The sequence below is a fragment of the Panthera onca genome, chromosome C1 (assembly GCF_046562875.1).
Source record: "Panthera onca isolate mPanOnc1 chromosome C1, mPanOnc1 haplotype 2, whole genome shotgun sequence".
NCBI classification, from domain to species: domain Eukaryota; kingdom Metazoa; phylum Chordata; class Mammalia; order Carnivora; family Felidae; genus Panthera; species Panthera onca.
This window is the reverse complement of record NC_138346.1, coordinates 214461701-214735608: the sequence shown is the minus strand read 5'-3', so window position 1 is coordinate 214735608 and position 273908 is coordinate 214461701. Positions and strand designations below refer to the sequence as shown.

Below are 273908 nucleotides of genomic sequence, written 5' to 3'. Positions count from 1 at the left end.
TGAGCCCATCCTGTGAGTGGGGGACGTGATGCGGTCACTGACTCTGAACTTGGAAAGAAAACGGTACTTAGAGTGCCACCAGTTTTGAAGGAGGTTTCACGGCTGCCGTTCGTCCATTTGTGGTGAAGGCGGCAACCCGCCAAAGGAAAGGCCCTGGCTCTGACACCCGCTTGTTAGGGAAGGGCCAGTGCGGCCACCGCTCAGCTTCCAGGCCCTGCTCCCTGCCTCCTGCCTCCGCGGGTCCTAGTAAATGCATGACGAGGGTGCGGGACAGATTAACTGGCAACAGGAAACAAAGGAAGCATTTGCTGCTAAATAACCAGGACACCGACACTGTCCACCAGAGGAAGAACTCTGATGTTGACGTCAGAAAACACTGGAAAAGTGCACCGAGACGTATATTGTGTAATTAAACACAAATATCTACAACCAGCTAGAGGTTTCTTAGTTATGAAAGTAATTCAGCTCAAGCCAGTAACCTAGAAACTGGCACCAAGTGAATCTTCTCTAAATCCACCTGCCCGGGGTGACTTTGCCAGCTCAGTGTTAACAGTCTCCGATTCCCTACAAGCATACACATACTCTAGGCGGTTCTTAATTCGAACGTTGTTATTAGCGAAATCAATGTGCGTGTCCCTTTTTCTTGAACACTATCCTCCCTCCAGGCCAACGACACCCATGGACATTACCTACCCGAGCAGGGCTATCCTGTGATTTGTTCGCCCTGGTCCCTATGGGTGGGTGCATGTTCATGTTTCCATAAGCTAATTTTTTGTCCAGCGGAGTGGCTTAAAGAGCGGCAACTTAGGGCAAAACAGCTCTGCAAGACGGCCGGGCTGGGCCACGCGTTGGGAAGACCACACCGGCGGGAGAAACGACACGCAGTCTGTGGAAGACCACACCGGCGGGAGAAACGACACGCAGTCTGTGGCCCCGGGTGCTAAGGTTGGCGGACTTTGCCAGAGGCTGCGTGCGCGGCGGGAAAGGAGGAAGGAGGGGCTGCCGGGGGCCGTGCCGCCTCCCACCTCCCGCCGCTTGGGGGCGCGCGCAGGCTGGCGCCTCGGCTTCCGCCGGCGCCCCGCCCCCCGGGCTCGCCCCGAGCTCCGATTGGCTGCGCGGCGGGAGCGCGCCGAGTCAGGGGGCGGGCCCGCGCCGGCTACAAAGCGGCGAAGGTCACGGCGCGAGCAGGCGCGCGCCGCCGCCCCGCGTCCCGCCTGCGGCCCGCGGCCATCGGCCTCCCCCCACCCAGCGGCCCACGGCCCGCCGCCCGCCGCCCGCAGCCCGCGCGGGGAGCCATGGAGGGAGTGAGCGCGCTCCTGGCCCGTTGCCCCACGGCCGGCCTGGCCGGCGGCCTGGGGGTCACGGCGTGCGCCGCGGCCGGCGTGCTGCTCTACCGGATCGCGCGGAGGTGAGTGCGCGCGGCCCACGCGGCCTCGACCCGCCGCCCGCCGCCCGCCCCGGCCGGCTCCGGGGCCGCACGGCGCCTCCCTACCCGCGAGGCCGCGGCGTGGGGGTGGGGGCCCGGCCCGCGTGCCCCCGCGCGGAGACCCGTTCTGCACGCTTGCGTCCCCGGGGTGGGGGCCGGCTTTGGAATCTGGGGTCGGGAAGCGGCCGGGGTGGAGGGGTGGGCCCGGGGGATCCCAGGAATGCGGGGCGGACGACGACAGCCAGCGCGTGGGTTACAAACTTCCTCCCCCACGGAGACGCGTGCCTGCCGAGCCGCGCGATCTGCAGGGCCGCCCCACGCCCACCTCGGCGCCCGACACCCGCGGGAGATTCCAGCGGAGATCGGACTGCGCGGTTTTCCACCTTCAGCCCAGCTTCCTGCTCCTCGGGCGCGCTTTGGGGTGGCAGGGCACTAGCCGGCACTTTCTGGTCTGCATACGCGGTCTCAGGCGTTGTTCTGATTCCTCGGGGGCCCGGTCAGAGTCACAACCCCTTGCTCCCTCTAGAGAAGGAAGCTGAGGGACAAAAGAGCTAAATTGCCACTAATTACAAGAGCCACCGTGTGAACCCGAAGCCTGGCCCTGGAGCCTGTATTCCTAACCCCTGGGCGATACTGCCCCCAAGAGCTGGAAAGCCTGATACTCTTAAATGGGCTGGGGCTGCTGCTGAGCTGAGCTGGTTCGATAGTTGCCCCAGCCCTTGGCAGGGCTCAGAGATCATGCTGACCCCCATATTCAGAGCTGGCCTCTCTGATGGGGCCCCCAAGATCAGGGATTAAAAAGCTTAGTGGCCTCCTGCTTCGGCAGGGCCTCGGGAGCAGCCCAGCTGTTTCCCCATCTGATCCAGGCTCTCGGAGGACAGGGGGGAAAAGGTGGGGTTGTGCGAACGTTCTGGGGACAGAATGGGATCTGCAAGGGACCTGCAGAGCTCGGTTATGAGGTGAAAGAAGAGAAGGAACTTGCCTGCGGTCATGTAGCAAGCGGCTAGAGCTGGGATTTGAACCTGGGCAGTCTGGCTGTTCTTCCTTAATCACCCCTATGTACTGCTTCTCACCCAAGGGAGAGAGAAGTGAGGGTGACTGAGTCACAGGCTTCCTGGAGGAGGAAGGGTAGGAGGGACATCAGCTGCATCTGCAGGATGAGCCAGACTGGCAGGCGGAGGAGGGGGTGGCCTCCCAGGGGAAGATAGCTGGGATTGAAGGAGCTCCCAAGGGGGCCTCTGACACCCCACGTCTCCCAGTGTCCCAGTCGCTGCCCAGTTTCTGGAAGCGCGGCCAGCGGGTTCAGAGTGGTCATTTTATGCAAGGGAGCTGAAGTGCAGAGGCAGGTGGCCATTTGCTCTGCTTCCCGGGGCATGTGGACAGCAGAGCAGAGGCCAGGGCCCGGTTTGTCTCCCGGACGCCGCTGCCTCCCAGTTACGCTGGGATGGGGCGTGTTGCGCTAAGGATCAGGGCCTGGGCCAGGCTTCAGTTGTGTTCCGTGTGGCTGAATTTTGACTGGGTTTGCTCAGCGTCCCTCGAGCTGCTATGATTGTTCTCAGGGGTGCTGTCTCCCCGCCCGGGCCAGCAGCCACGGCTTTTCCTCCCTGGGAGTCTGGAGACTTGGTGCAGTGCTGGCCAAGCTGGTTCCGAGGGGAGCCCCGAGGGTACCTGGAAGGCCTTTCACTCCAGCGGCACGACACCAGGGTGTCACGGTGTGGCATCGGGACCTCTTGGTTGGGCTGAGAAGGACCAGACCTTTCCCAGGATGCTCTGAGATTTTCAGAAAGCATTGGCTTTTGTCTGGGCGTCATAAATTGGCCACTGTCACGATTCACAGGCAAGACAGGCTTGCAGAGACTGAGCCCTTCTCCCTCCGGCAGGGAGAACGCTGTGACTGGGGAGCGTTGGCTTTGGCCGCACATGGGTTTTGAATGACCCTCGGGAGGTCATGTGAGAGTTGTTTCTGGAAAGTGACTTGGCCAGGTGGGTGTTCGTGGGCTCAGCAGTGGCGGAGATGACAGAGGGATATAGAGGGAAGACTGCCCCCCCCCCCCCGAGCCTGGGGGAGAGGCCAGTTCCCTCCCCAAAGGGCTGCAGCCCTCCCAACGCCGCAGTCTTTCCCAGATTATCATCAGTAACTCACTGCTGACGACCCGCGGAGGCACCTGCACACCGCTACCTCGAGAAACCCATTCTCCAGATGAGGAAACCAGGGCTTGGAGGAGTTGGGCTCCTGTCCTCCAGTGCCCGACTGTTAAACAGCAGATCCAAAGGGATGCCTGGGTGGCTCAGTTGGTTAAGTGTCCCGACTCTTGATTTCGCCTCGGGTCATGATCTCATGGGTTCGAGCCCCACGTCGAGCTCTGCGCTGATGGCCTTGAGCCTGCTTGGGGTTTTCCGTCTCCCTCTCTCTTTGCCTCTCCCCACTTTCGCCCTCTCTCTCTCTCCCTCTCTCTCCAAGTAAATAAACTTTTAAAAATATTAAAAAACAAACAACAACAAAAGGCAGCAGATCCACTCTAGCCCTTCAGCTCCTAACCAGGCCCCACACTCGCTGGGCACACGCGGGAGGCCAGCACTGTCAGCGTGGGGTGGGAGCCCGACTTACACTTCCGTGGGCTTGCTGGCCCTGCCTCCAGGTGGTCATGATGGCTCCTGGGGCCTCCCCCACCCCAGACCCCCCACCTCTGGACTCTGGGGCTCAGCGTTGTGTCCAGGGTCCATCTCGTGCCAGCTCCTGTCTGCTCAGGGCCTCAGGGGCCTCCCCTCCCGTGGTGTTTATTGCATTGTCCACTGGTGTTTGGAGACCGAAGAGAGCGGCCTCCTGGGTTAAGTAGCAGAGCCTCTTCCTGGCCCCCAGAGTCCCCATTTCCCGCCCACCTCTGGCCACACTCATGGAACCGCACGCCGGCTGCGGCTGCGGGGCCCGCTCCCTGGAACCCTGCGGGGTGTCCCCTCCCCTCTGGGCCTAGCAGTCCCGTCTGTTTGAATGCCACCTGCTCACTTTGCCCTGCTGACCATTCTTCAGGATGATGGCAAATGCTCTGCTTGTTGGCCTTTCCTGTGACATCTGTCACCAGCTGCCCCGCGAAGTTGCTGTTCTTGTCCTCGTGTCCAGATCAGAAGTGGAGAGCTGTGCCTGTTTCTGGCTCTCAGACACCTGGCGTGTGCTCCGTAATCACAGGTTGCGCCGAGGGGAAGGAGGGCATTCGGCCGTCTCCAGGCCAGGTCTCCCCTGGGAGAGGTGGCCCCGGGGGCTGTCTTGTGTCGGCAGGACTGCCGTGGATCTCCCTGAGGTTTGCCTTGAGGCTGGGTGTGAGGCCTCGGAGGCCCCGGGCGACACCAAGTTGCCTTTTTTTTCTTTTTTTAAGTTTATTTATTTTGAGAGAGAGCGAGAGTGAGTAGAGAAGGGGCAGAGAGAGGGGGAGAGAGAATCCCTCTGTGCTGACGGCGGAGCTCGAAGTCACAAACTGTGAGATCGTGACCTGAGCCCAGATCGCGAGTCGGACACTTAACCACCTGAGCCACCCAGGCGCTCTGACACCAAGTAGCTTTTCGGCGCTGCTGGTGCCGCAGCCCGGGAGACACCTGCTTGGTGGGCAGGGTCACGTGTGTTGTCCATTCAAGGCACAGAGGAGCAAGTGAGGAGCCTCCTGGGGGTCCAGCAAGGACCCCCTCACCTGTGAGGCTGTCCTGGGCTGTCCTCTTGGGGCCCTTCGAGAGGCTAACCTCCTGATTCCTGAGGGAACCATCCTGACTCTCCTAGAGACGGTCTTCCAGACCCCACCCAGCTGATGCACGGTGCCCAGGGTCAGAAGCTATATATATGCCAGGCCCCTCCTGGGAGGCTGGGTACTTCTCACGGCCTGGTGGGAACATTGACACGACAGTCTTCCCCAGACTCGAAACCCCCTCGGATAGGGATTAAGCCCCATCCCTGTGTCTCCTCCGTGCGGTACCGTGCTGGGCTCACAGCAGGCGCCCGGGACCTAAAGCCGCATCCCTCCGATGGCGGGCTCCCTCCTACAGCAGACACCCCTGCCCCCATCTGTAGGAGATGGCAGGATGCCCGGGCACGAGCTTTTGTTTTAACCAAATGCGCGTCGGGGCTGATGGGGCAATACCGTGGTCGGGGTGGGGTGTGTTTGGGACCTGCGGAGGGGTGGGTCCAGAGCACGTAGCTGCCCCTTTCCCCTCCCAAGGGGCCCACCCTGCTCCTGGCCGCTTCGGGTCTCCTCTGGCTCCAGCAGAGCCGGGGAGCTCAGCACGCGGGCGGCAGAAGCTGGGTGAACCCTTCCAGATCCTCCTGGCCGCCCACCTGCCGGGGCCCAACCTTCCCCCCAAGGCCGCCTGGCCGGGGACCGTCTCAGTCTTGCCTGTGTCACAGGGATGTGCCGTCTTGTTACCTCAGAACTCCTCCCCGGCTCGGAGCGGTGCGTCCGAGAACCTCCCTGGACTGGGGGTTGGTGGCTGGGGGAGAAGCGCTTTGGAGATGTTATGAAGGGACCTGGGGGGACCTCCTGAGCAAGAGCAGGACCAGCGCTAAGCTGGCTCAGAACAGACCCCACCCTCCCGTGTGAGGCCTGGTACAGGTAGAGGTGGAGGTGGGCGCAGCCCAGGTCGTGTCTCACGCGCGGAGCCCGAGGAGAGGCGTCGCTGGTGGGGGAGCCGACTCGGGCCCGGCGTCCGAGCGCTCGCTGGCCCGTCCGCCGCTCCAGGCCCCGGACCCTTTCAGGGCTGGCTGCGCAGGAACTGTGGGGGAGGACTCGGTGGCCCGTGGACCCCCCCCCCCCCCACTTCCCCACCCTCATCGCCACCCTGGGCAGGGATTACCACGGGCTGAGAGTGACAAGCTAGAGCCACTGGCCCCCGGGACCAGAGCTAATCCCCTGCCTCCCCTTCCTGCCACCCGCTTCCAGGCCAGGCTCGTTTCCTGAGCAACAGGGCTGGAGGTTCAGAGTGGAAAGGATGGCTTCCTGGGGCAGGAGGGGCTCCGGGGGCTCCCTGGGCCCAGAGCCACAGGTCCTGACGGCCTGCATGGGTTCCTGGGCCCTGCGTCTTTATCTCCTGCCCAGCTCTCTCTTTATTCTCAGACCTCCAGCTCCTCTGCTTGGCTTCTCTCCAGAGGCTGAGTGTGTCGCGGAGGGATGTCGAGGAGGCCCGTGGTGAGAATGGAGGGAGCCGGGGGTCAGGTGAGAGGTTTCTCACCCTGCATCGTCACTCACTGGGACGTGCCCCCCGCCTCCCCGCCGCGCTATGGCAAAGAAGCCTGTAAAGCAGGTGCAGATCACAAAGAGAAAGCCAAAGTGCCAGCATCCAGGCAGAGCGGGTCTCCCCGCCTCTCACCTTGCCTGGCGCCGCCTTCCACTGCTCTTAGCGTGGAGCCCAGGGACGCCGTCAGCTTGCCTTGTGCCAAGCACCTGCCGGGCTCAGCACTTTCCTAAATTCCCTGGTTTACCCTCTCAGCAGCCTCCCTTCGGGGCAAGGCTCATCATTATCTCCATTGGCCAGATAAAGAAGGGGAGGTTCCGGGAGGCAGATGCGTTTCCGCAGAAGGCCACACCACAAAACCGTGACCACAGTGCCACACTGCCCACTGCTGCCGTGGCCAGGCTTTGCTCTGGCCTCTTGCTGTTGACGAGACGCGGCGGTCCCTAGTCCCTCATGAGGGCTTTGGCCTGAGCAGGGGCAGGGAGTGTGCCGCTGTGGTTGCTGGGGGTGATCCAGGGTGCCCTCTGTGGACCCTGGGGCTCCTCCTTGCGGCGCCTGGATGCATATCCTCCTCTCCCCACTCCCCTTCTGACTATAACTACCACTTACTGGGCATTTAGACTGGCATTACTTCCCATCCTTGACACGCTCTTGTGCCCGGTTGGCAGGTGGTTAAGACTGAGGCCCGGACAACCCTCATAACCTGCCCGTGCTCAGTGGGGGATGATGGAGGGGCACGGCCAGGAGGCAGCTGCGGTGTCAGGAGCTTCCTTTGAGGCCCTGACAAGCCCGGGGACAGGAGGGTGACAGAGTGACCCTTTGTGTCGCACAGCACCTTTACGTGTCTCGTGTCAGTGGATGGTTGTAACACATGGACGCACAGGTTGTGTGACCGCTCGCGTTTTGCAGGGGCGGGCCAGGCTGGGAGAGGAGGAGCCTCCTGGGGCTCACATCTAGAGGCTGGCAGAGCCAGGCTCCTGGGGTCATGCGACACGTGTGGTGCGGCTGCCCAGTACGTTGGGGGCCCAGGCAGCGCCCCAGATTTGGAGGTGGCCTCTGGGGGACGACAAGGGGGATTAGGAGCCATGAGGCCGGGACCCCAGGGCTCAAGCAATTGCCACCCATTGCCTGCATTGTTTCTAGATCCCTGGGACTGGAGGCGTTTGTTGGGCAGTTGCTGTACTCCCCCTCCTCCCTCCCCCTCACTCCACCCTGCAGCCAGTGAGGTGGGTGGAGGGGCCCAGAGCACAGATCCCCCAGTGTCTGGGCCGGGATTATCCTACAGCCCCCACCTGTCACCACATGTGTGGCCAACGAGGGCCACTGTGGATTGCCTGCCCTATCCCTCCAGCAGAGAGGGTTGGCTCCAGTCTGAGCAGCTGTCCCTAGTCCCTGCCCCTCAGCCTCCTTGACCTTACCCTCTTGGGGTTTTTTTTTCATCTTTGGAGCACAGGAGGCTCCTGCCGTCTGCAAACTCCCTGAGGAGCACTGTTTGCACAGCCCAGGGACAGGCTCAGGAGGTCTGCGGGCCTTGGGAGGGCGGTCCTCGAGCCTGGTCACTCTCGGCCCTGTGGCCTGGCAGGTTCTGGTCCGCGTTGCCCCCATGCCTGAGCCCCAGGATACCAGGGGCTGGTGCCATGGTATCTGGTGCGTCTTCAGCTGTCCCCCGGCGCTGGGAGGGAGGAGGCCAGGCTTCGCCTGGAGGCCTGAGGAGACGCTGTCCCCGCCTCGGCCTCCCTGCAGGTCCTTCTGGCCAGCACTCAACCTGCAGCCCAGCCCCTCGCCTTGTCACTTCTCGCGGCTGCGGCGTCTTCAGCTCCGGGTCCCCCGTCCTACTTCCCATGCTTTCTCTGGTCCCCATAGCACGGGTGGCGGCGCCCTCCCGGCTGACCTCACCGTGTCCTCGTCCACAGGATGAAGCCGACGCACACCATCGTCAACTGCTGGTTCTGCAACCAGGACACGGTGGTGCCGTACGGGAACCGCAACTGCTGGGACTGTCCGCACTGCGAGCAGTACAACGGCTTCCAGGAGGTACGGCCGGGTGGGGCCGGCGGGGCCGGGGGCCCAGGCAGCTTGTCCAGTGTCCCTGCCCCGAAAAGCAGCGGATCAGGGTTCAGACCGAGATGTTTCCGGCTCTGAGGCCCATCCACCGCTTTGCCTTACACCAGGGGTCGGCAGGCTTTCTGCAGAGGCCAGATCGTGTTTTCGGTTTTGCGGGCTGTCCTTGCAGCGGCCCTGCTCTGCCAGGTGGTGCAGACCTGAAAACACAAACACAGGCGGCCGGCCCACGGGCAGGATTCCGAGGGAGGCGGCAGGCCGCACTCGCGGCGTCTTGCCTGTCGGGCTCCCCGTGAAGCTGCTTTAAAAGAAAGTCTTCCGCCGCTGCTTGTAAAGAAAGGGGGTGTTTGGGATCCGCCGCCACTTCCCCCCGGGGTGTTGCCGGACGGGGCATCCGTGGCGGCTCTCCTGAGTCTCTCTCCCCGCTGCTGACTCCGTCCCCTCCCACCCCCAGAACGGCGACTACAACAAGCCGATCCCCGCCCAGTACCTGGAGCACCTGAACCACGTGGTGAGCAGCGTGCCGGGGCCCCGCCCCCCCGCGCAGCCGCAGCAGTGGGTGAGCAGCCAGGTGCTGCTGTGCCGCAGGTGCAGCCACCACCAGACCACCAAGATCAAGCAGCTGGCCGCCTTCGCGCCGCGTGACGAGGTGAGGTGGGCACGAGGCGGGGCCCCGGCCCCCTCCCCCTCCCGCGCCGGCCCCACGTTCCGGGTGTGTTATTTCTTCCGTCCCCGTCCCCGTTGGAACACACTTCTCGCCCTCCCTCCGTCTCGCGTTTGCTGCTGCCCCGGGGCTCCAAGCCCGGGACGTTGTCGTAGAAACCCCAGTGCCTGCCAGAGGGGCGTGTCCCGGGGCAGGGGGAGGTCGGGTCCTTGGGCGCCCCACGCGGGCCCTCTTGGACCAGTCCTGTCCGCGTCCCTGAGTCCGTCTTGTCCACTGGCCGGGCAGGCAGTTTGCCCTGCAGTTCCGGGGAGAGGAAGATAGGTGAGCAGCCTGGTGTTAGGAGTTCGGCCCCCGCCAGGCCTCGCCCGGCCCGGGGGTTCCCTGACCGCGGGAGAAGAGCCCGGCTGAGGCCCAGAGACTGTGGCTTTCCCATGATCCCGCCGGGAGGGGAGGAGGCAGGGGGAGACCGGGAACCTGCATAAAGAAGGGAAGGCGTGTGCAGTTTGGCAAGCAGAGAAGCTTTTGTGGCACATGCAGTCCCAGCCAGAGATCAGACTGATAACTCTCCTGGCCACTGCAGACTGAAATGTTCGGCTCCCCTGGCAACAGGGAAGGAGAGGTGTGTTGCTGCCTCTCTGGGAGAAGGGGGTGTGGGACTCGAATCTTCTGAAATATTCCTGGAGCCCAAAGAACCCTTCGGCTCCCACTGAAGCCCTTGGTTCCCTAGTGTTTTCTGGACCCTTGGCCTCTGCCTCCATCTAAGTAGCGTCCACCCAGAGCTGGGTTCTCCCTTGGCTCACCTGCCCTGCTGGAGCTCTTGGGACCCAGGAGCGGAACCTGAAGCAGGGACCGCATCCCGAGCTCCTGGCCTCCGGGTGCATCCTGTGCGGCAACAGGACTCGGCTAGAGTGGCTCCTGTCACCTCTGGGCCCCCGCTGTGTGTCGGCTTCTGCGCCAGGCCTCACCCCCCGTGGCCAACATCGCCGCAGGCAGTAGGAGGCCACCGGTCCTGTAGGGCACGGAGGAAGCAGGTTGCGAGTGGGCACGACTTAGTCGTGGTCACCGCCCTCGTAAGTGAACCCAGATCTGACCTGCTCGACACGAGCAGCCCCCGTGGCCCCCCCCCCCCCCCCCCCCAGGACCCTGATCCTCTGTCGTCCCCCCCGCAGGGCAGGTATGACGAGGAGATCGAGGTGTATCGGCACCACCTGGAGCAGATGTACAAGCTGTGCCGGCCCTGCCAGGCGGCTGTCGAGTACTACATCAAGCACCAGAACCGCCAGCTGCGTGCCCTGCTGCTCAGCCACCAGTTCAAGCGCCGGGAAGCCGACCAGACCCACACGCAGGTTGGAACAAGGCACCCCGTGGGGCGTTTGGGGAGTCACGGCCCTTGGTTTTGTGCAGGAAACCCCTGCTGGGGGGCCGAGCCCCCCGAGACTGTAGGCAGCTCTTCAGAGCCGAGACCCTTCTCCTGGAGGCAGTAGCCTTCCCCCGGGACCCCTCTCCCAGCTGTTCACAGGCCCCTTCGTGCCACTGGCCTGAGCAGGTATCCCAAGAAGAGTGGGTCAGTGTTGTAATACGCACATATGTTTTTTCAAATTTTTTAATGTTTATTTATTTTTGAGAGAGAGAGACAGAGCATGAGTGGGGGAGGGGCAGAGAGAGAGGGAGACACAGAATCCGAATCAGGCTCCAGGCTCCGAGCTGTCAGCACAGGGCCCGAGGCGGGGCTCGAACCCACAGACACGAGATCATGACTGAGCCAAAGTTAGAAGCTTAACCAACTGGGCCACCCAGATGCCCCAATACATGTGTATTTGGGCGCTTGAGCCAGGGGTTGTGAGGGTCCTATCGGACCCGGGCACTTCCCCGACACAGGCACGCGCTCCCCCCAGCACCCTTCGTGGTGGATACCCCCCGAGGCCCTGTGACTCCCATTTACAGCTGTGGAAGCCAGACTCAGAGTTCCAGAACTTGCAGAGGGCTGGACGCCAAGATTTGAACCCAAGACTACCTGGCCAAAAACTTTTAAATTATCACTATACTTGGTTAATGGAACGTTCTGGTTTAAAAAACCTGAGGTAGTAGGCTGTAGATTCTGTGTCTCCCTCGCTCTCTGCCCCTCCCCCACTCGTGCTCTGTCTCTCAAAAATAAATAAAACGTTAAAAAAATTTCAAAAAGCCTGAGGTAGTAGCAAGTGGATTTAGAAGTAAAAACCATCCCCTGCCAGAGACGTTCCTGCCCAGATGTGCTCTGTGTCCAGCTGGCATGTGGTTTCCAGTCTGAGCGCCAGGCCCCTGACCGCGAGGCCACACCACCGGCCCGCACCACCGGCCCGCACGGCCGGTTTTGCACAGCAGGACGCTGACCTTCAGCTTCCCCCCTCACCACGGTGTTCCTAGACCAAACAACTCGTTTTTTGTGTCTTTTTGACTGGGTTTTTTTAACTTCAGTTTGGCCGGAGTTCTCTTCTCTGTTTATTGCAATTCCACTCAAAATCACAATAGGAATTTCTGATGAGAACTTGATGAAATGATTAAAAAACTTATTTGAAAGAAACCCGATCACCCTACCACCAAAAGGGTTTCTCTGAAGAGCGTGGTAGAGCAGTCCCCTGCCGGCCGGGGTGACTTCCCCAGCGGGTGAAGGCCAAGAAAGGAGGCAGATGAGTGAAACCCAGCAGGAAACCTAGAGACCAAGCTGGGATTACGTAAGGGTTTAAGGCGTGAGGAAGACGCCGCCTCTGACCATCAGGAACCAGGCGGACTCTTCGGCGGGCGCTCGGGGGCGCTGGCCAGGCCCTCGTGCAGAGTGGGCACCGGGAATGGCTGTCGGCGGCTCTGGCCACCCCTCCGACCGGTCTTTCTCCCTCAGAGCTTCTCCTCCGCGGCGAAGGCCCCGGTCCAGGTCATTGCGCTCCGCGCCCTCGCCTTCCTGGCCTGCACCTTCCTGCTGACCATCGCGTTCTGTGGCACCAGCAACCCCTTCGCCCCAGAGGCCACCCTGCCCCCGGCCCTGCCGCCTGGTGGCAACGGCTCGGCCACACCTGACAACGGCACTGCCCCCGGGGTCGACGGCTGGCAGCAGCTGCTGGGTCTGCTGCCCGAGCACGCGGCAGAGAAGCTGCGGGAGGCCTGGGCCTTCGGGCAGAGCCACCAGATGGGCGTCGTGGCCCTGGGCCTGCTCACCTGCCTGCTGGCCATGCTGCTGGCCGGCCGCATCAGGTGCGTGTGGGGCCGCGCAGGGCCGGGACTCGGTGGGAGGACACGCGCCCGGGTTGAAGCCGAGAGGCTCTGCTGGGCACACGGCCACGCGCTAGGCTCCGCGGTGTGGCTGGAGCCAGACACGGTCTCTCTTCCCCGGCAGCTGGGAGTCTGAGGGGCGAGAGGAAGGCAGGTGGCCTGCCTGAGAGGGAGTGGTGGCACCCAGAGCCAGCCCGCCCCTCACCGCTGTGCGCTTGGGCCTCGTGGCGTGCTTTCGTCCCCCTCGGGTGATGACAGTCACCTGCCTCTGCGGTCGTCGGGGGTCCGGTGGGGCCCTTGTGCCCCCTGTGCGGTTGCAGACCCTGTAATGAGCGGCATCCGTGTCGGCTCAGTGCTTCTGAGGGAGGTTCGGTCGTATAGACCGGGAGGAACTGAGCTGCTCAGCCGTGCAGCGTGGAGGTGTTGAAGTGGGAGTCCGAGGCTCCCCGCTCTCCTCTTGGCCCTGGACTCTGTCCTCCGAGCCGGGTTGGGGGGGGAGTGGACACAGGAGGGAGGGGGGTTCTTGTCCTGCTGCTGGGGGCCCTCACCGCCGCCCCCACTCTGCCCCACAGGCTCCGCAGGATCGACGCCTTCTCCACCTGCCTGTGGGCCCTGCTGCTGGGGCTGCACCTGGCGGAGCAGTACCTACAGGCCGCCTCGCCCGGCTGGCTGGAGACGCTCAAGTTCAGCACCACATCCCTGTGCTGCCTGGTGGGCTTCACGGCGGCCGTGGCCACAAGGAAGGCGACAGGCACGCGGAGGTTCCGGCCCCGAAGGTCAGAGAAGCAGCAGTGACTGCGGGGGGGAGGACAGACGGACGGACGGGCCCAGAGCAGGGCCCCTGTGACTTGCGTCTTTGTCACCTGCCTCACTCTTGCCCCCGCCCAGCCTAGAGCCCCCCCCGTGCTTTCCAGCACCAGCAAGCCACCCTCCCCGCCCACTCCCCAAGTGCCCTAGAGCCACCCACCGCTGCCGCACCTCTCTGGCCAAAGAGCCCATCGCTGCCCCCAAACTGGGACGCGGGTGGCCCACGCGACCTGCCTCTGACCGGGGGCCTTGGCTGGCAGTGCAAAGAGGCCACGCCCCGGTCCTGAGCGGGCGGTGGGGGTCAGGTCCCTGCTGCCTGCTGCTCCTCTCACTTTGCCCCATCTCAGGGGCTGGTGACAGTGGCTGCGGGCCGGGCCCTTGCCGTGTGGCCTGACTACTCGGGCTGCTGGGCGTGGGCGGGTGCTGTTGAGCAGGGGCCAGAGCAGAGCCCCCCACCCTGTCTCCACGTCACTTCCTCGGTCTGTCCTTCCGGTCCTGCCCACTGTCCAGCCAGCCCTCACAGAGCCGGGGACCCAAGAGGACACAGGGCTCGCCACCGCTGCCCCCCCAGGATTCATAGCTCGGTTCCTCCTCCAAGACCTTCCTGAGACCCATTGTCCCTCAGCCTCCTGCCCTGGGAACAGAGAACACAGTTCTTGGGTCCAGACTGGCCACGGGTGTGTGGGGCGAGGCTCTCCTCGCAGTGGGCCGTAGAGAGGCCCGCTGGCCCTGTGGTCAGCAAGCGTCTTAGCAGCCAGGCCGTGGGGGGGTTCGCCCAGCTGGAGTTCTGAGCAGTCTTACTCGTCTGTGATTTGGGCGCTGCTGGGGGCCAGACGGAACCAGGGCACGCATGCGCTGCTCCCTCTTCTGAGACGCGCCTGGCTCTCCCCTGAAAAGGCAGGACTGCAGGGGCTGGGGTGAGGCCTCCTGAGCCAAGGCTGCCCTCGCTGGCTGGCGGTGGAGACCCGAGTGCCCTCGGCCTGCTCCCCCACCCCACGCCTGGTATGTCCCGTCTCCTCCGCTCGCCCCCACGGGATGCCTGGGGAAAGTTCTCGCTCCCTATGGGCAGCACAGGGCAAGGGCCCAAGAGCGACACACATGGCAGCAGGTCATTTGTCACCTTGTCCCTCTCTGGCCTGTCACCACCCTCCTGACCCCTGGAGCCCCTCGTGGAGGGTGCCGGGCCTCCTGCCTTGTGCTTCCCTGTGAAGCACTTTCCTTTCTGTGGGTCAGGCGGGAGGGTAGGGACAGTGCTGACCCAGAGTCACCGCTCCAGGGGAACAGGGCTGCTACTCAGTAGCTGTGTGGTCCCGGCCGGGCCCCTGCTCTTCCCAGTCTCCGGTTACCATCTGTGAAATGCAAGGTGGGCCTCTCTCCAGGGTCTTTGAATGCTGACCTTGATGTGGGTATGTGCGAGGAAGCACTTAGCCCGGGGCACTGTCTCCGAGTGCCCCCGCCCCCCACCCGCCCTGGCAGCAGGCGGCCCAAGGCTGTCTCCATCCAGGCATTCTGCCCTCTGCTGACCCCACATTGGGCCCCAGATCCTTCCAGAGCCGGGGTGCCCTGCCACTCGTCACTCTGAGTATAAGTCTCCCTCCAGGAGTGACCCCGTGCTCTCCCCTTTACAACACATCAGAGCCTGGGGAGGACAGAGGCAGACTCCATGCGTGTGAGGGTCACACTCGGCAAGGGGCCACCAACTAACAGCCCGACGGGCCCCTCATGGGGCCTGAGCCCCACCGTCATGGTCCTCGTGTTCCTGGGGCCCTAAGAAGCCAGCCCACACCACTCACGCCCAGCCTGGCATCCGGATGGGTCTGGAGCGGCCCCCTTAGCCGCGTGGCCTCAGTCAGGGCCCTGCCTGGCTGGGCTCTGCTTGTTCTCTGTAGAGGGCGAGGCGCTAGGTGACTGGCAGACCCTGCTGGGCCGGGGCGGTGGGGGGGACTGCCCGTCCGCCTGTCCCTTCTCCCCCAGTCAGCCTGCCTGAGGGGGGGGGAGAGGAGGCGGCAGGTACCGGGCGGAGAACTGCTGGTCTGACGGCAGAGCCACCCTCTTGTGTGGATCCCCTGTTCTCAAGGAAACTGATGGCGTGATGCTAATTACTGCTTTTCTTGGCGTTGAGTAGAAGCAGGACATCTGTGTGTATGTGTGTATTTAAGTTAAATTATTTATAATAACCATAACCGGCTCTCGTGCTGGCCAGGAGCCCCTGCCGAGCAGATGTCTCTCCTGCCCTCTCCGGGGACGGAAAGACGCCCTCGTGAGCCGAGCCTCGTAGGAGGGAGGCTTCCTGCGCTTTTTAGAGTTTTGTGTGACTTTTTAAAATTACGTGTCTGTCCTTTAAAGTTCATGACCTGGAGCATATTCCCAGCACCTTCTGATGTTACTGGCAACAGCTGAGGAAGTGCAGGCATCACTGGGATCATGGCTTATTAACTGGAAGTGTGTTGCCCCTACCGAGGACCTCTGTCCCCTCCACTGGGGACGACTGTCAGACCGCCTGGGGTCGGGGTGACCGTCTCCAAGACGCGAGGGAGGCCCCCCCCGGCTGTCCTCTCCCTCGGCGTCCGGGGTCCCCGCCACGGGCTGAGCCACCGCCTCGACGCACCTGCCCGGGAGGAGCCCGTGTGTCTTCTGTCCGTGACTGTTGCGCAGTGTCTTGCCCTCTGGTCGTGTAGTAGAACCGTGGACGATTGGCCGGTGACGCTTGCTGTAACCGTAACTCCTGGCCGTAGATGTCTTGTTTTTCATGCTGTATTTTCAATAAATGCCTCCGGGACTCTGCTTTCACCGGCGGCCGTCAGGTACCATGTCTTTTTTGTTTTTTCTTTCACGTTCCTTCAGAGGTTTCTGTGCCGGGGGCAGGGGACTCGGGGGTACAGGCATGCCCACGGGGGGTCAGATTTGGGTGCTGGCGCCGTGGGCATCGGGCGGCTCCGGGCCTGGCTGCCCTCACGTGCCCTGCTGGGTCGTCTTTTCCTCCGTCTCAATAAACGGCTACGTAAAATGTAGTTCTCTCTCTCCTTCTGCTCCCGTCTCGGACTGGGATTGGGTCGAAAAGGACCAGACAGCCCCCTCAGTGTCAGATGGGACACGGTACAACCTCCTGGCCTGTCCCGGAACCCGTCCATCCCAGTGGACGTAGATTCGGACTCAGGGCTGAGTGCCTCTCTGAGACGGGGTGCGTGGGTGCAGGGTGGTCGGGGTGGGGGAGGGAGGAGGGAGCCTTGCCAGAGGAAGCTTCGATACTTGTGAGCTCTCCGAAGCCTGGCAGAGATTGGGCTCTTTTACGGGAGGTTCCCAGGGACCGTCCGCCACAGAGCCACGATGGGAGCTCGCTTGGCACTTAATGAGGATCTGCTGGTTGACCGATGTCACCGCGTGTCACGGCAAGAGGGGTCAGACCAAAGAACTGTCTCCTGCTCGGTGCCACCGTTCTTAGTGGGATCAGAGATTGGGAACAGCACCTGTGCCAGATGGATGAGAGACTGAGCTTTAAGCACTGGGGTGGCGGCCCCAGGTGTGAGCAGGATCCGGGAAAAGCAGGGAAGAGCCGGAAAGACGCTGGAAGCCTCTCCCGGGCCCAGCTGACCACTTCTGGACCCCACAGCCCACCTTGGAGCCTCTCCCCTCACTCGCCGGTTACCGGGGGTGGGCGGCGGGGGCGGGGGCGGGAAGCCCGGCGCAGGGTCCTACCGCCTGCCCGACGGGCTCTGGCGAGCCCTGCCCCCGTTGCATCCTCCGGGAGGTGCAGGCCCTGGCAGGGGACGGCTTCACACGTGATCAGAGCAAGTTGGCCAACGGTCCCAGGGCATCTTCAGTGAGTTCAGTGTCCCTTCCGCCCCCAGCTAATCCCCGAGGTGGTGGCGCCATTCTGCCGTACGGCATCGCTGCTCTGCAAATGACGACACAAAATCCTGTTCTCTGTTAAAAGGCAGACTCTATCCCAGCTGTTGTGGGGGTGGGGAGGGAGGTGTCAGACAAGCTTGGGCAGGACAAAGTCAGCATGTGGAGTGCGGGCACGTCCAGCCTGGGGTTGTCCAGACCCTTCTGGTGATTGGCTTGATGAGTTCCTGCCTCGGTTTCCCCATGTCCCCCAAATGCAGGGCCCTGCCCTTGGTTCTGACATCCAGGTGGTCTCCTGGTGCTCCCGGAAGGCATGAAAAGGTCCCATGATTCTCTAGGAGGGCAGCAGCAGACCCCACACTTGCCTCGTAGTAAGGGGTGTTTAAGGGGATGGGGGTGAGAAGTAGCGAGCAAGTCAGTGGAGTGGAGTGTGGCTAACAGCGCCCTGAGAGTGTGGTCGTGATGGGCACAGGGCGGGTCCCTTAGGCCCCCGGCTCTGCTGCAGGGCCTGAGCCAGCCTGCCGCTCCATCGGCACATTGTCCATGGCCCCAATTGTCCCTTGGCACTGAGGTAAGGCTGGACCTCCCCCAGCTCCGTCCAGACGGCGGACTAATGTATTAACTGCCTCCGTCCCGCCCCCCCCCCCCCCCCCCCCCCCCCATAATCGGTTGCCTTAATCAGAAGCATGGTTGACATTCTGGCTTTTGGGGCCACCGGGTCCCATCGTGTGATCTGTCCCATTCTCGAGTTAAAGAGACACTGTCACCTTCCGTCTTTTGGGCAGCCTTGCGATCGTTGACAGGTCTTCTCTAAGCTGGAGTTAGGCTTGCGTCCCGCAAGAGCTCTTCCCCGGGGAGTCCCCAGCCTGGCCGCCCCCACCCCCTCCGCTCCGCAAGGGGCTTTAGAGGAGCGTCCCAGACCAGAGAGCAGCAGTGGGGTTCCCAGAGGCCGGCCCCAGGGAGCAGGGGGCGCCTTGAGCTCAGCCGTCCTGTCAGGAGGCTCTGGGCACGGAGCACAGAGTGGCGAGGGGGAGCCCGAGGTTTGGCCTTTTACTGAGCGCCTGGCGCGGGGGTCGGGCGTTCTTGCTTCAAGGCGAAGGGTCGGCATGAGGTTGGCAAGGGCGACAGTGTCACTTTAATCCCGAGACTCGTAGTGGAGCTAGTTTGCTGTGAGGCTGAGTGGGACCCGAGGGGGCATGCCGGGAGGGGTGGGTCACGCTGGCACCTCCCAGCCACCCGCTCCTAATGGCGTGACTGTGGTCGAGCCGCTCCTCCGCTTCAACTAACGCACGCCTCCCTGGGACCCCGACTCCGGCCCCGCCTGGCACCAGGGGAGAGGGGACGGGACCTGTGTGGAGGCCGCCTCCAGGGCCTCCCGGGGCTGACCCTCCTCTTCTCTCCCGCGCCCGACGGGCTCCCGCAGGTGTTTCCCGAGAGACTCGGCCGGCCTTTTCCCCACGAGCCCCGGCCTGGCCGTGCCCTGCCCGAGCGCCACCGGCCCTCCGCCGTCTCTGTTCATCCCCACGCCGCCCGGCTTCCTGCCGCTCGCCAGCCAGCAGCTGTTCCGCTCGCCTCGACGGGCCTCGCCCTCCTCGCTGCCGGGCCGCCTCAGCCGGGCCCTCTCGCTGGGGACCATACCCTCCCTGACTCGGGCAGGTAAGAGGCGCTCCAGCGTGGGCAGGCGGGGGACACGGGGGCGCCCACCGGGCACGGGGTGGGCTGGGGGCGGGAGGTGGTTAGAGCTCCTGCTGTAGAGACGGGCAGAGCTGGGGTCAAACCCCACTGCATCCCGCTCAGCGGCTGCCTCCGGTGAAGGGTCTTCACCGCCGTGAGCCTCAGTTGCCCTCAAAGAAAACGAGGGCAGTGGTAGAGTAGAACCTGCCCCGGGGGTGTCTGGGGCAAGTGAGGTGACGCGTGTAAGGTTCCTGGAAGGGCAGCGGGCACCCGGTCGACGTCCACACACACGTTGGGGGCTGTCTCTTCCCACCATTCCCGCTGTTATTGTTGCTGCCGTTGTTCTGAGACCCTGGGGGCTGGAAGATTTGCCCCTAGCCTTTTGGTGTGACCCAGAGGGCCGGGGGTGGCTCGGGTCCGCCGCATTTATCGAGCGCTGGCTGCACGTGGGCTCTGGTGTGGCTGAGACCCACCTGGTCCTTGTCTCAAGACCCTCTGTCTCCTTCGCCTTCTCTGGTGGAATCTTCCTGGGAAGTCCGTTGCAAATCAAATCCAGTTTTTCTTTCCTCGTCGCCCTCAGCTCTTTGGGAAGCCACTTGGCCAGACCGGGCTTGCCTCTTCCTCCGGGTGGGTCCTGATGCCTGGCTCCCGGGGTAGCAGCTTTGGGGGTGGAAGCCGCCGTGAGGAAGTATCCCAGCCTCCAAGAATATGGGCGGCATCTGGGTTAGAGCAGGGTTGGTAGGGGCGCCTGGGTGGCTCAGTCAGTTGAGCGTCCGACTTCCGCTCAGGTCGTGATCTCCCACGGTTCGTGGGTTCCAGCCCCGTGTCGTGCTCTGTGCTCACAGCTCGGAGCCCGGAGCCCGCTTCGGATTCTGTGTCTCCCTGTCTCTCTGCCTCATCCCCACTCGCACTCTGTCTCTCTCTCTCAAAAGTAAACATTGAAAAACAAAAAACAAAAGAACGGGCTCGGTGACCTGCGGCCAGGGTCTCCTTTGAGCCCCTCGGCAGCTCGGCCAGGTTGGGGGCTCCAGCTCCAGTCAGGTGCCCCTCTGAGCTCCCGTTTCTTACCCCCGTGACTTGCCCAGGGTCCCCCTGCAGCTTGGAGCTGAGCTTTGTGCCTGAGCTCAGGTTCCTGGCCCTGTCACGTGCAGGTCAGCGGCCTCCCGGATGGGGGTGGGTCGTACCGCAGGAGGAACGGCTCAGATGGTGGGTAGGATCCAAGGTGGGATTGCCCTGAGTCCAGATGCCTGGACTCCAGATAGTTCTGTGTAACCAGACACGAGCTGACTCCTCCTCTGGGAATGGTCATCCAGCAGAGTTCCTGACCCCCTGCCTGTGGCCCTGGAGCTGGTGGGACCTCTGTGGGCTCTTTGTGAACGGCATCTAGGGGTGTGGGGGCGACCGTGAAACTCCCTGGGTGTGGGAACCCGGGAGGCCCAGCAGCTGAGCCCTTTCCCCGGAGTGTTCTCTAGAACTCTCCATCAGGCCTTCAGGTGGGGATGGGGCTAAAGGGGCCCAAGGTGGGGACAGGGGCCCAAGCTCCCAGGACTCTGTGGGACTAGCTGGGTTCAGATCCTGCCAGAGCCCTCTGAGGGCCCTCTTGGGGAGAGAGGTGCCAACTGCAGAGGACAGCAGTCTCGTTTTGCTCTTTATGTAAAGAATTTTTTTTAAATATTTACTTATTTTGAGAGCTAGCGTGAGCAGGGGAGAGGCTGAGAGAGAGGGAGAGGGAGATTCCAAGCAGGCTCCACACTGTCAGCACAGAGATCCTGACACAGGGCTCGAACTCATGAACCTCGAGATCATGACTTGAGCTGAAATCAAGAGTCAGACGCTTAACCGACTGAGCCACCCAGGCACCCCTTGGTTTTTGCTCTTTAAAAAAGGAGGGGCGCCTGGGTGGCTCAGTTGGTTGAGCATCCAACTTCGGCCCAGCTCATGATCTCACGGTTCTTGAGTTCGAGCCCCGCATTGGGCTCTGTGCTGACGTCTCGGAGCCTGGAGCCTGCTTCGGATTCTGTGTCTCTTTCTCTCTGTGACCCTCCCCCATTCACGCTCTGTCTTTCTCTGTCTCAAAAATAAATAAACATTTAAAAAAAAAATGAAATAACTGGGGCACCTGGCTGGCTCAGTCAGTAGAGCATGCAACTCTTGATCTCCGTGTCGTGAGTTCAAGCCGCACGCTGAATGTGGAGCCTACTTTAAAAAAAAAAAAAAAAAAAAAAAAAAAGACCAGTTAATGTCCACAGGGTGCAAGGCAGGGACCGGACCTCCGAGAGGCACCTTCCTGCTCCTCCTGTTCCCTGTAGAGCAGACACAGGGTTGAGAAACTGAGGCGCATCCCCACCGCCCCTCCCTCTGGAGAAAAGCCTAGCAGCTGCCAGTCTGACGGGGGCAAAATGAGGGGGCTCAGACTTGCCCAGCTGTAAGCCAGGCTTGGTGATAATACACATGTCACGGGGTGGTTGTGAGCACCTGATGTGGCAGCCAAGTGCCAGGAGCCAACAGCCGGGAGCAGCCAAGCAGGCCCCCAGCCGGTGACCCTGGGAGGGTCTAATATGGACGGCCGTGCCTCCGGGCTGAGGTAGGCATATCAGGGAAGCTTCTAGAACAAAGCCTCAGCAGACACGGCTGCTGGTGTTAGTATGGGATGAGAACACCCGTAACAGCAACGACCAGAGGCTTAGCTCCTCCAAGGTGGCCAAAGGCCATTTTGCTTGTACCCCAAGTTGATAGTAGGATGGCTTTCCTCGTTTCCCCTGAGCAGAGGCGTCCTTCTCTGTCCCCGGTGGCTCTTGAGTAGAATGTGGAGAGGGGAGATGCCTGGGGCGTCAGGAGCAGCCCTGCCCTGGGCCCGACACTCCTGGGAGGACCTCTGTGCTCACCCACCAGGGCAGCAGAGCTGAGGAGCTTCCATTTCAGACCCCTTGGGAGGGGTGGGTGGCATCCCACCCACCGTGGAGGACCCACGGTCTCCCTGTTGCCCTGTGAGGTGTGAGGCAAGGGGACTCGGGAGCAGCCCCGCCCCAGGGGCAGCAGGGCAATTCTGTGGACACAGGCTGGTCTCGGAACGTTCAGTGGTCGGAGGGACCCCAGGGTCTCCACTGCCGGGGGGCGTTAACGAAGATTTCTGCAGCTCCTTGGCTCAGGTAACCAGGAGGCACTGGTGGTCTGGGGCTCAGGCACTGGGCCAGGTTCTGCTTTCCTGTGTCTCTCTTTCTCGCCCTACTCGCCCCTGCACCTCCCTGATGCAGGCTCATCCCTGCGTCCCTACAGCTCACACCCAGCAAAGAGACTGCTCTCCTAGCATCCGTACAACCAGTCCTGGAAAGGACTCTGTGCTTGGGCCACGTGACCACCCTTAGCCAGACACATGGGTTGGCCTGAATCTGTGTCCCTGGGCCTTATGGGGGAAGGGGCGGGGGGAAGGGGCAGGCAGCGTGCTGTGACCAAGGGGCCCTCAGAGCCCCAAGGGTGGTGGAACAGCAGTTGCTCGTGATGGCACACGGTGGTCGCTGGATCTTTCCACACTCAGCTCTCGGCTAAGCGCTGGGGGAACGCAGGGTACGTGGGGCGTAGTCTCTGCCCTTGGGGTGCACATGACTGAGGAAGAGCAGCGTGTTCAGTGTTCCCTGAGGGGCAGTGCAGGCCGGCAGGCACAGGGTAGTGGAGGGGCAAGACCCCAGAAAGAGCAGGCTACGGGGGGAGAGGGTGGGTGTCGGTTTCTTTATCCCTGAAACGAGAGCAGGCCAAGCGGATCTCTAACAGTAGTTCAGGGAGTCTGTTGAGAGCTTGTGTTTTCGAGAAAGTTCGGCCTCAGTGACAAAGGCTGGATGTCAGCAGAACGGGGGCTGGAGAATGGAGAGGGTGGGTGGCTGTCATTACCACGGGCCTGACCTGTCCCCCTTCTGTTTCCTCTCTAGACTCAGGGTATCTGTTCAGTGGGAGCCGCCCACCGTCTCAGGTGTCTCGATCTGGAGAGGTTCCTGTTCCAGGTAAGGAGGACAGGGAAGTGTGGGCCAGGGTCCCCAGAGCATCCTGTGGGATGGGACGGCAGCCTGGTTAAACATGAGCTTTGGGGGTCCCACGGGGTTCTGTGTTCGAGTCTCAGTCCTGTGCCTCCCAGCTCTGCAGCCCTGGGCAAGTGACCAACAGCCCTGTGCCTCAGTTTCCTCTAGTTTCCTCTTCTGTGAAACGGGCGTGGTGGTTTCTAGGATTAGCTATAATGCTGTCACCCTTATCAGTGATGACTGATGGAGACCACACTCGGGATTAGCTGAGTTAGCTGACCGTAATTAAGTCAGTGCCCTCGGGGCAGGGGGACGCGGCTAAGGGTCCGAGATCCCCTCCCTTCCCTCAGCTCCTGGCAGGCTCCCCTCTGTCCCCAAGTTTTGGTACAGCCTCATCTTTCCTCTCCGGTTAACAGAGGAAAAGCACCGGGAACCACGCAGCCGTATCAGGGATAAAGGTGCCCGTAGCAAACATTCAACCTTGTTTTCATTCCTACCGTAAGCCGTCGTTTCTGCCTTCCTCCTGCCCTCCAGATTACTTCTCTCTCCTGTCGGGATGCTGTGCCTCGTCCCCACTCCCTTCCCCGGCGCCCTCCGTGGCCGGCTCCGTGGCCTCCAGCTCTGGCTCTCTGCGCCACCGCAGGCCCCTCATCAGCCCGGCCCGGCTCAACCTGAAGGGGCAGAAGCTGCTGCTGTTCCCGTCGCCCCCCGGGGAGGGCCCCAACACCCCCAGCAGCTCAGACGAACACTCGCCCCACAACGGCAGCCTCTTCCCCATTGAGCCGCCGCACGTCCCACAGAGATCGCCGGCGCAGGACACGAAGCTCACTGTGGGTACGAGCACCCCCCCCACCCCCTGGCCACCCTCCCAGGAGGTGGGAGAGCCCAGCAGGGCCGTGACGGCGCCTGTGATCGTGTGCGGCGCTGGGACGGCCTTGCAGGCGGCCACACGGGGTCTGTCCTTGCTCTTACCGAGCGTGTGCAGCCACTCTTCCCAAGCTCCAGACGCTCCCGGCCTGGCTTCTGGTGACCTTGAACGCTCCAGGACGTGGCCCTCCGTTGGCTGATTTTATTTTCTTCTTTTGCAATTGACCTTGAGGGTCCTTTGTTCCTTGGGATGGGTCAAAAGCGCGTGATACCGTGCTGGGCTGCATCTGTCTGGTCACAGATGTTTTTGTTGTGCTCAAGTGATGTTGTTCTGTAAAGCATCTTTAAATTTTTAAAATTAGGCTTCGGCGTTTAAAATTTTGAACTTTCACGTTAACATGTGGATTTCCTGTGTCTCTTACAATGTCGGAAGGCCCGGCCACAGCGGGTGTGAACACTGGCCAGACAGGTGGAAGGATGGGTTGAGATCCCGGTCCCAGCCTCTGCCACCCCTTGCCCCACCCTGTGCCCCCAGAAGCCTCCTTGTGGCCGCCGTCCGCCTGTTGGCGACCGAGTTGGCTGCTGCACATCTATAACCAGCTCCCTTCGCGGCAGCCACGTAGCCGGGATATGAACGAGGACCCGGCCTCCCCTTGCCCGGGGTAGGGCAGGTGGGCTGGGACGGGCACGGCTGGCCACATCTGAGGACTGTCCTGGGATTGGAGGTAGAGCTGGCCCACGTCTCTGCCTGGGGGTGAGCCGTGAGCACCCGCTGAGACACCTCTTCTCTCTGCAGACATGAGGTCGATGCCAGAAAGAGGCAGTGCCTGCAGCAGCCGCTCCATCAAGAAGGAGGATGATTCCTCTCAGTCATCCACCTGCGTGGTGGACACCACCACCCAGGGGTGCGTGGAGGAGGCCGCCGCCTGGAAAGGTCTGTGCTCCGATTGGGAGGGGGGCGGGGGAGGGGCGGAGGGGCTGTGGGTCCGCAGCTGCGGTCATCTGGTCCGTCTGGGACCCTGAGAGAGAAAGCCCTCCAGGGCCCTCGAGTGGCAGAGGGCAACTAGATAACCCACGCAGCGCCTTCTAGGTCCAGCTACCGCCCGGCGTACAACGTGGCCACCCTGGGATCAGGCCCCATCAGCGGAAGGTCACAGGGAGCTGTTTACGTTTAAGAAAAAATTTTTTTTTATTTTTTTTTTAATGTTTTTGTTTATTTTTGAGACAGAGAGAGACACAGCATGAGACAGAGGAGGGGCAGAGAGAGAGGGAGACACAGAATCCGAAGCAGGCTCCGGGCTCCAAGCTGTCAGCACAGAGCCCGACGTGGGGCTCGAACTCACGAGGCATGAGATCATGACTTGAGCCAAAGTCGGACGCTCAACTGGCTGAGCCACCCAGGCGCCCCAATGTTTATTTATTTTTGAGAGAGAGGCAGAGACAGAGTGCAAGCAGGGGAGGGGCAGAGAGAGAGGGAGACACCAGGCTCCAGGCTCTGAGCTGTCGGTGCAGAGCCCAACAGGGGGCTCGAACTCAGACTGCAAGATCATGACCTGAGCCGAAGTCGGACGCTTAACAGACTGAGCCACCCAGGTGCCCTGGGAGCTGTTTACATTTACCAGCGTTAACATTGCGTAACAGTAAAGACCTAGGTCCTCGGCTCTTCCTGCCACGTTTCAAGTCCCCATTGCCCTGTGTGGGCAGTGGCTCCTCTGCGCCAGCACAAATACGGGGGGAAGACGCTGGCCAGAGAGCCTGGCGCACCGCGGGGCTAGTGCGGGGGCTGCAGGCACAGTATGAGGTCAAATCCTGGTTCCAGGTAAAGCACCAGGCACGCTGTGAGCACCCAGAGGCCAGCACAACTGCCGGTGTCCCCAGGGGACACGCGTGTGGAGAAGATGGATGGACAGTCACGAGGGGAGTCTTTCTGCAAAGATGGTTCCCTGTCTTTGGAGCCGACAGGAAATGGGTGCTGTCCCCAGAGCACAGACCTGGGGCGGGAACCCCGGTCCGGAAGCCTGGGCAGGGTACTGCTCCTCTAAAGTGTCTCTTTTCTGTCTGTAAAGTGGGGTCATGCCCCCAGGCCCCCTCATGGGATACGAGTACAGCACACCCAGTCCTCGCCTGGTAGCACGGGCTCAGGAGACGAGGTGCCTTCCGGGAGGCAGGACTAGGCCCACTGACCCTAGATTCAGGGGTCTTTCTGGGCAGGGAGGCTCCTGGGAGCAGGGCCTCGGGCCCCACAGCTGCATTGCCGGTGGGCTGGGCCGGTGGGCTGCTGCACGGGGACCCTTTAACCGGGTCTCTTCACTCTCTCTCTCAAAGGTCGCGTTGGGCCCTCCCTGGTCCGGGGCCTCCTGGCCGTGAGCTTGGCTGCCAACGTTCTCTTCACTTCGGCCTACCTGTACCAGGTCCTGCGCTGACCCGCGGTCCGCGGCCCCCAGCGCCCGGAGGGGCCTGGAGACGCCCAGGTGCACGCTGCTTTCACCACTGCCGGCCTCAGAGCCCCCCTGAGGGGCTCCGCCATCCTCGCCAGGGCCTTTGACCTCGCTGGGCCGGTCCTGCCTCCGGGACCCCTGCACCTCACCTGGCCGACCGCAGGGCTGAGCGTGTCCGTGCGGTCACTCTCCTCCCTGCCCGTCTCCTTGGCCGAGATCAGTTGTGTTTGGTGCTGACCCTGATCCTGAAGCCAGGGATCCCCGAGGGGCCGTGGGGCCCTGCGGTCCCCTCCCTGCCACCCGGCCCGCCCGGCGGGAGTGCCACTACTGTAGCTACAGCGGGAGCTGGCCGCCTCTGGACCCTGTGCTGCGGGGCTGTGCCCGCATCTCGTACTGTATCTCCCCGTCCCTCTGCGGCTGCCTCGGCTTCCCTGGCGGGGGGTGGGGGAGGGTGGAGGGATGGTCCCTGTGTCATTTGCTCTCGACCCTGCCCGGTGAAGAACAGACCCCTTGGGCAGGCCCCCTTGAGGATGGGCATCACCTGCCCGTGTCTCCCCCCGTTCTACCAGCCCCCTGGCTCTCCTGGGTGGGCAGGTGGGTACTTGGGGTCCCCGGGCCAGGGCCCTTCGGAGTTCCAGTGTAAGCACCCTGCTGCCCCCGGCCAGCCTCCCTTCTGCCCGCTTGTGCCCCTATTTTATTACCTCTCGTGACCTTCCCGGGCAGCGGCCCGTTACCCCGAGAACACTACCCAGGGCCCACCCTGCCCCACTTCCAGGCCTGCGCTTCTGGGCCCCTCCCTCGCGCACCACCCACAGGGGCCTTGCTCAAGCCCCCGGCCTGCACTGCAGGACGGGCCCCGTCAGCCTGCAAGTCTCCAGTGAGACCACTCCCTGCCCTGCCCCTGCCCCGCCATGAGCCTGGCCCCTCTCAGCCCCTGAGACCCTACTTTTCTCCCTTTCGTTCTGCTGCCTCCATGGGCTCCGTGTGGCCTCGGTTTCCAGGCCACCTGAGCTCTCATTCCTTCCCACTCCGCCGCCCCCTCAGGCCCTGCCGCTGCTCCTACAGCCCGGCCCCCTCCCCTCCCCACCCGTGCCGGGGTCCTGTCCTGTCCCCGAGAGGAGGAAGGAGGGCCCTTGGTCTGGCACAGGGAACCCCCCCCACTGCTGTGAGGAGGGAGTGTGTGTGTGCATGTGGCCGTCCGAGCCCCGCAGCCCCTGCCACCCGGGGCCTCACACACAGGTACCGGCAGCCTGTGTCTTACACAGGCATGTGCACCCGGGGAGGAATTGGCAGCCTTGGTGAATCCTGAGACTTGGGGGCGGGTGGTGGTGGTGAGGGCAAGAGGAAGGGTCTTTATCATTCAGGGATAAAGTTTAATTTTATTTTTCTACACATTTTTGCCAGGTAAGGCATTTTGCTGGTAAGCAGGATGCCCCCAGTTCTCCCTGCCAGGGAGGTTTCGTTTTTTTAAGCCTTGGGTGCTTTTTTAGTGATTTTTTTTATCATGTGGGGAAGGAGTCGCTCTGACTTTCCCTCGCTCCTCTTCCCCCCGCTCCTGTCCTGAGAGCTGTGTCCCGCCCTGCCCCCCGCCCCAGGACGTGGGGGGTGGGGGGGCCAGGGGCCGCACCAGGACCCTGAGTCCAGCTGCCAGAGATGATTCCAACTCGAAGATGGTGCTTCTTGGCCCCCATTTGTATAGTGGGCACGTGTATCCAAGTTTTTAAATTTTCTTTTTTGCCTAACAAAGCCAAACTCCATTCCCTAGTACCCTTCCTCTGTGGCTCTGAGGAAGCCCCAAGAGTGCCCTCTCCTCTCCTCGGCCCCTCCCGCCCGGGACCGCCGGTCCCCACACCCCGCAGGGGCCGGGGAGAGGCCAAGTGGGGAGGGGGGCTTACTTATGTTTTCTTTCAAACAAAAAACACAACCTTATTTTTCTTTACAAAAGCAAAAAAAAAAAAAAAAAAAAAAGAAACCAAAAAAGATACCAACCTTTGAACTATACCTTAGTCCGTCTCGTCTGTTCTGTTCACTGGGCGGCTCAGACCTGGGGGAAGCGTCCTGGCTGCCCTTGGAAGTCAGTTCACTCCTGCCTTCAGTACAGCGTTGAGGGTGGGGTCCTGGGGCTGCTGGCGGGGATGTGAGTGCAGCGTGCCGCCCCTGGAAGGCTCAGGGATTTGAACGGGAGACCAGCTGTGCAGGGCAGGCCTGCCCAGGAGGGGCGACCAGAAGCTTGCTGAGCAGGGAGCCAAGGACCGCATGAGCAAGGGCTCTGGCAGAAAGTGCTGACTGTCGCCGCAGAAAAGCCCATCTTAACCAGCAGTCCCCAACTTGACCCCAGAGCTACAGGGGCAACGGACCTTGTTTTCTGAGCCCCTTCGGGATGGCCCCCTGGTCCTCCCAGCAGCTGGGGCTCGGCATCGGCCGCTGAGGCTTCACAGCCCCCCAGGTGAGCAGACCCAGCTTCAGGCCCGGCCTGGGCAGGTGCAGGGTGGGCCTGGAGAAAGCAGTTGAAGGTGCCACGCTGGACAGAGACTGAGCCAGGAGACTGGGGACAGGGCCCAAGGGGTGGGCCTCCTTAGTGTCCTATGTATGAGCTCTGTTCGGGCTGCCCGGTGACCACAGGGTCTGTGTTTCTGTGGGCTCAGTTTAACTCCAAAGTAACAGGTGAGGGGATGATCAAACCGCAGCACAACGCAGGGGCACAGCCCCAAGGGGAGGATGGGGAGTGGGGGTAGGGTGGCTCCCCGGGGGGCATTCGGGAGGGGGCTGGCCTGGGCCAGTCGCTCTTCCCAGAAACTGGCCCTCTGGGATGGCAGGTGGAACCTCAAACAGACCCCGGAGTTCACTGACAGCGAGGGTCCTCCTGCCCCGAGGCCCTGACCAACCACCCTGCAAGGAGGGGAAGAGCTGGGGGCTCCCAGGTCCCCTGGCCTGTGCTGAGGAGGGAACCGGAGGGTCAGTCCCCTTGCGTTGTCCTTGCTGACGTCTTCTGTTGTTTCCTTATGAAAGGGGAAACTGTTCGTCGTAGAAAATCTGGAAATAGCGAGCAAGAAAGACCATACACAGTCCCACAACTCAAGTACTGGCCTGCTCTCCACCACCCCCCCCAAACTTGTGTCTACATACATATACTTTCACAGAAACAGGGCTTTCTGTACCCAACACTTTGTCACTTTCCTCCTCTCCCGGCTCCGTCAAATGCCCACTTCTGTGCCGTCGAGGGAGCTCTCGTCCACCCAGAGGCCGTCTCCGTGCAGCACGGCTCTGGCTTATTGTCCCCGCCTGCCGAGCCGGAGGCTTGTCCGCTCTCCCCGCTTTTAGAACTGGGGCCGCCAGAAACCTCTCTGTACGGGCCCGCGGCTTCTGTATTTCAGGCTTTTCTATGTGTTGGCTGCTCGCATCCTAGAAAGGACAGAAAATGGTGTCGTCCTGGGGTTTTGCACTGGTGCTTGTTTTCTCCCTTCCAAAAGTCCTCAGCTGACTTTGCTTTGCAAACCTGCTCCCCTGGTCACCAGTCACCAGACAGCTTACGTGGCGGGATGGGCAAGGGATCGGGTTGGAATTCTGTAATGTTTGTGCAGAGAGAACATGGGGGTGGGGGGTGGGGGGCGGGGGGCCCGGCACCACCCCCACTTCGGTGCCGGGCTCCACTTGAGTTGTTAACGTCAGGAAAAGTTCTGCTGATCTTTTAAAAAGTTTGGGAAACCGCCGTTGGCGTCCCACCGCCCCTTACCAAGAAGTCGTGTGACGCGGGGACCCTTCCGAGCAGCAGGACCTAGTTCATCTGGCCCTTCCCGGAGGTGACCAGAGGCGAGAGCCGCCACCACGGAGGGCACAGCTGGGGGTCCAGAGTGGTTCCCCCACTGCAGAGTGTTTTTAGGTGGCAGCAACTCTGAGGACATTTTGCTGGGGGGGTGGACGTGGGGAATGGCACCAGGGTGCAGCCAGCATGGCTTCGGGGCCACCGTGGGACGGTGCACACTTGCTGGCTTTGTTTATGCTCCACACCCCCCCCCCCCCATTCACTAGGTGAGAGAGCTGGGTCACGGTGACGGAAGAGAGGGTCCCAGGATTTCCACGGCACATTCTTTCCTTCATTCCTCTGTCTCTGGCCAGATTTGCTCAATGAGTATTAGGGTGCGCCTAGCGTGTGCACGGCTGCGCCAGGCGCTGGGGCAACAATGGTGGGCAAAATGGTGACGCCCCTGCTCCAGGGAGCCCACCCAGAGCAGGGAGGCGGGCCTGGGTAAGCATACAGTCCATGCATTCGCGGCGGAGGGGCTGTGAAGTAATGGGACACGGTGTCTCGTGTGAATAGTCAGGATGCCGGACGTGAAGCTTAAGGACAAGAGGGAGATCGCTGTGTGCAAGGCAAAGGCCCTGGGGCCAGCTTTCAAGGAATTGGAAGGTTAGTGTGGCAAGAGTCCAGGAGAGAGGAGAGCAGAAGGTCACCCGTGAAAGACTGCTGGGAATTTAGATTCCATCCTAAGAGGGGAGGGAAAGCCAATGCTGCATTTCAAGCCAGGGAGTCACAGGAGCAAATGTGCATTTTTAAAGGGCCGCTCGGCAGAAAAGGAAGACTGGGTTGGAGGAGCCCAAGATGAAATGAGGGGGGCGCCTGGGTGGCTCAGTCGGTTAAGTGTCCGACTTTGGCTCAGGTCATGATCTCATGGTTCACGGGTTCAAGCCCTGCATCGGGCTATCTACTGTCAGCTTAGGGCCCGCTTCGGATCCTCTGTACCTCTCTCTCTGACCCTTCCCTGCACGCAAGCGCTCTCTCTCTCTCTCTCAAAAATAAACATTAAAAAAAAAAAGAGTGAAAGGAGGAGTCAGCAGGGGCAACCCACAGGACTTGGCTATTGGAGGTGAGGGCGGAGGGGTTTCCAGGTTGACCTCTAGGCTTTTTGCGTGCACCGTCGGCTGGATGGAGGGCCCCTCCTGATGTGGGGAAACGGGGCGGGGGACGGGAGAGTTTTAAAATTCAGCTTTGAGCATTTGCATTGGGTGCTTTGGAGACAGCCGATGCGCACCTGCCCCTGCTGAGCCCTGCCTGGAGCCCTCCTCCCCCAGCCGCAAGCTTCAGGCGCCCCTCACAGGCCACCTGCTCTCAGAGGCCTCCGCAGCCGTCTGGGTTCCCCTGTCACTCTCCTCCTCAGCGTCCTACTGCTTCCATTGAGTTACAGGCAGCGGCTGCCTCCCCTTCGGAGGAGTAACTTCCACGAGAGCAGAGACCTTGGCTCACAAGATACTGTTGAGTGAACGAACGAACGTCCACTAGGAAGCTGGTGCGCAGGTGTTTCCTGGTCTCGCTCTGAGGAGAGGGGACAGGGGACACGGGGTGGGGGGTCTCTGAAGCCAGGGGAGACTGCCAGATGCTACCTGCAGCGGAGACTTAACAGCACCTGCTTTGGTGGGACCCTCACAGAACTGGAGGACAGAACAGGAGCAGACAAGGAGGGGGGTGAGCTGGGGGCTGAGCTGAGACCAGGTCCCCAGGGAGGCTTGGGGTCGAGCGTATCCTATCTCCATGGCAGAGGTGGGGAGGGGCCAAAACCCCTTCATACCCTGAACGCCCATGACCCTGGCGGGGGGGGGGGGGGGGGCTGGTCTGAGGGAGGGGTCCTGAGGATCTGTAGCATTTCAGATTGCAAAGAGCTGAGTGACACAAGCTGCCCCTGGGTGCATTGTCCCCCGGCCATGAGGGCGGGTGGAAACCCACCTCCAGTCTCCTACTGGAAGTCACTGGGGGACGGGTCTGACTTAGGCAGTTTCGACTTCCTGGATCCGTTCAGAGGTGAGGCACCCACCGGTACTGGCTGGGGGTCGGCCGGTCGGGGACGGGGGAGTCTCTCAGGAGGAGGAAGAGAGGACAGGCAATTGGGAATGGCCCGACTGGTCTGGCCACCGGCCTGCTGTGACCCTAACAAAGATTAAGGGAGACACGCTGGATCTGGGGCTGTGGGGCGGGACCTCACCGGACAGTGGGTTTCTGGCCAGCAGGGAGGCCATCACAGAGAGGAGAGCAGGGGCAGAGGGATGGCCTCCCTCCGAGGTCCCAAGGTCACCCCCAGAGATGGACCTCCAACCTGGGAGGGAGCATGCAGGCTGTGGGCGGAGCCTGCACAGAACCAGGCATGAAGCCTCGGTTGACCCTTGGGGTATCTGTCCTGAACCCCTAAAGCCAAATAAGAAGCTAATGTCAACAAAGCTCCTGAGCTGGGGACCAGGTTTCCCACTGGATCGGCGCAAGCCCCGGGGCTGGAGGTTTCCCTGGAGAAAACCTCGGAGAACTGAGTCATTGCTGCCCAGGAAAAGCACATACGATGTCAAAGTGCCCCGGGACAGAAGAAGTGACGTCTCTCTTCTATACTGTTGGGTTTACAGAGAACAATTCTGGGGGGTGACTCCCAGGGCTTTGTTTCTCTGCCCCACTCAGTGCAGTAAAGTCTCCCAACTCCGGGCTGGGGGTGTAGGTGAGATTTCAGGGAGGTCTTATCGTTCTGCAGATTCTGCAGATGGGAAGGGTTTTCAGGTGGTGATCTTTTTTGAAGTTTATTTATCTTGAGAGAGACTGAGACAGCACAAGTGGGGGAGGAACAGAGAGACAGGGAGAGAGAGAATCCCAAGCAGGCTCCCTGCTGTCAGCACAGAGCCCAACGCCAGGCTCGAACCCGGGAACCGTGAGATCATGACCTGAGCCGAAACCAAGAGTCGGCTACTTAAGCGACCAAGCCACCCAGGTGCCCCAGGTGCTGATTTTTTTTTTTTTTTTTTAACTAAAAGTTGTTCAATTTTTGGAGAACCAAAAAAGGTCTGAGTCCGAGATCCACGTGCAGAGCAGCATTTTCTGTGTTTGGTGTTTTCCTCTGCCGAACTGAATCAAACATTCACTTACTTAGCTTGAATCTTGTGTGGAAATTAATAAACTAGTAAACACTAGAAATTACAGGGGTCACGGACAGGCTTCTGGGGCCACTCGGTGCCTTTTACAGAAATAATTTCTGTAAACGAATCTAACTCTTCCTTTTAATACTAGTGGAGGGGCACCTGGGTGGCTCAGTCGGTTGGTTAAGCATCGGACTCTTGGTTTCGGCTCAGTTCATGATCTCCCAGGTTCATGGGATCGAGCCCCAACGTGGGCTCAGCACCAATGGTGTGGAGACTGCTTGGGAGTCTCTCTCTCTGCCCGTCCGTTCACTTGCATGCTCTCTCTCTCTCTCTCAAAATAAATAAACGTTAAAAAAAAAAAATGTAGGGACACCTAGTGGCTCAGGGGGTTGAGCATCCCCTCAGGTCATGATCTCACAGTTTGTGAGTTCGAGACCCGCATCAGGCTCGCTGCTGTCAGCCTGTCAGCACGGAGCCCGCTTCTGATCCTCTGCTCACCTCTCTCTCTGCCCTTCCCCACTCATGCTCTCTCTCTCAAAATTTCTTTAAAAAAAAAAGAAATTTAATATTAGTGGAACTTTCCAGATTAATCCACGCCAATGCTACACATTAGCACAAATCCACATTGCGGGGCCCCAACTTGCAGACCCCTGGGCCTGCTAGGTGTTCCGTCCCAGCAAGGAGATACGGGGTTTCCCCTTCTTAGCTTGCTGCACACCTGACACAGGAAGAAGACCGGGGTGGTTTTCTGAGGTTGACCTTACGGCAAAGTCTAGTACAGAGCGGCCGTCACTGTATTTTATGGTCCAGGCATTTTGTGACCTTGAGTCCTCCCCACAGCTGCTGAGGGGTTTGCTGAGCTGGGATTTCGTCTAAAGATTTAGTTTTCTTTTTGCCGAGACACTGACAATTTGCCATGAACTTGCAGCTTCCACATCCACTGTGGTCGGGCTTGAGGAACAGCCTTCTCTGTTTTGACTTTATAAATAGTAAAGAGGGGAAGCTGAATTAATATTTCATTTTTATGTGGCCCCTTCACTCAAACCGGCCAAATTGCTGACTGCATTCGCTGATGACTTGACAAAAAGGCTGATATAAATGTCCCCAGGTGACCCCTGGCACGATCGAGCAGTCTAAAGAGACCAAATTAGCAGGTCCCCTGTTCTGCCTTTATGCTGAGTAAGCAGCAGGCTTAAGTTGCATTTATTTATTTGTTTGTTTGTCTATTTATTTATACTTATTTTAGAAAGAGAGCAGGAGAGGAGCAGAGAGAGAGAGAGAGAGAGAGAGAGAATCCCAAGCAGGCTCCACACTCAGCACAGAGCCCGACGCAGGGTTCAATCCCACGACCCTGGAATCACGACCTGAGCCGAAATCAAGAGTCAGACGTTCAACCAGCTGAGCCACCCGAGTGCCGCAGGCTTATGTTGCTTCTAAACACGTTTTGTCGGGGTGCCTGGGTGGCTTAGTCAGTTGGGCGACTGACTTCGGCTCGGGTCATGACCTCACGGTTCGTGGGTTCGAGCCCCGCCTCGGGCTCTGTGCTGACAGCTCAGGGCCTGGAGCCTGCTTCCGATTCTGTGTCCCCCTCTCTCTGCCCCTCCCCTGCTTGCACTCTCTCAAAATAAGCAAACCATTTAAAAACAATAACAACAAGATAAGCCCCCCTCCCCCCCCGCCCCCCCAGCTGCTGCCTGAGCTCAGCTCCCTGCCCCAAGTCAATCCCTGAGAGTGGACCACACTCTCCCCGCCTCCCCCCTGGACCGTCACCACCTCAGCAGCCCCTCCATTGCTGCTCCCAGCCCCCACCCAGGGCCCTCGGTCCTCTCTCGCCCTCCTCCTTCACATGCTCCTGGGCCAGAGACCCCACGCGGCCCTGAGGCCTGACAGCCCCTCTCTCCCAGGGAGGGTGACTTCGGGGCTGGCCGCCCCCCTCGGCTGAAGTTTGAGGACGTGAAATCGGGCCTCTGTGCCAACTGGTTTCCTTTGTCCTCAATAAACATCAGGTTTTGTAATTAAAAAACAAAAAAACCCCAAAACCTTAGGGGCCCCGGGGGGCTCAGTCGGTTGGGCATCTGACTCTTGATTTCCGCTCAGGTCACGATCTTGCGGGTCATGGGTTCTAGCCCTGCGTTGGGCTCTGCACTCTCAGATTCTCTCCCTCTCTCCTCTCCGACCCTCCTTCACTGTCTCTCTCTCTCTCTCTCCCTCTCCCTCTCTCTCTCAAAATAAATAAACTTTAAAAAAAGCCAAATATTAAAAAAATAAAATAAGAAAACAGATCAGTCGTTACATGAGACTGGTACTAAGAGGCCCACAGAATCTTTTCAGGAATGACGGGAATGTTCTTTATCCTGATAGAGGCCATGTTTCAAGGTTGAGTACATTTGTCAAAACTCAGCCAATGCAGTTTACAGTTCTTAAGTTATGACTCCAAAAGCTTTATTTTAGTATTAGTTTTGATTTGAGAGAGAGAGAGAGTGGGAGAGGGGCAGAGATAGGAGAGAGAGCATCTCCAGCAGGCTCCTTGCTCAGCACGGAGCCCCACGTGGAGCTGTATCCCACGACCCTCGGATCATGACCTGAGCTGAAATCAAGAGTCGGAGGCTCAACTGTGCCACTCAGGTGCCCCCAAAAGGTTTCTTTTTAAGTCTTTTTTTTTTAAATTTTTTTAATGTTTTATTTATTTTTGAGACAGAGAGAGACAGAGACAGAGTACAAGCAGGGGAGGGGCAGAGAGAGAGCGAGACACAGAATCTGAAGCGGGCTCCAGGCTCTGAGCCGTCAGCACAGAGCCCGACGCGGGGCTCGAACCTACGAACCTGAGCCAAAGTCGGATGTTTAAACCGACTGAGCCACCCAGGCACCCCCACACTCCTTTTCTGTTTTGTTTGAGTCATCTCTACACCCGCCAAGGGGCTCACACTCACGACCCCAAGATCAGGAGTCACGTGCTCCTCTGAGACAAGCACCCCCCCTTTTTAAGTTTATTTAAGTAATCTCTCCACCCAGTGGGGCTCGAATGGACCCTCCACACTCTCGTCCTCGGCCTGGCTGTTCCAGGCCAAGTGTCTCCCCTGGCACAGCCCTCTCATTTTCCTGACGATCGCACATGCCCCCTGGCTGGGGCTCAGCTCAGACTGCGAGCTCCGGGGACCCACCGTGTGGAAACATCCTTTCTCCAGAAATAGGCAGAGGTAGCAGCCTGGGAGGGCCGCTGCGGGTTTGGTCGTGACATTGACAAACTGGAAGCGACCTGGTGTCCGTCGTCAGGAGACTGATTAAATACGATCAGGTGCGCAAACTCCAGACCAAATTTCCCGACTTCCAGTCCTCCGTCCGCCGCTTCTACCGTAGCTTTGGACGAGCTGCTCCTCTCTGTGCCTCAGTTCCCTCAACTGTGTAACGGGGATAAATGACGGTTTCTCCCCTATCCCGCAGGGCCTACCTCGCGGCGCTGAAAGCGACACAGGCGTGTGAAGTGCCCGCTACCTAGGGTCACTTGGGGCTTTTCAGAAATAAACAAGCAAATGCCATTTGCTGAATAACACGTCAGGAGGTTCATGAACGAGTGAAGGCCTGCACGTATTTATGAGTGTATTTAAGACGCAAACCAGAGGGCAGAGCTGGCTTCAGGGGCATGAGACCCACGCAGCGACACAGCCCCCTCCCCCCACCCCGTGTTCACAAAGGCCCCACGTGCCACTTAATGCTCTGCCTGTACCACCTTGAAAGTCTTAATATTTTTTTTTAAGTTTATTTACTTTGAGAGAGAGAGAGAGCAGGGGAGGCACCGGGAGAGAGGGAGAGAGAGAGAATCCCAAGGAGGCTCTGTGCGGACTCGAGGCTCAACCCCACGAACCGCGAGATCGTGACCTGAGCCGAAATCGAGAGTCTGACACTTAACCGACCGAGCCACCCAGGCGCCGCCCCGATTCTTAATAATTTTTGAACCTGGGGCCCCACATTTTCATCTTGCATCAGGCCCCCCAATTATGTGGCCGGTCCTGACTGGTGGCAACACCTAACCCTGGGGAAGAATGAGAGCAGGAAGATTCTCTCGTAACCTTCTGTACCATATACATGTCTGCAAACCCTCAAACGTGGGTAACTTATGTGTGTATATCCAGCGCGTGAGGGGAGATGTTTAGGGAGAATCCAGGCCCCCAGTGGAGAGGGTGTGGGCTGGGAACGGGCAGAGCTGGGCGGATTTCTTGTTTCTAGCAAGTGAGTTAGTTACCTGTCCACTCACCTTGGGTAAATTAATTACTCTGCCAAGAGTCTCTCCTCCTGGAAAAACAAATAAGCAAACAAACTGGGAATTGTTTCCTACCTCCTAGAGCTGCCCGAATGGAATGAGTCCGCGGTGTGAAGGTGCTTGGTCGGGAACACGGGTAACAAACCGCTGCTTGTTACTGGGTGAGCGTGACGGGGGACGGGCGGGGCAGAAGTGCCCTGGAGGACCCACTAGCGACCAGAGACAAGAGGCTGGGGTCAGAAATCTCGGCTGAAACATTCTGGGCGACAAAGTGGGAGAAACCAACTCCGATCAGCTTCAGCCGGCAGAGACCCTGGGCAGGGGGAGAGAGGATCCAGCTTGGTTGTGCCAGGATGGGAAGCCCCCCCACCCCCACCCCTGCAGGACCTGGCAGCAACACTTGTCTCTGTACTTAGCGCCCAGCGGGGAGGCCTCCGGTTACCGCCTCTCTCCGCTGAGCCCAGACCCCTGTCGCTAGGGGACCGGTAACTGGGCTGGGTGCTCCTTGGGTGAGGGCAGGTGGGTGGGGGCAGCAGCCCAAGGCGGCAGCAAGAGGAGATGGAGGGGACAGGGCAGGTGCACACCCACTCGGACCAAAGACCAAAGTGGGGGGAAAGAGCTGCCATGCGGTTGGCTCTCACTTTAGCTGCATGACCACAAAACCTCGAGGGGCCCTCTGCAGCCCCGAAGGCCCACCCCTGGGGGGTCCTGGGGGGCCCTGGGGGGACTTTCCACACCCTCACTTCCCGCCCCTATTCTCAACATCTCCTCCCCTCTCCTCTGTCAGCCAACGAGCTCGCTTCCTACTTCACAGAACAAAAACCCACAAAACCCAGGAGAGAAGTCCACCCACTCGCGCGATGCAGCCACCAGCCTACGGACAGCTGCGCCTGCCCCTGCGCCCCCTGCCTGTCGCTGGACTGTCCAGACACCCGGGGCCCCGCCCCTCTGCGGGGCACCCGCTCCCGCTCCCTGCTGCTCCGTGACCCCATCCAGCGGTAGCGCCCCCTGCAGGCGCTGTTGTCTCTTCCCTCCCTTATTCCCACCAGGCCGCTCTTCTCCTACCGGAAAACACCTTTCTTCAGGGTGTATGGGGTTCGCTGAGCTACTCTTTCTGCTTTTTGGAGGGTTTGAATTTTTTTTTTTAATATCCCGTTCAGGGGCCGCCCTCTCTGCCTGCTCCCCTTCTGTTCCTTGCCTTTCCCTCCTTTACAATTCAGTCCAAAGGGCACGAGGGGGGAGCGGGGCGGTGGAGGGGGGAGAGGCAGCTGTCCTGGGTGGCCGGGTGGGGTGTCGGACCCACAGTCTGGTGAGGGGGGAGTCCACACGGGAGGGTGGCCTGGTGGGAGGTATCAGAGCCTGGGGGAGGAAGGGGGGGGGGGAAATCCTTGCATGGGGTCATCGCCCAGAGAGTGAGGAAGGCAATGTGTGTGGTGAGGGCAGCAGCTGCGTGATGTGGGGGGGTGCAGCCCAAGCAGGGTGAGGAGGGCACCCCCCTGCTTCGTTCTCCAGAGCACCAACTGCCACGGGAGGTATTACAGATGCGTTTGTTTGTTTCTTGTTTATTTCCGAATCTGCCCCGCCCCCCACCTCAATGTCCCGCAGGCAGAGTCGTTGTCACCGCAGTATCCTCAGGGCACAGGACCGTGTCTGGTGACATTTGACAACGTGTGTTGAATGGATGAGTGAAACTTGGAGCCTCGTCCCTTGGTGGTGGCCCAGACCGCGAGGCTTGGTGACACCTGCAAGGGGCAGCGGGGGAGAGGGGAGAAGTGAACCGTGAGGCGGGTTTCTGCTTTGGCCAGGGTGTCAAGAGGGACCGCTTTCACGGCGGCAGGAAGGAAGGGAAGGACCGGGCTAGGTTGGGCAGGAAATTGGGCCGGGGTCAGATTCCGTTGAGGGGACTGCCAGCGTCCAGGTGGAGATGCCACAGGGCTGCTGGGGAGGAGCTGGGGAGCTGGGAGGGAAGCGCCGGAGGGCTCCCCTCTCTGGGCACAGGAGCTGCTGGGAGAGTTAGAAGGTAGAGGCCGGGGCGGAGCGGCCCAGCACCAAGCTCAGGCAGAGAGCGGCTCTGGAACAATCTGCCTCCTGCGTGAAGGAATTGAGAAAGGAATAGGAAGTCTGGGGGAACGTACAATATGTTCTCAGCAAAAGGAGCTTCGCTGCTGCAATACGTGCCCCCAAATCAGCAGCAGCATGGCAACCCCGGGGTGGAGGCGCACGTCCCCACCCCCGGAGGACCCTGGGCAGGGAGGAAAAAGAATTGCCTGCGCGCGGGCTCTTCGGGCGCCTTCGCCCAACGCGCCGCCGGGAGCGCGTGCGGGACGCCGCTGAGCGCCGATGGGACGGTGGTGGCGTTGACCTCCTACGGCCACCAGGTGGCGCCCATGCCTTCCTGGAGCCCGAGCGGGAGGCCCCCGAGCTGAGCGCCCCGCGGGAGGACTGGAGGGACTGGCCAGCTGGGAGGCCCCGCCCCGGACCCACCTCGGCGTCTTTGTCGGGAGCAGCCTCGCGTCCCACCCTGCGCTCCTTTGGGGGTGGGGGTGGGAGTGGGGTTCACCCAAAGCTGGCCTCCGGACCAGAGGGCACTGGCAACCCGAGCCCCCAGCAGACTTAGCCTTCTATCCGTATACTCAGCCACTTAATACTGCCTGAACAGAGGCATGTGGCTTCACGTCTGCCTCAGTTTCCTCGTCTGCAAATAGCAGCGTAATCCCGACCTCGCAGGGGTGTTGCAGAGATTAAATCACATGGTGATGGTGATATACATATAGTGAGCTCTTTTTTTTTTTTTAAGTTTATTTATTTTGAGAGAGAGAGCATGGAGGGGCAGAGAGGGGGGGGGGGGAGAGAGAATCCCAAGCAGGCTCTGCATTGTCAATACGGAGCCCGACGTGGGGCTCAAATCCACCGACGGTGAGATCATGACCTGGGTGAAACCAAGAGCCGGATGCTTAACGGACTGAGCCCCGTAGGTGCCCTGTCTTGAGCTCTTCCTAAGGGCGGGGCATTGTTCTAACCGCTTTACATAGAACACCTCACGTTATTTATTTAATTTATTTCTTAATTTATTTTAAGTGGGCTCCACACCCAATGTGGGGCTTGAGCTCACAGCCCTGAGGTCAAGAGTTGCAGGCTCCAGCCAGGTGCCCCCATAACACCTCATGTTAATAGTTCCCTTCTACGTGGAGCGGCTTGTGACCCGAGGCTGGGTCTCCTCTGCAAAGGGAAAGAGGCGTCCCGCTGGCCCCGGGGTGCTGCTCGGTACTGGGGGGGGGGGGACTGCTATCCAAGGAGGGCAGAAAGGGGCGGGCATGCCTTTGAGGCTGAAGGCCGGAGGGCCTCTCTCTTTTGCAGTCTGCAACCCAGCAGCCCGGCCTATGGGGAGTGGAGGCAGCGGCGGGGGGAGGGGGGGAGGGCAGAGCCCACCCACGGCCCAGAGAGCAGCAGAGGGACCGGTGACGCAGATGGTGCCTCCGGGCCTGTCCATACCTGGCTTCTGCTGTGGTCTGGCAGCCCCCAGAGGCTTCTGGGAAAGGGACCCCTGTCGTGACGGGTGAGTGAAGGCCACAGCACGACATTGTGGTTTCGACCTCAGAGATGGGGGGTGGGGGGCCGCGGTGCCTTCTGTACCGGTGGCCAGGTTCCGTGGGCCTGGGGGGCTCCATCTACGACTCTGTGGGATGACGGGGACCTGGACGTCGTGTCCCGGGGCCGGGAGAGCTGGGGTCCAAGTGAGGGCTCCGGTGGGGGGGAGGGCCTTCGGGGCGTTGTCTCCCTGCTCCTTGACCTCACCCCTGCCTGGGTACCTCTTCTCCTTGCTCTCATTCTGACGATGCCTGTCAGGTGTGAAGCTAGAGGACTGGGGCTACCCCGAGTCCCCGGCTTGAAAGGGAAAGAGGGTTCTGGACTCATCTGGAGTTCTGAGTCCTTTGGGCTGTCAGCCGGCTGAACCCCCTCCCTGGTACCGCCACCCCCATCTTTAACAAAGGAACCAGGGCACTTGGACCTTCCCGCTCACACATTGCAGGAAACAGGCTCTCAAGGGATGAGCCGTCGGTCGGCAGCCTTTTCTTACCACCCGTTCCGATGTGCTCAGACCAAGGAGCCAGAAACAGTGCTCCCCCTCCGCCCTCCCCCCGCCCCCCTGTCCGCTCACAGGCCCAGAACAAAAACACACCACAAATAGAAATCAAAGTCTGAGAAAGAATCAAGGAGCCATGACCCGGCCGTGGGAAAGGCTGTGTGGCCTTGGCCGAGTCGCTTAACTTCTCTGAGTCTGTTGGCCGTTCTGTAAACGGGGGTGGGCGTACTAACCTTGAGGAGCCGCTGTGAACAGGTGAGAGATGTCAAGTGCAGAACACAGATGTAGCGTTTGCTCTGTAAGACGCAGCCCCTAAAAATACAGCGGAAGGGTCTTTCCTGGACTCTCCCACCAGCACCCCCACCCCACGCCCCCACAGCCGGGGCTGGGGCTGCCCCCTCACCACTTTCCTGTAAGGCTGCGGGTGGAAGGGCGGCCAACGCCCGGGGAGCGTTTCTGCAGCCTTGCTCTCAGGCTCCACTTCCTGTTTTTCTCCCCAACGAATTTTGCACCATTGCCCTTTCATCAGCGCACGCTGGGGGGTGGAGAGGTGAAGGTGAAGGTGAAGGCCCAAGCCCGCCAGGGGAAGGAACCCTGGGGGGCGGAGGATCCCAGGGGTGGGGGCCTCAGGGAGCTGGGGAGAGCAGTGTATTCCATGCGTTGTGCCATCCAGCTGCCAGGCTCTGGGCTCTGTGGTCTCCAGCTCGGAGCACAGGCAGCAGCGGAGGTTGGGAGGCTGGTGGGGGAAGCCGGGGTGGTGGGGGGGGGCGGGGGGGGGTGCGGCTGCCAGATGGGAGGAGCAGAGGCGCCCTCCTTCCCATCCTCATTCTGGAAGCAGTGGTTTTTCCTAGACGTGGGAGCAGAACCTCCGGATGGACCGATCCAGGCTGAACCCCCATGTCTGGTGATATGAGGGGTGGAGGGGCCGCTCTGGAAGGTGAGTCTGGACTCCCCGAGGCTGTCAAGCCTCTGAGCATCTGGCTCCCAGTCCCTGGGTGTTGGGCGCCTGCTGGAAGGAAAGGAAGGAGCTGTTCCCACGCTGGCAGGACCAGGACCTTTGTCCTTCCTCTCCCTCGGCTGCAGACCCCTGACCCTTCTGCTGGGCAAAGCCTGTCCAGCCATGACTGGGTCATTCATTCATTCATCCCACACTTCCACAGACTCGCTTGTGACACTCTGGGTGCCGACACCGAGCTCACGCCGGGATGCCAGCCCGATCCATGCGGAGGCCCCGCTCTGAGGAGCAGCCAGCACCCTGGCAGTCGGAACCGAGCAGACCGAGTGCTACAGTGGGGGATGCTGCAGCCTGGAACAAAGACCCTTCTAGACAGGGGCCAAGTGGGCGATACCTGTGCCAACCGGCCAGGCAAGGAAAGAGGCGGAGAGGGCAAGAGGAACAATTGGGAAGGGCAGTCCAGGCAAAGGGAACAGCATGAGCAAAGGCCCAGAGTCAGGGAGCTTGGGGTGGTCCGGAGCCACAAGTCGCAGCCCTTGGTGCAGCTTGAAGGGCAGGAGGAGGTGGTGGGAGATAACCCCGGGTGGGGGGGGGGGGGCTAGTCCAGTTGGCTCTCTTGATTATTAGATGTCTTAAGTTTGTTCTCCAGCCGCATGCCCCAGGGTAGGTCGCTGTCCCAGCAAATGAGGGACCCCAAGAATCAGAAATCAGTCGCTGACTGCTCAAGCAGGAAAGGAGACTCTATAGCAAAGGCACAGGATGTTCTCATGGAGCCCAGACACGCAGCCCAGTTTGGAGCACGAGAACTCAGAGCTCTTGGGTTCTTTCTCAGCACCGCTTGCTTGCCTGTCCCATTTGCCCACCTGCGTCACACCTGCCACGCTGATGTGGCCTGGATCCCTTCTCCCAGAGAGAACTGTGTCCGGGTCCCAAACCCCGGGAAGCAGGAATCGGTTATGGCCAGCGGTCAAGTTTATATGCTACACTTCTGTCATGACAAAGCGAGGAAGGGCTACGAGAAGAGGGGGCCAGATGGACAGCCAAGAGCATCCACTCTCCATCACACACACACACACACACACACACACACACACGCTTAATTCCTTCGGCTTTCCCCAGATATCTCCATTCTGATTGCTCTTGCTTAATCGTTATGCCACAAAGTCCACCGCAAATATCTCGTCCCCCTGCCAAATGGGAGGCGATCCAAGTCAGGTCCAACTATTGCGTCCAGGGCTCCATTCTCAGAGCTGGTATCTTCAGCTGACACCCGGTCCTGTCTATTTCTACGGAGTCTCATCTAAGGTGGCTCCTTGGATCTGTCTCCATCTGTAGGCTAAGCGATCAGTTTAACCTCTCCTTCCGTGCTTGATCTCTAGAGCAGAAAAGGGAAGGAAGATACAGAGCACACATCCTGGTCTTCTAGCCAGGAGGAGTAAATTAAACCTCAGGAACAAGATATTCACGGGGTTTGCTTTACTGGTTACCTTCCTCGGCTTCTTCGTCGGCAAACATGGCCGCCCCCGGTCCTGCCCACTGGGAAGGGATCCCTTCTCTGGGGTCTTGCAGACCCGCCCTTGAGAGATTCTTGGGACACCTTGTTCTAGGAGGGGACACAGCTACCCGGGAACCTGCTTCACGTTGGTGCTGGGACGTGGGCTTAGGAATCACCCAGAGGGTAAGCCGTCACGAGCCCCAGTTTGCCAGGTTTTAGGGTTTCCTGGAGTTTCAATTCCCACAGAAGCTTAGTTAATTAGCTGTCAGTTTTGTTTTGGGTCATGTCATTGACCCAACAACCACTGCCATGAAATCCTGTCCAGTAGAACATTCAGCCGCAGACTGGGCCATCCCCCAGGGCTGGGGTTTCTCAACAGCAAGCATGGTGGTTGGTTTTCTTCTTTCAGCCTAAAGGTGAGGAGAGGAAATCATCATCTAACTTGGGTGGAAAGCAGGCTTTTTATCTAATTTCTCTTCTTTTTTTTTTTTAATTTTTAATGTCTGTTTATTTTTGAGAGACAGAGAGACACAGCGTGTGAGCAGGGAAAGGGCAGAGACAGAGAGAGAGAGAGAAACACACACACACAGAATCCAAAGCAGGCTCCAGGGTCCGAGCTGTCAGCACAGAGCCTGATGCAGGTCTCAAACCCATGAACTGTGAGATCATGGCCTGAGCTGAAGTCGGACGCTTAACCGACTGAGCCACCCAGGCACCCCTAATTTCTCTTGAAATGCTACCCCTACCTGCCTTCATGGCACTTGACAATGAGAGGCTAAAGGGCCAAAGGTTGAGGGTTATTCACTCCCGTGGCTCTTCCCAAATATCCCTGTTCCACTTGCCAAGCTCACAGACTTTTGTGTTTGGTGCGTTAACCTTAGGGTCACGCACAATGTGGCTCCTGCTATGCGGCAGGTTCATGACTATTTGATGCGTGGTTGTCACTGGCTATAGAAAAAAGGACTTCCCCCAACATAGTTAAATATTTGCCCTGCCCTTCCCCCCGATCTTGAGCAGAATGGAACAAAAGCTCATGTTGTGGCACCTTCTGAAGGCTGCTAGAAGGAATTCACATACTAATATGCCGGACAAGTTTCTTAAAGCGTCCCCCTTGGTTGGCACATGTTCTGAGTCCCGTGAGATCACTGAAGACAGATGAACTGATCTGTTACCACCGGCACGAACTGCTGATGTTCGTCCAGGGAGTGGGAATCCTCATCACCCTTCTCTCTCAAGTCTCTCTCAAGTCACCCAAGTTTCAATACCTTCTTTAAAAAGCGGCTTCCTTAAATGTCCATCAACTGATGAATGGATAAAGAAGTTGTGGTTTATATACACAATGGAATACTACGTGGCAACGAGAAAGAACGAAATATGGCCCTTTGTAGCAACGTGGATGGAACTGGAGAGCGTGATGCTAAGTGAAATACGCCATACAGAGAAAGACAGATACCATATGGTTTCACTCTTATGTGGATCCTGAGAAACTTAACAGAAACCCATGGGGGAGGGGAAGGGGAAAAAAAAAAAGAGGTTAGAGTGGGGGAGAGCCAAAGCATAAGAGACTCTTAAAAACTGAGAACAAACTGAGGGTTGATGGGGGGTGGGAGGGAGGGGAGGGTGGAGGATGGGTATTGAGGAGGGCACCTTTTGGGATGAGCACTGGGTGTTGCATGGAAACGAATTTGACAATAAATTTCATATATTGGAAAATAATAATAATAAATAATAAATAAATAAATAAATAAATAAATAAAAATAAAAAGCGGCTTCTTGGGGTGCCTGGGTGGCTCAGTCCGTTAAGCGTCTGACTTCAGCTCAGGTCATGATCTTGCGGCTCGTGGGTTCGAGCCCCGTGTCAGGCTCTGTGCAGACAGCTCAAAGCCTGAAGCCTGTTTCAGATTCTGTGTCTCCCTCTCTCTGACCCTCCGCCATTCATGCTCTGTCTCTCTCTGTCTCAAAAATAAATAAACGTTAAAAAAAATTTAAAAAATCAATCAATAAATAAACATTTAAAAAAACGAGAAAAAATAAAAAGCTGTTTCTTTCCATTCCATTTCTGATGCCCATTTCTGTATTAATTCTGATTGTTGGTTGTTTTTTTTTTTCAAAAAACAGAAATCAGGGAGCCTGGCTGGCTCAGTCAGTAGAACACGTGACTCTTGATCTCAGGGTTGTGAGTTCGAGCCCCACGTTAGGTGTAAAGATTACTTAAAAAACAAAAACAGAAACCAACTCAAGAGGGTTTGTACTGGGTTGAATATTATCCCCCCCCACCCCAGATTCATGCTCACATGGAAACTCAGAATGTGACCTTAATTGAAAATAGAGTCTTTGCAGATGAAAGAAGATGAGGTCATCCTGGATTAGGGTATCTTTATAAGAAGAGGGAAATTTGAACACAAACACAGACACATGGGGAGAATGCCAGTGAAGACGGAGGGAGAGATCAGAGTGTTGCATCAACAAGGCATTGAACGCCAAGAAGGCAGCACCAGAAGATAAGAGAGAGGCCTGGAACAGATTCTCCCTAGAGCCTCTGTAAGGAGCCAGCCCTGCCAACGTCTCAATTTCAGACTTCTGGCCACTAGAACGATAAGAGAATAACTTCCCGTTGTTTTAAGCCACCCGGATTGTGCTAAATTGACACAGCGGTCCTGGGAAATGGATACAGATTTTAAGCAAAATAAGGGAATAAAACCTAAGGGTGTAAGCGACTTTCAGAAGAACCCAAGGGCAGGGGCACCTGGGTAGCTCAGTCGGTTGAGTGTCTGACTTTAGCTCAGGTCACGATCTCACGGTTCATGAGTTCGAGCCCCGTGTTGGGCTCTGTGCTGACAGCTCAGAGCCTGGAGCCTGCTTTGGATTCTGTGTCTCCCTCTCTCTCTGCTCTTACTCTGTTCATGCTCTCTTTCTGTCTCTCAAAAAATAAATAAACATTAAAAATTTTTTGAAAAGCTTATTTTATTTTTGAGAGGGAGAGACAGAGTGTGAGCAGGGGAAGGGCAGAGACAGAGGGGGACACGGAATCCAAGGCAGACTCCAGGCTCTGAGCTGTCAGCCCAGAGCCCGACACGGGGCTCCAACTCACGAACCGCGAGATCGTGACCTGAGCCCGAGTCGGATGCTTAACCAGCTGAGCCACCAGGGCACCCCTAAGATCAGCCTTAAAAAAAAAAAGAACCCAAGGGCAAGAATGCAGTGGAACCTCAACAAGATACACGGAAAGGAGCTGAAAAGTTGCCTGAAATCGTATCTCTCACCTGTGACTGTCTCTTCCTCTCTGTACATCTGCTTCCTGATTCTCTCTCAGTCTCTGTCTCTGCACAGTAGCTTCTCTGATGGCTTCAGTCCTTTTGAGCAGCGTAAGCGACCCACAGCTCCCTCGGGTGAGTGCACAGCACCCAAGCTCCAGGCACCCGAGGAATCACTACTCTGTATTCCTAAGGGAACCGCTGGCTGGCGAACCTGGGGCCAGGTGACCAGCCCCGGGCCATCAACTTGGGCATGCGTAAAGGCAAGGACATCTGACCAGAGACGGTGTGGAGAGCCACGTGGCTCAAGAGTCCCCTCCAGCTACACCCACGTGCACACGTCACACTGCCAGGGGGGCGACCCTGCACAGAGGCAATTCTGCAGGGAGCGTTGTTCGCTTGGCGACGTCATCCTTTCCCATGATGCTACAGGCTTCAGAAGGCCGTCTTCGATGGGTGCACACCATTCGGTCAGGTGGGCGTGCCATGGCTTCCTCTGGACAATTCTGGCCCAGGGGAGAAGGCGGGCCCTTCACAGGGTTAAGGTGACACGCTTTCGTCCTCCCGTTTTCGGTTCAGTGCCCAACCTCCTGCTGCTGCTCGGCCAATAGACCTCACGCTCTTCCGGTCACCTGACGTCGGGGGCCTAGGAAGGCTGCCGCTTAGGGCACTCCCTCCTGCCCGCCGGTGACCTTGGCGAGTTACCTACAGCATTGCCTTAGTTTGTTTGCCTGTGAAGTCAGGATAATAACAGCATGTGCTCCATAGGGGGCTCCAAGGGGAGGAAACAGGACAGCCTGAAAAGCATGATCATGCTGACCGCTCACCATCGTTCTGCTTCGGTTCATTTGCCGTGTAGCCAGATTTACCGGTTCCATGACAATCCCCCGAAGAAACGAGTGTGTATTAGTTTCCTGTGGCTGCCGTAACAAAGCACCACAAGCCCTGTGGTTAAAAAAACAAAAACCACACAGAAATTTGGGGTGCCTGGCTGGCTCTGTCAGTAGAGCATGTGACACTTTTTTTTGTTTTTTTTTAATGTTTATTTTATTTTGGGAGAGAGAGCGCGCGCGCCCGCGTGCGAACTCACGAGCGGGGGGGAAGGGCGGGGGGAGGGGGGGGGGACAGAGGCTCCAAAGTGGGCTCTGAGCTGACAGCACAGAGCCCGACGCAGGCCCCGAACTCGTGAACCGTGAGATCATGACCTGAGCCGAAGTTGGAGGCTCAACCGACCGAGCCACCCCGGGCGCCCCAGGCATGTGACGCTCGACCTCAGGGTTGTGAGTTCAAGCCCCGAGTTGGGTGTAGAGATTATAAATAAATACACAAACAAATAAATAAATTAACTAACTAAAAAAAAAAACAAAAAACCACCAGATATTTATTCTCTCACAGTTCAGGGAGAGTTCAGAAGTTCAAAACCAAGGGCCATTCCCTCCAGAGACTCTAGAGGGGAATTCTTCCTGGCCTCTTCCAACTTCTGGTGGCTCCCAATGTTCCTCGGTTGGTGGCCGCTTTGCCCCAGCCTCTGCCTCCAACTGCACATGGCCTTCTCCTCTGTCTCCACTTTCCCTCTGTCTTCCTCTCGTACGGATGCTTGTCACCGGATTTAGGACCCACTCAGATAATCCAGGATGACCTCATCCCCAGATCCCTCACTTAATTACGTCTGCAGAGACCCTATTTCCAAATAAGGTCGCATTCCTAGGTCTCAGGGAGTGGGGTTTGGACATACCTTTTCGGAGGCCACCATTCAGCCCCGTCCAGGAAGAACATGGCTGTCCTCCTTCTAACTCCTCTCTCTCTCCTTCAGCATTTATGCTCTTTGCGTCTCATTTTCCTGTCTGGGGAAAAAAGTCACCAGACGTATGCCTTCTCATTTGGGGTTTTTGGGGTTTCACCTGGGGGTGCTCCTCAGACACAATGCCTTTAATGATCGATACCTATCTAGAGGGATACTTATCTAGACAGAACAGGTCTAGATGCATAATGCAGGTGGCATTATGGCCGGGCTCAGCTCGCGAGCAAAACCCAGCACCGCTCGTCTGCACCCTGTTTGCAAAGCGGCGTCTGTCTCCAAACCACTTTCACCGAAACATCTCTTGTCGGTCTTACGAGCTCTCTGAAGCTGGGGTAATAAACCCCATCTTAAGAAGGAGGGGACAGGCTGGGGGTGGGGTGGGGCAGGGCTGGGTCTCAGGGTCCCCAGGGAAGGTTCAAAAATACTCTCTCCACCCCAACAGGCTCCAGGGCCACGCCTTTTCACTTTCTGCAACCGCCCCCCCCCCCCCCCCGGGGACTCTGACCCCCGCCCCAAACCATCGTATCCCACGCTGTAACACAACGCCTTCTCCCCCTCCCACACCTCCCCGTTCTATTATTTTTTTTCTTTAAATAAATGTTTAATTTTAGAAGAGTTTCAGATGTACAGGGAAGCTGCTCAGAGGATAGAGAGTTCTCACATACCCCACACCTAGTGTCTTCTCTTGCTAATATCTTACGTGACTACGGCACATTTGTCACAACTAATGAACCAACGTCGAGACGTTATTCTTAACTCAACCCGTGCTGCCTTCGTTCCTACCTCCTGTCCTCTTTCTGTGCCAGGAGCCCAGCCAGGGCACCACGTGACGTTGCCATGACACATGACTCCTTAGGTTCTTCTGGGCTCTGATGGCTGCTCCAGTTTCCCTGGTCTTTGATGACCTTGACAGTCTCGAGGACTGGGCAGGTATCTTTGTAGACCCCGCCGTCTCTCCTGCACCTCTCTCTCCCCTCCTCCCCTGCCTCCTATTTCTTCGCAGGGCTTTACTACTTTAAGACACTGTAGCTTAGTTTTATTCTTCATAGTTTCTCTTCCCGCGGAGGGTAAGCCCGGGGAGGGCGGGTCTTTGGCTTGTACAATGCTCTATCCCAGGGCCCAGACTGTAGCAGGCAGGCATGCGGGCCAAATGAGTCAGTGTTACAAAACCTGGGTCATCCCCAGTTTATGGAGGCAGGAGGTCGGATCCAGCCTCATGACCCCACACCCTGGTGCCCTTCTTTCCCCAATCCGTCCACAGCATCAGAAGATATGTGGAAAAGCCAACTGCCCTTTCTGGAACACTGACTTTGTACCAGGGGCAGGACCCTCCCCCAGCCCCGGGTCAGCAGGGCTGGAGTGGTCCTCCCAGCCTTTGCACAGCTGGTAGGTGGTTGAGCTGGGATTCGAACCCGAGGCATCCTGAGTTTAGAGTTGTTTGTGTTTTCCAAAAAGGATAACTCGATTTCTGTCTGGAGCCCGTATTTAGTTGGGCCCAGACACTCAACCTCCATCAGTTCAACCCGGGCCCCAGAAAAGCCTGGTTCACCTGTGCCACCTCTGAGCTGATCTGGGTCTTTCTGGATCATTCAGTCCAGCTGTGAGTCATCGTCCACAAGGCACAGCCTGGGGATGGGGGCTGCAAGGACCCCTGCCTTCTTTTCCTCAGGCTCCTCCAAGCCCGAGTCCTCAGAAGTCAGCCTTTCCAGGAATCAGTTCTGACCTTGACCTCGTTCTCTCACGGTCTGCAGGGCCCTTCCATCACCACCACTGTGACCTCGTCCAAGGGGCCTACGGTGAGAAATGCATTTTACATCTTGACCGAATGCACACTCACACATACCTAAAATCTGACCGTTTCTATCCTGTTCCGTTTTTTAACCTTGACCCACCGAACGGGTTTCCAGTACACGAATGTGTTAATAGGTCACAACCTGCGGCTGCTATGGGGAAATACTGTTGGAGAGCCAAGCACAGAGACTGTGTTCTAGGATAGCTCAGTAACGTTTTGGGGGGCGGGGGGTGGGGCTGGTTCACTGTGCTCAGTACTGTTGGAAGCACTTTACATGTAGTACCTCAGGCGATTCTCCGAACAGGTCTAAATGCTGAAAGCCAAGATCGGCATCCCTGTGTTTCAGATGAGGAACTGGAGGCACAGAAAAGGTAAATCACTTGCCTGAGGTCACACAGCTCCACGGCTGAGTCTGGCTCCAGGACAGGTACTCTGAGAAGCTTCCCCCACACGTTTCTCCAAGGCAAAACGGCAAGGGTTCGAGCTGGATAACGTCTGCCCTGCTTGGAAGGAAAGGAGCCGCAGCCAAGCGGGCAGGATGGGGCAGGGAGGCAGATGCCCGGAGCCCTTTGCGGAGGGGCTGAGGAAGTGGGCTCCCCATCCTTGCACCCCTGCACCCGGGGTTCTCAGCTTGGCTCTGGCTGCCCTGAGATAACCCTGCTTGTGGGCATGTGTGGGTGTCAGCGGTGAAGCCACTCGAGGTCGCACAGCGATGCTTTTACTGCATCCGTGAGAGGCCGCGGAGGCTGGAAGGCTCTGGAGGGGGGAAGTTCTGCAGGAAAGGAGGTAGAAAGAAGCAGGCCCCAAGAGTTCCGTGTGTTCCTCTGGCTTGCAGGGCACCTCTGTCTGCCCGAGCCTGCTCCCCGCTGACCAGCACCCCTTTAATAACTGAGACCTCTTTTCCCTTCCATAAAATGAGGCCAAAGGACTTCCCCGTCAGGAGGTCACATGAGGAGTAAGGCAAGGACTTAGTTGCCGCTAAGAGGCTTCTTTTCTCCTAGGACTGTGATAAATCCCCCACTATGGCTGGGTCTCTTTTGTTTACGGTTCAAAGGGAACGTCAAGTAGCTTCCTCCAAATGCACCGGACAATAGTTAAAAATAAAATAAGAAAAGAGAGATCAGAAACCATAGAGAGGAAGGCGGGAGGCAAGTCTATCTAGCGACGACTGTGCTTGGGGTTACAGTCGGCCTGAATCTCCCGGCACTACAGGCACCGAAGGAGAGAAGTCCTACGGTGTGGTCTCTAAAGGGAAATGTGCCCGGTTTTCAGGAAAGCGAAGCTTCTTTTTTTTAATTCTTTTTTCTTTTTTTTTAATTAAAACAAATTCATTTTTGAGAGAGAGAGAGCATGAGCAGGGGAGGGGGCAGAGAGAGAAGGAGACCCCAAATCCACAGCAGGCCCCACCCGTCGGCTTCTTACACCGACCTCTGGAAAGCAGGGAGCAAAACTGTTTAAATTGCCGACTAGTAAAAGCAGGGCTCGGACAGGTGTTTGGAAACCTCAGAAAACGGGAAGCCTTCAGTAACCTACGCTTGCCCTTTCTTGGCTGGAAACCGAGGGCTCTGCTCCTTACTTTGCTGCAGCCAGAGCTGGGCCCGCGCTGGCGCTGGGAGGCTGGCGGATCGTTTGGGTAGAAACAGCCCCTCTCCAGGCCTCAGTTTCCACATCTCTCCAGGGGGACCAAACAGGGGCTTTAGCTCCCAGACCGGAGGGGGGAGGGTCCTTTAAGTCATTGTTTGTGTAAGCAATTGACTTGACTCTTCCCCCACCGCGCCCTAGAAGGATTTCTAAGCCACTTTTGTAATCTGGCGACTCCCCCCCCCCACCCCCTCCATGGTCTTGACTCCCCCAAGCGAGGAGACCACAGCTTTCCCCCCAGGGCCGAGCCCGTGGAACTCTGCGCTCCAGTCTCGTCTCCCAGGCCTCATGTACCCTCCCTGGCGCCCAGCTACTGCGTTCTCGGCGGGCGGCGGGGCGGGGTGGGATGGGGGGGCTCCCCGGGTGCCAAGAGCTGCAGCCACCGCCTCCGTCTCCCGCCCTCCAGCCTTCCTCCGGCCAGCGTGGAAATTCTTTGGTGTGTGAATGTGAAGGCGTGGGCTTTAGGACCTTTATTTAGTTGTTTTCCTTTGTATAAAAAGAACGCTCGTTTGGAAGACGGGCAAGATGCAGCTTTACAGACACACCTGGGATGATGCCCCTCCAGCCGCAGACGGGGTGCGGATTTGGGGGAGGGGGGGAGGGCGGGGGGTGCAGACAGGCGGCAGGAGGACCTGTTGTTTTTCCTGTTGCAAGTAAAAAGGAAACAAAGTGGGAAGTGGAGTGTGCGGGCTGTCAGCAGGCGGGGCGCCCCCACCGCGCCCCGCCTCCCTCCCTCGAGGCTCACTCGCGCCCAGCGCGCTGGCTCCTAGCGGCCGCCGGGCCGAGCCGCCCAGCCCCTGCCGGCCGCGCCGGGACCGGTAAGCGCTCGCCTCCGGCTGCGTCTGGGGAGGTGGGGGAGAGGGCGCTGGCACCGGGGGGCTGCGGGGGCGTCGGGGGCCCCGGGGACCTGCTCGCGGGCGTCTCCCGGCGCGCACCACCGGTGCGCCTCCCGCGTCCGGCGAGCCCGGCGAGGCGCGCCGCCCACCCGGGCCGGCCGCCGGGACCCGGGAGCGCACAGCTTCCCTGCGCCGCTGCTGCGCGCCCCGCGGAGCCCGACGGGGACTTCCCGGGAGCGGCGGGCGCTCAGCCGCGTGCGCCCTGTCCCGAGCGCTGGCCCGCCGGCCGAGGGGGCGTCCCGGCCGGCCGCGCTCCCACCGGCGGTGCGGCCCGGTGCCCCGGCCCGGGCGCGGGGAGAGGGGCGGGCACGCTCCGCGGCGCCCTGGTCCTGCGCGCCCTCCCCGGCGCGGACGAGCGGGGTCCCCGGGAGGAGGGAGCAGCCGGAGTCGAGTCCGCCGGGCGCCCCCCCACCTCCGCTCCGGCCCCGCCCGTCGGGCTTGGGGGCCCCGGGCCTAGGGCGCCGCTTGCCTCGTGTTTACTGCAGTCGCCGGCGGAGACCAGCCCCCGGATCTGCGGCTGAGCCCGGGTTACGGCGGCAAAACCGCCTCCAGCTTTGCATTTCCGGACTCTTTCTTCCCCCCCACTTCTTTTTAATACTCTTACCCGTAATTCAGCCAGAATGAGGCTTCTTCTTTTTTAAAATCGGGTTTCCTGTTTTTATTTAGGCTTCCTTCTCTGCACTTCCCTTGAAATCTAGGAGAGGGGAACAGGGAGACCTTTCGTGGCGACCAGGATGCGGGGTGAGGGGGGGGGGCACGTAGCCGGTGATGCTCTGCCCTGGTGGGGAGATGGGGTCCGGAGAGTAAGGACTGATGTGAGACCCCGAATTGTGCTCTCCCGGAGGGGGCGAGGGCGGGGATGCGATTTCCCGGGCTGGGGTGGGGGCGCCTGGGGCGGCCCAGGCTGGCGGTCCACGTACCAGGTCGTCCCGAGGCACCCTTGCACCTGCCCAGTTTGCGGATGGAGCGCTCTGGAGCTCTCGAATGACCGAGCGGCTTTCACTTGGATCCGGTCCCCTGGAAGGAGGGTCTCGAACCCCAACAGACTGTCGGGGGGGGGGGGGCTTCTGCACCTGGGCTCGCGCAGAAAGCCCCGCTGCGCGCCACCCTGAGATGTCCTACACTGTCGCGCGTGTATGTGGGGCAGGAGTGCCTTCCGGGGGCGGGGGTCCTCTTTCAGGGGCTTCGAGGAGACAGTTCCCTGCTCCAAAGGGACTTTGAAACCGATTCATCCCACTGCTGGCTTCCAGGACAGAGGACGCCACTGGAGTGCCTGGCAGTGCCTTGGTATTGCCGTGGAGTGAATGGTACCCTTGGGACTCTTTCCAGCCCTCCCAAAGAACCGATCGTTTTTCCAGATGTTTTCAGTTAAACAACCGTAGGACCTGAATGATGTCGCCTCCACTTTCCAGTGGAGGAAACTGAGGCCCAGAAAAGTTAAACTTGCCCACCCACGCAATTTCCAAGTAGCTGATCCAAACCCCCAGTCAGTACCTTCCACCACCGAAGTGTTTAGTCGCCTGTAGGTGCTGTGGCTCGCAGATTAACGAAAATATTCCCTAAATGTTCTCTTGATGTAGGGATGGGGACTCTTGGGGTGCCCTTTCAAAGACGCAGCCTCTAAGGTACCCACCCTGATAACCCCTGTAAAAGCCTCTGCTGCTGTCAGCCGCCGGGTTTGACTGGCCTAAGTGGGGGTAAAGAGTCTGCTAAGTAAGGAGGCTGCCGCCAAACACGAGGAGATTGGACTAGAACTTTCTCTTCTGCTCTCTAGAGCAGAAATTGCCAACCCTTTAGCATTCCCACGCCTTGCTGTGGATTGATTTCTTGACTTCAGGATTCCATCCATCCTGCCTCCTGAGAGCACTGTCTTGCACACGCAGAGATTGATTCTTTCGGGGATTTGACGAGGTCCTACAAGTAATGGAGGACCCTCTGGGGTGCGGGGAACCGTGTTCTTGAAAACGAGTTCACAGCAGCCCGTTCTAAGACATCCAAGCGTGCCTCTTTCTGAGCCCCACTCCCCCCACCTCCTCTGCCCACGTTTAGAAACGGTGCTGGCCACTCTGCAAATACCGATGCTTCTGGAATTAGGGCAAGTGCCCCAGAGGCGCCCCTGGCCACGGAGATGGTCCCCTTCCAGCAGGACTTTTCCCTTTCTTTACTGTGTCTAATAAGTATTTCTGGAGATCCCCCCCTCACAGGGGCTATGTTAAGAACAAGGCAGGCAGGGAGGGTACCAGCCCTGTGCGTGGGGGGCTTACAAGACACGAACGATCCGCACATACTTGGAGACCAGCCTCAGGCCTGGTTAGCCAGTACTCCCAGTGCTGCTGTGTCCAGAAAGTTCAAGGGGATGTGAACGTGGGATCAGTTCCTGCTTCACCTTGTTTTGTCTTCAACTGCACAGTTAAAGGGAGAAGTGAATGTGTAACTCATGAAGCAGTTCCCCTTTGGCTGGCTTATTTTTCAAAACCATTTTTGTTTAGAGAGCAGTTCCCTCCCTCCCAGAAGCCAGCTGCTTCTGTGGGTCTGGTGATGGGGCGTGGGGCCTCACCAAATGTTTCCTTACCGTGGGACCTGAGTAAAGCTCTTTCAGCCACTCCCCGGGGGACAGACACGTTTCCGGCAAAGCTGTTGTCGGGCAGGTCCAGGGGGAAGCGCTCCAGGAGGATCAGGGAGTGCCCACCGGTCTGATGGTGGAGGGATGCAGTAATCGACCACCACCCTGTCTGATGGCGGAGGCGTGTGGTAATTGACCACCAGCTGCAGGATGGCAGGAGCCTGAATCGTTGGGAGGGAGGCAGACATTCTCTCTGTGCCACTGCCAGTATTTCATAAATGACGAGGGTTGCAAAACTCCTCTCTCCTTGCAGCTAATGCTAAAACTGAATTTTCTTTAATTTGGTTGGTGGAAATCCCCCCGCAATCATATCAGAAATGCTGCCAGTTTCAAGATGGAAAAAAAAAAAAAATTAAAAACCCGGGAACCTCCCTCCCCGCTCTTTCCTTGCAGACAAACACTGTGACTTTCTGTGGGTTGTACCAAAATATGGCCCACTCTCCGCTCCCTGGGGGCCAGCCCAGTCCCCGGGGCCTGAGGTCGGGCGCAGCAAAAGCTCCAGCTGCTGTGGCCTGTGTGTGCATGAGAACCCCCCCTCCCTCCCCAGGACTGATAACCTAGCTTCCCCTCAGATAAGGGTCAGGGCTTCTCCTAGAAATGGGTGCTCCCCAAGGCCTCCTACTTTCTGGGCCAAGAGGGAGAGTGATCGTAGTAATGGGTGTGGCATTTCTAAAGTGGTATTTCAGTTAGCTTCTGTTTCACTCGCTTTGGGGGAAATGCTTTCCACTTAGAGAAAATGCCAGAAGAGTGGGGCACGGGGCGGGGGGGGAGAGGAACAGCGACAGAAAGGGAGCAAAGTTGGATTTATGTCCTGGAATGATGCTGTATTTGTTTCCTGTGGCCGCTGTAACAAATTACCCCACATTTTGTGCCTTAAAGCAGCAGGAATCTCTTTTCTCACAGTTCTGGAGCTCAGAAGTTCAGAGGCAAGGTGTCGCCAAGGCCTTACTCCCTCCAGGGGCCCAGGGAAGAATCCTTCCGGCCTCTCCCAGCTCCTGGTGGCTCCAGACTGTCCTTGGCTGGTGGCAACCTCACTCCACTCTCTGTGCCCTCTTCACGTGGCCTTCTTCTCTGGGTCTGTGTCTTTCTGTTGTCTCTTAAAGGATGCTTGTCATTGGATTTGGGGCCCATCCTTAAGTTAATTACATCGGCAGAGACCCTTTCTCTGCATAATGATTTTCCCAAAGAATCCACAGGTTCTGAGCATTGAGACACGGACATATCTTTTTAGGGCCACCCTTCAGCCCACTGCAGATGGACAGGATCTTCTGGGAAGGTGCTGGACAGGGTTATCTCGTCCCTGCTTCTGGGCCCCCTGCGGCTGCTTCCCAGTCTCCCCTCTCCCTCGCCTGTCTCCAGCTTCCCTTTCCCCCAGCTTTGTGAGCTGGCTCCCACCGCAGCCCCCTCCCCAGGGACAAGAAGAGACAACTCCCAGGCTTGAAGGAGCTGACTAAGTTCTAAGTCCTCCTGTCTCCCTCCTGACCTTCCCTCTTTCTCTTCAAAAACAGCTCCTTCTCTGCTCAGGGCCCCTCCCGGCCAGGGCTCCCCCCACCCTCTGTCTGGGGCCACACAGCCCCAGACGTTTTGGAGTTTCCTCTGTTGAACAGCCCCCAGGAGAGGTGGGGGCAGGGCTCGGTTTTGCTGCTGGGTCTGCCGGTCCTGCTGAGGGGCCCGGGCTGTGGGATGGGGTGGTGGCCGAAAGGGATTGGGAGCCCCCCCACCCAATCCCGGTCAGTGAAGCTTGTAGGAGGTTAAGGATGAGGACCAGGGGGTGCGACAGGGAGTGCTCCAGGACTTCCGGGTCTCTGGAGGGCAGGGCCACACTCCTGCCTCCCTCCCTGGGGCAGGAGGGGAGCACGCGTGCATGGCGACTCTCTGCTTTGGTTGTGAAATCCGGGAGAAGTATGTTCTTATCAACAGGGAGGCAAGATCATAGCCCTGTTATTGAAACTTTGAAAAGTCACTTAAGTATGGTGGGGTGGGGTGGGATACAGACCGGGTGGAGGGATTGCCGCGGCGGAAGAAAAAATTCTATCTTTGGAGCCAGCCAGACTGGGTCTTAATCTCAACTTCTTTTTATCTGCTAAGTGACCTTCGGCAAATCACTTAACCCTTCTGAGCCTCAGAATCCCCAGTGGCCACGCTGGTGTGACCCTCAGTCTGTAGGATTTCATGTGCCGTCACGTGTGAAGGGCCAGGCGCACGCACGGCCACACGGCAAAACACACAAATGCCTGTGAAGGAGCCGGTGGGTGGATTCATAAGGATCCTTATCCCACTAACCCCAACACAGACACTGCCGATCCGAGTTCCTTTACCCGCTTGGGGGGTGCATTTTTAATATCGTTGTCCCTAGTAAGCACGTGCTTTTTTATATATATTTTTTAAAGTTTATTTTTATTGATTTTGAGAGGGGGGGGGCACGTGCACAAGCAGGGGAGGGGCAGAGAGAGGGGGAGAGAGAGAATCCCAAGCAGGCTCCGCACCATCAGCGCGTGGGCCCGAACCCACGAACCTCGAGATCATGACCTGAGCTGAAACGAGGAGTCGGATGCTCAACTGACTGAGCCACGCAGGCGCCCCTGTATATTAATTTTTACGCCTCAACTGTAAAACAGACACAAGAAAACTTACCCTTTGGACCATATACAGTTCCGCGGCATTTAGCACATTCATATCGTTGTGCAACCCGGATTGCCTTCTCCAGAGCGTTTTCATCTTGCAAAATTGAAACCGTGTCCCCATTAAGCAATAACGCCCCATTCTTCCCTCTCCCCGCCACCCCCCCTCCGCCACCCCCCACCCCCCCACCCCCCACTGCATCTGGCAACCACCATTCTGCTTTCTGTCTCTGTGAATGTGACTGCCTTCCGCACCTTCTGTGAGTGGAGTCATACGATGTTTGTCCTTTTGTGACTGGCTCATTTCACTTAGCAGAATGTCCTCGCGGCTCATCCCTGTTGCCGCGCGTGTTGGAACTTCCTCTTGAAGGCAGAATAACCCTCCGTCGTAAGTCGATGCCATTGTGTTTATCCGCTCGTCCGTCCTTGGATACCTGGGTTGCTTCTGTCTTTTGACGCCTGTGAACGTGGATCTACAGATATCTGTTCAGATCCTTGCTTTGAATTCTTTTGGGTATGTGCCCAGAAGTGGAATTTGCTGGATCATATGGTTGGTAATCCTATGCTTAAGGTTTTGAGGAGCTGGGCATGTGCTTTTGTGGTTTGCTTTTTTCACTTAATGTGGGCTCATTAACATTTTTCCGCTTTGCTTCGTAACAAGCCATCCTTTTCAGTGGCGCGGTGAGCGTCCTGAGGGGCACCATCATTTTCTCAAGAATCCTCCGTTGGGGCACATTTATGTTGCTTCCAGCCACACACACGCGCATGCCTCCACACACACACACGCACACGAGACTCTCAGAATACCGTCTCATTGACATTTTCAGGTATATGGCTTTTCCCACATTCAAGAATTATTTTATTAACGCCACTGAGTGTTTTTGTGGTTCTTGCTGCGAAATGGTTTTCCAAGAAAGACTGGATCCGTTTATCCTAGCGATACATACAAGTTTCACAACTCGTTCACTAGTGTTGAAGAATACTGGGCAGAAACGTTTTACTCCTAGGTAATGTGTTTCTCTTATTGCTAATGAGGTTAAATAGCTTCCTTTTTGGCTCTAGGTGTACGTATGGCGTGAAGTTTGCTGCAGCGTAATGCCGCGGTTAAATAAACCCTTGATCTCTGGAATTGGGTGGATTCCGATTCAAAACCTTAGCATCCCCACTTGCTGGCTGTGTGACCTTGAATAGATGACTTACCTTCTCTGATCCTCAGTTTCCTCCTCTGTGAAATGAAGCTAACACGGCCTGTCTGTAAGGATGTCTCAAGGATTCAATGAGACAAATTAGATAATGAACATTACGAATCACATAGTCGATACTCAGTGAATAGTAGCTGTTGCTGCTTTCAGCGTTATTCTCATTTAACAACTCTTCGTTCACCCTCAAGATTCATCTTGTCTCAACAAGGGGAGACGGTATACACTCACGCCAAAGGCATTTAGGTTAAGCCCAAGGATCAGTTTTTTGCTACAAACGTAGACAGTCCTTGAAGGAAGCTGAGCTGACCGCCGTCCTCTTGATCAAGTGGACGGTGTCCGCGGCTGTCCGGTTGGATTTGGGTGTGAGCCTCCCTAACGCAAGCAGATGAACCTGTGCCAGGTGGATACTTAAAGTCCCTGGGCTGCAACCAGCTGCCCAGAATCAGGAGGCCCCCACAGGGCTGCTTCTCCAGGACCCCGTTCCCCTGGGGTCCTGCAGCCCCCGTGGCGTGCAAATGGCGCATAAAGCCTCGCTAATGGTTGAGTCCAGAGTTCATCTTGGTGGCTGTTCCCCTCTTGACATCCAGGTGCTTCTTCGAACAGTTTAGGAAACCGAGGCAGGCATTTCAAGGACAGGACCCCTGGGTTTGGGCACCAGTATGGGCTGCTGCGCGTGAAGCCCGCTTTTGAAGCCCCCTGGGGGAAGGTGGGAGTCATTCTCCTCTCAGGTGGACCTCCGGTAGCCCCAGATGAGGGCGGATGTCGGTAGGCACCCAGAGTTTACGCATGCTTAAATGCACGCGTTTTCCTCTGCTGCTGACCTGGGTCTGAGGAGGAAGTTAATGAAACCGAGATCTGGGTCTCAACCTCTTCTCGACAAGTTTCTTTTAGGGGGAAAACACCCAGAACCCTCAACTTCCCCCTCCCCAGTCTCTGCTTCTGGGTTGAAGAGCCGGATCCCTGGGTCCTGAATCTTTGTTCCCTTCCCCGTTGTGTGATGCCGCGAATGTTTGAATGACACAGCCCATCTGCTGTCATTGGAAACCAGTGATGAATTGTGGTCTTTTTTTTTTTAAATTAAATGCAGCAGCCCGTCAAATATGTGGGGGGGGGGTTATGTTTATTCATTTATTTGGGGGGAGGACAGAGAGAGAGATTCCCAAGCAGATTTCACACCGTCAGCACAGAGCCGATGCGGTGCTCGAACTCAGGAACTGTGAGATCATGACCTGAGCCGAAATCAAGAGTCGGACGCCCAACCGACTGAGCCCCCCCGGGCACCCCTGCAGTAGTTTCTTGAGACATGTGTGGCTTCACGTTCCCAGTGGGCAACACAGTGCAAGGGCACAGAGTTGCACGAATGAGTAGAAAGGAACTTAGGGTCAACAGTCAGAACTTGAGTTGACAGTCAAGGTCCTGGCTTTGGGTGTGGACACACGGATGACCTGGCGAGGTACTTTCCGTCTCCGAGCCTCCAGGTTTTCTCCTGAAAATTGGGAACAAGTACCTCTTTTACTGGGTTGTCATGAAGATTAGAAATAAGGAAAAACCTGTAACAAGTAACAGGCTCGCGAAAAATTGCCATTTTTGCCTTCAGATGAATGAATCTTCGCAGCCTACGTTATGGGCAGGAACGGATTTTAAAGGACCGGCGTCTCTGTCACAGATCATTAGGGTTTGCTTGTGGGGTAAAGTCAATCCACCCATTAGCTTATTTGGCCCTCCCGGGACTGACCCATATGGAATGCCCAGAGCACGTGGCAATAAATACCACCATTTTATTTATTTATTTTAAAGTTTATTTATTTTGAGAGTGAGAGAGAGAGTGCACCCAGAAGTCGGGGAGGGGCAGAGAGAGAGAGACAGAGACAGAGGGACAGAGAGAATCCCAAGCAGGCTCCGTGCCATCAGCACAGAACGCAATGCAGGGCTCGATCCCACGAACTGTGAGTTCATGACCTGAAGTCATGACCTAAAGTCAAGAGTGGGACCCAACCCACTGAGCCACCCAGGTGCCCCAATACCACCATTTTAGAGGTAAAGGTTGGGATGGCTTTGTCCTTTGATATCAGCCTGCTCCTCTGAGGTGGGTCAAAGCCCAAAGGTTTGTTTTTTCCAGCTTGTTCTAACCCTTTAGGGTCTAAAGGAGCTTGGGGCACAAGAGCGGGGATCTTTCCAGACCGTTTCTTGCTTCCCGCGGGGAGGGGGGTTGCAGGAGCGGTCCCTGGACTAGCCCACCTGACCTGGACTGAGAGCGGATGAGAGCGGCCTGCCATCCAATGCCCTTGGCTATGGCAGGGGACTCTGGCTGGCCCTGTCATCTCTGAGCAGCAGCAGCAGCAGCGAGACGGGGGCTACGGAGTGGGTGAGGTCCTGGGGGCAGCCATCCCAGGAGCCCTGATGCTGCAGGTTTGTGGGAAAGTGGTTGGGAGACGGTCTGGTGGCTGGCAATGACCTTGGCCCTCGTGGACCATGCTTCTCCAGCTAGAGGGATGCGATGTGTATCCCTGGCCTTGTGCAGCCTACTGCAGCCATGACCTTGCTTTGAAGCTTCCAGTTCTATTTTTAACGCAAACGTTAATTTTACATTCCATGATTTTATCATTCCATGATAAGCCCGTGTTTATTTTACCATGAGGAATATTTCTCCCTAAACGTTGATTCAGATGGACGCTCCGGGAAGACGCTTGTGTTTCTCCTGTGGCCTCCGCTACTCCCAGGACAGTGTCTCCCACTGTAGTTTAAAAGCGCGGGTTAGGGGGCGCCTGGGTGGCTCAGTCGGTTAAGCGGCCGACTTCGGCTCAGGTCACGATCTCGTGGTCCGTGAGTTCGAGCCCCGCATGGGGCTCTGTGCTGACAGCTCGGAGCCCGGAGCCTGTTTCAGATTCTGTGTCTCCCTCTCTCTGACCCTCCCCCGTTCATGCTCTGTCTCTCTCTGTCTCAAAAATAAATAAACGTTAAAAAAAAATTAAAAAAATAAAATAAAATAAAAATAAAAGCGCGGGTTAGGGCAACACGACGGGAAGGATGATTGGCCGCAATCGCAACAAGAAATGCACAGTTTAATAGGAGTCCTTTTTCTCCTATGTGATTCGTTGGTTGAGTAGCTGAAACTCCGGCTCCTGTAGAGAGTCTTAAAATGCTACCCTTCGGGGCGCCTGGGTGGCTCAGTCAGTTAAGCGTCCAACTTCAGCTCAGGTCACGATCTCGCGGTCTGCGAGTTCGAGCCCCGCGTCGGGCTCTGGGCTGATGGCTCAGAGCCTGGAGCCTGCTTCCGATTCTGTGTTTCTCTCTCTCTCTGCCCCTCCCCCGTTCATGCTGTGTCTCTCTCTGTCTCAAAAATAAACGTTAAAAAAAAAAAAAATGCTACCCTTCAAGGGTGCCTGCGTGGCTCAGTCGGTTAAGCATCCGACTTTGACTCAGGTCATGATCTCATGATCTCACGGTTTGTGAGTTCGAACCCCGCATCTGGGTCTCTGCTGTCAGCGCAGAGCCCGCTTTGGAACTTCTGTCCCCCTCGCTCTCTGCCCCTCCCCCACTCACACTCACTTTCTGTCTCTCTCAAAATAAGTAAGTAAATAACTTAAAAAAAAAAACGCTCCCTTTGGAACCCGGGCATTTTAATTTAACACATATACACGCACGTCGGTTCATGGATGTACTAATGCAAGGCCAAGGGCTTCATTCTGAGCAGGGACCCACTGCAGGGGATGGTCCCTGTAAACTTTGATCATTGATCAAACTTTTCTCTGCCTTGCGCATTCTAACGAGATGGAGAGTTTGTTTCAGTGGCTCCTCATGGGGTTTCTAAAACGTTCTGCTTCACTGTCATAGAAACAGCTCTATCTGTACACACCTTATTTCATCCTACTTCTTCTCTTCTAACCGTCAGCTCTGGCCATCGGCCGGCAAGCGTCAAAGAGGGACTGGAGAGCCCAATTCGCCCCTGATTCTGCTCGGTCGAGGTGGAGACTGACGAAGGAACGTAGGAATCCCAGAACAGGTGCCAGAGGCGGGTTAGAGCTCCCGTCTGAACCCCACCAGCCCCTCCCTCGGAGAACGGGCACCATGGGCTCTAGAAGGGAGGCACTGCAGACCAGTTTCTTTTTCTGCGGATCCAGTCAGCGAGCATTCGAACTTGCAAGTTTCCCCGTCAGCCAGCTCAGAATTGCCACCTGTTGTTAATCCTGCCATTTCTTTGTCTCATGGTAACGGTGACACTTTTGTTGTACCTGCTCTGTGCTAGGTGGTTCGTGGGCACTTTGAAAGTACACATTTATTCTTTTTTTTTAAGTCTTTAAATTTATTTTAAGAGGAAGAATGCGCGAGCAGGGGAGGGGCAGAGAGTGAGAATCCCAAGCAGGCTTCTGTCAGCACGGAGCCCCCCCCACCCCATCCATGCGGGGACCCATCCCACAAACGCGAGATCATGACCTGAACCGAAATCTGGAGTCCGATGCTTAACCGACTGAGCTGCCCTTGTGCCCCTACGAATTTATTCTTATAAGTTCTGTTGTGATCCCTGCTTTATTGATGGGGAAACTGAGTCACAGAAAGCCTTAGCAACTTACTTAGGTATCGCCCAGCGAGGAAGTGGCAGGGTGTGTTCCTAACTCCTGTACTGTGTTGTCTCCGAATGCTGCATTTGGGAGGGAGCATTTGGTTGGGGCCGGGGGATCTGGACCCCAGGCAGGAGTGGGGGGCGGGCAGGCCTCCGGGAGTCAGTGGCTCTGCAGAGGGGTTTCCCTGCCCATTCTCACCCTTCCCCTCCGCCCGCAGGACTTAGCTGGGCTCCAGGCAGCCTATTCTTGCTGGTCCTTCGTCTCTGGTGGAGTTGGCATCCTGGGCTCTGGTCCTCCGCAGGGACAGAGGCCAAGAGAATGCAGCTTCTGCACCCATCCCTGCCCCCATCTGCCCAGTGGTGCCCATTCTGCCCCTCGGTCCCGAAGAAGCCGGGCCTGGCGTCTGAAATCTCAATCCCTTCCTCGCCCAGCTCTTGAACCTTTTGCGGGAAGCCCATGGGAGAGTCCTCAAGCTGGTGGGTGACACAGGGCAGCGGGACTCAGGTGTCTTTTCCGCCGATGGCCCAAATCCAGTTCCCTTGCGCTGATCCAGGTGGCGCGTCACCTCAGTAAGAGAGGCCGCCCGAGTCGACCCGGATCCAGATCCGCCTCTCCCGTTCGTTAGCGGTGCAGCCGTAAGCTGCTTGAGCCCCGCTTGCCTCTTTTACAAAACACACGGCCTGCCTGAGGGGCTTGGCGGGGCGATGGAAGGAGAGAACAGACATAAGGCACCTACAGTTGCCGGCTGATGGCAGGGGCCCGGTGATGGATGCTGCTGCCTGATAAATGACGCTAGGCTGTTGTTCTGGAGAGTTCAGACTTACCCCAGAAGCTCCCAGGGGCAGAAGTGGCCCGGAGCCCTGCTCTGGGAGGGGGCACTTGCCAAGGAGAGACTGACCAGATGATGGGTGATGGAAGGAGGTGTTCAGGGGCACTGTGTGTCGTCCTCAACACTCTGCAGGTTGGGGGTCTCGTGGGAACAGGAGAGGAGGCGGGCACATAAGCCCATGGCCAGCTGGGGAACCGGAGTATTGAGTGACCGGGCAGGCAGCCAGCTGCAGAGCAGATGCCAGGAGAATGGGGTAGGTTGCCACTTAGCTTGAGACCCTCAAGGAGGGAGCCTGTCTCCATTGCCACCGTCTGTGTGTGTGTGTGTGTGTGTGTGTGTGTAGGCGATTAGGTTAGGGGTCAGGACAGAAAAGGAAAGTGGAATTTGCACTTTTAAAAGATTTATGTACGTATGCATTTATTTATTTTAATGTTTATTTCTTTTTGAGAGAGAGAGAGACAGAGTGGGAGAGGGGAAGAGACAGAGGGAAGAGAATCCAAAGCAGGCTCCAGGCTCTGAGCTGTCAGCACAGAGCCCGACTCGGGGCTCAAACTCACGAGCCATGAGATCATGACCTGAGCTAAATTTGGACGCTTAACCGACTCAGCTACCCAGGTGCCCCAAAGATATATTTTTAATGTTCATTTATTTTTGAGAGAGGGAGGGAGGGAGCACGAGCAGGAGAGGGGTGGAGAGAGAGGGTGACAGAGGATCCGAAGCAGGCTCTGGGCTGACAGCAGGCAGCTCAGTGTGGGGCTCGAGCTCACAAGCTGTAAGATCATGACCCGAGCAGAAGTCGGATGCTTAACTGACTGAGCCACCCAGGCGCCCCAGTTTTAAAAGATATTAATTGGAATATTACACGGTGATCCAAAAAAATGAAGTCTTGCCATTTGCAACAATGTGGACAGAGCTACAGTGTATTATGCACTAAGTGAAATAAGTCAGAGAAAGATAAATATCATATGATTTCATTCATCTGTGGAATTTAAGAAACAAAACAAATGAACACAGGGGAAGGGAAGGAAAAATAAAATCAGGGAGGCAGGCAAACCCTAAGAGACTCTTAAACACAGAGAACAAACTGAGGGTCGCTGGAAGGTGCTGGTGGGGGGATGGGCTAAAAGGAGGACACTTGGGATGCACACTGAGTGTCATATGTAAGTGATGAATCACTGAATTCTACTCCTGAAACCAGTATTGCACTATGTTAACTAAGATTTAAATTAAAAAAGAAACAAAATTGGAAGAAAAATAAATAAAAGGTATTAATTATTTAGGGGTCTTGATATTAGGGAAGTCGAGGTCTTCCGGGTATCATAGGCTGGGATATTGCATGTGGGTGTTTGTTTGTTTTTTTAATATGTGCTATGTTTTAGAAATGTGTGTATACGTGTATACTGTACATACATATTTCCAACTTTTTGATGTTTATTCATTTTTGAGAGAGAGAGAGAGACAGAGCATGAGCGGAGGAGGGGCAGAGAGAGAGGCAGACACAGAATCCGAAGCAGGCTCCGGGCTCCGAGCCGTCAGCACAGAGCCCGACGCGGGGCTCGAACTCATGAACTGTGAGATGGTGACCTAAGCCGAAATCGGAAGCTTAACCGACTGAGCCACCGGGCGACCCTATATATTGTTTAATCGTACAGAGTCAATACAAGCTAGTTACGAAATGTTTGTAAAGTCCAGATTTGCCAAAGGAAGAAAAAAAAATCCACCATCTACCTATCCTAGAAGATCCCACCACCCGGGGGTTCCTAATCTTTCTCAGATTTTAAATCCTTTTGAAAATCTGAAAGATCATGGACTTCTCCCCCAGAAAAAGGCTCCTACAGGATAAGGTCACGGGGCTCCTGGGTGTTCCCCAAGTTCATCCTAGATTCATTAGGGTGCACTAAAGGACGGTTTGGGTCCAACTGTTGGCTTCTCTGCAGTATGGGATGCTGATTTCAAAACCAACGTCAAAGGCCAGAGCGGGTCAGAAGATTCCAAGTACCCCTGAGGTCTCTGTGAGACGTGCTTGCCCGACAACTCGTTCCAAGTCTGCTTTGAAGCTGCTTCTGTTTTCAGCCTTGACCACCTCCTAGGTACTGCGTGCAAGTTTACTCTGTGGTCTTTAAATCCTTTCTTTTGTCTTAAATTCTCGGCGCCTTCGGGGTGGGGGTGGGGGTGGGGGCTTTCAGCAGGCATCGACTTCCCTGGATCATTTGGTGACTCTGTCCTGTAGGTTCAGCTCCTTAATGGGGCCAGCCGGCCTTCGGGACAGTTGCAGCCTGCGGTGCTGTGGCCCTCCTCCTGCCTGAAGGGCCTTGGCTGGGGCAGGTAGACAGGTCTCTGTGGTCTGAGTGTGCACTACGGACAGGTGGCATCGTCTCTGGAGGACAGGAGTGCAGGGCCGTGTCCGGGCTCGGCATGTCGGGCTCCAGGCAGCTTGAGACCAGGCACGGTCTCCCTGTGAGAGCAGCAGGGAAACGTCTTCTTGCCAAGTTGGGGGGAGCGGGGGTGGTGGCCCTGAGCATCCCCCACCACGACACCGAGGCATCGGTCAGCTACCCTTAGACCTTAGCACCCTGGTCTCTGCCCCAGGCATGGGGAGACCCCTCCGATGCAAATTTCTCCAGCCTTGCTGGTGGCCGGCCTCCCAGGGTGCCGCTCCCTCCTCGGGACCGGTGACCTTGCCTGAGCTCCTTCCTCCTCCTCCTTTCTCCATAAAACAATCTCGATATTTCACTCAAGGTGCACGTCACGGTGGTCTTCATATATTCCCAGAGTTACGCGACTGTCACGATAATCGATTCTAGAACATTTTCATCACTCCGGAAAGAGGCCTCCTCACTCCCATTAGCAGCCACTCCCATTTCTCCCCGGTCTCCCTGGCCCTCGGCGACCACGGATCTATTTTCTGTGTCTGTGGACTTGCCTGTTCTGGACATTTCATGTAAATGAAATCATACAGGATGTGGTCTTTCGTGGCCGGTTTCTTTCACTCAGCCTGTTGCCTCTTCTTCAGAAACATGTCTGACTCATACAGTTACAGTAGAGGGGTTGTTTGTACTGATCGTTTACTCAGTCGTGAGCGTTGAGGGAGCCTCTGTTGTACTAAGCCTGGAGCAGGTGCTGGGCCACACAGCAAGGAACACAGCCGCCACGGGGGGTATAGGAGTTATCTATTGCTGTGTGACAGATCACCCCAAAACTTAGCAGCGTAAACAACAAACACTAATTATCATCTCACAGTTTCCGTAGGGTCCAGAATCTGGAACCAGCTGGGGCTGAAGGTGTCTGAAGCTGGTCTGTTGGCAGGCCTCAGTGGCTCTCCTGCTGATGGCCAGGTATCTCCATCCCCACCCCCCATATGGGCTTCTTCGGGGGGCAGCTTGGGTGTCCTTATCACATGGCGGCCGGCTTATCTCATAGACAAAGGGAGACAAAGAGCACAAGACTGAAGCCCCACAGTTTCTGTGAACGTAACCTTGAAGGTGACCCGCCTCACTCTGCCATATTCTTTTGGTCCCATAGACCCACGCTGCTGTAATATGGGGGACGGCTGCAAAGACGTGTGAATATCAAGAGGGGCAAATAAGTGGGTGTGGTTTCATACGGAGAATGGCCCTTTTGTGATGGCTGGCACCCGGCCGGCTTGTTCATGCAGGGCCCACAGGGCTGCCTCTGGATGAGCCTTGGGTCGACTGTGAGTTGTCTGGGCTCCACGCTCCGTTTAGGCCTCTTCCGTCTTTCCCCACTCTGTATTTGTAACCGGGGAATTGAGCATGTAATTCTATTCATCGCACTTGGCCAGATTTACCCACTTCCCATAGAATCATTCTTACAGATGATCTCTCCAGGTGCTTGTGAATTCTAGATGCATATCCATCAAATCGATGAGCCGGGTTTTGGATTTCCTTTCATTCTTGTCAAGAACGGTCCGCAAGACCCATCGCGGTGGGTCCGACACTTCCCGGCAAGGCACTGGGTCATGCCATCGAATAGAAGTCGCTAGAGACAACTTCTTTTCCCAGATGGCCCATGAGACCGTCCGGAGGGGCAGAATCAGGGCTTGTTTAACTGGGCAGATATCATGCATTAAAAAACCAGGCCTCATCCCCTAACGAGTAGGATGAGTTGTAGTGAGGAGTTTTAGGTGGTGGTTAAAGGCGGGTCTGATCCATAGTTCTGTCGCTTACTGTGTAGCTTTGGGGAAGTCTTGGACCTTAGTTTCTTCATGGAGATGATGAGAACTCTCTCATGGGGTTGTTTTGAGTATTTAAGGAGATATTCGAAGTTCCAGGTATCTGCTGCTGCCTAAGAAACCACACGAAACTTAGAGGTACAAAGCCGTAACTTTTGTTATGTTCACCTATTGTGTGGGTCAGAAGCTCAGGAAGGGCTCAGAAGGATGGCTGGGAAGGGTCAGCTGGGGAAGACTCTCAGAAGGCTACCAATAACTCCAACAGCTTGGGAGCTGGAATCCTCTGGAAGTTTCTTCCCTCATGTCTAGTTGCTTGGTTGGAGATGACTCAAAGCTTGGGCTCAGATGGGACTGTTACCCGAGTGCCTACACACGGCTACCATTTCTGGCTTGGGCTTCCTGGGGACGTGGCGACTTGGGGCAGCCACACTTCCTTCTTAATGCACAGAGCTCCAAGGGCAAGCGTTGGAGTTCGGTTCACGACCAAGGCGAACGCTGCGTGGCCTTTTACGACCTAACCTCTCAAGTCACTTAGCATCACTCATGCTATACTCTCTTGGTTAAAGAAGTCACAAGCTCACCCAGATTTAAGGGCAGGGGACAGAGAGGCCACCTCTCAACGGGAGGAGTGCTCAAGAATTTGCCTCCTTAAATCTTCCACAATAAATGTAAGGTATTTAACACAATGAGTGCCATGGGGTATGAGCCAGAAAATGTTAGCTGCTGCTGCCCATATTATTAGATTTTTTATGATTTTTTTTAATGTTTATTTTTGAGAGAGAGAGAGAGAGAGAGAGACAGTATGAGCAGGGAAGGGGTTGAGAGAGAAGGAGACACAGAATCTGAAGCAGGCTCCAGGCTCTGAGCTGTCAACACAGGGCCCGACCTGGGGCTTGAACCCATGAATAGTGAGATCATGACCTGAGCTGAAGTCAGACACTTAACTGACTGAGCCACCCAGGTGCCCCTATGATGTGTGTTATTTTTTTTTGTTTTAAAGGTTGTTTATTTATTTATTGTTTGAGAGAGACAGAGACAGTGCAAGTGGGGGAGGAACAGAGAGAGAGGGAGAGAGAGAGAAGCCCAAGCAGGTTCCGCACAGTCTCATGAGGGGCTCCAACCCAGGAAGCCCTGAGATCATGACCTGAGCTGAAACCAAGAGTCGGACACTTAACAGACTGAGCCACCCAGGCGCCTCTTGTAGTTTTCGTGTGTTTGTTTGCTTTAATTTTATTTTAGGCGGAGTGAGAGAGAGCGTGCAGTGGGGAGGGGCAGAGGAAGAGAGAGAATCTTTAGCAGACCCCACGCCCAGCTCAGAGCCGGAGGCGGGGCTTGATCCCCTGACCCAGGGATCGTGACCTGAGCCGAAATCAAGAGTCAGATGCTCAGCCAACCGAGCCACCCATGCGCCCTCACATTGTTAGTAGCTTTGTATCTCAGGTTAGCACAACTGGGACCTGACCGTGGTGGATCTAACCCAGTGACCCGGACAAGCCCCCGCCTTCTGTCTTAACTGAGCCATCTTTTTTTTTTTTATTTTTTTTTTTTTAACATTTATTTATTTTTGAGACAGAGAGAGACAGGGCATGAATGGGGGAGGGGCAGAGAGAGAGGGAGACACAGAATCGGAAGCAGCCTCCAGGCTCCGAGCCGTCAGCCCAGAGCCCGTCGCGGGGCTCGAACTCACGGACCGCGAGATCGTGACCTGAGCTGAAGTCGGATGCTTAACCGACTGAGCCGCCCGGGCGCCCCGTTAACTGAGCCATCTTTACGGTGCATCTGTGATCAGGTTTATTTTCATGCTACCAGATTCGTGTTTCTGCCTTCTTCAAATGGGGCCCAGCTTAAAAAAATTTCCTAGCCCTTCGTTTGATTTTCGTGCCCTCAGTGGCTTCTCAAACACATTTAGAAGCTTCACAACGAGCCTCTAGAAGATCAGTTTCGTGAGTCCCCAGGGTATGTCTTTCCTGAGCCTTGATGTGTGACTCACACAATGAACGCCCTGTTGTGCCCTTTATCCCCCTGCCCCTAATTTCGCCCAATACGTATTCACAGTTGATCTTCTCCACAAACAAGGAATAGCTTTTCTTCCATAAAAGATACAAAGAGGTCTCAGACATGGTGTCCTCCCACGAGGATCGCATTCTGGAACTGCAAACCTCAGACTCCAGGAAAGGGTGGTGGGAGGCGGCAGATCGCCGGATCTCCCGCTGCGAGGTCCTGGCCAGCGGCCCCCTCCGCATGCTGTCCCACCGCTCCTCGCCGCCGCTGGCCCAGCTGGGCACTGTGTGCCGGCACCCGCTTTTACCGATGAGGAGACCGCTCTGGAGTGGTTAGGAAACTCCCCCAAATCCGGATCTAACGCCAGGGACTCCTGTTCCTACGTCTCGCAGGAGAGCCTCTGCAGCCACGAGTGCTTTTGGTGTATGCCTGCATGCCTGCGAACATGACCCCCATTTCTTCCCTCTGCTTCCCGCCCCCTCCACCCAAGGTCTCAAACTCAGAAAGTGCCCATTAAGGCAGACTTTTGCTTTAAGCTTGGGGAATTGGCCAAAGGAAAAAAGAAAGAAGCTCCAGATGCTAATTAGCTTCGCTTTTTAACTACAGATGAGCCACTTTTTGAATTAACTGGTGGTGAGAGTCTCAGAGATGAATGGAAATATGTGAAGATGGCCGGGGAACCGGGGCCAGACGCTCCTGTAATTAGGCTCCCGGATCTGTGTGCCTGGAGAGTGAAACGTCAGGGGAACAAAAAGCCATGGGGGGATTATGTGAATAACTGTGGAAACTGTCCTCCCTTTCCAGGAGGATTATTTTCCAGAGCCCTTCTGTTTTTCCTAAAAGAATTAAAACAAACACGTAGCTGGGTTTTGTTTTTTTTTTTTCTTGTTAGTTGCATCGTATTGTTTCTGACTGTAACATTCCTATTCCCGTCTGCACTCAGCATCTTATCTGATCACACCTAAAAATGCTGTAGGGCAGGAAAAATAAATTCCCCTCTACCCTTCTAGATTCTTGACTGAGCACCCCCACCCTCACCCCATGATAAAAAGATTAACAGGAGAAAAACAAATGTAATCACTAAAGTGTAGGAGCCCCGCAAAGACAGGAGATTCAAAGAAGCCGCCAGAGCTGGAATCTCTTCTCCTTGGACAAGAAACAAAAAGTGTATGAAGGATTGACAAGACAAAGGGGTCTGGGTGGGGGTAGTAAACTAGTGAAGAAGTAACAAGGCTTGTTTATACGGCCTTCTTGGCCCTAAATTCCCTGTCTCTGGTGATCAGGACGCCTTCTGCCCTTCTGGTGCAGGGAGGGGTACCTTTCAAATGTGAGGTGTAGCTTCTGCCTTCCGTGGGACAAAGGAGGTTCACAGTGTCCTGCATTCATTCACGGCTGTTTCTCGAATCCCCTTAATTGAAAATAATCAGGGGGCTCCTGGGTGACTCAGTCGGCTGGGTGACTGACTCCGGCTCGGGTCATGATCTCACGGTTCGTGGGTTCGAGCCCCGCCTCGGACTCTGTGCTGACAGCTCAGAGCCTGGAGCCTGCTTCGGATTCTGTGTCTCTTCCTCTCTCTGCCCCTCCCCTGCTCTCTGTCTCTCTCTCAAAAATAAATAAACATTAAAAATTTTTTTTAATTCAAAATAATCAGTATGCCAAAGTGGCATATTTGGGGACGACATAGGCTAAACCTCTACAATGCTGAGTGCCAAATTTGACTAGGAAGAGCCCACTGGAATCCCAGGGAGGTTGGTGGGTGGGATATCGGTGGGCAGCTGGGGGAAGGGGACATTTTATCACAGTGAGGTTACCTGGCAGCTGCAGGAGTGAAGAGTGGCTCAGGGAACAAATAATCTTCCCTCTTACGGAGCGTGTTGAGCCGAGCAAGGGTTCTCATGGGTGGGAACAGAAGTTCATCTGGTTTCCTGCCTTGGGAACTTACAAAGAGGACCCCATCCTTTTCGCCTTAGCAAGTAGAAGGGCCAGCATCTAATCTCTCTGTTTACTCTGATTTCCTAAGAGTGGAGTGGTGAAACGAATTTATTTATTCACTAAACTAATTTCTTTATACCCTTGTCTGCATTCCAGAAAGGACCTAACAACATACCTGAGCCCTGAAAGAGGAATCAGGACACTGGGGTTTTTCTTTCCTCTCTGCCCCTGACTGTGTGACGTTGAGCAAGTCACTGCCTCTCTCTGCATGTTTCCCGTCCCGTCCACGAGAGCAAACACTGAGCAATTACTGCATGCACCGGGCACGTGCTAGAGGCTCGTCTTGTATCTGTGTTAATTCACTTCATTCTGTCCCAAACAAATCATTACGTTATGTATCTTTCTGGATTTGTTGGTGCAGTTCTGGTCCATCGTTGTAATATGGGCAGGATGAGTTTTTGTTGCTTTTGCTGTTTCAAAGAATGCTGGATTTTCCTCTGGCTCCTTAGGAACCAGTACCTGATGCCCCCAATTTGAAACCCAAGCTATGCCATTGGGTTCCATTGCTGATAGGACCTTGTCTTTGCATGCTGGAAAGAAAGGGAAGTCTGCAGGACTGGGCCCCTAGGGAGAAGGGCACCACCCTGAAGATGGGGGAGAGGAACTACGGAAGCTGTCTGCCCTTGGAAAATCTCCAGGCCTTGGCCCCCTCGGGTCATTATCTTTTCCTGGTTGAGGGTTGTTGGGGATACATACTACCTATTCCCAGCCAGGATGGCTGTCAGAGAACTCAGAGCAGTCAGCCCATCCAAGGTCGGTCTGTGACTTCTGGCGGCTTCTCATTCTGGTACTCCAACCCTCCCCCCCACCCCCATCCCACCGCACCCCACCGCTCGCCGCTCCCCCCTCCCCCAGGAGTCAAGGGCGGCCCTGCAGGAGGCCTGCCCTCCTCCACCCAGACCTCCTTCAGACTGCCTCCTGCTGCTCAGCCCCCCTTCCCAGGCTGGAGGTGGGAGGAGGGAAGGGCAAAGTGGAAGCAACCAGCGGGCACAGCCCTGGGGTGGACCCGGTGGCCGGCTGGGCGGTCCCCATCCAGTGGCCCAGGCTCCGCCTTCACCAGACGTGATCTGCCAAGGGCACCACCAGCGCATGGGTGGTTGGGGGAGGTTCGGTGTGTGGACACGATGGGTGTGAGTGTGTCTGGTCACCGTGTCCACAGCGTGTGTCAGTTTACATTATTGAGTGTGTGGGCGTGTGTCTTTGTGAAAGTGCATCTGTGTGTGTCTTTGATCTCTGTGTCTGAGTGCGTGTGAGGGGGTATGTGACTTACTGTGTGTCAGTTTACATAATTGTGTCTGAGTGTGTAAGTGAATGATGTGTATGGGAGTGTTTGTGAGTGCAAGTCTGTGACATTCGGGGCTGGGTTGCCTCCTCTGGCCCTGAGATGCTGGGGACAGGGACACCAACGTCATCGAGGGTTCGGCCCCCCCCCCTGCAACTCGGCTGCCTGGATGAGGGAAACCTCATCCCGGGTTTCTTCAAGATTCCGGAAGCTCAGGGCCTTTTTTCTCCTTTCTGTCCTGGCGTGCACTCGGCGAGCTGGGGCCCGAGGGAGGCTCAAGGGGCTCGGCTGAAACACTGGATGCAGTGGGAGACGACCACCAAAGAGTGGGCCTCAAGCCCCTTTCCTCCACCCCATGCCCTCCGCGCCCGCTGGGACACCCCTGGGTGATTCTGAGCCTCACACGCCCCTCCTTCTGTTGAGCTCCGCGGTGGCAAAGCTTGAAGTCTCGTGTGGCCCCAAAAGCACATTCTGAGGGACGTGGAACATTGCAGGGCAAGAAGCGTAGCAGCCCGGTACCCAACCAAGCTGGTTCCGAAGCTCGCTCTGCCGCTGCGTGGGGACGTGTGTGCCCGTGAGGGTCTCCTTGCCCTCGGAGCTTCGTTTTTCTCGTTCACACCCCGAGGAGAAACAGCACCCCCCTCGCAGGGCGATGCGCGGATAAATCGGAGCGAAGTGCAGGGGGCGGTTACCGCGTTCCTGCCCGAACGCCCTGCCAGCGCGCACACAGTTCATTGTAGCGAATGGATGTCCTAGGGAAGGTCCCTGGCAAACCCATGTAGCTCCCGAATCCGACACGTAAGGGGGAACCCCGATGGAAAGGAAGGCCCAGCGGCCGGGGAACAGCCTGCACCCTGGATGGGAGCCCAGAGCCCGGGATGGCCGGTTAGGCGAGTGACCCCGGCTCCCGATCTGTGACGGAGGTGCGGTGCCCCGCCCGTTCTGGTGACTCCCGGGGAACCCCGGAGCGGAAAGCGGTCCGGCGGACCACCAGCCCTCTCTCCCTTTGCAAATGGCACTTTCTATCCTCTGACTACCAGGCTGGAGCGGGGCCGGGGCCAGCGAGCGCACGCCGCCCGGGGTCCCGCGGCGGCTGCGGGGGGGGGGGGGGGGGCCGGCTCCAGGTGCACGCGCTACCCGCCCGGCCGGAGCAGCGGGGGGTCCGGGGAGGATTTGCAGCGGCGTCCGCTCCGCTCCCCGCGGCCGCTGGCTCTCCGACGCTCCGCCTGGCTGGGGCTGCCAGAATTTGCCGACGGTGCCCGCGGCGCGGCGGCCCCTGGCCCCGCCCCCGGCCGGCGCCCCGCCCCCGGCCCCGCCCACGCCGGGCCGCTGTCCGGGCCCCGCCCCGGGCCGCGCCCCTCCGCCGCTGCCCCGCTAGCCCGCTCCGCGCCGCGGGCCTGCCCTCAGGCCCCCGCGGGCTCGGCGCCGCCGCCGGGAGGCTCGAGTAGCTCCGGGACCCGCCCGCCGCGTCCCCTGGGCAACCGTCTCCCGGGAGCTCGGGCCCCGCCCCCGGCACCCACACCCGGTACGGAGCCCACCTGTGCGGGCGTCTGCGGGGTCCCAGTGCCCCCCTGCACACCCAGCCCCGCCCAGCGCCGGGCTTTGTCCGCCTGGGGCGATCGGGGTCCAGGGGCGTGGGGGCTGGGGGAGGCGCGCGCGTCCCGGGGCGGACCGAACCCCGCTGGGGAGGCCGAGGCAGGGGGCCACGCTCGCGTTGTGATTCTCTGGTGCCGGCTGGTTCACGCTTTCCTGCTCTCCCGATCTCCACGCATCCCTTTTGTGCCTCCGGGGCGGGGGCGGGGATGCGGGGTATCCCGCTGCCGTCCTTGATGGGTTGAGCGGGGGCCCTGAGCCGGGCTCCGGACGCGGACGCGCCTGTTCTGGGCGAGCTGTTTACTTGTCAGGGGCCCGGCAGTTGCCGTGCGCATCTTCCCCTCCCCCTGTCCCCGATTCGGGACGAAGCATCCTGCGCCGTGTCGGTTCCTGGCGTTGCCTCGCAAGCTTTGCCCTTGAACCCAGAGGGCTGGAGGGCGGCGGACCCAGATCCCGAGGTCCTGGGCAGCGTTGAGGGCCAGAGCAGAAGACGCACCTTCCTCCGGGAAGAGCCTCCTCCTTGGCCGCCCTCTTGTGAATTCTGCCCCAGCTCCCTGTTTCCTGACCTGAATTCCTGAGGACTAATTCCTTCTTGCCTCCCCTAACCCTTCCTTCTCGCGGCTCCGTCATGCTTTCTGCTTTGTCTTTGCTCGTTTTGAAAGTGCTTTCTCTATAATCATGTTTCATTTCCCTGTGACGGAGCTGCTGAGTTTTTGTCCTCCTGTTAACTCCATTGGTCAGCAATGGAAGTTATTTCTTCCTTGGCTCTTGGCACTGACTTCTCATTTCTCTTGGGAAGCCCTTGCCACCTTCCCCTGGATGCTGAGCGAAGAGACCCTTCAAGCCCGCGTTCCTGGGTTCCTGCAGTAGGGTCCACGGGGTATCCTTCCAGGAATTAGGCTCTCAGCAGTGAGAATGCCAGCTTGGTCCTGGGAAATACATTCTTGGAACAGACACCTTTTCCAGCGGCTTCCCAGCACTGGGCTTTTTGCCTGTGGAGAAGCAAGTGGTTTAAGTTTCCTGCTCCTTAAGAGTCGTCCCTAGCCGTGCCCGGTGGGCTGCAGGCAGGAGTCGCCCCGCCGTGGAGGTAGCTGTGCCCTGGGTTGGAGGAAGGGGCGTGTCCGACTCTTCAAATCCAGCCGGCTCGCTTCCGGAGCTCAGGTGTCTTCCAGTCTTTGGGGTTAGATTATTCCCAGCAGTGGCCCACGGAGGGAGGAGGGGGGAAGAAATACCGCAGATGCGGTGACTGGGCCGCCGTCTTCCCTACACGCTCACTCTCTTCATCTCCAGGAAGCAGGGATGAGTCTTCCTGTATGATGCAATGTAGGACTTTATTGGGACCTCAAGTTCAGGAGTCTGCTTTTTGCAGCCGTTGAGTGGAACTTGAACCCAGGCTCGGCTCAGATCACTTACTTTGCTTTCAAAACCAAACAAAAGCAACGAATAACTCGAAAAACCAATGAGTCATCTGTGTGTGTATATATGTATTCCTGCCTCAGGCACTGGAGATGCTCCTGTGGTTTGCTTCAGCAGCACCCAAAGGAAGGGGCTGGGGGAGGGGGGCGTCGGCACAGGTGGTTCTCAAGGCTCATCAAGCAGGATGTGATTGGTTTGCAAAATGGAAGCCTAGGTGAGACAGCTGAAGTCCTGTAAGGGAATGCATAGGCTTGTGAGACTTCCTCTTTCAAAAATTTCATTCATTCATTCTTTCTCTCTCTCTCTCTCTCTCCTTTTTCTCCCCCCCCCCTCCCCAGACAGATAAAGGAGCTGAGAGTCAGGTGGGGGCGGAATGGTGCTCAATGATTCCAAAGCATCTTTGATCTGCCAGACCGAGGGGCCTTTGCTGCTGGCCATTCTTGGATCATTCCAGAGAGGTAGGTTGGGTGATGAAGCCAAGTGTGTGGGCAAAAAAGAGATGCGATTTTGCAGAGAGCTTAGGAAGGTGAACAGAATCCTCCCTCCCTGACTATCCAGTCAAAAGGAGAACCTCTCGGTAGGACTAGAATGCCGAAAGGAACAGAACAACCCGGATGTGTTCTAGGAACCAACGCGAGGAATCCGACTAGACCTCGGCCAGCTCCCCAAGAGAGGGATGTTGCTGCCTGCATAAGGAAGCGGGGGAAGGGGGCGGCTGTGCTCTGAGCCCATGATTAAGCTGCAGCATTTGGGATTTGACTTGCTTCAGTCGTGGTAGAGTTGGGCTGGCCTGTCCGGGGAGAGAAAAATGAAAACACTCTTCCGAAGGAAGTGTGTGGAATTGTGAGAACTCAGCATTGCTTCTCAAGGCGTCTTTAAGGTAGGGACTTGTCTGTTTCTCAGAGAGTTGACAGTCACTCTGTCAGTAAGACAGTAGTCCTTGGAGCCTCTCGGATGTTTGCTGGGGTATGAATGCAATCCTTTCATCGTGCAAATGAAGATACTGAGGCCAGAGATGGACACTGGCTGAGTATTAGCTGAACACACACCCCCCCGCCTTGGGACCTGGGGCTAGCTGGGTATGGTTAGCTCCCAGATGGGTAGTCACAGTCCCTTCTGCAAGCCCTGGGAGTGCATATGTATTCCCCGTCTGCAGAGCACATTCCTCCTTACCTGGTGCTTGAACAGCTACTGTCGTTTCTGATGGGAAGGTGCACAGGGTTACAGCATATGGTGTCATCCTTGCAAGATTCCCCCCGGCCCCACGCCAACCTCATTTTCTCTCTGTCTTCGTCAGTACTCTCCAGACTTCTTTGTTGAGTGTGGAGATCTTTAAAAAGATCAGAATACTGGGTCAGCTGGGAGGCTCAGTCGGTGAAGCGTCGGACCTCGGCTCAGGTCATGATCTCGCAGTTGGTGGGTTCGAGCCCCGCGTCAGGCTCTGTGCTGACGGCTCGGTGTCTCCCCGTCTCTCAGCCCATCCCCCGTTGGCACGCTTTCTAAACTCTTTCTCAAAAATTAATAAACCTTAAAAAAAAGATCAAAATATAAGCAGAATTTTGACCTATAAAGTAGATAAAAACAGAGCGCCCTGTGGTACAAGTAGAGACTGGCCTAGGATGTCCACTCAGCCCCCTATCCCACTTCTGCCACCCTCTGAAGGTCTTGGGGTTGCCTCTGTGGAACTCGCTGGAACGTGGTCAAAAACCACGGACTGTGTAAACCCTCCATTGGGGGATTCTCTTCTACACACCTGTTTACACCCCTGTTTTCAATAGCTTGATTCTTGTTTCAGAAGATGCCTTTTAATAATTGTTAACGCTCACGCTTTTTTATTAATTAAAAAATACCTGTTATCTGTTGAAAGTTTGCAAAAAAAAAAAAAAATTAGCATAACTCTTTTATAACCCTGCCCTCCCCATCCCTCGGAGAACCATTGTCTCCTGGATGGAGTATCCTCCCGCAACACCCCCAGAAAGCCTTCTGTGTGCGTCTCTTTGGACACTTGATTTTTATGTATTGTTAAATATTATTGTGAACTTCCACGAAAACGTAACTGACTGCGTGCATATGTTTATCCTGGCTCTGTTTCAAAAGCCCACTAAAATGAGATTAAAGGAATAAAAAAGGAATAAATCCTTAAGGAAACAGAGCAGGAGATAGGATTGAGGAGGAGGATGTGAGTAAACACTTTCGGAGACAGAAAGCAGGCCAGTGAAAGAGATGGAAGGCTTGGAATGTTGAATGTCCTGGGCTGTGGGGGGAGGAAGGCCCATGGGTCCAAGGACCCACCAAAGGCCCAAGAGTGGGGCTACAGTGTTCCCGATGACGGGGTGCAGGGTGGGCTGGAAGAAGGAAGATTGACTGAAGGTGTCATAGCAACAGACCCCTCCCTCAGCCCACATGGCCAGGTGGCTCCCTCCTCCGCCCCAGCAGGAGACGCTCATTTTCCCCCAGGTCTGCTGAACTAGGGCAGCTCAGGCCTAGCCTGGGGTGGAAGGAGGCTGTGTGGAGAGCAGTTGGGGGCGGGGGATGGGGGGACAGGAGGAAGCACTGTCCTGAGAACAGGAAGATTCGGTAAAAGTCTGTGTACTGAACAGTGAGACCCTCTCCTGGCGAGCTCCCAGAACATGGCAGCCTAGTTTCTACTCTTCTCCAGCCAGGGCCTTGAAGAACTTCTCTCTGAAGAAACTGACCTCACAAGACAAAAGGACCCTCAAATACTGACTCCGTGGGAAAGCTAGCTTGCTATTTTGTCATTTCACAGCAACGCCTGCCAAGCGACTGGCCTTACCCGTGCACAAATAGCTTTTGGTGCCTCTCTCTTAAATTTGAATGGGCAGCTCTGGATTATCCCACATAGAATAAAGCCTCTAGCATGAAAGACAGAGACCGAAACAAACAGAAAAAAGGGAGTCAGAAGTCATTAAACATGGTTGTTTAAAAATAGGAGTGCTCTGGGGCGCCTGGGTGGCTCAGTCGGTTGAGCATCTGACTTCAGCTCGGGTCATGATCTCACAGTCCGTGAGTTCGAGCCCCACGTCGGGCTCTGTGCTGACAGCTCGGAGCCTGGAGCCTGCTTCAGATTCTGTGTCTCCCTCTCTCTGACCCTCCCCAACTTGTGCTCTGTCTCAAAAATAAATTAAAAAAATTAAAAAAAAATTTTTTTTTAAATAGGAAGGCTCCTAAAACAACAATAAGCTCTTGGATATAAAAGCTATAATAGTAGACATACCTGGCTGGCTTGGTCGGTAGAACATGTGGCTCTTGATCTTGGGGTTGTGAGTTTAAGCCCCACGCTGGGTGTAGAGATTACTTAAAAATAAAATATTTAGGGGCACCTGGGTCGCGCAGTCAGTTAAGCGTCCAACTTCGGCTCAGGTCATGATGTCACAGTTCGTGGGTTCGAGCCCCATCATCAGGCTCTATGCTGACAGCTCAGAGCCTGGAGCCTGCTGCAGATTCTGTGTCTCCCTCTCTCTCTGCCCCTCCCCTGCTCTCTCTCTGTTTCTCTCTCTCAAAAATAAATAAACATTCAAATAAAATGTTAAAAAACTATGAGAGTAGAAGCAAAATTTTCAATAGAATAGAGCTGGAGATTGAAAGATAGATTTCTAGAAAGTAGAACAAAAAGACTTGAGAGATGGGAAACAGGAAAGAAAATGAAAGAAAACTGGAGAATCCATTCAGAATGCCCAATATCCAACTCATAGGACGTCAAGACAATGAAGGGAGAAAAATGAAGAAGAGGAAGTTATCAAACTACAGGAAAAAATTCTAGAACTGAAGGAGCTTCTACATTAAGAGTCTCTGAGTAGTACTCAACAATGAATAATAAACAACATACAAATAAAAGCAAAGTATGTACTACTGGGCATCATCATGAACTTTCAAAACTCCAGAGATAGAAATTACCAGAAGCCAACAAAAAGAGGCCACAGATAACAGAATGACACTGGACCTTGAAAAATCAACACCAGAAGCTACAAGACAATGGAGCAACTCTTTCAAATTTCTAGGGAAGTTAATTCCCTGGCAAGAATTATGTAATTGTCATTCAAGCAAAATAATGGGATAAGGGCATTTTTTAAGATGAGAATTTTCCAAAAAAAAAAAAAAAGCTCTCTGCGTGCACACGCACTTTCGTATCCCTATGCAAGGAGACTGCTGGAGATTATGCTCTACGAAAATAGAGTAAACTAAAAAAGAGGAACAAGTGATACAATGTGTGATTATCTCTTGTTCTCATTTGGCTCAGCTTCCAAATGGCTTTCTATGTTTCAGCTTTGAGTTTTGTGAGTACAGAGAAAAATACCTAACACCTACCACACCATGGGAACTGAAAAAGACTCATTTCCAAGCTTTCTCTGTAGCCAGCACCTGCGACCTAGACTTCACTGATAACCTGCACCTATGCGGTATTTTGAGAGAGGAGAGGGATGAATCGTGAGCTGTATCCATGGTTATGCTGGTGGCAGCAATGATGGGCTGCAAGGTCAAATTCTTGGCACAGAAGTGGCAGAGGTCCAAACTGGCATTCGGTACTCGGTAAATAGGCAACAGAGGCAGTTTTGCCATCAGACATGCATCATGGAATCCAGTGTACTAAGTTTTCTTTCTTTTTTTTGCTCGACCTTTTGTTTTTCCTGGAGTTGGTAAGCACCTCATGTTTTTATTTACTATGTTTTCCATGTACTAGTCACCAGTTGTTCCTCAAACTCTCCAAAAGAACTATGAAAATTCCTCGTAATGAAGCAAATAAGTCAGGTAATCTGTCAGCTCCTTTCCTGCTTAATCAGTGGGAGTTAGCCTCTTTCCTTGCAACCGAGAACTTTGGTGGAGAGAATGGTGAAGAGAGTTCCCTAATAGTGGTGAAGCAAAGTTCCAATGCTACCACCGTGCAGCTCATCTAGAGAGCAGGCAGGCCAGTTTGGAGCAGGATGGCTGAGGACTGTAGGGGGCTGTCTCCAAGAAGAAAAAAAATGAAGATGATGGATTATCTGACATATTTACCACATTATGGAGTTTTATAGTTCTGTTGGAAAGTTTAGGGAAGAAATACAAATTTGGGTTTTTATAATGTTTATTTATTTTGAGAGAGAGTGTGTGCATGTGTGACTGGGGGAGGGGCAGAGAGAGAGAGAGAGAGAGAGAGAATCCCAAGCAGGCTGTGCACTGTCAGCACAGAGCCTGACTCAGGGCTCAATGTCATGAATGACAAGTTCATGACCTGACCCCAAACCAAGAGTTGGACACTTAACTGACTGAGCCACCCAGGCGCCCCTAGTTTTGTTTCGTTTTAAGAGAGAGAGAGAGAGAGAGAGAGAGAGAGAGACCTGGGGAGTGAGGCAGAGGGGGGTGGAGAGAGAGACAGAGAAAGAGAGAGAATCCTAAGCAGGCTCCAAGCTCAGCGTGGAGCCTGATGTGAGGCTGGATCCCATGACCCTGGGATCGTGACCAGAGCCAAAATCAGGAGTCAGACGTTCAACCGACTGAGCTACCCTGTGGTTTAGTTTTGAACAGTGTTTATGTGGTCATAATAATGTAAGCACTGAAGTTGATTAACCAAAAATTATCACACAGCTATGTTCAGAACATAGAGGAGAGGACACGTGCGTGTGTGCAAGAAAGCACAAACTCACCTTCTAAGGGAGAAGTTAGAAGTTGAAAAGCCCATTGCTTCTCGGCCTTTTGGCTAAGATCAAGTGTAAAAGTTGAAAACCCATATAAATCTATTAATCAGAAACACAGAGATAAATACTCAAAGAAGCAACCACAATCAGGGGTGATAAGTTTGGATGCTCAGGGCTGGGGGCTACTCCTTTTTTGCTGCAAACATTTTAGTTTTTGTTTTGGTTTTTTATTTTTTTAATGTTTATTTATTTTTGAGAGAGAAAGAGAGACAGAGCATGAGCGAGGGAAGGGCAGAGAGAGAGAGAGAGAGAGAGAGAGAGAGAGAGAGAGAGAAACAGAACCTGAAGCGGGCTCCAGGCTCTGAGCTGTCAGCACAGAGCACGAAGCAGGGCTCGAACCCACAAACCGCAAGATCATGACCTGAGCCCAAGTCAGACGCTTAATTGACCGAGCCACCCAGGCGCCCCACAAACGTTTTAGTTTTAATTAATTTTTAAAATCATGCTTGTATAACTTTCATAGATAACGAGCTTCTGGAATAATTATTATGATGTTCAAACCCACTCATATTATAGCTGTTTTCATTTTCGGCATGCTTTCTGAAATGTTTTGTCCACAAATAGGTGTTGCCATGGTAAATGGATGCGCATTTTTTGTTTCAGTGAGCGTGGGGGATATTTGCAGTGCTGTGTAGCATACACAGGTGTCATCTTAGTGACTATATTTTCTCCGATTAAGTTAATTATGATAGTTTCCCTATTAGTTTTGGTTTTCCACTTTCACAAACAGTCCCACAAATGAATGTCTTTGTATATATCGCCTTGTTTGGCTTTTGACTTACTTCCTTAGGACGGTTCCCAAATTTCCCAAATTGCCAGATTTGAGACCGTGGATCTTTCATTTGATTTTGGCGTGTAGTGGCAGGGGATTCCACTTGGGTGCAGGCCCGTGGCCTTGATGGGTGGGCCGTGAGCTGAACGTGATAAGAGATGGTTGGGATAGAATTTTTTTTGTAGGATAGTTGGTTCATTTTCCTGATGACAGCAGAAGAAGTCAGGAGTCTGTCTCTTGCTTGTTTGTAAATTTTTTAAGTTAATTTATTTATTTTGTGTGCGAGAGAGAGCAAGAGCTGGGGAAGGACAGAGAGAGAGGGAGAGAGAGAATCCCAAGCAGGCTCCGAGCTGTCAGTGCAGAGCCCTATACAGAGCTCGAACTCACGAGCCATGAGATCACGACCTGAGCTGAAATCAAGAGTCGGACACTTAACCAACTGAGCCACCCAAGCACCCCTCTCTATTTTTTTTAAAATTTTTTTTTAACATTTATTTATTTTTGAGACTGAGAGAGACAGAACATGAACGGGGGAGGGGCAGAGAGAGAGGGAGACACAGAATCAGAAGCAGGCTCCAGGCTCTGAGCCATCAGCCCAGAGCCTGACGCGGGGCTCGAACTAACGGACTGCGAGATCGTGACCTGAGTCGAAGTCGGCCGCTTAACCAACTGAGCCACCCAGGCGCCCCAATATACCAGGTCTTCTTTATCCATTCATCCATCGATGGACATTTGGGCTCTTTCCATCCTTTGGCTATTGTTGGTGCTGCTATAAACATGGGGGTGCATGTGTCCCTTCGAAACAGCACCCCTGTATCCCTTGGATAAATGCCTAGTAGTGCAATTGCTGGGTCATAGGGTAGTTCTATTTTTAGTTTTTTGAGGAACCTCCATACTGTTTTCCAGAGTGGCTGCACCAGCTTGCATTCCCATCACCCCTCTCTTTTTTTAATAGAACAGAATTTCCAGAGGACTTTGCTTCTCAGTCTTCAATGTCGGTTTGGTCTTCCTCCATTGGGGATTTTTTTTTTTCAGTTTTAAATATCCAAATTAAAAGTAACCGTTCTAATTTTTTAAAGTTTATTTATTTTGGTAGAAAGAGAGCATATGCGGGAGGGGCAGAGAGAGAGAGGATGCCAAGCAGGCTCCGCACTGTCAGCACACAGCCCAACGTGGGGCTTGAACTCACGAACTGCGAGATCATGAGCCGAAGTCAAGAGTCGGATGCTCAACCAACTGAGCCACTCAGGTGCCCCAAAAGTTACTGTTCTATTAAATCATATGGCTTCAAGGGAGACACATTTAAAATGGGAGAGAGTAAAAAGAAGAAGAAAACAAAGAAGGAACTGAGGGAGGCAGAAGCGGATAGACAAGGAGGCAAGTTCCTGTCCTCGGCTTATCTGCCAAGCAGACGTGGGGAAGCCTTTTGCACGATTTCACGTAACTTATCACATCCATCTCGGCCTTCACCCCTCCCATCCCGTTTTCTCCTGTGACAGGGGCTCACGGTATCAGACAACCCTCCAGACAAGCCCTTCCTTCCTAGTCTTGGGCATGGTTCTGGGGATGTCTGACTTGGCTGGCCTCCGGCTTCTGGAGACTTCCCTCCCATCCCTTCTTTGGATACATGTTCCTCCTCCAACTGACCACCACTGGACAGTGGCTTCACAATAGAGGGCAGAGGACAGCAGAGGCACCGCCCGCGTGGCAAAGGCCTCCCGTTTGCTGTGGCTGACGTCCCTTTCCTGGGGTGCGGAGACCCTTTCTGCCCTCAAGACTGTGGTGGCCTCTCGGGTGGAGGATGCCTGCTGGTCTGGGGCCTCCCAGGGAGACACATTGAAGTGGTTTTCCCAAAAGATTCTGTATTTTGGGAGATCTGCACATCTGTCCTAAAACTGCACCTGTTGGGGGACGCTGGGCCACTCAGCTTTCCTTCCGGTCTATAGCTTCCGTTCTTTCTCAAGAAGATTCTTAAGGACAGGAAATTTCAAGGCTGGGTTTCTGGGATGCCTGTTCCTCGGTTGTTAAGGGCAGAGGCTCGCGGTGTTTTGTGGCAGGTAGGGCCCAGGCTTTCCCTCGCGAGTCTAGCCCTGCCAGCTCTTGCCTGGGGCCCTGGCCTAATTGCTTTCCCACCTCCATTCTTGGCTCCCTCCCTTCCATTTTCCTCACGGCAGCCAAAGCAATTTTTGTAAAGCATAACATCAGGCCATATCAATCTCCTGCCTGAAACCCGCTGGTGGCTTCCCACTGCGGTGATAAGAAAACCTGGCTCCTCACGGTGGCCACAAGGCGCTGCAGGCCTCCCTGCCTCTCCAGTCATCTCCCCTCCTGGTCCTGGCCTCCAGTTGCCTGACCTCCTGCCTCAGGGCCTTTGCACTTCCTGTTCCAGCTGCCTCAACCCTACGTCCTGGATCTCTGCCTGATCTTTCTCATCATGTGGGCCTCAATTCTGACATGATCTCATTCGAGCACCCTTCCCTGACCCGCCACGCAGAGGAGACCCCCCCCCCACAAGCCCCTTTTATTACCTTCCACCTCTTCTCTGAAATCATCTTGTTATTCATTTTTCTTTTTATTTCCTCATTCATTTTTGTTTTCTCCTGTTAAACTAAAAACTCTGTAAGATCAGGGACGGTGCCTGTCCCGTTCATTCCCTGATGGGCACAGTCCCTGATGCTCAAAGACATATTTGCTGAATGAATGAATAAACAGGACCCGCAGCCTGCACGCCCCTGGGCTGAAAAGGTCCCCTCGCGTTCTTCTTCCCGAGGGTCCCCAGGAAGATGTGGTTATTGAATCATCTCTGGGCTTTCCCTGGCTGCCAGAGCAGCAGGTGGATTCTAGAAAGCTCTTTTAAGACAAACACCCAGGAGCTCCACTGGGAAGCAGGGCCTCTGGGTAAAGCCCCTTTGGAGTTTGCCTCTGAAGTGTCCTCTCTCCACATAAGTTAGGCAGCAGGAGAAACAGCCATTTCATTCTCCATAGCAGAGAGTCTGGGAACCAGAACACTTATTAGAAGGACTATTTAGAGGCTGAAAAGTACCTGAAAATAAGCCCGGGTCAGGAGGCACAACCAGACTCTGCTCTGTTCAGCTTGATGCATAAGGCCGGCCCCTGTGGCTCCCTGTCCCTTGTCAGGGTGACAGCTGGTCTCCTTACCTCCCAGCCGGGGTTGATGGTAGACATCAGACAATGTGTGTAATCACCTTCTAGATGTTTCTGAGATGCCTCTTGAGCTCTTTGGCTTGTAACCTTCCTAGAGTTAAATGTTTTGTCCCAGAGTTAAAAGAAAGGAGCACCTCTCTCTCCGGACAGAATCCTAGCAATTAACTCGGGGGACCCTTAGACACTCACTCTAGCGTAGCATGCGAAGGAAGGTACGCGGCGGGTCTTGGCCCAGGCGGCCTCAGGGAGGAGGGCGTTTATTTCTCGGATAAAGCAGGATACAACTTCCCTTCTCCCTGCGGCTGGTCCCCGGCCCAGAGCCTGCTGAGAGTGACTCATGTGTTCCCTGGGGAAGCAGCTCCCGGGGGCATGTGACACGGGCACCAAAAAGCCTGGCTTTACATTGACCAGGGCTGGGCAGCTCCACCTGTTCTGAGCGGCGGGCACGTTTGCCACGACTGCCGGAAAGACACGGAGCCCTGCCACACCCGGGAGGCACAGGGCGGCTCACAGCCGTAACTAACATGCAATTTCAAACGTGCAACTCCAAAGGAAAGGAGCGGGAGTCCGGGGCTCGGCCGAGCCACCGGCCAGCAGGTCTGCTGGCCCAGGGGTGGGGGTGGGTGGAGGGGGTGGGGGTGGGGCTAGGGGGTTGGGGGGGGGGCTAGGAGGTGGGCCGCCACCCCGTTCCCAGTCTGGAGGAAGCACCATGACCCTGGCGTACTGCCTCCCCCGCTCGCCCTCCTCTCTTAGAAATAAGTGGGGGCCCTTGTAGCACGCCCTGCTGCGGGCTGGGAAGGACGGTGGCGCTTTTATGCAATCTTGGGGGAAACTCCCTTGGTGTCCGCTCAGGACGCAGAAGGTCAGACCCCTCAGACCTTCGCAGCGGGAGAGACGGCTTCAACCTTGGGCCGCGGAGGGTGCGTCTAGCTGGGCACGTCTCAGAACCGCCGGTGGGGGGGATGGTGCGCTGCCGTGGCTGAGACCCTCCGCCTTCCACAGCCGTTCTGGGCACTGTGCTGGCCAGAAGCGGGAAGGTGAAAGGGATTGAGCGACCTGTTGGACGTTTTTCTTTGATCTTTTATTAACGAGTCAGATGTGCACCGAGAAGTCGGCCACAAGAGTCTGGCCGACTGATTACTCATGGCTCATCTTTGGTGGAAGCCACTCCAGTGCCTTGAAGGCGGGCTCGGCCTTCTCCTACCCCCTCTCTCCCGGCCATCTCATACGCCTCGGGGTGTAGCCCGCTGACCCCAAATTATGCCTTGAGAGCCCCAAAGACCTCTCCCCTAAGCTCCACACCGGGGAGTGCTCCTTGGCTGTCTCCTTGGGGGTTTTCACCGCCAAGAGTCCATATGTCTGAAATGGACATCTCGCCGTTTCATTGCCCCCAAATCTGTTTCTCCCCCACGCTTGCCCGTCCAGTGTATTTCCACCACCCCTCCAGTGTCCCAAGCCCGCACCTGGCTGTCATCCTTGCTCCTTCCCCCGCGACCCCATCTCATCGGCCCGAGCTCCTACATAGATCTTGAGGGGCACCCGGGGGGCTCAATCAGTTGAGCGTCTGCCTCTTGATTTCAGCTCGGGTCATGATCTCATGGTTCGTGGGTTCGAGCCCCACACTGGGGTCTGTGCCGATAGTGTGGAGCCTGCTTGGGATTCTCTCTCTCTTTCTCTCTCTGCCCCTCCCCTGCTCATTTTCTCTCTCTCTCTCTCTCTCCAAATAATTAACTTTCAACAATAGTTGAAAAAATAGATCTTGATGCCCTGCCTTTCTCATCACCGGGGGCACGAACCTCCCTACCTCCCCATGCGCACACTTGCTTCTTTCCTGTTCTTTCACCCTGGGGCTGAGGCATCATTTTGGATGCGAATTGGATCCCCTGGCTCCTTTGCTAAGACCGCCCATCACTCTTTGTGTGACACCCAGGCATCTCCCCTGTAAAGGCTCCACAGGACTTGGTCCCTCCTGACCTCTTCAACCTGTCTTATCCCATGGCCTCCCCTCCCTGCCCCACTCGTGCTCCAGCGGCAGTGGCCTGCCTCCCATCCTCCCTGGACGCAGTCTGGTTCTCTGCTCTGGGGTCCTCTCCTCGGAGGGGCTTTTCCTGGCCTCCCTACAGAGTTCTTTGTCACATCGCCATTTGGAGCACTGCCTTCACTGTGTTGGTATAGCGTGTGGTCATTCTTCCTACCTACGATGTGCTTGGGTATTAATGTCTCCCCAGCTGGAGTGTAAGCTTCTCCACCACCATCTTCCAGCACCTCGCACGACTCCTGGAACTTAATAAATACTCCTTGAGACTCATAACATCTCAGACTGAGCCATATGTACAAAATAGCAAATCCAGTAATCCACGAGTGCCAATTATTTCCATGAGATGAAGTGACCAACGGTAACTGAGAACTCCTGCATTCAGATCCAGGAAATTAGCCGGGAGAACCCGGCTTACTGTGGGAAGTATCTAGAACTTACTGTGGGAAGTATCATTGGCAGCCAATGAGCTCGGTGATATGACCGCCGAAGGACTTCCTTGGGGGGAAGGGCTGAGAGGCTCTTAGACTAAACAATGGGAGTCTGGTACCCAGAAAATTCTTCGGCAGTTGGCCCGTCAGGCCCCACCCGCAGCATCTTGTTTTCTCAGAGTACCAAAGTTTGGCAAGAGTCTAAAAACTGTGTCATAGGGAGAACAGTCAGAGGTCCTGAGGCCACCATCCAGCAGCAATAGCCATCAGATGACAACCCTGTGTGCCCCTAGATGGCACTACAAAGATCAGGGTTGGCTCTTAGAGGCAGGCCAGTTTCCAAGGAAAGAACTTGCTAAACACCAGACACTTCCTAAAATGGAACACGCAGCTGCAAGTGACAAAAAAAAAAGAGAAAGAAACACAAAAACAAAAAACTCAAGCTGCTCTAAGTTAAAAACAAAAACAAAAACAAAAAAAGCAGGTAGGGGGCAGGGGGAGTTTTTGGCTGAGAGAACTGAGAAGTCCAGGGATGGAGTCTGGCTTCAGGCATGTCTCCATCCAGGAACCCAAGGACGCCTTCAGGACCTACTTGTACTCTCTCTTCACGCCGAGCTCTGCTCTCCTCCACGGTCGTCTTTTCTCAGACCGCCCCCACCAAGGGCAGCGAGAGGTGGTCACCAGCAGCCCTGGATGGATATTCTTTGCTGCTACCCCAGGTGGAAATACCCAAAGAAGTCCAACGTCAAAACCCACTGGGCTGACTTGACATTCACATGCTCATCCTGGAATCACTGTAGACAGTGATTGGCTGGGCCCGAGCCCCCTTCCTGGTTCCAGTCCAACCCCTGTGGCCAGGTGGGTCTCAGGCCACGGGAGCGGCCAGGAATGAAGTCAAGCCATCTGAACCACTGGGACTGGGGGTGTGTGGGGTTTGTGACAGTCCCCAGCTCCCAGGTGAAGAAACTGAAAACTGCCAGTACCCAGAAGCCCCTCGTACCCCTTTCTCCTGGGGCACCTGCCCTCCTTCTGGGGGTAACCCCTGTCTCTTCTTCTGCCAACGTAGATTAGTTCTGCCTGTGTTTGTTCTCCGTGGAGTTGGAACCATGAGCACATATTCTTTCGTGCCTGACTTCTTTTGTTCAGCTTTATGTTTATGAGATTCACTTATACTGTTGTGTGTATTTGTAGACCGTGCATTCTCATTGCTCTGGAACATGCCGTTGGGAGAAGATACCGTCATTTATTTTTCCATTATGCTGCTGATACGCACTTGGGAACGTTCCAGTTTGGGGCCATTACAAAGAGCAATGCTGTAGACACTTCTTGTTCGTGTCTCTTGGTGCGCGTGTACTCGTGTTTCTGGCGAGCGAACACCTACGGTGCAATTAATTGCTGGCTCACAAGGCACACGGGTGCTCAGCCTTAGTAGACACTGCCAAGAGTAGAGACTTCGCCAAAGTGGTTGTACCAACTTGCGTTCTTGGAGCAGCGCGAAAGCCCCTGGATTAGTCGGTATCTTTGTCGCGTACGTTTGCAGAGAGAGGAGTCAGCTTCATAGACAGTTCGGGCTTGTTAGCAGCTGCATCTGGGTCCTGGGCCCACAAAGAGAGGGAGGATTCCTGCTGCCTCCTGTCCCGCCTCTGGCATTTGATTATGCCCCGCCCGCACCCTCCTGTTCTTCCTTTCTTAGGGATGAGCTTTTTAAGGGCGAGTTTTCCCTTGCACCCCGCACGGGTGAGTGTAGTTGAAGCCTTCATTTCCGTAGCGCTAAGGGGCAGAGGAGCAGCGGCGCCTTGGTCTCCGAGCACCCTCCCTTTGGCTGGAGTCCCGAGGAGCTCAGGCCACATGTGCTCATCTTGACCTCAGGATCGAGTGGCCACGGGTTCCCCTGGCTTCCTGAGTGTGGCCACAGGACATTTAGCATTGTTAAGTGGATTCTCCAGGATTTTTGACTGTCCCCCACATTTTGAATCAAAAAGAAAGCCTTTGGCCTGGTCATTCTCAGAAAGAGGAACCCAAGTAGGATGTGGTTTTACAATCAGAGGAAGTGGATCCCAGCAGTGGTTACAGGGTGATGTGCCCACGTGCTGCAGCTCCGAGCAGATTCAGCACCAGCCGTTCTGGGAGGGGGGGGTCCTGGGCCCAAATGGCAGAGCCCAAAAGAATCTCTCTCTTAAACTAAATTGCTTTCAATTATTTTTTTTGAACGTTTATTTATTTTTGAGCGAGAGCGACAGAGCACGAACAGGGGAGGGGCAGAGAGAGAGGGAGACACAGAATCCGAAGCAGGCTCCAGGCTCCGAGCTGTCTGCACGGAGCCTGACGCGGGGCTCGAACCCACAAACCGCGAGATCATGACCCGAGCCGAAGTCGGACGCTTAACTGACTGAGCCACCCAGAAACCCCATTTTTCAATTATTTTTAAAAGTCATCGAAATCTAGGAGGATGTGACCTTAGGGTAGGGAAATATTTTTCTAAAGAATAAAAATCATAAAACACAAAGGAAAATATTTGACCACGTCAACACTGCAAACTTTTGCTCACCAAAAAGACACTAAAAACGGAGTGAAAAGATGACCTGGACCAAAAGAAGACATTTCCAACTCCTTTAATCAACAAAGGAACTGAATCCAGAGTATATGAAAGAAACCCTGTCAACCAATAAGAAAAAGACAACCCCACAGAAAAAAACGGGCAAGAGTTAAAAGCAGGCTATTTGCAGAGGATACAGGGAAATGCAAATTAAAACAACCAAAGAGCATTCTGTGACCATCAGGTTGGCGGAAATGAGTAAATGTGATGACCCCAAGGGCTGATGAAGGAATGGAAGTAAGCAGCAGACCGTGGTGGTGGTGCCATTGCCAACGGGCCCCTACGTTAGTCAAGTTCAAGGTGTTTGGCTCTCTAGGTTATTGTCATGATGTGACAGTTCCACTCTGAGGTATATATATATACATATATATATATATATACACACACACACACACACACACACACACGTACCCTGGACCTGTGCTGTCCAGCGAGGCAGTCCCCAGCTGCACGTAGCCCTGGAGCACTTGAAATGTGAAGAGTGATGGGGCACCTGGGTGGCTCACTCCATTAAGCATCCGACTTCGGCTCAGGTCATGATCTCGCAGTTTGTGAGTTCGAGCCCCGCGTCGGGCTCTGCACCGACAGCTCGGAGCCTGGAGCCTGCTTCGGACTCTGTGTCTCCCTCTCTGCCTGCCCCTTTCCCGCTTGTGCTTTCTCTCTCTCTCTCTCTCTCTCTCTCTCTCTCTCTCTCTCTCTCAAAAATAAATAAACATTTAAAAAATGTGAAGGGTGATGGAGGAACGGAATTTCTAAACAATTCGTTTAATTTTAATTCATTCAGATCTAAGAAATGGATACTCCACTCATTTCTTGGAAACCTTTTAAGTATATCTGCAACAACTTGAGTCTCTGAACCTACTTTTTTATCTGTAAATGGCATGAAATCTACATGTAGATGAGGTATTTCTGATGGAAATCTAGTGCCCAAATTGCAATGTGCTGTAAGTGTAAAATATACACCAGATTTCAAAGACTTAATACCAAAAAAAAAAAAAAAAAAAGTGTAAAATATCTCATTAGTAATTCTTTTTTTTGTGATGACGTTTTGAAGTGACTATAGTTTGGATATATTGGGTTACATAAAATATATCACTAAACTTAACTTTATCTTTTTACTTAAAAAATTTTTTTTAATTTAAAAAAATATTTATTTATTTTTGAGAGAGAGAGAGAGAGTGAGTGAGCAAGCAGGAGACAGGCAGAGAGAGACACGGAATCTAAAGCAGGCTCCAGGCTCTGAGCCATCAGCACAGAGCCTGACACGGGGCTTAAACTCACAAACTGCAAGATCATGACCTGAGCTGAAGTCGGACGCTTAACCAACTGAGCCACCCAAGCACCCCTTTAATTTTTTAAATATGTATTTATTTTTGACACAGAGAGACAGAGCATGAGCAGGGGAGGGGCAGAGAGAGATTGAGAGGGAGACACAGAATCTGGAAGCAGGCTCCAGGCTCTGAGCTGTCTGCGCAGAGCCCGACGCGGGGCTCGAACCCACGAATCGCGAGATCATGACCCAAGCTGAAGTCGGACGCTTCACCGACTGAGCCACCCAGGCGCCCCTCTTTTTACTTTTTTTTTAACGTGGCTGCTGGCAGCGTTGACATTACCCGTGTGGTTCCCATTGTATTTCTCTTGGACAGCGCTCACCCAGACTCTACCTATACACAAAGTGAGGTGTATAACAATATGCATTGTAGCATTGTTTGTAATAACCAAAAAGAGTAGAAACAAACCCTGAGGTTCATCAACAGGAGAAGGGGTAAATTGTGGTTTATATACACAGTGAATACGACAGGGGTTCCAGTGAATGAACTTGAGCTACATGTATCAGTGTGGATAAACCTAACAGAATGTTGACTGGCAGAGAGATTGCAGAAGACCCGTCATTCATAGAAAGTTCGAAAGCATGCACAGATATTAGCAATTTTTCATGGATACATATTAATGTAATAAGAGTATAAAAACATGCACGGAAATTATAACCAACCAGAATGCAGGTAGTGATAACCTGGAGCAGGGGAGATACTCACAAGATCTTTAACTGTGCCTACAGCATTTTGTTACTGAAGAGTGGGTATGACTGGGGGCGTTTGGTATGACTGAGATATTTCAACAAATTGTTTGATGGCCAAAGCCATTTTTAAACCACTTGGTTTCTGGTTAGAAAGTTTCAAAGAACTGCAGCCCCTGGTCCTTCTTGAGTCTTGGGTTGTCTGACCAGGGACCCTGCCATCCCCCGTTTCTGCCAGCTGGTGGCTGTGGCCGGGTCTCCCACTTGTGCGTGTGTTCCTGAGAAAAAATGATTTGGAACGAGTCTGTTGGTGTCTTGAGTTTGGGCCACTGCGGTGAGGGATGCAGACAGAGTGAGTGCCCACCTGTGATGACGGATGAGATGGGGTCTGGGGACAGTAGGAGCCACAAGCCACCCCAGGCAGGACGAAGTCCAGAGGGAGGCGAGCTTTGGGCGCCCACGGGAGGGACTCCTTCCTGAACATCCCACTGCCAAAGGTCCTGACAATCTGTTTTCCAAAGGATCCCTTCAAAGGATCCTTCCAGCACCCTTAGGGTGCCTCATTTTGCCTTCTCTTCCTTTTCAGGACAGTCGGTGTCTTTGGAGTGAAAAAACAGGATGCCCCCTGGGGTTGACTGCCCCATGGAATTCTGGACCAAGGAGGAGAATCAGAGTGTGGCAGTTGACTTCCTGCTGCCCACGGGAGTCTATCTGAACTTCCCTGTGTCCCGGAATGCCAACCTCAGCACCATCAAGAAGGTACGATCCTGGGCGCCTTGGGTGGCTCGGTTGGTTGAGCATCTGACTTCGGCTCAGGTCATGATCTCATGGTTTGTGAGTTCGAGCCCCGCATCAGGCTCTGTGCTGACAGCTCGGAGACTGGAGCCTGCCTCAGATTCTGTGTCTCCCTCTCTCTCTGCTCCCACTCCCCCGCTCCCACTCTGTCTGTCTCTCTCATAAAATGAATAAACATTAAAAAATAATAATAAACGCTTACAGTTAGTGCCCAGCTAGCATTTTGAGTTCAGCTTCCCCCTTTATCAGTGCACGATTACACTCACCAGATTCCAGTGAGAGCTTCAGGGTGTGGTTCCCATGGTGGCCTTTCCTTCTGTCCATGACTGTGCCATCATTTTTCGGAACCACACCCCATCCAAGGCCACTTAAAAGAGTCTTATCTGTCTTCTCTCTTTAGAGCTGTCATCTCAGTAAACATCATCTTTGGAAATAGTTTTTAGTTTTTGTTGAATAATTGTCCGGGTGGATTACTGAGTCAAAGGGTTAGACATCTGGAAAGTATTTGGTAGATGTTGTCTTGTGATCTTTCAAAGGGCTTATCCCACTTCCCAAGTGTGGGATTTAATGGGTCACGCCAGAGAGCAAGACCTCAGCTCAGAATTTTAAAAGCTATACTTGGGAGTTGAACACACTCAAAAAAGGGAAAGAAGCAAGGGACCATCTTGGAATTTTTGTTTGGTTTTTGTTTCTCAATCTCCCCTTCCTGGGAGGTTCCTTTAAAAATTAAAAAAAAAAAAAATTTTTTTTTTTTTTCCATTTCAAAAGTAATATGGACACATCGATTTAGGAAAATGGGAAAAAAACAGAAAAAGGAAAAAAGTCACCTGTGATCCAGCCCTTGTGAGACTACCACAGTTAACAGTTTGGCTGCTTCCTGTTTTCTTTTCTGTGGAGTGTTGCTCTTTGTGATAATTCTGATCACGGACTTTGAGATCTCTTTTTTTTTTTTTCTGAGTTAACATTATAACATCTTTTTCATGTGAGTTAACTTTATGTAAATTTCACTTGAAGTAATCTTCTCTTTCTGAACCAGGCATGCCAGCTACTACAATTCCCACACTGCAGAAATGCAAAACACGTGGGGCGCTGCCACACCCCGATTTGACTTCAGTTCCTTCATACTTTTATTTATACCAGACGCCAGAGAGTAAATATTCTCGGCTTTGCTGGCCATCGGATATTTGTCGCAAGCACTCAACTCTGCCGACGGGAGGCCCAGAGCAGCCCCAGACAATATGTAAATGAGTGGGCGTGGCTGTCTTCTAATACCTTGGGAGCAGACCAGGTTTTGTCTGCAAACCAGTCACTTTTGTCGAATCCTGGTCTGTACTAATTACTGTTTATTACAGTTGTGGTTTTTGTTTTTTTTTAGAGAGGGGGAGAGAGAGAGAGAGAGAGAGAGCACAAGCTCAGGAGAGGGGCAGAGGGAGAGAGAGAGAATCTTAAGTAGGCTCCATACCCAGCACAGAGCCCAACTTGGGACTCGAAATTACTACCGTGAGATCAAGAGCGGAAATCTGGAGCCGACGCTTAACTGACTGAGCCACCCAGGTGCCCCTATTAGAGTTGTTTTTATGGACATGGGCTTGAATTAGATCTGCTGCTCTATACGTTGGGGTTTTTTGTTTTTTGTTTTTTGTTTTTCCCACTCACCGTGTGTCTTGTGTCCCTAGATTCTGGGTCATGTCCCTGTACCAATCCCTTTGTGCTGATGGACCATAATTATCCATCCCCCGTGGAAGAAAAATAGGGCTCCTTTCCCGTCTTCTCTGTGACTCAGTGGTGAACAGTTTTGCAGTAAAGCTTGACTGTTAGATGGCTCTCTCAGGGGACCCTGGGGACACCTTGCCCTGAGGCCACACACTGACCGCCTTAGCTGAACACAGCCCATGGAGGGTTTTATGGCTCTCTCAGTTGTTTGCCTTTTCTGAATTAGTTGCCAACATATAGAAATCAGGGTGATGAACCCCAGGACTATTAGCTGGAGGTCATGTCTGGCTGGCCGTCTCTCAAGGGTAACATACAGGGGGGACTCTGGACTGGACTTTAGCGAATACCAGGCACCTTCCACAGAAGGGCAGTGATGGTGACCCATGCGGTGCTCTAGGGGTCTGGGGAGGGCAGGGTCGTGCAGGGGAGGGACACCCAGACTGAGGTCAGCCTCCAGCCACCTCCCCGCTCCCCGTGGCCCCGCTCACTTTGGTCGGAGGGGCTGACCGGCCGCTGTCCCCTCAGGTGTTGTGGCACCGCGCCCAGTATGAGCCACTCTTCCACATGCTCAGCGACCCTGAGGCCTACGTGTTCACCTGCGTCAACCAGACCGCGGAGCAGCAGGAGCTGGAGGACGAGCAGCGGCGACTGTGTGACATCCAGCCCTTCCTGCCGGTGCTGCGCCTGGTGGCCCGAGAGGGTGACAGGGTGAAGAAGCTCGTCAACTCACAGATCAGCCTCCTCATCGGCAAAGGTGCCCCGCGTGCGGGTGGGCCCGACCCTCCCCCTCCCCTCCCCCTCCCCCTCCCCTCCCTGCCCGGCCCCGCCGCCGTGTGCGTTGGGCCCTACTGGCCCCGCCCCTGCCCCGCCCCGCCCCCGTGTGCGATGGGTCCTCCTGGCCCCGCCCCGCCCCCGTGTGCGACGGGCCCGCCCCACCGTGTCCCTGCCCCGCCTCCCCTCCCGCCCCCCTCGTGCACTGCACCCTTCCCGCCCTGCCCCGCCCCGCCGCGTGCGACGGGCCCTCCTGGCCCCGCCCCTGCCCCGCCCTGCGCCACCCCCGGGTGCGACGGGCTCTCCCGGCCCCGTCCCTGCCCTGCCCCCGTGAGTGGTGGGCCCTTCCCGCCCCGCCCCTGTGTGCGGTGGGCCCTCTTGGCCCCGCCCCTCCCCGTCCCCTGGCTGACCCAGCCTCCCCACCTCTCAGGCCTCCACGAGTTCGACTCCTTGCGGGACCCCGAGGTGAATGACTTTCGCACCAAGATGCGCCAGTTCTGCGAGGAGGCGGCCGCCCGCCGGCAGCAGCTGGGCTGGGAGGCCTGGCTGCAGTACAGCTTCCCCCTGCAGCTGGAGCCCTCGGCCCGGAGCTGGGGGGCCGGCCCCCTGCGGGTCCCCAACCGGGCCCTCCTCGTCAACGTCAAGTTTGAGGGCAGCGAGGTGAGCCCGCGGTTCCTGCCGGGGACGCCGGGGCCCGTTGGCTGCGTCCAGGCTGCTGTGTCCAAGGCGGGGGGTGCTGCCCCGTGACACTTCCCAGTCCTCCGCCCACCGCCCCAAATCCACTCTCCTCCCAGTGGCGCCCGGTGGTACTTGTGGGCATCCATGCATGCGAGGATCTCGGCCAAATGTCCCACCCAGCAAGTCGGATGAGAGGCAGAATGACCAAATGGCCTTGGTCACTGGCCCACTCATTCGTTCAATAAATATTTCTTGGGTGTCGGCCACGTGCCTGCATCAGACTCTGCCCTCGTGGAGCTCGCGCTGGGGGGAGGGGGCACCTATTACAAATAGGCAACCCCACCCTCTGTGTCCCAGAGTCCATGCGCCACCCCCCCTCCGCCCCCCACAAGGGTGGAGGGCTGACCCTCCCTCCCCTCCCCCCCCAGGAGAGCTTCACCTTCCAGGTGTCCAGCAAGGATGTGCCCCTGGCACTGATGGCCTGTGCCCTCCGGAAGAAGGCCACGGTGTTCCGGCAGCCGCTGCTAGAGCGGCCTGAGGACTACACCCTGCAGGTGAACGGGAAGCACGAGTACCTGTACGGCAGCTACCCCCTCTGCCAGTTCCAGGTGAGGGCGATGGCTGGGAAGGGCCCTGGGCCCCCCTTGAACACGAGGAGCCGGGCCTCTGGGGGTCCTGGCGAGAGCGTCCCCTCGCTGGGCTTGCCCGCCTCATGAGCACAAGGAGGGCTCTGTCTTCAGGAAGCAGGTGGGGGCAGGAGAGTCCTCAGGAGGGGCCTGGAAGGCCTGGGGTAGGCGGTGGTCAGCATCGGGGAGCCCCCCGGGTCGGGGAATGCTTGGGGCTGCCCCGTCGGCCGCTCACTCTGTGCCCCCGTCTCAGTACATCTGCAGCTGCTTGCACAGCGGGCTGACCCCCCACCTGACCATGGTGCACTCTTCTGCCATCCTCGCCATGCGGGACGAGCAGAGCAACCCTGCCCCCCAAGTCCAGAAACCACGCACCAAACCGCCCCCCATTCCCATGAAGAAGGTGAGCCGGTGCCTTCCGCTTCCCCTCCCCCCCATCCCTTCCTCCCACCTGTTGTCCCACCCCGGAGCCTCGCGGCCACCCCGCGGGCTGGCGGCCGGCCCAGGACGCCTCCTCTCAGGCTCCTCGGTTGGTCAGTGGTGACAGCTGGGCCTTGAGCTTGGCCGGCCAAAACCACGCCAGTGTGCAGGGTGGGGGCGGGGGGCCGCCCGAGCTTTCCTGGGGCAGGGTTCGGGGGTCCCGGCGCACCTGCACGGCAGGTGTTCTGGTAAAGGCAAGTGGGTGCTTGAGCCTTGCCACAAACCGGCGACACTCTCAGCCCACCTCCGAGTGGCCACGGGCCTTGCCAGGGGTCAGGGGCGCTAGCCACCAGAGCCTCCCCTGGATTCCTCTGCTTTGACAGCCCTGCTTCTCCCCCCCCCCCCCCCCCCCACCCTCCACCCCGCCCCAGCCTTCTTCCTTGTCCCTGTGGTCCCTGGAGCAGCCTTTCTGCGTGGAGCTGATCCAGGGTAGCAAAGTGAATGCGGATGAGCGGATGAAGGTAGGGGGCTTCTGGGGGGAGGGGGGATGTTTTCTGCACAAACAAGGTGGCTGTGGTCTAGAGGGGTGGTGGAGGAAGAAGGGGGGGGGTCACATGAAAGCCACCTGACCACATTACCCAGCATCCCTGCCTGGGGTGGTTGTGAGCCGCTTCAAAACAGGAAGAGGGGAGGGGAGCAGGCCGGCCGGCCAGAGAGGCTAATTCGTAGAAACCAGGCCCAGTGAGTTCTGGGTATTTGACTCTGGTAGAAGTGGTGGGCCCAGGCCCGGCCCAGGGATGTGGGAAGCACAGAGTCTGGGAGGTGACAGGTGCCGAAGACGAGCGGCTCCAGCTGGGCCCTGGGGCCTTGGGACTCCCTGGGGACACGTGGGAGGTGTATGGAGCACGGGCGGGGCCCCCTGGGGGCCACGCCCACTTCTGGGCCGTTCACACACCCCATCTCCCTCAGTCGTCAGGATAGGATAGCCTGCCAGGTGTCTGTTTTACTGTCCCATTTGCTGGACATTACAGCTGGGTCCGCAGAGGTCGAGTCTCTTTGTGGAACACTTTTTGTCGGGGTAATTTCGCAAACAGGGCAGGTCTGGGGTTCCCGGATGGAACCCGGGAGCACCGGAGGGAAGCAGCTTTCTGGCTGGGCGGGAGGGCTGTCAGGGTAGAGCTGGAGGAGCCAGGGTCGGCGTGTTCAGGTGGCATTAAACATTCCCCTCCTCCTGGGGCTCGCACAATTCTGAGCCGTGGAGGTAGGCTTGGGCGTTAGAACTAGAAGGGCCCCTGGAGTTCCCAAGCCCCAGTGGGGAAACTGAGGCCCAGAGCAGGGAAGTGCCATGACTTGGGGTCCCACAGAGGCATGGGGAGCCCACGCACAGCCCGTGCTGCCCTTCCCTTCACCCCGTGGCCCCTTGAACCTCTCAGGCATTCGGCCACCCCTCTTCTGTGCCACTTTCTTCCACATGGAAAGTGGGATTCAGACCCATGTGAAATGTGGACATTTCAGGAGCTCTGAGCCTTAGCTGGTGGGGGGAGAACCTGGGAGCGGGGAGAGGCTGGGTCTCTGCCACCTGTCACCTGCGCCTGCACCTTCCCCAGCTGGTGGTGCAGGCCGGGCTCTTCCATGGCAACGAGACGCTGTGCAAGACGGTGTCCAGCTCGGAGGTGAGCGTGTGCTCAGAGCCCGTGTGGAAGCAGCGGCTAGAGTTTGACATCAACGTCTGCGACCTGCCTCGCATGGCTCGTCTCTGCTTTGCACTTTACGCCGTGATCGAGAAGGCCAAGAAGGCTCGGTCCACCAAGAAGAAGTCCAAGAAGGCGGTGGGTGGGGCTGGCTGGGAGGCTGGGGCCAGGCCTCTGGGAGCCAGCCCACTGGGGGTCACTCCCCCTTATCCACTCAGAGCAGGAACGCACCTTGGGGATGGCGGGGGGGGGGGGGGGGGGGGAGGGGGGAGGGGGGAAGGGGAGTCCCGGGAGGGCTGGCCGACCCAACCTCCCCGCCCCTCCCACACTGGCCGCCACCCCTGCTACGTGAGGGCTCTGGGTTCCAGGGCTCGTGAGCACGGTGACTCGGAATATCTGGGCCTAAGCCTTCGGTCCTGGTGGGAACCTGGAGGCGGCTCCCTGGGGTAGGAGGACGGACGCACTGTCCTCACCGGGAGCAAGAGTGGCCTGAGTCAGCAGCCAGCAGGGAAGGCACGGTGGTTGAGCACTGAGTCACCAGGGCCCAGGATGTGACTGGCCACTGAGCCACGCTGACTTACCCAAGCTGAGCTGGGCCAGCCTTCTGGGGCCGGTGTGGTTCGTTTGGGGGTTTCTCAAGAAGCCGGGAGCAGGGATGCGACTGGAAGTGGAAGGGAGCCAGGAGGCGGCTGACCTTGCTGGCTTCCTCACAGGGAGTCTGGGTGAGGGCGGGGAAGGTGGCCTGGAGGCTACACCCATCCTGCAGGTGAACAAATGGCCCTGACCTGCCCGTGGTCTTTCCTAGGACTGCCCCATCGCCTGGGCCAACCTCATGCTGTTTGACTACAAGGACCAGCTCAAGACCGGGGAATGCTGCCTGTACATGTGGCCGTCCGCACCAGGTCTGCCCCGGCGGGAGGGAGGGCCCCGGGGGCGTGGGCTCCCGGCCGGTGGCGTTCCTCGTGCAACTCCCATCCATCCCTGTGTCCAGACGAGAAGGGGGAGCTGCTGAACCCCGCGGGAACAGTGCGGAGTAACCCCAACACGGAGAGCGCTGCTGCCCTAGTCATCTGCCTCCCTGAGGTGTCCCCCTACCCTGTGTACTACCCAGCCCTGGACAAGGTCAGCCCCCTCGCCAACCGGGCCTGGCGGGACCCGCCCTCCCCAGAGGCTGTGGGGCTAAAGATGACCTTTCCTGACCCTGCCTCTGGGGCTCCCCAGAGCATGGTGCCCCCCCCCCGGCCCCCCGCCCCCCGCCATCCCCTAAGTGGCTCAGGGCCAGGGCTTGGTCACCACACACATTTGGGGACCTGCTTGACTCTCTAGAATCCTAACCCACTACAGCAGGTGGGGAGCAGTGGTTCTCAGTCAGGGGGCCGCTTTGTTCCCCAGGGGACTTGGGGCCATGTCCAAAGACACGTTTGGTTGTCACAGCTACTGGGAGAGATGCTCCTGGCATCCAGGGAGCGGAGGCCGGGGGTGCTGTGCACAGGACAGCTCTCAGTGCCCAGGCGTTGAAGCTCCCCGTCCCCGGAGCACCCCCCCCCCCCCCCCCCCCCGACCCTGCCAGGGCTGGCCCGGGCCCGGGGGCTCCGCTGAGACGGGACCGCTCATTGCAGATTCTGGAGCTGGGGCGGCACGGGGAGCACGGGCGCTTCAGCGAGGAGGAGGTGAGCTGGGGCCCGCGGGCGGTGGGGCGCCTGGTCTGGCCGCAGCTCACCCGGCCTGCACCCCTCAGCAGCTTCAGCTGCGGGAAATCCTGGAGCGGCGGGGGTCCGGGGAGCTGTATGAGCACGAGAAAGACCTGGTGTGGAAGATGCGGCACGAGGTCCAGGAGCGCTTCCCGGAGGCGCTGGCCCGCCTGCTGCTGGTCACCAAGTGGAACAAGCACGAGGATGTGGCCCAGGTGGGCGGGGGGGGGCGGGGCCGCGGGCGGGGCCTCCGCCGCGGGCCCCCGACTTGACCTCCTGCCCAGCCGCACCTTGACCACCCGCACCCCCAGATGCTCTACCTGCTGTGCTCCTGGCCGGACCTGCCCGTCCTGAGCGCCCTGGAGCTGCTGGACTTCAGCTTCCCCGACCGCCACGTGCGCTCCTTCGCCATCAAGTCTCTGCGGAAACTGACGTGAGTCCCGCGGGCTCCCCGCCCGCCCCTCGGAAGCGCGGTTTTGTCCCCGCCTCCTGGCGGCAGAGCCCGGGGGAGCCCCCCCCCCCCAAGAGGACTGAGCCCTGCCTGGGGTCTGCTCAGGTGAGGCCGGCCTCCCTCCTCTGCAGGGACGACGAGCTTTTCCAGTACCTGCTGCAGCTGGTGCAGGTCCTCAAGTACGAGTCCTACCTGGACTGCGAGCTGACCAAGTTCCTGCTGGACCGGGCCCTGTCCAACCGCAAGATCGGCCACTTCCTTTTCTGGCACCTCCGGTACTGGACCCACCGGGCCTGGGGAGGCGGGGCCCCTGGCCGGTCCCCCCTTGCCCGCCCGCGCGCGCGTGCGCCGCTCAGCCGTCCCCTCCTTCCTCCAGCTCCGAGATGCACGTGCCCTCCGTGGCGCTGCGCTTTGGCCTCATCATGGAAGCCTACTGCAGGGGCAGCACCCACCACATGAAGGTGCTGATGAGGCAGGTGAGGCTCGGCCCGGGGTCCCTGCCCTGGGTGGGGGCCCTGTGTCTGGGCAGGCTCGGCCCCTTCAGAGCCCCCCCCCCCCCACCCCGGGCCGGGCTGAGGCTCGGAGCCTGTCCCGCCGGCCTTCCCACGCTGCCCGCCTCTCGTGTCTCCCCGCCAGGGCGAGGCGCTGAGCAAGCTGAAGGCCCTGAACGACTTTGTCAAGGTGAGCTCCCAGAAGACCACCCGGCCCCAGACCAAGGAGCTGATGCACCTGTGCATGCGCCAGGAGACCTACCTGGAGGCCCTCTCCAACCTGCAGTCCCCGTTGGACCCCAGCACCCTGCTGGCCGAAGTCTGGTGAGCCCCGAGCCCCTTCCACGGCCTCCTCCCCCTGCCCTGCCGGGCGCCCCGCGGAGGGGCCCGTGCCGACCGCCTTCTGGCCCGCAGCGTGGAACAGTGCACCTTCATGGACTCCAAGATGAAGCCCCTGTGGGTCATGTACAGCAACGAGGAGGCGGGCAGCGACAGCAGTGTGGGCATCATCTTTAAGAACGGGGACGGTGAGCGGGGCGGGCCCCGGACACGCGCTGCGCGGCCCTCACGGGGAAGGGTGGGGGCGGGCTGAGGGGATGGGGGGGGGGGGCTGGGGCTGGGCGCGGCTGGGAGTGGGGAGCCCACCAGAAGCTCGTGCTTTTCCTTCCGGGGACGGCCGCGCAGACCTCCGCCAGGACATGCTGACTCTGCAGATGATCCAGCTCATGGACGTTCTGTGGAAGCAGGAGGGATTGGACCTGAGGTGAGAGGCCCTCCTGGCGTCCGTCTTCGGACTTGCCCCACGCCTAGGACGCTGTCCCTCTGGAGGCGTCCTCTGTCAAAGCCGACGCCGACACCTCTGCGGGCAAAGGGGCCGTTCTCAGAGCAGAGACCAGTTTGAAGTCAGGGCCGAGGGAGGCGATGGGGCCGCAGAGTGAGGGCGCAGAAGGCCCGGCCGGGCGCTCGGCGTCTGTCTTACCCCGTTGTTTCCTTTGCTCCACGCTCCCTGGCTTCCTGCCCCGTCTTGGGAAGCAGTGACATCTTCTTCTGAACCATCTGGATTTCTCTCTGAGCAGACACGAGCTCAGCTGAGGCGCTGACTTTTCGTCTCTGCTTCTTGAGGGCTGGCGTTGACCTCTCCAAGGAGCCTCCCCTGGAGTTCCGGGCGTCAAGGACGCCTCCCGCGCACCTTTCTCCTCCCTTTCAGCAACCCCGCTGGCGTCTCCTGTGGCGGTCTTGGCTGTCCTGAGCTCCTCGGGCTGGAGGGGGGCGGTTCACGCTGCCCCAGGGACAGCCCTTGACCGTGGCATTTCCCTGCCCCTCCTCCCTCCTGGCTAGGATGACGCCCTACGGCTGCCTCTCCACGGGGGACCGCACAGGCCTCATCGAGGTGGTGCTTCACTCAGACACCATCGCCAACATCCAGCTGAACAAAAGCAACATGGCCGCCACGGCTGCCTTCAACAAGGATGCCCTGCTCAACTGGCTCAAGTCCAAGAACCCTGGGTAGGTTCTGGGCCCTGGGGACAGACACCCTTTCCAAGAGGAGTTTGGGAGTCAAAGGTGAGGAGAAGGGCCCGTGACAGTCTCCATGACTTCTTGGCTCAGCCGAGGACCAGGTCTGCTCTGTGTCGGGGTGGGTCAGGTCTCTGTTCCCGCAAGGATCAGTTAGCTGTTGTCATGTAACGACCACGCTTATCTTAGGCATGTAAAACCACCACGGGTTATTACGGGCCCACAAATTGCCGCTGGACCTGGCCGAGCTGAGTGGTTCTTGGGCTGGAATCATTCATGTAACCGTTACCCTCTGGTCGCTTGACCGGCCTGGATGGCGCCGGTCACGTACGTGTCTCCACGTGCTCTCCCCTCAGTGAGTAGACCAGCCTGGGCTTCCTTCCATGGCAATAGGTAGGTTCGAGCGCCACAAGGTGTCTTAAGGCCGAGGCTCTGGGACGAGTCCCAACAGGGCCTCCTCCGTGTCCCATTGGTCCAAGCAAGTCGTCAGGCCAGATTCAAGGAGAGGGGACACAGGCCCGACCTCTTGGTAGAAGCTGCTGCAAAACGGCACGGCCATGGGTTTCAACACCCCTCCCCACCGACACACACACAGGGAAGCCTTGGATCGAGCCATTGAGGAGTTTACCCTCTCCTGCGCCGGTTACTGTGTGGCCACTTACGTGTTGGGCATCGGTGATCGGCACAGTGACAACATCATGATCCGCGAGAATGGGCAGGTAGGGGCCACGTGGGCAGCACCTGTCACCCCCCCAGCCTACCCCTCCGCCCCCCCACCCCCCGGACCCCGCAACCCGACACCAAGGCACTCTCCTCTCTGACGATGGCTTCTCCTTCCTTTTCTTAGCTGTTCCACATTGATTTTGGCCACTTTCTGGGGAATTTCAAGACCAAGTTTGGAATCAACCGTGAGCGCGTCCCATTCATCCTCACGTACGACTTTGTGCACGTGATCCAGCAGGGGAAAACGAATAACAGTGAGAAATTTGAAAGGTGAGGGTGCTCGGGGTCCCAGGCCGGCCGGGTGCAGGGCCGGGTCCTGTAGGAAGAGGCCGGGGTGTCGGGGCCTCAGAGGGAGCGGGGGCTGTTTCCAGGGCGAGAGCAGCGTGGGAACGGCTGTGAGGACCCAGAGCCCTGCCTCCCCCCTCCCTCTGCTCCCCCCCCCCACACCCCCCAGGTTCCGTGGCTACTGTGAGCGAGCCTATACCATCCTGCGGCGCCACGGGCCTCTGTTCCTTCACCTCTTCGCCCTGATGCGGGCCGCCGGCCTGCCTGAGCTCAGCTGCTCCAAAGACATCCAGTATCTCAAGGTAAATGCCAGGGCAGGGCCGTGCCAGGCAGAGCGGGCGGCCCCCAACTCCCCAAGGCCTCTGCCTCTTCTGAGCATTGCGGCCTGGGGGGCCCCGAGCTCAGTGGACCCCGCAGGGCACTCCCGGTGTGGGTCCTTCACGCCACCCACGAGCCAGCAGCAGGGGGGCCGGTGGGGTCAGCCCGGTTCCGTTGCAGGAGCGTCGGGACCTCCCTGGGTCCACCGTCTGGTCCTTCACAGGCTGTAGTGGTTCCGCTTGTACCAGACGGCTGAAGTAGATTCCCTCCCTCGACGATGAAAAATGCCTTTCCTTCCCGCGTCTTTTCAGTTTGGGAGCAGCTGGGGGTCAGAGGGGGGCCGGCCTCAAACGCCTCTTTGGTGCCCGGTTCATGCAGAATGAAGCTGCGTGGGGCAAGTCCTCCTTTCCTCCTCCTGGGGTTAATTCCCACCGCAGAAGGCGAGCCTACCTGTCCACCCCGGAGGCTTTTGGGGGGGGGGGGGGGGCGGGTCACAGCTTCCTGGCTGCAGCTGGCATCCTACTTTGAGGGTGGGTCGGGAGGCCCGTCTCGGCTTGGGATCAGAACAGAGTCCTTTCCAAGGGGGATGTCGGCTTCTGTCTCCCGATTCCCCTCCCGCAGTTCTTTCAGAAGGGAATTTACAACGTTCAGGGTGGCGGGGTCTGCCTGCCGTCACGGGCCCCCCTAATGGCTGGAGCTCACTGCTCTGATCTTCCCTCAGGACTCTCTGGCCTTGGGAAAGACAGAGGAGGAGGCTCTAAAGCACTTCCGAGTGAAGTTTAACGAAGCCCTCCGGGAGAGCTGGAAGACCAAAGTGAACTGGCTGGCCCACAACGTGTCCAAAGACAATAGGCAGTAGTAGCAAGCTTCTGGAGGCCCCTGGGCCTGGAGGGAGCAGACCGCCGGCCTGGGGAACCAGGCACCCTCAGCCGTCCTCTGGGGCCCCGAGAGCCTGACCCGCACCCCACGGGAAGGAACCTACATGATTGCCTTTTGTTTACACTGGTTATTTATTTATGACTTGAAACGTTTCAGGAACTCGACAGCCATACACGGAAATGCATCCTTCGTGCAGGGGAGGGGCGTCCTCAGCCAGAGCCCCCGGGCTTTGGTGAGAAGACAGAGTCGGGCACCTCAGAGGCCGCACCTCACTAAGGACTGTAACCCCGAGTCTTCCAGCTGGTGAATCGGGACCCGGCGGAGACTGCTCTCCCCTCCGGGAAGCCTGCCTTCCTCCCAGGCTCCCGCCGGGCTGCCCGGGGCTTGGCCCCTGGCAGTTACCTGGTGCCCAGTTCTCCGTTCACCCCCTCCACCTTCGTGCTCTCCACGGGCTGAGCGCGGGGCAGCTCCCAGAGGAAGTCTGGGTACCCTCTAGAATCAGGGATGCTTGCTTTTCACTTTTAAAGTGACTCTTGGGTACGGGAAATCCTCTCCTCTGCTGTAAAGCGGTTTTGTTTGCGGGTAAGGAAAAAAAAAACAAAAAACAAAAAAACACCCCAACTACTTACGGACCCTCTGTGGCTCAGAACAGCCTCCGCCCCGATAAAGTATAATATATGCTGGTCCTCAAGACATTAAAAAGATCTGAGCTTGATTTAGCTCAACCTGTCATGGATCGAGGCAAAAGCAGGTCAGAGTACTTTGCTCTGACCTGCCTCGCAAAGCAGGTTTTAAGGCCGGACCTGATCTCCAGAACTCTCTGCTTTGGGAACCTGCTTTGAGGAATCACGTACCAGAAACCTGAGGTCTTTAGTGGAATCTTTTTCTACTTAGCTCGAAGCAGTTCAGGCTTAGCCTTAGGGGGATCCGAGGAGCTCTAGAAACACCAGGTTCCCGGGCCTCTCCCCAGCCGTCTGAAGACATCTCTGGAGAGGGGACTAGAAATCCGGGCTTCTAGAAGCCCACGGGTGATCTTTATGTGTTAGGAGGCCTCGCGAGGCCGGGCAGAGTCAGGCGCAGCTGCCCTGTGGACAGGTACGGGGGCTTCAAGAAAAAGCCCACCGCCTTCTTTGGTCAGTTAGCAGAAGCCACGCGATGTGGTCCATATGCAGACCACCACCGACCACACTCTCGTTCCCAACTAAGTGTGGAGGTCATCTGGTCCACCTTGCCAGTCTAGAAATAGGAACAGCCGAGTGTACGTCTATATGTTATTTATTGAAACGCGTCTGTGTGCTTCCTGGCATTCTGGTTCCGGTACACAGCCTGGGTGCTTGGCGAGGAGAGTATTTTCTATTTTTGTTTTGTGTGTGTGTGTGTGTGTTTTAGTCTTTTCATGTTTCTGTATGGGGAAGGAGAGTTCAACACAACTGATGGGGGGTGAAGACCACCGCTCTGTGAAGCCTTCACGTGAGCGGTAACAGCCTACGGAAAGAAATAAAAGCTTTTTTATGTTGTGTTCTCAGGTCAAAAACCAAGCCAGAGAATGCAGGGTTAGAACAAAACCAGGACGAGACCTGACGCGCGCTCCTCCTGGAGTTAGAACCAGCACTTTATTGTAGCGGGTACACTTTCTGACCTCATCAATATACACATCTACAAAGTGACACCACGCGGAGGCCGCATTAGCATCTACCATTGTCTACACAGAGCAGCTACAGCGACAGGACGTGAGGGGCGGCCACACACGACGCAGGACGGCCGCAGTGTCCTTGCAACTAGCAGTTATAATCACAGGACAGTATTCAAAATTATTTTCCCCCAGGTTTAGAAATCTAAAATTTTACATGTAAATTAAAAACAAAGTGCTGTCGGGGTTTGAGCTCATGACTTGTCCTCTCCTTTTCCATCCCCCACGGGCCCCAGAAGCAGGGCCCCTCACTCCTGGGGAGCGGAGTTTGTCTCCGGAGCCGTCGGGGGGAAAGCTAGCGCTCAGCCTTCGGGCCAGAGCGCGTCTGTCCTTGGACGTTCTGAGTCCGGACCACTCAGGCCTGTTCTGTCTCCGCACCAAGTGGCCAGACGCTTTGTGCCATCGGCGTGCACACTCCCCGGCAGGGCAACAGACATCTAGTAGGCGTGAACCCAAGGCTGCACACGAGGAGTCCAGCTTCCTGTGCAAGGAGCTGCCGGTCCTCAGAGGAGTGTGTGAAAGAGGCCAGGGACCCCAGCTCCCCACCCCTCTGCGGATCAGAGATGGGTGGAATCCCAAAGGAAAGACCTGGCCATTTCCAGCCTCCGGAGAGGGGTCTCCGATCCGGTCCCTTGCCGCTGAGCAGTGCCGGGAAGTCCATGCCCCTTAACTGCCTGGCCGCCCGCCGAGGGTGTGCACTGAGCGGGACCCGAGTGGGGCAGGCCCGCTCTCCTCCGGGGTGGGGGTGGGGCCGGAGCCCACGGGGTCTCTCCTGTGTTTCAAGCTTCACTTTGCATGCCAGTCCTGGGTCATACTAGCACGGAGGACACGAGGAATCCCAATTTATTTACAAAATATTAAAAAGTCAGTTCATCATCTACATATTAACCCCCATTCTGCCATTTTATACATGCACTAGTTTGGAAAAAATAAAGACTTTAAAAAAAAAAAGGATTACGAGGCGGGAGGGGGCAATTTTAACCCTTTGTCAACGAGTCCAGCGATCGCAGCTTTTCTGGCGGCGCGAGGTGGGGGGGGCCACAGAGCGAGCCGCGGGGAGCTCAGAGCGATCTGGGCGGAGGGCGGGGCGACAGCGAGCACAGGCGGGTGGTCAGCGATGGAGAGGGTCTGCAGACCTACTGGCCGGAATGACTTTGTACACCGTGGACCCTTGGGGCTGGGGCAGCAGAGTCTCCTGAAGCGGAAGGAGGGGCGGCGGGGGCGGCCCAGGGCTCAGTAGCTCAGGGTGGAGTCGTCCCACTCCAGCTGCTGCTGCCGGTTCGCGCTCTGCTGGTCCCCGTGCTCCCCCTCCTCCTCCTCGCTGCTTTCCGACTCGGCGCTGGTGATGTCATCCTCCTCCTCCCCGGCTTCGCTCTCCTCCTCCTCTTCCTCCTCCTCCTCCTCCTCGCTGCTGTGCTGGTCCTCGTACGTCTGACAGAGAGACGGCACGTGAGCCCCTGCGCACGACCCCACTGTCCAGTGCCGCTCACCCTCTGGGAGTCACAGATGAAGGGGACGCCCGACAGGTCACCTCACCCGAGACCAAAGGGGAAACACGGCCCTGGTCACCGCCCACGGGCTGTCACGTGCAGGGAGCGCGTTTCTACCCTCGCTGGGCGGCACGAGCTTGAATGAGGCCTCTCTGTACCTCACTGAGTTGTCATGTGGATCACGTGACATTCAAGCCACAGAAACGTGGCGATGCCACGGCCACGCTGCTTCTCTGGGGTGAGCCCAGCTTTGGCCCCGGCCCGTGGTGGTGTTCGGCTGCAGGGGCCGCCGGTCCGCACCTACCTCCATGGGGTTCACGGTGATGGTCAGAGCAGAGTCATCCCAATCCATCTCGTTCTCCTTCCCGGTGTCCTGGTCCCGCATGGTTCGCTGATGAGCAGCCCGGATCCGGAAGACTCCCAGGATAATCATGAAAACCAAGAAGCTGACACACACCACAATGACAACAGTGGCGGTGCTGGGGACAACTGCGGAGGGAGGAGAGGGAACAGGGCTGTGGTGGTGTGACCCGCCCCAGAGGGCGGTAGTGCCCTCGGCCCTCATCCTCCGCAGACAGACGCACACACGCGCACACACACACTGACGCGGCATCTGACCCGGAAGAACTCGAAGAAACGTGAGGAGTCCAGGCACAGGTCTCAAGCCCAGGGCCGGCCACTTCCTGCCCTGTGGGGCTCCAGTCCCTCCCGGGCAGCACAGAGTAAGAGAGGCAGGCAGGCCGGCCATGGCTGTTCGAACCCGGGGCCGGGCTCTCGACGGGAGGCGGGAGGGTGTCTCCCCGCGCCCCCCCTCCGGGACCTGACCCAGCCGGCCCTGCTTCTTGCCCACAGCCCTACCTGCGAACGGGTGGGGGCTGGCCAGGTTGTGGCCCGAGAGATCGACGAAGGCATGGCGCTCCGGGTGGACGAACTGCGGCTGGGCGGCCATGTGGCTGGCGTGCTCCATGGGGCCGGCCGTGTGAATGACGTTCACCTGCAGGGAGAAACGCAGGCGGCATGAACGGGTCCGACAGGCGGAAACGCGGTTCAGAAGCTAACAGGAGCAGCGCTACGCGGAGGGGTCCCTGGACCAGCCCTGGTGGGCAGATGAGAAAAGAACAGAAAAAAATCGAGGGTCGGCCCTTGGACGCCGTTGTAACTACCTGATATTCGCGCACATCCAAGAAACGTGGCACTGTTCTAATTCCTTTTTACTATATTTCATAAAAGAATCTGTCCACAAAAGAACAGAAAAACCCCCACCACTGTCCCTCACCACAGGCCCATCTCCCTGCTTTCCCCCCAAACCACAGCGCATCAAAGAGCACAAATCCTAGCCATTTATTTCCCTTCAAATCCGCTACCCTTTGGCTCAAACAAAAGACTCATCGATTTCTCAGCACCGTGACTTCAGCGTTCTGCTGCTCTGAGGCCACCGTGCAGACATGCCAATTGCTGAGAATAACTTTGGGCCCATTTCTCCAGACCACAGAAGCCGTGAGGGACGACGGGGCTGCAGTCCGGGCCTGTGGAAGACTTCAGAGCAGGGGGGGCGCCCTGTGACCACGGTGCCCTGAGTCACCACTACCGGGCTCTGCAGACAGCACAGCAACAGCCCCCCCGCCCCGGCCAGCCCTGCGTCTAGACCCCTCCCCCGGGGCCGGCAGTCTGCAAAGACTCTCTGGGTCCCTGGGAATTGCCCTTTGCAAAACTGCCAAATCTCAGCAAACAACCGCGGCCCTACTCATGAGGTATTAACTGCCTCTAGCTCTTGACCACCTCCTTCCAAAGGCCCCTCAGGCCTCCGTGAAAGGGATGCACCGGACGCACCCCGGCCCACCCAAACCGGCGCGGGTCAGACCTGCAGCGGCCCCCAGGCCGGGAAAGGCTGGCGCACCTGGGTTGTGGCCGAGCAGCTACCCAATCACCCACCGCCGGCCCTTCTCAGCGTGGGCCCTGCACGCACCTCCACCTGAAACTCGTTGCTGATGTAGCGGCCATTGAGCTCTGAGCAGACGAGCCTGAACTTCCGGTCAAGCAGGGACCTGGTGTGCCAGTTCCGATAGCGGAGGAGGCGCAGAACCTCCTCGTAGCTGGCCATGGTGTCCACGCCTGAGGGGAGGAGGTGAGAACATTGCCTGGTGGCTGGGGTCAAGGCCAGGGTCAGAGCAGGCTGGGGTCAGGCACAGGGGCAGCTGGACCACACGTGTGCGCACTCCGGCTTTCCGGTTGTGGGGAGAAATGCAAGCGTGTGGGCACATCTGTCCCTCCCCGGGGTGTGTGCCATCGTGTGCCTGACTTCTGACCCCTTGTAAGGACGGGAAGTAAGGCAGTGCCTGACTTCCCTTCCTGCCGGGACAGCGTTGATCCTAGTGAGCCTCTCCTGTCCCGTGGCCTCCAGGACCCTCAGGGCCCGGAGATGACAGGAGGCGGGGCTGAGGCTCGCGCTCACCTGTGAAGACCATGCCCAGGTCGGAGGCGCTCACCGCGATGCCCTTCTGCTGCAGGCGGGCCATGTCTACCTCCAGGCTCTCCTGTGCCGGGTTCAGTTCCTCCCCGTCCACGGTGACCTCGCAGGTATCCAGGTCATGCACGATCTCCTCGGACACGAGCGACTCTTGAACTGCAAGAACAGACCCGCAAATAGCAGAGGCCACGGAGCCCGGGGGGGCTGGTCACGCCGGTGGGCTGCTGGCGCTCCTCAAGCTCACAGAGCCCTTTGAGAAATCGACGACAGAGGCGCAGGAGAGTCCCTTTCAAGAAACGGGGTGCCGGTCCCCAGACAGGCCCAGAACAGGGGGCCCCTCCCACCCAGCAGGAGTAGCAAGTGCCCTGCAATCGGCTCAGATCTTCTCAGCCTCCCCTCAAGGGCATCTCAGATTCGGATGTCACGCCGGAGGAGGAGGAGAGTCCTCTCCAGGTGGGTTTCCAAAGAGCATAATGAGCTCCAGCCCATGGGTCAGATTCCAGAAGCTGACCCAAGAATAGCATTAAAACATCCAAATCTCGGGGCGCCTGGGTGGCGCAGTCGGTTAAGCGTCCGACTTCAGCCAGGTCACGATCTTGCGGTCCGTGAGTTCGAGCCCCGCGTCGGGCTCTGGGCTGATGGCTCGGAGCCTGGAGCCTGTTTCCGATTCTGTGTCTCCCTCTCTCTCTGCCCCTCCCCCGTTCATGCTCTGTCTCTCTCTGTCCCAAAAATAAATAAAAAACGTTGAAAAAAATTAAAAAAAAGAAAAAAAAAAAAGAAAAAAAATAAAAACAAACAAACAAACAAACAAAAAAAAAAAACATCCAAATCTCTCAAAATCCCAGAAAAAGAGAATTCAGTGAGAAAGGAGCAGCAGCGGGGTTTCAGCCGCTCCCCCCCCCCCCCCAATTGGGTTTGAGCCAAGGTGAGGGCGACCATCGCAGGCAGAAGTGCCGTTACCTGTGGGGTCCTCGTCCCCGTCCCCTTCGGGCTCCACTTCTCTCGTGATGGTGCTGATGATCCGAAGCTCAGGGAAAAGGAAAACCCCCTCTGGGCTTTCAAATTCAGAAGCCGCTCGAGCAAAATGGTGGACCCCACTCAGGCTGATCTTGGGCTCCTCTGGCTGCAACACCATCACGTAACCATCCACCGGGGGCACCGAGATGCAGGTAGCTTCATTAAAACACCTGCCGACAAGGGACGGAGAAGGCGAGGGTCAGAGCTTCGAGAAGCGGTTTTGTAAGCTACACGCAATGGCACGTGGAGGTTCCAACAGGCAGGAATCCACAGCCCCTGGGGGGACAGAGGCCGCGGCCGTCTGGGAACGGGCCTCCAACACACCGATAAACACCATTCAAACCCTCTGGTAACCAGCGATGGCTCACCGGTCTTTACAGACGGGAGGCTGGGTTGTCTTAAAAACCTAAACACACACATTTTCTTCTCAAGAGTCACGACCAAAGGCAGATTTATAGTTAAAAATCAGCACATACTTGACTGTGCTGGTGAGTTTGAGTCTCCGGATCCCAGGTGTGGGGAACTGCCGTGAGTTCAGGTAGGCGATGTGCTGCATGGCTTTATCCAGCTCCCCAACATCATCTCCCTCCAAGGTCAACGCCAACTGACTGGGGTTGGTATGGATCTGAAATCATACCAGACAGGGGCGAGAAAAACGGCTCTAATTGCAAGAAGCTGAAACCACAAACACGCTGGCAAAGAGGGCTAGCGGGGGATCGATCTGACTCGGTGACCTGGAGGGGAAAGGCGCACAGAATTGGCAGCGATGAGATCTTCTTCGGGGGTAAATTCTCAAGGAGCAAATGTATCTGTGATGTAAGAGATACAGGGGCCTGGCTGGCTTGGTTGGTGAAACGTGCAACTCTTCACCTTGGGGTCCTGAGTTTGAACCCCACGAATGGGTATAGCGATACTTAAGAAACTTAAATCTTAGGGGCTCCTGGGTGGCTCAGTCGGTTGAGCAGTCTGACTCTTGATTTCAGCTCAGGTCATGATCTCACAGTTACTGAGTTTGAGCCCTGCACTGGGCTCTGCGCTGACAGTGTGGAGCCTGCTTGGGATTCTCTCTCTTTCTCTCTCTCTCTCTGCCCCTCTCCTGTTCATGCATGTGCTAAAATAAATAAACTTTAAATAAATAAATGAACAAGTAAATAAATAAATAAAATCTTAAAAATATATATATCTTTGGTCTCTGTCCCCAGTTTCTGGCACAGAGCCCCCTAAAATCCTGGAAATTTCCTGAGTGACAGAAGTACCCTTTCTCACGCGTAACAAGCCCTTTCCAAGCACACGAGCATCTATGTTATCGAACAGGCTCTGGGTGGCTGAGAGGGTTTCAGGATGGAGCCAGCTGCCACAGGAACCAGCCGCGTGACTACAGGGCTGGCACTTTCAGACCTGACCCTGACCTCTAGCCAATGGCTTAACCAGCTGTGCCTAACATAACAGAAGCTCCGGAAACACCCCTGAAGGACCCGGCGTGGGAGCTTCCAGTGTGGGGAGGGAGGCACTCCTGGAGAGGACGGGGAAGCCCCATTCCCCCCTCCCCTGCCTTCTGCATCAACTCCATCTGGTTGTTCCGGAGCTGTATCCTTTAAAACAAACCAGCAGCGGTTAAGTGAAGTGTTTTCTGGAGTTTTCCGAGTAGTTTAAGCAAATTACTGAAATCGAAGAGGGGGGATTATGGGGACCCCGACTTTGTAGCCAAGTTGGACACAAGCGTGCGTAACCCGAGAGCCTGACACCTCCAACTGGCCTCCGCGGCGGGGGCAGCCTCGCGGGCCTGAACCTCATGCGTGGGGTCTGTGCTAAACTCCAGGCAGTCAGTGTCAGAAGCGAACTGAACCGTGGGACACCTGCAGGTGCCTGGAGAGCTGGGGGACCGGTGGGTGGAACACCCCCACACGTCTGCTGTCAGAGGTGTTGTGAGCAGAAGCAGGTCTGGACCGATCTGGAGGCCTCTGCCTCCAGCTCCAGGTCTGGAGCCTCTGCCAACAGCCTGCACCCTTGTGCTCTAGGAGGCGGCGAGCGCCGCACACGCGCACGCCCGTGTTACCTTCACGCCTCGGCCGTCCTCGGGGGCCTGCAGGTCCAGCCCTTCTTTGCAGGTGTACAGACAGTCAATCACCTTCTTATCTGCGAGTTTCCCAGAACGGACAGTCAGGCCAGCCAGATTACCCCGGAAAAACTGGGTCATGTGCAGGTCGCCACCTTAGGAACACGGGGGGACAAAGCGGGCAGTTACGCGTGCACCCCAGGGCCTCCTGCTTCGCTTCTCAATGCAGTGTTACCGGTGGTGGCGGCTTGATGGAGGGACATGCGGGTTAGTTCGTACCGAATCCTGTTAGCCTTGCCATCTACGTGGAAGCGCAATGGAGAAATTAAGTCGTTTATGATCATGCATATGGCCTGGAGAAAAGAGGTGTTGGGGGGGGGGGTCCCTCACCCGAAGCCCAGAGGCAAGAGGTCCCACGAGTGTCCCCACACAACTGGCCGCTCCCTGGAAAGGGCGGCCTACGCTGCACCCATCAGCCTGGTGCACGGGTGACATTTTCCAGCAATGCCAGCCTTTTGGACCACTGCCTTCTCAATCAGCTGGGTCACGCTCTGGGTTGCCTTTTCTAACAGCACACTTGGGGATACACACAAACTTGGGACTGAGCCCACAAGAATAGGCCTAGAAAGATACAAGGGGTGCTTACTACCCTAGCCTGCACCTAAGAGGCCTCACATGCTATCTGGTTGAGCTCCACGGTGCCTGCCCCCAGGATAACTGGGAACTGATGGTGTTATAAGGAAAAGAGAAACCCAGAAAGCAGTCCTCACCACACTGTGGCCAAGGGCCAAAAAGCATGTGAAAAGAAGCTTACTCTCAGGGCACCTGGGTGGCTCGGTCAGTTAAATGTCTGACTCTTGATTTTGTCTTGGGTCATGGTCTCAAGGTTGGTGCATGGGTTCAAGCCCCATGTCGGGCTCTGCGCTGGCAGCCTGGAGCCTGCGTGGGATTCTCTCTCTCCCCCCTCTCTCTCTGCCCTTCCTCGCTCACGCCTACCTCCCTCCCAAAATGAATGGAGTTAAAAAAAAAAAAAAAAAAGGGGGTGCCTGGGTGGCTCAGTTGGTTGAGCGGCCGACTTCGGCTCAGGTCATGATCTCAGGGTTCGTGAGTTCGAGTCCTGCGTCGGGCTCTGTGCTGACAGCTCAGAGCCTGGAGCCTGTTTCGGATTCTGTGTCTCCCTCTCTCTGACCAACCCCCCCCTCCCCCGCCCTGTTCATGCTCTGTCTCTGTCTCAAAAATAAATAAACGTTAAAAAAAAAAAAAAAAAAGCAGCAGCAGCTTATTCTCACAAAAGGACGGAGACCAATGCCCAGAGCATGTCTCATTCCTGATAAGGACGTCAGACACTGAGCCACCACCAGGGACTGCGATTTCTAAGAAACCTGCGTTTAAAATTTAGTATTGGTCAGGACAGAGTATCTAGAAATGAGCCTCTTCCTGTCTCATGGTTCAGCCACATGGGAACCAGGCGGTGGCCTCCCTGATGTGGCCTATGAGATTTTGGCAGGGAGCTTCATGCGGTGGGATCAGGGTAAAATTTGAGGCGGGCGGGGCGGGGGGGGGGGGTCCCCATCAGTGCAGAGCATTAATGAGTCATTTGCCCTCACTTCAACTGGAGTCAGAATGGGCAGAAAAGGGTAAATCCTGTGAAGCAGTGGTGGGGGGAGGGAGGGGCGCATAATGCAAAGCAGCAGCTCAGAAGGTGTCTGGGACCAAAATGCAACTCGGGCATTTCATGCGAAATGTGGAATGAATTGATGTCTTGTCTTTAAATGAAACACAAGAGTGAACCGTAGGGAAAGATCCAGCAACCTGCAGGGGCCATAGGCACAGGCTCGGTTTCATTGTCACTTTCAAATGCTGGATACTCTGCAGGAAAGCAAGACAAAGACAATAGAAAAGGACCAAGAGGTTAGGCTCTTCACATTGGAATTTGAAAATTAGTCTTGAAAAGCTGCCAAATATAAAACACAAAGGGAAGAATTCCCGCCTTGTCCCTCTCGGGGACATCTTCCCCCCAGAAGCAAGCTCGTACTGGATCACCTTTTCGGAAGTCCCCCGCCCCCTGCTTCTCTTCGTTCCTCCCTTGTCCCATCTTCCACATCCACCTTGCCAGAACACAGACCAAATTCAAAATAAGGTGAACAAAAGCTTGTCCGTCGAACTCGTGATCTCGGGCTGGTGCTACTGGGTGGGGCAGCGACGTGCCAGCCACCAATGATACCAAACCCCAGGCCCACGCACTTTTCTCCCAGAGAGGACATTTGTGCAGACGAACTGGGACAGCACAAGTATGCATCCAAAGCCTGGTGTGTGTACGGTATACACGGGAAAGTGTGTAGTTTCTGAAAGCTCAAAATGAGTTCACTTTGGTCTAGATGTTAACCCCTAAGTAACAGAGATACAAAGGCGTCTTTATCCACTTTTTCTAAATAGGAAGGGAGAGTCAGAGGTTAAGAAACTCACCCAGATTGATAGATAATCGGCAGTGGGTCTGGGGCCTCTAACCACTGACCTTCTCACAGGCCCCAGGCTGGTGTCCTCACAGTAATGCCAGGTCAGGGAGGCACACAACCAGCGACTGAACACAGAATCTCTACTTTCTAGATCACGTTGTGGGAGCACTCCATAACCCACGGCACGTCCCGTGCTACAGCAGCGTGGGGGCACTGGGGGCCGGCCGGGCATGTGTGGCTGCGCTCCCACGATGCCCCCAGTTGCCTCCAGAACACCGTTAGGAATGACATTCCGGGGGTGCCTGGGTGGCTCAGTCAGTTAAGCGTCCAACTTCTGCTCAGCTCATGATCTCAGGGTTCGTGAGTTCAAGCCCCACGTCGGGCTCTGGGCTGACAGTTCAGAGCCTGGAGACTGCTTCGGTTCTGTGTGTCTCTCTCTCTCTCTCTCTGCCCCTCCCCTGCTTGTTCTTGGTCTCTCAAAAATGAATACACGTTGAAAAAAAAAAAGGGAATGACATTTGAGCCAATGGGGGTGAGGCTGCTGCCCACAGCCCGGGCTCTCCACCGTGAATTTGTATGAACCGTGGTTCCTCATCTGCTGAAGGAAGGAAGGAGACCTTCTTCCAGGTTAACGATATTTTACAAACCCTGTGTCTGGTTTGGGAATTCAGGCGTGTTTTTCTGGCCGAGGATCTTGAGAAGCTGAGGTAGAAAGACGCTGTGGCACCAACAGGAACCGGGAGTCAGTGCAGAACATGGGGCTTTATTTTAATTCAACAAGCAAAGCTCTCAGGTTTGCACTTGTATTCTTATTCTTATTTTTAAAACAACTCAAATTACTGTTTAATTTGGGAAGCAGCTCTGGACTGAAACGTTAAGACTTCACAACGAAAAAAATTCCTATTTCCCTGGTAATTTGCTCCTCATTCCTTGGTTTCAAGTTCCACTTTCTCATGGATGAACTGTCCCCGAAATTAAATCCAGGATTCAGCTGAAGAAATTCACTCTAAAATGCTACCTTAATCGTGTTAATTTACAAGGATCGGCAGAAAATTATGAAATTCAAATTCTCTAAAATGAAAGCAATGTTATTGTGGGCATTAGTCTATTTTGTATCTTTCTCACCTACCCCAAGATGAAATGTTTCCATAGGGAGAAAAAAATATTCAAAAGGTCTGTTTAGCAGCGATGGCGACCCAGCCAAGTGTGACGGTTCACATGAGGGCAGACTGAGGGGTCCGTGATCTTGGACAGGAAAAATTATGTGCTTATTATTACTCCACTAACTTGTGAAGTTCAGCTTTTTCTTTGGGCCTAAACGTCGGCTCCAAAACACAGCGGCATTAGCCATCACGGCTATTTTCCCAGCATGCTGTGTTGCTGCAAATACCATAAAGCTCGTCACTATTTCCAAATTACAGCAGTTACTGAGCTTGCTGCTAAAGCTCTCTCCATCTGTCGATAAAGCAGCACAGGTATTACCATTTCAAAAGATTCACCTTTTAGTACTATGATAACTTTCTTCCAATTTAATTGGCTGCCTTTGAAATCCTGTGTATTGTATTTCACAGATTAAGAAGAAATTATCCCGGGAAGGGGTCCACATCAGACCACAGGCCCTAAATGCACCGACTTTATGGTTTCAAATCCAGATGCCATGATTAACCAGGCGGGGTGACCCTGGGCTCTGAGCCTCAGTTCCTTTGGCTATAAAATGGGGATAAAAACTGCTCCTTCCCCACGGACTTACTGTTAAGGAAAGTAATGGACATGTGGCCCACCACTCAGAAAGGACAAATAAACGGTACTGTTGCTTCACTGGTCGTTGTCCTACCCCATCCCACTTCCGAGGACTCCCGTGGAGTCCTTCCAAGCACGGCCCTGTGGAGGGTGCTCCTGCCGGGTTATCCAGCACTAAACATTCTGGAAGAGTCCTCCGGGTCAAAGAACATTCCCAGTTTCGTGCCTGATGGTCCGCTGCGGCCTCTTTGTCTTTGTGAACTTTTCAGTGAACAGATTAATTTACAACAGTCCCTCAATGGCACTCTCCCTCCACGTAATGCTTCCTCCCAGGTTCCCCGGGAAGGTGCCGGCTGCTGCAGTCCTGTAACAAACCGTAAGTGAGCGTCCCAGAGCATGGCATCAGCAGATGCCCAGAACGGCCTGTCCCCAGAACGGCCACACCCAGGAGAAGGAACGGAAAGACGAAGGCAATGAGGGTAAGGGGGTAAGACCCTGAGAGGAGCCTGCTTCCACCACCAAGGCCATGAGGCAGCAGGACTGAATTCCCGATGCCGAGCAGAGGGTGCCAATGGCCATTACCTTGCCAGCAAGCCCCAACCACGAGCTGGGTTTCAATCCTGGATGGATGAAGCGGGTAATCTTCGGTCACAGAGAAGGGCTCGTGAGAAACACCGTCCACATAGAGAGTCACGCTCGGGAGCTCCACGTTGAGGACGTAGTGATGCCACTCCTCATCACAGACCTGTGAGAGGCCAAGGGAAAAACCAGGGCATGAAAGGTCTACCTTCCCTCACATCCAGAGACAATGAAAGCAATGCAACTGGGGACAGAGACCAAGTCACCCATACGGAATAATGGCTTCTGAAAAAGGAAAGGAATTTCTTAAAACTCTAACGATAAAATACATCTCACTCAACCACATCCCACCCAAAAGGGCCAAGGCAACACTATCACCTCTAGAATGTTCCAGACCAGGGGGAGGTGCCCATTCCTCACGTGACAGGGCCCAGTTCTCTTCTGCCAATAGTCTGACACCGGGAGAATCTTGTATGCGCAGGCTGGACAACCCCCCACTGAGCAGGCTTAGCCTGTCAAGATCCACACCTTTTCTGGATCAAAATGAAAATCACCTCCCATCTCAGAATAAGCCATGCCATAACTCATACATTTTCTTTTTCAATTCAAAGGTAATGATCTAAATATAGGTGAGCATACAGCTCAGAGGGAGTGATAACTCAAACTGTGTTCCTTCCGCATCATGAATGAGCACCCCCGACCTCCCCCCCCCCCCCCGCGCCCCCCACTGCCGAGGGAAAGTGCTGTCGGCAGCCTCCAAGGTCCGTTTGGTCTGGCACTCTCTGATCTTTGGCTTCAGAGGAAGAGGCAAGTACTTGAGAACAGAGACAAGCAGAGAAAGAGATGGAGTGGGATAGTGTTTTTGTTTCTTAAAACATTTTTTTAAATGTTTATTCATTTTTGAGAGGAAGTGCGCACGCACGCGCATACACACAAAACACGAATGGGGGAGGGGCAGAGAGAGAGAGGAGCAGAAAAGAACCCGAAACAGGCTCCAGGCTCTGAGCTGTCAGCACAGAGCCTAATGCAGGCTCGAACTCATGAACCGTGAGATCAATGGCCTGAGCCGAAGTTGGGATGCTCAACTGACTGGGTCACCCAGGCTCCCTGTGTTTTTAAAACTGTATTTCTAAATAAGCTTAACCAATTTACACATTCTAAAAAACTGAACCCATTAAAGTTAAACAGACAGGAAACATCACAATAAATGAAGAAATTACCAAAGAATATCCGGTAGAGAAAAGCGGCTGCTCCTGAGTTTATTACAGAAAAAATCCAAACCTCTAACACTCAGCATACTAGGCCTACTGCATATGCACGATATTTTTGTATGTATGTATATATTACATGAAACCTTTTTAAATGAAGGAATTGCATGGCAAATCACTTTTGAGGCTGGTAATATCTTAATTTTAGCTTCTCTATTTAAGACAAGTTCTGTAATAAAAGCTCCTTCAGAAAGCAAATTATATTTCACCTAGCTCTCAAAGTATGGCAGGTTTCTGGGAGATTAGCAGAATAACACCATATTTGAAAGTCCATTTGGACTTTAGTCAAAAGTCCCTGAGAATATTGAGAAGAGTGTAGTAGAATTGGCATAATTTTCTAATTTCCCTGAAAACTGGGTGATCAGGAGAGCAAAGCCCAAAGCTGTCGACAACACCCACAACACTCCTCAGTTCGGTGCCCGTGTGCACCCTGAGATGCACGTAGTGAAGAAAAGCAATGGAGCTTCCGACCCAGAGGATATCATAGAGTGGTGAGGCCATACTTACCGGTTGAGATGCCTTACAACAGTAACAGAAGAGGGAGGCAGAGCCCTAAAACTAGAAAAAGGGTATGCTATCCAACTCTCTTCTTTGAGAATGCAAAAAAAGTAACTGTATATAAAAATGAGGAGGAGGAAAACGGATCACAGTTCAATCCCATATGAACTTTTCAAGAGAAAGAAAGCAAATGGACGGAATACTATCCCTTCAGACCCTGAAAGCATTACCTGAAAGATATTCCTGCAACAGACATGAAAACGATCATGTATTATCTCAGAACACTCCAATGATGTCAGGAAAGTGACACAAAACACAAAAGCACATAGATCAGGACCAGAGCAACTCAGACAAGAGCTGACAAATCAGGAATGACTTGGGTAAAAAGTGACAGGTAGAGAATACAGATAAAGAATACGAAGGTCCCCAGAAAAGAAAGAGCAAAGCAATGACGGGACAGGGCTAAGAACTATAACACCAAAAACTTGCCTGAAGTACCAAACTGCTTTAAACTATATACTAACAGGGGCGCCTGGGTGGCTCAGTCGGTTAAGCGGCCGACTTCGGCTCAGGTCATGATCTCGCGGTCTGTGAGTTCGAGCCCCGCGTCAGGCTCTGTGCTGACAGCTCAGAGCCTGGAGCCTGTTTCAGATTCTGTGTCTCCCTCTCTCTCTGACCCTCCCCCGTTCATGCTTTGTCTCTCTCTGTCTCAAAATAAATAAACGTTAAAAAAAAATTAAAAAAAAAAAAAAAAAAAAAAAAAAAACAACTATATACTAACAAAGGGCATACCACATATCTGGGAAAACAGACCCAACAATCAAGACGTGCATAAAATTAATTAGCTTTAAAAAAGAAAAAAGACACATCCTTTGGTCACCCAAACAAAAGAACCAAGTATCTTATAAGGGAAAGAAGATCAGATTGCCATCAGACTTCAGTAGCAATATCTTATGTCTGAAAACAATGGACAGAGAAATTTTCTGTTCTTGTAAAACTTTTTTTTTTAAATGTTTATTTTTGAGAGAGAGAGAGAGAGAGAGAGAGAGAGAGAGAAAGGGCAAGCAGGGGAGAGTCAGAGAGACAGAGGGAGACACAGAATCTGAAGCAGGATCAAGCCTCTGGGCTGTCAGCAGAGTATGATGTGGGGCTCAAACCCACGGATCGCGGGATCATGACCTGAGCCAAAGTCGAAAGCTTAACCGAATGAGCCACCCAGGTACCCCTGTTCTTATAAATCTTAAATATGAGCCAGAGATTTCACATCCAGCCAAACTGACTTCCACTATAAAAGCCACAAATTATTAAACAAACATGAAAGAACTGAGGTTGTTCCCATGAATCTCTCCTCAGGACACATTCCCTACAACGCAGATGACAGAGACAGAGTGCCACAGAACTTAAACATACCAGGAACATCCAAACCCAAGTCCAATAAAGCCTTTAGACCACACTACCAATTTACAGGCTCTAAAGAAGACAGTGGCATGTATGTTAGATGGACTACAACAATGCAATCAGCCAAATCTAAACTATGGGAAACTCTGGGACAAAAAGCCTGATTTCTGTCATCAAATAAATTTTAGGAGAGAAGAGAAAAATCTACAGATTATAAAACTCAAAAGGTATAGCAACCAATCACAGTCCCTTATTTAGATCCTGATTCAAATACAGGCTGTAAACATAAAAATACAGGGGTACCCGGGTGGCTCAGTCCATTAAGTGTCTGACTCTTGACTTCGGCTCAGGAGGACACCAGAGAATCCCTCTCTGTAGAGATTAAAAAAACTAAAATCTAGTTAGGCCAAAATCAATAACGTTATAACTGAGATGTAATCTCGAATGGATGCTGTGACAGTGAGGATGGATGAAGCAGAGCAGTGAATCAGTGATATAGACGATAAAATTACAAACAATAATGAAGCTGAAAAAAAGAAGGATACAAAGTCCAAAGATCACAATACAAGACTTAGAGAACTCAGCAACTCAAAGAGGAATAACATTCATAACCTAGGAGTCACAGAAGATGAAGGGAGAGAAAAAGGGGCAGATGGTTTATGTGAGCAAATTATAGCTGAAAACTTCCCTAATCTGGGGAAGGACACAGACATCCAGAAGCACAGAGAACTCCCATTAAATTCAACAAAAGCCAGCCATCACCAAGGCATATCATAGTCAGATTCACAAAATACACAGACAAGGAAAGAACCATAAAAGCAGCAAGGGGAAAAAAGTCCTTAACCTACAAGGGAAGACAAATAAGGCTGGCAGCCAATTTGTCCACAGAAACTTGGCAGACCAGAAAGGAGTGGCAGAGTATATTCAACACGCTGAATGGAAAAAATATTCAGCCAAGAATTCTTTATCCAGCAAGGCTGTCACTCAGAAAAGAAGGAAAGATAAAGAGCTTCTCAAACAAAAAATAAATAAAGGAGTTTGTGACCACTAAGCCAGCCCTGCAAGAAACTTTTAAGAAAAATAAAGAGCTTCCCAGACCAAAAATAAATAAATAAATAAAGGAGTTTGTGACCACTATACCAGCCCTGCAAGAAATTTTAAGGGGGACTCTTTGGAGAAAAAAACAAAACAAAAAAGACCAAAAGCAACAAAGACTAGAAAGGACCAGAGAACATCACCAGAAACACCAATCTACAGGCAACACAATGGTGCTAAATTCGTATCTTTCAATAATCACTCTGAATGTAAATGGACTAAATGCCCCAATCAAAAGACACAGGGTATCAGAATGAATAAAAACACAAGATCCATCTATATGCCGCCTATAAGAGACTCATTTTAGACCTAAAGACATCTGCAAATTGAAAATGAGGGGATGGAGAGGTACCTGGGTGGCTCAGTTGGTTAAGCGTCCAACTTTGGCTTAGGTCATGATCTCAGTTTGTGAGTTCGAGCCCCGCATTGGGCTCTCTGCTGTCAGCACAGAGCCTACTTCAGATCCTCTGTCCCCCCTCTCTCTGCCCCTCCCTGCTTGTTCTCTCTCTCTCAAAATAAATAAACTTAAAAAAAAATTATGAAAGTGAGGGGATGGAGAACCATCTATCATGCTAATGGATGTCAAAAGAAACCCGGAATAGCCATACTTATATCAGACAAATTAAACTTTATTTTATTTATTGAGAAAAAACTTTTAAATGTTTATTTTTAAGAGAGAGAGAGAGAGGGACAGCCTGCGCGAGTTGGGGAGAGGCAGGGAGAGAGGGAGACACAGAATCTGAAGCAGGCTCTACGCTCTGAGCTGTCAGCGGGGCTTGAACACATGGACTGTGAGATCACGACCTGAGTTGAAGCCGGACACTTAACCGACTGAGCCACCCGAGCGCCCCCAGACAAATTAAACTTTAAAACAAAAACTGTAACGAGAGAAGGGCATTATATCATAATTAAGGGGCCTATCCACAAACAAGACCTAACAACTGTAAATATTTATAACCTCAACTTGAGAACACCCAAATATATAAATCAATAACAAACATAAAGAACCACATTGATAACAATACAGTAACAGTAGGGAACTTTAATACCCCACTTACAGCAGCAGACAGATCACCTAAGCAGAAAATCAAGGAAACAACAACTTTGGGGTTTTTTTGTTTTTTTTTTTTTAATTTTTTTTTAATGTTTATTCGTTTTTTGAAAGACAGAGAGAGACAGAGTACAGCAGGGGTGGGGCGGAGAGAGAGGGGGAGCACAGAATCAGAAGCAGGCTCCAGGCTCTGAGCTGTCAGCACAGAGCCCGACACGGGGCTCGAACCCACCAACCGTGAGATCATGACCTGAGCCGAAGTCGGACGCTCAACTGACTGAGCCACCCAGGTGCCCCAAGAAAACAACAACTTTGAATGACACACTGGACCAGATGGACTTAACCGATATTTTCAGAACATTTCATCCTAAAGCAGCAGAATGCGCATTCTTCTCGAGTGCACATGGAACATTCTCCAGAACAGATCACATACTGGGTCACAAATCAATCCTCAACAAGTACAAAAAGATCGAGATCATACCATGCATATTTTCAGACCACAATGCTATGAGCCTTGAAATCAACCACAAGAAAACATTTGGAAAGACCACAAATACTTGGAGGTTAAAGAACATCCTACTTAAAAATGAATGGGTTAACCAGGAAACTAAAGAACTTAAAAAGTATATGGAAGCCAATGAAAATGAAAATACAACAGTCTAAAACCTCTGGGATGCAGCAAAGGCAGTCCTAAGAGGGAAGTATGTTGCAATTCAGGTCTTTCTAAAGAAGGAAGAAATGTCTCAAATACACAGCCTAAACTTACACCTAAAGGAGCTGGAAAAAGAAGAGCAAATAAAGCCCAAAACCAGCAGAAGAAGGGAAATAATAAAGATCAGAGCAGAAATCAATGATATCAAGGGGCGCCTGGGTGTCCCAGTCAGTTAAGTGTCCACCTTCGGCTCAGTTCATGATCTCGCGGTTTGTGAGTTCAAGCCCCACGTCGGGCTCTGTGTTAACGGCTCAGAGCCTGGAGCCCTGCTTCTGATTCTGTGTCTCCCTCTCTCTCCCCCTCCCCAACTCAAATTCTGTTTGCCTCTTTCCCTCAAAAAAAAAAAAAAAAAAAAAAAAAAAAAAGTGACATCGAAAAACAAAACAAAACAAAACAAAACAGGAGAACAGAGCAACAAAACCAGGAGCTGGTTCTTTGAGAGAATTAACAAAATCAATAAATCCCTGGCAAGATTTGTAAAAAAGAAAAAGGACCCAAATAAATAAAATCACAAATGAAAGAGGAGACATCACAACCGACACCACAGAAATACAAACAATAATAAGAGAATATTATGAGTAATTATATGTCAACAAACTGGGCAACTGAGAAGAAATGGATAAATTCCTAGAAACATATAAACTACCAAAACCGAAATGCGAAGAAATAAAAATTTTGAACAGACCCATAACCAGTAAGAGAATTGAATCATTAATCAAAAATCTCTCAATGAACAAGAGTCCAGGGCTGGATGGCTTCCCAGGGAAATTCAAACATTTAAAGAAGAGTTAATACCTATTCTTTTGAAACTGTTCCAAAAAGGTAGAAATGGAAGAAAAACTTCCAAACTCATTCTAGGAGGCCAGTATTACATTGATTCCAAAACCAAAGACCCCACTAAAAAGGAGAATTATCAAACCAATTTCCCTCATGGATGCAAAAATTCTCAACAAGATACTAGCAAATTGAATCCAACAAAACATCAAAAGGATTATCCACCAAGATCAAGGGGGATTTATTCCTGGGCTGCAGGGGTGGTTCAACATCCCCAAATAAATCAACGTGATACACACATTAATGAAAGAAAGGATAAGAACCACATGGTCCTCTCAATAGATGCAGAAAATGCATTTGACAAAATACAGCATCCTTTCTGGATAAAAACCCTCAAGGAAGTAGGGATAGAAGTAACATACCTCAATATCATAAAGGCCATACACAAAAGACCCACAGCTAATATCCTCCTCAATGGGGAAAAACTGAGAACTTTCCTCCTAAGGTCAGGAACAGGACAGGGATGGCCGCTGTCACCACTGTTGTTCAACACGATACTGGAAGTCCTGGCCTCAGCAATCAGACAACACAAAGAAATAAAAGGCATCCCAACTGGCAAGGAAGAAGTCAAACTTTCATTCTTCACAGACAACATGATACTCTACGTAGAAAACCCGAAAGATACCCCCACCCCTGCAAAAAAACCCGGTAGAACCGATGCATGAATTCGGCAAAGTCGCAGGATATAAAATCAACATACAGAAATCTGTTGCATTTCTATACACCAATAAATGAAGCAGCAGAAAGAGAAATCAAGGAATCAAGCCCATTTACAACTGCACAAAAAACCATAAGATAGTTAGGAATAAACCTAACCAAAGAGATAAAAGATCTGTACTCTAAAAACTGTAGAAGGCTGGGGTGCCTGGGTGGCTCAGTCGGTTAAATGTCCGACTTCGGCACGGGTCATGATCTCATGGTTTGTGAGTTTGAGCCCCGCATCGGGCTCTGTGTTGACAGGTCAGAGACTGGAGCCTTCTTCGGATTCTGTGTGTGTGTGTGTGTGTGTGTGTGTGTGTCTCTAAAAAATAAATAGATAGATAAAAGATTCTCTCTCTCCCTCTGCCCCTCTCCCCTGCTCACGCTCCCTCTCTAAAAGAAAAAAGCAAAAAACAACTACAGAATGCTTATGAAACAAACTGGCGAAGATACAAAGAAATGGGAAAACAATCCATGCTCATGGATTAGAAGAACAAATGTTCTTAAGATGTCTATACTACCCAAAGCAATCTATACATTCGGTACAATCCCTATCAAAATAACACCAGCATTCTTCACAGAGCTAGAACAAACAATCCTAAAATTTGTATGGAACCAGAAAAGACCCTGAATAGCCCAAGTAATGTTGAAAAAGAAAACCGCGACTGGAGGCATCACAATTCCAGACTTTAAACTACATTACAAAACTGTAATTAAGAGAGTATGGTACTGGCACAAAAACAGACTAGACAACCCAGACATGGATCCACAAATGTATGGCCAACTAATTTTCAATAAAGCAGGAGAGAATATCCAATGGAATAAAGACAGTCTCTTCAGCAAATGGTGTTGGGAAAACTGGACAGCGACATGCAGAAGAATGAACCTGGACCACTTCCTTACACCAGACACAAAAATAAACTCAAAATGGATCAAAGACCTAAATGTAAGATAGGAAACCATCAAAATCCTAGAGGAGTAAACATTAAAAAAAAAAAAAAAAAAAAAAGCTAAAAAAATTTGGGAGGAGGGCTGGGTGGCTCAGTGGGTTAAGCGTCTAACTCTTGGTTTCGCCTCAGGTCACGATCTCTAGATTCAGGAGATTGAGCCCCATGTCAGGCTCTGTGCTGCTGGAACAGAGTCTGCTTGGGGTTCTCTTTCTCTCTTTCTCTCTCTCTCTCTCTCTCTCCCCCCCCCTTCTGCCCCTCTCCCACCCACCTGTTTTCTCTCTCTGTCTCAAAATAAATAAACACTTTTTTTAAAGTTTCAAAAGAAACAGGCAGCAACCTCTTTGACCTTGGCCACAGCAACTTCTTACTAGACATGTCTCTAGAAGCAAGGGAAACAAAAGCAAAAATGAACTACTGGGACCTCATCAAGATAAAAAGCTGCACAATGAAGGAAACAACAAACCTGAGACAACCTACAGAATGAGGGAAGATCTTTGCAAATGACGTATCAGATAAAGGGCTACTATCTAAAATCTATAAAGAACTTATCAAACTCAACACCCAAAAAACAAATAATCCATTGAAGAAATGGGCAGAAAACATGAAAAGACACTTTTCCAAAGAAGACACCCAAATAGTTAATACACACATGAAAAGATGCTCAACATCACTCATCACCAGGGAAATACAAATCAAAACCATACTGAGATACCACCTCACACCTGTAAGAATGGCTAAAATTAACAACTCAGGAAAGATGTTGACGAGGATGTGGAGAAAAGAGAACACTTTTGCACTGTTGGTGGGAATGCAAACTGGGGCCGCCACTCTGGAAAACAGTATGGAGGTTCCCCAAAAAATTAAAAATAGAATTACCCTACGACCCAGCAATTGCCACTACTGGGTATTTATCCAAAGGGTACAAAAACACTGATTCAAAGGTACACATGCATCTCAATGTTTATAGCAGCACTATCAAAAATAGGCAAATTATGGAGAGAGCCCAAATGTCCATCAACCGATGAATGGATGAAGAAAGGTGGTTTATATACACAATGGAATATCACTCAGCAATCAAAAAGAAAGAAGTCAGAGAAAGTCAGTTATGTGAAAGAAGTCAGAGAAAGACAAGTATCATAGGATTTCACTTGTATTTGGAATTTAAAGAACAGGACAGATGAACATAGGGGAAAGGAAGGAAAAATAAGATAAAAACAGAGAGGGAGTCAAACCATAAGTGACTTAAATACAGAGAACAAACTGAGGGTTGCTGGAGGGGAGGAGGGTGGGGCGATGGGCATTAAGGAGGGCACTTGTCGGGATGAGCGGAGGAGGGTGGGGCGATGGGCATTAAGGAGGGCACTTGTCGGGATGAGCGGAGGAGGGTGGGGCGATGGGCATTAAGGAGGGCACTTGTCGGGATGAGCGGAGGAGGGTGGGGCGATGGGCATTAAGGAGGGCACTTGTCGGGATGAGCGGAGGAGGGTGGGGCGATGGGCATTAAGGAGGGCACTTGTTGGGATGAGCGCTGGTGTTCTATGTAAGTGATGGATCTCTAAATCCTACTCCTGAAACCATTATTACATTGTATGTTAACTAATGTGAATTAAAAAAAAAAAAAAGATTCTCTCCCTCTCCCTCCGCCCCTTGTGCACACGCTCTCTTGCTTTCTAATATAAAAAAAGAAAAGAAACGATCTGCTGTGATTTTAAAGGAAAGGTTTCCTCAGTTTACAGCGCCCCCTTGTTTCCTGAAATGCACCAATTGTTTTTCACGTGATACTTGCTAAATTTTATCACAGAAACTATTGGGAAAGCAGCTTTGCAAAAGATACGCTATCATCAAAAGGGATGTAAGGTGACCTAATGGTGACACTGTAAACTCCCTCAAGCTAATAGTTTGTGTGGTTTCTGAAAGATGTCAAGATTGCTGGCTCTCTGACAGTCTAAGATATCCCACGGCACCCCTAAATCTGCTGAAGCAACCCGGGGGCTCCTTGGCACAATTTGGGAGGCAAGGCTTTAAATAATGAATAAACAAATACAAGGGTCTCAATCCCAATGTTTAATCAAATGCTGCAAATTTCAATAAACTACAACACAGTATTTTGAATTTAAAGCATATAATTTCTTTATATTAATACTGGATGTGTCAAATATAAACGTATAAAATGAAAAATGTAGGCTTCCAGAGGAAAGGAGTTCAAAGGATTTATTTGCTATCCTATAACCCACAAGTAATATAGTAAGGTTGTTTTTAAACGTCATCAGAAGAAACTAAATGTGTACATTAAGACTATAGGTACTCGGGGCGCCTGGGTGGCTCAATCGGTTAAGCGTCCGACTTCAGCTCAGGTCATGATCTCGCGGTCCGTGAGTTCAAACCCCATGTCAGGCTCTGTGCTGACAGCTCAGAGCCTGGAGCCTGTTTCGGATTCTGTGTCTCCCTCTCACTGTGACCCTCCCCCGTTCATGCTCTGTCTCTCTCTCTGTCTCAAAAATAAATGTTTAAAAAATAAAAAAATAAAAATAAGAAAAAAGACTATAGTTACTGTAACAGAACTGTGCCCAAAGTGTCTACATACATTGCAAAAATTTTTTTATATTTTTATATTTATTCATAAATATAAATATACACTGCCCATGAACAGCCGGTCCCGTATGAAGTTGCAATACCCAGTTATACTCTCGGAAAGGTCATAAACCCGTGAGTTTTCCAGGCACTCACCTGATTCAATTTCCAGTGGAATTCTGCAGGTTTGTATTTCTTCTCTTCTGAAGGATCCTGACGGAGGAGGAAAGTGAGGCGGCAGCCGTGGACGTACAGTGAATAATGGTGCCGGTTCATGTCTGCCGAGAGAAATCCTCCTGGTAAGCTGCCAGCTTAATACCCAAAGGAGAAATAAAAGCTATTTCCTTAATGGATTTTGAAGACGCGGTTCTATCATTTACCCGCATAAATGAACTCTCCAGTCGGGCCAAGGCAGGGTTTGGAAACAGATACACTTGGGTTTGACTGAGAAGTGGGGCCCAACTCACGGAGTAAAACTAACCACCCAACGGCAGTACAGTATCTCGAGGGCGGAGAGCCCTCGCACAGAGCACAGAAAAATGTGTGTCACCAGGAGCCTTTCGGGGAAGAAGAAGGGGTCTTGCTTCCAGCGACCACCGCGGCGGCCACTCAAGGACGACGCCCTGACTGTAAGATTAACCTACCTGTTCTGTCTGAACTACAGAGAATGGTCTCCTTCTTCCTGCCAAAAGGCCCATGCCTCATCCACACGGAAATCGTAAAAGGCTCTTTCGGGTTGACAGAAACGACACCATCTGGGATCCTCACTGCTTGGGTGCCGTTGAACTCGAAGACCTGGTCACTGTCGTGGCCGTTGTCAGTGGGGAGGCCGACAGTCCAGTTCAAGGACCCACTTGGGGACGGGAGCAGCTCGGTGGTGCCAGACGCAGCGCCTAAGCCGACACGGTTAACAATACACACAACGTGAAGGACTCGGAAGGTAGAAGAGTCTCGAGGCCACACTAAGGGCAACATCCTATCTTCCAGTTACACAGTGTGCTAGCTTCTGCTTATGTTCCTTAAAAATAAGGGTTTTTATTTTTTTTTAAATCATAAATAATAACTAACTGTGGATACTTTTGCTTAAAGGAAAAAAAGGGGTGCCTGCGTGGCTCAGTCGGTTGAGCATCCAGCTCTTGATTTCAGTTCAGGTCATGATCCCATGGTTCATGAGGTCGAGCCCTGCACTGGGCTCTGCACTGAGAGCACGGAGCCTGCTTGGAATTCTCTCTCTCCCTCTCTCTGCCCTTCCCCCTCTTGTTCTGCCTCGGGGAAAAAAAAAAAAAACTTTAAAGAAAGGATAAAAGGAAGAGAGCATTACTTGTAATCCCACCCAAATATATCCACTATTTAAAAAAAAAATTTTTTTTAAGTTGGCTTTGTACCCAGCATGGAGCCCAACATGGGGCTTGAACTCACAACCCTGAGATCGAGACCTGAACGGACATCAAGAGTAGGATGCTCATTGTGGGGCGCCTGGGTGGCTCAGTCGGTTAAGCGTCCGACTTCGGCTCAGGTCACGATCTCGCGGTCCGCGAGTTCGAGCCCCGCGTCGGGCTCCGGGCTGATGGCTCAGAGCCTGGAGCCTGCTTCCGATTCTGTGTCTCCCTCTCTCTCTGCCCCTCCCCCGTTCATGCTCTGTCTCTCTCTGTCTCAAAAATAAATAAACGTTAAAAAAAATTTAAAAAAAAAAAAAAAAAAAAAAAAAAAAAAAGAGTAGGATGCTCAACCAACTGAGGCATCCAGGCACCCCCCAAATATATCCACTATTAACATCTGGGTGCAAACACTTCCAGTCTTTTCTCTACGAATATACACGTTATAAAAAATAGAGTCCTACGATGTATAAAGGTACACACATTCCCATTAGTATTTTCCTATAGCACATTTTTAAATGTCTGAGCATTTCACTGCACCGATACAGTGTGACTTATTTAACTGATCTCCTTGGCAAACACTGAGACTGTCCCCACTCTTTTCTATGACAAACCCTGCCTTCACGAGGACCTCCGTGTGATCCGCGATTATTCCCTTAGCATCAATTCCTAGAAATGGAATCAGTGAACCAAGGAACATGAAAAAAATCTGCAGCTATTGTTACACGCTGCCAAGCTCATTTTTCTTTTAAATGTGCCCACGGAAGAAGACTTTGGGAGCTCTCCCCATCACCTGGTCCTCTGTTCCTAGGAGCAGCACGACCTCACGTGCGACCTCGGTCAAATGCCAGTGCCTGCCCCTTTCTTCCTAAAAGTGAGAGCTTCTCCCCCTCCTCTCCCAACTGAATTCCTCAGTAAAAATGAGGTCAACACCACCTCCTTGGTGGGCCTGATGGGCACACTGAATGAAGGAAACATACAGAAATGCAGAGTGTGTAGGAAGCACCCATGGGGGAAATTCTTTCCATTCTTCCTCCCTACCTGTAAACTGTTCTGCTGAGGAAATGTTCACTTAATGCCATAAAAAATCATGGCACTAGAGAGAGAAAATAAATTTTAAACGTTACACTTAAATGTACGTAGTTTAAAATATGTCCCAGACCTCTCACCTTCCATGTAGATCTCAGTACGTGACTATGTGGACCCAGAGTCAGGCAACACGGAGAATATTAACCATTAGGATGAGCCAGCAGAGGATAAACTCTTTCGTTTTGCATATTCCAGTTATGTAAGAAATCTAGTTGCTCGATCCTACAGGCCGTATCAGGCCGGTGGAAAGACGGGGACGTGGGAAAACGCCGCCCGCAGAGCTGACGCCAAGTAGCTCCTGAGGCACAAAATACCCTCTGAGCACGGACGGCTCATCTCAGTTACGGGGGTTTCGCTGCTGGCCAAGCGGCACACTCTTCCTCGGCATTTTCCACGACAGGCATCCATACCTCACCTCTACCTCATTCAGATAAACCAGAAAAACACCCACAACTATTGGTGAAGACGGAGGGCAAGGCTTCGATGGGATTCGTAACCACGGGGTCTCTGGATTTCACATAATGTCTGTGGTAAACAATCTGCTGAGACTCAGAATTAGACGTGAGCGTCCGTAGTTTCGGCTTTCTACTTCTCGTTTGCCAAAAGCTATTGCTTTATCTGTATTTTTTTCTTCGGTCCTTAGATAAACATCTCATTTCGAACTCACTCTACTTACATAATCCCTCTCTTTTGATTATCCTCAACGTACGTTAGAGAAACACTTTCCTCGCATCACCGGCTCCTAAAATGCACACGCATGTAACATTCTGAACAGGCTGTAAGGGGTTTATGTACCTCCTGAAGCCCATCCAGCATGACAATTAGCCAAGGCAGTAACAGCCGTGTCAGAAAGTCAGAGTCTGTTCCGGTTCAGGGTTATAGACAACCCCCCCACCCCCGCCCCCGCCCCCACATAACTCTCTTCCACCTGAAAGGGTGTCTCTCGCCCTCACCGAAGACCACCAGGCCCCCTTACCGCACAGCCGGTGAAGAGACTGCTCGGAGTAGGTGTCACGGTCACAGCCTTTCCCGATGTGGCCGGTCTCCAGCTCCACCGTCGCCTGCACTGAGGCCACGGGTTCGTCGCACGTCTCCAGGTGGACATTTGGGAAGAGGGCCAAAGAGCCCGTGCCAGGCTCATATTCGATCCTCTTGTTCCATCCTGTGTGGGTCCACAAACCCGGGAAGGAGGGAAGGAGGGAAGGAAGGAGGAAGACTCACACTTTAGGGCCCTCTGGTATGCGACGTGTCAGAACAGGTGTGAGAGCAGAAAGGAGAATGAAGCTCACCTTGCCACCCGGGGGTGCAGGTGGGCTTGACGCTGACCTTCACCAAGACATCTTCCGCTGCCCTTCTCTTCCCGCAATCGTAGGCGGTGATGGTCAGCTTGTACTGGTGTTCTTTCCCATAGTTTAGCTTCTCTGTGTTTTTTATGTAACCTTCCAGAGGGGAAACAAACAACAGTGAGAAGGCAAAGTTGTGCTGAAACACAAAGCACACCTGCTCTGGGGCACCTGGGTGGCTCAGTCAGTTAAGCATCCGACTTTGGCTCAGGTCACGATCTCATGGTCCGTGAGTTCGAGCCCCACATTGGGCTCTGTGCCGAAAGCTCAGAGCCTGGAGCCTGCTTGCGATTCTGTGTCTCCCTCTCTCTCTGCCCCTTCCCCAGTCACAGTCTGTCTCTCTCTCTCTCTCAAAAATAAATAAACATTAAAATATTTTTTTTAAATAAAAGCACAAAAAACAAAGTACATGTGTTCTAAGTGTTATAAACACGGACACGGAAATCAACCTGACACTCGAGATAATTAATGCTCGGTCTTGCTTTCCTGCGCTTGAACGCACACTAAATCCATCTTTAAGGGCTGTTAAAACAGAAGGAATGAATCTACACAATTCGACCTCCATTTATTCTTATAGTTTTTCTTCTTTGGTTTTATATGCGCTTTACGATTAAGTATTTAACATATGAGAGAATAAAGAAAAGTAATTCCAGTACTTCAAATACTAAATACTAGATGAAGCTGCATTAAATACTTCTTGCTCAAAGATTTACTGTGTGTGTGTGTGTGTGTGTGTGTGTGTGTCACAGAGACAGGAAGAGAGAAAGATTCCCTACCCCCACCTGCTAGAACAGAAGCCTGCTTCTGAGTATGGGTACAGACGTCTGCAAAGTGTTTGCAATGTCCGTAATTTCATCAAAGATTCTGGACTGTGCATTAACAACAGAGACACTGCATCACCATCAAGAGGCCATAACCTAATAAAAAAAAAAAAGCTGAGCTCCAGCATGAGTTCATTCTGCTCAATTACAAAGGACTGGAGCACCTGGCAGTAAGGCAGAAACCTTCGTCTTCAAGATGAGACAGAAGATCCAAATCTAATGGAGAGCAGAAGACAGACCAACTAAAGGTCAGTCTTTTCAGATGCACTTTGATAGAGAAGTGAGAAAGTACAGATTAAAAACATGTTAGGTGGGGGGTTTTTTATTAGACCTTGGCGGAAGAAGGAAAAATAGGGCGCCCAAAAAAAGAACCCATGACTTCAGGTGCCAACAAAAAGGCTTTCAGGGGACAGAGCGAAAAAATATTTATCTGAAACTCACACACCATTCGGTCTCTGCTACGGAATGAATACCTGTCCCCTCCAAATCTGAATGCTGACAACCCCCAATGTGATATTAGGAGGTGGTGCCTAGGGGAGGAACTTAGGGTTAGATGAAGTCGTGAGTGTGGGGCCCCCATACCGGGATCCCAGAGGGCTCTCTCCCCGCTCTGTGAGGACGCAGAGAGAAGATGGCCACCTGGGAACCGGGCCTCGGGTCCTCAGCAGACACTGAATCTGCCAGCACCTTGATCCCGGTCTCCCGGCCTCCGGAACAGTGCGAACTGTTGACTGTTTGAGCCCCCAGCTCACGGTACTTTGCTACAGCATCCTGAAGGGATGGATGAAGCCGGTCTCCAATCTGAGTTTCGCCGACGTGCGGAACTGCCAATGGACCGTCACCTTGGCGAGGAAGGCCTGTTCCTCTGACTCACCATCTTTGTCGATAGCAAACGGCACGTCTGGAGTGACGACTTCATAGCTGCATATCTGGCTGAACTGGGGGGAGCAGTCGGCGTCCACGGCCTCCACCCTCAGGATGCTGTCATACTGCTTCCCCTCGATGACGGTCGCTTTGTAGGACTTCTCCTTGAACACAGGTGCATATTCGTTCACATCGTTCACCTGGATATGGACAGTTGCTCTGGAAGAAGAAAAAAAGCTGTGTGTTCGGTTTGTTTTTTTAACCCAAAGTACACCAGTTCTGCCCCGTTTTTATGTTTCCTTTTGCTAATATCTTACTTCATGAAGTTTGTATGATGGAGAAAAAAATTACACTAGTCACTGTTGTTATTTTACCATGGAGAGGACTTCAGAAAGTTAAAATAGGAATTTAAGTTGATTCTTCCAGGTCCTAGGAGTAAAATGGCTGGTAAAAAAAAAAAAAAGGCAGTAAAATAAGAGACTTGGAGACTTGGGGTTTTCTTAACAATACGGGACAGGGCATGCAGAAGGGAGATAAACTAGATCAGACAAAATTAGACCCAAAGGAAGAAGGAGTAAGACATAGATAGAAGATGGGAAACGTGGATGGGGAGTCTGATCAGGAGCATGGAAACCAATCCCGTCCCGCTTCTAGGGAATGGAGACGGCTCGCAGCCCACTGTTGCCCATGACCCACTAACTGATCCAACAAACGAAGGTCCTCCAAGCGACCTCAGTGCTCCCTCCCTGGCCGACCCCATGCTGCCCTTCCACCTCCCCGTCTTGGGCATGAGAAAACTAAGGCACCACAGACTTGGCTACAAAGAGAGGAAAGGGTCAGTCTCAGGGCTACTGATCCGGGCGTGTTTCTGACTCAGACAGGATCTCTGACCCACAGAAGGCTTTTTCAAGGACAACAGTAATATCGCACGGTGTGAAAAGGATGAGGAGTAGTTCTCTGGCACTCAGCACCCCCAGTGTGCACCAAGACCCTCCACACCCAACGCCGCGCATCCTCCTGACCCTCACGATGGGTCTCGTGGCAGCGTGCCCCTCTCTCCCTAGCCCAGGAGCCAAGTAGAAACCGAGACTCAACAAGACGAAAACTTGCCCCATGCCGAAGGGACAGAAAGTGGCGGAGAAAAGACTGGAATTCTAAACCCAGGTCTAGTTCAGAGTCCTGTCTGTTCCACGAGCAGTTCTCAAAGGATATGGATATGAACACGTCCAGGATGGGGCGCCAAAGTCAGCCCGCTCCCACCAGCATGAACGAATGCTCTGCCCTTTGAATTTGCGGGAAAAAGAAACCTAACAACAAAATATCCTCCTGGAGGAAAAAATGGGCTTTCCAGATTTTCAGTGCAGAGCTCTAGTTTCTGTCATTAGAGTGCTGGGTGGGATAAAACTGCCCATTCATTTGCTTATTCGACAACTAATGCTGCAGGGTAAACAGACAGGATTCCTATCCTCAAGGAGCTTACAATTTCAGCGGAGAGCCAGAAATACCTTCTGCCTCATCTCTAAGAACACAGAAAGTCTCGGGGACACAGAAAGAAAGCAAGGGTCAGTACTGCTTTCTTCGCACGCGCTCTCTCTGGTCAGCTTACTTACTTATGAGACTTTTTCGCGTTGGCGCCATCCGGCCCCTGGCCGCAGTCATAGGCCTGGATGGTGAATGTGTAGTCTTTCTGCAGTTCGCAGTCCAGTTTCTCTTTTGAGCGAATTATTCCCTCGCCAGTGGACTTATCCACTACCACTGCATCAAAGGGGACATTCTGCCCATGAATTTTAAATCCACAAATCTCACCTAGGGAGTCAAAGCAGCGCACGTTAGAATTTCTGCCCCCCGGAGTCTGCGTGCTCCCCTCCCCCTTCCCATACCTACCCCCCCCCCCCCCCCCCCCGAAAAGAAATGACAACAGTTCGGCAGCCAGGGGTTTAGAGGGTCTGTGGACAAAGCAAGGGCACTGTGCTTGGACAGGGATAAGTTCTGGGGCTTTAGTAAAAAGAAGCATGTTCTCGCTTTCCAAGCAACTTGCTTAACTTTGCATCCATTCATGCAGGAATACAAAAGAGAGAAAGAGAAAATATAGACAGGCATTTCACAGGAGTACTTAAGATGGCTCCAGGGTAAAAGTAGTCTCATTAGCAAACAGCCACGGCCTGGTAACGCAGAGCAACTGTCCCCAGCTACTGGGGACAGCCGGGCAGCGATTTTGATTTAGACCAGAGAGAAGGCTAAAATGCAGTTAAGTGTTGAGAGAGGAAGGAGGGTAACATAAAAGGTTCAGCACCGTAATTACAGAAATTCTGTCAAAAAAAAAAAAAAAAAAAAAAAAAAGTCAAAAGAAACAAGTCTTCCTGTGCAATGAGCCTGGCTAAAATTAGGGAATCAAAACAAACTACTAAATGAGAAAGGTAGAAATACCAACTTTTCAGGCATCCATTTCAACAGCTATGGTTTACTATGAAGATCGGTTCCATCACAGGGAGGGATTTGCTAGACTTGCCTTGGTTTCCAAAGCTAGCCTATCAGACCTGCGAAACAAGCCTGCCTGGGGACATCAGGACATCAGCACCTGGAAGTTGGCTCACAAGCTTAATGAGGGGTGAAATCTAGGTGTCCATTCTTGCCGGTGGGAGAACATTAAGTCTTTTGATGTATACGTATATGTTCAAAAAAAAAATGTATTTCATGTAAAAATAAGGCTGCACTCTTCCAAAATTACAACTCCTAGAAAATGGTTACAAAGTGAATCTCGTAAGTTCAATTAAGAAACGAATGTACAGTATTATCCGTACAGTTCAAATGGATGTCTGATTTCTAGATATTTCTGACCAAGGGTTTGGTTACATACAATTTCCATCAATATATTTAAAAATAGAAACAAAGTAGGAGAATAAATCAGGGTAAAAGAGCATGACAGTTTCTTCTGTTTAAGGGCTGATTCCCAATTTTATAAACAAAGTTAGTGGGTTAATATTCATAGGAGGGATAGAAAGAACCCTTTATCACCTTCTTTGGTGACTGTCACCTCAAAACTCTCTAAAGGGAGAAAAGATAAACCCATGTCAGTAATGCAGGAAAGAATAAAGACGGAACAATAAGGAAAAAAGTCAAAGATGCACATATTACACAGAAAAGCTTGACATAAATTCAACCATCAGCTCCGGGCCACTCGTAGACTCCCAACAGCAAAACCGGACCCTCGGCAGCAGAATGTTTCTGAACGCAACTTACCACAAACCACTATGTAATTTTGAAATTACACCGACCTATAGATGAAATCTGCTATAAAGATTGATTCGTAACGCCCTCAGGTGTCGTTTGGGCTTTTCTTCTAACCAACACTTTCACGATAACGGTTCATAAGTAAACATATTTGTTATTTTACAATTTTCGGATTTTTCATTTTCAAACTAAGTTCTTGCGGCTCGATTCTGGTAACGCTCAACTCAGCATGAGACAAGAGGAAACAAAAAACAAACATTTGGAGCAAAGGGTTTGGCTAAATAACAAGGGCTTAAGGAACCCGACCAAGGCAACTAACGTAAGCCACCCCCTCTTGTAACCGAACACGTGCTTCACCGCGAACTGAAACCAGATTCATTGCTAGCTTTGGTGACGCCGCAATGATCACGGCTTCTAGTGAAAACGCTGTCCTAACAAGTCCACACAAGTGGTGCCTGCTCACCCCAGGGCGGCTGCAGACGAGTTGTGACAACGTGCAGAGGCCAGGAGGTCAGGAGGGGACAGAGCCGGCTCACTGGGGCACCTTCTCTCCACAAAAAAGCATCGTACCCTGAATTCTTACCATGTATCTGTATACCCATGAACAGTGTTTCATTTTGCTTGTTTTTAAGGTTTGAAAAATGCTATCACATTGTAGGCAACTTTTGGGACTTGCTTTTCCCCTCAGCCTTGTGCATCTAGGATTCATTCACCCCTGTTGGCGGAAGGCTATAGTGTATTTCTTTCCACTATGTTCAGCAAGAATCCAAGGAGTTCTGGCAGGTCAAGTGCTTGAGACACCGCCTGGCTTAAAGAAAGCACCCAACAAATAAATGTTTGCTCTTACTGTAATTATTTTCCATCCTGTGACTATACCGTAATTCCAGTTTCCTGCTACTGAACTTTCTGTGGTAGAGATTTCTAACCACGCTTCCTGCTGTCGCTGTGGGTCTTGTGCTGCCCAAAACAGGAGCCACTAGGCGCGTGGGTTAAAATTAAATTTAAATTCATATTAAAATTGAATAATATTAAAAAAAATCAGTTTCTCGGGGCACGTGGGTGGCTCAGTCGGTTAGGCATCCGACTCCTGATTTCATTCAGCTCACGTCATGGCCTCATAGTTTGTGGGTTTGAGCCCCGCATCGGGCTCCATGCTAACAGCAAAGAGCCTGCTTGGGATCCTCTCTCTCTGTGCCCCTCTCCCACTCGCTCTCACTTGTATGCATGCGCTCTTTCAAAATAAATAAACAAACGAGAAACTGGTGATCCAGATCCGCATAATCTGAGTTGGCATAACTGACTGACTTGAGGGTGCCTTCCCGACAAAGCCCGCTGCACAGATTAGTGCAGATTTAAGACCCCAGGATGAGGTATCTGACTTGGATAAGGCTCCCTACATACTGCACTGCTTAATCAAAGTATAAAGACACTCATTCAAGCAATGTCCTTGGGACTGTTTCTGATCATGAGATTATCATGAGAAGTGGAACTGTTTGCCAAAAGATGTACACTCCCTAAATCTCTCCTTCGAGGCTGGGAGGAGGGAGGAGAACTCAGAGAGTAGGAAGCTGATGGGGTGTTTTAATTTTCTTAAAAAAAAATTTTTTTTTTTACATTTATTTATTTTTGAGAGACAGAGAGAGACAGAGCACTACTTGGGGAGGGATAGAGAGGGAGACACAGAATCTGAAGCAGGCTCCAGGCCCCGAGCTGTCAGCACAGAGCTTGACGTGGGGCTCAAACCCACGAACTGTGAGATCATGACCTGAGCTTAACCCACTGAGCCACCCAGGAGCCCCTGGGGTATTTTAATTTTATACTTCAGTTGTCCGGGGGAGGTTTCGCTGATAATGTCTGAGTAGAAACCAGAGGGAGCTAAGGAAGCAAGCCACATGCTTATCTAGGGAAGAATTTCAAACAAAGGGGACAGCAAGTGCAAAGGCCCTGAGGCAGGCCTGGGCCTGGCCTGGCTTAGGCACTACTGCAGTGGCTGAGCGAAGGGGAGAGAAGGTGAAGCCAGACGAAGATGAGTAATGTGAAGCCATAGCGGCTGCTACAAGAAGTGAAGTCTGTCCTCCAAGTGAGAAGGAATGACTGGAAAGTTTTATGCAGAGAAAAAAATCAATACGGTTTATATTTTAAAGAACCCAACTGGCTGCCATGGTGAAAATAAACCAAATGTAAGCAGGCAAAGGGGCCGTGCTGGCTGGCTCGGTTAGCAGAGCATGGGCTTTTGATCTCGGCGTTGCAAGTTCAAGCCCCATGTTGGGTGTAGAGATTAGTTAAAAATAAAATCTTTAAGAAAAAGATATGTGTATCTATATGGCAAAAATGGTTACTGGAGTAACACAGGCACGAGAAGCTGAAGCCAGAACCAGGGGTGTGCAGGGTGGTGAGAAACAGTCAGATGCAGGGTGTGTTTTGCAAGTACGGACAATACTGTGGGATTATGAGCGAGAACCCCAAGGATTAATAAACTGCCTTCGGCCAACATGGAAGAGAAGGGCCGGATGGGGGGAGTGGGAATCCGAGCTTCGGCTGTGAACATGCATCGGTATTACGATTTGTTACAGAATCGCACCTCAAAGGTAGGAATATCCAGTAAAAGAATATACGTTGTTTCGAAACTCACTGTGTCTGGGCTGCTCTCTGCAAGACTGGATCTATTTATAATGAGCACAACAAAAGTGTGCACTTGTCCTTTCTACAAATCCGTGCCTGTCTGGAGTATTAACGGAGCTACTGGAACAACGGGCTATACCAAAAGTACGTGGCGCCTCAAGTCCACGGGTGCTTATTAAATTGCTGGCAGGCTGGGCCCTTCTGCCTAGAATGACTTGAAAAACCATCTGGCCAGAGGGCAGCACGGGCCTCACACTCGGGCGGACATGGGCTTTCTCCACCGTGTGACGCTGAACGTTGTAAGCCTGCCACGCTGTCACCTGCAGACCTGGCGGTATACCCACTTGGCGGGCCCACCTCTTTCTTCCACCCACAACCTCGGTTTCAATGAGGGAGACAGGCCCGAGGGCAGCAAGGTGAGGGGCAAGTAAACAAAGGAAAATACTGCCGTCTTTCGGAAGACATGTGGTAAGGGCCGAACGCAGGCAGTCTCAGGAGGAAACGTGGGGATTTTCAGGACCGGCAGGGCCTGGAAACCAGCCGGACAGAGAGAGGGGTCTGGGGTAGCTCCCTGGGTTTTGGCTGCTGGCACCAGTTAAGGAACTAAGGCCCAGAGGTCTGCTCCACGTATTCTCACCAACTCCCTGCTTGTTTCTTTGCTTGAGTATTTGAAAACATTTTTTTAATGTTTATTTATTTTCGAGACACAGCACGAGCCGGGGAGGGGCAGAGAGAGAGGGGGAGACACAGCATCCGAAGCAGGCTCCAGGCTCCGAGCTGTCAGCACAGAGCCCGACGCGGGGTTTGAACCCGTGAACCGTGAGATCGTGACCTGAGCTGAAGTCAGATGCTTCACTGACTGAGCCACCCAGGCGCCCTTCGCTGGAATATTTTAAGGCCAGACTTCAATGCATACAATGTTCACTAGACAGACTTTCGTCAACAGAACTACAGCAACGTGGCTCAGCCAACAAAATTAACAATTCCTGAGGTATTTTCATAGTATCCAACTACACTCAGTTTACGATCTTCCTCTCCCCAGCCAGGGACCAGGTTGTTACTTTCTGTCCCCATTCTTTTAGGAGCTGATGTTTCAAGTTGTCATAACCCATTCTTCCCTCTTTCCTCCGACCTTGTACCTACAGCCCTATTAGTTACATACACATGACAGCTACCTACGTGTATTACACGTGTCCCATGGCATCACACCCCGGTGACTCTGCCCCTCTGTGTTCCCAGGGCTTCTCCCCTGGACTCAGCCTTCCCTCAGCCTTTGCGAGGAAGGACCTCTCAAAGTCACGTCTCCCACTCTCTTCTTCCTGCCCTGCCCCTTCCCACCCAATTCAGACCACCTACTACCACTGCTCTGCCAGGTAAGCCCGCAGAAACCCTGCTCTCTTCTTGTACGCAGGGCCCCACCAGCATTCCCGATGACGTCTTCAGGTGTGCTGGCCTCTGAATACACAGACCTCTCTTCCCTGTCATTCCCCAAGAGCATGCGAAATAGTCAAAAGTTTACTGAAGCACTTTTTTTTTTTTTTTTTTAAAGCAAACCATAAAAACAGAATGACAGATAAACCCAAGAAAGTATACATTTGACTTCTCAATGTCCAAAGTCATGTCCAGGGTTCCTGGCTCACACTGGTAGCCCTCCCTTTCCCTTTGAGAAACCTCGGTTTCAGGCTGGCCCTGCCTTCTCTCCACATCTTCTTCCAAACTGGAGTATGGCCCCGCGCTACGCGCGACACTGGAAGGGTGTCTCTAGCCTATCCTACAGTCTCCCAGATCCCAGGGAACCCTGCCCTCATATACACTCCTTATGTAAGTCACTAGTGCCGGCTCGGACAGTTAGGGTTCCAAGAGAAAGGGGACTCCGGTGAAAAGCCATCAGCAGCAGCTCGTGGAATTGACTGAACGCCAGGGAAAAGGACTTGGAAACAGCCAGAAGCAAGGCGGGGACAGAGACAGGACTCCCAGAGCAAAACAGCCTGGGTGGCTGGGATACGACAGCAAACGGCGTTAGTGTCTTGGACCCTCTGCTCAGTGTTCTCGTCCAAGAGGGAAGCATCTGGTCGGCCCAGCCTGGGCTTGTATGCGCTTGGCTGGCAAAGTCGGGGTCATGGACTGTGGATCCACCAACCTGGACTCGGTGGGAAAGAGGTCAGGGGTCGTTAAGAAGCTGAGCACATGTATGCTCGCATGTGCTGAGCAGCAAGCGTCCACCACGATGTCCCTGCTAATCCCACTCTTGTCCCTAACCCACTTCTCTCTATGCGGCCCTGGTGCCCATGCTCCCAGCTGCAGCCCAGCTCCCAGGCTGACCCTGATTTTCAGTGACGTCTGACTTCTTTGCTTACTGGTCCAGGCTAATTTCTGGCACAAGCTCACATGTTGCTCAGATCAGAGCAGTTTTCCAAGACGCCTTAAACGTGCCGCTGAGCAACAACCACCACACCCCCAAGGGTCACCCTGCACAACCCGAGGACACCGCCCTGGCGGCTCCTCACTGGCTACAGTAAGGCTCTCAAATGTCAGCGTGCCAAGAACAGCCTGAGGAGCTTGTTAAAAATGTGGTTTGTCAAGCTCCAGCCCCAGAAACTCTGACTCAGTAGCAGCTCTGGGGTGGAGCCCAATAATCTGCATTTTTAACGAGTGCCATCTGATGGTTCCAACGCAGGCAGGCCGTAGTCTACACTTGAGAGACGGGCCTGTCCGTGGCTTCCGAACCTCGCTGTCTGGTTACAGATTTCTCAGGCTCTCCTGGAGGCACAGACTCAGCCACGAGGACACCTGCACTGGACGCACGGCCTGGGCGATCCGGACATGGTGTAAACCCACATGCGCAGCACATCCCGTCTACTCAGCCTGGCAGCAGAGATCTCGTGGCCCCAAGCGGACTTCAATCCTCCGCTCCTGTGCCGGGCGCTCACCCCGCCCACTGACTATTCATCCCTCCCTTTGGAAGCCCCTCTGGTTCCCAGCCTTGCTCCTGTTTTCCCCCTACCTGCCCCGTGTTCATAAGCTCTACCCACCCTAACGCCCGCTTACTTCTGTACCCTCTTTAACCAACCTCCTGTTGCCTTTTTAGGACGCCAGTCCAGACTGGGTGTTGCCTCTCTCGCTGGGTATCTCAGCGTTGACTTAACTCTTTGTCAATGCTGGTTCTGCTTTCTCATCTAGATTACTGGCTGCTTTGGGAACAAGAACGCACTTTTATGCTTTTTTATATTCTCTAGGAGATCTGGCACGGCTACCTAACATTTACTGATTACTATTCCAAACCTCTCCTGGAGGCATCCAGAATGAATTCACTCTAGTCCATAACTTAACATGGAGTTTCTGTCCTAATGTCCAGATACTTAAAACCATTAACTCAACGGGGGCACCTGGGTGGCTCAGTCGGTTGAGCGTCCAACTTCGGCTCAGGTCATGATCTCACGGTTCGTGAGTTCAATCCCCACGTCAAGCTAGCTGCTGTCAGCACAGAGCCTGCTTCGGACCCTCTGCCCCCCTTCTCTCTGCTCCTCCCCCACTTGCACTCTTTCAAAAATAAATAAGACACTAAAGAAAAACCGCTAACTCCATGGAGTACTGCCTAATTTTGGGCTGAACCACATGAGATTTCTGGCACTCCATTTTTTCAAATATTTGCTATTTTCAATATACAAAAATGGTGATTTCATTTGGCTTAACTGAATACATCCAACTGACTGCAGCAAAAACGTCTGCCTAGTTGCACATGTTAAAAAAGCTAAAGTGGGTGGTCATGTGCCGCAGTCAACCCCACAGGCCTCATCAGGACACATGAGTCACACGAACTGCACAGAATACAGAGAAAAGAATCACAGATCTGTGTTGGTTCTAATTAAATATCAACAAAGATAAAGTTCCCATTCTTGCCCTGAAACTTCTTTCGGATTCTCTTCGTATCATAATTGTTTCATCTTATAGGTTACCCGAACTCCGTCTGGGAAGGCAGGAAAAAATGCTGACATGGAACCGGCTTGTACAGGGAAGGGCCTGAAAACAAGGGGCAGGGGCGGAGAGGGAAGCCTGGGCTTGTCATACAGGCAGTGAGGCGAGAGGACGGTCAAAACAGCAGCACCAGGGCCTACACGGTATGGGCTCTTAACTCAAATATATCAAATACACAATGTATGTATATTTGTGTGTATATATACAACAAATGTATCAACTACACAATATATTTTCATACCCACATCTACTCAGGATATTAGCAGATTAAGGAAAAGGGGTGAGTAAGGACCTGACTCATCTTAACTTCCTAAAATAGCTGCCAAGTACCGAGACTTTAGCCTCTTGATTTCCCCCATGAAAACAATCTGGCTAGACAGACGCTGTCATCGTTCAACACGAACGCCTGATTGGTGACAGTTTACAACGCACTCTAGAGACTAAGCTTCCGATGTTACACATGTATTTATTTGGGGGCTTTGACGAGTTACCCCTGGCGGTTTTGTTACTCACACTCACATCCCGTGACGGGACACGACTGTGAACCGGGACGTCTCCAGAGTTTCCAAGGTAACGTCAGGGAAGCGCACACGGTGAACGTGTGAATCCACACTGGAGTCAGACCGTCTGGCTGGAAGGCAGCCCTGTCGCTTACGAGCTGTGCCACCGTGGGCAAAGCCGTTCGTGCCTCCTACGGATTCTGTGGGGCACTGGGGCACAACCACCCCACCCCCCATGCTGGCCCGGGGGGTGGGGATTAAATGAAGACCAAGGCTGCCATGCCGCTGACAGACAAGCTCCGTCCTCCCCTGCCTCATCAGGGAAGCCGGGAGCAGCCAGAGTGCCTCCTGTAGGGGACCGTTGAGAAGAATCCGAAGAAGTAACCCACGCAGACCCCTTAAAACAGGCTCCGCCACACTGTTAAGAGCTCAGCAAGTGTTGGATGCCACCGCCACCCCCCGCCCCCAGCACCCTCATGGGGGTAAATCAAATTCAATGTCATTACCAAAATCAATCTAAGATCGAAATAGGCCTCCAGATCTGGCCTCTGCCTTACCCAAAAGACTACCTAAGAAAGTTAGTGAGAAAATAGAACACTATGAAGACTATCACAGAAAAACGCAAACATATCTCTCACAGAATGTTAAACACAAATGTATTTTTTTAAGATTCTATTACTAATAACAATGGCAGCAAACACTGTATGTATGGAGCACTTACTATGTACCAGGCATCGTTTCAAGCTTTTCACATTCATCAATAAATAGGCTAATAATCCCAGCATCCCATGAGGTACGTGACACTGCTATCCTTGTTTTACAGACGATCAAACTGAGACACAGAGACGGTGAGTAATTTGCCCAAGGCCATCCAGCCAGGAGTGGCAAAGGCAGGACTCAAGTCCGGGCCAGCCGGGTCTGTTCCTGATGCATCTGTCCGCTCCGGCCTCATGGGGGCAGTGTCGCGTGCTGCGGCTGGACAGGTACCAGGGCAACCGAGGAGGCACAGCTGCTCACCCTGGGGCAGAGGGACAAGGGCCACGCTCTAGTGGGAGTAGAGACTCCACGCCCGGGTGCACACCCAAGCGCAAGGAAGACCTACATCCACGCAAAAACTGGCGCGCTAATGCTCAGAGCAGCAAGATTCGTGATGTCCAGAGAGTGGGAACCGTCCTAATGTGCATCGGCTGACGAACGTATAAGTGGGAAATGTGGTCTGTCCTTACGATGGAATACTATTTGGCAATAAAAAGGAACAAAGGCCGGATGCGTGCTATTCCTGAAGCACGGGTGAAGCTTCAGACCACCATGCTAAGTGAAAGACACTAGGCACAAAAAAATCCAGAATAGGCAAATCCACAGACACAAACTAGATTAGTGGTTGCCAAGAGGGTGGGGAGGTGGGGAGTAGCTGCCACTAGGTGCAAGGGTTTCTTTTCGGGGTGAGGAAAATGTTCTGGAATTAAATAGTGGTCGGGGTGCCTGGGTGACTTAGTCAGTTAATCATCCAACTTCGGCTCAGATCATGATCTCACGGTTTGTGGGTTCAAGCCCCATGTTGGGCTCTGTGCTGACAGTTCGGAGCCTGGAGCCTGCTTCAGATTCTGTGTCTCCCTCTCTCTCTGCCCCTCCCCTGCTCGAGCTCTGTCTCTCTCTCTCTTTCTCAAAAATAAATAAACATTAAAAAAATTATTTTAAATAGTGGTTGATGGTCGCACACTCCTGTGAATATACTAAACCCCTGGGAACTGTATACTTTAAAAGGGCTGCTTTTTAATATGTGGACTATATTTTTTAAAAAAGAATATAAGAATAACTGCTTCCCCATGAAAATCTCCAGAAGGAAAGAACTGATTTACCTAACTATGGCAAATGCAATCCAATTAGCACTATGACTTGACTCTGCCTTGCTTCTCTTTATAGTTTTTTAAAATCTCAATATGTAACTTTTGCACATCAATACAAAACGGCTGGGAATCCCGTAAAAACATAAAACTTTATAAGTACTATTTCATTCATGATAATACATTAGGTTTTGATAAATGATACAACAGCATTAAATCAAATGAGAAAGAAAAAAATAAATGGCATTTTATTAACAGGACTTTTTCCTTCAAAGTTAGTACTCAAGGTCTATTTCACTTCCTGCTTCCCTTGCAGCATCCTGCGGTGCCTCCCAGGGCCTCCTTGCAGCAAAGAGCCACTTGCCGGGCTCAGAACCCTGCCTCTCACACGCGCTGACAGATAAGGTCACCGCTCTGTGTCCCAGCTTCCTCTCCTGAAAACGAGGATGGCAGTCAGCACCTGCGTTTGCTTTTGTTCTGTTTGTTGACGACGACTTGTGCAAGAGCACAAAGCAAGTCCTCTCTTGCAAGCCAGAACTCACTGTGCAGTTGCTACAGGGGAGAAGGAACAAGGTACCGAAACAGGTACAGTGATGGTGGGGGTGCCCGACGAACGCGAAGGGTGGCTCCGGGACTGCAGAATCACCGAAGGCAGGGGACATAAGGGAAATCTCAGCTACACTGAATTAGTATTCTAATTTTAATGCTGGCATGAAACAAAGATGCCTTCTTTTCTCAGGTTTTTCACCGGAGAATACAATGTCTGCACTTAAAGGTACTGGAACATCCCCCAAATCTGTACAAGTCTAGGGGGTGAGAGTCCAGGGGTGAACATGGTCTGAACGTCTTCGTGTTAAGAGGGTGTCTGAAACTGAGAACAAGGCAAGATCCATCTACTCTGACCCAAAATGTGGGGGGATGTTTGAAGATCCCCATCTTCAAGCGGAGATCAAAGGAGCCCGACCGGACAAACCGTGGGCAGACGGTGACAACTGTGGACCGAGCAAAAGTTCTTTTTAAAAGGGCTATTTTGAAGATTATGATTCTGACTTCAGAGGAACTAAGCTGATCGGCAGTGGAAGGAATCACATGTAAAATTCCTTAAATATAAAAACGTATTGACTTTAAGAATAAATCAATAAACAAAACAGGGATGGCAGGAAGCATTCTTACCTCCTAAGCTTGTTGCAGATTAAACAGAAATTTGTAGAGCACTTAGAACAGTGCCTGGAACATCGCAAAGGCTTTATTTATTTATTACTATTATTTTTTATGTTTATTTTTGAGAGACACACACACACACACACACACACAGCACTAGCTGGGGAGGGGCAGAGAGAGAGGGAGACACAGAATCTGAAGCAGCTCCAGGCTCCGAGCTGTCAGCACGGAGCCCGACGCGGGGCTCGAACCCACGAACCGTGAGATCATGACCTGAGCCGAAGTCGGGCACTTAACCGACCGAGCCAGCGGGGCGCCCCTGCAAAGGCTTTAGAAACGTTCCCTGTTATCAGTAACACGGCAGGAGGGTGCTCTGGACACAACGGGTGAACGGCTGGTACTTCACTGCGAGGCCTAAGGGGGTGAATCTAGCACTCCGGGCTGCAATCCTCTCAACATTTATGAAATGTCAGAAGCGGGTAAGTCCACTCAAAAGCATAAGCTAGGGCATCCGATAAGGTTATTCACACAGCACTAAACGTCACACCCCCAAGGAGGCACCGTGCATACTAACTTCGTAGCACACGTGGGTCGCCTGTGTATACGTGTTTACACACAGACACCCCCAAACCCAGGCAGTTCCGGGGAAAGCGATATGCGATGCTAACATGGTCTTAAATCTAGGAGCAAACGAAACCAACCACCTCCGTGGACAAACACTGCGTGTGCTTCCTCGGAGTCCTGTCCGTCTCACTGGGTTTCTCTGGAAAAACCAATAAACAAGTAAAACCAACTGGCCTCAGGTTACGTCCCTGAAAATGGGACACGGCACTCGAACCGAATGAAGAACAAATTCTTTTTAAAAATAGCTCTTCAGAGGGCACCTGGATGGCTCAGTCGGTAGAGCATCCGACTCTTGATCCCAGGGTCGTGAGTTCAAGCCCCATGTTGGGTGTGGAGCCCGGGTAAAAAAAAAAAAAAAAAAAAAAAAGCTCTTCAGAAATGACCTCACATTCATTTCCCTCAATTTACCACAGAAAAATTAACGTATGAGAGAATGTGCACGAGTTAATTGAATTTTCCTTATCTGTCCGTAGGCAAAGAGAACAAACGCCCTCTTTCATGTGAGAAACCGTGTTCTGCAGAAGTATCAGGCAAACACTAGTCTTTAAAAATTAACATCGCAACGTCAGTTTTGATCCTGAGGCAAAGAGAGGGTGAAGTAACACTTTCTTCCACCAGCTAAGGAAGCTACTAAGGTCACTGCGTAAAAGCAAGAGCATTCTGACTCGGAAAGTGCTATTTAATGCTACAAAGCAGACAACCTCCAAAGCAATCCTAGAGATCTCTTATGAACACCCAGGTTACAATCTTACGAGGCGACTCAAAAATTTACTGCAAGTAAAACCTGAGCCAAAAAGATTCTTCTATGAACACGGCTCCAACTTTTCAGCTTAGCCTCTGCCGGTCCCCCAAATCCAAGCAATGCAAGGACAGTCCAGGGCGCAGTTTATCTAGGTCCTTGCCGCTCACGACCCAGCAGCACTAGCGGCCCCAGGTCGGAAAGGCAGATTCTCAGGTCCCCCCCAGACCCACTGTAGCCAAATCCGCATTTTTGTGTGTGTGATGCCAGGAATTACGGGGCTTTTAGGAAGTACAGATGACACTCAATGTTACAGAGATTCAGGCGGACCCGAATCCGCATTTTTAACACAATCCTCAGGTGCTCTGTGCGCATACTAGTCTGAGGTGCACTGGCCTAGGTGTTCCCGTTTCCGGTCACACCCAGGAATTATACAAGGATGCAATGAACGTTTTGCTTTCCAAGAAGTACAGGCTTTTTTTTCAGCTGCCCCAACTATTAGAATTAAAAGGAGAAAATGCAGCACGCAGGAGCCACAAACACCTCTTAACTATCAAGACATTTTCAGGGAGGCTCAGAAACGGTCCGAGTGGGGTGTGTGAAATGCTTCGCATCCAGTCGGGACTTTCGGGGAGAGAAAAGCCACGTTCGTACCTGCGAACCGCAGAGGTGCGTCTTTATCCAGGGCGATCAGCGGAGGGTCGAGGAGCACCGCGTTGTCGTTTTCTGTGACGATGCCATGATAGGTGGGCTCGAGCCATGGCTTGTGCTTGTTAACTGGGTTTAGAAAGAGAAGAAGAAGAAAGGAAATAGACCAGGTCAGAATTATTACTTTAAACTCAACTGCTTTTAAAGACATACGTCTATTACTAAAATAATTAAACCTCTCACTAGCCTGGAAGGCAACACTTGTATCTGTTGTTGCAAAGTTTCGTATCAAGACGCTGAAGGGGTCAAACTGTGAATTCCAGAGTCAGTGAGGTAGAAACTGAAGCAACCAGAAGTAAGAAAGAAATTGCTCTAGGGGCGCCTGGGTGGCTCGGTCGGTTGAGCGTCTGACTTCGGCTCAGGTCATGATCTCACGGTCCGTGAGTTCGAGCCCCGCGTCGGGCTCTGTGCTGACCGCTCAGAGCCTGGTGCTGCTTCGGATTCTGTGTCTCCCTCTCTCTCTGCCCCTCCCCTGTTCATGCTCTGTCTCTCTCTGTCTCAAAAATAAATAAACGTTAAAAAAAAAAAAAAAGAAAGAAAGAAATTGCTCTAGGGGCGCCTGGGAGGCTCAGTCGGTTGAGCGTCCGACTTCAGCTATGGTCATGATCTCATGGTTCGTGGTTCGAGCCCCGCGTCGGGCTCTGTGCTGACAGGTCCGAGCCTGGAGCCTGTTTGGGATTCTGTGTCGCCCTCTCTCTCTGTCCCTCCCCCACTCATGCTCTGTGTGTGTGTCTCTCTCTCTCTCTGTCAAAATAAACTTTAAAAAAACAAAATAAATTGCTCTAGAAATAAAAAGAAAAAAGACTGATAACTATTATACACAATCTACTTCTGTTATCAGCCTGTCACAGGAAAGTTACAAAGAAAGATATACTATCATTTCTTTATAGCAATAGTAATATAAGATTATTTATTTAAAATTAACATTACAGGGGCGCCTGTGTGGCTCGGTTGGTTAAGCGTCCGACTTCGGCTCAGGTCATGATCTCGCGGTCCGTGAGTTCGAGCCCCGCGTCGGGCTCTGGGCTGACGGCTCAGAGCCTGGAGCCTGTTTCAGATTCTGTGTCTCCCTCTCTCTCTGCCCCTCCCCTGTTCATTCTCTGTCTCTCTCTGTCTCAAAAATAAATAACTATTAAAAAAAATTTTTTTAATTAAAAAAATAAATAAATAAAATTAACATTACAAACAAAAACATAAAAGACAAGATTTATGAAAATAAAATTACAGAGCATAAATAAAACTAAATGCAAAACCTCTGAAAAACTTGACTGGAAACAGTGTTTACAAATATGTCACTTTTTTTTTAATGTTTTAATTTTTGAGAGAGACAGAGTGTGAGTGGGGGAGGGGCACAGAGAGAGGGAGACACAGAACTGGAAGCAGGTTCCAGGCTCTGAGCTGTCAGCACAGAGCCCGACGTGGGGTTCAAACTCAGGGACCGTGGGATCGTGACCCGAGCTGAAGTCGGACGCCTAACCGACTGAGCCACCCAGGCGCCCCCTACAAGTAAGCCACTTTGAGGTCAGGCTGACTTGGGCTCAGAGTCCAGCTCCCCTCTATGATTCGCTGCATGACCTTGAGCACCAGACTGACCTCGTACTGCCAATTTCCTCATCTGTGCACCAGGGACATCCTCACCATCCACAAAGCCGGGCACATCACCGGAGAAGTGACGTCTTTGCTCCTTGGTTGGGCACTAGAGCGGCTACTTTCGTTCTAAGGGTAACAACTGCCATCCTGGCCGTCAGCTCCCCGGACGAAATCGGAGTGGAATTCCCATCCATCTGTTCTGCCTGGGGCGGGGCTCCCAGGGGGCCTGCGTGAGACCTTCTCCCTGGGGGCCCTGGTCCCTCTCTGAATCCCTGTTTCCCCCCCGCACGTTCTGGGCATTTCTTTTTACTTCCCCCTCACGCGTGCCCACATTATACCCTCAGTGAATGGATTCACCACGGAGCGCCCCAACTCAGCCCATGTAAGTACGAGGAATGCTAGGACACTTTACTCCCAAGTAGGCGGTGCCTGTGTGTTCAGTGAACCACCCCTACGGAGTTCTTTTCCTCCGTGTAAGTCCATCTTCAGAGGGACCCGAAACCAAAACTCGACGTTTAACCGCGATGTGATAGTACTTCTTGGCTGTCGTGTGATGGCCATTGCGTGACGTCAGGAGACTGGGGCGATCGGAAGCACCTGGGCTTCCCCTGCCTTCACTCGACGTGGAGTTTTCGGGGAGCGGTCACGTGTCCCATCCCGAACAAGCAGGCGGAGAAGGAGAAAGAAGCTACCTCCCATCGCGCTCATTAAGGATGCGTTTACCAGACGTTTACACACGCCGTATCCAAACCAGGCGCAAACCCCGTGTCTTCGCTTTCAAAGGAATCCAGACCCGTGGCAGTTGCCGTTTAATGGGTACAGAGTCTGTTTTGTGACCTGAAAACAGTTCGGGGAACTGGCCGCACAACAGGAGGAATGACACTTAACACTACTGAGGCAGACACTTAGAAATGGTTACGATGGGAGGTTTTACGTGTGTGGCTATCAGTCTTCAAAAATACACACCCAAGGGGCGCCTGCGGGGCTCAGTCGGTCAGGCATCCGGCTCTTGATTTCAGCTCACGTCAGGATCTCAACAGTTCGTGAGTTCAAGTCCCACATCTGGCTCTACACTGACAGCACTGAGCCTGCTTGGGATTCTCGCTCGCGCTCGCTCGCTCTCTCTCTCTCTCTCTCTCTCTCTCTCCTCTCCCTGCCCCTCCCATGCTCATGTGTGGCCACTCTCTCTCTCTCAAAAATAAACTGAAAAAACACACACACACACACACATACAAAATCAGTGTAGACAGAGCCATTTCTCATCATCTCTGCTGCTCGCCTGGATATTTACAGAATCCAAGTGACCAGCCTCACCCTTACCCTCCTGAACCTGCTCTGCACATGGCAGCCAGAGGGACGCTTCTAAACCGGCGGCTGGTTCTCCACCTCTGCTCCCAGAGCCCACTGACACCAAATGTTACTGAGGACCCTAAGCAGCTTTTGTTTACGTGGGATCTATCCTCTCGATCCCTATCGGCATTTACTGCACTGGAAATTAAAATCAAGAAAAAGTTGATTACTGGGGCGTCTGGGTGGCTGAGTCAGTTAAGCGTCCGACTTCGGCTCAGGTCGCAATCCCAGAGCTTGTTGGTTCGAGCCCCGTATCAGGCTCTGTGCTGACAGTGCAGGGCCTACTTGGGGTTCTCGCTCTCTCTGCCCCTCCCCCACTCGCACTTTCTCAAAAATAAGCTTTCAAAAAGAGAAAAATTTTATCGATTCATTTTTAAAAACAAACCTATTATATGTTAACATAAATAACATTTTTATGAAAACAACTATTTTTGAAAACAGAGTTAAAAGAGTGGTAACATTTTATAGTTTTGCAAATCTTTCTACCATCTGGCTTCACAGAAGACGGCTGGGTCCTCACTTCTACCGCGACCCGTATGCCACGCTGTCACATGTCACCCAGCCCCTAGAGAGCACCCACCGTGCAAGTGGGAGAGAAGGAGGAGGAAGGGAGGGAACATCGTGATGTTATTAAAACCACTCTGACCTCCAGGGGCGCCTGGGTGGCTCAGTCGGTTAAGCGTCCGACTTCAGCTTAGGTCATGATCTCACAGTCTGTGAGTTCAAGCCCCACGTCGGGCTCGGTGCTGACAGCTCAGAGCCTGGAGCCTGTTTCGGATTCTGTGTCTCTCTCTCCCTCTCTGACCCTCCCCTGCTCTGTCTCTGTCTCAAAAATAAATAAACCTCAAAAATAAATAAATAAATAAATAAATAAAAAACCGCTCTGACCTCTGGAGTCCCCTGGCAGGGTCTCAGGGGACTCATCCCCTCAGGTCTCTGTTAAACGTTCCCTCCTCCAGCACTCTGCCCCCCACTTGCTCTCCTCCTTTTCTTCTGCTACTCATCGCCACACTGCTGGACAGAGGGCAGGGCGGGGGGTGCAGCCTGGGACGCTGGGGCAGGTTACCTGGCTTCCCCCACGGGTCTCAGTTTCCTCATCTGTACTAGTGGGTACAGCACTGGTACCCACCTGATAGGCTGCTGTGTGATCAAACCAGTCACATGCGAAATGCTCAGGACAGAGCCTGGCACCCGGTAAAATGCCACTGAGGTGTTGCTGTTACTTCTCCTAAACACGTATGTGAACAAAAACATGGATTCCGGGAGAGGGAGACCCCTTGTTCCCTGTCAACCCCCAGCACCCAGCACCGCGCCTTTACTTGGGAACTATTTGGTAAATGGATGCGTATATAAACAATTTCATGTACAGTACAAATCAACCCAGTGTTTGGTTTGTAAATTCTTAGAGAAGATGGTTTTGGTGCCGAGAACAGAAAACCAGGCATGGCTTGGCGTTTTAACGCTGGGAAGGTGCTTTTCGTGTTTTGTTTCTGGCAGGTGGGTGTTCCAATTCCAGGAGGCTAGAGAATCTGGAAGAACGGAACACGCTGAAATACTGCGGCATCTGTCTGCAGAGGTAGGCTGGGATTCGGTTACGGGGAGACTGACGTGAGATCAAACCCAGATCATGAAGACCCAACATTTAAAGGGCCTTCGGAAAGGATCTCCTCCGCTCACAAAAGCTGCTGCCAGGACAGGAGATTTGGCAAAGAAGAGAATTAGACGGGTAGGCTGCACCTGCCCTTCTTCGGAAATACCCTCTGGGACAGTGGTGAGTACCTGGGGGCGTGCCTGGCACGGGCCCCAGTTTGCTGCGGCCTCTGGTCTGAGAGGGTCCCACTGGGCACACGAAATAACCTTGCTCTGCCGTCAGGCTGAGTGTTTACCCTGTGGCTGAGACGCCCGTCCTCCCCAGGTGCCCTGTTAACCTGTCCCGGGACACAGGCGGACGGGTGCCTGGAGTCCCAGGTCTAATACCGAGAAACAGCGGGTCTTGAAGGAAGCGGAGCAAAGCCTCCACTGTTTGTCACTGATCTCATTTTAAAACACAGAAGATGTGAGTTCAGCTTACTATTGACAACGGACCTTTCACAGTGGTATTTGACTCCCACCTGTTTTCATATTAAGGTGGTATTAATGAAGTTACAAGCACAGCGAATAAAGCTGCAGACTATTCCAACGGGTGAGTCCATGAAAGTGCTGACACTTAAGCCGAGTGAGCGTGTTCAGTCCAGAAGGAATGTGGAAATGCCAGGTGGAGCAAACTGCATAAAACCGGCGATGGTCAGAAGAACGACGCATGTACTTCTGCCCTGGCGGAAAGGCCCGCGGCTGAAAATGGCTGACGGTTCGAGGCAAAAAGAATTGTACAGCTACGGTCCCAGGATCCTCATTTTGTAATCCGCAATTTATAAACTGCTCCTTTCAGCTGGCTGCAGAATGAAGACATTCGGCCGGTTCCAAGGACTGAACTTTTAAATATTTAATAAATGGTATTTTTAATATTTCATCACATTCAATTGGCCTTATCAAATATTTACAGAAACAAGTGAGTGATATTTCTGCAATCTTCCCCAAAAAAATCACAGATAAAGGAACACGTCACCCATGTTGACAGCCTTTACCTGATTCACTTTACCACATTCTAGATCATTAAAAAGCCCACTAAATTTTGAGTGGCACAGTCTTAACGGAAGTCCTGGAACAGTAAGGCTGGTAGCCGACCTTCCGTACGTAGGTCACATCTGGGGGACACGCCTATGGTTTGGGGACACGGCTGGTTTTTGAGGCTGAGGCAGATCTTAATCACCAGAACTTGCAACCGATTTAAAAAAGCAAGATGAAAACAATACAAAGGCCAACTCCAGGGCTAAGTTTAAATATAAAACGTACGCCTCCCCAGGACAGCCCAGCTCTGTGGGCCAAGGAGGGCTGACCCCTTGTCCAGGGCACACCAGTCACCCACCCCGGTGAGGTGGTTCCCAAGCCTGCGTGCTGTGGCCCTGACACCCACCCAGCACCAAACAGCTCCCTTCTGATTGCTTTCTTCATCTATAAAGAGAATTACACTGCTTTCAAAAAGATCACTTGATGTGTGCCCCTTCTAGAAACCTGGGCTGGTCGTACTAGGCCAATAAGGACATAATATATATCAGCTGAATGTCCTAAGAGATTGCCAGCACGTCATCAGCAAATCCTAGACGATGCTGTTTTGTTTGCAGATTCAATTTTTAAGCTTGGGCCATCAAAAGAATCTGCAATTAAGGAATGCTGCCACTAGGTGGCGTCTGGTCCTTGGGATTACAGGCTGCAAACCACCAGACCTGGATGAAAAAAATCCAGCCCTTTCCTCCCCGAAGGAGCGGAACGTGATCTGTTAGCGGGCCCTTTGTTAAAGATGGTCTGCACAGAAAAGTGGCCTAAACTATGTAAGTATAAAATCTCCAGCTGATTCTTCTTTTCCTGAAAGACATTCAGAATAAGCAAAATATTCATAGAGTTCCAAAATCAAAATACAAAAAGGCACAGGTTCTCGCAGACTCTCCGAAGCCCTGCCCTCAGTCATAAATTCTCATTTAAATCAGACTATCCCTGGTCTTTCGAACCAGCCTAGTGTCAAAGGTCCTTTCAGCTTCACAGCCCACTGACTTTGAGTTTGTTCCAAGAAATCTTTCCTGAATGTCTACTATATGTAAGCACACTGTTTACGCACGCTTGGGCGCTGGGCTCTGGGGAATCAAGTCCCAGTCTCTGGGAGAACACAAACAAACATATCAATGACCATCTACATTCCAAAATGGTGTGGCTATAATTAAAGGGTTATACAATGTGGTAAAAACAAAAACAAAGCTATAAAAGGGGACTCACTCAGTCTTGGGAACTTTATGAGTCAGCAGAGACCAATGTGGCCAAGTAGCCACCATCTCAAATGTGGCCATGCCCTGTGCCATCTCAAATGTGGGCACGTGGGAGGGTCTTCTTGTGGGACCTAACCTTCCACGAAGAGGGGAGACATGGCTCCTAACTCACTGAAACAGAACTAGTCACCTGGCCCCACCCGAACCCTCCAGGGTGGAGGGTGGCCACCCCACCACGTGTCTGGAAAGGGGCTGGAAATGCTAGATCGGCTCTAGGATCCATCGGAGAACAAGCAGAGACCTCCCAAGGACATCTTTGAAGAGATCATCGAGGGCTCTTGGATGGGAGGGAGTATTGTGAGCAGTGTGCGTGTATCAGGTACAAAGGAAGCAGGCACAGGGCACATCCTGGAACTCGCAAGACTGGTAAATGCACGGCTCTGAGACTGGAAGGAGGTGCAGCTGGAGAGGGGCCTGAGTTACCATTTACGGTGAGCATCTCCCTTTAGTGCTACACCGAGGAGCGCTCTCGATTCCCTAGGCGCCAAGAGGCTGCTAGAAGTTGTAAACGGTGCAGTCTGGTCGAAAAGGCAGGAACCTTGGGACCGGACAGAACTTAGTAAATTAATGAACTCTGTTTCTGACCCACTCTGTAACTAGGTACAGATGAGTTCACCACCCCCTGCCTATTTCCGCATCGTCAAATCCGGAATGGGGACAACCTTCCACAACCTGGCTTTGAGGATTAGAAACAACATCAGCGAAGGGCCCACGCTGTGCCTCCCACACAGACGCTCAACAAATATTTATTGATAGATTAATTATAAGCAAGAGCTGTCAGCGCAGAGCACGACGCGAGGCTCGATCCCACCAACAGTGAGACCGTGACCTGAGCCAAAATCGAGAGGTGGCCGCCTAAGCGACTGAGCCACCCGGGCGCCCTGAAGAGGAAACTTTTTATTTAACCAAAGGAACACTGCATGGAATTTATGAACAGTCGCTCCCCTTTTCGGCTGACGGTGTTCCTAGTGATGCTTTTGGCTAATACCGCATCAGTTTTTCTCTGACTTTGTAAAATACATTTTGTAATCACTCTTGACTTTTTTTCTAAAATGAGACACTTCCGCCGGAGCATCTCTAGACAAAATCAGTAAGTGCAGGTTTAAGGGCTTCCTCACAATTCCAAATAAATTTAATAATAAGGTGTTTGGAAAATCTCTGTATATTAGATACCATTTAGCTCAGGGATTCCCAACCTCAGCGGGACTGCCGCTCTGCACCAGAAGATTCTTTGCTGTGGGGCCGTCCTGAGCGTTGAGACGTTCAGCCGCATCCCTGGCCTCCGTCCACTAGGTGCCAGTAGCACCCTCCCCAGTGGTGACAACCCAAAAAAGTCTCCAGACATCACCAGGTGTCCCCTGGGGGCAAACGTCCTCCCGGGAACCCTGGAGAACCACTGACATCTCCGTTTCCTTAAGGAAAACCATGGATTTCCACTTTAAAACCATTTGCAGACTTCAAAATAGCCAACTTTATAATTTATGTGCATTACATTACGGTGAAGCTCATTTTTAAAATAAAACCACGTTTCTGCGTGAAATGAAGCCTGAAATTAACCAAACAAGCCTTGAATCTCGGGCGCGGTCTGTTCACCCGTCACGTGACAAGCAACCCGCGCACTGTGCACTGACACCCGCAGCGCGCGCGGGGAGCACGGTCATCTTACAGCAGGTGGGGATGGTGACCTGCCAGGAGACACCGGCCGGTCCCTCAAGTCTGCCCCGGGTGAGGGCGGGCGCTGCGGGTCTGCGCTGGGCGCGGGCTCCCCATCAGCCACACTGGAAGACCAAAGGGCTCCCCGTGGTTCCACGTGGCCAGGAACGCGGCCCGCGGGAGATGCCACGAGGTAAGACAGAGAGGAAGCGGGAGCGGAATGGGAGGAGCCTTGATGTGGTTTCCCAAGTTCAGATCTCACAGGATGCGCAAAGCGGGGAGGCACCGGAGGAGGCAGCGGGGAGACACCTGACGCCGCCCCTGAGGAAGGCCGTCTGCCTCAGAGTGGAAGTGACAGGAGGGGCAAGCGTGGAATCACGGAGTCAGACGTCAGCTACAGGGGCAAGACGAGAAACGGTAAGGGGCCGAACCAAGGCTGTGGTTCAGTGTCTAGACATCTGCGACACATGATGAGGGGGCGGCTGGTCCCATCTGGGGATGAAAGGTTAAGAGGGACAACAGGACTGGGGAGAATCCAGGGAAAGGGCTTCTTTTTCCTTTCTTTTATCCAGCGGTCCATCCGTCCGTCCTTCCTTCGTTCCTTCCGTCCATCCACCCACCCACCCACCCACCTGCCCGCCCATCCATCCGTCTATCTGTCCACCCACTCATCCATCCCTTCACCCACCCATCTTTACCAAGCCCCAAGTTGTCTCCTAAGTGCTGAGGAGACGATGGTGAATTAATGGGTCCCTGCCCTTATAGCTTAGGTTATGGTTAATTAAAATAGTAATTTTAACCACATTCTGGAAAAGAATTCTTAGGGAGCAAAATCACACTTTCTATAAAACCAACTTTTCAAGGATTAAAGGGGACTTCTAATCATTCTTTCAAAATCCAAACAAAAATTTGTTAATTGTGGAGCAAAATACAACATAAAACTTACCATCTTAACAATTTTTATTTTCTAATGTTTATTTATTTTTGAGAGAGAGAGAGAGAGAGAGAGAGAGAGAGGGAGGGAGGGAGGAAGGGGCAGAGAGAGAAGGGGCAGAGAGAGGGAGACGGAGAATCCCAAGCAGGCTCCCTACTGTCAGCACAGAGCCTGATGCGGGGCTCAAACCCACGAATCATGAGATCACGATCTGAGCCAAAACCAAGAGTCAGACGCTTAACCAACTGAACCACCCAGGTGTCCCCATCGCCTTAACCATTTTTAGGTGCGCCGTTCAATGGCACAAGGTACGTTCACACCGTCGTGTAGCCATTACCACCTTCCATCTTCAGAACTCTTTTCCCGCAAAACTGAAACTCTGTCCCCATTAAACAATAATTCTCCATTCCCCTTTCCCACAGCCCCTGGCCATCATTCTCCTTTCTGTCTCCATGAATTTGACTCTGCTAGGTGTCTCAAATAAGTAGGTATTTGTTTTATGACTGATTTATTTCAGTTAGTGTAATATCCTCAAGGTTCATTCATATTAGAGCACGTGTCAGAATCTCCTTTGCAAGAGGCTGAATCATTCCACTGTGTGGAAAGGCCACACTTTGTCTATCCTCATCCATCAACGGACACTTGGCTTACTGCTCCCTTTGGCTACCGTGAGAAATGCTGTCACGAATAGGACAGGTCTTCTTAAGACCCTCCTTTCAATACTTTTGGGTACGTACCCACAAGTGGAACTGCTGGACCATACAGTACTTCTATTCTTAATTTTTTGAAGAGCGGCCGTACTATTTTCCATAGCGGCCACACCATTTTACATTCCCACCGTCAGCGCACAAGGGTTCCAATTTCTCTACATCCTCACCAACACCTATTATTTTCTGGTTTTTGATAGTAGCCATTATATGGGCGTAAAACCAAACAAGTTTTATGTCAAGTAATTTTATCTTTGTATATTACCTAATATACAGAAGTAGACAGAACAGAGTAACGAACCCAGTGTGCCCATGACTCACCCACTACAATTATCAACACAGGGCCAATCTCGTTTGATTTATACACCATGCCCACCACCAATTTCAAATAGTTTGAAACAAATCCCAAACTTCCTATCACTTCACCCCTCAATATTTCAACATACATTTCTAAAAGATAATGACTCTTTTTAAAACCATAAAGGCATTATTATCTTAAAAGTTCACAAAATAACATCAAATTTAATAGTATCAAATATCCAGTCAGGATTCATACTTATCTGATTATTTTGCTAGAGCAAGTGATTTAACTCAATACATTTCTCTGCAACATTTCATCGTAAAGTCTACTTGCTATGAAAGAAAAAACTTTAAATAATAATGCGTTCATGGTTTCCACAACTTTCCCAACTTTTTTCACCATTAAGTATGTCTACTAATTAGGGTTTTTTTTTTTAATCACGAACGCGTATTAGATTTTGTCAAATGTTATTTCTGCTTTAATCGACATGATCAGGTGATTTTTCTTCTTTAACCTGTCGATATGGCAAATTACTGATTTTTTAAACACCGGAACAGCCTTGTGTTCTTGCAACAGATCCCAGTGCAAGAACACCATTGTCTTGGTGTGTAATTCTTTTCATACACTGTTGGACTTGCTCTGCTAATGTTTTACTGAGGATTTTTTTTTTCTAACAGCTTTCTTGAGACTGTCATTTTTAAACGTCTTTCAGTAATATGTTTCAATTCATTTCTGTGTTGACCTGAAAATTCTACTAGCTTGAGGAGCCCTTGGCTGTCTTGGTCAGTGGGGCGTGTGACTCTTGATCTAAGGGGTTCTAAGTTCAATCCCCAGGTTGGGTGTAAAGATTTCATAAAACTCTTAAAAAAAAAACAAAAACAAAAACCTACTGGCTTGAATATATCCAGTTTTGTATGTTCAACACCAAATACAACATGTATTCATGGATCATCAACTATGTTCCAGGCACTCTGTTTGCTCAATCTTGCTTACCAATAAGGCTAATTGTCTAAAAAAGATCCAGCTACACAATTAGGTAAGAGACAGCAACAGTCAAGATGCTATTTTTGAGAAATCAGAGTGTGATGACTTCAAATATGCTTTTAAAAATCAGGATACAAAGAAAAGCCAAGCGGAATGAATGTTTCTGATAATAAGTCTGGCTTAAAGAGAGCACCCCCAAGCTCAAAGGCAAATAACTGGAGAACTGTTAGGGAAGTAGCCTGACCTCCTAAAGCCAAGTTCTAACTTTTTCAGACCACAGACTCTTCTGAGAACCTACCGAAAGCCACAAAACCCCTCCCAAGGAAAAAATGCAAACATACAAAACACTTGGCAGAAGGTTTTTGGGGCTTCAGACTCCGGCTGAAACCAGTCCAGGTTAAGAATCACTATTGTAGGGGAGCCTGGGTGGGTCAGTCAGTTGAGCATCTGACTTCGGCTCAGGTCACCATCATCTCATGGTTTGTGTGTTTGAGCCCTGCATTGGGCTCTCTGCTCTCACCACGGAGCCAGCTTTGGATCCTGTGTTTCTGTCCCCCCCCCCCCCCCCCCCGGCCACCACCACCACTGCCCCTGCCCCTCCCCTGCTCAGGCATGCTCTTTCTCTCAAAAATAAATAAATAAACATTTTTAAAAAATCACTATTCTAAGACATAGTGAAATCTCTTAATGACCTTCAGAAATCGAGCGTCTTCATCTAGCGCCTCACTGTAACTAGAGATCAAATTGTAACACTATGTCTCTTATGCCCGTGGTTCTCAAGTTGCACTTGTCGTCAGCAGCATTATCTTAACAGTTCAAGGGCGAGGGCGACTTCCCCAAGTGCTACCCAGAGGAAACAGACCAGGGAGGAAATACAAATCAAGTGTTGACACTGGTGTCGTATTTCTAGAGGACTTAAAGGCTAGTGACACAGAAGGATAGAAAGCAACAAAGAAGTTAATTTGCAGCTGAAATGACAGTATACCTTGAATAATGGTGAGAAGTAATAAAGACAGAAACACAGGGCACCTGGCTGGCTCAGTCAGTTAAGCATCCAACTCTTGATCTCAGCTCAGGGCTTGGGCTGGATATCGGGGTCGGGAGTTCAAGCCTCATGTTGGGCTCCACACTGGGCCTAAAGCCTACTTAAAAATAAATAAATAGGTGGGGTGCCTGGGTGGTTCAGTCGGTTAAGCGTCCGACTTCAGCTCAGATCATGATCTCACAGTCTGTGGGTACGAACCCCGCATTGGGCTCTGTGCTGACAGCTCGGGGCCTGGAGCCTGCTTCGGATTCTGTGTCTCCCTCGCTCTCTGCCCCTCCCCCGCTCATGCTCTGTCTCTCTCACTCTCAAAAATGAATAAAGGGTAAAAAAAATTTTTTTAATAAATAAATAAATAAATAAATAGGGACGCCGGGGTCGCTCAGTCAGTTGAGCATCAACTCTTTTGATATCGGCTGCGGTCACCTCATGGTTCCTGGGATGGAGCCCTGCATCGGGCTCTGCACTGACATCGCGGAGCCTGCTTGGGATTCTCTCCCTCTCCCTCTCTCTCCGCCCCTCCCCTGCTTGTGAGTGCACTCTCTCTCTCAAAGTAAATATACATTTTAAAAAATAAATAAAAATAAAGACAGAAACACTCTGCTTTTGAGAATAAAAAAACAAAACAATAACTTCCAAGAGGGTTGATTCCCTTCTTGTTCCCTAATTAATTGCAGAGATGCACATCTTTGGGACACTAGTCAGCAGGTTACCTAATCAAACACTCTCCCTCCACTGTGATGAGAAAGATGAAACATAAACTAGACAGATGGGTGGGTAAATGGATGGGCGGAGAGATGGACAGACAGACGATACAAGGATTTCTTTCTTTAAAACAAGTTCTCTGGGTGACGGCTATTGAGGAGGGCACCTTTTGGGATGAGCACTGGGTGTTGTATGGAAACCATTTTGACAATAAATTTCATATTAAAAAAAAAAAAGTTCTGTATGTTCCACAGAGGGGTCTGTGAAGCTCTACTCTGTGGACGCAGAGAATAAGTGGTCCTAAGGCATCAAGGATACTTGGTATATTTTACTCACTGTTAGCAAAACGCATAGACTTTAAAAAAGTCTTTAACAGATTTTTTTTGAAGACTTTATCTTTAAGTAATCTCTACACCCAACGTGGGGCTTGAACCTACAACCCCGAGATCGGGTCACATGTTTCACCAACTGAGCCAGCCAGGTGCCCCTTCAATAATTTTTTGTTAGTGTTTACATTTAAAGAGGCTACACCTCAGTTACTTATCGGCTCATTTTTCTACCACCCAGACTTTCATAAAAAGTTACATTTCATTTTCCAAAGTAGCTCAGTATCATATTCACAAACTTTTCTGGCAATCAAATCAAAACACTTCACTGGCACAAAGTGCGGCAGTCAATTACTTCTCTCATCAAGTGTTGTTTTACTCAACATGAAGATTTACCACATAAAATTAACAGGCCAGGCATCAACCCAAAACAAAACCAGCAAGTCGAACAGTAATGTAACGTGTGTGTTCCACTCTTAGTGTCCCGAGCTTCAAGAACAACTATCTCGCGTATTAACTGAGAGCCTCCCTTTAATGTCACAAACGTCACGTGGCAGGCAGCCACTCCACTATGGGAACCTTGTGTCCAGCTACGGCAAGATTTCCAAAGGCAAAAACTCTTGCATAACCCTTCCAGAAGCTCCAAAGATGACGGGCAATGCGGACAGGGAAGATAATCCTTGGACTTTTAGGAAAGAAGGGGTCTCCCTCGGGCTGTGGCTATGATGGCAGGAGGGCACCGGTCACAGGATCCCGCTCAGGCCCCAGTAATTAACACCCTGCGGCCATCCTTGTTGCCCCGGAGCCAGAGGCCCTGCCCTTAGCTACAGTATCCCTGGCAACAGAGGAGGCACTTGGCCTGACTCCCACAATACCCCAGAAGTGACGCATAAAGATGGGTGCCTGAAAGAAAAGCACCGCTTGGCTGGTCTACATCCCCGGGGAACTTGGGGATCTTCTCTGATCAACACGGGAGGGGGCTGGGTTAGGTCCAGAGGGTCCTGTGAGTGTTTCTCAAGCTCTGTTATCTCAGGTGGTGGATGTTCACGTGGGAATACTGAATGGTTGAATTTCAGAACTAAGTTTTCTGAGGAGTGAAAAGGGAGGAAGAGCCAGAGGTGGAGAATGTGTCTTCCTCCCCCAGATGTTTCTCTCTGCGGCAAGTAGAGGTAGGAAACTGGAGACACTATATTGATTAACATGAGGACCCTAACGGAGGAAGGGAATTCAAACCAGAGAGTCAGGAATGTGCCTCAGTTTATCGGCCACAGCGGTGCTCCCTGGCCGGGTGTGAGGCCGAATCCCCTAGACTTCTTGCATCAACTATACCTCCTGGGCCCCCACCCCGGAGTCTGAGTCAGTCAGGCTGACCTGGGGCCAGGCAGGTTTGTAATAGAACATTCTCTAGGAGATTCTGACGCACTCCCCAACAAAGAACAAACGTATCACAGAAGGCTCATGAATAGAGGCATTCAGAGAGTTTCCTCGTTAGAGAAACTGGGTGATTTTCACTTTTGCTCTCTTAAATGCCTGCCTGCCCTGTGTACTCCCCCCCACACCTCCCCCACTTCCGAACTATTTCGGTACAGACCTGTCTTTGGCTTCGCTTTTCTAGGACACTTACTCATAACTGGTTCCAACTATGGCCACTGGCCCCTTGCTTATTTTAGTGCAAGAGCCCCCCAGCCTGAAGCAAAATCATCTCATGCACGACTGTTAATTCTCACAAATGTAACGCAGAGCATTTCTCAAAGCAAAGCAACGCAAAATCGTGAAGTTTCTCTCCAGTATCAAGCCACTGCCTTCCTACATGTGCTACTAACAGGTTCCCAGAACCTCCCCTGGCAGGCCAGTTTCCAACGTGTACAGCCGCCCCACCCCCATCAGTATATGCCTCCAGATTTTCCTAACCGCTTCTTTTTTTTTTTTTTTTTTTTTTTTAATTTTTTAAAGTTGGGGCGCCTGGGTGGCTCAGTCAGTTAAGCATCTGACTTTGGCTCAGATCACGATCTCACGGTTCGTGAGTTCGAGTCCTACGTCAGGCTCTTTGCTGACAGCTTGGAGCCTGGAGCCTGCTTCAGATTCTGTGTCTCCCTCTCTCTTCCCCTCCCCTGCTCATGCTCTGTCTCTCTCTCTCTCAAAAAACAAAACATTAAAAAAAAAAAACCAATTAAAAATAAATAAAGTAAGTGAATAAAATAAGGAGCACCAGGGTGACTCAGTTGGTTAAACGTCTGACTTCAGCTCAGGTCACAACCTCACAGTTCATGGGTTTGAGCTCTGCGTCGGGCTCTGTGCTGACAGCTCAGAGCCTAGAGCCTGGAGCTGCTTTGCATTCAATGTCTCTCTCTCTCTCTCTCTCTCTCTATCTGCCCCTCCCCTCCCCTGCTTGCTCTCTTTCTCAAAAATAAACATTCTTTTAAAAAACCACTTGATTAAATAAATAAAACTTAAAAGTTTATATATTTTGAGACAGCGTGAGTGGGGGAGGGGCAAAGAGAGAGGGAGAGAGAATCTCAAACAGGCTCTCTACGCTGTCAGCGTACAGCCTGACTCGGAGCTCGATCTCACGAACCGTGAGATCATGACCTGAACTGAAATCCACAGTTGGACGCTCAATCAACTGAGCCACCCAGGCGCCCCCAGATATTCCTGACCTCCTCATCTGCACCAAATCAAAACTCACCCGCTGCAACTTTCCATGTCTCACAGTCCTGCTAAGACTGGGTGGCCGGTCTGAGAACCGAATAGTCGGGCGCTAATCAATGACAATGACTTAAGGTGCCCACACTTGCGTTTTGCAAAGACCTTCAATGCCTTCATACAAAAGCGGAAATGGAGGCAAACTGCAAGCTGCTGGAGGACGGTATTTTTGGAACAGAGCCCTTTCACGCCTCTCAGTTCATAGCTTATGTGCGTGAAGATGATTCAGAGCACATATATTTTTATGCAGTTTTCGACACAATTAAATATATAACATGACAGCAACAAATTCACTGCCCAGACACGATCAGAACATTTCAAGTTGTTGGTTTGTACTCATCCATTTATCAATTAACCCTCAGACTGCCAGTCAATCAGAAATCTAGTTACACAACCCAGGGGAGGCCACGAGTTCCTTAAATTTCCTATTTTGCAACGTTATCAGAAAACACAGGCCAAGTGTGCCCTCTGCTTTCTTCTTTATCATTCTCACATCTGTCTCGAATTCAAATAGGACAGGGCGCTGTCCCGAATCGGAACATAATAGTCTGGTGGTAATTTCCAAGTTCTGTGTGGTTTTTTTAGTCTCCTGACCTTCATCTACAATGGAAAACTTTATCATATATAGTTCAGAAAAGGCCACCTAGTATTAAAGACCTGCTGACATTTGTTATCAATGCGGAGTTAACGGGCGGTTACCCAGCCCCAAAATACCGTCAAGAGTTGACTCGAATCGCCTAATAAATCCAGGACAACTGGTCAGAAAAGTGAAGATTCTGTCCTTGCTCCCTATTTTTTTTGCTCATTGCTTACGTTCTTACACTACTCACAGCAAGATAAGTGTTTTTACACAAAGTTCTTACATTACATAAAAACCAATGTAACATTTTTATGATAAACACAGAAAATAAAACCGCTCGATCTTATCCTGCCACCATGTTTCTCAAGAAGCACGTTTAGAGTAGAAAGAGCAGAGTCGATACAACCATGAGAGAACTCAAGGCCAAGACTGGGGAGGACACACAGACAAAGAACAGCACACGCTTCTCCTAAGTTACATGGGGGGTTAAGGGACGCTGAGAAAACTTATGAACAGAACTGCTAACCTACAGTAGAGTTTAAGAAATGTGCAAAGCACATCATATCTGAATTTTCAGAATGGGACGAAGCTGGACAGTTTAAAACTCTTTCAGTGAGTTGGATAGTGATCATGAACAAAATTCTAGATTGGTCTGGTAATATTATTCACAAGTACGAGTGACCCACACCTTTTCTCTTGTGAGAAGGTTATTGGGAAAGCCATGGGGATGCCGGAAAGAGTAACATCAGGCACGATTTATGAAGTCCCGAGCACCTCCATACAAACTCTGCTTACCACCACTCAATGGAAACTCTAGAAAAAGTGAATTAAACTGGGACAAGGCATCTGGTGAAGACTTTCATTTCTTTGTGACTAAGAACAAGACAGCAAAATGGAAACTGGATGAAAATAAAGATGGGTGGACTTACAATGGGTTTAATCACATCCCCAAAGGACCGCGTGATGAACCTGAGAAAACCTAGTACGGTCTCTCATAGCCTTTCAAAGGTTCATCCTTAGTTGGCTCTTTCCAGCCTTTACATCAAATTTGAGAATGAACAGATGGAATGTGGAGTCAAGATTAAAAAATCACTTGACAGAATGGGGTGGTGAGTCACACACAGCAAAATGAAATGGAATGGAAAGGAATGGAAAGATGTGCACTAAAACAAAGCCTCAAGTTAGAAGATGAGAAGCATGGTTCAACACCAACATGGGGGAAGAACTCGGTTAAATAAAGTCGGTGTGACAAGGTACGTGAAAAGCACAGACAAGGGGAGCTAACCCCACGCCACCCCAACTCCGGTCCTATGCGCAGAACTCTATTAAACCCTCTGCCTCCTCTGAAAGGTAGTATCTATGCCATGGAGCACTCAAGGAGAAAGAAACCAGACAGACTGGCAGAGATTTTAGAAATAAAGTCACAGGTCCTACAAAGAACAGTTGAAGGACTAGAGGATGCTTCACTTTGAAATGTAAACAGTCGATGTGTGGTGGGGGGGGGGGGGGGCGGGGGGGCGGTAACTCTCTGCAGACAAGAACGTAAAATAGTTCAGGCATGTTTGGTGATTCCTCAATAAATCAAAGAATTACCCTATGATCCAATAATTCCACTCCTCAGGATATGCCCCCAAAACTGTTCCAGGTACTCAAATACTCATACATTAATATTCAGGGGGCGCCTGGGTGGCTGGGTGGTTTAAATGTCTGACTTGAGCTCAGGTCATGATCTCGCCGTTCGTAAGTTCAAGCCCCACGTCGGGCTCTGTGCTAACAGCTCAGAGCCTGGTGCCTGCTTTGGATTCTGTGTCTCCATCTCTCTCTCTGCCCCTCCCAAAAATAAATAAGCTTTTAAAAAATGTGGTGGAATATTATTTAGCCATTAAAAAGAGATGGGGTACTAACACACGCTACAATGTGGACGAAGCCTGATGTAATAAAAGGTCACATATGGTACCGTTCTATTTACATGAAATATTCAGAAAAGCTAAATCCAGAGATGGAAAGTAGCTTAGTGGTTACCAAGGACTCAGGGGAGAAGGGAATAGGAAGAAACTGTCTAATGGGTATAAATTTTCTTCTGGGGTAATGAAAACATTTTGGAAGTAGACAGAAGCGGTGGTTACACCACACTGCAAATGTACTAAATGCCACTGGACTGTATACTTTAAATTGTGACACTGAGGGGGCGCCTGGGTGGCGCAGTCGGTTAAGCATCCGACTTCAGCCAGGTCACGATCTCGCGGTCCGTGGGTTCGAGCCCCACGTCAGGCTCTGGGCTAATGGCTCGGAGCCTGGAGCCTGTTTCCGATTCTGTGTCTCCCTCTCTCTCTGCCCCTCCCCCGTTCATGCTCTGTCTCTCTCTGTTCCAAAAATAAATAAAAAACGTTGAAAAAAAAATTTAAAAAAAAAAATAATAAAATAAATTGTGACACTGAGAACTTCTGGTTTCTGGTCCAGCATGTAATGAGTTTACAAGTCACCATTTTGTCCTAACAAGTAAAAACCTGAGCAAACTGAAGTATCAGCAACTCTTCTTACACCATGAGAGATGTGATGTCCCAGGGCAGACCACTGCCCCCTGAACTGCAGTGGCCAGATACAGAGAGAATTAACAACCCATCTGAGCAGAACCCTAGGCAGGAGCCAGCGCCCAGGGAGGAGAACCTGAACTGCTACCTGATGAAGAGCTGGGGGCTCAGCGTGGATGAGTCTAAAAGGTAAAAACTCCAGGAGGGCCCCATCACTGGGGGGCCCCCACGCTTGTGGGTTCTATCTCCAGGAGCCCTAGGAGATACTACACAGTGAATATCAGAGAAAAATCCCCCCATGCTCCCAAGGGAGGACAAGGAGAATAACCATTCTGAAATATACCAGGGCATTCTTTACAAGGTCTGCCCACAGGAGGAACTATTTTATCAGAGCCTGACCTACCTGGAGGAAAGGAGATACCCAACTCCAACCCACCCTCGCCATCCAGTCCCACTGAAGTGGGGAGAGGGATGACTGAGAGGCACTGGTGAGGCTCACGGTCCCAGGGCGCAGGGTACTAAAAGACTGAGACCTAACGGAGCACTGGGAGGCACCCTTATACACCTCACCACCACCTCACTGAAGGTCTGCTCACTGCAGTTCCTTTCACCCAGCACATCCTGTCCACTGTTCAACAAAAAACTACAAGACATAAACGACAACACAGGTTGAAGAGACTGCACAAACATCAGAAGCGCTCACATACGGCAGGAGTGTTGGGATTATGAGACCAGGAGTTTTTTTAAACTATGATTAATATGCTAAGAGCTTTAATGGAAAAAGTAGACAACATGCAAGAACAGATGGGAACATAAGGAGAGAGATGAAAATTCTATGCAAGAATAAAAAAGAAATGCCAGAGATCAAAACCTACAGTGTAACGGAGATGAAGAATATCCCTCAAGGTCTCAATCAGACCAGATTGGACACAGCCAACGAAATGCTCTTGAACTCGAGGATATAACAACAGAAACTTCCGAAACTGACAGGCAAAGAGAAAAAGACTGAAATAACAAAAGAACAGAATATCCAAGAACTGCAGGATTACTACAAAAGGTGCAGTATGTGCATAATGGAAACACCTGAAGGAGACAGGATGGAAGAAATATTTGAAACAATGACAGAATCTTCCCCAAAGACAGCAAACCACAGCAGCTCAGAGAACACCAATCAGGATAAATGAAAACAAAACAAAAGAAAACAAAACTATACCTAGGCATATCATAATCAAACTGCAGATAATCAAAGATAAAGAAAAAACCTTGAAAGAAGTCAGAGAAGAAAACATTTTTCCTATATGAAAGCAAATAATAACCTTCAATTTTGCAGAATTCATGCAAACAAGAAGAGAGTAGAGTGAAATATTTACTGCTAAGAGAAAAAAGCCCACCAACCTAGAATCTGAATTATCCTTCAGAAATGAAGGGAAAATGAAGACTTTCTCAGACAAAAATTGAGAGGATTTGTTGCCAGCAGACCTGCCTTGTAAAAAAATGCTAAAAGTTCTTCAGAGATAAGGAAAATTATGTAAATCAGAAACTCATATATAAAAGAAAGGAAGAGCAATGGAATATGAATAAATGGAGATAAAATAAAAACTTTTATTTTGGGGGGTGCCTGAGTGGCTCAGTCGGTTAAGCATCGACTTCGGCTCAGGTCATGATCTCGAGGTTTGTGAGTTCGAGCCCCGCGTCGGGCTCTGTGCTGACAGCTCAGAGCCTGGAGCCTGCTTCGGATTCTGTGTCTCCCTCACTCTGCCCCTTTCCTGTTTGTGTTCTCCTTCTCTCTCTCTCTCAAAAATGAATAAACACTTTTATTAAAAAAACTTATTTTTCTTACTCTTATTTGATCCAATAACAGTCTTTCAAATAATAGCAACAATGTATTTAATAGTGTGTGTGTGTGTGAGCTTTTATATGCTTACGTGTAAAGTAAAGTGAACGACCATAATAATACAAGTGACAGGAGGGAAGAATCAGGAATACGTTTTTATAAGTGCATGCACCATCCACGGAGTGGTATAGTGGTATCTGAAAGTGGACTTGGGTTTTACCTGTAAGAGTACAGTGGCAACTCTAGGACAATCGCTTCAAAAAGTGAAAAAGGGAGGCACCTGGCTGGCTCAGTCAGTTAAGCGTCTGACTCTTCACATCGGCTCAGGTCATGACCTCACGGTTCAGGAGTCGGGCTCTGCATTCACACCACGGAGGCTGCTTGGGATTCTCTCTCTCCCTCTCTTTCTGCTCCTCCCCTGCTTGCGTGCACACATGCGCACGCTCTCTCTCTCTGTCTCAAAATAAATAAACTTTAAAAAACCAAAAACCTGGTCTGTCACTTAAAAATAAAAAGTAAAAGAGGAAGTATAATTGGTGTGCTAACAAAAGGAAGAAAATGGAATCATATAAAATGTTCAATTAGAAGCACAAAGGCAGAAAAAGTATGGAAGACAAAAAGAGGAACAAAGAACAAGACAACAAAAAACAGTAATGAATACAACAGATATTAAACCAACTAAATCAGTCACTGTAAACATTATCGGTTTAAATCCACCAATTAAGAGACAGAGATCGTCAGAATGGATCAAAAATAAGACCTAACTATGTGTTACCTACGAGAAAGCCACTTTAAATGTAAAGAAAATACAGATTAAAAGGGCGGGGGTCGCCTGATGGCTCAGTTGGTTGAGTCTGACTTCAGGTCTGGTCATGATCTCACGATTCATGAGTTCGAGTCCCGTGTTGGGCTCACTGCTGTCAGAGTGGAGCCGCTTCAGATCCTCTGCCCCCCTCTCTTTCTGCCCCTCCCTGACTCACACGGGCTCGTGCTCTCTCTCTCAAAAATAAACATTAAAAAATAATAGATTAAAAGGGAAGGGATGGAGAAAGATATACCATGCTAACACTATCAAAAGAAAGCAAGTGTAATTTGATTTAATTAATTTCAAGGCCAAGTTCAGAGCAAGGAAAATTATTGGGAATAAAGAGGAATTGATGACAAACAAGTCAATTCTGCAAGAAGACTAAACAATCCTTAAATATTCAATGTTAGGCCCCTCGGACCCACACCTGAGCCAACAGCACATGCCATTTCTCAGGTGCAGATGTTGGGTCGGGAGGGACATCTGGACTAATTCTGCCCAGAGACACGTAACGTATCCTTTAGTACTGGGGCCTCTACGAAAGCTTCTCACTCTTCTGGAAGAGCCACCAAAAGGACACTCTCCCCTCTATGGGCAGGAAACCTGGGTTTGTGGATTCTTTTTGCCCCTGAGAGAAGTCAGGTTTGAAACAATGCTGACAAGGCTGAAGGCGGGAGGAGAGAAGCAGTAGGGGGTCTTCAACGACGAGGCAGAACCGCGTCAAACCACCCGGAAGCCTATCTTACCCTGGACTTTCTAGTTCTAACAGCCAATAAGTCACTTGCATTGCTTTCAAAAAAAAAAAAAAAAAAAAAAAAGTCAGGCAGGGAGGGATGCCTGGGTGGCTCAGCTTGTTAAGCATCTGACTTCAGCTCAGGTCATGGTCTCAGGGTTTGTGGGTTCAAGCCCCGCACTGGCTGTGCTGACATCTGGAGCCTGGAGCCTGCTTTGGATTCTGTCTCCCTCTCTGTCCCGCCCCCAGTCACGCTCTGTCTCTCTCTCTCTCAAAATTAACATTAAAAAAATTTTAAAAAAATAAAATTAACTCAATCAATAACGAATAACCTTTCAAAACAGAAAGTACCAGGCCCATATGGGTTCACCAGTAAACTCTACCAAACATTTAAGAAAAAAATTCTCAGTCCTCCATAATCCCTTCCAGACAACGGGCAAGCAGAAGGAATACTTCCTAATTTCATTCCATGAGGCCAGCATTACTCCAATACCGAAACCAAACAAAGTTATTACAAGAAAACTACAGATCAATATCTCTCATAGAAAAATCCTCAATAGGGGCGCCTGGGTGGCTCAGTCGGTTAAGTGTCTGACTCTTGATTTCGGGTCAGGTCATGATCTCACAGTTTCGTGAGTTCGAGCCCCACTTCGGGCTCTGTGCGGACAGTGATGAGCCTGCTTGAGATTCTGTGTCTCCCTCTCTCTCTGCCCCTTCCCCACGTGTGCTGTCTCTATCTCTCTCAAAATAAATAAACTTAAAAAAATTAAAAAAAAGAAAAAAAGAAAAATCCTCAACAAAAAACATTAGCAAATCAAAACCAATAAGGTACAAAAAGAATTACACAGCATGACTGATTCAGATTTATCCCAAGTGTGTAAGCCTGGCTCAACATTTAAAAATCAATTAATGTAAAGAAGCCATCACATCAACATGCAAAAGAAGAAAAACTGCATGATCCTATCAAAAACTGCAGAGAAAGCATCTGACAAAATACAATACTCCTTGATTAAAAAAAACAAAAACAGAAACAAGCACCCGGGTGGCTCATTCGGTTAAGCAGTTAAGCATCCAACTCTTGGTTGCAGCTCAAGTCATGATTTCACGGTTTGTGGGATTGAGCCCTGCGTCCAGCTCTGTGCTGACAGCGCAGAGCTTGCTTGGGATTCTCTCTCACCCTCTCTCGGCCCCTCCTCCACTTATATGCACACCACACACTTTCCCTCTCAAAATAAGTAAATATTTTAAAAAAACAAACAAAACAAACAAAAAAACACCTCACGGCAAGCTAGGAACAGAAAGCAACTTCCTGGAGCACCCGGCCGGCTCGGTCAGCAGAGCATGTGATTCTTCACCTCAGGGTCATGAGTTCAAGCCCCATGTTGGGCACAGAGCTTACTTAAAAAATATCATTAAAAATTAAAATTAAAAAAAAAAAAAAAAGGAATTTCCTCAACTTGGTAAAGCACACCTACAAAAACCCTACAGCTAATGTCATACTGATGTTAGAGAAACCTGAAACTTAAAATATATCCCTTATCACCACAGCTCAACATTGTGCTGGAAATCCTAGCTAATGAAGTGAGAAAAAAAACAAAAGGAAATACAAAGGTCTCCAGCTTGGGATGGGAGAAATAAAACTGTCTTCTGTTCTCAGATGATATATGACCATCTATGTGGAAAATCTGAAAGAATTAACCAAAGAAAAAAAAAACTTCTGGAAATAATAAGTGATTATAGCAAGGCTACAGGAATAGAAGGTTTATATGCAAAAATCAGAGCACTTTCCTACATACTAGCAGTAAACAAATAGGACAACATTTTAAACACATTACCATTCACATTAGCACCCCAAAAAACGAAATGCTTGAGTATAAAGCTAACAAATTTATGCACAAGATCTATGTGAGGAAAACTCCAGTCAAAGATATGAAGAACAACCAAAACACGAAGACAGTCCATGTTCATGGATACGAAGACTCAATATTGTCAAGATGGCAGTTCTTCCCAACATAATTCCAATCTAAATCCCAGCGGGTTGTTTTGTAGATGTCAATAAACTGCTTGTAAAATTCACAGAGAGAGGGAAAAGACCCAAAAGAGCCAATTCAGTATTGAAGAAGAACGAAGCTTTATCTAAAGCTACAGTAATCAACACAGCGTGGTAATGGTGAAAAGAACAAATAGATCAATGAACAGAATGGAGAGCTTAGAAACAGACCCATATAAATATAGCAACTGATTTTTGACAAAGGGGCAAAAGCGATACAACGGAACCAAATCTCTTCGACAGAAGGTGCAGAAGTAGCTGGACATCCACAAGCAAAAAGACGAATCTAAACACAGACCTTACACCCGTCATAAATGAAATCCAAATGGATGTAGACCCGAAGGTGAAATGCAAAACTATAAAACTCCTGGAAGATAATGTAAGAGAAAAGAGACAACCTCAGGCATGGTCATGACATAATCCATGAAATGACAAACTGGACTACATTAAAATTAAAAACCTCTGCTCTGTAAAAAGTAATGTCAAGAGAACGAGAAGACAAGCCACAAACTGGAGAAGATATCTGCAAATGACACGTCTGATACAGGACTACTGTCCAAAATATACAAAGAACTCAACAATAAGAAAACAATATGATTTTTTTAAATGGGCAAAAGACCCGAACAGACACCAAACAGACAGACAACGTATCATCAAAGACACACAGATGGAAAGTAAGCATATAAAAAACATGTTCAAGGGGCGCCTGGGTGACTGACTCAGTTGAGCGTCTGACTCATGATTTCGGCTCAGGTCATGATCTCGGGTTCGTGGGATCGAGAACCAGCTGGGCTCTGTGCTGACAGGGCAGAGCCTGCCTGGAATTCTCTCTCCCTCTGCTGCTCCCCCACGTGCAGCATGCATGCACGTGCCCTCTCTTGCTCTCTCTCAAAATAAACATAAACAAAAAAATTAAGAACTAAAAATACGTTCAACATCAAACGTCATTAGGGAATTGCAAATGAAAACAACACACCTATTAGAATGGCCAAAGTACAAAATACTGAGAACACCAAATGCTGGGGAGAGTGTGGAGCATAAGGAACTCTCATTCGCTGCTGCTGCAGCCACTTTGAAAGACAGTTTGGCAAGTTTCTTACAAAACTAATCATACTCTTAACATATGATGCAGCAATCACACCCCTCGGTATTTACCCAAACAAGTAGAAAACGTATGTCCACACAAAAACCTGCACATGGATGTTGATAGCAGTTTTATTCGTAATTGGACGCAACCAAGCTGTCCTTCAGTAGGTGAACGGATAAACTGCAGTCCGTCCAGACGAGGGTTATTTAGCACTAAAAAGAAATGAGCTATCGGGGCGCCCGGGTGGCTCACTCGACTGAGCATCTGACTCTGGGGTCCGGCTCAGGTCATGATCTCACGGCTCGGGGATTCGAGCCCCATGTTGGACTCCATGCTGTGACAGTGTGGAGGCTGCTTGGGATTCTCCCTCTCTCTCTCTCTGCCCCACATGTGCTCTCTCTCTCTCCCAAAATAAACAAACTTTAAAAAAAAAAAAAAAAGAGGAGCGCCCGGGTGGCTCAGTCAGTTAGTCCGACTCCGGCTCAGGTCATGATCTCTTGGGCCCCGTGCCGGGCTCTGTGCTGACAGCTCGGAGCCTGCTTTGGATTCTGTGTCTCCCTCTCCCTCTGCCCCTTCCCCACTCATGCGCTGTCTCTCAAAACTGAATAAACATTTAAAAAAAAAAAAAAAGGAAAGAAATGAGCTATCAAGCTATGAAAAAGCACGGAGGAACCTTAAACGCATCTAATTGAGAAAAGCCAATCTGAAAAGGCTACATGCTGTAGGATTTCAACTGTATGACATTCTAGAAAATGTAACACTATGGGGATAGTAAAAAAAATCAGTGGCTGGCAGGCTGGGGAGGGGGGGGGATGAACAGGTGGGGCACAGAGGATTGGTTAGGGCAGTGAAACTATCCTCTATGATTCTACAGCGGTAGAGATGTGTCATCGTATGTTTGCCAAAACCTACAGAACGTACAACACCAGGAGTGAACCTTAATGTAAACTATGGACTCTGGGTGACAGTGACATGTCAACGTAGGTTCTTTGATTGTAACACATGTGACACTATGGTGCAGGGTGTCAATAGTGAGGGAAGCTGTACATGTGTGGGGAACGGGGAATATAAAAACTCCGTATTTTCCAGGGGTGCCTGGGTAGCTGAGTCGGTTAAACATCTGACTTTGGTTCAGGTTATGATCTCACAGTTCGTGAGTTCGAGTCCTGTTTCTGGCTCTGTGCTGACAGCTCACAGCCTGCAGCCTGCTTCGGATTCTGTGTCTCCCTCTTTCTCTGCCCCTCCCCTGCTCATACTCTGTCCCTCTGTCTCTCAAAAATGAATAAATGTTAAAAAAAAAAAAAGTTCATGGGGGCACGTGAGTGGCTGAGTTTATGAGATCAAACCTTGCATCGGGCTCTGCACTGACAGCACAGAGCCTGCTTGGGATTCTCTCTTCCTCTCCCTCTCTCTGTGCCTCCCCTGCTCTAGTTCTCGCTCTCCCTCTGTTCTCTGTCATTTTTTGTTATGTGAATTTCACCTCAATTTTTTTAGGGAAGGAGAGTTCTCCGGAATTGAACTAATAAAACAGCAAACACATGCTTACTCAGTAGAATAAATCGTCCTGAAATTTATATAGTCATCCTAACAACCCTGTGATAGGTTATATCCCTTTTATAGATGAAGAAACTGAGGTACAGAGAGATTACGTAGTCTGTTCAAGGGCACAAAGCAAGCTAACAGCAAAGCTGGATTCGAACCCCAACAGTTGAGCCCCAGAGTCCACGTGCTTAACCATACCGCCACACTCGGGCAGTGCCCACATGTGCTCTGCCAGGATCCAGACGTGGAACTAAGACCAAGGACTTTCTGACAGTGAAGGTTGCCTCCCAACATGAGAGGAGCTCCCTGATAGATGAATTCGAGCAGAGATTAGCTAACTGATGCCAGTCCTTATTGTAGACAAGAATCCCACGTAAACAATCGCTGTCAACTCTGACACCGATTTGGGCACAGCGTGCAAACTTCTGGGATGCATGCATCAGCCAAGTGCACAACGTTAACTTTATTAATGTAACTTTAACACAACGTACTCTTCCTCCAGAATTTTTATTTTTTTTAATGTTTTTTAATGTTTATTTATTTTTGAGAAAGGGAGACAAAGCATGAGCTGGGAGGGGCAGAGAGAGAAAGACACAAAATCCGAAGCAGGCTCCAGGCTCCGAGCTGTCAGTACAGAGCCTGATGTGGGGCTCAAACTCACGGACCTCGAGATCATGACCTGAGCTGAAGTCGCTCAACTGAGCCACCCAGGCACTCCCCGCCAGAATTTTTTTTTTTTTTTTTTTTACTTTTGATAGTTTATTTATTTTTATTTTTTTTTAACTTACATCCAAGTTAGTCAGCATATAGTGTGCAACAATGATTTCAGGAGTAGATTCCTTAGTGCCCCTTACCCATTTAGCCCATCCCCCCCTCCCACACCCCCTCCAGTAACCCTGTTTGTTCTCCATATTTGAGTCTCTTCTGTTTTGTCCCCCTCCCTGTTTTTATATTTTTTGTTTCCCTTCCCTTGTGTTCATCTATTCTGTGTCTTAAAGTCCTTATATGAGTGAACTCATGATATCTGTCCATCTCTAATTTCGCTTAGCATAATACCCTCCAGTTCCATTCACATAGCTGCAAATGGCAAGATTTCATTCTTTTTGATTGCCAAGTAATACTCCATTACACACACACACACACACACACACACACACACACACACACACACGTTCTTTATCCATTCATCCGTCGATGGACGTTTGGGCTCTTTCCATACTTTGGCTATTGTCGACAGCACTGCTATACACATGGGGGTGCACGTGCCCCTTCGAAAGAGCACACCTGTATCCCTTGGATAAATACTTAGTAGTGCGATTGCTGGGTCGTAGGGTAGTTCTATTTTAATTTTTTGAGGAACCTCCATACTGTTTCCCAGAATGGCCGCACCAGTTTGCATTCCCACCAACAATGCAAAAGAGATCCTCTCTCTCCGCATCCTCGCCAACATCTGTCGTTGCCTGAGTTGTTAACGTTAGCCATTCTGACAGGCGTGAGGTGGTATCTCATTGTGGTTTTGATTGGTCTTTCCCTGATGATGAGTGCTGTTGAGCATTTTTTCATGCGTCGGTTGGCCATCTGGATGTCTTCTTTGGAGAAGTGTCTATTCACGTCTGTTGCCCATTTCTTCACTGGATTATTTGGTTTTCGGGTGTTGAGTTTGATAAGTTCTTTATAGATTTTGGATACTAACCCTTTATCCGATATGTCATTTGCAAGTATCTTCTCCCGTTCCGTCGGCTGCCTTTTAGTTTTGCTGACTGCTTCCTTCGCTGTGCAGAAGGTTTTTATTTTGATAAGGTCCCAGTAGTTCATTTTTGCTTTTGTTTCCCTTGCCTCTGGAGACGTGCTGAGTAAGAAGTTGCTGCGGCCAAGAGGTTTTTGCCTGCTTTGTCCTCGAGGATTTTGATGGCCTCCTGTCTTACATTTAGGTGTTTCATCCATTTTGAGTTTATTTTGTGTCTGGTGTAAGAAAGTGGTCCAGGTTCATTCTTCTGCATGTCGCTGTCCAGTTTTCCCCGCACCACTTGCTGAAGAGACTGTCCTTATTCCATCGGATATTCTTTCCTGCTTTGTCAAAGATTAGATAGCTATACATTTGTGGGTCCATTTCTGGGCTCTCTATTCTGTTCCATTGATCTGAGTGTCTGTCTGTTTTTGTGCCAGTACCATACATTTTTTTTTTAATGTTTTTTTATTTATTTTTGAGACAGAGACAGAGCATGAGCAGGAGAGGGACAGAGAGAGAGGGAGACACAGAATCTGAAGCAGGCTCCAGGCTCTGAGCTGTCAGCGCAGAGCCCGACGTGGGGCCTGAACTCACAGACTGTGAGATCATGACCTGAGCTGAAGTTGGACGCTTAACTGACTGAGCCACCCAGGCGCCCCAGTACCATACTGTCTTGATGATTACAGCTTTGTAATACAGCTTGAAGACCGTCCCCTCCAGAATTTTTAAAACGTACTTCAATTGGGGCACCTGGGTGGCTCAGTCGGTTGAACAGCTGACTTTGGCTCAGGTCATGATCTCACAGTTCAGGCGTTCCAGCCCAACATCAGGCTCCGCACTGTCAGCACAGGTCCTGCTTCAGATCCTCTGTCCTTCTCTCTCTCTGCCCCTCCCCTGCTCATACTCTCTCAAAAATAAATAAACTTTAAAAAAAAAAAAAACCCACTCCAGGGCACCTGGGTGGCTCAGTAGGCTTGGGCATCTGACTTCAGCTCAGGTCAAGATCTCACTGTTCACGAGTTCAAGCCCCCCCATCGGGCTCTGTGCTGACAGCTCAGAGGCTGGAATCTGCTTCAGATTCTGCGCCTCCTTCGCTCTCTGCCCCTCCCCCACTCGTGCTCTATCTCTCTCTCAAAAACAAACATTAAAACATTTTTTAAATCCACTCCAATTTCATAATCACTCCTGCCTCAACTGCACATGAAAGGTTCCTACCAAGTCACTCAAGTTTATGCTTTCTGAATATTCTTTATTACAGAGAGAAAGGGGGTTAAAGACACTCTAGATGGGGCTCCACATATTCCTGCTTTTCGTATCTGAGCTATAAAAATATACTGACAACAATAACCACTTCAGTTGTTTCCTCTTTGGTAAAACGGGCTGAATGGGTCAAATGAATTCTAAAATCCTTTCCATTTAGGAATTCTAGCCATGTAATCCAGAACCTGTTTCCTTTTTTTCAAATTAGCATATTTTTAGGTTTCCAGGTTTAAAAAAGTACTTAATGTCCTAATGCAATAATATACAAGTAACCAGAGATTATTTAAGAGGGAAGATAAGTTGTCAGGTTTTAAAAATAAGAGGACCGGGCCGCCTGGCTGGCTCTCGTCGGTGGAGCGTGCGAATCTTGATCTCGGGGTTGTGAGTTTGAGCCCTGAGTTGGGTGCAGAGATTACTTAAACATAGTGTCTTTCAGAAAAAACAAAAAATAAACTAGAAGTAAAGGACTTACCGTAAAAGGGGAAAAGGAATTAGATGACCTTTCAAGAGGAAGGTGGATTTATGGAATGTAGTCCAACCAAGAACGAGATCAAAAGTATCGCCAACCCAACTAACCAGCCATTCCCACGAAGACAAACCGGACAGGCACTTACGCATAACTTACTCCAGATTCTGAGAGAACTCCAAAACGACTTCCTTTATTTATTGTGATAGTTATAAAAATCACTTTTACAATGAAATCAGCCATTTAAAGATCTCAAAAGGGCCACCTTATGAGGAAACACAAAGATGGTCATCTTTCCTTTTTTTAGTACTGAATTAAAAAAAAAAAAAAAAAAAGCTTGATTTTTTTTTTTCCAGATCTCATTCTAGAAATACTAATCAAGTGAGTAAGTGCACACTCCCAAAGACACAGCCCAAAACATCTGACTGTCACACCTTCTTCTACTTTTTCACGTATTCTGGCCTTTTCCCTCATTAAAAACATGTCCTCTGGTAAAATTTAAACAAAAGCCACAGCAATAAACCACAGGCACACAGATCCTGATTCCTCACACGCAGGACACCGACTGCCTAGCTAGCCGTAAAGGCCCCTCACCGGGCGGCAGCAAAACGTGACGTTACGGGCAAGTCCAGCCGGGGGCCAGACTACACTCGTGTCTTCTACGCTCAAGAAAGCAAGTGACAATGTAACTAGAGACAGACAGGATTATAGGAATCGGTCGAATCAACTCTAGTTTCTCTCTCTCTCTCTTTAAATAAATCCTTTGCAAGCTGCGCCTTCTACTTCGTCTATTATTTAGAAGCAAATTACAGGCAACATATCCCTCAACTGTATTTTGACCATCAACCACTGTCCTAAAGCAGCAGTTATCAGAATGTGGTCTGAGAACTCCTGGGGGCCCCCAAGACCCTTTTAGGAAGTCCTTCGCAAAGCCCTCCCTTCAGCTATGTATTTGTGCGAGGCTAAATGTTCTTCATCTGCTTCAACCAAACGACAGACGGCAAGGGGTTGAATACAGGATCCGGCGGACTTCTCTTACCCCCACGTTAAAGAGATTAGCACTAATGGAAAACAATGCCAGTCTTCTTACTGAGAAGACCTACTTCTACCGGTTTTTGTTTTGGAAAATACAGTTACGTTTCATTAAAAATATGGTACCCAACTACATTTCAATTTCAATATATGTATATCATGTTCTCATTTAACGGGTTTATTGTTGCTCTTTTAAATAAATTCAGAAATATTTTAATAGGTTCTCAGTTTAATTTCTAAGAGTAAATATGGATAGATAAAATCCACATAAACACAACCTCTTCAAAGTCTTCAATAATTTCTGAGAGCACAGGGTTCCTGTGACCACACAGTCTGGGAGCCCTACAGGATTAAACAGATCCTGCTACATCCTTCTAATGAACATACCCACCACACCCAGGACAAATGTTTAACGAACGACACCGAGAGAGTTACAAAACAACTGGTATAAAATTTTATTTTGTTTCAAACTTTGACTCTGATTATAAATTTTTACAAGGCAAAAGAATCTAGAGATATACGCAAAAGGATTAAGACTACTGATCCCACAGACGCAGTATTTTTAGGTCATGTTAACCTATTCTTTTTTGTACTCAATCGTATTTTTCTTTTTCTACCACGTGGAGGTAACAGCATTTCCCAAACTGCTCTATGGCACAGTGGGGTCATGAAAAGAGCCCACGGTAAAGTGAGTTGGATGAATGTGGGTTATTATCCCCCACCACACGCCCCCGGCAACTCTTCAACACAGTCTGCTAAAGGTTCTGGGAAGTCCTACAGCAAGGAAACCCGCCTGACAGCATTTCCCAAACGCAGGCAACTGATAGACCCCTCTTAGCAAGCAACACCTACCCATGTAACATCCTTAGGCAAACACCGCGTGAGAGATCATCCGATACAACAATGTGAAGAGGGGCCTGCAGCCATCCTTTACCGTGACGGTTAGAAGTCATCACATCACTGGGGTGCCTGGGTGGTTCAGTTGGTTAAGCGTCTGACTTTGGCTCGGGTCGTGGTCTCGCGGTTCGCGGGTTCGAGCCCCACATCAGGTTCTGTGCTGACAGCTTGGAGCCTGCTTTGGATTCTGTGTCTCCCTCTCTCGAGAGCGCATGCTCTCTCTCTGCCCCTCCCCTGCTCACACACTCTCTCTCAAAAATAAATGTAAAAAAAAAAAAAAAGTCACATCACCATTATTTAGAATGGATGACCTCTAGGACACAAGACGTACAAATCCAATCAAGAATATTTGAGGGCCATTAAAAAAAAATTTTTTTTTTAAAAAAGGGGCTCCCGGGTGCCTCAGTCGGTTGAGCGTCGGACCTCGGCTCAGGTCATGATCTCACGGCTCACGAGTTCGAGCCCTGTGTCTGGCTCTGTGCTGACAGCTCAGAGCGTGGAGCCTGCTTCGGGTTCTGTGTGTGTCTCTCTCTGACCCTCCCCCATTCATGTTCTGTCTCTGTCTCAAAAATAAACAAACATTAAAAAAAATTTTTTTTTAAAAAGAATATTTGAGGGTCAGGGCACCTGGGTGGCTCAGTCGGTTAAGCGTCCAACTCTTGATCTTGGCTCAGGTCATGACCTCACAGTCTTGGGAGTTCGAGCCCTGAGTCAGGCTCTGCGCTGGCTGCTTAGGATTCTCTCCCCCTCTCTCTCTCCCCACCCCCACTCACACTCTGTCTCTGTCAAAATAAATATATAAACTTAAAAAAAAAAGAAGAATATCTGGGGGTTATGGAAACCACCTTTTTTACATTTGCTTCAGCAAAATACCTCTACAAGGAGTAAATTTAATTTGTATACACTTTAGAACCTGGACAATTCAAGGAATGGTTTTATTTTTTTAAGTTTATTTATTTATTTTGAGAGAGAGAGAGAGCAAGCATGAGCGGCGGAGGGATAGAGGGAAGCCCAAGCAGGTTCTGCCCCATCCACACGGAGCCCGACACAGGCTCAAAATCATGGACCGTGAGATCATAACCCGGGACAAAATCAAGAGTTAGACACTCAACCCACTGAGCCGCCCAGACGCCCCCCCTAAATGGCAATTCTTAAGTACAATTTGATGAAAAACATAAAGCGTATTTGATCACAAGTCATTCCTTTAAATGATGCACGTTATCAGTTAGTTTCTCTGAACGGGGTGACCGGCACACACGGGCAGTTCTTGGTGTGGCGGACACAGAGCTGCTGGCAGAAGGCTCACCGCGCGGGTCGTGCCTCTCCGCCCCCCCAACCCCCGCCCCCCCTGCAGTGCTGACACCCGGCCACCAGGGGGCCTTGCTGGCCCACGTCCCCCCTCTTCTGCTCCCTTCCTTTCCAAGATCACAACGAACAGGCCGCATTCCCTCTCGTCCCTCTCACAGGTCAGATCACTTCCAAGTCAAGTCACCTCTTCGGTCCAGCTGCGAACCAGGAGTGACTGATCACGGCTGATGCTCCCCACAAAATGGTCTCAAGTTACTGTACTGCTTCAAGACCTACTCACCACGTCTTAAGTAGCACTTCATCAGCGGTTTATAAGATTATTAACACTGCAATGGTGTGTGTGCCGTGTTTTACTCTAAATTTGCCTGGTTTTCACTTGGGTTACGGGTTAGACAGGTTTCTGGCGATCACTTTTAGAGCTTAAACAGTTTAAAACAAAGTTTCTGGGGGAAATGCAATGTGAGTTCTAACTTCAATTCCTAACAGACGGATATGAATTGCCTTTTCAAGTCATCTGGGCATCAGAAACGGGTCCCAGGAAACAACGCGTCAAGTCAAAGCTAGGACAGGGCGCCTGGGCAGCTCGGTCGGTTAAGCATCTTGACTTCGGCTCAAGTCATGATCTCGCCGTTCGTGAGTTCGAGCCCCGCATCGGGCTCTGTGCTGACAGCTCCGAGCCTGGGGCCTGCTTCGGATTCTGTGTCTCCCTCTCTGCCCCTCCCCTGCTCATGCTCTTTCTCCCTCTCACTCTCAAAAATAAATAAACACTTAAAAATTTTTTTTTAAGTCAAAGCTAGGTTAATGCAGTTGATGAACGGTCACTAGAAGTCAGTACAGAGCTGAGGTGGTCAAGAAGCTTCGGCTCAGAGGGACTTCACTGTACCCAGGCAACTGAACATGAGAATAAAGAAAGAAAATGCGCCTGAACATTCAGGAGATAAGATCTCCATCTGACCGGATCTGAACATGGACTAACTTCTGTTAGCCACTGCTGAGGGCTTCTCTGTTGCTGGGGCTCCATCGCTGCCCAGTGCACCAGCCTGCCTCGATTTACCTGCCTATACTTGGATTCCCAAGAGATAAGAAGGTACAGGCAGGACGGGGGCGCCTGGGTGGCTCCGTCAGGTAAGCGTCCAACTTCGGCTCACAGTTCATGAGTTCGAGCCCTGCACCAGGCAGCCTCTGTGCCGACAGCTCAGAGCCTGGAGCCTGCTTTGGATTCTATGTCTCCCTCTCTCTGCCCCTCCCCCACTCGCTCTCCGTCTCTCAAAAAAAAAGGTACAGTCAGGACTGCTCTGTTCCAAGTCAAGGATTTTACCCCAAATCCCTATCTGCTCTCCTATACCAATGAGCTGAGTTACCAGATAAAAAAAAGAAACTTCAGGAAACCCTTCTAGCCTTCATCCTTCAGTCCTAAATCACCAAAGCCTGGCCAAAGTGGCCCATATTTGCTTTCTCACTGCCCCTGGCTTCATTCTGTCCATCAGCACTGAAAACCATGTAAACACATACTTAATAGGAAAAGGAAAAAATGCAACAAAGACATACTTGCCTTATGCATTACTTTTTCAAAGTAAATATATGCTAATAATCACCTATCTAAAACATGTCCTCAAACAAATATTAATGTTGTGGTTGTTACTAATTAAAGTCACCATCAAGGGGAAAGGGAAGAGGTTGTGATTATTATCCGCTGGTACATGTTCCTCCAGTGAGAAAAGGTTTAAAAATGACCAAGTTCATATAAAAAAAAAAAAGCATCTGAATCACTTTCTATTCTGGGTTTTGTATGTTTAGATACTTATTAGTCGCACCTCTTAATTAAACAAGAAAATGTTTCTTACGCTTGGGCATGGACTTTTTAAAACTCCTGTCAAACGCAAATGCTTCATTCAAGAACCTTGAGCAGGTATTAAAGGGTATCTTACAAACAACTCAGAAGCAAGATCAAAAACGTTGCCAATTCAGGGCTTTATAACACACACTGGGGATTATCGAGGTACCCTGCCATTATCACAGCGCTAGTGACTGAGGTGTTCCTGTACCGAGAATGGCTGCTGCCCACCTTTTAATCCCCGCCCTGTCCCTTTAATAACTGCAGCCCCAGTGAGTCCAGCCTAGGAAGAAAATTCAATTCAGGCTAGTGCATTTTGCTACTTATTAGCCACTCTGATAAACGTTTGGAAAGCGTAGCAAAAAAAAAAAAAAAAAAAAAAAAAAGATTAGGGATTATCCAAGAATTTCAATTATTTCTGTAGTCCTCGTTACTGATTGCCTAATAGGAAACCGGCATGAATTAGTCAAGGCGTTTTAAAAGTAAACGTAGTCTGCCGACGCCAAGGCTTTAATCCCCCAAAACAACATTGACCCTATTCCTCAATTAGCTTCTACCTGTGATCTGCGGACACTGTTGTAATTCAAGTATACTCGGCTTCTACCAGGCGATCAGGAGAGAAGAGGGTAACCCCCCACGCTGAGGCCACCAGAGAACACAGTCTTGCCTTGGGGGGGGCGGGGGGGGGCGGTGCTGGGAAGGACAGGGGTTGGGAGTCGGGGGGAGGGGGGAGTGCTGCTGAGGAGAGCAGGGCATCAGCTGGTTTATCTGAGAATGTCCAGAGGACCAAGGGCTCTGGTGAAAACCTCGGGGCCAGGCCCACGCTCTGAATATTAATACCCTGCCCTGTAAGTCTATCAATATTCAAGACAGTGTCCTGGGTTTGCTGGGCCCCATGTTGGTTCAATGCTCTTTGTCATCTTGAAATTATTAGTAAGTTTTGAGCAAAGGGACCCACACTTTGATTTTGCACTTGGCCCCACGTATCACGCAGCTGGTCCTCTCCGTATTCATCACTAACTACATCCGAAAATACGCAACATCAAATGTGACTGGATTCTGCATTTCAGAGGGAATAAATTATGTCCTTTAAAAGTCACTTAATAGACAACTTCACACAAATCATTCTCGAGTTTTACAGATCTTCAATTTAAGTTTATGACACTCAATTTTTTTCTTGGTGATCCTTAACATCAAACTACTGTATAATCTGAGAAGAAAAAATTCCAGGATTATGAAGAGCTCAGAACAAATGTGTGTGTTACACTCTGGTCTTCAACAGAGATGCCAATCTTATTTACTAAGTTTAAAATTCACTTTGAATCTAAAGACAGAGATTTCTAAGTGCTTCATACCATTAAAGACTGGATAAATAACAAATAGCTACTTAAATAAAACCAAAGGACCAGACAAAGTAATTTACTTCAACAAAGCCTATTTTTAAGCCAATGAGAAGAACAAAAATGTAATGAATGAAGAAACATCACATTCTTTTTAAGGTTTTTTTTTTTTTTTTTTTGAGAGAGAGAGAGAGAGAGAGAGAGAGAGAGAGAGAGCAAGCGCACACCAGTGGGGTAGGTAGGGGCAGAGAGGGACAGAGAGAGAGAATCCCAAACAGGCTCCATGCTGTCAGCACACAGCCCGATGCGGGGCTCGAACTCACAAACCGTGAGATCGGGACCTGAGCCAAAAAAACAAGAGTTGGACGCCTAACCGACTGAGCCACCGGGCGCCCCAAGAAGCATCATATCCTAAACTAGTTGGTTAAGAATTCTAGCGTTTCGTCCGGTTGCTTTCAGAGAGTGCAACCCTGCTCCTGGAACCTGGGGGCTCCCCCTGCTTGTCCCCCAGCCGTGGGGTCTGTACCGTAGGAGCTCATTCCTCAGATCACAGCCAGAAATCAGGGCCTGGGGTGGGATGCAGTCTGCAGAAGGGCTCAGCCTTTCTTAAAGTGAGCGGTGGTGAAAACGAAGCTGCGGGGCCAGACGTGACAGAAACCTGAAGGGTTGGTAAACTCCAGACCTAAGGAAAGCCGACTCAAGTCTTTACACTGTAAGGAAAGCATTGCTTTTGTGCTAGCAGGTGCCCACGCTGAGTGATCAAGTGTCAGGGAAGTGCGGGAAACGTCTGTGTTTACAGGGAAGGCTGGTACAGAGGGCACCTTTCAACGCTGGAAATGATATGGGAGACGATGGTGGAGGAAGAACTGGCTGGATGAAATGCCAGTTATCACTAGAGCAGAAAACATCAGCAACTTAAAACTCTGCTAAGAAAACTCAGACAACTGTGAAATATGTATCTGATTAGGAAAAAAAAAGCTCCCAGGAGTGATTACCGAGGTCAAGAGTGAGTGTAAGACGGTGTGGCCACTTTGGGAACCGTTCCGCGGCTCCCCAAAACGTTAAACGGGGTCACCACACAACCCGGCAACTCCACTCTTCGGCGTACACCCAGGAGAACAGAAAACGTACGTCCACACAAAGCCTGTGCACAAAGGTTCACGGCAGCATTACTCACTGTAGCCACAAAATGGAAAAACCACCCAAATGTCCATCAACTGATGAACAGACAAACAAAACGTGGTATCCATACAAAGAAATATTGTCTTAGTCTGTTTCAGCTGCCAAAACAAAATGCCATAGACGGGGTGGCTTAGAAACCACAGAAACGTCGTTTCTCACAGATCTGGAGGCTGGTAAGTCCGAGGTCCAGGTGCCAGCATGTAAGTTCTGGTGACATCCCTCTTCCGGTTTGCAGATGGCCATCTTCTCACGGTGTCTTCACTCGGTGGGAACCACAAGGGGAGCCCTCTGGCTTCTCTGAGGAGCTCATCCCACTCACGAGGGCCCTCCCCTCATGCCCTAATCACCTCTCGAAAGCCCCATCTCCAAGTACCATGATACCGGGGATTAGGTTTCAACATATGGATCCCGGAGGGACGCAAACCTAGGGCAAACGTGATTCAGCCATAAAAAGGAATGAAGTTCTGGTACCTGCTACGACATGGGTGAACCTTGAAAATATCAAGTGAAAGGAGCTCTTTACAAATAGGCCACGTGGTGTATGATTCCAGTGATACGACACGTCCAGAAGAGGCCGATCCACAGAAACAGAAAGTAGATTAGTGGTTACCAGGAGCTGGGGGGGAAGGGGAACTCAGAGTGACGGCTGAGGACCATGGGGTTCCTCTTCGGGATGTCAAAAATGTCTGAAAATAGGGTGCCTGGCTGGCTCAGTCTGTAAACATGCAACTTCTGATCTCAGGGTCATGAGTTCGAGCTCCACGTTGGGTATAGAGATTACTTAAAAAAAAAAAAAAAAAAAAAAGGTTCCAAAATTAGTGGTGATCTTTACACAGTTTTGTGAATATACCAAAATCACTGAAATGTGTGCTTTAAAAGGGTGAATCTTGGGGTGTCTGGGTGGCTTAGTCAGCTAAACACCAGACTCTTGATTTTGGCTCAGGTCACGATCTCATGGTTGGTGAGTTCGAGCCCCACGCTGGCTCCACACTGACAGCACAGAGCCTGCTTGGGATTCTCTGTCTCCCCCTCTCTCTCTCCTTCTCCCCAACTCGCATTCTCTCTCTCTCTCTCTCAAAATAAATATACTTTTTTTTTTTTTAAAAAAGGGTGAACTTTATGGAATGTGAATTGCTTTTCAATAAAGCCGCTTAAAAATTTAAAAAAGAAGGATGCCCGGCTGGCTCAGTTGGTAGAGGGCCCAACTCCTGGTCTCAGCATTGTGAGTTTGAGCCCCACGTTGAGTGTAGAGATGACTTAAAAATAAAAATCTTAAGGGGCACCTGGGGTGGCTCAGTTGGTTAAGCGTCCAACTTTGGCCCAGGGCATCATCTCTCAGTTCATGAGTTCGAGCTGTGCATCGGGCTCTCTGCTGTCAGGGAGGAGCCTGCTTCGGATCCTCTGTCCCCCTTTCTCTCTGCTCCTCCCCTGCTTGTGTGCCCATGCTCACACACACACACACACACACACACACACACACACACACACATGCTCTCTCTCTTTCTCGCTCTCAAAAATAAATATCTTTAAAAAAAAAGATTCTTTAAAAAAAAATTTTTTTAGGGGCGCCTGGGTGGCTCAGTCGGTTGAGCGTCCGACTTCAGCTCAGGTCATGATCTCACAGTCCGTGAGTTTGAGCCCCGCATCGGGCTCTGTGCTGACAGCTCAGAGCCTGGAGCCCGTTTCAGATTCTGTGTCTCCCTCTCTCTCTGCCCCTCCCCTGCTCATGCTCTGTCTCTCTCTGTCTCAAAAATAAATAAACGTTAAAAAAAAAAAAAAAAAAAAAAAAAATTTTTTTAAGGGATGAAGGAAAGAAAAGAAAGTCTTCTTCTGTACTAAACAGTGATTCTAAGAAAATACAGATCAAGGCAGACTTGAAAAGTAGCAGACTCTGAAGCTGTTGTCACAAGAGACTCAGACGAGTCCAAAACAAACTAGAAGAGAATACTCACGTCTGACCTCAGGTAAAAGAGGCAAACACGATTCCTCCTTTACCAGCTATTTACTGGGGTTCTGGAACAGGAGGTGCGTTTCATAGGGTTTTGTTCTAACTTCAGTTATTGTGAAGTAAATGATTTTGCACCTAAAACTTTAAAAATGAAAAAGCCTTAGCAACACATCTTATGAGAAACTTGAATCTAAAATAATATCATTCTACAGCTAAACAAGAAAATGAACAAAAATATGCCTAAAACACAGAGGAGAGAGAACCTACCAAATCAGGGACAAACAGGGGCACCTTGGATGACTCAGTCGGTTAAGTGTCCAACTTTGGCTCATCAGGTCATGATCTAGGGGTTCAGGAGTTCAAGCCCCACGTCAGGCTCTATGCTGACAGCTCAGAGCCTGGAGCCTGCTTACGATTCTGTCTCCCTCGCTCTCTGCCCCTCCCCCACTTGTGCTCTGCCTCTGCCTCTCTCACAAAAGTAAATAAACATTTAAAAAATGTATTAAAAAACAAAAATTAGGGATAAACAAATGCAGTATCCCAATTCCTAGGTGGTGGTGGCTCCACGAAAAAACAGGCAAGGTACATCAGCCTGACAGCAAGCAGGTAAAGGTCACAGTCCAAGGGTTCCCATCTCCGGCCTTTGCAAAGTCTCTGCTGGTTATCAAAATACCACTTTTGCTTTGTTTTTCTTGGTCAGTCAGATTCCCACCCGTCCTGAACCCGTATTTCTGAAGCTCTACCACAATACGTATTTTGTAACGAAATCGATTACCTTGAATCCTACTTAGAGAAGACGTAACATATCTTCAAATATCTCTGATCTAACCAAATGAACCACAGAAAAAACAAGGTGTATTTTTTTAAAAAGCGTAATGATCCCAAACCTCAATTAACCAGAATATGGGAGAAATAGACTCTCGGTGATTTTCAGGATATTCAGACCTATTTCGTTTCAACTTTTAAACAAAAACTTTACCACCACCCCCCCCCCCCGATATGATATTTTCCTGCCTCAGAAAGCAATAATAAAAATAATTCAATCTTTTTTTAAAAAAGTCTTAAAACTTTAACATCCTCACTTGAAACACTAAGAGTTGGTCTCAAAGCATTTTGCAGTCAGAAGAAGGACTCTAGTTAACTGAAGGTTCCAGTTAACTGAGTTAAAGCTCTTAAACTGGCATCCTTCCAGAATTATTAATTTTATCATTTCTTTAGCAATTATAGGTCTCCTGTGTGAAATAAATGACCTTTACTCCCGCAAATACAAATGTGAGATTAATAAGCATAATATTGAAGTCTATACTCAAATGACTTTTCCTCAAAGTTGGTTCTGAAAAACAAGGTAATAAAAGAAGAAACCATTTTCCAAAAAAAGCAGAGAATTACAGTATTTTTAAGAAGTAGGCTCAAAGTGGTAGCCACAAAGCTACAGCCTTCAAGAGCTGCTACAGACTTTTACGATCTAATATCTCCAACACTGCAATCAACAGGTCACTGAAAAAATTACCTATTAATCAATTTCTATGCCCACATTGCAGAATTTAAGTTTGTTTTATACTCTGTAATGCCTCTTTCAGTATGTAACATTTATCTGTCAGATGAAAAAAAAACAGGACATAAAAGTCCTATGCTGTTGGGGCGCCTGGGTGGCTCAGTCGGTTAAGCCTCCGACTTCAGCTCAGGTCACGATCTCGCGGTCCGTGAGTTCGAGCCCCGCGTCGGGCTCTGGGCTGACGGCTCGGAGCCTGGAGCCTGCAGCCTGCTTCGGATTCTGTGTCTCCCTCTCTCTCTGCCCCTCCCCTGTTCATGCTCTGTCTCTATCTCAAAAATAAAAAAAATAAACGTTAAAAAAAAAAAGTCCTATGCTGTCAAAACGGACAGGTGTCCGTCCATTCAATCACTCAACAAATACTGAGTACCTACAGGTACTATGTGGGGGTGACAGGATTTACACACACAAAACACACCAAACACCTGTCCACCTTGGAAGGGCCAATGTCCTAGTGAGGGGAGCCAGACAATAAACAAAATAGAGGGGTAGAATGGGGTTAAGTGCTACGGAAAGAGAAAAAAAAAAAAAAAAATGAGGCAGGGAAGGGAGGATTCAGGGGTTCACAGAGAGATGTCATTTCACACACGAAGGTGGGGAGAGGCCTCACTGAGAAGTCCGTGTACAAACCGGAAAATAACAATGAATATTATTTCTTTGGCTTTGAAATGCAGTCCACGATAGCATTTTTTAAAAATACTCCCGGGGCGCCTGGGTGGCTCAGTTGGTCAAGCATCTGACTTCAGCTCAGGTCACCATCTCATGGTTCAATGGGTTCGAACCCCGCACCTGGCTCTGTGCTGACAGCTCGGAGCCGAGAACCTGCTTGGGACTCTGTGTCTCCCTCTCTCTGCCCCTCCCCTGCTCATGCTCTGTCTCTCTCTCTCTCTGTCTCAAAAATAAATAAACATTAAAAAAAAAAATACTCCTAAGCTTTCTATAGTCTCTATTTCAACTTATTTCCTGATCATTGACTGACTGCCTGGAGAGAAAGCAAGCAGCCTAGGGCATGCCAAGGATATGCCTGATATTTTGATTTACTCGATGTTTTTTAAGAACGACAGCTACAAATCAAAATCTGGACTTCTCTATTAAACAACTAATTAATAGTCAAAATGCAGTTTCTATTACAAACCCTAACATTCTCTCCAGCAATTTATACTGGTATTTACCCCATTAATAATTATTAGAGTATGACCGGAAGCTCCTATCAGCTCTCTTGCAGCAATAAAAAAAGTCAGCTATTTGGGGCGCCTGCGTGGCTCAGTTGGTTGACCATCTGACTTCAGCTCAGGTCATGATCTCAAGGTTTGTGGGTTTGAGCCCTGCGTTGGGCTCTCTGCAGTCGGCATGGAGAGGTCAAGCTTGGGATCCTCTGTCCCCCTCTCTCTCTCTGCCCCTCCATACTCTCTCTCTCTCTCTCTCAAAAATAAACCTTTAAAAAAACTACAGAAATTGTTTACAAAGTCAAGTATTAGTTGAAATGATCACCTTTAAAATGAACCCACAGAGGGGGCGCCTGGGTGGCTTGGTTGGTTAAGCGTCCGACTTCGGCTCAGGTCATGATCTCACGGTCCGTGAGTTCGAGCCCCGCGTCGGGCTCTGTGCTGACCGCTCAGAGCCTGGAGCCTGTTTCAGATTCTGTGTCTCCCTCTCTCTCTGCCCCTCCCCTGTTCATGCTCTGTCTCTGTCTCAAAAATAAATGTTAAAAAAAAAAATTAAAAAAAAAAAAAATGAACCCACAGAAAGTGTCTCCACAAACATATGTAACCCCTCAAAATGAGATCATTTTATTAGCATTTCTTGTAGCATTCACAACATTTTTTACCTAGCAGGCTGGGGGGAGGGGGGGTGGAGGCGGGGAGGGAAGCAACAAAATAACTGATGTTCAAAATGTGTTTTTATTTTGAAGACTAATTATTCTTAAGTACTATAAATGCACCAGAAAAGCTTAGAAAGTTAGCAATTTACAAAGGACTCAGCCCTCGATACATCTCTCACGTAAGATTTCCACCATCATGAATATCTGATAGTTGAAATTTCTGTTAAGTATCCAAGTAATTCAATAATGAACAGCAAATGGAGATGAATGGACAAACGGGAAAATAGGGATTTTAACAAGAAATGTTATCACCGACTAAACTAAGTACATTTGAACGGTTCCCAAAATACCCAATCCAAGCACATATTTTTGAAATGTGTGGGTTTTCCCCAAGAGAAGCAGAACTTTGACATTTTCTCTTGGATATATTAGACTTTCAGACCTCCATTCCACATCTGGAAAGGACACTTCAAACAGCTTGATACAACTTTTAAAAATCAAACTGAGAGCCATCAGACCGTGACTAAGACTTGACCATGTCCGTCAACAGAATGTCAGAAATGAACTGAAAGAAGTATTCAAAGTTCATTATCATCCTCGATGTGAAGAAAGGAACATGGGACAAAAGATGCATTTGCCTCTTCTGCCCTTTAATTTGTGAACACCATACTTCTCTCCATATGTCATGCCAAGAAAGAGAAAATGAGGATTTTTTTTTTTTAAAGACTGCTAGTATGAAATACGACCGCTTCATCTAGCCTATCAGCCCTCTCCTCCCCCCCCAGAAGATTTTTTTATTAAAAATAAAAAATTCGAAAGAATAGATCCAAGGACTCTATAGACGACACCTAGATTACTTTGCTCCAAGGCCACGGAAAATGTTTACGATTCCGAGATCCATTCGGAAGCACGTATCTGCAATGCGTAAGCTTTTCGCTGGCACGATCAGTCAATATCAGAAAGCGCGTACTGTTTAAAAGGTTAAGTGGATGAAGGTTAAAACAACAACGATCAATTCACTAAGAAATACATATATTTATATATATATTCACATATATATTTTTTTTTCTTTTTCTTTCTTTTTTTTTTTTTTTTGCCAAGTAACCATCACGTAATTTCGGCCCTGAGGAATCCGAGAGAGGTTTCCGTTGAGGACATGTAAACCCTCGCACGATCTAAATTACCGTCAGGAAACCTGCACCCAGGTGTCGGGAGCGGAGGAGACGCGGGGTTTCTAACGCCGGGTGCGACGGCGATCGTACACCTCAATCACAATTTCCCCTTTGGGCAAAACGTGGGAGGGAAGCGAGAAGTTTCAGCCTCTGCTCGTCTGAAAACGGACAAGGTTTAAAGGACCCCGGGGAGGGGGGGGGAGGCGGAAAGGGGCGAGGATGCGGCGTCCGCGGTGCAGCGGCCGGGAAGCGGGATCCGGGAAAGGGATGCGGAGGAGTGGGCTCTTATGTAAGCGCACACCGAAACCTGTGCGTGCGCCCCCAGCCCGGTGCACGTCCGAGCACACGACACACGTACGCGGCCTCTCGCCGGGCTGCACCCCCGCCTGCGGGCGCCGCGGGGGAAGGGGGGGACCGACCCTCGGGCCCGCCGGCACGTCCCCCCCCCTCCCCCCCAAGCCCAGACCCGCGCGGCCGCCGCCCGGGGCCCGAGCCCGGCTTCCCCGCCCCGGGCCCGCCGCTTACCTCGCGTGGCCCAGACCCCGCCGCCGCTCAGCAGCCCGGCCAGCAGCAGCCAGGCGGCCGGGGCCCGCGCGAGCGCAGGGCGGCGCAGCATCGCTCGGGCTCCCGGCGCCGCGGCCGGCTCGAGGCGGGAGCGGCAGGCAGGCGTGCGGGGCGCCGAGCGGGGCTCTCGCGGCCCGGGGCCGGCTGCTTCGCGCGGCGGAGAGCTCCGGGATCCGACGAGCCGCCGCCGCGACGCTGGGCCGCGCGCTCGGGCCGCGGGCGCCCTCCCCTCCGCCGAGGCAGCGCTTGGCTGGAGGCGGCGGCAGCAACTAAGATGGCGGCGGCGCGCTCTCACGGGTCCGGCGAGGGTACCGGCGGGGGCGGGGTGGCGGCGGGAGGGGAGCGCGCGCGCGCGCGCGCGGGAGGGAGGGAGGGGCGGGGTGGCGGCGGGAGGGGCGCGCGCGCGGGAGAGGCGGGGGCGGGGCGCGCACCTCGAACCGCCGACGGAGCCCGGAGCGCGCGCCCGCGGGGCCGCGCCCGGGGAAGGGGTGGCGGCGGGGGGGGGGGGGGGGGGGGTTGTCTCCCGGGCGGCTCCGGAGAGTCTGGGGGGGAGGGCTGCGCCCCCTGCCCCCGCTGCGGCCTAGAGCATCAACCCCTCGCCCCCCCCACCCGCCACGAGTTCCCTCCCGCCTGCTCCGGAGCCAAGCGAGCCGGCCTTTCAACCCTCCGCACCCCCAGCCCCAGGGAGTGCAGACCCCTCTGGGGGGGGGGGGGTGCAGCCCGCCGCCCCTGTGCGCCAACACGTTGAGTCACTTTGGGCAAAGCGCGTCGCCTCCCAGAGTCCCGGTGTCCTGCTCTTCTGCCCCGTGGAGGTGGTGAGAGGGAGCCTGCGGGGTCGGGAAAGGTTTTCAAGGAGATCGAGGTCAGCGAACCGCACTTTGGAAACAGCCCAAGACTGCGCAGCACGTGCTGCGAAGGTTCACCCCTAGGAGGGGGCATCACTGCCCCCAGGGAGTCCGCCCTGAATTTGTAACTCGAGATTCCTTTATTTGCCGAAGAAATCTGTGAGGCTGGATGGTCTTCGTGTGACGCCACTGGTCCCTTAGAAATGCAGAGATCCAAATGCATTAAGAAGGGTTCCTCCCAGGGGCTTGAGTCGTCCCCTTTTCCTTCTGCCCTGGCGCCCCCACCTTTCCTCGGCCCCTGCGACCACCCCACACTAGAGGAAAGGACTGGAACGGCCATGGATGGGCTCCTGTGCCAGGCACTGTGCCCATTACTGGCACCATTTTGCAGGTGAGGACACAGACTGAAAGGCAGAATGACATCCGCGATTGCAGGGCAACTACGGTAAAAAGAACAACCGGCCCTCAAGGACAAGGTGGTGACTCTAGGGAGACTCCAAGAGCAAAAAGTTAAATAACAATGAAATGTGAATTAGTCGAGACTGTGCTGGAAGGAGCTTTCAAAGGTGATTCAAACACTGTGATTGCCACAGCCGTGATAGCTGAGAGCAGGCTGGTGGGCTTTGTGGAGGCCAGCGTGGGGTGGGGTACAAGGAGGTGGGCCCCTTGGGGGCTAGGAGAAGTAGGAGGAGAGTAGAGGACTTACTTAGGAGAGTAGTGGGTCAAGTAGATTCTAGCCAAACCCGGAGGCGCCTTAAGTGACGGGAATACCCTGAACAACAGTGAACAGAGGCACGATGCGACCTGAGGGCAGTTGCAAAGCAACCTGTAATGAGCTACGCTCTTCCCTGTCCTTTGTCCCTCAAAAGCATCCCTCCACCAAGGCCTGCAAATTCCATCTCTCCTTCCCCTGTCACCCCCTTCCCTGGGTCCAAGAAGACCACACTCCCCTTGGGTGGACCCCTCCCGTGGTACGTGCCCGGCCCCTACCATCTCCAGCCCTCACCTCTCCACTCCTTCCAGCCAGCACTGCAGAATCATCCTCTCCAGGCACTGCCTTCAGGGATTCTGTTCCTGCTAGCTCCTTGTTGCCACCTTATCTGGTCCAGACAGCTCTGCCAGGCTTCCCACTCCAACACCTCAGGCCCCACCCGGCCGACCTCAGGGCCTGCAGACTGCCTCAACACTGTCTGTGCTCAAGTTCATTCCTGCCCGGGACCAGCTGTGTGTAGCACGTCCTCCCCCACCTTTGCCCTAAGTCACACGTGGGCTATCTCCTGTAGGAAGTCCTCCTGACCATCAGGCCATCCCTCCCCCATCCACACCTGCTCTGAACCAGGCAGTCCCGGGTTGATAATCTGCTACTTCGTGTGCCATTGACTAACCCACGCGTATCCTTTTCTTCTCCCCGCTGTGTTCTAGTGGAAAGGACCCAGATGGTACCATCAGACAGCACTGGACAGGAACTCTGGCTGCTTCTACTACGGATGATCTTGACAAGACGCAGAACTTTGAGCCTCTTTCCTCACCTGTGAAATGGGATAGCAATACTCATTTCCTGGAGTTGTCGGAATCAAATAACGACGCGATTAAAGTGCGTCACAGAGCCTTGCACACAGTAGGTCTAAACGCACAGGAACCTCTTTTGCCATCAGCTGAACATACGGGAGGCACTCCATAAGTACTCGGTGATGAACCAAGTGAATTGCTGCGTTCATTTTTCTATTGTGGAGATCACACCTCGGAGGATAAAAAACATACCCGGTAGGTTTCCAGGGACCTTTGAGATTTACAAAACATAAAATCAGAAAGGTATAAATCTCAGAACTATGCCTTGAGTCAATAGACTGATGCCAAGAGGGAAAAGGTAACGTATTCCGTTCTATTAGAAACACAAACAAAAGCTCTTTGGTGTCTGGAATCCTGATCCCTTTATCTTCTTACCCTCACTGTCCCTTAAAGAAACAAAGAGGTAGATCAAAAGGGTCCAGCGGCAGGTGGGCAGACAGACAGCCGGTGAGCTCAGTGCAACCTTCACATGCTGAGATTTTGCCCATGGGAGAGTTAGTCCAGCCGCAAAGCTCAGCTTGAGTGTCTTGAAAGCCAGGGAAACCGGTGAGCTCAGTTTCCGGTCGGCCTGACAATAGCCTCAGCCACATTGGCACTCGTCAAAGGTCTCCGCGCGACAGATTAGGTAATCCTCAAAACGGCCCTGAGATGGGGATCGATCCAGGCTTAACAGTTAGCAGAGAGGGGCCTCTCCTGAGCTGAGCCAGCGGCCGAGAGGGCCCAGAGCCGTGGGAAACGAGGCATCACCCAGGCTTGTCCTTATTCGGGGTCAGACATGGCAGGATAAGGAGGTGACTTTGAGGGGCGCCTGGGTGGCTCAGTCGGTTGAGCATCCGGCTTCGGCTCAGGTCGTGATCTCACGGTCTGTGAGTTCGAGCCCCGCGTTGGGCTCTGTGCTGATGGCTCGGAGCCTGGAGCCTGCTTCGGATTCTGTGCCTCCCTCTCTCTCTGCCCCTCCCCCACTCATGCTCTGTCTCTCTCTGTCTCAGAAATAAATAAACATTAAAAAAAAATTTTAAAAAGGAGGTGACTTTGATAACTAAGCAAGGAAGACTAGAGCTTTTGAGCATATAGTCGACCTATCTGTGCATTAGGGAAGAAGGACACAGAATTTCCAGGGAGCTGCATCTTTTGAAATGATTCTTGCTAACGACAACAGTCTCTACTAAGCCCTTTACTGGTGACATCTCATTTATGCCTCCAACAACCTTTCCAGAAGGTGCATTTATTGTTCTAGATGAGAAAAAAAATGTGAAATTTGATGAAGAGCCTATTGCTCAAAAGAAGGACACCCAGGTTTCAATTTTATGTCTGCCTGAGCCCAAAACGATGCCTCAGCCCCTATATGAAAGGATACCTCACCTCAGATGCAAAAAAAAGAGAGAGAGAGAGATAGAGCCCTGTACAGGATCCTGCAGCTTGGAATTGACCTGGTCCACCACAGAAGTGGGGCTGGGCCACCTTGCAGCTGTTATCAGGCCATGGGAGGCACCCTCAGCTAGACTCTGTTCCTCACCAAGACCATCATTCCCCGGTCCAGAGTTGCTGAGAGGAGGAAACATGGTCACATGCGGGAAAACTCTTTGCCAGGAAGCTGAACCACTCTCAGGTGGCTTGTTAAGCCATCTGTAAGCACAGTGCGCTCGAGGCCAGTGTTGGTGAGGTTGAGCTGGAGGCAGGTAAGCGGTCATTGTGGCCTCTCTGTGGATGATATGCTTGGGAGCCAGCCCACTTGGGGGCTGCAGAAGACAGATGTGGGAATCTTAGAGCCACCAATTACAAAGGCACCCAGATACTAAAATCACAGCCCCCAGCACCACCACAGGCGACCCCCTGGGGCCCTGGAAGGTTCCAGGTCTGGCCCCACCTCTGTCTTCTGCTGGCCTGGCCACGCCTCTCCATTGCTGTAAGAAGGGATAGTTAATGGGGGACAAAAGCAGCAGAGACTCCAGTTGGACCCCTGGACTCAAGCCCATCTCTATCTGTTTCCTTTCCTTTTGCAAAATTTCAATTAATTTTGTTTTACGGCTATATTAAATAGCTACACGGTTCCAAAGTCAAATCCAGAAAACAAGGTGCTCAGAAAAGTCTAGTTCCATTCCTGTCTCCTCCTCCCTGTCCCTTCCTGCCCATAAAATTACCATTTTGTCTATTTTTGGCTTATCCTTCCACTGTGGGTTTTTAAAATACAAGCAAGGATTTGAATATATTTCTCTCCCCTTTCTTAGATCAAAAGAAGCATATCACATCCGCATCTTGCTTTCTTTTCGCCTAATAAAATATCCTGGAGATGTCTCCATCTCGGTATCCCTTTCATAGCTGCATTGTACTCTTGTATGGTGTGATATTCTGATATAGTAAGAAACAGATAGGGGTGCCTGGGTGCCTCACTCGGTTAAGCGTCTGACTTCAGCTCAGGTCATGATCTCACAGCTCGTGAGTTCTAGCCCCGTGTTGGGCTCTGTGCTGACAGCTCAGAGCCTGGAGCCTGCTTTGCATTCTGTGTCTCCCTCTCTCTCTGACTCTCCCCCACTTGTGCTGTAACTCTCTCTCTCTCTCTCTCTCTCTCTCTCTCTCAAAAATAAATAAACATTAAAAAAAAAAAGAAATAGATAATTGTTCATCATCTTCAATTCCTAGCACAGGGCTGCTAAATCCCTTGGAATTTCCTGGGTGAGAGGAGCATCTTTTACTGTCACGAGGCAACTCTAGGTGGGCTCCTGGATGGCTTCTGAATATGGGCCGGTCACCAGAATAACCAAGCCAAGATGAGAAGCTTGGAACTTTCAGCCCCACCCCCACCAATTTGGGGGAAGGCAGGAGGGCTGGAGATCAAGGTAATGATCAATCATGCCGATGTGATGAAACCTCCACAAAAATGCCCGGACTACAGAGAGCTTCTGGGTTAGTGAACACATCCACATGCTGAGAGGGTGGTGTGCCCTTAACTCTTCAGGGACAGTAGCTCCTGTGCTGGGGACCCTTACACACCTTGCCCAATGTACTTCTCATCAGGCTGTTCACTTGTATCCTTTATAATAGCCTTGATAATAAACTGGCAAATGTAAATAAAGCATCTCCCCGAGTTTTGTGAGCCCTTATGGCAAAATACTGAACCTAAGGAGAGGGTCATGGGAACCCCTGGAATTGCAGCCAAGTTGAACAGAAGTGGGCGTCACCTGGGAACCCACTACTTGCAATTGGCATCTGAAGTGGGGGCAGTGTGAGACTGAGCCCTTAACCTGTGGGGTCTGTGCTGACTCTAGGCAGTTCGTGTCAGAACTGAATTGAATCGTAGGACACCTAGTTGCTGTCTGCCGAGAATCAGAGAATTGCCTGGTGTGGAAAACCCACACATTTGGTGTCAGAAGTGTGACATACGTATAAAGTTTCTATGTCTGACCTATAAACACGTAGTGTTTTCCTTCGTGTGGATATACTGGAATTCACTTAATCAATCCTCTATTAATGACTACTTCTCCCCACTGATGGGTTGTTCCTAGTCTTTTCTTTTACAAAGAGAGTTGCAGTGAGCCTTTTTGTGTCCTGCTAACTGTGTGGATTGCTACCTCTTAGGTAAGGCCCTTCATCTCTCCAATGTCAGTATCTCATCTGTAAAACAGCGATAAGTCAGTGCCTACCTCAGTGGGGGTTGTGAGGAATAGATGAGCCAACACACAACATTAGCTGTCATTGTTCATTACCGTCCATGGCCCAGAGCTTCAAGTCTCTCTGGCAGTGGCAGGAGCCCTGACTTAGGAAGGGACGTTCCTGTGGTCTCCAGGGAGTCAGAATGAGGCCTGAGGGTTTGTTTCAGCCTCTCCCTAGTGCTTTCTATGGCTCTCTATTTGCAAAGGAAGCAGGAATTCCCATGCATGCAGCATCAGCTATCACTGCCTACTGAGAATTTCCAAAGAAGGAAAACCTCACTTTCCCGTGGAGGCTGAGCAGCTTGCTTTTGCACCCCCAAAAGGCGGGACAAGGTTGGGGTTTCCTACTTATGCTTCCTCCTAAAGGTAACACACAGCATATTCCCCTTCTCTCTTTGAAGGGGCAGCTGGGGAAGACACAGGACCTACTCATTTCTCTGGGTGATGGAGGGGAGGAGGGTGGCTATTTCATTCTGCAGCATGAATCATACACCCGATGCATCATGCACACACACAACATATGAACAAACATGGTCCCTCTGTGGATGCACAAGTCAGACGTGATGTGCCCTGTCTGTACATAACCTCTCAACAGACAGGACTGGACCAGCTTTCCTGGGAAGAGCAAGAGAGGAGGGAAAAAACAGAACAGCTTCCCCAGCTGAACAGCACCTCAGAGGAAGTACGCCAGTGCTTGGGCATAGTGGAAGCAGCACCAGACCTGGGTTCCATCCGTAGCTCTGTCATAGTTCCTGGAATTGAGGGAGGGGGTAAGATAAAGGGGCTTCAAAAAACAGGAGGAACAGGGGTGCCTGGGTGGCTCAGTCAGTTGGGCGTCCCACTTCAGCTCAGGTCATGATCTCACCGTTTGTGGGTTCAAGCCCCGCATCGGGCTCTGTGCTGACGGCTCAGAACCTGGAGCCTGCTTCCGATTCTGTGTCTCCACCTCTCTCTGCCCCTCCCTGCTCAGTCTCTGTCTCCCTCTCTCCAAAATAAATAAACATTTAAAAAGCGTTTTTTTTTTAATAGGAGGAATGTCTTACTCACATGGTCTGGATGCAGAAAGACCTGGGTTCCAGTTATTAGCAGAAAAGACCAGAAACTGTGAGCTTCAGCTTCCTTATCTGCAAAGTGGGCATAATAATAATGATTCCCCCTTTGGATTGTTGGGAAGATTGAACGAAAGGCTGCATAGAAAGGGTTTAGCTCAGGGGCGCCTGGGTGGCTCAGTCGGTTAAGCGTCCGACTTCAACTCAGGTCACGATCTCGCGGTCCGTGAGTTCGAGCCCTGCGTCGGGCTCTGGGCTGATGGCTCAGAGCCTGGAGCCTGCTTCCGATTCTGTGTCTCCCTCTCTCTCTGCCCCTCCCTTGTTCATGCTCTGTCTCTCTCTGTCTCAAAAATAAATAAACGTTAAAGAAAAAATTTAAAAAAAAGAAAGTGTTTAGCTCATAGTAGAGCTCAATTAGCGGTAACTGCTCTCACGGCGATGATATACGGGAATCCGCTTTGAACCATCTGAGGAGATGACAATGGATATAACTGCTTTCACACAGCCCTTTACAGTTTGCACTTGCTTAGCATACTCCTTTTTTCAAATGGCATCGATAAACTTTGGGGCCTCACAGCAATCTTCCTGATAGAGGTTTTCATTCTTCCTTATTTCATTGATGGGAAGCAGGAGTTCACAGGGGTTAGTCAGTGTAGAATTAGTAGACCTTGGCCTCAGGTGAGGCTCCCCGGTGTTCTTGTGTTTTTCCTTCCCCCGAGGCTCCCTGGGCCAGCAAGCACCAACAAAAATCGAGAGCCAGGCCTCAGAAGTCCTGACTCTTTCAAGCCTCCAGCTCATTTACTTGCTCAGAATTACTTCTCTTTTTCTCCTTTCTCATCTGTGTGGCAGGGATTAACCATCCAGAGATCAGAATAGTGTTTGCTGTGTGCCAGCCTGCACGAAGCATTCTTTTTTTTTTAATGTTTATTTTTGAGAGAGAGAGAGAGAGATACAGAGTGCGAGCAGGGAAGGGGGCAGAGAGAGAAGGAGACACAGAATCCAAAGCAGGCTCCAGGCTCTGAGCTGTCAGCACAGAGCCCGACGTGGGGCTCGAACTCCCGGACCGCGAGATCGTGACCTGAGCTGAAGTCGGACGCCTAACCGACTGAGCCACCCAAGCGCCCCTGCAGGAAGCATTCTGTGTGCATTGTCTGATTTTGTGTTAGCAGCGATCATGAGCAACGAACACAGTTTTATCCTTCTTTTATAGAGGACAACACAGGGGCTGAAAGAGGTGAAGTAATTTGCCCCAGGCCACACGGCTAAGTGGTTGAGTCAGGATTTGAACCTAGATCTGTCTGGCTCCAAAGCAGAAACTGTTACCCATGACACTATTATCTCCCAGAAGCCGCCTGATGGCGAAAGTTTCTGCAAGGCCCTGGAAAGTCAGAAGACATAAGATGGAGAACTGCTCGGCTGATCCCCGTCTGGCGCGTGATGTGGCGGGTGGTCAGGACTGAGCCAAGAAGTTCGGCGGAGCATGAGGGAAGCAGATGACCTGACCTAGGACCCCCTGCTCCGTCCCAAAGGGCAGCCAAGAAGCCCCCTCTATGTAAGGACAGGCTTGTCCTGATCACCCCAGGCTGGCCCCCACCCTCACACACACGTGCAGACATGGCCTTCTCACCTGCATGCAAACCTCTTCAGGTTACCCGCTCTTTCTGGGACCTTCTCTCATGTAACCCAGAATCTGCCACTTCCTAGCTCTGTGGCCTCTCCCCTGTTTTGTCATCTATAAAATGGGGATCATAATGACACTTGCCTTATAGGGATGCTGTGTGTTTTAAATGTGGTAACGCACGGAAAGCACTCAGCACTGGTCTGGCACACTGCGAGTGCTCGTACATGTGGGTATCATTCCAGTGAGGACACTATCGGTCACAGGTGGACAGGGAGGGGTATGGGGGGGGGGAGATTAACCCTCTTCTCTTTGCACACACCCTCCCCCCCCCCCAGTCCTGCTGCTTTAAGACCCCTGAGGCCTGAGTTCTTGTATGTCTGACCAGGAAGGCTGAGCGAGGTCACTTCCTCCCAGAACCTCCCTTCCCTCTGGTCCTGACCCAGGGCCCCAGCCGTCTTCAGGGCCTGGAACATCAAAGCAGGCCTTGCTGACACAGACCTGACACTGTCCCACTGTCCTTTCAGCCTATAGGAAAAGCAGGGGAAAGTAATGCTTACCTACAGAGGGACTTCTGCCCCAGCCCCTTTCTGCACGGCTCAGGCCTCCTGTTTCCAGGGCCCCTTGGGCCTCAAGGGGCAGCAGAAAAGTGGGGGGAGTCCTGCCTCCTCCCCCCTCCCCAGCCAACCTCACTGAGTTGCAGCGCTAGGCTTTGATCATCTGAGGACATTGATTTAGAGGATGCAAATGAGGAGGATGTCTGTCGGAGGAAGATTGTCTTCTCGGGAACAGCAGGTAGGTCTTCGAGAATTCTCAATGAGCCTTGCGTTGACTGGCTTGGCAGGAGCCACAGGGAGGGGGGCAAATTGCAGGAAAGTGCTGAGCGGGTAGGACCTCTCGCTCTCACAGCCCCGGGCCAGGGAGGCAGGGGAAACCTAGCGGCTGGAGGGGCGGGGAAGGAACCAGCGGAGGAGTCTGTCAATCCTACTCCCACCTCACCTCCGCCCCTGGCTTCACAGGCCCCGCTAGGTGCAGTGATAGGCGACAAGGGAAGGGGACTTGACCTGCAGGCTGACTCCCTCCCTGCGTCCGTCCGTCCGCTGCAGCCAGCTGGAAGCTGGAAGAAGAGGGGAGAGGCAGATGGGGAGGCCAAGGCCAAGGAGCCCCGGACACGCAACGAGGGGTGGGGTGGCTCTGCCTGACATTAGCTGGGCAGGCGAGGCTGCGAGTTGGGACTAAAGCTCACGCCAGCCGCCTCCAGGCCTGAGCAGGGCGCCTTCCTGCCGAAGGAGGCAAGCACCGGCGTGGAGGGGGAGACGGCCTGTCCCTGGAGTCACAGAGGCACAAGGCGCTCAGGCCTGTGTGCTGAGAGGGCAGAAGGAAGAGAGGCCAAAGAGCACTTATCCGCCCTTCTGAGGGGGGTTTGCCCCTGTCACTGGCCTTGACCGCCACCCCAGGCATGGAGGAGGAGAGGTTGCCCCATTTAGCCTTAAGCCTCCAAATTGACTCCAACCTGCCCCAGGGCCCCAGATAGTGGCAGTGCTATGTGAGTCACCCCCCACGCCCCGATCACAAGAATTCCTGCCACCCCGGGGTGGGCATCTGCCAAGGTGGAAAGGTCTGGATTCCTCTCTCCTTCGACGCCCTCACTTGCCTATGGCTCCAAAGATCAGGCCTGGGTGCCTGACTCTGGACAGGATCCGACCAGGGCGCCCCGCCATCCATCCCCATCCCCAAGGCTCCCCCCATAACTCCCCTCCGAGCAGGGCGAAGGAGAAACATGTTAATTTGCTCATCTTTGCTAATTTGAAAAGGAGCATAAACAGTAGAGCTCAGTTGCACTGCACTGCCGAGGGTGTAGTTTAAGTCCAATTATGTGCTATTAGTGTATTTGCTCTTTGTTCCCGTGGCATATTAATTGCAGGTCTAGTATTGTGGCAATTAACACAATTATGGGCCCTCTCTTCCGGCAGGCCACAATCCACATGCTTTCGGCCAAGGAACTGGGCCGGTAAGATGGAGGGAGGGGCCCGCCGGGGGAAATGCCCACCGTTATGGGTTGGATCGCGTCCCTCCGAAAACCAGACACTGAAGTCTTAACCCCTAGAACCTCGGCATGCGCCCTTGTCCGCAGACAGGGTCTCTACAGAAGTGATCTGAGTTAAAATGAGGTCACCGGGGCGGACCTAATCCAATAGGACAGGGGTCCTCGCGAAAAGGGACAATGTAGCTACACAGAAGGACGCTACTATGAAGAGACCAGGGAGAAGCCCAGGGGAGAGGCCTGGAGCACGTCCTCCCGCACCGCCCTCAGAAGGAGCCGACCCTCCTCGCGCCTTGATTTTGGATTTCTGGCCTCCGGAGCCGTGAGGCAGTCTGTTTCTGTTGTTTCAGCCGCCTACAGTGTTTCAAAAGGTAGCCCGAGCGAACTCACAGACCCACCTCTGTCCCAGGCAGAGTCTCCCCCACCCCAGGTGCAGGGGGACAAGGAAGGCCGGTGAGAGAGAACACCAGCATCGCTCTCTGCTCGGAAGTCTCAAGGGCATCAGCAGGGATAGTCAGCGCCTCCCTCCCACAAGACACCTCTTCCCAGGGCTTGTCTATCAATGTCACCTCTGTTCTCCTGGCCCCTGGGCCTTCGTTCTTCATGGAACTGCCACTGGGGCTCCTTCTCCTCTCTGTGCCCATCTCTAATTAGTCACCTGGCTTGGCCAATCCCGGGTGAGTCACCTCCTTTGCCTTTGGCGTCCCTTTACCCTGGAAGGTAAACAGTGTATGTATTTTCCTGGTCAGGGCAGTTATAGTGATCAGGTATCTGCACAGAGCTTTACAGCTTAAAAGGTACTTAGCAAAGACCTGTTCTCCTTCCCCACGTACAACAATCCTGTGGGGATTGATATTATTTCTTAGTTTACAGATGGGGAAACTGAGGCTCGGAGAAGTCACATGCAACCCATAAGTGACAAGTAACAGGACTCGGAACCTGAGCTCTGATCTTATACCTCGCGCTCTTCCTCCACAGCAGCAGTTCTTATGGAATGTTCTACGGAACATTTAAGAAACTTAAGAGTTCTGGGGTGCCTGGGCGGCTCGGTCGGTTGAGCGTCCGACTGCAGCTCAGGTCATGATCTCACGGTTCATGGGTTTGAAGCCCCTCATCAGGCTCACTGCTGTCAGCGCAGAACTCGCTTTGGACCCTTTGTTCCCCACCCCCCGCTCTCTGGCCCTCCCCCACTCTCATTTTCTCTCTCCCCCCCCCCCCAAAATAAATAAACATTCAAAAAATAAATAAATAACAAAAAAAACCCTTAAGAGTTCTGTGGTCAAATAGACGAGGGAGAAGCAAAATGAAATGAAATGCATCATCGCAGGACTTTTCAGAACCTTCAGACCGTCCAAAAGAATGGGTACAGCATGCAACGTTTTCGAGCCTTCTTTGACTTTTGTGGGACACCTGCTGTTCCAGATGGGGCTTCGTGACATCGTGGGAGTGCTCTGGGATGGCAAAACCAGGTCCAAACGGGGGAGAAGAAAACTCTGGTCTCCAGCTCAGTGGGAGGGTCCCCTTCCTACCCCTGCTCCTCCTTCCCCCCAGGGCAGGCTGGCAGAGCACCAGGGCTGGAGTCACTGTGGGATTTCCTCACTCAGAGGTTCAGCCGGCACCAGAGGCTAGTCGTGGACAGTTGGTCCCTGCCCACACGGCATTCTCCCCTTTAGGTACCACCACTGCCCCCTGCATGTGGTTCTGGTGGTGATCTCGATACCCCACTCCAGCCACAGCAGCTGTGGGTCGGCCCAGTGGGTTGGCACACTACCCAAGGAGGGCCAACCAAAGACTGCCCTGGGTTGGGGGCACTGAGAGAAAGCATCTTTCCTCTCACTGAAGCTGCCAGGAGCTGGGTTCTGCTATCAGGGGAGCTCAGTCCAAAAGGAGATGACGGGGCCAAAATGCAGTAAAGCAGAAACCAGCAGACATGGATTTAGAGGAAGAGAAGGTTCTGGAAGCATTGAGTTTCAGTTCCCACCCCTGAGGCCCTGGTTCCCACAGCAATTGCCTTAATCCTATGAACTACCTCCCCCCCAAAGTGAGCCAGTTGGAGCTGGGTTTTGGTTACTTGCAAACCAAAGAGTCCTGACCACGGCCAGCCGCCCTGCCCCGTGAGTAGCCCAGAATTGTGGGTGCCGGGGCCCAGCCCCGCCGAAAGGTGCCCTGAGGCCTCAGCCAGAGAAACAGAGAGGATGCCCTCCTCTCCACAGTTCCTTTCGGACAGTTGTCAGGACAACTTTCGTTCAGAAAATGGCATCACTGGGGTGCCTGGGTGGCTCAGTCGGTTAAGCGTCCGACTTCAGCTCAGGTCAGGATCTCACGGTCCGTGAGTTCGAGCCCCGCGTCGGGCTCTCTGCTGACGCTCGGAGCCTGGAGCCTGTTTCAGATTCTGTGTCTCCCTCTCTCTCTGACCCTCCCCTGTTCATGCTCTGTCTCTCTTCTGTCTCAAAAATAAAACATTAAAAAAAATTAAAAAAAAAAATAAAAATTTAAAAAAAAAAAAAAAGAAAGAAAATGGCATCACTGTCCCTGTGGATCACAGAAGGCTCTGCAGAGGAGCCATCTCAAGGTCAAGATTATTCATTCATTTAAAAATCAAATATTCATTGAGAGCCCACGATATATCAGGTACATGTCACTGGGGACACAGCAGAAGTTGTTGGACAAGGGCCCTGCTCCCATGAGCTTCCCTTCTAGCGGAGCAGATATTTCAGATAAAGAAAAGAGAGCACGTCAGAGACTAGAAAGCAAAACAAGGTGGTCAGTTAAGAACCTCCGAGGGAGTGGGGCACCTGGGCGGGTCAGCCTGCTAAGCATCTGACTCTTGATTTCGGCTCAGGTCACGACCTCCTGGTTCATGGGATCAAGCCCCGCGTCAGGCTCTGCACTGACAGTGGGAAGCCTGCTTGGGATTTTCTCTCTCCTCTCTCTATGTCTCCCTCTCTGCTGGTGCTCTCTCTCTCTCTCTCTCAAAATAAACAAATAAATAAACATTAAAAAAAAAAAAAAAAAAGAACAGGGCGTCTGGGTGGCTCGGTCGGTTAAGCGGCCGACTTCAGCTCAGGTCATGATCTTGCGGTTTGTGAGCTCGAGACCCGCGTCGGGCTCTGGGCTGACGGCTCGGAGCCTGGAGCCTGCTTCGGATTCTGTGTCTCCCTCTCTCTGCCCCTACCCAGCTCATGCTCTGTCTCCCTCTCTCAAAAATAAATAAACATTAAAGAATTAAAAAAAAAAAAAAAGACCCTCTGAGGGGGTGTTACGATCTGAACGTTTGCGCTCCCCCCAGAATTGTATGTTGACATCCTAACCCCTGATGTGGTGATGTTAGGAGGTGGGGTCGTGGGGAGGGGATTAGGTCATGAGGACAGAGCTGTCATGAATGGGGTTAGTGCCCTCTAAAAAACAGCCCACAGAGCTCCCTCGGCCTCCCCATCGTGGGAGGACACAGAAGGCAGAAGCGGGAAAGAGGCCCTCACCAGAACCCGAGCACGCTGGCCCCCTAACCTTGGGCTGCGAGAAATGCATTTCTGTCGTTTGTAAGCCACCCAGCGTGTGGGATTTTGTTACAGCAGCCGGAGGAGACTGAGACAGGGGGTGACATTTAAGCCGACAACTGAAAGTTGAGGATTCAGTCGTGTGGGAAGAACGCCACAGGAGGAAACAAGTGGGGCGGGCTTGGCATGGCTGGGGGACAGAAGGCTGGGCTTCAAGAGCGGGGGACAGCGTGGGGAGATGAGATCAGAGATCACCCGGGGCCAGGTCCCTGCCCGGAGTGCCCGCAACAGGGAGGGGAGATTTTTATCCTGAGTGCAAAGGGCAGCCACTGCCCTGTAGAGTCCGGGGTGGGGACCCGGGCGGTCACTGGTATTTTCTCAGGCCCCAGAGAAACGAGCAGCTCCCAGACACGACCTTTCAGCGGAGCCCTCGAGCTGGGAGTGGGACAGAGTGTTCTCAGCTACGGCAGGAGTCAGAAGCCACACAGCTTCGAAGGCTCAAGATCACTGAGGCAACACAGTGGTCCGGGGAGGCCAGACGACGGTGCAGAAACAAACAGACTCGAGACCCCCCAGGGCAGCAAACCGCGCACTTCCTTCCTCGCGTGTGGCCTGGCTGGGGCCTTGCCAGGACACAGGCTGACGGGGCAGCCACCTCCAGAACGTTCCCGGGAGGCCCTCAAAGCCTCCACCTGCAGGGGCGCCTGGGAGGCTCAGTCAGTTAAGCCTCTGACTCTTGATTTCGGCCCAGGTGGCGATCTCACGGTTCACGAGATCGAGTCCCGCCTGAGGCTCTGCTCTGGGCGTCGAGCCTGCTTAAGATCCTCTCTCTCCTCACGCCCCCCACTCGCACGCTCTCTCTTTTCTTTGAAGATAAACAAAAGGCTTCGGCCTGCAGGGACCCGTCACTTCTACCCATACTTCACGGGCTAAAGCAAGCCAGGGCCACCATTACTGAAAAGGAGGAGAGGAGGATACAACGCTCCCACCCGTCTGGAGGGTAGAGGCCAAGAGGATCTGAGGAGCAGCGCTGGCTCCCACAACCCTGTTTTACAGATGGGAAACTGAGGCTCGGACACACAGAATAGAATCAGCCAGAGCTAGTGGACTGGTGGTGGTCGTCTGGTGCTCTCTCCGAGGTGCCCCATCCCCTCCTCACCCTCCCGGCCTCCTCTCCTGCCTAATGACCTTTAAGAGCTTAATCCCCTAAGCCTGAGCTTGTCCTGGCTCTCGGAGGGCGGGACAGGGTACTGGGACACCCCCTTTCCTCTTTCCTCTCCCCAGAGACAAATACTCGGGGCCCTGAGTGGGTCACACACCCTGGGGAGCGGGTGGCAAGAACAGGGCCATCCAGCACCAGCAGGAACCCACTAGGCTGGGTAGGTAATGGGGGCCTCCTGGGTTTCCAGCCCGAACCCCGGGGCTTGCCCTGACACATCTCTCCATATGTTTCCTCCTTCTGAAGCAGTTTCCTGGGCTTCTCGGCTGCCCTCTCTTGGTCTGGTTACTGGGAAGGAACCAGGGACCAGCCAGGGCACCCAAGGGCCTCTGCTATCACCTTGGCTTCACCCCAGCATGAGCTGCACAGCATGGCAGAGAGAAGGACGGCCCCCAGGCAGGTGCAGGAGCTCTAGGGACCCTCCTGACCGCCTCAGCTCCCTGAGGACAAACCTGGGCGTGCCAGCCCTGTTCTGCCTCCTCAGTGACCGGGGAGAGGCGGAGGCGGGGGGCTTCCTTTACTGCCGGACGCTGCTCGGTTGCAGCCTATTTCCAGGTCGGTCTGCCCCAGCAGCCTCGGAGACTACAGGGCAAGGCTCCGTCTCTCATCTCTGCCTCCTCGGCTCACGCCCAGCAGGTCCTGGGTCAGCAGATCCTGACTGGCTAGATGCCCGGCAGGGGCTCAGTGGTGCAGCTGGGCTGGGTTAACTCTCCGGGAGTCTGGAGAAGTCTGGGGGTCATCCAGGTGGCTCAGGGTTCACCCCTCTCTGGAGCAAGCTGTGAGAGCTATGAAGGAAGGTTCTGGATAAAAACCTTGAGGGACCAGAGTCCAGGCTGCCCACCGCCCCCCCCCCCCCACCCAGGGTTTGGCTTTTCTGAAGTCTAGGCAGTTCCACGTGAAGTGTGGGGATGATTCAGCCAGAGAAACGTTCCCAGACCACCTTCTCCTGGGAGGCTGGACCACCCACCCCCAGACAGATTTCCAAGGGGCGGCCAGCAGGAGCAGGGCTGAGCAGGGTGGGTGGGTCAGGCTATTTCTGAGGGAGCACAGAGCCAGCTGCGCCAGGAGTCGCCCACTGAGGCCAGCGAGGCTGCTTCGGGCACTATGGCGGTGGGTAGGGGTGTAGGAGCGGCCGAGGGGGAGGCAGGCCCCACCTGGGGCTGTCCTCCCTATCCCCTCAGCCAGGCCCCCCTTCTCCACTCACAGCTGAGCCCCCAGCATGCCCGGGGCCGGGCTGTGCTGACTCTGGCTCCCCAGGGTGGTCGGTGTTTTGCTTTCACACAAGGGCTCATGAGGATGTGCAGTGGAGGGTAAACAAAGAGCTATTTTTATCGCCTCATTGTTTCCTCTCTCAGCATCCTAGCTCCCAGGCCAAGGGACACCTCAGTCCTCCCTCCTCACACCCGCCCACCCGCCCTGCCACAGGCTCTGGCCCTCCAGGTGCCCACAACCAGGCCACCGCGCTCTCCCTCAGGGGCGGCCTCAGAGCCAGTCCACAGATGGTGGCCGAGAGTCTGGGAAGGGACACAGAGGGCGCCAGAGCCAGGCCTGGGAGCCCCATGGCCGCCCCGGGTGTCCCAGCCTGTCTCCCCCCACCCCCGACACCTGGCTGTATCGACCCATGGCCTGTTCAGAAGAAACCCCTAGAGCTGCCCCAGCCCCTGCCTCAGAGGAGGTCGAAGTTGGGGGCACCTACCGCCTGACTGGGGGACCTACGGCCTGACCAGGGAGGACCTACCGCTTGACCGGGGGGGACCCCGCTGCTGCAGCTCACACACTCACTCCAGGCAGCAACCCTGAGATAGAGCCATTACTACTCCCGTGTTCCACATTGGGAAGCAGGCTTGACAACATCACGTGACTTGTCCCCATCAAACAGCTTGTAACGGGCAGAGCCTGGACTGGAACCCAGGTCTGTGCAGCTGAGCCCAGAGCCCAGGAGGGCCTCCCCGACAGCAGCTACTGCCTGAGGCCTACAGGGGCATCATCCCACTGCTCGGGCTTCAGTGCCGGGAGGGAACCCTCGGGGCCCCGGGGAGGCTGAGGTCTGTGACCGGATCTGAGATCTGGGAGGGCCCAAAGGAGGGCGGGGGAGGGGGTGCCGGGGGCTCGGGGCTCCGCAGCTCCCCGTCCTCCTCCTCCTCCTGTTTGCTCCGAAGCAGAGCCCCCCGTCTGCAGTGGGAAGGAGCCTCTGGCTGTGATGGGTTTTTTTTAACCACTTGATCATGATCAAGGATTTAATTTTATCCCCTTCTCTGGCTGGCTCTGATTCTATTTGGAGTTCAAGCACGAGCTAGTGAGCAGGAGGGCTCCCTGGAAGACAGGACGCCCGCCCCCAGACTCGGCAAGGCCCCTCCTTGCCTGTCCAGCCTCCACAAGGTCCCTCCGGGGGTCCCCCTCGGCTCTGCAGGTTCCGGAAGGCTGAGGGACAACGTTCCAATTAACGCCCTTCTCCCCGCCTCCTCCCCCTGCCCTGCAAAGCTGCTTAGCGGAGGAAGAGGCCTGGGGTGGGCCAGGGAGCAGGAGGCAGCTCTGTCCCTATGAAGGGATCGTCTTAGCCTTTTCCTCCTCATCAAAAAAGCATTTAACAAGCACTGACTGGACCTGGGGCCACACTGCTCCCCTCCAGGAGCTGCACACGGGCCTCGTGCCGAATGACTTCTAAGCAGAGGCGATCGGGGTGTGAGCCAGTGACGACCGTATGTTCTGACCACCCACTGTGGGCAGGTCTCTGCTAAACTAGTCATTTGCATCATCTCATAATTCTCAGCAACAGCCTCATCCCCATGAGGGAGAGATGCTCTTGTTTTTTGGTGGGTTTTTTTTTCCATTTTTTGGCAGATCTCATTCTCAATCCCACCAGCCGGCCTCCAGGGCCCTCACTGTCTTCCCAGCTCCCGGCTACGGGGACATAAAGGTTTATACTGTGGCGGTAAACAGTACAAACCCGGGTCAAAAGAGGATTCTGTCTGTCAGGGGTTGGATTCAAAGCATTCTTGCGTAGAATCTGTCGAAGGTGCAATTGTTTTTATTATTATTCCCATTTTACCGATGAGCAAGCGAAGGCCGAGGCTGGTGCCAGAGCACAGAGGTCACAGTAGGGCGGCAGGGCTCCCATCCGAGCCTGCAGTCCCTCATCTCTGAGCTCTGTCGCTGACCTCACGTGGGGACAGGCGTCGCTGAGGCTAGGCTGCCAGACGCTGGCCAGGGGCTGCGGAGAAGGGAGAAGCAGGGAAAAGTGAAAGAGGAACCACCAGCACGGCCTGGAGGAGAACCGCCAGGTCCCCTCATGAGGCATCAGAGCGGGTGAAGGGCGGAGAGCAGGAGTCGGAAAGGCCGGGGCACCGTGAGTGGGTGGGAGGCCAGCTTCACCCCAGAGGGGACAGCTGGCCTGAGGACCCAGCACGTGACAAACGTGGAACGGCCTGCTACAGCTGGACACGACGGGACTTGGAGAACACGGGCGAACCCCAGGTTGGGCCAGGACTCACAGAGAGGGCCCTGGGCATCTCAGTGATGCGGGATTTGGTCTCCCCACCCCCCACCCCCACCGCCCTGCCAAAGGAGTGTGGCGACAAGCATGGAGTCTGGGGTCAGACAACCGGGCTCCAGGTTCTGACTGTACCGCGCTGACCTTGAAGCAAATTATGTTATTCCCTCATCTGTAAAATGGGGACAATAACATCCTTACCTCGCACACGACTGAAGATGGCGGAAATACGGGGCTGTGCACCCGCACACGGGCAGCACCCGACACACGTTCCCCGCGTTATTGAGACCAGGACGAGGGAGTTACCTGCATAAAAGATGGGTGTGGAAAACCTACCTCCCTCAAGGGCCGAGGCCAAAGGCCAGGAGGGGGAAACTCTCACAAGTTCTGGGTCTGAAGTCGCCTCCTGGGACTGTGCATGTGGGGCCAGCCTCCCCCACAGGTGTGCAAACAAGGCAGCCCAGGCAGGGCAGGATGGGGCTTAGGCCCTGGCAGCGGCTCTCCTGACGTCCTTGTCGGGCAGGACCGCCCAGTCCCTCTGGGAAACCGGTCTCCAACCAACGTCAAGGAGAGAAGTGAAGGCCGGGCACCTGCTGATATTCAAAAAGCATCTCACTGCCTTTATCCTTTAAGGAGGCCTTTGTTTAAATTAGGACTAGCAGTTGTCCCCACAAGCCTCCCAAATCTCCTAAACACCCGGTTATTGCCCAAGGAAAGGGAGTTCCTTCAGTAGAGAGAGAGAGAAGTGTTTTTTTCTAAACGCGGCCTCAGGTCAGTCTTTTTCCGGGAAAGGGGTGGGTGCGGAGGGCAACAGGGACGTTGAGAGAGTGATGACTGGCCCCTGCGGGTGTGGCACGTGGGTACCGGTAGAGCTCCCGGCTCCGGGAGCTGGCTCCTGCCCCCACCACTGAACCAGGTGCCCCAGAGGGATCGGTTTCCCTGCTACAAAGGGCCCTGTTCAAAGGCTGGAACAGCCTGGATTCTCGAAGCTGCCAGTCACCTGCAGGGACACGGAAAAGCACTTCATAACGCAACCGCCCTCCCCCCCAGGGCTGGGAAACACCAACAAAAGGCAGGGTACCCTGCCCCCCCCCCCCCTTCTCAGCCCACCCGGCCTCCCCCAGACTCAGCCTGGCCTCCGGCTGCCTCAGGCCTCAGCAGACCCGATCCCAGTGGTTGTCGTCGTTTCTGGCTGCATGCACCTGTACCCAGGAAGGTGAACCCAGAAGGCCGCCTGCTGTGTGGGCCGAGGGACCCTGAAAGACGCCGCGCGGCCCCCAGTGTTTTTCCTGGGCCTGCTGTGGCGTCCCAACTCCTCTTTCTTGCTGGCCTAATTCCCACAAGAGACACAACCGAGTTAGACAACTCTGGGAGGGCGCCTCCCTCCAGGGTCGGCTTCCAGGGTCTCTGCTGGGGGCTGGGCAGTGGCACCAGGGCCAGTCAGCGCCTCCCCTGCTCAACTGCTCAGTGTAGAAGAGCAGATTAACGCCGAGGTTAACTCCCAACAGTGCAAATCAGAACACAAGTAATTTACCTAACATGAGCCCTTGGAGATTGTGTCTCTGTAATGTCTGGCTAACACAGCTGTCTTTTTAAAAATTTTTTCCTCGGGGCACCTGGGTGGCTCAGTCGGTTAAGTGTCTGACTTCGGCTCGGGTCATGATCATGCAGTTCGTGAGTTTGAGCCCCACATTGGGCTCTGTGCTGACAGCTCGGAGCCTGGAGCCTGCTTCGGATTCTGTGTCGCCCTCTCTCTCTGCCCCTCCCCCCCTCATCCTCTGTCTCTCTCTCTCTCTCTCAAAAATAAATAAACATTCAAATAAATAAAAACCTACAGAGAAAGGCAGGCCAACTCCATGTAAAATACCCTGGAGGGTATCCAAGCAAAGCCTAGACAAGCCCTTTTTAGAGATCTTTCAGAGGTGACGCACATCTGGTCACCGTGTGGCCTGTTAGGCGGCCTTCAACATCTCTCCCAACGCTAAGAGTGAATGATGTCGATTGGGCCGTCCGTCCTCAGAGTCTATAAACCCCACAGCGTTTAGCTCCCAGTGAAACTCTTTGAAAAGGAAATAGAAGCAGGGAGTCCATGTAAGCGGGGGAAAAAAAAAAAAAAAAAAAAGAAGACCTAAAATGGGATGATGAAGGGTGGAAATGAAACATTCTAGAAAATGCTTCCAAAGCAAAAATTCCTAAAGCAGAAATGATTTCAGCTTCTAAACTTGAATATACAGCTGAACACCAATAAATCTCCCATTTCTGGGATGACGGAGGGGCCGGATATTCTGTTTGGACTTTTGTTACAAGTAGCCCAAGACCACTGCCATCACACAGGGGGCTGGGGTGTCTAGGATGGAAGGGCCCCCGCACTCTTGCAGGTGCCCAGTGTCTGCTCAAGAGCACAGAGGGGCAAGGTCACCTCTGAAGGCTGACCTCAGTCCAATCGAAGACGGTATCAGAATCTCCAGGTCAAAAAGGGGGCTCAGCCTTCCAGGGACCTGTCAGCTGGGCAGATCTCGGAATTCTTCCAAGCCCCGAGTCACCCTCCAGGTCACAGACAATCAAACTAGCAAACATGGTGTTTTCGACCCTCCCTGTGGTGCCTCCTTGGGGAGAGAGGGCCCAGCAGCGGAGCCCATGCGACATGGGGCAATCAGCGAACGCACCCAACTCCGAGGGAGGTAACTCAGCTCACACACCAAGCTATTAAAAATCTTTATTGTTAATTTTTTTTTCTCCAACAGATATATTTTCAGTTGAAATATGGAGCCACAGAAACACCTTCACTTTTCATGTTCAGATGGCAAGACAGACCGGGGCCATTGCTGTTACAAGAGGGAGGCCCCGTGACCTTGACAAGGACAGGCTGGGGCACAGACACACCACTGGCCTGGACACGGACCCTTTATGGGAGCTGCAGGTACACAGAGAGGGGGAAAATGGCAACCTGGTACTGGCACCTGGTGACAGATGTCATAACCTGGGGGGAGGGGGCTCGCAAAAGCTGACCTTTCCCCAGGGGCTCAGCTGGAGGCAGGACACTGAGAGTGAAAGTGTGTGTGTGTGCTCACACATACGCCAACTGCCTCTCCCGGAGGAGGGTGCTCTCGGGCCCCTGTTGGTGTCTCCATAGTCCCCGCTCCCTGGGGATCGACGCTCTTTGAAGGTTAACCTAACCAGGTCAGCTAACCAGGCCCACGTGCGGAGGAGGTCAGGGCCATCTAAGCTGTGACACGCGAGTCCTTCTGGGGCAAGGCTCACAGCACAGCACGGGCCGTCCACATGGCCCCAGGGCAGCTCCTGTGATCCGTACAGCCCCAGCCCTGAGAAGGGGGAGTCTGGCTCTGAGAATCTTCTCCTGGCTCTGGGTACCTGGGGCAAAACGGGGGCCTCAGCCATTTACCGTCTCGGGGGAGGGTCCAGGCTCCCGGTCCCTGAGGTCCCCATCTTCCTCCACCTCCCCACCCAGACTCCACTCTGGTGAGAGACACAGGGAGAAGGCCAGGCTCCCCCCGAGGGTAGGAGGAGGGCAGGTGGGAAGACCTGGGGCTCTCGCTGCCCCTCAAATCCGGCTGCTCTGCCGTGTGTGTCTGGGGACCCGGGCCGAGGGCCGGCCTGGTGGAACCTGCTCAGCGAAGGCCCGGCCAGCTGTCTCAGTCGGCACTTCAGAAGCAAACAATGTCTGTTCCAGGCTGACATGGAGAGGGACCCTTCCGTCGGATATGAGGACTCCAAGCCCGGGCCAGGGCCTACTGCCCAGCGGCAGGTACCCTGGGAGCCTGGCTGGCGGAGGTCAGGGCCGGGCGTGGAGACCTAAAGGCCTCCCGGGCCTTGTGAGCCAAGCTGGGGCCTTTGTGAGGGTTCCGGGCTCCCGGGCAGAGCCCTCTACTCCACTGTGGGGTCTCACAGCCAGGAGCAGCTCCTGCCCTTTACAGGAGGAGCCCCAGATGAGGCCTCAGGAAGTAGATATGGAGGGATCGGCTGAAAGGTCAGAGCCACCCGCTGCTCTACTCAACAGGGACAGGCCAGAGAGGCCCAGCCCCATGCAGAGGGGAGCCCCACAGCTCCCCCCAGAAGGGGGCCTGGCTGGGTGCCAACGCATGGAAGTGATGAGCATAAATCCTGGCTAATGGTCACCTCTAAGCTCTGGTCTGCTCCTGCAGGACAGCACAAACCTCCTCCGGGGCCCTCTTTTCCAGCTGTAGACCCTGCATGGGGCCTCGGAGGTCCCCTTGCCAGTGGAGCCCGGTGTGGGCATTAGAGCAAATGCACTCTCCAGGTGGACCCCCGGACTGGAGAGACACTGCCTGTGCGGCCGAGGCGGGGGCGCCCCTGGAAACGGGAGTCGCGGATGAGCCAATGAGAAACCAAACACACATATCAAAATCAAATCAAATGCAAACACAAACAAAACACGTGAAAGCAGCAGCAAGCTCTTTGTGTAATAAATATCGCAAAGCGCACTTGGTTTCTTTTTTTTTTTTCTTTTCAAGTCAAATATAACAACCAATGTCCCAAACCCTGTTTTCAGCATTGAAAAGAGAGAAGCTGTTGCTATCAGCAGAACACCTGCAGCCAATCAAAGAAAAAAAAAAAAAAAAAAACACCGTTTCCCACTAGCTGGCCAATCAGAATCCTTTTCCAGTTTAAGCAGCCAATCGGGCCTCTTCACATTCCTAAAAAGTGACCTAAATAAAGCACCAGATCTCGGAGAGCTTCCTGGGAAGCCATATACCGAGGAGCAAAAAAAAAAAAAAAAAAAAAAAAAAAAAGTCAGAAATAAAAATAAAAGGTTTCTGTTGGTCAAGATTTAAAAATAAAAGGGTTTCTTCCTGCAGCCAATCATGAGTCCGTCCCTTTAAGCCAATTGTAACTGCACCACCGGTGCCTCCTTCGGTGCCAGCCCTGCTGAGTGACCCTGGAGTGGGGTAGGGTAGGGTGTAGGGGCAGGGGGAATCGGGAAGGTGATCTGCTGCCACTCGGCTGGCCGAGGTCCACACAGATCTCTTGGCCCTTGCCAGCTTCCAGGGTGTTCCAAGGGGTTCACAGCTACTGCCTCCGGTCCTCCGTCTCCGACCTGGAAAATGCCATCACCACGTCCTCCGCACCTGCACACCAGGAGGAAAGAGCTGTTGGTTGGGCCTCGGGCGTCAGGCTGCAACCGGGGAGGGGCAAGGCGGCTCGGGCACCCGTGACAGCGTTATGCCAGCACAGTGCCAACCGCTTCCAAAGCAGCCAACCGCCTCCTCTCTGGGCCTTTCCTACGGCCTGGCCAGGGGACACGCCACCATAGGGTGGCAGGGCTGCGGGGGCGAGCCTCAGAGGCTTGCTCAAGGCTATGCCACTGAGAAGCCTGTGTGACACGCACCCAGGGCTGCAGGTCCCAGAGTAGGGCTCTGCTCACATCGCTTCCTCCCAGGTCACCAAAGCCAGAGGCCTTCGGGAACCTTCCTTTTTCTTCTGAAGACTCGTGTCTTGATCCTTTGGAGGTTCATTAGGATTTCTAATAGCCATCCCTCTTTGCCCACACCTAGCACCTGCTCAAAAGAGCACAGCCGGGCCCATTTCTGGCCTGCAGTCGGCCTGGTTCCTACAGAGATAGATAATAGCCATAATCTTTATTATTGTTATTTTTAAACATGGATTTGAGATTCTGGTCCAGGCACTCATGAAATCACTTCCTTTGTCTTGTTTTCCATAAGACAGGCTCTGACATGCAGCCAGAAAAGGCAAGAGGGAGGAGGGAAAGAGTTCAAAACACTGACCTGCCGTGGCTACCCAGAGCTGCTCAGGCAGAAGGAGGAGGCCGCAGGGCAAGTGAGCTGACCAGCAGGTCCTGACCCCTGCTGGACCTGGCCCTCCCTGGGGCCTACTGCTTTCTCCCCTTTTCCTTCCTTCCTTCCTTCCTTCCTCGTATCTGTTTTTAGTTTTATTAAAGCTTATTTATTTATTTGGGGGGGGGAGGCAGAGAGAGGGGGGAGAGAGAGAGAATCCCAAGCAGGCTCTGTGCAGAGCCTGATGTGGGGTTCGAACACACGAACCTCGAGATCATGACCTGAGCCAAAGTTGGACGCTTAACCGACTGAGCCACCCAGGCGCCCCTTAAGATTAAAAAAAAAAAAAAAACCTCTACACTCAACTTGGGGCTCGAACTTACGACCCCAAGATCAGGAGTCAGTACGTTTACCGACTGAACCAGCCAGGCCCCCCTCCCCTTTTACTAAAGGGCAATTCGTGGTCAGGCCCTGAACAATAATCAGCTGCCGTGGCCTTTCTGACAGACTTCTCTTCTGTCCTGCCGGAGGGGATCTCCCCAGGAGGGGACGATGAGAAGAACAGACACAGGAGAGGCCACGGAAGAGGGGGCGGGTGCGGGTGGTTCGTGGCTGAGCTTCCGGCCTGTGAAACGGTGTCCGCCTTGCCCCCCACCCCCTGCATGGTGCTGGCCGTCTTCCTCCACACCGCCTCCTCCTTCTTGCTGCCCCTGGAAACCGAGGGGTGGGGGAGCCCCCCAGCTGTGGTGCTGCAGGAGGAGGCACAAGGAGGCGACATCACGGACGTGTGCCTTTGGCCACCAGGTCGCCACGGTGCTGTCAGGGGAGCCAACCCTGCCGCTCGCACCCCGACCTGCCTTGACGCGTCTCTGCCGTGACCCGCACAACTTCTATTCCTGAGAAGGGGAACAAGCTCCTGGGAAGAAGCTCAAATCCTCTGACTTCCTGGGATGGGGGGCTCCTTTGCTTGGGAAGCCCTACGAATCCTTCCCCTGTCTTCTCGGGAACATTCTGTTCTCGCCTCAGTCCTAGGACCACGAAATATCACTGCAGGCAGAATTTTCCTAGCAACCACAGAATCCAAGATGACATCATACCCTGCATGGCAGCTGAGCTGGTCACCTAGCAGATGCCGGCTCTTCCCCGGGCGATGGGGAGGGGCAGGTGGGGGCTGAGAGAGGGGAGGAGAGAGCTGCCTGGGCTGCGGCAAGGAGAGGCAGCCACTTGCTTCTTTCCTTGCCTGCCTCGTGGGCTTTCTCACGGGGACCTTAGGCCTCTGGACTGAGCTGCAGGCACAAAAATAGCCCTGGCCACCCCAGGAGGGAACGGTGAGTCTGCGGAGGGAACGACCACGGGCTCCCGACCCCGCAGGCTGCCTGGTGTGCGCACCTGGGCTAGGCTCCGAGTTGGGGAAGGAAGTGACCTCCTCAAGGTCACACAGGGACCCCGGTGACTATTTAGCATGACACCTGAAGGTGGAAGAGGATCTGCCAGAGTCCCGCTGGTGCCACAGTGCCAGCTGGTCGCCCGTCCCTGGCTGGGGTGGGGAAATCAGCAGCTTGCATTTTTAGAGCCTCCCACTCTGCTGCGGGAGCTGGGTGTGGAGAGGGCCCGCAGAGCTGCCGCCCAGCCCATGCCTTGTTCTGTTCCCAAAGGACCGGCTGTCTTCCGGGCCTCGCCAAGCGGGGCAGGCCCTTCCAGAGCATCGTCTGACCTCTCCTTATCAGTGGCTGGCCTGCACTACGAGGGCCTGGCCAGGAAGCACACAGGCCTCCGGGCAAGGATGCTGCTCCCCTCCCTCCTCTTCTCCAGGAAATATGGGCCAGCCACCTACCAGGGAGGACGCGCTGCTCGCTTAGCTGGCAGAATGGAGCTCTTAGAGCTTCAGAGCCAGGAAGGGCCTCAGGTTGGTCCCTGCTGTCCTTCCTCCTTTAAGGTCCAGTATGTGGCAGCTCCCTTGGGTGCAACTGTGGCCGGCAATCACAAGGCTCAGAACAGGGAGGCCCATCCTGCCACCTCCAGGCTGTCCGCTAGGTTTCCTATGCCATTTTACAGATAAGGCTGTGTCCACCCCATTGTTACCTCTGCTGACACTGTCTCGACTCGGGCCCGAGCTTTTGTGCACCCCTTTCTGCTGGAGGCAGGTGAGCACAGGAGGGGAGAAGCTGGAGAGCCTCCTGCTCACGCTCTCGGACACACTGAAAGATAAAGATGGCCAAAACCAGGGGTGTCTGGGCGGCTCAGTCGGTTAAGTGTCCAACTCTTGATTTCGGCTCGGGTCACGATCTCACGGTTCATGGGATCGAGCCCCGCACTGGGCTCTGTGCTGACAGGGTGGAGCCTGCTTGGGACTCATTCTCTCTCTCTCTCTCTCTCTCTCTCTCTCTCTCTCTCTCTCTCTCCCCCCCACCCCCGGCTCGCACTCTCTCTCTCTCTCTCTCTCAAAATAAATAAATAAACATTAAAAAAAAAAAAAAAAAAAAAGATGGCCAAAACCAGATGAAAGCATCATGGGAAAAGAGAACCACACCAGTATCTCTTATGAATATAGCTATTCGTTATACCTGTGTTATGCAAAAACACTCAACAAAGTACTAGCAAACCACACAGCGATATATAAAAAGGATTATATACTCTGAACAAGTGAGATTTATCCCAAGATATGCAAGGGTGTTCTAACCCCTGAAAATCAACTCATGTATTACAGCCTACCAATACAAAAACAGGGACGAAAACCATACAATGGTCTGAATAACACAGAGAATACATGTGACAAAATTCAACACCCCTTCATGGGAACACCCTCCCTCAACACATCTGGTACAGAAGGGAGCTTTCTCAACCTGATAAAGGGCATTTATTAAAATCCCACAGCTGTGATCACCCTTAATGGTGAAAAACTGGAAGCTCCCCCCCCCCATTTCAAGGATGTCTGCTCCTGTCGCTTTTTTTTTTTTTTAATTTATTTCAATGTTCATTTACTTTTGAGAGAGAGAGAGAGAGAGAGAGAGATGCAGAGTGTGCGCGGGGCAGGGGCAGAGAGAGGAGACATAGAATCCGAAGCAGGCTCCAGGCTGTTAGCACAGAGCCCGATGCGGGGCTCGAACTCACGAGCCGCGAGATCATGACCAGAGCTGAAGTCGGACGCTTAACCAACTGAGCCACGCAGGCGCCCCAAATTCCTATCACTTCTATTCAGTGTTTTTTTTTGTTTGTTTGTTTGTTTTAATTTTTTTTTCAACGTTTTTTATTTATTTTGGGGACAGAGAGAGACAGAGCATGAACGGGGGAGGGGCAGAGAGAGGGAGACACAGAATCGGAAACAGGCTCCAGGCTCCGAGCCATCAGCCCAGAGCCTCACGCAGGGCTCGAACTCACGGACCGCGAGATCGTGACCTGGCTGAAGTCGGACGCTTAACCAACTGCGCCACCCAGGCGCCCCTAATCAGTGTTGAGTTGAAGGTTCTATCCAGGGCAACTAGGCAAGGAAACAAAAGATATCCAAATTGGAAAGGAAGAAGTAAAACCATGTTTGTAGATGACATGGTTCTTGTATATAGAAAATCCTAAGGAATCCACTGAAAACTATTAAGACTAATAAATAATTTGAAGTTGCAGGATACAAAATCAATATATAAACATTGTATTTCTTCTTTTTTATTTTAATGTGTATTAATTTTTTGAGAGAGAGAGAGACAGAGAGCGAGTGGGGGAGGGGCAGAGAGCGAGGGGGACACAGAATTCCAAGCAGGCTCCAGGCTCTGAGCTGTCAGCACAGACCCTGACGCAGGACTTGAACTCACAAACTACGAGATCATGACCTGAGTCAAGTCGGACGCTTAACCGACCGAGCCACCCAGGCGCCCCTCATTGTTTGTATTTCTATACACTAGCAATGAAGAATCTGAAGATTAAATTAAGAAAATTTCATTTATGGGGTACCTGGGTCACTCAGTTGGTTAAGCATCCGACTTCGGCTCAGGTCATGATCTCATGGTTGGTAAGTTCGAGCCCCACGTCGGGCTCTGTGTGGACAGCTCAGAGCCTGGAGCCTGTTTCAAATTCTGTGTCTCCTCTCTACCCTCCCTTGCTCATGTTCTGTCTCTTTCTCTCTCTCCAAAATAAACATTAAAAATGTTTTTAAAAAAGAAAACTTTATTTACAATAGCATCAAAAATAATAAAATACTTAGGAATAAGTTGGACAAATGGACTGTAGAATTTGTGCTGAGAAAAGTACAAAACACCACTGTTGACAACATCCTGGAAAGGCAGTCAACACAACTCCTATCAAAATCCCAGCTGGCCTTTTTTGCAGAAATTGACAAGCTGCTCCTAAAATTCACATGGAAAATGCAGAGGATCCAGAACGGCCAAAGTTGTCTTGAGAAAGAAGAACAAAGTTGGACTCACGCTTTGGGATTGTATCATGTACTCCAAGGCCACAATAGACAAGACAGGGTGGTACTAGTGTAAGGGTAGACAGGCTGATCAACAGAACCAACCTGAGAGTTCAAAAATAAATCCCCCCACTTAGGGTCAGTTAGGTTTCGACAAGGGTGTCAAGACAACTCAGCTGGAGAGAAGGGAACTAGATGTTCATATGCCAGGGATGAACTTGGACCCTTACCCTGCACCATGTACAGAAATTAACCCAAAATGGACCAACGACCTAAATATAACTGCCAAAATTATAAAATTATAAGACTATAAAACTCTTAGAAGAAAACACCGGAGTAAATCTTCATGGCCTTGGGTTAGGAACTGATTTCTTAGATAGGACAACCAAAGCACACCCAAAGAAAAGAAAAGATAGATAAATTGGGCTTTATTGAACTTAAAAATGTTTATGTTTCGGGGCGCCTGGGTGGCTCAGTCGGTTAAGCGGCTGACTTCGGCTCAGGTCATGATCTCGCGGTCCGTGAGTTCGAGCCCCGTGTCGGGCTCTGTGCTGACCGCTCAGAGCCTGGAGCCTGTTTCGGATTCTGTGTCTCCCTCTCTCTGACCCTCCCCCGTTCATGCTCTGTCTCTCTCTGTCTCAAAAATAAATAAACGTTAAAAAAAATTTAAAAAAAAATGTTTGTTTCAAAGGATGCTACCAAAAAAGTGAACTGCTGGGGCGCCTGGCTGGCTCAGTTGAGAGAGTATGTGACCCTTGATTTTCAAGTCGTGAGTTCAAGCCCCGTGTTTGGTGTAGAGATTACTTAAAAAAGAAAAGAAAAGAAAAGAAAAACTTAAAAAAAGAGAGAGAGAGAAGCTTTAAAGAACATTACAATGAGAAGACTTACATTAAAAAAAAAGTGGAGGGGGGCGCCTGGGTGGCTCAGTCGGTTAAGCGTCTGACTTCGGCTCAGGTCATGATCTCACGGTTCATGGGTTTGAGCCCCACGACGGGCTCTGCGCTGACAGCTCAGAGCCTGGAGCCTGCTTCAGATTCTGTGTCTCCCTCTCTCTCTGCCCCTCCCTGGCTCACACTCTGTCTCTCTTTCTCTCTCAAAAATAAACATTAAAAAAAAAATTAAAAAAAAAAAAGTGGAGGGGCATCTGGGTGGCTCAGTCAGTTAAGTGTCCAGCTCTTGGTTTCAATTCAGGTCATGATCTCATGGGTGGGATCGAGCCCCACGTTGGGCTCTGCGCTGACAGCAGGGAGCCTGCTTGGATTTCTCTCTCTCTCTGCCCCTCCCTCCACCCTCGCCCATACTCATGCATGTGTGCACTCCGTCTCGCTCTCTCAAAATACATAAATAAACATTAAAAAAAAAAAAAAAACAAATGGGAGAGCATATTTGCGAGTCATATATCTGGTAAGGGACAGGTACCTGGAATATATAAATAAGCACAATTCGATAATAATTAAAAGTCCACTCAATTTTTAAAATGGGCAAAGATCTCGAATAGAGATTTAGAGATTTTTCCCAAAGAAGATAGAAGAATGGTCAACAACCACGTCAAAAGATGCTCAATTCAGCATCATTAGTCACTATGGAAACGCAAATCAAAGATACAATGAGACACCACTTCACAGCCACTAGGAGGGCCAGAATCAAAAAGTGACCATAGGAGTTAGCAAGGAGGTGGAGACATTGGAACCCTCACAGCTGGCGGAACGTCAAACGGGCTCTCCGGCCCACTCCACCCTCAGCCGCCCCCCTTAGCAAGGGCCCGGCCATCCTCTGGTCCCTCAAAAATCCTGCAAGGGATCCTCCCGATCCCCCCACTCCCATCCCATGCAAGCGCGCGCGCGCGCGCACACACACACACACACACACACACACACACACACTCCATGACACCAGCAAATCTGATTGGCTCTACTTTTATTATTCTTCAGTTTTTTTTTTTTTAATTTAATATTATTTTTTTAACGTTTATTCATTTTTGAGAGACAGAGAGAGACAGAGAATGAATGGGGAAGGGGCAGACAGAGGGAGACACAGAATCCAAAGCGGGCTCCAGGCTCTGAGCTGTCGGCTCAGAGCCCGACGCGGGGCTCGAACTCACAAACTGCGAGATCATGACCTGAGCCGAAGTCGGACACCCAACTGACTGAGCCCCCCAGGTGCCCCATTTTTTGTTTTTTTTTTTAAAGGAACCTCTACACCCGACGTGGGGCTCAAACTCACAACCCCAAGATGAAGAGTCACAGGCTGGGGGCACCTGGGTGGCTTAGTTGGTTGAGCATCATCTGACTTCAGCTCAGGTCACGATCTCATGGTTTGTGAGTTCAAGCCCCACACCAGGCTCTGTACTGGCAGTGAGGAGCCTGCTTGGGATTCTCTCTCTCTCTCCCCTTCTCTCTGCCCCTCCTCCTGCTCATTCTCTCTCTCTCTCTCTCTCTTAAAAATGAATAAACATTTATTTAAAAACAGAAAAAAGAGTCACACGCTCTTCCAACTAAGCCAGCGAGGTGCCTCATGTCGGCTCTACTTTTAAACTATATCGTGGCTACGTCACTATTTCCCCAACCACCACCCAGTCCAGGCTACCACTGCCCATCAAGCCTCCTGGGCCCGTTTTCCTGGATCTCGGCACTCTGGCCCCCAAACTGCCCACTGTCACACAGCAGCGAGGAGGAAGTTCTTAAAAACATAAGTCAGACCCTGCCACTCCTTTGCTCAAAACTCTCCAAAGGCTTCTTATTGCAAGATTTCTCATCATACTCAAAAGTAAACTCCAAATTCCACACGGCCCGCAAGAGCCAACACGTCTGGCCTCTGGCTGTCTCTTCACCTCCTTTGATACACACCCATCTCCTCACTCCACTCCAGCCCTGTGGGCCTTCTGGACTGTCCTTCAGGAACGAGTAACTTGTACCTCAGGACCTTTGCACTTGCTGTTTCCTTTGCCTCAGTGCTCTTCCCCAAGTTCATGTCACGCACCGCTCTTGCACTTCATGACAGTGTCTGGGCAAAATCGTCTCCCCAGACCCTCCCTGACCACAGCTTCTAAAACAGTGCCCTGTGAGGGGTGCCTGGGTGGCTCAGTCAGCTGAGCGTCCGACTTCGGCTCGGGTCGTGATCTCACAGCTCGTGAGTTCGAGCCCCGCGTCGGGCTCTGCGCTGACAGCCCAGAGCCTGGAGCCTGCTTCCAGTTCTGTGTCTCCCTCTCTCTCTGCCCCTAACCCACTCGCATTCTGTCTCTGTCTCTGTCTCTCTCAAAAATAAACAAACATTAAAAAATAAAAAAATAGTGCCCTGTGTCAGTCCCTCAGGGTGGTGCAGCCTGCTTCAGGACCCTCAGCACCAACCACAGCGTTATATATTGATGGGATCTTTGATTCCCCAGGGGGAGGCACATTCCACGTAATCAGGGACTTTATCTTGTTCACTCACAGATGCACAGCACCTGGGAGAGCTCGTGGGACAGGACGAATCCTTATTGTACAGATGAGGAGAGAACCCCTATAGCAACTCAGGGAATCAGAAGCACAGGGAGGACCCAGACCTAGACCCTGAAGTCCATGCTTCCCCACCAGGACACACTGCCATTGCCTCTCCGGGGAAGGGAATAACTGACTCGCCCCAGTCACCCAGAGCACTGTGACTGTCCAGGCTTCCCGGCAGAGACTGGGCCCGTCCATCAGAATGGAACCAAGACCCGGGATTTAAAAAACACCACCGAAAGAACTCTGGCACAGTGGGACAGGATTCAACATGGAACCAAAAACGCCAACTCAGGAGGAGGCCCGGGCCCAGACCCGTGCCTCCCGCCCCCCCAATGCCCCACCCTGGCCTACGGCTTGGCCCTGATGTCTCCCCGGTCCCATGGCTCACCTGCTAAGGAAAGCAGGGCCAAGGCGCTGGTGAGGACACAGCTCCCTGAACCAGGGCAGGGCACTCAACCCACGTCCAATGCCAGCTTTGCCCCTTTAACAGAGTCTAGTCAAGTGACTGGGCAGAGAAAAATGACAACTATGCAGGAGCTTAGAAAAGGGAAGCTGGCCCCTCGCTGGGGGCGGGAGACAGACAATGGGCTCACTAGTCTGTTTGCAAACTCAGGATGAATTCGCACCAGCAGAGTCAAAAGCCCAGAACAGGCTCCATACCAGCACCAGCACCGGCCTCAGCCATGTGCCGGCTCACTGAAGGCATCTGCACCTTGCCATCAAGACAGGGGACAGGGGACGGGGGACAGGGGACAGGGGATAGGGGGCAGGGGGCAGGGGGCAGGGTGTATGGAGAAAGCCCCAGGGGCACACAGACAACCCCCAGTGGCTGGAGAATCATTCTTGCTAATTGAGGCTCTCACATCGAGTCTCTCGAAAGGTCTTTTCAGCAATACCTAAGCGCCTCCGCCTGCTTCCTGAATTGCCGGCACACGCTCCCATCAGCCGTGTGTTTCCAGCCTGGTGGGTGATAACAGGTGACAAAGAACAGGAAACAGGCGGCCACAGCCCTGAGGTGCAGAGTGGATGTGGACTGTTCCACAAACACGCCTGGGGTTCTCCTGCTCATGCCCCTCACTCTTTTCCAGGGAAGGGGGAAGCTCAGTCTTGGAAAGGCACGGACCCTGGGGCTCAAGCTTTGGGACGGACGAGGACTGCTCTGGAAACCACCCGCCCTCTCCAGGAGGGACCTTGCCCAGAGAGACAGGCACTGGGGAAGGAAGGGACGGGCCTCGGCCGCTGCGACGCGCTGACCGTGTAGTCCCTGCCTGGATTCTGCCAGAGCACCCGGCTGCAGGGGGCCAGAGCTCTCCTAGCCCTGGATCCTGCAAAGTCCACCTCAGAACCAGTACTCAAAGGTGGACGGGGAGGAAAAACCGCTCTTAGGGCAGACCCGGCCTAGAAACCGGCACATGGCATGAAAAGCCTCGCCCAGCTCCCAAAGGCGGCCGGCCCTGGGCCCTACAGTGCAGGCACAGCCCTGCACAGACATCACCGGATAAAACGGGGGACTCCCAGAAGCAGCATCAGTCCCTGGCAGGGGCATCCGCATCGCCCAACTCAGAGCCATGAGCTCTCACAAGCCCAGCCTCCCCCTGTCATGGGGCGGGGCTCCCCTGCACCCCTCTCTGGGCAGAGCTTCCTAGGACTACTCAGGTTCAGATGTTCTGGGGTCAGGGAGCTCCTGACCTCTTGAGGGGCCCAAACACCTTCCTAATAAGAGTGAACAACCAGGGACTGAAAAACTCAGAAACGCAACCCTGAAACCCCAGAGGCTCCCAACTGCCATGGCTCCCGGAAGCGAGAGACAGCGCAGGAAACTCACTTGGGCTGAGGGCTTCACGACAGTCCGGGGAGTCCGACCTGCCAAGCCCCGGCCACACGGCTGACGGGCTAGAGAGGAAACACGATCGCACGCTCCGGAGTCGGAGTGTCGGGGCAACTCCCACCTCCCCTGTCTGCCTCTGGGGTTGGGGCCGCGGTACTTCCTCCTTAGCCCGTGAGCCTGCCATCAGCACTAACTACCTGCTAACTAGCTAGCTAACTAACTAGCTAACTAGCTGCTACCGAGCTACCCGAAACTGCAGCGGCTCAGGTACCAGCTGCGAGCCAGGCAGCAAAGCTCCTGGGGAAACAGGTCCCAGAGCCTCCTCCAAGAGGGAGCGTTTCCACACGACGAGGCTCCCACACCACCTCCTCTCCTCCCAGACAAACCCGCTGGGTGGCAGGCGCTGTTTTTAGCAGCGGCAGCCTAGGAACCCCGGGGGTTCTATACATCTCAGCTCTGATGCCTCAAGTTCCCAGGGGATGGCTTTTACCGAGAGACAGCATGATACTGGTTGCCATGGGGACAGCGGCCACAGATCCACTAAGGTCTCAGCAGCCAAAGCAGGCTCCGGGCTTGGTGGCACCTACTGGGCTCCCGGCTGACAACCACGGCACCAGGCATTCAGGCTGCCAGAAGGTGAGCACACGGCACCAGACGTGGGACTGGCTCCTAGCAGAGGCGCTGGGCCTCCCGCCCAGCCAGGGAGGGCCTCTCGGGGCTTGGGCTCCCTCAGTGGACCCCAGCACCCCGGGACCTGGGCCTGGGTCTGACCCTGCCCACCTGGGCAACGTATCTGCACATCTACCTTGGTTTTCTCATCTGCGAATTGTGATAAACTGCACCCATCCCACCCATCTGACCGGCCAGGATAATGTCTGCGGCAGATAGCATCATAAACAGCATCTCGTGGGGTCACTACTTGGAGTTCTAGCTCCCTCAAACCCACCTCTGCCCCTCCTGCCCTTCCACACCCCCCGCTGAGCCCAACACACACACACACACACACACACACACACACACACACACACGCCCTACCTCTGGGGCTGTTTTCCAGGTGAGGTACGTGTTGGTCAAATTCTTTGGTCTCCCAGAATGTAAGCTCTCCCGGACCGGAGAGCTTGGCTATGCGCAGGAGGGACAAAATCTGGGAGGAGCGGGTGCGAGGGGTCAGGACCGACCAGGTCTTTGTCTAAAGCCCTGGTATATTCTCAAATCCTAGTGGGCATCACAATCACCTTGGGGGCTTATTTCAAATGCAGACTCCCAGGCTCCCCTGGCAGGCATTCTGACTCAGGAGGGCTTGGGTGGGGCCCAGGAGCCTGCATTTTTAATAAGCACCCTCGGCGCTCCAGGTGTGGTGGTCCCTGCCGGCACTCCAAGAACTCATTGCTACAGACTGTCCCTGGAGCCCCACCCAACCCCAAGCTGACATCCCCGCTCCGCCAGCATCTGAAAGAGACCTCTGTGCCCCCACTTCCGTTTCCTCACGGAGCCCAGGCCTGCGGCAATCTAGCTTCCAGCCAGGGCTCCACAGAAACTGTTCAGGGGAAAGTCGCACTGACTTCTCAATTATAAGCCCCAGGGACCCTGACAGTGACCCTGCTGACAGCCCCCTCCTTTCAGAGCTGGCCGGTATCCCCCTCCCGCTGTCCTCAGTGCTGTGCTCACCGGGCTCCCTCCTCCCCTCACTCTGCCTGCCCTCCCTGCGTAACCTCCCCTGATCCCACGCCTCACCCTGGTCCACTCTCAGTCCTGTACCTGATCTCACCTTGCACCTGAGCTCGGACCTGGCTCCCACCCTTCCAGGACCCGCACCCCCCCAGGCACCTCCTACTCAGAGCTCTCCCAGCAGCTGTGTGTCCCGAACTTGGCCCTGGGGCTCAAACCCCATCCCCACCTGTTCAGCCTGCCTGCAGGTTCTCGGTCCTCAGTGTTCCGCCTCTAAAAAACATCTGCATCTCACAGGTGGGTGTCACTGTGACCTTCCAGCCATCTCCCTGCCTTACCCTTTGTCCTGTGACGTCTCCCCAGTGCTCACCGTAAGTGGCTCACCAGTCTCTTAGGGGGACACGAAGTCACCCAATACTCACGCTGGGCAGGCTCCAGAGGCTTCCTCCAATTTCCACGCCCTACACACACTCCCACACATCCATCAAGGCCCAGGCAAATAGCACCTTTTCTCTGTGGCTTTCTGGGTGGGTTTGCCTTCCCTCGGGATTAGTCATACTTATTTATTTTTGAGAGAGACAGAGAGAGAGAGACAGCATACACGTGCCCAAGTGGGGAAGGGGCAGGGAGAGAGAGGGAGACAGAGGGAGACAGAGGATCCAAAATGGGCTCTGCATGAACCGTGAGATCATGACCTGAGCTCGAGTCGGACGCTCAACCAACTGAGCCACCCAGGAGCCCCCCTGTCCTGGTTCTAAACAATAGAACCCATTAGGCTGGTTAAAGAAGGGTCAAAGCAGCCCTTCACAGGCCGGGACTAGAACGCTGAATGGAGCAGCTGGTCCTGCGCTTCAGCACATTCCTTACCCTTTCTTGGGATGCTTTTTTCTTTTTTCTGCGACACGGATTATCACATGCAAAATCCTTCTGATTGATTTTTCAGTTTGATTCTGTGTATATGGGATCTTCTTTGTTCAATTTCATTATTACCAGGTTACAGACAATTCTCATGTAAGTGTTGATTAAAGTTAAAAAAAAAAAAAAAAGAATTAGGTTCCCATCCCATAGGCTGGAATTCTCCCGGGGCCTGACTATAATTTCAGTCCACACCTTGTTATCACAGAGAGCCTCTGGGAGAAGCCTTGGAGCCCCACGTGGGAAAGGAAAGAACACAGAACCCCCCGCAGACAGTCCACACTCTTGCAGGAGTCGCCTCCCAGAGGCTCGGTCTACACAAGGATCCAGCAAACCCCAGCTCTGTGCCAGAAGCTGGACCAGGGGCTGAACGTGTGACTGGGAACATAGCGCAGATCCCGGTCCCAAAGGGCTCCTGCCAATGTGACAGCAGCTACACAGCAGGAAAGGTCACAGGGAGCTCCGGAGGGAGAAGAGGGGCTCAGACGGACCCTGGAAGGAGTCAGAGAGGGCTGTATGGAGGAAGCGAAAGAGCAGAAGCCGGAGGCGGTGGGAGAGGACTCCAGGAAGAAGGCTGGCTGTAGAATGGGGCCGATCGTGCCGGCACCTTGCCGGGGCGTGGAGAGTGCCAAGTAGGGGGAATGAGCGGAGGAGGGCACTCGCTTGGTCCACCGTGAGGCCCTTGTGAGGGGTGGGCCCTCCCCTGGGGCCACTGGCTCCCTGCTGGTCTGCCTGTGACCACAACTATTTTAACAAGGTTCCCAGTGCAACCCTAAGACCAAATGACCTATTTTAGGCTCTCTGGCAGTGTGCCCTGAGCAGCAGCCTTGGCTTCCAAGGGGGAAAGTCAGAAGAGCCCTGGGACAGCCCAGCTGGCTGCAGGCTAGGAACCTTCCCTGGAAAGTCTCTCAGAGAAACAGTGCCATCAGACGGAGGCTGGAACGGGCCTGAGCAGTGACTGTGCCAGCCCTGTAGCTCCCAGGGCCAACAAGAGGGGCAGTGGCAGACCAGGGGATGTCCTGGCAGGCCCCTGGGAGGAGAAGGGACAAAAGCTTCCTTAACAAAGTGGGCCATTTCCAGACCAGTGCCCCGGGACTCCCGGATGACAGCCTGTCCAAGGCACCACGTGAAGATGAGAGTTCTTACAGTCAGCTTATCACAAGCAGGCTTTGCAAAGTGCCGGTGGGGGCCTGGGATTGGCGCTCGCTGGGTGCCCCATCCCCTAGGCAGCACCGAGGCAGGAAGAGACCAGGCGCTCTCAGAGAACCAGCACATTCATAGGCACCTTCGGGTGAAGGGCCCAGAATAAAGAGGCAGCAGAAAAGTCCAATGCTCCCCCCACACCCCGCACCTTCCTGAAATATGTTGATTGCCTAAATCACACCCATTCCTCAGATAAGATGCAGTCCTGCTGAAGAATGCACATGGCCTTAAAGCCACTCCTAGAATTTATCTTAAAGTCACTGATGAAGATGAAGATGAAGATTTACAGGCGAGGATGGACGTTTGACACCTGCCACGCCCACACTGGTGGCTCCCTAAGGCCTTGAGCAGCTTACTAAACCTCTCCAGGCCGGTTTCTCCTCTCGAAAGCACCGAGACAGCACCCGCCTTGCAGGACTGTGGCAGGGATTCACCGGGATAACCCCTTGTGTGCTTCTTGACGCAGAAGCTGGCATACAGGAAGGGCTCAATAAATGTTTGCTGCTATTGTAATTAATAGCAAAAATGAGAAACAGATGTCCCACGGGGAAGGTCTGGGCAGTGAATTCTGGGCCGCCACGTGGCTGCTTATTATGCAATCGCTAAAATCTTTTCTTGCAAATTGTTGGAAAATACTTTAAAATTACCATAAGTCGGGGTGCCTTGGTGGCCCAGGTCAAGATCTCACGGTCTGTGGGTTTAAGCCCCACGTCAGGCTCTGCGCTGACATCCCAGAGCCTGCTTGGGATTCTCTCTCTCTCTCCCTCTCTCTGTGCCCCTCCCCCACTTGCACAAACGCGCGAATGCGCTCTCACTCTCTTTCAAAATAAATAAACATTAAAAAATTACCATAAGTAAAACATGGATGTTAAAATGGATATTAAGATGTTTATATATACCATTCGGTCCCCAATTTGTGATTGTGAATACAAGTACATTTTAATTTTTTTTTAATGTTTATTTATTTGAGAGAGAGAGAGAGACAGAGTGGGGGCAGGGCAGAGATAGAAGGAGAGAGAGAATCCCAAGCAGGCTCCCTGTAGTCAGCGCAGAGCCCGATGCAGGGCTTGAACTTATGAACCATGAGATCATGACCTGAGCTGAAATCAAGAGTCGAATGTTTAACTGACGGAGCCACCCAGGCAACCCGACAAACATAGTTTTAAAAGGTTGACGGGGAACTGAGCAGAAGGTAACAGTGATCGTAGCTTGCGGTAGGATTCAATCGTTCAGGTTTCTCTGCTGCTCCTGCCTTTCCCCAGTTTTCCTCAATGACTATGCATTATTCCATAACCAGGAAAAGGGATCGGTACGTGTTATGGAGACAGTAGCACCGGTGATAAGAAGGGAATGAGCTCAGCATTCTGTCCAGCCCGTTCTTCGGAAGCTACAGCTCTCGACCCCCACACCTACAGCTGGGCTTCCTCAGCAAGGTGACCTTTCCCGAGGGGTATTGATCTCTGGCTCAAAGTCAGTCTTGCCTGGCTGTAGGGTCTGCTCGGTCACCCTCGGGGAGCAGGAGACAGCACTCAGATTGGCTCCACGTTCTTGCCTTTCTGGGGGATGATGGGCTCTCCGACCCAAAGAGAGCCTGGCCCATTCATTTGTCCAAGCGTGCACTGGGCCTCGGTTGGGGGGGGCGGGGGACGCAGCCCCAGAAATACAAGGTGGGAAGCCATAGTCCCAAGCTCAAGGGTCTCGGGGTTGCTCAAGAGACGACCAGGACACCGTGGGAGTAGCTCAGCCAGGGTGCATGTGCGGGATGGGAATGACAAGAGGGCCTGGCCCCACCAGCAACAGGCAGAGGAAGGCTGGGGGTCAGCGCTGGGCTCCTGGAAGCCGGAGGCAAATGCAGAGGCGCCAAGGCCAGCCTGAGACAGAAGCTGAAAGCCACTGGCTCTGGCTGTTTCCGGTGCGTGAGGTCAAGTGTCAGGGAGTCCCGCTTATCATGCTAGTGGGGCTGGACGTCATCCACAAGGCAGCATTTTAAGTCGGGACAAGACCTGCTGAGCCAGGGGTGGGAAGTGCACTGGAGGGACAAGGTGAGGAGTCAAGATGCCAGGAACTGTTTGCAGCGATCAAGACAAAAATGAATATGTGCTCTGAACAAAACGAGGGTTCAAACCAAGACGGAGAAGACAGAGCAGATTTGAGGAGCCTTAAGGCAAGAGAATCACAAGGATCTGATAATTTGCTAGATACTTGGATCTTCGAAGAGGAGTCCCCAGGGCCATGGAGTTTTGGTGATACATCCATCACGACCGAGAATACAGGTAGAAAAATAGATTCGGTGGGTCGAGTGTGAATCTGGATCTGAGCGTGGGTTGTCTGTGGCCAGACGGTCAGTAGGGAGTTGCACGTAAAGTTCTGGGGGGGGGGGGTCAGGAGGGTCTGGGCTGAGGGTGTGTGTTTGGTGGGCGTTGACCAGAGCATGTGAGACCCCCAGGGGGAGGTGTGACAGAGAGGAGGGCAGGATATCAAGGGCACCAGGGCGGTGTGAGAAAAGGAGCGCTCAGGGGCGGTGAGCAGAGGGGGCAGAAGGTAGGGCCTGGGGGGACGGAGAGACAGAAAGACAGACAGGTGTATCACAGAGGATGGGGGAAGGGAAGGAGGGCTTCCAGGAGGAGGCTGTCGTGGGTGGTCTCAGACCAGCAGAGGCCAGCCAGGCCCACACAGCACGGTCTCCGGCACCAGTGAGGGCCCGGCAGATCCTGCACCCATGTTCACCAGGGGAAGACCAGGGAGGCGGGAGGCCCAGGCGTGGGGCTAGGGATGCCCAGCCCACTCTTGTCTCTGGGGCCAGGGAGGGCAAGCAGTGCCCCCAGTACCAGACCCCTCCAACCCCAGAGGGGAAGCGTGTGCGAGTCTAAAGATAGTAGCCCAATGCAGAGCTCTGTCCCTTTGGTCCGAGGCCCCCAGAGGGGAGCTGAAGGAGACTTTGCTCTCCGTGGAGGAGAGCGCTGGGCATTTGCTGAGACACAGCGCCACCTCGTGGCAGGAGGGGCTCACACCAGATTTCTGTCCCACTGTCTCCCCCACCACCCTGACTGCTCCCAGGCCTTTGAGGGGTCTTTTATGCTGGGATCCCAGGCACTGGAAGCAGTGATCCAGGGCTTTCGCCACTTGGACAGCACCTGGGCCCCTGGCAGCGGCATCCCTGCGGCACCAGCTGAGGCTGGCCGTGCCAACAGATGAGGTGGGCAGGCTAGAATTTTAGCCAAGACCCGTTTGGCCCCACGGTGTGGGCAGACGTGCAGGGTCCTGCTCTCAGGGTTGTGCCCCCACAGCGGGAGAGACTGCGCCGAGAACTGTTTTGTTGTGCATTTGTGTGCGGGGTCCTTAGGGGCACAAAATACATGATGCTCTTCCGGCACTGCTGCCCACCCTCCTCCTACACAGGCCACGGGAATCCTCAGGACTTTCTGCAGCGTGTGTTTTCCTGTTTGGTTCAGCTCAGAGGTAACCGCGGGGCCCCGGGGCAGTATGCAGGGAACCCCAACAGCAGAGAGCCACCCCAGCCACCAGCATCCCCAGAGACCCTCCTCTGGGTCCCGTTGCAGCTTCAGCAGCCTGTTCCCTGGGAGATGTATCTGAGGCCTGCCTGGCTGTCCCGTGGACACCCCTCACCGAGGAGGGCCCAGATTCTGGGGTCACCCTCACAGGCCACAGTTCGCTCCTGATGGCCCAGATGCTTTAGGGCACGTGAGGTCACCATGGGCTTCACTCCACAGAGTTCATTTTTATTCTCAACTGCTGGCTTAGCTAGGCAAGATGGAGGGTTCTCTTAATGCTTTTTAGAAACTTCCCCATTTTGGGGCGCCCGGGTGGCTCAGTCGGTGAAGCGTCCGACTTCGGCTCAGGTCATGATCTCACAGTTCATGAGTTCGAGCCCCATGTTGGGCTCTGTGCTGACAGCTTACAGCCTGGAGCCTGCTTCGAATTCTCTGTCTCCCCCTCTCTCTGCTCCTCCCCCGCTCATGCTCTGTCTCTCTCTCCTTCAAAAATAAAAATAAAAACATTTTTAAAAAATCAAAAAAAAAAAAACAAAAAAAACTTCCCCGTTCTACAGAAGAAACGTATGTGCAATGTTAAAAAATTAGTCTTATGAAAATGTGTGACTTGGAAAGTTAAAGTCCTTTATATAGACAGTTCTACCCACATCAAAATTCTCTATTAACAGCCTGGTATATGTTCTTTCAGCTTTTTTTCCTACACACGTACACGTGTGAGTGTGTGTGTGTCGGGGGGTTGTTATCTACATTGACATACAGTTCTATAACTTATTATGATTTTTTCCATTAACAGCATTTTACTAGAGGCATTCTTATCACCAGCCCAAATTCTGGTTGATTCAGTGACCTAAAACCGGGGTGGGAGAAAATGTGATGTCCTAGGAACCCAGAAGCCTGAAGGTTTCAGGGAGATATGGTTCAAGAGCCTGGGGGGGGAAGGGGGAACCGTGCTAGAAACCCAGATCAGCTGTGGATAACAAAGGATGTCTCCCTTCTGGCCTAGTCGGAAGAGCGTGACTCTCGACCCCGGTGTCATGAGTTCGAGCCCCATGGTAGGTGTAGAGATTACAGATTACTTAAATAAATTATATATATATAAATATATATATATATTTGTATATTTATATGATAAAAAAAAAAGAAAAAAAAGAAAGGATCCCTCCCAAAAGCCAAACCCCCGAAGGGCAGACCCCGCCCCTAACCGTCGGTATACAGCAGGCTGTGGCACGAATGTGGCCCAGGCAGGTTGTACTCAGCGAGTGGCTGTCCCAATTTGCTGCCCAAGCTTCTGGGACGCCCTGTACGTTTCTGCTGAGTTGGGCGCACAGGCCAGGTGACACCCGGCGTCAGAGCTGGAGAACTGGGCCCTGCGCCAGAGCTGAGGCCTATGATATCCAGGAGAGCAGGGACTGCTTCGAGACAGGCGGCCTTGCGTGCCACACCTGCTCTCCTCCTCGGCCCCACGGGTCAGCACGCGCCCCTCGTCGCCCTGCTGCCGGGAGCCAGCTCACATCTGACACCCCACAGGCCACACAATTTTATGGCAAATATTTCCAACTAAGCGAAAAGATAAAAGGAAAGGACGAGATGGAAGTGCTGGTCAGGATGCCGTGGGCCACGGGGTCGGGCAAGCCCTCCAGATGACAGAGCCCACAAGCACTCCAGGACGGGCAGTGACAAGTTTGCATCCTGAGCCCTCTGGCGACTGGCTGTAAGACCAGGGCGACCACTTATGGGCTTCCGAACCCATTTCCTCGCCCGTTAAGTGCAAGTAATACAACCAGTAGCTGCCCACGATAAAACGAAACTACGTGGATCCAGCATTCACCATGTGCCTGCTGGACAATAAATACTTAAATGTTTCTCACTCCCATTATTACGATCGGGTGAGGGCACCCAGAAAAGAAAGAGCCCCCTCAGGCAGATGGACACCTCGGGCACTCGGAGCCATCGGGGCCTCCCGCCTGGGTGCAGCCAGGAACACACCAGCTCCCTGCATAACCGGTGCCGAGGGCAGGTCCTAGCAGGTGAGGCTGGTTTCACGCTCTCCCTGGACAGGGTGCTGGGTGGGCAGGGGTCAAGCCAAAGGCTGAGGAAATGCAAAAACCAGAGGCCCCGGACATCTCCATTTCTTGCCTCCCCCAAGCCTAGAAAGGGCTCCCACCATTACCTGATTGGGTCCTCGGCTCCCACCCCGGGAAAGAGATGGGCCCAGGCCTGGGCCTCAGCTCTGGGGATGGGAGGCAGCCGCCCTCCCTTGTCTGCCCCAGGAGCTAAGTTTTCTCCAGAAAACCCAACTAGGCGTCTCTGGGAAGGGCATGGCGGGGCGCCCTGGCCGGGACTCACCCTGGTCGATGGAGTGCTGGGGCAGCTGGCTGAGCTGGCTGTTGACCACCCCCGCGTAGGTGCGCAGAAACTCCTCCTCGCTGGCCGTCAGCTGCAAGGGTGAGACAGCCACTGTGAGGGGCGGTGCACACCGGCTCCCAGAAGGTACCTGCTCCTGTAATCCCTGGGCCCCTGTTCCTGACTCTTGACCCTTCAGTTCCAGAGCGAGCACCCTCTGACCCCACCCCAAACTTGGTCCGTGGGCCCACAGGCCTTGCCACTCGGATCAGATCTGAGACTGGGTTCCAGTGCAGCACGGGGCCAGGAGGAAGCCCAGGCCCTGCCCGGGGAGCCCATCCCTTTCTTTCTGAACAGTGCTGCCCTCTCAGTGCCCGTCCTGCCCAGCGCCCCTTGGACACCTCCCAGGGAGACGGGAGGGCAGGAAGGTCAGGGCCTTTAGGGCTCACACCCACCTGGCCCAGGCTCAGCACGGGGATGGGAAGACTGTCCCAGCGGTACCCCTGGAGCTGGACAGGAAGGGCTCTCAGTGGCATGAATCAGCCACAGAGCCAAACCACAAGCCCAGCATCCCCCTCCGCAGACCACAGCTGCCACAGGACATGGCTATAGGCCCTCTGCTCTGCCCACGGCAGCACCCTCCCTGCAGGACCCGTTGCTTGGCACCCCAAAGGCACTCACATTTGATCCCATCTTCCTCAGCATGAGCAGCACTCGGACCTTCTGCTGAATGTACATGTCCTCCGGACTCTTCCCGGGAGCCCCCTCGCGGTTCATTCCCTGGCCAGCCCTGGGGACTCCTGCGGAGCGAGGAGAGGCACTGAAGCGGGCTTCGGGACGAGACCCACCAGACACAGACTGGGTGCTGGGCAGGAGTGGTCAGGCAGCCCACAGTGCTGCAGGGTCTCGCTTCTGAGAGCCCAGAGCAGGTGGCGAGTTGCCTGTTCCTCCCTCACCCCCACCGGCCCCAGGCAGCCAGACTGAGCAGCTAGATCCCGGAGCAGGCGCTGGCGGCCAGCACCCTCTGCGAGGAGCTGTCAGGCCCAGGGAGTCTAAGCTGACCCAGACTTCTGGCCAGCTCGACCTTCCAGCCACCCCCTCAGCAAGAGCCCTGCTATCAGCCACAGGGGATGTGCTGAATGAAGCCCTAAGCGTCCCAGGTTTTCCAAGCATGCAACTTCCAGAAGGAGCAAAAGTGACACGACCAGAAGCAGCCAGCTGGCGCCTCTGGCTGGAGAAACTACGAGATCAGTACTGAGCCCCAAGGCCTGGGCAGCCCCCTCAGAAGAAGCCCCTGACGAATTCAAGAGGCCAGCTCCTGGGCCGGGCTCCAAGGAGTCCCTCGATGGGGACAGGCAGGCCTGGGCTGTGGGATACAGACGCCCACCTGAGCTCACTGCCGTCACACGCGCACGCCCACCCCACCTGTCAGAGGGCAGCTCCTGAGGGCAGCAGCTGTGTCTGGGTACAGCAGGGACCCAACCTGCAGAGAGGTCCCAGGAGAGCCGTCCCAGGATCTCCCCACTCTAGGAGGAGCCGGCAGAGAGGAAGCCGGGCGTGGAGGGGTTTGGGTTACAGGCTTGTAACTCCTGGATGAGTCAGAAATAACGCAGCAGCTGGTGGGGGTGGAGCCTCAGCAGCCCCGCTGCCAAGGAGCTGCTCTCGGGGGACCCATGGAGCCTGGCTCGCGAGCCAAGGACACTCCTCACGCCGCCCATCCTCGGGGGCCAGCAAGCCCTGGACCAGCAGGCTCTCCCAGGCAGGCCTGCTCTCCGGGCAAAGGGCAGACTCAGAAATGTGCCAGAGTCCTGGGCAGCAGCCTCCCTGGAGGTCCCTGTCAAGTGTCCAGTCCCCATAAGCTACCAGGGGCTCTGGTCCTAAAAGTCCACACAACAGGCTCAAAAGCTGGCAGGCTGGGGCTAAAGGAGTGGCTGTATACTTGATGCAGCAGGTCTCCTTCTGGGGCCTTCCTCTCCCCACTGAAGCCCCAGACAACCCATTGTACTGTCTACTCACGTGCCGCCCCCTCTGGGCTCAGAAAAGAGCCCAGTGAGCGCTGGTAACCAGGAAAGAGGGGTAAGCCATGTCAAGTGGGTCTCTGATGGGAGCCCGGGTCTGGGACATCGCTGCTTCTCACACTGACCCCTTTTCACTTCCTCCCACTGAACTACCCCAGAGTGCTCATGAGGCCTGCTTCTCCTCATGCCTCCCCTCACGCTCGGCCTTCCTGACCCCAGGCTATTTCTAGAACATGCCAAGAAGCTCTTTCCCCCAGCAGGCTTTGCACTGGGTGTCCCCTGAGCCTGGATTGGCTTATTTTCACCCTTCAACTTGCTTAAAGACGCCTTCCCCGGGAACCTTTCCTGACAGCATAGCTGAAGCAGGTTCTGTGTCCCACACCCCCTACACCCACTCGGTCACATAGCCCGGGCTCGTCCCCATTTTCTGGAAGTGCCCTGCTGGGGTACTTGCTTATTGTCTCTCCCCTGCCAGACTTGAAGGCCAGGGCCCGCCTAGCTCACCCCGTCCTCCACAGCTCAGCACCGTGCCTAGCATGCACTTAATAGACACCACCCAGTTGGCTGAATGGAAAAATCGAGACAGCCCGTGGTGTGCAAGTTTCCCTCTCTCTCTAATACCCACGCTGATTTAGGGCCAAATGTCACCGTGTTGAAACAGACCAAAGTACCCAATCCAGTCTGCACAACCAAACTGAGCGTTGACAAAGGACTCCCATTCGAGCAAGTGGAGTGCCTTGGGCCATGGTGCTCCCCAGAGGACTTCTGAAACACTCCACAGAGCTTTCAAACGGGGAGTCAGGGCTTCGGGGAGTGAAAGTCTCCCACCTCCGTCCTGTGTCCAAGGACTAGTGGTCAGTTTGCTCTCTCCTTGTGAAAGACAGCATTGAAGTACAGGGACCAGCCACTAGGTGTCACCGTATACAAAAGAACCAGAATTCCAGTGAGTTTCCGCGCCTACCCCCACCCCAACTCCCCAACAGGCCCATTTGGTTCCAGCTCTTACTGCGATCCTAGGTCACAAACCACACCCCAGTCCCAGGTCCCAGAGCAAGATCTATCCATCACTCCGGGGCCAGCTCTGCCGAGGCAAGGATATGTATCTGGTTTTGCTGAGCATCCCAGGACGTAGGGGTCCTGGCTGCCCAGTGACTGGGAACCCCTTCCTCACTGTCCTTTCCTGACGGGCCAAGCTTCCACAAACAGAGATGCAGCCTCAGAACCCACAGGAGTGTATCAGTGTGAGCGTGACCATGAGCTTGAGTGAATCAATTTACACCGTCTGTTTTCACAGAATTTTGCTCTGTCCAACAGACATCTTGCATCTTGTACAGATCAATCTCATTCCGCGGTCTTCTGCCATGGTAGCCCCACTGTCTGGGGGACCTCCCACATTCATATTATGATTACTTGCGGGGGGGGGTTTACACCACCCAGTCGTGGGCCCGGGGTGTCAGTGGGGCCTGAATGGGTCTCTGGGGCCAGGCTACTCCCAATTCAGCACGCTTCCCTGGCAAAGCCTCTTCTTGCTTTGGGGAAGACCGTTGTCGTTTCCCCAAATTCTGGTTTTCTGGTATTCTTTGAGCTCTACTTTGAGCTGATTCTGCCGGGCCGCTGCACAAGCGGAATGTGCCCAGGGCTGGATCTAGGGCAGAATGTAGCCACGAGCACCCTGCAATCCTAACAGACTCGAACATCACGACTGGTTTACGTGGTTCCGTCCTAAACAGAAACTGCATCGGGGTGTCAATGTGGAGAAAATTAATAATTGAAGAGAGAAAATCAGGGGCGCCTGGGGGGCTCAGTCAGTTAAGCGTCTGGCTTCGGCTCAGGTCGTGATCTCACAGTTTGTGAGTTCGAGCCCCGCGTCGGGCTCTGTGCTGGCGGCTTGGAGCCTGGAGCCTGCTTCGGATTCTGTGTCTCCCTCTCACTGTGCCCCTCCCCCACTCATGCTCTGTCTCTCTCTCTCTCTCTCTCTCTCTCTCAAAAATAAATAAACATTTTTTAAAAATTAGGGGCGCCTGGGTGGCGCAGTCGGTTAAGCGTCCGACTTCAGCCAGGTCACGATCTCGCGGTCCGTGAGTTCGAGCCCCGCGTCAGGCTCTGTGCTGACGGCTCGGAGCCTGGAGCCTGTTTCCGATTCTGTGTCTCCCTCTCTCTCTGCCCCTCCCCCGTTCATGCTCTGTCTCTCTCTGTCCCAAAAATAAATAAAAAAAAAAAAAAAAAAAAAAACGTTGAAAAAAAATTAAAAAAAAAAAAAGAAGAGAGTAAATCATAATCAGTCCCAAAACACATCCATTTCAGTCATTGATACGCTACAAGTATATTAAAGGGTGTTTGGGTCTGGTGCCTATCCAAGCAAACACGCTCTTAAATTTTCATCACAAATCTGACAAGCATCAGATTAATTTCATTTGAAAATTCTTATGCTCCCCTGTAGGGATGAAGAACTGGTCTCCATTAAAATGTGTTTGAGTCACGTGAGTCTAAACCGCGACTAATTTAGACACAGTAGTTATTCAGTCCTCAGCGGTGAGAGGCAAAAGGAATGATGCTTCTCACTAATGGTCTCCCCGCTAGCTCTGTAGGCGTCCCATCGTCTACAGTGCTGATACTTCCACTCTAAATCCTGAGAAAATGTCTCAGTGTCAACCGCCCAAGGCAGAGACAGACCTGCTCCCTCCCCTAAGACACTACCATTATGGAAGCTGACTAGGGAGAAGCAGAGAGGGGCCAGAAAATGGAAAATGGAAAGAAACAGGAAACCATCAACTCCCCAAATGAATGGTGAGGGTGCAGGCCTGTGGCCATAGATTATGCTGCAGGTATCCACGGTTATGTAAAAAGTGGGTACGATTCCAGAAAATCACAGCTGATGGGCACAAATGCAATTCAGACACCAAGGTGCAGACGCACAGACGCATTCCCCACCACACCCTGCACGTTCCTGTTGGTGCGGAGCCCGCATCTCGGTTGAAAGGAGTCTGACAGGGAGAGGACAGTGGGGCAGGGGCTCCCAGCCACTGGGAGGGATCCATACGAAGTGACAAATGTGGCCCGTGGCTTAGGCAACACTGCGTTCTGTGGGAGACATGGAGGTCACACGTAAGACAGCACGCTCCTGCCCTGCTCTGCAAGGACCTGACCTCTGGCCGCACACGGTCTCCAGCCGTGAAGCGGCTGCCGGCACTTGAGATGGGTCGTGGTGCAGGAGGAGTCCCAGAGCAGGAGGGCTGAGGGTTCCGTGCAGCAGTCAGACCCGTTCTGATAAACAGCTTTGAGAGCGGGCCTCCCTTTGACAGGCATGTGTGGCCCTCAATACAAACACAGCCACCTGCACTCATTTTTATTTATAAACTTGCAGCTCGTGCTGTTTGAACACCCACATTTATAAAACTGGAATATACATTTATACCTGGGGTGGTCTTACACCTGCCTGGAGAATAGTGGGTAACCTCAGGCTGGGCCAGACAGCAAGAGCGTCCCTGACCCACACAAGCCACCTCTGCTCCATGGGTCCCAGCACTTGCCTTTCGTTCAACCCATTTTTTTTTTTTTTAGGTTGTGGTACATTTTGGGGCGCCTGGGTGGCTCAGTCGGTTAAGCATCCAACTCTTGGTTTCAGCTCAGGTCACGATCTCACCATATGAGTTCGAGCCCCGTATCGGCTCTGCGCTGATAGGGCGGAACCTGCTTGAGAGTCTCTGTCTCCCTCTCTCTGCCCCTCCCCGACTCGTGCTCCCCCTGTCTCTCTCAAAATAAATAAACTTTAAAAAAAAGTTGTGATATATTTTAAGTGCTTGCATTTAAAAAATGTACATTTACATTTATACAATGTTCACGTTGCATAAAATTACAATGTATCATTGTGATTCCCAGAACTTAACACGCGATATTAATTCAGAGACTGTACACATCTTAGCCTAAGCGACAGAGCGGTAGCACAGCCCTGACGGGAAGAACCCACACGGGCTGCAGAAATGAGCCAGGATCAGGCACTGCGGGGAAGGAAGCGAGATGAGCTCCCACAGCCCGGCCCCGAGGCCTGCTCCCCAGCCAGCACTGCTCTAAGGCCCGTTACCAGAAGCCCCTCCCCTGGGGTCCTTACCTGCCTCTGGAAATTAACTTCAGGCAAACAGCAGCTCAACTGTGCAGGGCCGGCTGTGGCCGGGAGAAATAGGCAGGTGCGGCCCTGTGGAAACACAGAACACGGGTCACGGGAGGAGCCGGGAGGGCCCGAAGTGGGAGCCCACGCCCCACGCTGATGGGGACCCGGCACTGGCAGGAATCGCATGGCAACGGGTTCTGTCGCAGTCCAGAAATACCTGTGTGTCTGGCCGGCCCAGGGAACCCGCACCAACGGCTCTGGGATAAGGTGCTGAGCGCAGCTAATGCCCGCCTGTCATTTCCGGCTGAAGCAGGTCACCACGCACCCTCCTTCCTTGGGTTAGTCACCAAGTCCAACTGAGAGCTGTGCTCAGAGACGTTGTCACCGGGGTGAGTCACTCCAGGGCAGCTGATGGGCAAGTCCTGAACCTGCACGAGAAGGCGTCCCACCCACCAAACAGCCCGGGCTCCACCTGCTCTGTGCTCGGACACGCATTTACGTCTGTCCTGTGCTCGGCGAGCACCTGTAGCTGCATGTGTGAACATAAACTCACCCCCCCACACAACATAAAACACAGTTGCGGGTCATTTACAACCTAGCGCCTGGCCACAGGTCTACTGGCCCCAAACACACCTCTTGCAGGAATCAAAGAACGCTGCCTTCTCCTTCTCCTCTTTTGCCCCCCTGGCACACAACCTCACCGTTCGGGCCCTTTGCAGGTTCCCCTGGCAGGAACACGGCCAGAGGCAGGTGGGGGCACTGGGGAGTGGTGCCCGGCCGCTCCGGCCCGGTCACCTCCTGTGCTGTGCGCGCTGACCTCGGAGTCCCTGGTTACAGGCGGACCCCCAGCTTTCAGCCCCGCTGTGAGGACAGAGATCTGAGGCCAACACTTGGAGCAACCTGTTGTAAGGGAGGTGCAGGACCTCGGGGAGCAGCCGGACCCCTCTTCCACTGTCTTTCAGCAAAGAGAGAGGCTCACTAACCCAAGGGGCTGAAGAAAACGTGTTTTCCAGAGAAAGTGAGATTTCCAAAGCCTCCCCTACAGGTAGATGCTGCTCAAACCTCTGGCCTCTAGTCTGGGTCTCTCTTCAACCAGCAATGGCCCTCGGATGGAGGACCCGTCACCCACTCCTGCCACTCCCTCCACCCTCAGACTACCCCTGCGGGAACGGGCATCTATAGCGATTAATTCTCTTTCGTCCCTCTAGATATCAAAGCATCGAAATACCAAGGCTCCCTGGGGAAACTTCCACCCAAGTGCCCACATTCCTTCAAAAAGAGATGAGAAGACAGCCTTCTTCCACTCCTGAGGGCTTTCATTTCTTCAACTACCACAAAAGCCAATTAGCCTCCTACTGTCTGTAGGACTCGGGCCCTTCCCAGAAGCAGAGAAGAACTTTGTATTTGTGACTTTAGGGGGAAGGCATCCACAAGCTGAGGTGATGTTCCCGACGGGACCGTCCAGGGATTCACCTCCAGCTGTTCTAGCTGCCATTTTAGGATCAGGTCGATACCCCCATTTTACAGAGGAGGAAATTGAGGCTCAAAGTTGTGGGGGCCCCTGAGCCAGGATAAGACAGTCAGCGTGCTCCAGGAGCAGAACTGTTTCCGATCAGCTGCACAACTGAGGTTGGTCCCTGCCCTTTGGGCCCTTCATTTTGCCATCTGTAAAAAGGAAATCATGGGCTCTATCTACCGTATTTTCCCGCGTTGGGTACAATGAGATCAGGGCCGGCTTCATGAGCTGAGGCCTAGAAGCCCCACCCTTGGTCTAAACCTCTGCTATCACAGTCTTGAAATGCTTACTACTTTTTGAACAAGGGGCCCTGCACTGGGTCCCACAAATTATAAAGATGTTCCAGAATGAGAAAAAAGATGCCAAGGTGCCTCCCAAAACTGCCAAGGCCCCTACAAACTTAAGTAGACACGACATTTAAAAATAATAGTAAATAAATAAATGTAGATATGACATAGACTCAAGAAGGATTCACTGGGGTGCCTGGGTAGCTCAGTCTGTCGAGTGTCCAACGCTTGATTTTGGTTCAGGTCACAATCCCAGGGTCGTGGGATTGAGCCCCGTGTCGGGTGGGCTCCATGCTCTGCCTAAGATTCTCTCTCCCTCTCCCTCTGCCCCCTCCCCTGCTTTCTCTCTCTAAAACAAAAAATAAGGGGCGCATGGCTGGTTCAGTCGGTTAAGCTTCCGACTTCGGCTCAGGTCATGATCTCGCGGTTCGTGGGTTCGAGCCCCACGTCAGGGTCTGTGCTGACAGCTCAGAGCCTGGAGCCTGCTTCGGATTCTGTGTCTCCCTCCCTCTCTCCCCGGCTCGCACTCTCTCTCTCTCTTTCTCAAAAATAAATATTAAAAAAATTTTTCAATAAATAAGATAATTAAATTAAATAAAAAGGAGGGTTTACTAAAACCCTTCTAGGTGTGCATAGCCCCGTGTCAGGCTCCTGGAATAGGAGACACGAAAAGTGGGGCCGTGACACTGAGCCTGCCTTCCAGGAAGTGACCGAGTGGCTGAGGAACTCACACTACACAAAGCAGACGGAAAACGACTGCAACCGTAAGCAACGAGCCAAAGAGGTGCGTCAGGCCAAGACCCAAACACGTCCAGAGTGCCAACTGCCGGTGATATACCGTGCCCGGCACTGCCCCCCGCGCAGCTCAGGAGCGCCAGGAAAAGACCCAGGGCTCTGACCCGGGGTAGTAAGTGCAGAGTAAGGGAGGTGCAAAGCTCTGCGACAACACACAGGACGGGGGACCGGCTGCCAAGAGCACCAGGGAGAGGAAACTGGAGCTGGGTCTCGAAGGATGAACAGGAGTTTGCTGGTGGAGAGGAAGGAGAAGGGCACTGAAGGCACCGGGATGGTCTCTGGGCAATTATTGAGCATCTACTATATGCCAGGCCCTGTGCTAGGCGCCGAAGACACACAGGTGAGCACAAGAGCTGTGATCTGCTTGTGGCAAGTGAGGAGGAGGCGGATCTTAAGCCACACCCAGGTAAACGGCACGACAGGCAAGCGCGAGGTGCCTCGAGGACGTGCATCTGGGAGCCTGACCTGGGCGGGAGGGGAGGCAGCCGAGGAAGTGACCCCTGAGCTGGCACCCGAACGGCGAGGAGGAGCTGGGTGGGGGGGCACGCACACATAAAGGTCCCGAAGCAGGAAAAGATTTGGTCTTTAAAAAACCCTGAGAGAGAAGGCGTCGGGTGAGAGGTGTCAAGGTGGGCTGGGACTGGACCACGTGGGTGGGTCCCGCGAGGGGTGGGGAGAGGTGGTCAAGCAGAGGGGGCTCAGGTAAGAGTCTGAGCTTCACGAGACAGTGCGGCTGCCGCGGGAAGAGAGGCCGGGGCCGAGCTGGACCAGGAGAGAGCGGGGGCTCGGGCTGGGGGGTGACAGAAGGGACAGCGAGGGTGGGCGGCGTGGGCACAGGCGGAACTGCAGGATGGGAGCCCTGCGAGAGCACGGACGCCCCTGTGGCTGCAGGAAGGGGCGTGGGAGGCGAGCTGGCCAAGGCCCCCGAGGCCTGGCCTCCACGGGCCGCGGAGAAGCCCCCGGGCCCTGCGGGGTAGAGCAGGCCGTCCTGTAGATAAAGCTGCTACCAAAGTGACCATCTGCAGTGTTCTGGAGAAACAGCCACAACGTGGTGACCGATTGCTCTGGGAGACACTGTGCCCTGGACGGAGGGGCATGATGCCCGGAGGTGAAGAATTAGCATCCTGCCGACTGAGCTTCCTGCCGAGTGGCCGGGGGGCGGGGGGGGGGGGGGGGTCATTCAATCAACAAGTGTATGGAGCACGTTGTACGCATTGGGATAGATCAGTGAAAATACAGTCAAAAATCCCTACGTAGTCTGGTGAGAGAGGAGAGCAGGCAAAACAAAATAAAAATCAAATCAATGGGAAATAATACAGTGCGAACGGAAGAAGGTGACCGACAGGTGCTAAAATAGATTAAAAAAAAAAAAATGGAGCTGGGGGAGGGGACCAGGAGCGTGGGGTGGCCAGGTGGGCCTTCCTGAGCAGAGCCTGGACAAGGTGACGGAGTGAGCCGGGGGAGCCCAGAGCAGAGCTGGACGGAGGCCCCGGGGTAGGGTGTGCTGCAGGAACAGCGAGGAGGGCCACGGGAAAGGAACGCACGCAAGGGGCGCAGCGCAGCGGATTACTAGGACAGAGGAGGCCTCTGGAAAACCTGCCCTTGACCTGTAAGTAAAGGCAGTGAGTTAGAGGCATGGCCCCATCTGACTTGGGTCCGACTCAGACACGGAGAAGAGGCTGTGAAGGTGGAAGCAGGGCGAGGCCGTGGCGGGGATCCAGGCTACAGGAGTGGGCAGGACATCAGGAGGGCCGGCGGGTGAGGCACGCAGTGGGGGCAGGCACCGGGTGGGGACTCCCAGGCCTGGGGGCCCCTGTCCAGTAAGATGGGGAGACACAGGTGGAGGAGTTTTGGGAAAGGACCAGGGGCTGAATTTCAGACAGTTTAGAGCCTTCCCATCAATAAGCCTCAGTTTCTTTATCTGTAGAATGGGGATGGTAATGGTACCTGCCTCACAGGCTGGCTGTGAAAATGAGAGGACACACAGAGAGAGCGCAAGGCACCAGACCCGGTGCACGGCAGATACTCAATAAACACGTAAGGTGATATACACGACGTAAGTGATTTTTGTCAAGCTTATTTATTTATTTTGAGAGACAGAGAGAAAGAGAGCGAGCCAGGGAGCAGCGGACAGGGAGAGAGAGAGAGAAGGGGCTCGATCCCCTGAACCGTGAGATCATGACCTGAGCCAAAATCCAGAGTCACACCCTCAACCAACTGAGCCACCGGGCATCCTAGTGAGTGATATCTTTGTCAGAGAACGGGGGGTGGGAAGAAGACTAAACAGCAAGAATTCAAAAGTTTAAAATACCCGGCTTCCTTTCCTCCCCCTTCCCTCCCAGTTCACCCATCGGCCTCCAGCGGGCTCAAAGGAATGACGGTGCAAAGAGCTACGGGGTGGGGGGGTGGTGGTGCAAGACCCCACCTCCATGTCCCACATGCTGCCCTGAATCACCAGGGATGCTTTAGAGCAGAGCCTCCCAACCTTGGCGCTATCGAGATTCTGGGATTCTTTGTTGTGAGGGCTGCCCGGTGCATCGTGGGATACCTAGCAGCATCCCTGGGCCCTATCCACCAGATGCCGGCCGCACCTCCCCCTTGGCTGTGACAACCAAAAATGTGTCCAGACGCTGCCATGTGTTCCTTGGGAGGCAAAACACACCCCTGGTTGAGAGTTCCTTTAAAGAAAGAGTTGACGCACATTTCAACTATGGGCCAAGTGCTGTGTTCGCCCCATCCTGTACACGAGACCTTCAGTCTTCACAACAGACATCCCTATAAGGTTTTACAAATGAGGACATGGGGCTGCAGGGATCACCCAGTGATCACTCAGCCAGTCCTACTCGGTACTGGGACAGGATTCGAACCCAGATCGCCCGAGCTCTGAACCACTATGCTCCGTTGCTATGCAGGATACAAGTGAGTGGGTAAAAAGCACTCAGGGCCAAGGAGAGGGAGGGAGCACTGAGCCTGGTCTCCACACCGGGCGGCGGCTCAGACCCTCAGCGACATCAAAACTGGGGCACCATAGAGGATTTCCACAAGCTCTGCTCTCGGTAATTAAACTGCAACCTCCCGGACTCTGGGGCCTCATTAGCAACTGCCTTAATTAATAAATTCCACATTTCAGCTTCCTCCATCCAGAGCCAGCCTCGGCGTTCTTGAACCCTGTTCCACCAGCCTGAGCAAAACAGGTCTAATGGCAGCTCTGGCGAGTCAGGGAGTTTGTGGGACGCGGCATCCTTCTTAGGGGATGATCTTGGGATGAGGAATTCGTCCTGAGGTCGCCAACCCAAGTTCAAACCTGACCCAAAGCTCCTTCCTGCTCTGTGAAGCCAGGCTGTGTGGCAGAACAATAATGGTACCTATTGCTGTTGCTGGAACATTCTCTAAGGGCCAGGCACAATGTCAGTCACATTCATCACACTGTCTTGTTCAATTTTAGTCCTTGCAACAAGCCTGGGAGGTAAGAATTATTCCCATTTCATAGATAAGACAACTGTGGCTCAGGGATGGTAAGTACCCTGCTCAAGGCCGCGAAGCTAGTAAGTGACAGGGCCTGGATTTGAATGCATGAGTTCCTTCCAGCCTATCAGCCCCTTCTGGCTCAGGAGTTGGGAGAAACATCAGCCATTTTAACTGAAATGAAAATGAAAATCCACTTTGCAGAGAAAAAGACAGGCAGTCACCACCCCTCCCCCAACTCCTGCTGATCGGAAAATAAGATAATGCAGCATAACAACTAAACACAGTGAATAGTCCTCGATGGGATCCTGGAGAGGGGGGGGGAATGGATTCATCAAGGCCATTATTGGGCAATTAGGGAAAATTTACTGGGGGGTATTGATTAGATAATGGTATTGCATCAATGGTGTGTGTGTTGAATGTGATTTTATCTCGGTTACGCTGGAAAATATCCTGGTCCTTAAGCGATAACAGGCTGAGGTGTTTAAGGATGAGATGTCTCAATGTTTGCCGCTTACTCCGAAATGGTTCAGGAGAAAGATGTGTGTGTGTGTGTGTGTGTGTGTGTGAGTGAGTGTGCACAGAGACAGTGCGTGAGCAAATATGGCAAAAAGTTAACACTGGTGAAACTAGGTAAAGGGCATAGTTCACTACTATTTCAACTTCTCTGCAGATTGGAAATCAAGATTACAAGGTTGGGAAAACGCTGGAAAGCCACGAGGAAACGGTAAGGCAAGGCGGTCGGAGGGCCCCCCCCAGTGCCCAGGGAAGGCCCCCTGATGTGCCGAGAGCTGCGTGTGGCCCCGCCCGCTGCTGTGGGGACCGGCTCTGAGGCCCCAGTACAGGTGAGCCTGCTCCTCTCTGGCCGCAGGCCCGTGGGTGCAGGAGTGATTCTGAATTCTTGAAGTTCACCCTCCAAACACCTCCAAACACCCGCCCTTCGGCCAACGCGGCTGCCGCATCCTGTTCCAGGCGCAGACCGCTCTGATGAAGGCCCTTCGTGAAGGTTCCTGCGGCATTAAAATCGAATGCACGTAACTCGATTCAAAACAACCCAACAACAAACAGAGCGCAGACACCCCGCCCAGCTGTCCTGAGGACCATGGTGAAGGCATCAAACTGCATCAAAGCACAGTTAGGCTGGGAAGGCAGCCCAGGAGGGCCTCGGGGATGTGGGGGTGCTTCCTCCCTCCATGATGACTCCCCCTCAGAGCTCGGCCTGCGGGCCACTCACACGTGGCACCTGCGGGCATGTCGTATAAACCAAAAGGACTTTGGGACAGGCCCAGACCTGTCCCAAGAGAGCTCCCCGGAGACCTGCATGCTGGACAGGAGGTGAGAAGCAAGGGCCCCCTCCACTCCGCCCTTGGGCCGCGGCAGGTGGTTGACCGGGGAGGGGGGGGGCGGCCAGCGGGGGTCCTCGGCGGGGGGCATCTGGCCATGTCTGGAGATGGTTCTGATCGTCATGTCATAACTGGGAGGATCCTGGTGGGTAGGGGCCAGGGATGATGCCGAACACCCTAGGATGCCCGTGGCAGCCCCCCACAAGGCACTCTCGAGCCCCCACGTCCACTCAGGGCCCCCCAGGAGTTATCAGCCGCACCGGGCCCCTTCGACACCTCTGGGCCTCAGCAGCCGCCGGTCCCTTGGCCCGGAATGCCCTTTCCGGAAGAGTGCTGTTCTCTGCTCTGGGCTGCCCTGAGGCCTGTGTTTGCACACCTGCCCAGGTTTCTCAGCTCACAGCGCCGCCGGTCGCCGCCCCCAGCACAGCCCCCGCTGTCCCCACCTCCAGACTGGAAGCGGCCTTCTACAGAGACGTTAAAATGAACCCACACGTCTCACCACACATAATTCTTCTGCAACTCACAGAAGGGGCTGATGCTTTTTCTTCAGTCTCCAGTATTTCCGTGGACCCTCGAAGAGCCTGCAGGCTGAGGGCTGTGTGCTGAAGAGTCTGGACGGATTCAACGGTGCCGCCCGGGATTCACTTGGGAACCGCAAAGGAGGCCCCAGCCTCAAGACCCTCACCTCGGGGAATCTGAGACATGGAGGGATGGAAGGGGCCTGTGTGTACATGCCATAGAATGTTGGTGTGACTGCACCGATATAAGGCATCTGTTCAGAAATTCTGGCTTAAAAACGTCTCCTATATTTCGGCCTGACTGATTAAAAAAAAAAAAAGTTACTCAGAGACTGTGGTCTCTTCAAGTCCTGTGCCGAGTGAAACCCCCCTTTTTATGGCTAAGAAAGAGTACCTGGCAGGCCTGCTCTGACAGCCTCTTGAGGTTCAGCTGAGAACAATGCAAACAGGAAGGGAATGCGGGGCCACAACCCCAGGAAGTTTCTGCAGCTGCAGGGGGGACACTCCTCAGTCACTAGGCTGTGGTTCTGACCCAGGGATATGCAGGTGGTGGTGGTGGTTTTCTCTTCGCACAATAGGGGAATGAGGACAGAAGGAAAAAGGCATCTTTTGACCTAATTTTAAAAGATTCTTTTTTCTTCCCAGAGAACAGCTGGAGCCCTGAAACCTGGCCAAGCCGGAGCCGGAGACCTGAAGTCAGGAACCAGAGCGCCTACAAAACCTAGCTCCGGATCTTCCTCTGATTCAGTCAGATTCGTGACCCTCGGCCTCCGGCAGGTTCCAGGGGGTGGGTAATGTCTATTTATAAGTGAACGTAGGAGCTGGAAGCTTCAGTTCTCACACGGGTGCGGGCACACTCGCCCCGCTCCCGGGCACCAGGTCTCCCAGGCCGGATGACCCTCACTGCGGGCCGAGCACCTGGCAGTGTTGGAAGCCGCCCCCTGCAAGCTGCCGACGGAAGGCAGGACCCTTCTTCTCTCCTGTGACCTTGGTCAACATCTCAGGTGCCCCCCGCCCCCGCTTGCTGACCACGCTGCCCCCCTGCCCCCCTTCACCCGGGGAAAGCTCACTTTGTATGGCGGGTCAGTCTTCTGAGGGACAGAGCTGGGGCCTGGCAGGGAGGTTTCATGGCCCTCGTGTCAACCGCCAGAGAAGGAGGCCAGGATTTCAACCCATGGAAGCCCCATCAACCTCACGGCCCACAGCTATGTCGATTTTTGCAGAGTCACCATTTTAAATATTTAATTAAGTTGGGAAATTTTCAACTTTAAAATTTACAAAAAAAAATGTTTTTTAAGTTTATTTTTGACACAGAGAGAGAGAGAGAGAGAGAGAGAGAGAGAGAGAGCGAGCATGAGCGGGGGAGGGGCAGAGAGAGAGGGAGACACAGAATCCAAGCAGGCTCCAGGCCCCGAGCTGTCAGCACAGAGCCCGACGTGGGGCTCAAACCCACGGACTGTGAGATCATGACCTGAGCCAAAGCCCGACGCCCAACCGACTGAGCCACCCAGGCGCCCCAATGTTTATTTATTTTTGAGAGAGAGGCAGAGACAGAGTGCAAGCAGGGGAGGGGCAGAGAGAGAGGGAGACACAGAATCCAAAGCAGGCTCCAGGCTCCAAGCTGCCAGCACAGAGCCCGGCACGGGGCTCGAACTCACAGACCGTGAGATCATGACTTGAGCCGAAGTCAGACACTCAACCGACTAAACCACCCAGGCGACACCCCCCCCCCCCCAAATTTTTTTAAATAGAAAGGGAAAAACTGACAGTGCTGTTTATTTATCAAGAGCTGCACAGGGTCCCCTCGCGCAGAAACATATGGACACGTTTATGCCCCCCTCGTTAGGGTAGGGACAAGCCTTGTTCTAAGAGGCAGGCCCAAGCATGGCCCCGGCTGCCCTCTCCCTCCCCGGGGCGCCACCCTCTCCCACTCTGCTCCCTTTGCCTCCGCTCTCCATCCCTTCCCTTCATTAAAGTCTCTTATAATTGGTTCAAATAAATCAGCTTCCTGAATGAGTTCACTGCATCCCCTCAGAATCCCAGGGCCAGGAAGGCCTCCAACTTCCTGTTGGGAGAATTAGGTCATTAAATCAATGGGGTTGGCCTGCAGGGCGAGGGCTCAGTCCCCCTAGTTGTGCCCCCAGAGGCGGCAGGCTGGCAGCCTCCTGGCTTCCAGAGCCGGCCCCCTCCTCACCACCCAGCTCTGGAGATGACTATCCTCGGGATCTGGCTGGTAGGCTCCGGGCATGGCCTCCTGGGTGGAAATTCTTCCTATAAACTCTCCAGAAAATAAGGTTGAGGATCACTGCCTCCTCTTTCCTGTAGGTTTTCCACATAGGTGTGTGCTCATTTGCATAAAGTATAGGTATGTTTGTTTGCCTCAAAACCATGCACATACCATTGCTACAAATTGCAAGGGTTCATGATACCCACACATCCCGGGAGCCACTCTGTTTGTTTGGATAACTGCTGCTCTATTCCGCAGGCGGTGACCTTCCCTCTCCTTCCCCCCACCCCCCCACTACCTCTGAACAATGAAATAATCCAAGGAAGGAGGAAGCCTCCCCACAAGAGGCTGCTGAGACTCAGTTTCCTCCCTCTCTAAATGTTGGACAAGCTGATACTCAAAAAAACAAAAATATTTTAAACAAAGACAACTCCAGAATCCACATGCGTTTATTCCATCAACTCGCCGGGGAGTGTGTGTGTGTGGGGGGGGGGGTTGCAATATGAAGATAAGGCCTTCAAGTGGGCCACAGAACTCCAGCCTGAGGGCAACCACGGAGAGGCAAGGCATTTCCAGGGAAAATACACGCGCTCCCAGGAGGTGGGAAGACAAACCACCTAACGCAACAGGAATCCACCCACAGTCACCTAGAGGGTTTGCTCGGGGCCAAGGCCACCATGGAGAAGCTCAGAAGAGTGGACCGAAATGGATCGGAGGCTGCTGGGGTCCACGTGAGGGCTCTGAAAAAGAAACTGTCCCCATTCCCAACGGGTGTAGGCATCAACGCCCAGACCAGGCACACCCAGATAATCCGGTTTAGCAGCCAAATCCCCATCATCCGTTTGTAATGACACCCTTCATTCCCAAAGCCACAAAACCATTAGTCACCAAGCCACGGACGAGGAGCAGAAGCTCCCAGCAAAACTGGCTCGTTACCACTCCCCTGGCAAAAAGGCTCCTGGTTTCACAGGCCAGCTTACTCACCTAAGACCGTCACGTTTCGTAAAATGAGACACAAGACTCTTTTACAAGCCCACAGCCACATAACGCAAGCAGAAGCTGACCTCTTGAAAAACTCTCGGCTGAGAAGAAAAAGCTTCTCTCAAGTTTCGCTGAGAGAAAGGTTAATGATGCTACGTACTCATTTGATGGTATCCCCGAGGATTAAGGCTTTCAGTCTCAGAGAACTAAACTTCCTCGCAAATTTCCTTGGAGCAATGTAGAAACAAGAATACAGTGCACACTGCTGCCCACCTGCTTCTAGAATCACGTAAGCCTGCCAGAAAGATCCTAGGTCATAAAAATTTCCAAGTGCAGAAAAGAATAACTCACCTAAAAGGGAGGTTCCTAAGAGAAAGAGAAACAGACAACTGTGCATCCTGGAAAAGAAGGGCAAAGAAGCCAGAAATCCAGGATGATAACCCAGGAGAGCCAGGCAAAGCCAAGGGAACCGAACCAAAATAGATTCCAGATGGAACAAAGTTGGGGGTTTTTTCTCCTCACCTTTTTCTGGTGAAAAGTTTCAAAAAAGCTGAAAGAAATAGTACAGGGAACATCCCAAAACCTGCCCCGAGAGGCACCGCTCGTTACCATTCGCCACATTTGTTTCATGCTTCTCCGCGTTGTGGGTATTCAGGGATGGTCTTCTTCCCGAGCCATTTGAAAGTGAGTTGCAGATATCACGACACTTTGCTCAATGTCTCGTGGCTGTCTCCTAAGGCCATCCTCCTACATATAACCAGGACCCAGGAACCCCCAAGGAACATTACTTGCACCCCCAAGGAACATAATATCGACCCAGTAGTATTCTCTCATGCACACCCATGTTCCAGTTTCCTCGGCTCCCCTGACCCTCACTTTGGCCATCACTGTTTTTCTTCCTTCCTTCCCGCTTTCTTTCCTCCTTTCCTTCCAAGATTTTATTTTACTATTTATTTATTTTAAATAAATTTATTTGTTTTGAGAAAGAGAGAGAGAGAACATGAGCAAGGGAGGGACAGAGAGACACAGAGAGAGAAAGAGAGAGAGAGAGAGAGAGGGAGAGAGAGAGAGAGGGAGAGAGAGAGAGAGGGAGAGAGAGAGAGAGGGAGAGAGAGAGAATCCCAAGCAGGCTCCTCGCTGCCAGTGCAGAGCCCAATGAGGGGCTCGAACTCACGAACCGCAAGATCATGACCTGAGCTGAAATCAAGAATCGGACGCTCAACCGACTGAGCCACCCAGCCACGCCCTCAAGATTTTATTTTTAAGTCATCTCTACACCCAGTGTGGGGATCAAACTCACAACTTCAAGATCAAGAGCTGTGCGCTCCACCAGCTGAGCCGGCCAGGTGCCCTGGCTGGCACTGGTTTTCCATCCAGGATCCAATGGAGGAATCACAGGTGCATCTGATGCCCTGCTCTTTCAACTCCCTTCACCTGGAATGGTTCACCAGCTTCTCCTTGTCTGTGATGCCATGAACATTGTTTAGAGTCCAGGAAATGTTGTCTTTAGGACATCCCACAATCTGGATTCGCCCAACTGTTCCCTAGAATTAGAATAAGGCTAACCGTTTGGCAAGAAGCTATCAGAGCCGATGTTGCCAGTGCTCTACTGGAGGCACACGATGCCGGCTTGCCCCGTTTCTGGTGCCTCTGGGTTTGATCCACTGGTCATGGAGCAAAGCTTTAAATATCTAAAATAGAGAGTAGGCATATTGTGTGAAAACACGGGAAAAGAAAACGGTGAGAGAAGAAAATAATAATAAATGAAACCTAAACATTATAAGAGATTTGAAAATTTGATCATACAAAAATCAAAACTCTGCATAGAAAGATATAATCAAGAGAATAATGACAGATTGTTGAAATATGTGTAATTATTCTTTTGATTATTTAGTCCAGCCACAGGACAAACTTTTTTAATATATAAAGAACACCTGTAGATCAATAATAAAAGACTGCCAACCCAAGAAAGAAATGGGCAAACAATATAACACGTTGTTCATAAATGGCTCTTAAAGCTATGAAATGAAAAAGTCCCTTCTTTCCTCATAAGGAAAATGCAAATTAAAATTATAATGATATACCACCTCTTGGGGCGCCTGGGTGGCTCAGTCGGTTAAGCGGCCGACTTTGGCTCAGGTCATGATCTCACAGTTCGTGAGTTCGAGCCCCGCGTCGGGCTCTGTGCTGACAGCTCAGAGCCTGGAGCCTGCTTCGGATTCTGTGTCTCCTCTCTCTCTGCCCCTCCCCTGCTCATGCTCTGTCTTTCTCTGTCTCTCAATAATAAATAAATGTTTAAAAAAAAATTTTTTTTAATGATCTACCACCTCTAACTTATCAGGTTAGGAACAATCAAAAAAGTTTGACAACTTCTGCCACGGGATGGGGGAAAGAGGTATTCTTGTACAATTTTAATGGGCATATAAAATGTTACCGTCTCCATGGAGGGCATCTGTCAATACTGAAAATCTGATCAGATGCACCCTTTGCTCTAGAAACTCAGCTAGAATTTGTCCTCTGGACACCCTTAGACAAACCCATAAAAATATGTGTATAAGAATATTCCCTGGGGCACCTGGGGGGCTCAGTCAGTTAAGCATTGACTTCAGCTCAGGTCATGAACTTGTGGTTCATGGGTTCGAGCCCCGCATCAGGCTCTGTGCTGACAGCTCAGAGCCTGGAGCCTGCTTCAGATTCTGTGTCTCCCTCTCTCTCTGCCCCTCCGCTGCTAGTGCGCTCTCTCTCTCTCAAAAATAAACAAGGATTAAAAGCAACTTAAAAAAAAAAAAAGAATATTCCTTGTTGGGGCACCTGGGTGGCTCAGCCGGCTGAACATGACTTTGGCTCAGGTCATCATCTCGCAGTTCGTGAGTTTGAGCCCCCCATCGGGCTCTCTGCTGTCAGTCTGTCAACGCAGAGCCCGCTTTGGATCCTCTGTCCTCCTCTCTTCGCCCCTTCCCCCACTTGCACTCTCCCAGAAATAAGTAAATATTAAAAAAAAAAAAAAAAGATATTCCTTGTTAATAGTAACAAAAGACAGAAAACGTAAATGCTCACCAATAGGAGACTGCTTTTAAGAAATTAAAATACAACCAATCAGAAGAATGCCACGGAACCATTAAAATGGGTGATAGTTCTCAATGACCTTAGACTAGTAATTTAACTTCTCTGTGCCTCAGTTTACTCGTCTGCAAAACTGTGGACAATAACAGTACTTAGTTCACAGGATTTCTGTGAGGAGTGAATGAGTAACATGAGTAAAGCCCTTTTAACAATACGTAGCACACATGGGGCGCCTGGCTGGCTCAGCTGGTAGAGCATGAGACTCTGGATCTTAGGGTTGGGCAGATAGACAGAGCAATATTCAGCACACAGGTAGCGCTTGAGAGGTAGTAGCTTGATGTAACGATGATGGTGTTGGTATAGAATGAGTTCCAGTATTTTTTTTTTGAAGTTTTTATTTATTTATTCCTTTAAGTAATCTCTACACCCAGTGCGGGGCTCGAACTCACGACCGAGAGATCAAGACTTACACGCTCTTCCGACTGAGCCGGCCAGGTGCCCCAGTTGCAGGATTTAGTGTGGAGTAAGGTGCAGAATGCTGTGCATCACAGCGGGAAAAACCAGGGCCTGTCAGGCATGTGTGTGATCACGCGTGTGCATGGTACGTTTGTACACGTGTAGAGTGTCTCTGGTTAAGACGCACAGGACACTGGCTGACACTGGTCTCTTCTGGGGCTGGGACTCCAGGCAGGAAGGCGGACTAGGCTTTCACCACAGAGGCTTCTGAATTCTGTACTCTGTCTAGATTACCCAGTCCAAAAGAAGTGAGTGATTTTCTGTTAAAGGAAGTGAAATGGGGTCGAAAGAGGACAATAGAAGACAGCTCTTCCTCTGGGTGGTCCGGCTGGCCCGGGAAGTACCTGGTGTTGAGCATCCGCGCTCCCCTGTCCCAGCTGTCAGGCCTCACAAACCTCTTCTCTCCCTCAGAGACCGAAGGCGGGGGCCACCACCTCTGCGAACGTGAGGCGAGGGGCACGAGGGATAAAGGACTTCTGCCAGACTCTGCTCTACCGTAAGCTCCAGAAGGCTGCTCCGTGCAGGAGAGCAGAGCCAGGCCCCTGGAGAGACACCCCACAGCCGGCCTCCGGGCTTAGAGGCCCCACCGTGTCCTCCTAAAAACCACTGCTCCCCATCTTCCTGCAACTCCAGTGGCCGGCCAGAGGAATGCCACGTGCCTGAAGAGGCCACCGGGCAGTGCCCACAGCGGGGACGGACTGGGGGGGGGGGAGGGGGTGACACAACCTCTGACCCTCTGCCTCAGTCAGGAAGCTGAACGCACGCTCAGCGATGGCACTCACATGAGTCTGAGACCACTGCCTCCCCGAGCTGACCTTGGCAGTTTCCCTTCCACCTTTTGCTCCGACCTTTGTAAATAAGATTGCAGGGGCGCCTGGGGGGCTCAGTCGGTTAAGCGTCCAACTTGGGCTCAGGTCATGATCTCACGATGTGTGAGTTCAAGCCTCACATCGGGCTCTCTGCAGTCGGTGCAGAGCCTGCTTTGGATCCTCTGTCCCCCTCTCTCTGCCCCTCCCCTGCTCTCTCTCTCTCTCTCTCTCTCTCTCTCAAAATAAATAAATAAGCTAAAAAAAAAAAAAAAGATTGGATCATTCAGGGGCTCGGAACTACCACTTTACCGACTTAAAATCCCCCAGTCATCTTGGTAGTATTCACATCTTCATGGCTATAAATCAGCCTTCTTCCACTCCCCAACCCTACCCCCCACCCGAGAAACAAAATTACAAAGCGAAAATCATTCAAATGTTTTCTACCTGAAGAAAAGAGAAGAAACCTAGAAGATCCAAAACATGTTTCAGTTCGTATTCCCGCAGCAGAAGAACATCCTGTGAGGGATGATGGCGGGGAGGAGTCTGTGGGAAGCCAGGGCAGCCCGGGGCAGGGGGCCGTGGGGCCCTGGTCTGGGCAGGGGGTGGGGGTGGGGGTGTCAGGGCTAACCCATGTCCTCGGAAATGGGGTCTCTGGTTTGCCTGATGATTTAGCGGGAAGAACCAGGGTGCGGCCCCCATCACGAAAGGTGTCTGAACCCACGGGGATCCTGATCCCCACAGGAAGCCCTGCCTGCAGAATCCAGGACTGCGGGATGACGAGGCGGTGACTTCATCTGTCTTGGAGCTGTTATTCAGCTCAGGGCATGGACCACAGGGTTCCAGCAGCAGGAAACATGTGGGTGGGACACTCAGGAGATACTCAGGCCTGAAAAAACCTTAATTGGAGCTGGTCTCCAAAAGCCTCCCACCCAGCTCTCCATGTGGGAGGGGACATGGAAGTGGGTCACGTTCCCCAGCTGAACCAGTGTCACTGTGGGCTCCAAGCACGCTTAAAGAGGTCGGGGCGGGGAGGGGGGCGGGGGTGGTTTGAGCGACCAGGCCTTCTCGCCGGCCATTTCCTCCTGATCCGACAGCGAGTGATTAGGAGCCCGGGACTGAACGGGCAGCTGATTAGCTCCAGGAAGGCAGGGACAGGTCAGGGTCTGGGTGAAAGTAACATCACCCGGGAGTATGCTGTCCTGGGTCCTCCTCCCACTCTGGATACGGGCAGATGCCTCTGTCAGCCCTTTGCCCTCTCCACCCCAGCCCTGCCGGAGGGACAGAGGAAGAACACTGTGTGCTTTCCCGTGACCTGCGGGGCCTCCCTGACCTCGCTCTTTGAAGGGATCCTGAGGCCTGAAGCTGGCAAGACTTAGGGAAGAAAGAAGCCTCCGGCCCCACTCTGCATATACTGACCCACACAGGTGACCGCAGGTATCAGTTCCCTCAGGAGCCCTGCGGGCCTGCTGGAGAGCTCCAAACCCCGGGCCCCGTAGCCCACCGGCCGTCAGAAGCCTGCTTTCCAAAGTTGGCAGAAGGACACCTACAGGCAGGGAGAGAATTCTGGAGAGACAAGGTCCGGTGGTCTTTCTTAAGAAACGCACCAGATTGGTGGCATAAATTCAAAACCTTTGGGAGGAACCTACGATCCTTCCTCCCTGACTTGAACTCAAGTAACAAAGGGTTATGGCTTTAAGTGGAAATGAGTTCATACCGCCACATCAAGTGTGGCTTTTGTGAAGTATGACACAGAAGGGCTCTATTCTATTAACTCTTTTTTTTTTTTTTTTCCTGTTAATTCTTCTCTTGCTCTTCTGGGAAGCCAAACACAGTCCTCTGTCTTAATGCCCACTAGGGCAGGTGCCTATGGGAGCTAACACGTACACCTGGAAATTATATCCTGACTCTTCCCCCGAGCGTTCAAAACACTCACCAACACGTTCTTCTTCTTCTTCTTTTTAAGTGTTTATTTATATTTGAAAAAGAGAGAGACAGAGCATGAGCAGGGTAGGGGAAGAGAGAGGGAGACACAGAATCCGAAGCAGGCTCCAGGCTCTGAGCTGTCAGCGCAGAGCCAGACGCGAGGCTCAAACCCATGAGCTGTGGGATCATGACCTGAAGTCAGACGCTCAACCGACTGAGCTACCCAGGCGCCCCCAACACGTTCTTTCTTGATTCACAGGACTCCAACTAGATAATAAGCCTCTTGGCCCTACACTATAAGCTTTGATGCGGAAGAACTATTTTTACCCTGCCCACCACAGTATTCCCAGTGCCTACCATGGGACCCAGATCATAATAAAAGCTCAATAAATATTTATTAATTGAATCAGTGAATCATCAGAAGGAAAGAGGGTAGGAAGGAAGGACGAATGGAAGACAGCCATCACTTCTTGGTATCTCTGTGTTCTTGGCTCATCTCATAAAGACATCATAGCCAGGATTAGAAACCAAGCCCTTTAACCCCCTTCTCTGCCTTGCCATCAGCAGCCCTCGATTGTGCCGCGATGCACCGTGTACAGACCTGCTTACAGAAGCTTATACGATACAACACAACCGGGAAAAATGGAGAAACATTCATGACCCTCAGTCCCTAAGAAACCAGGACCGATGCTTTGGTCCAGCTGTGCCCACCATTGGAAGGACACCTCTCCCTCTGTGGACTCTTGTCTTCCCCTTTTAACGAGGCTTCCTGGAGGATCAGGAACTAATAGGTCTTTAATAACCAAGTGTAACAGCAATTGGTGCTCGGTGCCCTTTCATAAAAGAAGTTCAAAAGCACTTTGGCTCAAACATCACAATGCCCCTGGGAGCTATGAAGGTGTAAGTATCATTATCCCCATTTACAGTTGGGGAAAGTAAGGCAAAGGGAGGTTAATTAGCTTGCCCAAGGTCAGATGAGACAGGGAAAGGGCTTAGGATTCAAACTCTTTGCAGCAGCCAGTGAGCTAACTCTGGCCACCCTAACAGTCACCCACGCTGGGCTGAAGAGATTTTTTTTTTTTTTTCCTTCTCTGTTATTTCTGCTGAGAAGCAGGATCTCACACGGGGCTCTGAGCTTGTGCTCAGAAGACACACTGCCTGGGTTTGAATCCCGACTCTGTTCCCGATTAGCTTGATCTCTAGCAAGTTACTTAACCCTTCCGGGCCTCAGCTCCCGAGTATGTCAAATGGTACTAAGCGCGTTATCTCAGAAAGTAGGCCGAGGGTTAAGTGAGACAGTGGACGTCAGACGGCACTTCCATCCGTTTCCTAAGTGAGCACGTGTCACTCTCGTTGAAAAAAAAAAAAGAAGTGACTTGGGAAAAGGGTTGTACCCACTCTGGGTTTAGTTTTTACAAGGCTACAGATGACGTATGACTAACAGGCATTTTGGATTCTGCCAATAAAATGTCTCAGGAGCCTGAAAGTGACTCGCAACACCAAGTTTGGATTCCCCCCACTAACTCGTGTTGACCTCTCAAGGTTAGCGGAGCTAGTGGCACTGTGAACACCACCTGACAAGGGGGGAGGCCCGAGTGAGGGTCTGAAAAGCTGCCACAGCACCCAGGCTAAAGAGGCCAGCTCCGGATTCCTGGCGAGCTGGACCCCTGCGTTTTAAATGCCATTTCGGAGTGCTCTGCTAAGCTTCCCAACCCCACTCAGCCCAGACCAAAGACGGCCGAGGCTTTTTAGGTACCACCGCGTTCCCGATCAAGTGATCAAACAGGAGGCGTCAGAGGTGACAGCGTGGCCTGCCCCTCTACAGAGGGCCTGGTGATCCTCAGCAGGGGCTGGAAGAGAAGGGTGGAGGGGTGGGGGGCGGGGGAGGAAAGCTACCCGGTCAATCCCCGTATACCCCCAACAAAGACGCTGTGACACATATGTGTGTGGCAAAGCTCCAATGTTACTTTAGTGACACTACCAACATAAGAAGCTCTAACTCATGCAGACAGGAGCAGAGGACACAGGCCATGCCGCTATATAGGGCAAGATGCTAAGGGCTGGCGATGCTCATTCATTCAATTCAAGAAACTGAGAACCCTCAATCTCAGGGGGAAAAGAAGGCTCACCGGAATGTGCAGGACACAGAGACACACATCTGGGCCTTTGTTAATCTAGGCGATGGCTCCCACGTCCCCTGGGGACCTAGGCCAGAGACATGAGGAACCTGATGGGAATAAACTCAACACTATGAGCCTGCTGGCCTCCAAAAGCCTTCCCAGGACGAGGAGAGCCGATTCACTGGTCTCCTAGCATCCTGCTCTTTCTCCTAGCACGGATGGATTCCCACTGTGCAGAATCGAGGAGGAAAATCCAAACTCCTCACTGTGGCCGCAGATCCGGCCCCTATCAACTCCTCTCTCACCACATTCCAGTCCCACTGGGCTTGTGGCTCCTGCTGTCCTCTCTGCCCGTCATCTGGGTCCCCATTCAAAGTCACCTCCTGAGAGCTAGCTAGAGCCCCTGAGCCTTATCCCGGTTATCTCCATCTTAGTGCCCTGTTTCATTCGCCCTGTATCTCTTTTCACCATCCTACGTTATCTGGTCCACCTCTGCCCGTCTCTCCCGCCAGAATACAAACTCCGTTGGACCATGCATCTTGGCCGTCTTGTTCTTGGCTGTATCCCCAGCACCCACGACGGTGCCTGGCACATAATAGCTGTTCGATAAGTCATTCAGTTTAACAAATGTTTACTGAGTGCCTATAAAGTTTAGGCACTGGACTACAACAGTAAACCAAAAAAAAAAAGGCAAAATCTCTACCCGAAAAGAGCTTAAATTCTGGTGGCAGATAAGAAACAGATAAATAAATAACAGTGAACTAGTAACCACTACTTCAAGCACATACAAGTGCTCAGGGCTGTTCTAAGCATCTTACAGGTATTACACCCTGGGGCGTCTGGGTGGCTCAGTTGGTTAAGTGTCTGACTCTTGATTTCAGCTCAGGTCATAATCTCATGGTTCGTGGGTTCGAGTCCCACATCTGGCCCTGCACTAACGGTGTGGAGCCTGCTTGGGATCCTCTCTCTCCCTCTCTCTCTGCCTCTCCCCCACTCGTGCTCTCTCTCTCAAAAAATAAATAAATAAACTCTAAAAAAACCCACAGCGTGGGGAGGGGGGGCGGAGGGGCACTTGGGTGGCTCAGTCGGTTAAGCGTCTGACTTCAGCTCAGGTCATGATCTCACAGTTTGTGAGTTCAAACCCGACCTTGGGCCCTGCGCTGACGGCTCAGAGCGTGGAGCCTGCTTCAGATTCGGTGTCTCCCTCTCTCTCTGCCCCTCGCCGCTCGCACTCTGTCTCTCTCTCTCTAAAAAATAAACATTAAAAGAAAGTTTTTAATAGAATTAAATTAAAAATTAAAAAAAAAAAAACACCACAATAGGTATTACCTGATTTAATGCTCCCAACAACTCCCTGAAGTATTATTATTTTACAGATGGGGAAACTGAGGCACAGAGAGGTTACATTACTTGCTGAAGATCGCGCAGCTCATGATGAAAGAAACCAAGATCCAAACCCAAATAGTCTCGGTACAAAGTCCATGGTCTAATTAAGAGCTACACTTCATATTTGCTGGATGGCAAATAACTACTCGGTCAGCACCCTCCACAGCTGTTCTCTGTGGGCAGGGCTGGAGAGAGAGCGGATCCATCAGGGAAGGGCTGCCCTGTTCTGTGAGCTCAGTGACATGGACACTGCTGGCTATACCCCTTGCCTGCACCCCGGATGAGGAGGGATCTGCAAGGAAGTGTGGTCTGATGTCAAGACAGGGACAGGGTTCCCGGGTCCCGGTTTTAGGTGCTGGGACACCCAGGCAAGTCAACCGATACTGCATGAGTTTATTTTTTGTACTGATCTTGACGTGGTGAGGGATGCAAAGATGAATCCCCCGGAGATCCTGGCCTCAGAAAGCTTAGAGTCACGCAGGTACCCTTGGAACCGAAACAGGTAGGAAGTGACGGGTACCATTAAAAAATGTACAAACTGCTATGGGATTTCAAGAGTTACTTAGCCTCTAGGGGCCATAGATACCCAACCAGGAAAGGCGGGGGGAGGGGGCAAGGGGGGGTGGCGCTGGCCTACACAACTCCCAAGGTCCTCTAGCTCAGACATGTTCTGACAGCACAGATTTGGACGGGCAAAGAGATCAAGTTTTATTCTGGTTAACAGTTCAAGTGCACGGCCACTGAGTTCTTCTCGCAACTGAGACTGAGAACAGTCCCAGTCTCCCTGAGCAACATTTTACAGCACCGGCAAGGTAATAATAATGCTCCCACTTAAATGGTGCAGCCCGAGACGGGAATGAAGCCCACTGGTAGAGCCCCCTCCACCTCTGTTGTTTTATTTTTTAATTAAAAAAAATTTTCTTTTCACGTTTATTTATTTTTGAGAGAGAGAGAGAGACAGAGTGTGAGCACGGGAGGGGCAGAGAAAGAGGGAGACACAGAATCCAAAGCAGGCTCCAGGCTCTGAGCCGTTGGCACAGGGCCCGATGTGGGGTTCAAACTCACAGACCGCGAGATCATGACCTGAGCCGAAGTCGGACGCTCAACCGACTGAGCCCCCCAGGCGCCCCTCTAACTGGTTTTGAAACCCACAAATCCTCTTCCGTCAAGAAGGGGGTGATCCCTCTGTGAGCATGTCTGTAATGTGGAGAACACTCCCTCTCCACCCGGTTCACGTCTGTATCCCTGGAGTCTAGCGCAGTACCTGGCTCACGACAGGTGCTGAGTAAGGTTCGCTGAGCCAGACCTGAGTATAATCCAAAACTTATCTGCTAGGCATGGGAATCTGAATCGGCGTTCCCCGAAGTTTTGCTTTATAGCTCTCAGCTCTCCTGCGGGAGGGGGAGGGAGGAGACTGATTTCACCCCTTCACTTTTACTGCTACCATTCTGCGCCTCCAAGCCACCATCATCTCTCGCCCGGAAGCTGCAGGAGTCTGACCAGTATCCCTGCTTCTGCCTTTGCACCTCACAATCCGATCTCTACACAGCAGCCAGAGCAATCTTGGGAAACTTAGACCTTATCAGCTCTCTGCTTAAAATCCTCTAATAGCTTCTAACTGCACTTGGAATGAAATCCAAACTGGTTCTTCATAGCACTCAGCACCACTGAAATGATTTTGTCTGCTTATTTGTTTACTCCTCCCTCTTTAGAACGTCAGCTATGGGAGGGCGGGGGCTATGTCTACGTGCACTCCTGTAGCCCCACCGTTTGTCATGGTGCCTGTCACATAGGGAGCACTCACTGCTGAACAGACGAATCTCCATCCTACAGAGGCAGCTTGTACTTACAAGGCCCACTAACTCCATCAGGAAACCATGAAACTCACACTGATATTCAATAGCTTGCACCTTTTTTTTTTTTTTTTAATGATTCAAAGTGCTGCTTGAAGTCAGAGAAAACACTTTAATGGCCCCAAAGATGAGTATCACTCAGGGTCTAAAGTCAGGAACAAGAAAGAGCTCAGTCCTTGTCCCAGGGAGCTAAGACACAAGGCACTTGGGAACAAAACCTCAGGACAAACTCTGACTTGCCTCCAGGTCCCTTCCTGACACACCCTGTGCCTCAATTTACCCAGCAGTCGGCCAGGCACACTTCCCTAAGTTGTGTGAGTGACAGGAGACAAAATAATTAACAGCCAGAGCATGCTTAGATTCTCAGATAGGAGGTGCTGCAAGCCACAGATCTCATTATTCATAAAACTCTTGATTTGCTGCCAGCACAAGCCTCCTCGGCCTTCCCAGGGGCTAACTGCACAGCAGGTACCTGCTCAGACAAGGTCAGCACACAAGAGAGAGGGAGGCGTGTGGGGCCTCACCGAGGTTGGGTGTCCAGACCTATCTATGTGCCTTGGTTACCAGGTCCAAGAATAAGGAAGGTGGCTGGGTGGGGATGATGAAAAGGAGGTGACAAGTGCAGTTTGGGGCTCCCAGTGGTTCATTTTGCAGGCTCACGTATGCACAGACACCCGCCAGACAGGTGAAACGTGTGCCTACACTGTGCACCGTCCAGGAACACTCCCCGGGAGAGGTGGAACGAGGAAACAGCTCAGTCACACGCGCGCGAGAGACACAGAGACAGAGAGAGGAAGGGCGGTCCAGGGGCCAGACCTCAGCAGCATTTTTAGTTTGGGGAAATATGGAGGGGCTCTATACACGGGGTCGGGATGCTGAGCGTGGGGAGCAGGTGAGGGGAGGGTCAGGAGGGCGCGGGACCCGAGTGCTGACAGCCGGTGACAACCACGCCGACGCGGTGGGGTGAACAACAGAGTGGGTGGCTCGGACACCTGTGGAGGCGACCCCTGGGCGGAGGTGAGGACGGCTGCAGGGTGGTCTGCGGCGGGGTCGCGGGCGGCGAGCGGCGGGGAGGCAGCGGCGACCCGGCGGGGCGGGGAGGCCCGGCCCAGACCAGGGCGCCGCGCCGGGGGCCAGCCGGGGGGTCCGAGAGGGGTCGGGGGCGCCCTCCGCGGCCCCTCCCCGGGAGACAAAGGGCCGGAGGCTCCCCCGAGCCCCGGCGCGGCGCGGGCCCGGGCGCTGCGGGCGCGGGCCGGCCTTGGCGCTTACCTGGGCCGCCCGACCCGGCCGGGCCGGCGGGGGCTGCGGGTCCGTGCACGGCGCGCGGCGGCCTGTTCCGGGGCGCGCTCAGCCGGAGCAGCCGCGGCGGCAGCGGCAGCGGCAGCGGCAGCGGCAGCGGCAGCAGCAGCAGCAGCGGGAGCGGCCGCCAGAGCCTCCGCCTCCCGCTCCGTGAGTCACCGCGGCGGGGAGGGAGGGAGGCGCCAGGCCGCCGGGGGAGGGACCGGCGGAGGGGGCGGCATCTGGCTCCTCACGGGCGGCGGAGGCGCGGCCACCGCAAGGCCTCGGGGGTGGGGGGGAGGGGAGGAGGGCCGGCGCCGGGGCGGGGCCTGGAGGCGGGGCGGGGCCCCGGCGTGTGCGGGCACGCTCAGTGGTTAAACCGGCCCGTGGGGCGGGACCTCCCGCGTACGGGGATGGTCCTGGGGCGCGCGCGGGGACGCTCATTGGGCTGCTCGGGAGGAGGGTGGGGCCAGGGGTTCTGGGGCGGGGCCACGAAATGGGCGGGTGGAACTGGGTCGTGAGTGGTGGCCCAGCCCCGCTCAGAGCAAAGGGGTGGAGCGGAGCGGGGGCGGGGAGGGTGGGCAAGGATAGGGGGGCGGGGGCTCCGAGGAGGAGGTGGTCTGAGGGCGGAGCCCGGGTTAAGGATGGAGCTGGCTCTGCGGTAAAGCCACAGTGTCTGTCCCTGGCTGCTCCGGGAGCATAGTGATCCCGTAAAAATAATGGCCTCTCCCACACACGAGTCTGTGTTTAAAAATGGGAGCGGTCGGACGGGGCGGAATCCTCGGGGAGGCTGGTTTCCCCAGGACCCCTGAAAAATCTGAAACGGACGAGGTTGCAAAACATTCAGAGGCGTGGTCTTCCGGCGCGGTGGAACTGGGAACGTTGCTACCTTTGAAGAAACTAGGCCCACTCTTGAATTGGAGGCCTGTCTAACCTGGGATCCACGAAGCCTAGAAGGCCCAGGAATGGACCTCCGTGGGTCCGTTAAACTTAAAATATCATGTGTCTTGGTAGGGAGTACATTTTTCTGGGGAGAAAGGGTCCATGATTAAAATGTTTCTGTTAGAAAGTCTGACTCTAGCTGCTAGATGGCTGTCTGGAGAAGAGTACAGGGAAAAACAGCCCATTTTAGGCAAAATGCAAATCGCTTTGAACACCCACTTTCCTTTTAAAGGGACGTGTGTCTTTAAGAGTGTTCTGATTTTCAACAGTTTCAATTTTTTTTATGGTTTACTTTATGGGGGGGGGGGGGGCAGAGAGAGAGGA

At 52.9% G+C, this 273908-nt stretch overlaps 4 protein-coding genes and 5 long non-coding RNA genes across 24 annotated transcripts; 3 read left to right on the top strand and 6 right to left on the bottom strand.

Annotated features, from left to right (window-relative positions):
* Positions 1–1147: 1147 nt before the first annotated feature.
* On the top strand, positions 1148–28593 carry TMEM201 (transmembrane protein 201). Of its 4 annotated transcripts, none has more exons than XR_009607108.3 (12): positions 1148–1408; positions 8551–8671; positions 9153–9347; positions 10532–10708; positions 12238–12587; positions 13178–13381; positions 18682–18914; positions 22856–22927; positions 23477–23776; positions 24606–24743; positions 25629–25778; positions 26135–26239. XR_009607108.3 is itself a non-coding variant. In XM_060622285.3 (11 exons), the coding sequence occupies exons 1-11, from the start codon at positions 1296–1298 to the stop codon at positions 25649–25651; spliced, it is 1926 nt and encodes a 641-aa protein (XP_060478268.1). In that variant the 5' UTR covers positions 1148–1295; the 3' UTR covers positions 25652–28593. The 4 variants fall into 4 exon arrangements, 2 of the variants coding, with proteins under 2 accessions (XP_060478268.1, XP_060478267.1); XR_009607107.3 differs by having other exon boundaries at positions 25629–25836; positions 26135–26214; XM_060622285.3 differs by having other exon boundaries at positions 25629–28593.
* Positions 28594–38935: 10342 nt separating this feature from the next.
* LOC132671390 (uncharacterized) lies at positions 38936–42123 on the bottom strand. Its single transcript, XR_009607073.3, has 4 exons — positions 41711–42123; positions 40886–41278; positions 39529–40322; positions 38936–39135 (listed from the first exon to the last, which is right to left on the bottom strand). It is a non-coding gene; the product is annotated as an uncharacterized LOC132671390 (long non-coding RNA).
* A 193-nt stretch (positions 42124–42316) lies between these two features.
* Positions 42317–43139, top strand: LOC144617306 (uncharacterized). Its single transcript, XR_013557719.2, has 2 exons — positions 42317–42414; positions 42638–43139. It is a non-coding gene; the product is annotated as an uncharacterized LOC144617306 (long non-coding RNA).
* Positions 43140–43983: 844 nt separating this feature from the next.
* On the bottom strand, positions 43984–50618 carry LOC132671391 (uncharacterized). Of its 3 annotated transcripts, none has more exons than XR_009607075.3 (4): positions 50532–50618; positions 48917–49025; positions 47191–48126; positions 43984–44337 (listed from the first exon to the last, which is right to left on the bottom strand). It is a non-coding gene; the product is annotated as an uncharacterized LOC132671391 (long non-coding RNA). The 3 variants fall into 3 exon arrangements; XR_009607077.3 differs by lacking the exon at positions 50532–50618 and adding an exon at positions 49766–49950; XR_013557718.2 differs by lacking the exon at positions 50532–50618 and having other exon boundaries at positions 48917–49950.
* Positions 50619–50957: 339 nt separating this feature from the next.
* Positions 50958–54332, bottom strand: LOC144617307 (uncharacterized). Its single transcript, XR_013557720.2, has 3 exons — positions 54232–54332; positions 53916–54005; positions 50958–53059 (listed from the first exon to the last, which is right to left on the bottom strand). It is a non-coding gene; the product is annotated as an uncharacterized LOC144617307 (long non-coding RNA).
* Positions 53104–108095, top strand: PIK3CD (phosphatidylinositol-4,5-bisphosphate 3-kinase catalytic subunit delta). 6 transcript variants are annotated; one of them, XM_078452459.2, is made up of 24 exons: positions 53104–53233; positions 77963–78082; positions 94920–95092; positions 97367–97595; positions 98043–98272; positions 98719–98898; positions 99170–99319; positions 99768–99857; positions 100944–101165; positions 101833–101929; positions 102019–102149; positions 102647–102697; positions 102769–102933; positions 103030–103151; positions 103301–103444; positions 103546–103645; positions 103806–103984; positions 104075–104187; positions 104345–104423; positions 104999–105166; positions 105771–105894; positions 106023–106168; positions 106353–106485; positions 107223–108095. In XM_078452459.2, exons 3-24 carry the CDS (start codon positions 94952–94954, stop codon positions 107358–107360), a joined length of 3132 nt encoding a protein of 1043 aa, XP_078308585.1. In that variant the 5' UTR covers positions 53104–53233; positions 77963–78082; positions 94920–94951; the 3' UTR covers positions 107361–108095. The 6 variants fall into 6 exon arrangements, with proteins under 6 accessions (XP_078308585.1, XP_078308580.1, XP_078308581.1 ...); XM_078452454.2 differs by having other exon boundaries at positions 102766–102933; XM_078452455.2 differs by having other exon boundaries at positions 53124–53233; positions 77967–78082; positions 102766–102933.
* Positions 108096–108974: 879 nt separating this feature from the next.
* CLSTN1 (calsyntenin 1) lies at positions 108975–198627 on the bottom strand. 4 transcript variants are annotated; one of them, XM_078452461.2, is made up of 19 exons: positions 198290–198627; positions 152795–152917; positions 140460–140489; positions 139055–139250; positions 137455–137663; positions 135706–135855; positions 135393–135578; positions 132596–132844; positions 132108–132229; positions 120879–121041; positions 117913–117969; positions 116101–116255; positions 114521–114669; positions 113988–114214; positions 113013–113183; positions 112527–112672; positions 111419–111554; positions 110865–111049; positions 108975–110501 (listed from the first exon to the last, which is right to left on the bottom strand). In XM_078452461.2, exons 1-19 carry the CDS (start codon positions 198378–198380, stop codon positions 110304–110306), a joined length of 2943 nt encoding a protein of 980 aa, XP_078308587.1. In that variant the 5' UTR covers positions 198381–198627; the 3' UTR covers positions 108975–110303. The 4 variants fall into 4 exon arrangements, with proteins under 4 accessions (XP_078308587.1, XP_078308589.1, XP_078308588.1 ...); XM_078452463.2 differs by lacking the exon at positions 117913–117969; XM_078452462.2 differs by lacking the exon at positions 140460–140489 and having other exon boundaries at positions 198290–198626.
* Positions 198628–204242: 5615 nt separating this feature from the next.
* Positions 204243–209774, bottom strand: LOC132671393 (uncharacterized). The gene is made up of 3 exons (XR_009607082.2): positions 209673–209774; positions 208059–208176; positions 204243–205144 (listed from the first exon to the last, which is right to left on the bottom strand). It is a non-coding gene; the product is annotated as an uncharacterized LOC132671393 (long non-coding RNA).
* A 10236-nt stretch (positions 209775–220010) lies between these two features.
* CTNNBIP1 (catenin beta interacting protein 1) lies at positions 220011–272857 on the bottom strand. Of its 3 annotated transcripts, XM_060622147.3 has the most exons (6): positions 272634–272857; positions 248780–248990; positions 248563–248646; positions 243118–243236; positions 242440–242530; positions 220011–222417 (listed from the first exon to the last, which is right to left on the bottom strand). In XM_060622147.3, the coding sequence occupies exons 4-6, from the start codon at positions 243211–243213 to the stop codon at positions 222359–222361; spliced, it is 246 nt and encodes an 81-aa protein (XP_060478130.1). In that variant the 5' UTR covers positions 243214–243236; positions 248563–248646; positions 248780–248990; positions 272634–272857; the 3' UTR covers positions 220011–222358. The 3 variants fall into 3 exon arrangements, with proteins under 3 accessions (XP_060478130.1, XP_060478128.1, XP_060478129.1); XM_060622145.3 differs by lacking the exon at positions 248780–248990; XM_060622146.3 differs by lacking the exon at positions 272634–272857 and having other exon boundaries at positions 248780–250994.
* Between the last annotated feature and the right edge of the window lie 1051 nt (positions 272858–273908).

Coding starts and splice junctions, on each gene's coding strand:
- TMEM201 (XM_060622284.3), top strand. CDS start 1,296: ATGGAGGGAGTGAGCGCGCTCCTGGCCCGTTGCCCCACGGCCGGCCTG. Junction 12,588..13,177: donor CTGCTGGCCGGCCGCATCAG/GTGCGTGTGGGG, acceptor TCTGCCCCACAG/GCTCCGCAGGATCGACGCCT. Junction 22,928..23,476: donor TGGAGAGGTTCCTGTTCCAG/GTAAGGAGGACA, acceptor CCTGCCCTCCAG/ATTACTTCTCTCTCCTGTCG.
- PIK3CD (XM_078452454.2), top strand. CDS start 94,952: ATGCCCCCTGGGGTTGACTGCCCCATGGAATTCTGGACCAAGGAGGAG. Junction 101,166..101,832: donor AGAAGAAGTCCAAGAAGGCG/GTGGGTGGGGCT, acceptor GGTCTTTCCTAG/GACTGCCCCATCGCCTGGGC. Junction 103,445..103,545: donor TTCCTTTTCTGGCACCTCCG/GTACTGGACCCA, acceptor TCCTTCCTCCAG/CTCCGAGATGCACGTGCCCT.
- CLSTN1 (XM_078452461.2), bottom strand. CDS start 198,380: ATGCTGCGCCGCCCTGCGCTCGCGCGGGCCCCGGCCGCCTGGCTGCTG. Junction 114,670..116,100: donor AGGACGGCCGAGGCGTGAAG/GTAACACGGGCG, acceptor GTATGATTTCAG/ATCCATACCAACCCCAGTCA. Junction 112,673..113,012: donor CCTGGGCATGGTCTTCACAG/GTGAGCGCGAGC, acceptor TCCTCCCCTCAG/GCGTGGACACCATGGCCAGC.
- CTNNBIP1 (XM_060622147.3), bottom strand. CDS start 243,213: ATGAACCGCGAGGGGGCTCCCGGGAAGAGTCCGGAGGACATGTACATT. Junction 242,531..243,117: donor TGAGGAAGATGGGATCAAAT/GTGAGTGCCTTT, acceptor TCACCCTTGCAG/CTGACGGCCAGCGAGGAGGA. Junction 222,418..242,439: donor CCAGCACTCCATCGACCAGG/GTGAGTCCCGGC, acceptor CCTGGTGTGCAG/GTGCGGAGGACGTGGTGATG.